The sequence below is a fragment of the Styela clava genome, chromosome 3, assembly GCF_964204865.1.
Source record: "Styela clava chromosome 3, kaStyClav1.hap1.2, whole genome shotgun sequence".
Classification (NCBI taxonomy): domain Eukaryota; kingdom Metazoa; phylum Chordata; class Ascidiacea; order Stolidobranchia; family Styelidae; genus Styela; species Styela clava.
In genome coordinates, this window is record NC_135252.1 from 16,886,220 (window position 1) to 17,106,874 (window position 220,655).

General features: G+C 35.9%; 19 protein-coding genes and 1 long non-coding RNA gene across 29 annotated transcripts; 9 read left to right on the forward strand and 11 right to left on the reverse strand.

Moving 5' to 3' along the window:
* Positions 1 to 9,769: 9,769 nt before the first annotated feature.
* LOC120342346 (calcium release-activated calcium channel protein 1-like) lies at positions 9,770 to 27,608 on the reverse strand. Of its 2 annotated transcripts, XM_039411134.2 has the most exons (9): positions 27,565 to 27,603; positions 18,930 to 19,024; positions 17,603 to 17,671; positions 14,727 to 14,866; positions 13,762 to 13,935; positions 12,802 to 12,865; positions 12,283 to 12,417; positions 11,103 to 11,267; positions 9,770 to 10,658 (listed from the first exon to the last, which is right to left on the reverse strand). In XM_039411134.2, exons 3-9 carry the CDS (start codon positions 17,643 to 17,645, stop codon positions 10,435 to 10,437), a joined length of 945 nt encoding a protein of 314 aa, XP_039267068.2. In that variant the 5' UTR covers positions 17,646 to 17,671; positions 18,930 to 19,024; positions 27,565 to 27,603; the 3' UTR covers positions 9,770 to 10,434. The 2 variants fall into 2 exon arrangements, with proteins under 2 accessions (XP_039267068.2, XP_039267069.2); XM_039411135.2 differs by lacking the exon at positions 18,930 to 19,024 and having other exon boundaries at positions 27,565 to 27,608.
* On the forward strand, positions 19,879 to 25,670 carry LOC120342347 (uncharacterized). Its single transcript, XM_078111215.1, has 8 exons — positions 19,879 to 20,166; positions 20,532 to 20,633; positions 21,261 to 21,398; positions 22,114 to 22,287; positions 22,514 to 22,714; positions 23,007 to 23,138; positions 23,974 to 24,004; positions 24,556 to 25,670. The coding sequence occupies exons 1-8, from the start codon at positions 20,070 to 20,072 to the stop codon at positions 24,605 to 24,607; spliced, it is 927 nt and encodes a 308-aa protein (XP_077967341.1). The 5' UTR covers positions 19,879 to 20,069; the 3' UTR covers positions 24,608 to 25,670.
* Positions 27,609 to 39,070: 11,462 nt separating the features above from the next.
* On the reverse strand, positions 39,071 to 46,408 carry LOC120341949 (BTB/POZ domain-containing protein KCTD7-like). Its single transcript, XM_039410556.2, has 5 exons — positions 46,199 to 46,408; positions 45,513 to 45,649; positions 43,812 to 44,007; positions 41,980 to 42,173; positions 39,071 to 40,695 (listed from the first exon to the last, which is right to left on the reverse strand). Exons 1-5 carry the CDS (start codon positions 46,346 to 46,348, stop codon positions 40,500 to 40,502), a joined length of 873 nt encoding a protein of 290 aa, XP_039266490.2. The 5' UTR covers positions 46,349 to 46,408; the 3' UTR covers positions 39,071 to 40,499.
* A 3,294-nt stretch (positions 46,409 to 49,702) lies between these two features.
* On the forward strand, positions 49,703 to 55,431 carry LOC120341948 (uracil-DNA glycosylase 2-like). The gene is made up of 6 exons (XM_039410555.2): positions 49,703 to 49,934; positions 51,131 to 51,304; positions 51,755 to 51,925; positions 52,426 to 52,537; positions 53,167 to 53,345; positions 53,726 to 55,431. Exons 1-6 carry the CDS (start codon positions 49,851 to 49,853, stop codon positions 53,864 to 53,866), a joined length of 861 nt encoding a protein of 286 aa, XP_039266489.2. The 5' UTR covers positions 49,703 to 49,850; the 3' UTR covers positions 53,867 to 55,431.
* An 801-nt stretch (positions 55,432 to 56,232) lies between these two features.
* LOC120342288 (tektin-1-like) lies at positions 56,233 to 163,280 on the reverse strand. 2 transcript variants are annotated; one of them, XM_078110613.1, is made up of 9 exons: positions 163,267 to 163,280; positions 62,477 to 62,693; positions 61,780 to 61,945; positions 60,632 to 60,760; positions 59,684 to 59,827; positions 58,810 to 59,032; positions 57,993 to 58,160; positions 57,340 to 57,450; positions 56,233 to 56,952 (listed from the first exon to the last, which is right to left on the reverse strand). In XM_078110613.1, exons 2-9 carry the CDS (start codon positions 62,664 to 62,666, stop codon positions 56,875 to 56,877), a joined length of 1,209 nt encoding a protein of 402 aa, XP_077966739.1. In that variant the 5' UTR covers positions 62,667 to 62,693; positions 163,267 to 163,280; the 3' UTR covers positions 56,233 to 56,874. The 2 variants fall into 2 exon arrangements, with proteins under 2 accessions (XP_077966739.1, XP_039266992.1); XM_039411058.2 differs by lacking the exon at positions 163,267 to 163,280 and having other exon boundaries at positions 62,477 to 62,695.
* Positions 65,509 to 72,040, forward strand: LOC120343379 (dual specificity tyrosine-phosphorylation-regulated kinase 4-like). Of its 2 annotated transcripts, XM_078111027.1 has the most exons (11): positions 65,509 to 65,956; positions 66,634 to 66,702; positions 66,914 to 66,988; positions 67,286 to 67,461; positions 67,535 to 67,674; positions 68,410 to 68,547; positions 68,960 to 69,092; positions 69,315 to 69,411; positions 69,717 to 69,971; positions 71,322 to 71,439; positions 71,575 to 72,040. In XM_078111027.1, exons 1-11 carry the CDS (start codon positions 65,671 to 65,673, stop codon positions 71,645 to 71,647), a joined length of 1,560 nt encoding a protein of 519 aa, XP_077967153.1. In that variant the 5' UTR covers positions 65,509 to 65,670; the 3' UTR covers positions 71,648 to 72,040. The 2 variants fall into 2 exon arrangements, with proteins under 2 accessions (XP_077967153.1, XP_077967154.1); XM_078111028.1 differs by lacking the exon at positions 66,634 to 66,702.
* On the forward strand, positions 76,642 to 82,945 carry LOC120343019 (uncharacterized). 2 transcript variants are annotated; one of them, XM_039412084.2, is made up of 8 exons: positions 76,642 to 76,866; positions 79,492 to 79,605; positions 79,677 to 79,835; positions 80,220 to 80,356; positions 80,691 to 80,891; positions 80,969 to 81,129; positions 81,213 to 81,360; positions 82,257 to 82,945. In XM_039412084.2, the coding sequence occupies exons 1-8, from the start codon at positions 76,783 to 76,785 to the stop codon at positions 82,423 to 82,425; spliced, it is 1,173 nt and encodes a 390-aa protein (XP_039268018.2). In that variant the 5' UTR covers positions 76,642 to 76,782; the 3' UTR covers positions 82,426 to 82,945. The 2 variants fall into 2 exon arrangements, with proteins under 2 accessions (XP_039268018.2, XP_039268019.2); XM_039412085.2 differs by having other exon boundaries at positions 76,647 to 76,866; positions 81,213 to 81,353; positions 82,257 to 82,439.
* LOC120342888 (dual specificity tyrosine-phosphorylation-regulated kinase 4-like) lies at positions 85,575 to 93,523 on the reverse strand. The gene is made up of 10 exons (XM_039411926.2): positions 92,957 to 93,523; positions 92,104 to 92,423; positions 90,803 to 90,978; positions 90,592 to 90,728; positions 89,633 to 89,770; positions 89,285 to 89,414; positions 89,018 to 89,126; positions 87,855 to 88,091; positions 87,424 to 87,544; positions 85,575 to 87,072 (listed from the first exon to the last, which is right to left on the reverse strand). The coding sequence occupies exons 1-10, from the start codon at positions 93,406 to 93,408 to the stop codon at positions 86,958 to 86,960; spliced, it is 1,935 nt and encodes a 644-aa protein (XP_039267860.2). The 5' UTR covers positions 93,409 to 93,523; the 3' UTR covers positions 85,575 to 86,957.
* On the reverse strand, positions 102,697 to 107,671 carry LOC120343378 (dual specificity tyrosine-phosphorylation-regulated kinase 4-like). Of its 2 annotated transcripts, none has more exons than XR_013474859.1 (10): positions 107,110 to 107,671; positions 106,702 to 106,776; positions 106,250 to 106,425; positions 105,985 to 106,124; positions 105,047 to 105,184; positions 104,607 to 104,739; positions 104,282 to 104,378; positions 103,729 to 103,977; positions 103,155 to 103,318; positions 102,697 to 102,999 (listed from the first exon to the last, which is right to left on the reverse strand). XR_013474859.1 is itself a non-coding variant. In XM_039412537.2 (10 exons), exons 1-10 carry the CDS (start codon positions 107,591 to 107,593, stop codon positions 102,927 to 102,929), a joined length of 1,683 nt encoding a protein of 560 aa, XP_039268471.2. In that variant the 5' UTR covers positions 107,594 to 107,671; the 3' UTR covers positions 102,699 to 102,926. The 2 variants fall into 2 exon arrangements, 1 of the variants encoding a protein (XP_039268471.2); XM_039412537.2 differs by having other exon boundaries at positions 102,699 to 102,999; positions 103,155 to 103,272.
* Positions 111,368 to 117,525, reverse strand: LOC120343528 (dual specificity tyrosine-phosphorylation-regulated kinase 4-like). Its single transcript, XM_039412733.2, has 11 exons — positions 117,021 to 117,525; positions 116,610 to 116,682; positions 116,246 to 116,391; positions 115,872 to 116,047; positions 115,504 to 115,640; positions 114,794 to 114,931; positions 114,080 to 114,200; positions 113,618 to 113,714; positions 112,516 to 112,761; positions 111,815 to 111,932; positions 111,368 to 111,503 (listed from the first exon to the last, which is right to left on the reverse strand). Exons 1-11 carry the CDS (start codon positions 117,328 to 117,330, stop codon positions 111,437 to 111,439), a joined length of 1,629 nt encoding a protein of 542 aa, XP_039268667.2. The 5' UTR covers positions 117,331 to 117,525; the 3' UTR covers positions 111,368 to 111,436.
* Positions 122,208 to 129,653, reverse strand: LOC120343375 (dual specificity tyrosine-phosphorylation-regulated kinase 4-like). The gene is made up of 10 exons (XM_039412532.2): positions 129,070 to 129,653; positions 128,070 to 128,348; positions 127,216 to 127,394; positions 126,862 to 126,998; positions 125,868 to 126,005; positions 125,096 to 125,228; positions 124,489 to 124,588; positions 123,693 to 123,935; positions 122,798 to 122,915; positions 122,208 to 122,553 (listed from the first exon to the last, which is right to left on the reverse strand). Exons 1-10 carry the CDS (start codon positions 129,587 to 129,589, stop codon positions 122,493 to 122,495), a joined length of 1,908 nt encoding a protein of 635 aa, XP_039268466.2. The 5' UTR covers positions 129,590 to 129,653; the 3' UTR covers positions 122,208 to 122,492.
* On the forward strand, positions 132,432 to 133,703 carry LOC120343374 (uncharacterized). Its single transcript, XM_039412531.2, has 2 exons — positions 132,432 to 133,068; positions 133,361 to 133,703. The coding sequence occupies exons 1-2, from the start codon at positions 132,626 to 132,628 to the stop codon at positions 133,701 to 133,703; spliced, it is 786 nt and encodes a 261-aa protein (XP_039268465.2). The 5' UTR covers positions 132,432 to 132,625.
* LOC144420892 (dual specificity tyrosine-phosphorylation-regulated kinase 4-like) lies at positions 134,359 to 135,713 on the forward strand. Its single transcript, XM_078110723.1, has 3 exons — positions 134,359 to 134,624; positions 134,903 to 135,039; positions 135,566 to 135,713. The coding sequence occupies exons 1-3, from the start codon at positions 134,391 to 134,393 to the stop codon at positions 135,711 to 135,713; spliced, it is 519 nt and encodes a 172-aa protein (XP_077966849.1). The 5' UTR covers positions 134,359 to 134,390.
* On the forward strand, positions 136,117 to 138,447 carry LOC120343372 (dual specificity tyrosine-phosphorylation-regulated kinase 4-like). 2 transcript variants are annotated; one of them, XM_078111227.1, is made up of 5 exons: positions 136,117 to 136,247; positions 136,778 to 136,886; positions 137,039 to 137,275; positions 137,416 to 137,536; positions 137,645 to 138,444. In XM_078111227.1, the coding sequence occupies exons 1-5, from the start codon at positions 136,167 to 136,169 to the stop codon at positions 137,757 to 137,759; spliced, it is 663 nt and encodes a 220-aa protein (XP_077967353.1). In that variant the 5' UTR covers positions 136,117 to 136,166; the 3' UTR covers positions 137,760 to 138,444. The 2 variants fall into 2 exon arrangements, with proteins under 2 accessions (XP_077967353.1, XP_077967352.1); XM_078111226.1 differs by having other exon boundaries at positions 136,118 to 136,247; positions 136,727 to 136,886; positions 137,645 to 138,447.
* Positions 143,123 to 144,803, reverse strand: LOC144421074 (uncharacterized). Of its 2 annotated transcripts, none has more exons than XR_013474940.1 (4): positions 144,379 to 144,803; positions 143,883 to 144,017; positions 143,628 to 143,749; positions 143,123 to 143,448 (listed from the first exon to the last, which is right to left on the reverse strand). It is a non-coding gene; the product is annotated as an uncharacterized LOC144421074 (long non-coding RNA). The 2 variants fall into 2 exon arrangements; XR_013474941.1 differs by having other exon boundaries at positions 143,883 to 144,031.
* Positions 155,289 to 167,690, forward strand: LOC120342651 (dual specificity tyrosine-phosphorylation-regulated kinase 2-like). 2 transcript variants are annotated; one of them, XM_078110612.1, is made up of 11 exons: positions 155,289 to 155,955; positions 156,069 to 156,126; positions 157,958 to 158,364; positions 159,567 to 159,745; positions 160,402 to 160,541; positions 161,138 to 161,275; positions 162,111 to 162,243; positions 162,831 to 162,927; positions 164,254 to 164,499; positions 165,071 to 165,188; positions 165,948 to 167,690. In XM_078110612.1, exons 1-11 carry the CDS (start codon positions 155,415 to 155,417, stop codon positions 166,069 to 166,071), a joined length of 2,181 nt encoding a protein of 726 aa, XP_077966738.1. In that variant the 5' UTR covers positions 155,289 to 155,414; the 3' UTR covers positions 166,072 to 167,690. The 2 variants fall into 2 exon arrangements, with proteins under 2 accessions (XP_077966738.1, XP_039267506.2); XM_039411572.2 differs by having other exon boundaries at positions 157,955 to 158,364; positions 165,948 to 167,689.
* Positions 167,691 to 167,783: 93 nt separating this feature from the next.
* On the reverse strand, positions 167,784 to 170,710 carry LOC120342652 (uncharacterized). The gene is made up of 3 exons (XM_039411574.2): positions 170,249 to 170,710; positions 169,756 to 169,856; positions 167,784 to 168,818 (listed from the first exon to the last, which is right to left on the reverse strand). The coding sequence occupies exons 1-3, from the start codon at positions 170,361 to 170,363 to the stop codon at positions 168,624 to 168,626; spliced, it is 411 nt and encodes a 136-aa protein (XP_039267508.2). The 5' UTR covers positions 170,364 to 170,710; the 3' UTR covers positions 167,784 to 168,623.
* A 912-nt stretch (positions 170,711 to 171,622) lies between these two features.
* LOC120342490 (coiled-coil domain-containing protein 13-like) lies at positions 171,623 to 184,425 on the reverse strand. Of its 2 annotated transcripts, XM_078110711.1 has the most exons (17): positions 184,291 to 184,425; positions 183,785 to 183,915; positions 183,252 to 183,367; positions 182,592 to 182,731; positions 182,109 to 182,178; positions 181,726 to 181,844; positions 181,125 to 181,240; positions 180,609 to 180,720; positions 179,971 to 180,090; positions 179,509 to 179,643; positions 178,066 to 178,185; positions 177,027 to 177,128; positions 176,075 to 176,157; positions 175,244 to 175,363; positions 174,546 to 174,661; positions 173,351 to 173,433; positions 171,623 to 173,182 (listed from the first exon to the last, which is right to left on the reverse strand). In XM_078110711.1, exons 1-17 carry the CDS (start codon positions 184,402 to 184,404, stop codon positions 173,039 to 173,041), a joined length of 1,941 nt encoding a protein of 646 aa, XP_077966837.1. In that variant the 5' UTR covers positions 184,405 to 184,425; the 3' UTR covers positions 171,623 to 173,038. The 2 variants fall into 2 exon arrangements, with proteins under 2 accessions (XP_077966837.1, XP_077966838.1); XM_078110712.1 differs by lacking the exon at positions 177,027 to 177,128.
* Positions 184,426 to 184,463: 38 nt separating this feature from the next.
* Positions 184,464 to 186,135, reverse strand: LOC120342491 (exosome complex component RRP45-like). Its single transcript, XM_039411332.2, has one exon. The coding sequence runs from the start codon at positions 186,040 to 186,042 to the stop codon at positions 184,879 to 184,881; it is 1,164 nt and encodes a 387-aa protein (XP_039267266.2). The 5' UTR covers positions 186,043 to 186,135; the 3' UTR covers positions 184,464 to 184,878.
* A 5,353-nt stretch (positions 186,136 to 191,488) lies between these two features.
* Positions 191,489 to 194,642, forward strand: LOC120343169 (uncharacterized). Its single transcript, XM_039412296.2, has 6 exons — positions 191,489 to 191,624; positions 192,027 to 192,206; positions 192,480 to 192,710; positions 193,319 to 193,490; positions 193,760 to 193,888; positions 193,978 to 194,642. The coding sequence occupies exons 1-5, from the start codon at positions 191,510 to 191,512 to the stop codon at positions 193,884 to 193,886; spliced, it is 825 nt and encodes a 274-aa protein (XP_039268230.2). The 5' UTR covers positions 191,489 to 191,509; the 3' UTR covers positions 193,887 to 193,888; positions 193,978 to 194,642.
* Positions 194,643 to 220,655: the final 26,013 nt, after the last annotated feature.

Below are 220,655 nucleotides of genomic sequence, written 5' to 3' on the forward strand. Positions count from 1 at the left end.
TGAGAAAGCAACAAATTCTGAAGCAAGCTGAGTTGAAACGTAAGCAACTTGAATTAGATTCTCAAACTTTAGCAGCCGAAGCAGATGCTGAAGAAGCTCAAATTGAGTATGATATGCTGTCAAGTGTTAGCCATTCAAGACGAGGCTCAGTTATTGACGGCTCAACATTTTATGGATTTGAAGCTCAATCTAGTTCTGAGAAAGTTGTGAAGTCAACACCGATTACTGATCATTTAAAGTTATTAAGTCAAGATGATGTGGCTGATACGTCACTTCCGCCTCCTATGAAACCATCAAATGTGTCGGACTTTGATCCAGAGAAAGCAAATAGAATCTTGCGGCAAATTTTTACTCCTATGGCAAAGGATGACAAAGGATGTAGGTTGGATCCGAACGTTCCATTCATATCGTATGAGAATCAAGTTCCATCACCTGCGAAGAATTTGGTGAGTGATATTATGCATGATCATAGATTTGATGCCAGTACAAATCAGCATCTCATTCGCTTGATTCCCACTGAAGTGCCGAAAGTTGAACCTGTAAACAGGTCAGCAGCCCATGAAATTAAGATTCAATCACCGGGTACTATAAGAAGCCATGCTAAGATGGAATATGGTATGCCGGATCACACTGTTCATGCGATGGCGCAGCTGACGCAAGCTTTACAGGAAGGAATGCTGAATGTAGCAAATATCATTAAGCAAGGTTTAATGTTCCCTCATATTAAGATGACAACATTTAAAGGAGAAATTCTCAAATATACTGAGTTTGTTCGAGAGTTCAATACTTTTATTGGTTCGAGTCAATTGGATGTTGCTCAAAAATTGAATTGTTTGATTTCAAATTGTGAAGGTTCTGCTAAAGAAGCAATATTGTCATGTGGTTCTTTACCTGCAGAAAGAGGTTATGAACTGGCACGAAGTATTTTGCATCGAAATTATGGTCAGAGGCATCTCATAATTGATGCACATATGCAATTACTTACTGAAGGTCCCTCAATAAAGGCAAATGATGTTAATGCATGGGATGAATTGGTCACCCAGGCACGGAATTGCCTCATTGTATTCAAGGAATATGATGCCAGATGTAGTTTGGATGATTTAACTACATTAAGAAAGATTGTAAAGAGATTTCCAATACAACATTTATGGAAATTTGCTCACATTGCTAATGAGAAGTACACCAATGGAGATATTGTCAATTTTGATACTCTTCTTACATTTATGGAGACAGTTTCAAATGTGAATAGATCTGGATTTGGTAAGCTTGCACTTGAGACACATAAAGGAAAGAAATATGTTGACAGTCCGAGTCAGCGGGGCAACCGCAGTGTGTCATCATTTCTTATTTCTGAAGAGTCCTCTTCTAAAGCACCCACAGCTGATCCTAAGTTGAGTAATGCCACGTTGAGAAAACCACTACGAGAGTGCGTTGTGTGCAAATCTGATCATCAGTTGTGGAGGTGTGAAGAATTTAAGAAAAGGAAGGCCAAAGAGATGTTCGAGATTGTTTCCAAGAACAAGTTTTGTTTCAATTGTTTGCTTCCAGATCATTTTGCAAGCCAGTGCAAGTCAAATTATCACTGTAGAGCACCAGGTTGCAATAGAAGACATCACACACTGTTGCACGTTAATAAGAAGCCTGGTTCAGTGAAACCAAATGGTAGTACAGATGTGCAATCACCTCAAGATGTGAGGTCTAATGAGGCCGGAGCTACGACCGCCAATGAGGCCGGTGTAACTTCGACTCAGTTGTGTGCTACTGAAGTTAAACCTGCCACCTTTATAAGAAGAAAGGTGGTTCCTGTGCGAGTATGGGGAACCGATAATCGATCATACGACACATATGGATTCATTGATGATGGCAGTAATGTTAGCATTATCAAAACTGAGCTTATGAAGAAACTTGGTTTACAAGGCAACAGCGACCCACTCGTAATTAAGACGTTGGGTGGAAAAATTGAACATAAATCAAGTCCTGAAGTGTCACTGAATATTCAAGGACTCAATGAAACTAGGATTATTCAGATGCATGGAGTTCGAGTGTTGGACGATCTTCCCTCGGATTTGGAATGCAACATACCGTCTAATAGCGCGATGGCGAAATGCGAATACTTGAAAGATATCAATTTTCCAAATGCAGAGAATGCAAAAGTTGAAGTCCTGATTGGTGTAGATGTGCCTGAAGCTCATGCGTGTTATGGAATGCGACGTGGGAGTAATTCAGAGCCATTTGCTGTACATACTGGTCTTGGATGGGCATTATTCGGGCCGGATGGTAAATTTCATCAATCAAGTGTAAAACATCTTGATTGGATTCATTTGGATAATGAAGAATTGCATGTTCAGATGGAGCAAGCTTTTCGGAATGAATTAAAGGATTCTAATGTCAGTGGATTTGACACTTTACCATCTATTGAAGACAAACAGGCTTTAAAGATCATGAATGATTCAATTTGTAAAGTGAATGGAAGATATCAAGTCAAGATTCCATGGAGGTCATCTAATATCGAGTTGCCTGATAATAAGCAAGTTGCTGAACGAAGATTTGAGAATTTACAGAGACGTTGTGTCAAAGATTCTGGATATTATGAAAAATATAAAGCCAAGATGGATGAATACATCTCTAAAGGATATGCTAGTAAAATTGAAGACCAAGATTTGATACACAAGAAAAATACATGGTATATTCCTCACCATGGGGTTGGAGGAAAATTTCGAATTGTTTTTGACGCGTCTGCCAAGTGTAACGATATATCATTGAATGACAATGTTTTAAGCGGACCACCGGAAACAAGCAGTTTGTTTGGTGTCCTTACAAGATGTCGCGAAGAGAAAGTTCTGATCATTGGTGATATTTCTGCAATGTATCATCAAGTTTTGGTTGCACCGGAAGACAGAGATTCTCTGCGGTTCCTTTGGTGGCAAGATGGAGATTACAATCAACCAGTTGCAGAGTATCGTTGGAATGTTCACATTTTTGGTGGCTCTTGGGCTCCTAGTGTATGCTGTTATGCCCTGAGGAAAGTTGCTGTCGACAATCGAGATCACATGGACAAGGAAACTTTAGGTGCAATTAATGAAAATTTTTACGTCGATGATTTGCTTCGGTCAGAGCCAACCGTGGAAGATGCAGTTCATCGTATAAAGGATTTGTCCTGTCTTCTTGATGGTTCGGGATTTCATCTTACTAAGTTTTTGAGTTCTCAACCTGAAGTTTTGGAAACTATCTCTGAAGCAGATAGATCACCTACTACACTAAGTTTTAATTTTGAAGAAAATATGTCACAGAAGGCATTAGGTTTACTGTGGGATGTATCTACTGATGCATTTCGTTTCGAAGTCAATATTGAGCAAAAACCATATACAAGACGTGGATTGTTAGCGATGCAAGCACAGATTTTCGATCCTCTTGGTATTTTGGGTCCCTTTCTATTACCTATGAAGAGATTACTGCAACAATTATGTGCAGAAAATTTTACCTGGGATCAACAGTTACCTGATAAAGCTATTGAATTATGGAAAAAGTGGATGGTTCAACTTCCTGAATTTAGAAAAGTTTCTGTGCCAAGATGGTTCAAAGGCTCCAAATATGGTGATTGTACAATGCAGTTGCATACGTTTTGTGACGCCTCTGAAGTTGGTCTGGGAATTGTGAGTTATGTTCGAGTTGAAAGCAAAGATGGCAATATACATTGTGAGTTCATTGCTGGAAAATCGCGAGTTGCACCACTGAAGTCCATTTCAATTCCTAGACTTGAGTTGTCTGCTGCTGTCATTGCTGTGAAACTAAGTGCAATGATTCAAAAAGAGTCAAAATATAAATTTGATGGAGTGACATTTTGGTATGATAGTACATCAGTGCTGCAATACATCAATAATGTCAAAACAAGATTTAAAGTATTTGTAGGAAATAGACTTTCTGTAATACATGAGCATTCTACACCAAAGCAATGGAGATATGTTGGCACTAAAGAAAATCCAGCGGACTTGGCATCAAGAGGAGTCATGCCTGAGAAGTTAAGAAAGTGTGATTTGTGGTTCCAGGGTCCTGAATTTTTAGGAAAGAGTGAAGATTATTGGCCAGAAAGACCAAAAGTTTTGCCAATGAGTGAAGACAATTGTGAAATCAAGAAAGCACACCAGATGTTTGCTATAACACAGGAAACGATTGAGAAAACACCAGTCTTTTTCACGTTATTGAAGAGATATTCATCTTGGAGAAAATTACAGAAGTCAGTTGCATGGTTGACACGTTTCAAGAAATGTATATCATGGAAATTTGGTCATGCTGATAAACCTGAATTTTGTAAGGAAGGTTTAACTGTGGATGAAATAAATGCTGCGACTCATGACATATTATATCTTGTGCAGATGGAAATGTTTTCGGAAGATGTGTTCAAGATGGACAAGAATTCACCATTGCGAGCTCTATCACCTTGTTTGATTGGGGGCTTAATATGTGTTGGAGGTAGACTACAGCGATCTACTTTACCTGAGGAAAGCAAGCATCAAGTTATCTTGCCATACAATCATCATGTGACTGATCTCATCATCAATTATTATCATTTACTGGAGGGACACAGTGGAACACTGCATGTCTTATCTGTTATTAGACAGCGGTTCTGGATCATCAAAGGTCATTCAGCGGTCAAACGTGTTCTTCGTCAATGTTTGAAATGCAAGAAGAGGCGAGCTAAACCAGGTTCGCAAATTATGGCACCGCTGCCTGAATTGAGAGTTAAACCAGGAAACCCACCATTTAGTGTAACTGGAGTGGATCTTATGGGTTATTTTCATGTCAAATCTGGTCGAAGTGATGTGAAGCGATGGGCTGTGATATTTTCATGCATGGCAAGTCGAGCAATTCATATTGAGGTCGTGAACAGTTTGAATACTTCTGACTTTATCAACGCACTGGAAAGATTTGTAGCAAGAAGAGGTCCTGTATTGGAGTTGATTTCTGACAATGGGTCAAATTTTACTTCTGCGAATAAAGAGTTAAAGGAAGGACTGAAACGTTGGAATCAGTCTGTGCATGAAACCCTTAGTCAAAAGGGAATCAAATGGAAATTTAACCCTCCTGCTGCAAGTCACTGGGGTGGGTGTTGGGAGAGAATGATTCGATCTGTAAGGAAAATTCTGACTGCACTGGCAGGGGAAAGACAACTGGATGATGCTATGTTTTACACATTTCTCACTAAAGTGGAAAGAATTCTGAACAATCGACCGATTACACCTGTTGGAGACGATTGCAAAGATCTTTGTGCATTAACACCAGCTATGCTATTAACTGGTCGTATCGATCCCGATTATCCGTCGGATGTATTTGTTAAAGCAGATGGATATCGAAAGTCTTGGAAGTTGGTGCAATTACTGGCAAATCAATTCTGGTCAAGATGGACAAAAGAATATCTGCAAATTCTTCAATCAAAGCAAAAGTGGCATCAACCAGCAAAGAACTTTTCTGTTGGAGACTTGGTTCTGGTAGTTTATGAAGATACACCAAGAGGTTCGTGGCCAATGGCAATCATCGAGGAAACGTATCCAGATCAATTTGGTATGGTTCGACGTGTTCGAGTCAGGACTGCAAAGTCTTCATATGTTCGTGATATTCGCAAATTGTGTCATCTTGAAGCTGTTTAATAATTTCAATTACTAGTGAACATTTCATGTTTTTATGTTTGATATTGAAGTTGAAATTTCCTGTTGCCTGTAATTTGAATTATTTATAATTAACTCTGTTTTCCCAGAGTTACTTAGAGGCCGGAATGTTACAGGCAGAAATTTAATTTTAACCTATTAGTTTTAGTTATTCTGGTCCCGATAAACATGTTCAGACTTGCTCTCGTTTATTTATTCGTTTGTTTATATTAAGAGCCCTTACCGAGAGAAAGTTTTGGCAATGATGGTGCAATACTCTCTTATATCAGCTGATTTGTATTCATGCCCTTGTGTTTCTTATTGTATTATACTAAATGTCCTATTTATTAGTGTGGGAGACAGTGCAATGAGGCCTGGTCACATGAATTTCTTTGTTAGAAGCTGCGATTACTTTGCGGCATTGATTTGCAAATTGTAGGGATTTAATTATGCTAATTTAGAATTGCTAAGATATTTAGGGAAGTTCGTAGTTTAGGAATATTAAGTAATTTAGGTTCTAATTGAGTTGTATGTATGAGGCTAATAGTATTTTCTTGTTTTTGTGTCTTGTAGCTAAATTTAAGTACTGTTGTTGGGCTGGAGACACAAATATATTGTAACCACACATACAATACACACCATACATTTACATACAGACATCACGTTTTTACATTCACTGTGTTACACTGCCGTTATACTTGCTGTGGAAATTTATCTATCTACTGTGGAACTTTTAACCTGATTGTGGAATTTTACTGGACTGTGACTTGTATATACTGTAAATATACTTTCATTACAAGTTCTTTCATACAAGTCGGATGTGTTTATGTGTGCGTTACTACTGTGTCGAGAGTTAGCTACGGAAGTAGATTGACAAGACAGCCCAATAATCAGAAATAGGACCTGTAGAACCTCTTAACTCTACAACCATATACATATATATTTGCATTAATAACAAGAGAGCTATGCTCAAATATATGGACAGGTTTGGAGTAAATGAAAGTAATAGTCTTCTGGAGAATTTTTTTTATCTTTGAGCTCTGAAAACTTTAGAGCAATTGGTGCAGTAATGAAAGAGAAAAGCAACTTTTTGGTTTGGGTGACAAGTGGGCGTGACTTTCCACACGATTTCTCACCACTGAGGGGGCGGAGGCACTGCCCCCACCCCAATGTCACTTAAAAAAATTTCCAATACTCGAGCAAACGCTTTGCCGCACCGAGAACGAAGCTTAACGGCCTCTAAACGCAAAAATCACTCTAGTGTGACTTGATCGATGGTTTGATTGACAGGTAGCCTATTCCGGGCCACTACAAGCCTGCTTTGGCCCACTTCCATTTGCCCGATCGTTCTGAAATTTTTTCTGTGTCAGTTTGGTAGCACTTCCAGGGTTCACACCGCCAGTTCTCTGGGAAGTGATCAATCTCACAGGGTTGTGGCTTAGTCTTCAATAGCTGTTTCACTCGCGACTTACGCGCTAAGATTCTTGATCTATACTGATCTTTCCTACAAGTATATTGCAAGCAAGCGAAGCAGTACGGTACGGTTTACCGTACCTTTATCATCACCGGTAACCTCGTAAAACTCACGAGTCTTGAATAGCATGTATTTTCCTGATCCGCCGTCACGCTCGGCAAAATAAAACAGTTTTCCCATAATTAAAAAGTTATACAGCGAAATTTTGAACGAAATATCAAATTACATGGAATTCATACAAAATTCAGAAATAAAGAAAAAGTAATAGCCTTCTGGAGAAAAATTCCATCTTCAAATGCGGAAATTGGAAGATTGATGTAATGATTGTACAACACACTGACCTGTTCATTTACACAAAGCTTGATCTACAATAGAGGTGGCAAACCCGAGGCTCGCGTGTCGCATGCAGCTCTTTTCGCATTTGTTATTTTAAGGAAACATACACAACTACAAACTACTACTAATTCATCATGTTTCGATTAGGCATATTATGATTCATCTTGCATTCTTCTTTCACGTTGAAGATACATGAGCGCCTTCGTTCACTTCATCATGCAATTGTTCATTATTACGTCACAATCAAATTCTTTATTGTCAGACGCGCTTATTTTACTGTGCAGCGGCTATCGTAATCTTATAACGAAGTTCGGCGGGAACGCGCAATTAAATGAAGTAACTGAAGTGCATATGGAACGTCACAGATTACGTCGACTCATTTAATTTTGAGACGGATTTTTGAAATTCCCGATAGTCTCAGAGAACAGACTGCGAATGAGTTGAAGATGATCTTTTTTTATGAGGAAGACCAACTTAAACGCTTTAAAGGAAAGGAACATTGAGTTATGGAAAAGCATGCGAATGGAAAAATACCCCGATGTCCAACGAGATGAGCTTAGGATATTGCCAATACTTTGGGTCAACATACGTCTGCGAATCTGTGTCTTCTACCCCAAAACACGTGAAAAAAAGCATTGATCTGTTTTGAGTGACACCCATATGGGAGAACGGCAGATGTTCACTAAACGCCGTGAGATTTTCTATTTGTTGTGTCGTAATTTCTGAATGATGTAGTTAGGTGGGGGTTAGGAATAATATATGCAAACATGGTTGTGCCACACAAACTAGAAGTAGCCTGCTTACGTCGTGTTGTGAACGTGGCCCGAAAGAACTGCTTCGATTGGCTACAACGACATGTAAGCCAAATTTAAAGAACATTGTTCAATCCGAGAAATCCCACTAAGTAGCAAGCATAACAATAAATCGCTTGTAAATTTCTGTCATAATCGTGTTGGTAAGTGACATTTACAATAAACTAGCATTTAGCTTTTTAGCAGAGCTGAATAAAGGTGTAGGCCTACTTGAATTCAATTTCCCGTTGTACCGACGTTTTTGTACGAAAATTATAGGACGATTCTGCGAAGTAACGTGCATATTGTGTTAATACCGCATTTATATCGTCTCCAAACAACCTCAAAATAACCTGCATTGGTTTTAAGTAATATCGTTACAAAATAGCTTTTATTACAACGTGTCCTGTTTCACCGTCTTCACAAACATTTTGACCAAGTAAAATCTTTTTAGTTCGTACTGTTGCGACCTTTCAAAGGTGACTTTGCTAAATATTCAGGTTTAGCACATAACGATGCCTCTTTTTCACCGAAATGAGAATTCAAACACTGTAATCAAGAACAAGGCTATCTCCAGTAAAATTGGCGTAGTCATTTGCATCCTGTATATTCGAGCAATACAATTGCCTTTGATCCTTCAGAATTGGACAGCTTTAGATATATGTATATTGTAACATAAACTGAGTGTCTCTAAAGTCTAAAGAAATAAACTTAAAACGCGACAGGACACACGTCGAACTCAATCCTAATTACTTATCGATCTTAAGATCGGTAAGTATGTTGATAGGTATTTGTCTGTTAGATACACGCGATATCTCACGAAAACGAGGATGAATCCGCTCCAAATTTTGCATATGCATTCATCATATCTCGGATCAGAAGCCTATTGATTTGAATGAATTATGTCGTATAATTAGCGAGTTATTAATTAATTAGTGATGGGACACAAGGTGTCACTATGGAGTAGGAGCGCTGTTTTGGGGGATCCCCAACTTTCGATCGATAAGTCTTCGGTCTCTGACCGATATTCTCGTTATCCTATTGGGGCAACAGAATATCGGTTCTTGCTAATTGATATTACTTTGCGAAAAGTATATACTGCAAACGCTGTTGGACAGAAACGTAGACTCATTAGTTAACTGCGACTCATAATCCACTTTATATTCCTTGTTAAGGCATTCCGAATCCATCGGCCGACACGCAAATGTTCTACCACTGTATAAAATAAAGGATCCGTATACAAGCCTTAGCTTAGAATCTAAGCCTTAGATCACAATGGACATAATATTTAAATTTCAAATTGAACCTCACATATTAGAATTGAAGACCTGAACTATATCTGCCGACTTCATATATATATATATATTTGTTAATGGTCGTATTTATATTCCTAGAATTAAGGGGGCATTTACAGAGCAAACCGAGTTTCGTAGCAACGAGTAGCAGTCAACCAAGCAAGTCCGTGAGTGATAAAGGATTAAATGGCAGTCTATCACCTTCACTAAGAGTCGAAGCACGTCTCTGAAGGAGATCTTTATAGTCATTTTATTAAAACTTGATCTGCGCAATTTATTTTCCAAAAACTAATTTATCTTTAAAAACTAGGCAGTAAGTATTGCACAGGTTAGTGTCAAATCAGACAACAATAGAAATTATTACGGAAGAGCAATGAATGTGTTCCACAAAAAAGGAGGCAGCATTGTAGTGAAGACATCAGGTGTTACGAGACTGCACATTGCAGCAGCATGTTAATTGCAAAACATCTCAAGTATCATTAGAAGAACATCAATTATTAATACTAGGTCAGAATGAGTTAAAACCCATCCTGTGTGGGATAATTAAAGTGGCATAAACAAAACAATACCATGCGAAACGTGATCATAACTTCACATTACCATAGTTTCAGGTTATCGTTCTTAAGGAACATGAACTTTTTTATTAATACAACACTTCGGGTACTTTTCAATATCTTCGAAATGACAGAGATTAGGAAGTTTTTGTATAAACATTACCTCGTTTTATTTGTGCCACGGTTTTACCGTTTAAGTTCTTACAGATGGTATATATGCCCAGAGCTTACTCTGCCTCTGGTTATTATGGTTGTTTGGAAACCATATTTGCAATAATTGGGAACATAGTATCTCCATGACCAGTATGAGCTGCATCAGTAAATGCCACACAGTGTTATCATTTAATGTCCCACATCCATACTAGGTGTGGTTCGGCCACTGTTTGTGCTTTCATGTTCAAGCATAAATGAATCGACTTTTAAACGATCTATAGCGTTTGACTGGCTGTTTGGACGGTATTGTACTGCAGTTCCTGAAGCTGCTGAATGCATCCTGGATAGGTCTTGATGAGCATAAAGTCCTCCTTCGAGCATACTGGCTTGTCGCATTTGACCACTGATGTCGTCTGACAATAAAAAATGGCATTTTGTCATTTATGTAGCTATAAAAATACATGAGATTTATACGGCATGAATCATGATGTTAATGAGAAAATATTTGAATCTTCTATTGTAAATCATTTATTTTTTGCCTTTTGTTTATTGGCTTTTTTATTAGTAAACGCAACACATGAAACAACCTACCGACGGAAGTGTATCAAAGGCATAACTAGGCAGTTTCAAATAAGAGCAGTGGGCCACAAGTGTCGAGTCTTTGGAAGAATTATGAAAGTTTGAGAACCACTGACTTAGACAATATTCACACCAGTTTGGGGGGCTATAAATACGGTATAAGTTTACAATTCTTCTGAAAAACATCATGCATATTATTTAAAACATGTTAAAATGACTTAAAGTAAACATTCAATTGTAAATTCTGCTTCAAACGATAAAAACCTAACATAATTCACCTTGTCTTAGTTCCAAGTCATTGAGTTCCCTCATATATGAAGTGAAGACTCCATACTTATGCTGTGCCAAAGCTCGATAAAAATGGAAAGCAAACCCAGCGAACAACAATATAACTGGAACAAGAACTATTGTAGCTGACCAAGAAGCCCATAGAGCATTGTCACCTGTGACAAAGAAGATGATATAATTAACAGCTCGGAGAAGCTTACGGTCTATATATAAAATTTAGTTACGATAAGTCAAATAAGCTGAAAAAAGATCAATTTTTTTATTGTATGATGTTATAGAAAACTATGAATAAAATAAAATTAGATAATATAAAATGATTAGATAATTATTAAAGAATGGAGCCTCTAAAATTTCTGGTAGCACCGGATTCAGCTCCAGCTCCACAGCCATGCGCTATTCTCAGCCATATCCAAAGAATTATATTTTTTTACCACCTATGCTATACTTAACAAAACACAATTGTGAGAATTTTGAGCTTCAATCTTTTCATAACTTTCGACTATTTTTTATTCTGAAGAGTAGGTCTAACATAAAAATAGTATGATTTTCTGATCATTAGACTAAATGGCATAGCATAGTTTTACACTATATGACATCTGACACTTATTTGGCTCGCCGCTGTGGCGCATTGTTTTTTATTTTGAAGAGTAGGTCTAACATAAAAATAGTATGATTTCCTAATCATTAGACTAAATGGCATAGCATAGTTTTACACTATATGACATCTGACACTTATTTGGCTCGCCGCTGTGGCGCATTGTGCTAAGTGATGAAAATACGCTCGCCACTGTCAACCTCACTTCTAATTACCCGGTGTGGGTTCGCAGGTTTGAATCCTGTGGGGGATAAATATGTGCAAGAGGATTGCTGGACTTCTTGCTACCGTTGGATGGTTTATGTAACCGCTGGCGGTTGTGGCTTCCTCCACAATCAAGCTCATTTAGCTAAAATGAAATAACTGGCGAACTAATCTCATATAATCAAACAAATCACATGTACTGGTAGCCGTACGACAGACCGTGGTTTGCCATATGATTGAGCCATCCTATCAGCTTTCCTTTGCTCTGGGATAAATATGTTAATCATATCTATGCACATCAGCTTTTAATAAGTAAATTATTAACTACCAGTAGTTTTATTATGCTTCAGTGAAGACCTTAACATACTTACAATTATCTCCATAGCAATCAGTTGTTGATGTCCCATTTGAAACAGAAGATTGACTTGTTGGTTTTCCTCTCAATCCATGAAATTTTAACCATATTAACAATGCAATTTCAATCAAAAATAAAACAAGTCCAACACCTGAAGAAGAAAAACGTTTATCGAAACTTGCTGTTTAGTAACTAAACTGATGAAATATACAAGAGTGAATTTGCAGATTTCATTTCTAAAAAAACTTGATGACATGCCAAACTTGCCATTTTGCCAGTGACTAGTAGCCTACATATCGAGAATACTATTGATCAAGTAGTTTAATACTAACCCAGTACAGTGGCCTAAATAGGACAAGTTTGGGACATCACATATTTGAGACACTACAACCTCATGCAGGATAATTATCTGTGCTAGCATATTCCTGATGCTATTTATGGTGGAGCATATTAAAAAAACAATAAGATTCTTGTTTCCGTACAAAATGAATACCTGCATGGAACAAAGACACTTTTTTCAATATTGCATATTTACCTGTTGATAATATCCACGATGTTTCAATATACGTTCTCATTTTAACATGAGGAGAATGTTTTGCCTGAAAATATATAGACAGCAGGTAAGTACAATATACGATACTACAAAACACAAATTGGTTATAGTCCAATTTAGTACTTGTTGGCCTTATGCACCACTGAGAATCAATGAAATATGTGGCCATTCTAAATATATCACCCAGAGATTCTAAATAATAAAAGATTTGCTACATGGCATAAAGAGAAACTTCTGTAAATTATAGACAAAAGTCTATTGATTGCTGCTACTTGTTCAAAGCAAAACTAGGGACTAAGAAAAGGTTCTTCTTACAAGAATAGGTTTTTTCATATTTAGGAGAAGAGAGCCAATAGGATAGGATTTACATATTTATCCTGAGGAAGAGGAAAGCCAATAAGACAGCTTAATCGGTGCTCCTGAAGTATGCGAACCAAGATGGTGGATATCGAAACGTAACATGGGTAACAGGTTAGGCGATAATTTTTTTCCAATTTTCCTAATTTTAGTCCTATTATCAGTTCGAAGACTAGCCAAGAGCCTCCCGTAGTATTTATACCTAAAATGATGGCCTAACCCTAACCTAGTACACATATTACATTCCGATGTCCGCCATCTTGGTTCGCATACTTCGGGAGCCCCGCTTAATCATATGGCGAACCACAGCCTCTCGTCCGGTGGCTAGTCCATGACGGGTATGGGATTACTAACCAGTTTTTTTGTTTATTTTCAGATACATGGACTTGATAAGATGGTCTAATTATGTGACAATCTGCAATGTCCAGTGAAGCCCCTTTCACATAATTATTCTGTGCAGGATGACGCGTGGTAATCAGTGGTTATGGGCAATACCCCAACAGCCAAGCCCAAGTTTGGGGATTCTCTTGATTCCTGATTAAAAAATTTAGAATGAGGTATTGGTAAAAACAACATTATACTTACGGCATTTAAATTATGAATGTTCGATATAGCTTCAATATTAGGAAGAAGACATGTTGATATCATCAGTGCAAATAAATGTACAGACACAAGACAAGTTGTAACTGTTGAAAATGTAACAAGCAACCATTTTGGATATATCACATTTGTTTCAAGAGATACTTCCACCATAGCTATCTGAAATAAAATGAGTTTTTGATTAATGTACACGGCCTCATTTGGAACAAAAGACACAAAAAGCATTGTATATAAAATTAGACTCAAGAATAGGAATTATTGTTAAGAACAGTGTTCTTCAAACTTTTTCATCGTGACTGAATTTTCTCTCACAAAAGATCAAAGCTTTGATTGATATTTTGCTTTGACATGTGTGTCGAAAAAAAATTTACCGCAACACCCATAGGGCCCTTCCGCTATTACAACTTGGGGATCGGGACTCGGGACCCCAGTTTGAGGATCCCTTGTTAAGAACACCCTTTCAATAAACCTTCACAACCCCACCTTTAAATGGTATTGTTTATAGACTATTTGTTTTCTGGCGTAGATAATAGGATCATTCGTTGCGAGCTTAAATTATTAGGCCCAACAAGATGGAACCAAAATGTTAAGGGCACAGTTGGCCCCTTAAACTGGGACAAAAATCCGACAACCAAATGACTGTATGGCGAGATGCCTAAAATCTACTCAATAATCAGAGAAAGAAGAACATGTTTTGCATGCCATTGCTACAGAAGAAGGAAGGAATTGTCTGTGACGTATTACTTTGAAACCCAAGGCAAAAGTTTGGGCGAAATTTTGAAGACCTATCAAGACACACACAAAGCTACTTACAGAAGACACTGATATACACCTTGCAAATCTTCCTAATGCAATGGACAATAGAGAGTTGGGGAGGGATGTAGTCAATTCGGTTCGAGCCATTCGCTCGTTATGATGATGACCATAAAGATGAAATATTTAAAACTTACCATTGCAAATCCAGCAATGAGTGCAGAAGTCCGGCTGACAGCTTTAAGTTTAGCTCTGCTTAAATAAAGTTGCCGCCATACTGCTGTTCTTTTGTCATTTTCATCCATTTTTCTTCGACCCCATCCACTAACTGTGGTTCCTGCAATCAGGTAGCAATGGAAATATTATAAACAAGAATTTTTAATCCTTTTACCTTAAATTACCTTCAGGAGTTCTAAGCTTAATCATACAGAAGGTAACTTGATTATTGTTATCTTTGGCCTAAGAAAATTCCTCTGCACATCCTATCAAATTTGAATTACCGGTAGGTGAGATCACTTACGCTTTGAGATTTATGAAGATGATACTGGGCTGAGAATTCTGAACTTATTATAATAAATAATGAAAACACAATTTTAAATTACTGATGTCCTAAATAAACTGATCTGCTCTATTCATCAAGATCTCTTAAATCACCTTAATTATTCAATTATTATTTTCGCATTATCAAGATTTGTGTTTGGAATAGTCTGAAAGTAAGATTATACCCCATTCCCTTATTAAGAGATATCATTTTAGAACATAATACTTGAAAATACATCACCAAACATTAGACATACGCCCAAGCAGCCAGCACTAAGAGCCAACACAAATACAACCTACGATTGAAATGTCTGAAGACAATTGAAAATTGAGCACAGTTTACCTTAATTCCTAAAGTATGCAAAATTGCAACCCAAGTAGAAATTATCCAATCACTTTTTCTAAAATAAGTAAACCTATGCAGAAGATAAATTTGGAATTTAGAAAAATTTGACAAATGTTTTTCAAAGCTTCTAAATTGTAATAAATTAGCCCGAGAATACTCACTATTAAGCTTGAGGTATAGCAATATATATCTCAATTCTCAATCTGACTGAAATATATTTCAGTCTATCTACCCACAGGTTTATACTAACCACATACAGCGGGTACTGAACATACAATCACAGCAAAAATGATATTTACTCAACCTTGCTCAAATATTATAAAACATAAAAAACATCATAATAAACCAATGTGGTCTCATCCTAACTTGATAGGATAACAGCTTAATAATAGTATGTTTCGAGAGAAGATATGTTGGAAGCATATATTTGTACAACATAGCACATTTCATTGACTTCATTGTTCAAACAAGCTCTCTGTCACATACAATGAAAAAATGGTAAAATACGATGGAAGTTTTGAAGTTACTCTGAGATTGCAAAATGCTTACAAGTTACAATACATCTCCCAATCATAGAAGAACTTTATTTTATCCTATGTGTTTTGTTAGGCATCTTTTTAATTTTAGTCTGTAAGTGAATTCAGGAGCTCAATAACCTCTGACACTTACCTTACACACACAGCTTGACAGCTGTGTAATATTTCAGTAAAAAAAAATTATTTATTTATTGGGACACAATGGATGACGTTTGCACATATTCACAGACACAGACATTTGGATTGAAACTTAATAAACTTAGAAATCCCAAATGCATTCATAAAGTATGCTGCAACTTGCAATGCATAGTACTAGTAAAATTGAGGATGGTTCAAACCATATAAATACCTATGCCAAATATATTTTGAAATCATATATTATCATTTGAATATGAAATATTGAATAGCCTATATTTAAAAGTAACCACAGTAACCAATACAAATTATTATTCATACGGAATGATATTCATAATGTAAAAAAATGTCTGAATTGGTTTGAAGCATTATTAAATAGACTGGTCTGAACATAATATAGGAAAATAAAGATTCTCATAACTATTTAAATAAAAAATATTTCAATTCATTTTAAACTTAAAAATTTGCAATATCGAATTTATCATTCCAAATGAATATGGTTAGTTTCTGACAGCTCCAACTAGCATACTAATCACTTCATGACAACTATGCTCCTGAAAAAAGTTTCATCAATAGGCTACTGCTGTAAAATGCATAATCCTAAAAACTTTACATGCTGAATGGCAATTACAATTTTGCAAGCTAGACATGTTTATGTCCAATTGATTTCCCCAAGTGACATCACTTCCTGTGGAAATACTATTTTTTATTGAAAGCAGAGTATTCCAGGATATAAATTAAACAGAAATAATTCGATAGAAAATCAGTTAATACTGTAAAATTCAAATAACTATCTGCAGTGCCAAAGTATGTTCTTAAGTATCCATCAAATTGTTATTATCAGCTGCATATTATATGTATTAATATTTAAATTCAGGTAATCATGAATAGCTGTTTATCAGCAGTCTATCTTGACTGCTAAGGTCTTTCAATACAATAGCAACAAATATAAGTGTTGTGATTTAAAGTTATTGGTGTTTCATCATTAGTATTAACCTTTAACCTGTACAGTGGCAATAACGACATAATAAAGTTCGGTATATTTGTCTAACACTACATGGCCAAACCGGTTGATTTACAATTATGGATCCATTCTGGAGTATAAACGAATTGATTGATTCTAAAATAATACTCAAATATATTTCATATTGGGTCATGATCAAAGTTATAACCAACAAGTGACACGTTTAAATTTGAAAATACAGCAATGTCAAAATTTGATTAGTTTTCTATTTTTCCAGAATTTAATGAAAGCTTTTTTTATCATGCTGTGAGACTTTAGCTACTCTAATTAATAACTTTTCAATATACCTATTTTAAAATAATCCTAAAATGGAGGATTTATATTATTAAATATAACTATTTTTAAACAAGGCGTACTAGGAAATTGTGTATTGGACCGCAGGTCCTTTTTTCTCATCTACTTCCTACTTCAGATCAATATATTACCCTTATAAATTCCAAACAGACTTGAATCGGTCATCTGATTACACACCATAATATCCAAATATCATACCTTTAGATGAAAAACTGATAACGTCGTCTCCTTCTGCATCCATTCCTTGACAGCCAGATGATAACGAAGCTGTAAAAGCATACAATGCAGATGTAATATTATCTTGACTAAGAGTGGAACTACAATATCATCAAATAGCATGGGAATTGTGTCGCTTCATCGCACAGATTAAATAATGATTATAAATGAGTGACTTGAACAAACATACATGTCTGGATAAGAGATTAACTTGAACAGCTTTGAAACTGAAATTTTGTCTTGTCTTACATGAACCACCCTGAAATTGAAATAATTAAGGATGCAAGACAATACCATTTTCAGTATCAAGAAGATTAAACAAAATATTCTGATCCATCTGGAATCATCCAACTTGACTTTTATCATGAGTGAGTGAGATAAAAATAAATTGGTATTAATCTATCAATGGCATTTAAATATCAGCTTATTAATAATATAATAAGATTTAATCATGCTCACAAAAAAGCCATCTATGGAATAAATGATTTTTGATCGCAATTAGTTATATAAAGGTAAATGGAATAATTCAATTACCATATTATTATGATATAAAATTATAAATAACAATTTATTTTGTAATATAATTTTCATTTGAGTACTTAACTGATGCTAGTTAATACTTTCTAAAATTTCAGAGGATTAATTCGTTTTGCTCATTTCTAGTTATTTATATATGATCCAGGCTTGATAAGAGAATAATTTAGAAAGATCAAATAAAAAACTCTTAGCGGGATTAAATTTAAAATAGCTTGTGCTGACAAAGATTTTCTTCTCATGGTTAAGTTAACATAAACATCATTGACATGTATTGAACCAAGTCGAACAATATTGAAACAAATCCTTAAATGGCAATTGATGCACGAAATAGGGAACCAGAAAATACCTTTTTCTAATTGGTTACTTTGGTTGTAAAAACACACCTTCGCACATGATGAAGAATATCAAAATACAAAGAAAAACCTTCGAATTGCAAATATACAGTTAATAATTACCAACATTCTTGTATCTTCAGAAAAGCACTTTTCTTATTACTAGAAAAAGCCCACCTGTATTCTACCATTACAAAACCAATACTTTATATACCAATCTTGGACAGAGCTATTGAATTCGAATCACCGCCCCTTGATTCAATTTTAATCGTCATGGTGTGTATCGTGAGAAGATCTGTTGCACACGACCCATAAAAACTAAAATAGCATAGATTACATCATTATTCAGGCAACGAAATTAACCTGGACGAAGAAAGACAATGAAAGAACACCTGCCACTTGCCACCATGAAAAAGGGAAGTCGATACAATAAATATTACCTGGCGCTGTCCTCAGTACAGATAGTAGAGTTTAAATAGGAAGTCATCTATTCCAGCTGAGTCACTCTAGCATAAGCACAATGGTATTTTAATATCTAAATCAAGGGAGATTAAAGTATTAGTTCATCTTGTTTGTAAGCATTAGGAATCAAAAGAAATAGCTGCATCAACATTCATAACTATTCTGCTGATTCTTCATTTTACAATTTAGATTTACACTAGGCTTCATTGTGCAGAAAGACATAATATCACCGCAGTAAAACTAATGTAGCATATGTCACATTCTTCAGAAATGAACTTTTTTGATTTTCTGTCATTATAGACCAGGGGCCATTTTTTGATCCGGGTTCCATTTCTGCACTTCTTATAGTTTTGATTTTAAGTAGTGCCTTTTGTTTATTTTTAGGTTTGACTGTACAAATCTGATGATTCTAAAAATGTGATTTTACAAAACCTCAAAATGTGACATTAGTTTATTTCGCTCTACTGTAGTGATATGAGGCATGACAGGCAGAAAAATAAAACGCATCTATGGGAGACAGTATATTATTATCTATTCTGCTGCTATTCTCCACTATTTTTATTATTCTATTAAGTATCAAAGATGCAGTAATATCATATTTTGATTAGTGTCAATATCTGCAATTCTGATACTAATGTTTTGAAGTTGGACACGAAGCATAACAATATTGAAAAAAAATCTGCATCTTTTTTATCCTATAGATTGATACTTCAACAGTACCGGTACCCATCATTATATTAAGAACAAAACAACAAAAATAAATTCATGATTCTTTAATAATGTGTTGTAATCAATCTAATCAAGAAGTGATATTCATTTTATTTTTACTATTGAGACACCTGCTGAAATATATGCAAATAGTAAAGCAAAAAACTGCTCATTTATGATAATACCTATTGAGTGTCAAATAGACATCCTTCGAAAACACGAGCAAGAATGTCTCCTTTTTCTAACATGAAAGGATTCCTATATGTATACATGGTCACGAAACTTAAAAACATAAAAAGCCTGACTCTATACTCCTCCTTCTACTTTGAGATTTGAACTAATTAATTTTGTTTATCTAAATTTTCAGTAAATTTTGCAATGTTCATAAAAGCTTGAAATTACAAAAAAAAATGGTGAAAGCAGGAAACAGTAGATTGCTGAGATTATTTTTCTGCACTTGTGGAAAGATATCAACTGCAGAAAATGAAGATGATGTTCCGTATACAAGTGAGTTATGCACAATAGCACACAAAAAATTTCTTCAAAAAGCTTTTGAAATATTTTAAATTCAACCAAGAAATGAAAAATAAATTCGAATTGCATTTATAGAAGCGCCTTTCCCCCATGGGTAAGCGAAAATGAACTGAAACGATGCTACTCTCATCAGATCAAAGTGGCTCTGTATGCATCGGTGGCTGAAAAATCAATTTTTTATGTGACAAAGTGGAAACATACCAAAAATAATGAATGACTCAGCACTAGCAGTCCAGAAAGCATATCAGTATTCATGAGATTGACAAATAATCAAGCATTTATTGTTAATCTATAAATGTTTCACATAAAAATGTGATCAATCTTCATTTTAAAATCAGGAAATGTGAAAGTTGACAAAGCTATCGAGTATAAAGTTATTGAAGATTTTTTCGGCAATGATGAACGAAGTGAAAAAGATTCTTCGTCGAGTGAAACTGATGGTAAGACAACCACAATATTTATCTACAAATGAATATCAAGTTCAGAAGTTTGATGACTATAACCTTTTCAGTTGAGGCCAACATCCCCTGAATTGAACACATGAAAATGGCCAATCTTTGGTATTTAAAAATGAATATTAATGGTGATATATTCACAGTGCACTTATAAGTTTGCAATAATTCGGAAAACAAACAAATCGTTGGAGTGCTATTTTTAATAATATGGAAAGCTGTTATTATAACAAATTGATATTGGTAATAGTGCAAAATTGATGGTATGGTAGTATCGATTACAATTCAGTGTGAAACGTTCTGCATTACACGGTACTTCCCAGTCAAAATAAAATATAATGCTATATCATAATTCAATGTTTACCAGTGTTGCTCTAAGAATAATAAGAGAAGTATCAAATTCCTGTGAGTTTTGTTGATCGATTGTGACTTTGCTTTGAGCAAGCTTAAGAGCGATAAAATCATTTTTCAAACGCAGCAATCAGTGCCTGAAACAATGGATAAATCCCTTGTAAAAGATCATATTCTACTGTTCTACATAACCTTTGACACAACCATGTTAATCCCAAGTGAAACATTAGTAGTATGTAATCGATACATTTTTATGTTTAAAAGATCTGAGCCTTCCAAGTAAAACTTCAACTGATTATCTTGAAGAAGCTCTTGTCATCAAACAAAAGAAAAGACCCCAAAGACCAAATACCTTAAGATGGAGCGTCATTCCCCATCCAGAACAAGTTCTTCACAAACAAGGTAGATAGATATATAAGAGCATCAAAGAAATATACCCAAGGAAAAGTCCCACACATTCAAATTTCACAATTCTATTTATAAGAACTGGTTGGCGAAAATATAATTTCATGAAGTACAATACAATTTGCATCTGACAAATATTTGTTTCAAAATTGCTTCTACACAGCTTGGTACACAATGTAACCTTGATTACAACAAATTAATGTTTAAGATGATACCCTTGAATAAAAGATTTAAAAACATGGATGTCTGAAATAAATATTCGGAAAAATTTGTCATGTCACTTGTCACACAAGCGCTTCAACTTCAACCCTTTGCCTAAAAAACTTCTTTCTTTAGACTGGCAGTATCGGACATTTAGTAACGTTAAGGACCATAATAAATGGTTTTCCTGATCGTAATTTATTGTCCATAAATTCAAATATTTTTCCCAATCTCATGATTTGTATTACAAATGAGTTGGAAAGCTTTGAAACCTACAGCATATAGTATTTAAATAAATAAAGATATGAGGACCTGCTACTCTAGCCAGGAAGAATAAAATGCAAAATGAACATGATACAATCAACATAGTGAAACAAAATTAGTAATAACTCTAAAATCCTCAAGAGTTATAGAATATATTCTTATTTATTATCGTACTTATAGGCATTTTTAATAATATGTTAAAAAAACTGAAGAACTATCACAGTAAACTATAACATGACATCTATAGATCTACAACAAATTTTGTTGAAACTGAATTCGCAAAGTCAGAAACTGGACAACATCTTACAGAAGATTGATGATCAAGATGAATTATCTTGCCAGCTTCATTCCAAGGTGGAAAGTTTTAAAATGTCAGTGCAAAAAGCAACAAACAGAGTATCAATGATGGACAATGATGCAGGTCAGGTCGCATGACATTCTAAACTCTGCTTACTCTACCCATTCATCCCATTATAAAGCTGAAAGCTCTGTTGATACTGACAGACATAATGCAAATATGGGCTGTAGCTTTTAGTCAACTGTCATAATCAGAGTTAGCGCTTAAATTTTTACCAGCTCTGCCAGGAACTCATATTATAAATTTCCGTTTGAACATCTTTTGTACAACAATATATTTTCTTTTTTAGAATCAAAGAGCTCTTCTAACACTTCCCCATCCTTCCATCCCATTCCCCCTTCTATTTTGGAATCTCGCGTACCGGATCAGCATGATGAAATATTCGGTTCAGTAGAAAACTCTCAACAAGTTGCGGAAATTATCAGAGACCAATTCAATGCTTTGAAACGATGTGCTGTTGAACATAACGTTAACCAGACTGAGCCCATAGGTAGGTAACAGAAACGAAAAAAAATATTGAGCGTTAATACATTGGAAACAGCTAAATAATTTTGTATTTATATGATGAGAGATGAATAGATAGCCTAAATCATATTGCAATTCACTCGCTCACCCAGTTACATATGATTATTTGAAGAATACATGAAGTGAATGAAATCAAATACAAAAGTTTCTGGGAATTTGTGCAAAAATTGAATCAGGACATCAGGGCAATAATGCAAGTACATTAATGGTTCCATATATAATATGTTGTGATAATCATTAATTATTCATAAATTTAGGAATTTCTGATGTTATGTCCCAAATGGAAACAGATTTGAACATGTTACCAGTATACCTATCACAGAAAGATCGCAAGATATTCGAGTCACCCACTTTCCGGAGGCGCTCTGACCAAAGTCCAAATAGGACTGGTAAGTATAAGATTCAATACCGGTATTTAATTTGGGCCAGAGAAAGAATATCACTAATTACGATTGAGCAATATGATGAATATGTCACATAGTTATCTTCACCACTGGGATACAGGAAACAAATTAAAAAAAACTATATTCAGATTAAGTCAATTGTCAACTTTTTTTCTGAAAAATGACTTCTCATTTGTCGGTTTTTAGAACTTGACATGAAATGGCAAAGTTATTAAAAACAAAGATGAGAAAGTGAAATATGACTGGCTGGTATATGAAGTATGACACACATCAGACATTAATTTTAAGTGTTTATTAACCTACTTTTGTTCCATGTTGTATGGTAAAACCATTTCTTTTCATAACTTAATGTTAGTGAAGTCAAATTTATAATAAAAAATAAATATGTAATTATAAAAAGTTTTGAAATCTGCAATTAACGTATAGTTATTGCTACGAGAAAACAATTCACAACTACCTTATTATAGTTATTGCTACGAGAAAACAATTCACAACTACCTTATTCCGGGACCATTATTTAGTCCCTGAATATATAATTTTGGCAAGCATGTATCATACTACCATGCAACAAACGCGCACACATTTAAATGAGATAGGGCAACCCTTTCCTAAAAAACACATCAGCAGCCAATATAAAAATGTGTGATCCTACCTTTAATTAGTTTATTTAGAATTTTAGTTTTATCAATAATAATTGGTTTTATATTTGATGACATTTATCAACAAAAACTCAACATAAGTTTACTACTTTATTAGCCATATGAAAATAAGGAATAATTCAATATTATCATTAAATAAATAGTAATTTTTGTTATTGCAGAAAACTATGAGATGACTATGCTTTCACCAAGGTAAGCTAAAAATATTCTCCATCCTCTCATATAAGCCGAGTTTAAAACTCAAATAAAAGTTGCCAAACTAAGGGGTCCGCTTATACGCTCATAACTCACACTAAAAATTCGGCTTAAACTCTGATAAAAAAAAACATAACAATAATGGTTATCATATTCAATAATTCTCTCTTGCAACAATTTGCTGTGATAGGTGCATACAGTGTGTTACGATTTGTAGGGTCGGCTTATATGCGAATTTTTATAAAAATCACCGTTTTAGAGACGTACTTAGGGGGTTGGCTTATATTAGAGGATATGCGTAGAATATCATTTTTTGTACAGTTATTTTTTACTACTCAGAATAATACATAGGATTTTGTGGTCTATATTGAATTTTGCACATTAGAATTGCTTAATCATATAGTGAACAACAAATCCACCATCCCTCTACTTACCTAATAATTCTTAATTGATGCATGACTATGGTATGGACCAAGCATTTATGGAATAATATTCCAATATTATTATTGTCTCTATCCTAACAGCACATTATTCTCTGATTTCTCAAGGACCTTCTCTCATCAACCAGATGTCGGTGGTCATATCGAGTCCTCAATGTGATCTTATCTCAACAATTTACCAGCATGTACAATGGACTTGCCCACCCTCTCAATGGGCTGATAGCATTACCATAATGCATACGTAGCACAAACCATGTACTGATGTATATACATGTGCCATATGTTTTAGAAACCTCATGCTCAGCAATCTGTAAATTAAAAACTTATGCATTTAATGCAACTAAACTCACTGTAAGAGTATTTATTTGACTGTGGATAAGCAATCCCAATAATCAAGATTATCACACAGCTGTATATATTGAGATTATTTAATAACAATCATGACCTGTATCATAGAGCCTCGTCCCAATCTTGTACTGGAGAAGATGTAATTGTCTCAAATGATTTCCACCTAATAAGCTAACGAAAATTATCTGTACCTTTATAATATTTTACATATGGAGATTGATGTACTGTATAGCCTGCACATGCATCAGTGCATAGATAATTTACACTACTTATTATAACTTGAAAAATATCACTATTGACTTTTTTGAAGCTCTACTTACAAGTATTACAAGTGAGTAAATTACAGTGTGTAATAGAAACATGAGCAAGAATCTGTGATCGCTGTTACTGTGGAGTGGATAGGACGCACTCCTGATTTGTAGACAAGTTTTAGGCAAAAAAGTGCGACCTTTGTGTGAGTATACCGGTATGCGATGAACTGATAGATGGATAAATCACCATTATTTGAAATTCTATATGGAAAATATTCACAAGCTTGGATATTATTCAACAGCAATATAACGTAAGTTATCCTATTATCGCCACTTTTTATTGCAATCCATCCGAAGACTACAATACTCTAAGTAACAATTTCTCTCTATTGTCCCGGAGGCCGGAACATTAGCTACCAATCGGAGAAAAAAATGCCAACAGCAGCGAGTTATGAAATGAATTTGTTATAGCGACAACATACAAATATAGCAGAAATGTAGGTATGGCGATAATAGGAACTACGATTATCCTATTATCGCCACTTATGTCAAACTTTTTTTTTTCAAACGCTTTCCTCTTTAAATACATAATCAATTGCTCTGAAATTTTCAACGATTAAAGATTAAAGCGATAATAGGGTAACTTACGTTACATAACAGAATATTCTATCACAAAATCACATTTGTATTCGATTGTGTAATATCACAATCTAGTACTATGGAAGAAAATTTCGTGCTTTTGTAACTATTAATATTCTTAACTTTTTTATATACCGGTTGAAGTTAATTATAAAATCCTGAAATCTGTATTAATTCAGTAATTCGTAATAAATCAAGCACACTTCACAAGAACGACTTTTGCAGTACCGGTATTGTTATTGAAATCACAGGGTTAGCAGAATACCATGGCATCAATATTCAATAAGTTTTGATGAATGCAAACTAGATCATTCATAAAAAATTTATAATTATCATGCTGAGACATGGCGGCAATAAATTTCACACAATAGCGGTTATTAAAGTGGCCGCATTTTATGCCAGACTCTCTATTGTTCCCATTTCTTTGGTCCAGTGCAAACTATGATTAACAACTCAAGTTTAAACAAAGGTTTTCTACATTTATCTTTTACAATTTTTATCTCGTGTCGTGGCCCCATCCAACGTTGGTTTCTGGCAAGTTTATATCCCGAATATCGGTACATCTTTATGTGTTTCGTGTGACTCAGTGTAAAAACATATCAATTTAGCGACCCATACCCTATCTCCATCTTTTCACACTGGAATCTGGGATATGGACGTGCCATAAACTGGCTATTGTACATATCGCCGTTGTGCCGTTCCTCTTTGTCTTGAGTCTTTTACTAGAATTTTATTTGTATAGTAAATTTCATGTCTGTTGTCCTAGTATAACGCAGCAATCCTAAACTGCTGTTATATTTGTTAGGGGTACGGTACCGTACATGTCGCATATCCTGCATATCTGTGTCTTAGGCCAGTAAGGTCTTGAACATGTATCCTGTCTCTGTTTTACTGTTTAATTAATATGCAGATGCTGTTACATTTTTGAGGCAAATAAATATACATAAATTATTAAATTACATAAATATCGTTGAAACTGTTGGGTTAAAAACGTTATACCCCACCCATGTCAGCATGTTATACAACTTTCGCACACCTATTTCAATATTTGGGTCGCAACCCAAAACTGGACCACGTAAAATTCTTATTGGGTTGCTTTGTTTTTTCAACAAAAGCTTATTTGTTAAGGTATTTGTTTTATATGTGGTAAATTTTGCTTAAATACACCCACGTCATGATTTCATCTTTCCTAGAATGCAGGTCCCGGTACCGGGGGTGGAGGCTAACTCGCCATGAGGGCTAACTCGCCATGGACCACTCGCCATGCGACGGCGGTTAACGGGTTAGCCTGCAACTGTGTGGAGGCTCTTCTTGTAATGGGAGATGGAAAGGTGGCTGTTTATACTAACAACTTCAATAGTAAGGATAAATATATTAAATTAAATGTGTTTGGTTACAATACCTACTGTGCAAATGGTAACAAAGTGACAAGAAAACGTGCTTATATGTCGGAAGGCATACCGGTACCGTACGGTACTCGACGCGCAAAGGATGTCTCAACTTATCATTTTCATCTAAGCATGCTAAATATATCATCATATTAATTGATTGTATGAGCTCTGAATCAACAACAACGCTAAATATATCAAAAGTTCTATTTTGCTACCGGCAGTCTCATTTTATTCTAACAGCCGTTGATTGCAAGCAGAGAGAGAAAGAGAGAGCTAACTCGCCATGTCTTTATTCTTTATAATTGACGATCGACATCGCGAGTTCGAGAGAGAGAGAGGGCTAACTCCAGTTTTCTTTGCTTTGTTTGCTGCACTACTCTTCCATGAACACTTTTTACTTGTAACGTTTGTCTACTTCATTTAGTAGACTAATACCGGTATTCAATCTCGGCTAACAAACGGAAATGCGAATAGTCCAAATAACTTACATGATCTTCATTCTGTCAGGGCATTTTGACAAAGTTCTCGATGCGATAATGAGCGGTTCCCAATGCGCCGTCATCGTTGATAATGCGCCATTCCTAATGCGACCTCACTGTTCCAGAGCGCTATCCGCGACGAGGCCTTTAGGTAGTATCAATGAGCATATATACAATGAGTGGAAACTTGCAAAGATTTGCTCATTTTGGTATTGTTCCCTGCATTTTTTACGTCGTCCGGCTAAATGGTTCGTTGCATATTAAGAAAACGCATTGCTCGCTGCCAAAATCCCTTGCTTCAGCCGAGTCGGGTGCGAAATTGACCGTATTGAGGTCTTTAATTCTTCAATACATATTTGGTTTTGGGTTTCGAAGTATGGTACGCTGAAAGCATACAACTATGAGCATATGCTTATTGGGAATGCATATCTATTAGATAGTAAACGTGGAAAAATTTGTATTCAATGGAAGAAGCATACTGAAAATAGGGAATTTGTGCAAACCAAAAAATTTGGGGGGTTATGATATTATTAACATACCCATTTTTACAATGTGCATGTACATAATTAGTGTCTTGGATTATTATAAAACTAGAGAATGTGATTATAATGAGGATTACAATCATATTTGTATGTCCTTTGTTGAATACAATATTGGACAACAACTTAGTACATTTTGGGGGATTAGAACTAAAAATACATGTTTACATAGATTTTGTCCTCAAAGTGAGTATAGATTAATATTAGAATTTTTAAGAAAGCATAACATAAGTAGTACAGATATAAAAGAAGATATGCATAAAATTATTTATAAAAAAATTGTTATTTCTATGACTGGGGACAGATTAATTTTTCTACGCAATTGTAATTTAAATATTGCATGTGAGAATATTCATAATAATATTCTGGCAAACTATATGAAAACCTTTAATTTCAAGTTAATGTGGAATATTTTACCAGTAAAAACAAAACCTGGAATAAGAAATATAGCAGGAAATGATATGTGTGTGTTATGTGGAAAAGAACCAGAATTTGTTAGCCATCTTTTTATGAATTGTGAATATTTTGATTATGTTTTTGATTTTATGGAAAATACTGTTAGGAATTTAAATAATGCCAGACTTTTGAAAAATTATGAAACTTGTGTTTTATTGGATTTAAGCTATTTGTTACATTCCAACATTACAAGATGTTTATTTAATTTCAATCACTAGATATAAAATATGGATACAAAGAAATTCTGTTATATTCGAAAGTAATACCCCTAATCAGCACCTAGTTATCAAACAAATAAAAACTGCAATCACTTACAGACTCAACATTGAAAAAAATAGAAAATCACCAAATTTTGTCAGAGAATTTGAAATACTAAGGAATTGTATTTGAACTATAAATCTAGTGTGTATAAATTTAGTATGTATTAAAATGAACATGTCTAATATATTTAATTTTTTACGTTTATTGTACATAATCTAACTCAATATACTAAAAATTGATGAATTGTATGCCGATGCGATCAACACCTCAAACACTGATGGAATGGACATATGAAAAATGAATATTGGATTATTTATCCTACAGTACAGAATATGAACCAGTCGCCCAGTGGGGTGCGGTTATTTATGTATTTATTAGGATAATGAGGATAAGGATTTACATATTTATCCCGGGGGAACGGAAAGCCGATAAGACGACTTATCCATATGGCGAACCACGGCCTCTCGTCCGGTTACCATTCCAAGTCGGGCATGGGATTAGTTATATTGTTTGTTTTCGGAAGCATGGACTTGTTAGTGGAGGAAGCCGTAACCGACCAGCGGTTACGTGAATCACCCAACGGCGGCGAGGAGTCCAGCAATCCTCTTGCACATAACCATCCCTGCATGGGATTCGAACCTGGGGACCCATGCAGAGTAATTAGAGGTGCGGTGGCGAGCGTATTCCTAACGCTTAGCCCGTTGAGCCACACCGCCGCGCATGGGATTTACATATTTATCCAAGGGTAGAGGAAAGCCGAGAAGAATGCCTAAATATATGGCAAACCACGGTCTCTCTCAATCATAGCTCTGTCCTCCATATGAATCACATGGCTCTGCGAGCTATTCGTTTACTTATTAAAAATACTGATTTTTACTATTTCTCTGGGATATCTTGCCATTGAAAACAAAAGCCAGAAATTGGAAGAATAGCAGAGAATGAAATGTGTGTATTATGTAATGAAGAACCTGAGTTTGTTTCACATATTTTCATGTATTGTAAATTTACAAAAAATATTTATGAGGATTTTGTTTTAGATATATTAAAATTGATTAGAATACATTTTGTTATCAATATGATTCTTGCATATTATTTAATTTCAACGATCCTTTATATAGTCATATAGATACTGTTGATTTGGATGCAATTATACTTTTGTAATCAATAGTGAGATATAAAATTTTGACCATGAGAAATTCTATTATATTCGAAAATAAAACACGATGAGTATCATGTGCCCGCCGTGTTATAGCAAGTAGTAATGTGTAATGAATTTAATTCACTGTGGTAAATGAATTGCTATCTTTTTATTTGTTATGAGCACACTTGCTGGAACTCCATAATCTATTATTTTATTTGTTAGTAACACTTTTTATAAAAATATCAAATTGTTTATCATACTGCAAGTATCCATATTTCGCCCTAAATTCTATGACACTTTCTCTGTATCCAAATATCTATGTACATGACCACATTATTTATTTTTTAGTAATACTTCGTTTAAAAGTATCTTAATGTTTATTATACTTGCTATTCTGGTATTTAATCAATTTTTTGCCTTGAATTTTATTCTATGATACTTGCTCTGTATCCAAATATCTATATGTATATGAGCACTTTATTTATTTTTTAGTACCGGTAATACTTATTTAAAAATAACCTATTGTTTATCATTGCTATTTCGGTATATTATCAATATTTCGCCTTAAAATTCATTCTATGATACGTGCTCTGTAGCCGAATATAGATATGTACATGAGCACTTTATTTCATATATATATATATATCTGCTGGAGAAGGGTCAAATCCTGATCATGTATTAATGTGTGTCACTATCCTCCAAATCACTTGCCAGTCATAATCAAGTATTATAATTTGATGTGTTCAAATTATAGTGTATAAAGAAATATACTCATGATTTCATTACTATTATCAAATGTTTATAATTAAAGTGCTATAATAATAGAATTTTCCTCATCTTTGCTCATAAAAAACCCATGTCCTATCACATTAATTTTTAGTAGATAAATTTTCCAAATAATAGGTATCCTTGCTAACCCATTTTTATGCAGTTGATATGCAATACATGTCAACTTATCAGCTGAATAAATGATGATCTTAGGACAAAACATGATTATTTAGTACTTTCCAAATCAAAAATTCTTGTGAATAATGTATATAGTGAATACGGTATATGAGAGCTATTGAAGAATTTAACACCGAACCTGTTAAATGACCCCAAATGTTGTAACGTTGTCTCCCAGTCAAACACCTGAGCATCTCTTTTTTTATTATAATTTATATATGTTCATGGTTTGACGAACGAAATAAACTCTCTCTCTCTATTAGTTTAAAATACTGACTTCTGGACTTGGCTAATTTTATACATATCAAAACTTGTAAATATTTGCATATCAAAACTTCATTTATTTCGTTCCATCCATGTATTTTCAACTGTTTTTCCAATAAAACGTACTTATGCCTTACTGTTATTTGTAGCTTATTATTGTTAGCTTACTATTTTGAGGTGGGGCGCAAGACTTCACAAATTCTAAAAAGGGGGTGCGGCTTGAAAAGTTTGGGAATGCTTGTATGTAGTAGACCCTAACCTGGTACACATGGTTCCGGTGTCTACCAACTGGGTTTACATACTTCAATTTGTATTACAGTTGTAAAACAGAAAAAAGCTGAATGTCGGTCTTATTCCATCTGTAAATTTACCAAAATCTCCACAAAGAATGAACAATGTGCCAGACCATGTGTATTTTTGATGAAATGAAAAGTGACATATGAAAAATACAGAAGCTGTAGAAAATATTTTGCATTCCAAAAAAATTAGTTCACATATTAAATATTTTACATTACAAAAAAAATGGTGCTCCAGAAGTATGTGTACCAATATGAAGGTAACTAATTTTGTTCGCCTATTTTATATCAAGTTGTGTAAATGGACTAAATTCTATCGGTAGGGGATATTCACTTGTGTAACACAGACAATTCCCGAACTTTTAATAGAACAAAAATAAGGAGAATCGTAACCTAACCTGGTACACATACTACAAGAGTACCGAAAAAACAGCCCACATAGTAAAAGCAGTTATGGAAATACTTTACATTGCAGAAAAATTAATTCACATAGTAAATAGCAGACGCAAGATGTATTTTGCATTGCAGAAAAAATAGCTCACATAGTTAATAGCAGTCCTGAAATATTTCTCACTATTGATAACAAAAGTATAATTGCATCCAAATCAACAGTATCTATATGACTATATAAAGGATCGTTAAAATTAAATGATATGCAAGAATCATATTGATAACAAAATGTATTCTAATCAATTTTAATATATCTAAAACAAATTCTTCATAAATATTTTTTGTAATTTACAATACATGAAAATATGTGAAACAAACTCAGGTTCTCCATTACATAATACACACGTTTCATTCCCTGATTTTCTTCCAATTTCTGGCTTTTGTTTTCAAAGGCAAGATATCCCAGAGTAATTTATAGTTAAAATCAGTATTTTTAATAGGTAAACGAATACTGGAATAGCTCGCAGAGCCATGTGATTCATATGGAGGACAGAGCTATGATTGTGAGAGGCCGTGGTTCGCCATATATTTAGGCATTCTTCTCGGCTTTCCTCTCCCATGGATAAATATGTAAATCCCATGTTATATCAATGAATAAATACATAAATAACCGCACCCCTCTCGGCGACTGGTTCATATTCTGTTCTGTAGATACGTTTTCTGCCTAATAGATATGCATTCCCAATAAGCATATGCTCATAGTTGTATGCTTTCAGCGTACCATACTTCGAAACCCAAAACCAAATATGTATTGAAGAATTACAGACCTCAATACGGCCAATTTCGCACCCGACTCGGCTGAAGCAAGGGATTTTGGCATCGAGCAATGCGTTTTCTTAATATGCAACGAACCATTTAGCTGGACGACGTAAAAATGCAGGGAACAATACCAAAATGAGCAAATCTTTGCAAGTTTCCACTCATTGTATATATGCTCATTGGGTAGTATATATTTACGCTTTAGGCCACCACCACTAATGAATGTTTCCTCGAGCGCAAAATTCCTTGTTCATATCTGTAATAATGACCAAGTAGCCATAGTTAACCTAACTTCAAGTCCATGCTTCCGAAAACAAATAACTGGCTAACTAATCCCATACCTGGACTGGTAACCGGACGAGAGGCCGTGGTTCGCCATATGATTGGGCCGTCTTATCGGCTTTCCTCTTCCCCGGGATAAATATATAAATCCTATCCTATATAAATCCTAATATGAATCAGCAGAGTAAACAATGACGTAATACTGGCAATTTTTACAACCGCTCAGACGCTTCGTTGCCTCTGACCCTCTGACAGATATTCAGGCATGGCTGTAAATATTATCTTGTTTTCGTGGTTTTGCGTTTTATTTGTCAGATTTCAGTTGTGTTTCCAAAAATCAGCAGTAAATGAAGTAATATAGTTGTTATTATGTCTCTCGATAAGCTTCAGTTTTGTTGCAGTAATCAAAAATTAGTCTGGAAAAGTTACGTATGCTAAAATTAGCTATCAGTACCTACTAGCGACCCTTGATTCTATATTTTGATGAAAATGACGGTTTTGATCCTGTAACTAGGACTGGGAATGGTTAACCAGTTGACCGATTTTAGATGGTTAACGGTTACGATTTTTTAACCGTTAACAGACATCTCAGGTACAAATCATTTTTAAAATGTACAACTATTTCAAAAATGATTAGCCTACGTTATCTTTAAATTTATCTCCTGTGCCGTTTAATTCAAAAAAATATCAACTCCATCGATAAGAACCTAATAATTGTGAGAAATAAATACTAATTGAATTATCAAAATTTTTGATTATGAAATTTGACAATGATAAATTCCGAATCAGTTCCATGTCGAAATACAATATTCACGACTTTATTGCAAAATCATATATTTAATGTCATCCAACACGAGTGCAGTTGATGCTGTTTTTCTTTATATAGGGGAGAGTGAGGCACGGTGGCCCGTGGGGAACAGTGGTCCAATCCACTCACTAGCGACACCGGTGGTCGTACCGGGCACGTGACCAAACTGAAAAAAGTCACGGTCAAGCCTGTCCTTTAGGAAATTTATTTGCGCCGGTAGGTCGTATTGGAAAAAGTTAGGAGACTTTCGTTGTTTTTAGGGGGCCAAAGTAAAAATAAATTGCCGGATTTTTTTTCTTCTAAACTGCAGCCCGCATGACTTTTGTCGCCCATATTGGCATGCCAGGTAGGTGCCCCACAGTGGCTTATGACGGGGTATAAAAAAGATAGATCGGCCTACTTGTCGTGAGAGGGTCATTTATCCCATAATGGTGGGCTTGGGCACAGTGGGACATCAACCACGAATACACACTGGGACGTGTCCCACTGAACCCCTCCACAGCTCTGTAGGGTTTGAGGGACCTAGAGTAGCCTACCTTCTGTCCCCGCTCCTGCTTGCTAGTTGCAATGTTGGATTGTCTTCCTATTTCAGAGCAATCCTAATTGATTTAAATAAACAACTAGCAAAATGCCACGTAAAAGGAAAAGAAAAACCTCCATAGGACAGATCGATCCATTGGTAATGAAGAGAGCAGCAGAGCAGGTGATTCATGAAGGCAAAAAACTGCGTACAACTGCAAGAGAAAATGCCATTCCCAAAACAACCCTATCAAGGTACGTCAAAAAACTGAAGTTTATGTCAGAAAGTTCTGTGTCCAACTCAGCGCCCTCGAGTATTTTCGTCCTAACTACACGGTAAGAAGAATATTTTCGGATGAGGAAGAAGGTGAGCTTTCGAGTTATCTGCTACAGGCATTCAGACACCACTACGGGCTTCGAAAAGACGAGGTTCGAGAGCTAGCGTATAAAATGGCAGTTAAAAATGGAACAAATATTCCGCGGTCATGGGTTGAGAACAGTAGGGCAGAAAGCGACTGGCTGTACGGATTTATGCAGCGTCATCCTAAACTCTCTCTGCGCAAACCAGAAGCCACAAGTTTGTCGAGAGCTACCAGTTTCAACAGGAAAAATGTTGGCGAATTCTTTGATAACCTTGATTTCGTTATGAAGCGTAACAAGTTTGAGCCAAATTCCATATATATATAACATGGACGAAACCGGGTTAACTACCGTTCAAGTGCCGTCCAAGATCATTGCCGAAACAGGTATAAAGCAAGTGGGAAAGATTACTTCGGCCGAAAGGGGACTTCTTGTGACAATGATAGGAGCAGTCAATGCACTAGGAAACTCCATACCTCCGTGCTTCATTTTTCCTAGAGTCAACTTCAGAGAACATATGCTGAGAGTTGAGCCACTTGGTGCAGCTGGGTTTGCAAACAAATCTGGTTGGATAAATTCAGAAATCTTTCTTTCATGGATGAAACATTTCGTAAAACATGCAAACTGCACACCTTCAACTCCCGCACTATTACTAATGGACAACCACAAGAGTCACATCACGATTGATTCTCTCAATTACGCAAAGGAAAATGGTCTGGTTCTCCTCACATTTCCACCCCACTGTAGTCACAAACTACAGCCTCTGGACAGGTCTGTATACGGGCCGCTGAAACATTACTACAATAACGCCGTTGATGCGTGGCTAACTCTTCCAGAACATGCAGGCAAAACTCTAACGATATACGATATCGCCGGAGTTGCTAAAACAGCATACATTCGCGCGTTCACGCCTGAAAATATTCAGTCGGGATTTCGGGTGCCTGGAATATTTCCGTTTGATCGAGATATATTTGGCGATCATGAGTTCTTGTCTTCCTTTGTTACAGATCGCCCAGAACCAAAAGTAGATGATAGCGAAGAGTGTCAGGCTGCGCCAAACAACGATGTAAGCTCTTTGCCTGGGACCTCCGGCACTACTGCACATTTCTCACCAGAAGATGTCAGACCGTTCAACAAAGCCTGTCCGCGAAGAAAAAGGTGTGGGAGAAAGAGCTCAAAGACGCTTGTTCTCACGGATACGCCGGTGAAAGAGGCTTTAACAGCTAAATTGACTACCTCACAATCCAAAATCAAAAGCTCTAAGAAGAACCCCAAGCTAAAGAAGGCTGCGGCACCTGCTGAAACGAGCAGTGATGAATCATCAGTCCCCTTGAATGACGATAGCGATCTGGAAAGTGAAGTTGATTCGCGTGTAGACGATAGTGTAGATCGGATGGCAGCTGTGGGGGATTTTGCCGTTATTAAATTCAGTAGAAGGCGTGGTGGAAACGCGTTGCATTACGTCGGTAAAATTCTTGACAAGGACGACGACGAGAAGGAATTTGAAGTTATATTTATGCAAAGAATCCCGTCGAAAGCAACAAATTCCGCTTTTGTTTTCCCCGAAGATGAAGAAAGCACATTCGGGCTGGATGAAGAAGATGTAGTCTGTCGCCTTGAAGCTCCAGTTAAAGTTGGCGGCACGGCAAGAGCTTCCAGACACTACCGATTTAGTGAAGATCTCACACAATGGAATATCCAGTAGCTTTGAAGGACGAATAAGGGCTCGATATTTTAGCAAAATTTCTTTCCTGATGGTGTTTTGTTCTTTATAAATTATTTCCTTCTCAGTGTCCCACTGTGACCCAACCACCGTCCCACTGTATACCGACGTCGGGGCACAGTGGGACAAAATTTTTTTTTAAAAACCTGGCTCACAGGAAAAATATTCCCATTGAGCAAATTCTTTGGTAAGAAATAAAAAGTTCGTTTCTCTTACAATGTAGTCATATGCTTTAGAAGTTGAAATAGCGTAGTAAATAGTTCGAAAATCGCCAAAGAAAAAATGAGGGCCACTGTGCCCCACTCTCCCCTATATATCCCAAAGAAGATTTTGCAAATCGAACACTTAAACTTTGTTACATAAATGACATTCAATAACGGGATCGGGTTTTACTGAAATACTTCCATATGATATGTTCGAACCACTCTTGCAGCAGAGCGATCATGAAACTACCTCGATTCGTGAATAATTTAACAGAGCGATACCGGAATAAGATCACGCGAAAATACTTTTGTACCATTGTGACGTACCAAGTTTAAATTACAAATTATTGCGTGAAACGTCACGCTGCGGTTAACCGGTTAATTTTAATCGGTTAACGGATATAAATGGTTTTTCCTGAAATTTCCAGCCCTACCTGTAACTCAGTTTGTAAGTGCAAACTCTCCAAGACACTCGAAAAATAAGCATCTACTGTTTTGCAATAATAAAGAGATTTTTTCTGGGGTCAATGGTCGGGGAAACGCCCATTGCCTCGCACAGATTTGGATGAAATGGGAAAATATAAAACATCTGTGATGATAATACACGCACAGGTACCATCTGAAGATGAGTAAGATATTATTGGTGATAGCCTATTTATTGGTTTACGTAACTTACTTACGGTTTTCTTTGCTCACCTGATTCTGTGATCAGTTTCATCAAATATTTTATCGTCCATTGTGCTGTTTATGGAGTCGAAATAATAACGGCGTTCGCAAAAACCCTATATGGATCGCAAACATGCTTTGCAATCCGCAGAAAAACAGTGTCTAAAAAGTTTTTTTTGCTTGGTTCATAGAAAGCATAAAGAAATTTAAAAATATCTAAAAGATTTGCAATTAAGAGGTGTGGTTTTCAACCAAACTGGCTTTGGCATTCCTTACACCCCAATTGAAAGTAGACATAAAGACCAGTAATTGGAATAGGTTTTAAAGACTTATGAAAAACATATGCGAAACAATTTTCATCAATAGAATGAATGATAGAATGCATTCATGAGCGTGAAAAGATGAGAACAAGAGGAGCACAAGAAACGTTGAAATAAAAATTATATAATTAGGAATAATTATTAACCCTCTACTAGACACAAAATCTCGCAAGTTCAATAGAAATTTTGGCGTAGAGAAAAATATTTTTAGAGGAGTGCGTTTTAAACATATATTGCTGAATAGAACTCTAGCACACGCTATTAAAAAGCCATGAGTGAAGCTTTAGGGCTTAATGGTTGACAAAAAAAAAATAACCCATGTATAATGGCCCAGAACCACCGGTTGGGTGGGGTTAAATAGCATTTCACCGTAACTTCAATACTGTTGAAAAGCGTCATTCGTTAAAAGTTTAAATAGGATTCCTCCGTAACTTTAATACTGTTAAAAAGCGTCAGTCGTTAAACGTTTAAATAGAATTCCATCGTAACTCAATACTGTTAATATTCGATTTCACTGAACTCTACTTAGTCTTGCTTCATTATGCTAACAGATTTGTAGGCGTATGTCGTATAACAATGCAAGGATGTTGTAGACGGGCTGATTAGCTATAAGGCAAAATAAGCACGTCCTTGGGGGTTGGGGCACCAATGAAAAGAGGCATCACAGAAATGGTCGTATCCGAGTTTTCAATAGTACCTCGGTGTTGAATGAAATATATGGTCAGATCGGTCAAACGATGTTCTCTTCGTAATGCGGCATTTCTAACGCACCTTCGCTGTTCTTGGTGTGCTATTCGCAATGAGCCTTTCAGGCAAGCACCGCTATTGCCTCGCGTAAATAATGACGAAGTAGAAGATACATCTGTATTAAAAACACACGCACAGGTGCCGACTGAAAATTAATATGATATTATTGTTGACAGCCCATTTTCACCCAAGTTTTGTTCGCTCTTGTGATTCTGTAATCAGTTTTATCAATTAAATTATGGTATATTATGCTGCTTATGCAGTCGACATAAGACTTATATCATAGTTATCATTGGTGACAGCCCACTTATATTTGCGCCCGTGAACTGCACCGGCGTTCACAAAAGCTCTATATGGAACGCAAACACGCTTTGCAACCCGCAAGGAAATAAAGTCTAAAAAGTGTTTTTTATTCGTCTGCTTCATAGAGAGCATAAAGGAATCTAAAAAGATTTGCAACTCAGAGGTGCAGACGTGCGGTTTTAATCCAAACTGGCTTTGGAATTTCTTACAATATTGTCCTTTTATAATGTCGTGAGACCCCAAAGTAGACATAAAGACCAGTGATGGTTTAGGTTTAAAGACATATTAAAACAATTCAAGACAACGCTGGCAAAGAAGTAGGTATGTCAAAGAAATTTCCATAGGGCGAACTTCATGTGAAATAATTTTTATCATTAGAATGCATTCATAGTACGAACAGACGAGAACAAGAGCCTGCTAATTGGTTTTAAACTGGACAGTTGACACCACACCATTCCCAACATGCAACTGAATCAATATGCTTTTTATGTATTTATTGAAAGAAAAGATTTGATCAATACTCTGACGAATAACTACTGCTCAATCACGATATTACATATCATACTTGATTTCAAATTATAATGAATTATTAAACTCTACACCAGCTAAAAACCATTCACAACGATCACACCGCCACAAGGATCAAATTAACCATCTGTGGTTGCACAGTGAAAAGACATCATCAAGTGTAAGTGCAAATGGAAGTCATTGGGAGGAATGTTCATTGAATAATAAAACGGGGATGTTGCCGAGAAGAGCATGAAGACTTAGAGCTTAAATAAGCGGGCTAGTTGCCCAAATGGAGACACAAAATAGCCATCCTACCTAAATAATGATTTCCTTCTTTTTGTCTAACTGGGGTTAGAGGCAAGTTTATTTTGCCACTGTGTGATACATCAATCTTTGTTGCTGTATTCAGAAATCATTATTAAACACTCGATAAGAGAAAATGATATTTAAAACCAACCATTGGATGCCCTCAACATGTATAATAATCATATTTGTACATTGCCTTTATAAACTGTTATGTACTAAGTGCAACACTTGAGAAATATTTAATAGTGTGTGAACCTACTTTTGAAGTATGCATGCTGGCGAAAATACCATATAAAATTACAAATTTAAAATATTTGGGAATCCCATTTAATTATCAAAAATAATTTTGACATCTAAAAAAATTATATAGCTACAGGGTTCCGCGAAAAAGAAAAAAAAGCCTAAAAATTTAAAACACTTATTATATGGATTGCGTTAGGCATAGCAATAAGCAACAATGTGGAAATACACGGCGGACTGAGACAAGAAAACAGAATAATTGGCAGCAAAAAAATATATATCTATATATAAACAATACCACGCAGGCTTATAATATGGAATGATATCTAAGTTTGGAAATCTTCATTCAAAAATAACAGCAGTGAAAGCAAGCATAAGTAAGGTTGTCCAAAAATTTATGTTGAATGAAATTTGAAATTATTGGTATCCCAACTTGTTTTTAACAGTCCAGATACAGATAAACTATTGCTTTTGCTTAAAAACATGGAAATTTCTGAATGAAACCATGATTTTCCTGAATAATACAGCCATTCATTTTGGCTACTTTAATTGTAATGTGAATTATAGGCAGAATTAAATGCTCAGTGCGGAGCAGCATTATTTGTAATGAAAATATATACTTATTTTATTTATGAAAGTAATTAGGAGAACAGCATTATTTTATATACGTACAACTAAATATCCAAATATTTGGACTTTTGGATAAATACGGTAAATCACTTGAAAAGTTATTTTTTACAATTCTTGCAAAAAACCCACACCTATGCTCGATTAAAAAATATCACAGGATTACACAGTACATAGCACGCAAAATAAAATAAAAATTACCAACTATTGATGACAAAATTACCACCACTTGAATTTGAATTCATAAATTGGCCGTTTACAATAAAATTGTCCTATTAAGTGTTTATCACACACTCCAATGCATTGACATTCAAGTGAATATCCTCGTTTTGCGACGTCATCCTTTATACAGTGTATAAGGTCGTAAACATCGGGAGCTGCAAGCCATGGACCGAACGAAATACAAACATCACAACTACAGAAAAAAAATTCAGATATTAGGTTATTATTCAGTAAGGAGAGTTACCAAGAAGTATGAGCAATCATGATATAAAAATTTCGACTGCCATTCATTTTTTATTCATTTGTCTTCTACCTGCCAATACTTGACAGAATATAGCAGATCATCAGACATCCTCATTATTAAAATTAAAGGGGGTAGGACATAAAGGAGTTGCTAACTAAACCAAAAACACAAATGGGTACTCCTGAAGTATGCGCACCAAGATGTCGCATAACCTGAACTCTCACCTGGTACACAACCTGAGTTCAGGTTGTGCGCCATCTTGGTGCGCATACTTCAGGAGGTCTGAAATTTGATATAGTAACCTTTATCAAGAGGATGAATAATATAGCAGTTGTTTTTTATCAATTTTATCGCATTTAGAGCAGCTGTAAACAATAGCCACATGCCAAGCTTAGATGTCTGTATGAAACCACAATGCCATGTAGATACTTGATGACGCGTTGAGTCATGCACTTTTCAATGTACAGAAAAACTTCCTCATTGTACGTTAGGTTGAACAAGAGACACTTTCGCTCATCAAACGAGGAAGTGGTTTTTATCGTGAGTGATGATTTCCTGACATATGTAAATCATTATTTCGGACCAGACTAAGTCAAAATCTAGGTATCTAATGTAACCTGCTAATCTGGTTGTGACAAACCCACAGTAAAACTGATACTACTGTTGGATGATTTTTTAGTATTTCCTCAATAATGACCGGTACATTATAAGGAAAATTAAAAATGGCTTTTTTACACTAATCCATAATTTTTTCTAAAAAATCTTAGTGTGAGAAGTTTGGTCAGGATAATGCCTATTGTCAGAGATATCAACTATAAAAATATTTGGATTTAACTATTGCATATTACCGGAATATTGTTTCTGCTGATATTATTTTTGGGAATTTTACCCACCGTAGCTGGAATCTAGAATGTCCAAAAAATGTCCGAAAGCAAGATTTTCAATCGTAACTGAAAAAATCACGCAAACGTCAAAGTCTTCATATTTGAAATTTATTGAATGGCTTTTTTCAAATATATCTGAACAATAATAATTCACTAAAAATGATGTAGATGCAGTTCTGCGAATGAACTTGTATTGCATAGAACAGCAACCTTCTAAAAGCAATATAAGTACATTTTGGGTTTCCCACTTCTGCTCTGCACAAGGCCCTATACAAGCAGTCTCAACTGGAACTTGGATGAAATAAACAATTCTAAAAAATTCCAATTATAAGATCTTAAATCTTCTTACCTATGATTCATTTGAGATCCATTTGGATTTCTTTCACCAGGCACAGGAGGAAGTAATGAATTTTCATATGCAGTTATTGGTGAATCTTCTTTGTAGACACAAACAAGAAGTTTTGATACTCTATCTGGATGAATGGTTGCAACTTGCTGAGCTTTTTCAATTAATGCATTGATCTTTATATCATAACTTGGCACCTGAAAATAAAAGTGTAATATTTTAATATTTATAGCATATATCGCTCTTCAACTGCAGTTATTATGGTCTAGCAAAGGGTGTTTCAAACTGGGATCCAGTCACTCTGAGATTGCCAAAGAGTAGTTTCCCTGGGAGCCTTGAGATAACGTCTGCACCATTATCATTCATGGTCCCTACATTACTTTAGAGAAAATTGACAATGATTTGTTTAATTATTTGAATGCAATGCATTTATTCTTTTACCTTCGTTTGTTGATCTTTTAAAATGAAACATGACACATAAAATAACTGATGTGAACTCGACTAACGGAAATATTGATACTTTAATGAAAAGCAGGGGCCACAAGTCTCTGGAAGGGGATCATGAAACATGGAAGAACCACTGGTCTAGCAACTAATGAGCAATAGGTTACATGCACATAAATATTTCTGTCAATGCACAGACTACTAGATGAGTTATATAACCACCTATATTCTTATCATCCCATATAGGCAACAATTCAAATCGATTGAAAATTTTTGTAATGTTTCAGAACAGATAGAATAGATATTCCATATTAAAGGATTTTCATCAAGTATTTTAACATCTATTCTTTCTCTGTGATGCAATGGCTTGCATTTACGGTAATTCTTCCCTGTTGTTAAGATATCAGTTGGAATAGCCTCACCCAAAGAGGTGTTATTGAAAAGGTTATAGCAATAATACTTAGAATAAATACATTAGATAAGGCAGGAAAATTTAGTACGAAAATCAATATGTATTGGTAAACCATAATAATCATATTGCATTCTTCACAGCAGGAATAAAATCAATAAATTTTGCTCAAAGGAGGTTCATTATTTGTATACAAATCATTTTCAAATAAACAATATTGCGAAGACTCGAAATTAATTTTAGCTAAATGAAGGAGTAATAGATCCCAGAAGCAAAACAATGCTTAAATAATCACGATTTGTATTAGAAAACCAAGCAATTTTTTTGCCAGCACGGACTTGGTTAGCAATAAAATTTTGACCGAAGATGACAAATGTTTTCAAAGTGCAGTGCCATTCAGCAATTCGAAACCTAACTTTATATAACAGATGGGCCAATATTTTCTTAGTTCTGACTAATTATTGTCAAAATGATTGTTATAGTGTAGCATGAATCACCCTAAGGCCTAAGGGCTATGATAACTGTAAAAAAATTCTATGAAGTCCAATGCCTGAAGCACTCACATAATACTGTATCGTAAACAAACAATTACACAAATCTTCAAATGAATAAACATGGTGCTGCTAACAAGAGCTAATTATAGCGCTTTGTAGAACTCATAAAGAATTATAAAAAAATGATTCTAGAAACTTTGTCCATCTTAGTATTGAAAATTTGAAATAGATTGTTCTATTAGATATGAAGAAAGTGATTTTTCTACAACAACAATTTTGCAAAACGATAAATATGTACACTCAATGTCCAATAAGTTTCATCACATATTCACTAACTCTAACGGTTTACAGAAACATAAAATATATGTAAATTGGGAATAGAATGAACTCAACATAACAGCTTCTCCACTGTTCATAGTTGATTTAATTTCAAAATGATACACCATAATATAAAGAAATAAAACAGACAAATTCATCTTAAAACTAACCTCATCAAGAAATAATCTCCTTATTTTATCACTTGCAACAGGACAAGTTGAATTCAATGCAGAAATGAGGGGAGTAATATTATAATATTGCGCTTCTTCATAAACATCCATCACAAGTGACAGTGGTGGCATTTTATTTTCACGAAGATAATTCAGAATATGGATGAACAATTTTCCATCTCGGTCAATGAAATATCTAAAAAGTGTGTGCAGAATATAAACAATATAGACCTAAGGTTTACACCTTGATGCACTTTAAGAATATGGGCCAAAATTAGAAAAAAGAAGTCTAAACCAATAAGAGATAGTTTAATATTTTTGATGCGTAATATCTTTGCTCCAAACAAGACACTACACATTCCCCAACTTGTGAGTTCGTAAAGGCCATAATCATCTGGTGTAAAAAGATAGCCTCATCAATATATATAATTTGTTGGTCAAGTGGTTAGATTCAGAGTTATATATTTACACACAACATACCGATATATAAAATTGATCAGGTATATGATATACATTGCTATATATTACACTGTTTATGCATTGTTTAGTCCAGCGCTGCAATCTAGTGCAATACTATCGCCCGTTATTAAAAGGTCTGCAACATGATTGATTAGATGTCTGATTTATAAGGTAACAATTTGCATGTTCATTAATCATTCATAATATAACATGCCATGCTGGCAGGAAAAAGAATTGAAAGTTTGCAAGATATTTTGTAGAAAAGAAATAGAAATTGATTTATTATACATTTATACTCAAGCGTACTAATTAAAATGTCATACTGTCAGTTGTCACGTTCATTTGGTTTTGAAGAATTGAAAATAATCAATTTCACAGTAATGTTAATGAAAATACAGGATTATTCTGCATTGCTTATATTATGTGAATGCAGATTACAGATGGAGTTCGCATGGGTTCAACACATAAGCTTTAAACAAAGTACAGGGTATGTGGATAAATACATACCAAATTGAATGGTGATTATTAATGATGAATGAAAGAATTTTAAAGGTATATACTTCACCTAAACCATTGCAAAATACTTGGATTCTTATTTGTCAAGGCATTCTATTGAAATTTTCAGCATAAAACTATTTTGAACTCAATTCAGAACACTCATTTTATTATTAAATATAGATTGTTTTTTCATTCACAATGGAATGCATATATTCAAAAATTCATAATACCATTACTCACAGGATATTAATATTTTTTTTTAATTTCTCGGACATCATCAGATGGAAAATATTAATAATTTATTTCATTTCCTACAATATATTCTATTTCCGATGAAGATAAGAGATAAGAAAAGTCATATTATTTATCCCAAAATATTACAGTTATTGTTTTATTTGCTAAAAATACTGTACTGAAAGATTACCGTACATTCTGTTGAAAATAGGTTGATTAAACATGGACCTTGCTTCAATTGTCTACTTTGGCATTAAAAATACTTACCGGTAGTCGGTAGATCAATATTGGAAATATTTTGAACAATTTTAATATTGAATAAACTAGAAAAACTCAAAGGGAACCACATTATTCAATAAAAAAATCCCAATTCTCTGATTGAATCAACTAATTTGAATTTGCCCACTCCATCTTTTTACTCAGAAAGTGATTGAATGGCTTAATTGAATCTCAAAAACCTCGACTGCATTTGATAATTGCACGTATATTTTTTATGAATTATATACTAACCTTCCTTGATCATCCATTGCTAAATGATGCCGACCACTAAACATAACTGCGAGCATTGAATCTGGATATTTCAGAAGAGTTGATAAACTAGTTGTATGTATTGTTCCTCCAATGTTAAGTGTGATTACATTTTGAAACTAAATTAAAAAAAAATCATGAAAATGGATATTAGGAGCAATGAGCCAAAGGCATAATTACAAATTAGAAACATTCAAGAATACATAATCTAACTGAGATTATTTAGAATGTCAACGTAAACTATTTACTTGAAATATATGGTTATATTGGTCCAATTGGGCACTTAGTTTGTATCAGAGCTAAGTTGTCTGAGAAAACTTACATCAGACTCTCATTCAAGCTCCCCGAAACACTGTTGAGAAAAATTTGAAATGCATCCCGACTATGAGAAAACCAAATTTTGAGCATAAAACTTGGCATGTGTAAGCCTTCTTAAAGTTTTAATTGAGAACGCTAAAGTCAGTTTTTTTGTTTTTAACTTTAAAAATCTGAAATTCCTCCAAAATTCCATGGATCCATTTCAACTCTGCCCTGTCTACAACTATGAGGTATTGGAAAATACAACAAGGCTCGGACTTCAAAGCCCTGGTTCGTATTAGCCAATACCCCATCATTTGTAAACAGTGTGATCCACTCAATATCACAGCACACCAAAACAACATGCATACCTGAATACACTCGTTTTTTTCATAAATGCCATTTCCATTTAGTTCCCTTGAAGATGAAAAGGAAGGGTTAGGAACATCAACAATTTTCAACACATTCATTGACGACGGCTTTACGCCAGCCATGACTGACAGAGGGTCATGACTTTGCATAGCTTTATCTAATACAAATATTTAACTAATCTGTCCAAAATCAATGTGAATATTAGTATAAGCCTTTTTCTTTTACAGACTATATATAGACTCTCAGGATTAGAACCTTTTTTTTCTCGATTGGAAGCATCATATAAAAGCATATTTTTATTCAAATGGGTTGGTGTATAGAGCTTTGTTTTGCAAAATTTTTGTTTTTCGTTCAGTGGTTTTTCAAACATCAATTTTAACAATACCTAGTTTTGTTTTTAACACCACTTTTAATAACAGAAAAGTCAACGAACGTAAGCAAAAGAATAAATTCAATACGGTCAGAGAATTAAACAAATCACATTCAGTTCACTTTAAATTATTTGTAGTCATGACAAATGGTACCTAGCAAAGGTCTTTGCTCGTGGTCCCGAAGCACCATCCCTTGGCCCTCCTAGTTAAAATATTCCGATCTAGATGAATAAGTTTTTAACAAAATCATATCAAAGACCCCAATCAGGGATATAATCCAAACACGGTATGTCAAATTTCACTGAAAATAATAATAATAATAGTAATAATACTTGGAATCATAAATTCCTGCCAGTCAGGACTTGAAATATATCAAATAATATGACAACCAATTTTTGCTGGTATCTGTTAATTTAAAACACCTCGTTCGAAAAATTAAGATTGTATGCTCAAATATGACTGTATCATAATAAAGTTTATCAATGTATCCCATGCTTCACAATTGGAAAAGCACTTTAGAAACAGCAACTTTTAAAGTGTTATCAGGTCACTAAACTATCCAAACAACTACATGTTGCAAACTATTTACGTTTGAACTGAGGAAATGCAAACATGCATCATTGCATGCAAACAAAAAACGCTGTGAATCATTTCACTTGCTATATAATGTCCAGGAAATAGAACTGATGACTAGTAGAAAGCAGATGTTTTCAATAACATACATAAGTAAAGTTAGAAAAGATGAATCAAATACAAACAACCTATGATACGTCAGTGTCACATAGACCATGATCTTGGCAGTCAGTTCATAAGAGTAAGATCACATACATTTTCCAATTAACCGCACTGAAAAGAATTTGTATAACAAACAATTTTAAAATATTAATAAAAATGACTACGGTAGGTTTCACTCATGTTTATATGTTTCCACAGATGATAAACGAATCCAAAATTCTCATAGGAATAAAATATCAGTTGTAATAAATTCTCTTTAATCTCGAATCACATGGGAATCGATGACATTTATAAACAAGTTATGGATGATGAGTAATGCATAATCACGTGGATTTAAGATATTAGTTTCATAAATCAGTAATTTGCAACGTTTTGTATAGATCACTATAAAATTCGAGGAAATCTATCACACTATATGAAGTAAAATATTTTCACTACTCAAAATTATTTTGAGTTAGACAATATGACAAAGATAAAACTACCCCTTAATTCCTAAACTCAAAGTTACAATAAAGCCAGATCGAATTCTAACTTGATGAAACATTTTGTGAACGACAAATATTGATAAAATAATATTTGTATTTTGACAAAGTAATGGTACTAATTTATATTGAAATTGGCCAATCCGTTCTGTTAAATGACAAGCGACCCCACCCCATACATAAAACACATACACACCCTGTTTTCATAGTTTTGAAAAGATATTCATTCTATCGGTATGTTTGATGTAAATATTTTAGATCAGTCAAAACAAATCAAAGGCAACATTTGTAGTAAGTATTATTCCCATGTACATAGAAAATTTTCATTCAACATGTTTTAAAAACACTAGAAGCTCTCAATTTCTTTGAATTTAGTTTGTCATTTCAATACTTTGAGTATATGCCAAAAAACTGAACTATCACTCTGATTCGAGGTCCCAATATAATTCAATAAAATGAATCGGCAGTACTTCAACGGTATCTGATGAGGTGTAGAAATCAGGAAATTCACATAAATTTTAAAAATTATCATTATGAGCAAGGGAAGGTCATAGTAAATTCCTAAAAAATTATTCAACTTCTGAAAAATGTAGCAAAATAACATACAGACATTGCAATCAAAAAGTCTTAACTTTTCTGTGTTATTGTAATTCATCACCATGAATGTAGAATGATATCTACATGTTCTGTGTTGTTCAGGTCAAAATCAGAACCTATTTCTTACACTATTCAACTAAATCGTTCATGACTGTATTCCTAAAAGATTGCTTGGGTAGATGTCTTTTGAACAAAGTGATTACTCAGCTTTGTATCAATTTTGCACAGACATTGAAAATCTTATACTTTCATTTATTCCTATGTTTTTTTTTATATTGCTATCTTAAAAGTTCAGCTTGAACTCTAACATGGTACAGGAATGTTGCCAAAATTTCAAATGCTAAAATGAAGTTTCAACTTGAGACACAAAAGTATTGTAGTCTATGATTAATCTCACATTGCACTTCATTGAGGATCTATTTGCCCTCCATTATTATTATTACTCACTAATTTTCCCATCTGCAATTTTTGACTCTGTTTACATTAGGTGAGGACAAGTAAAGTTAGATCATTGTCCCACCTTCAAACTTATCCTATCATAACCCAATATAGGCTATATCTGTATATAGAATCATAACTGCATACTGGCATAAGGAAGGACCAAATCAGAAAATGAGTGGTGGGACAATACCACAGTAACAGGATAGTAGTACCAATTGAAGAGCTGATCAATTCTGCAATTTCAATCAATCATTTATTTCGGTTCTCTGACATCTAGACATGAACAACACAAAAAGTGAACATACAAAAACAAAATGCAGGGTGTGCATATGGTACCGTACCGGTACCTACCTGGGAGGCGAGCATAACTTAAAATAAGGTTAAAAAGCGTACAAGTACCGTACCGTACGTCCGCATATTTGCCCACACAATTTGAAGCAGATCTTTCTCCTTATTGTGCATACATGATGATCTTACTTTCCCTCATCCAGACATATCTGCACCGCCTGCAATGTCGCTCCGCCGGTGCTCGTCCATTAACGTTTCTGCAGCAGCACATTTACTTCAGGAATTGGAGGATTTTTCATTGAATAAGTATATCAAAAACAGCTCTATTCCGCCATATCGCGGGAAATCACATGCCGACAACCAATGAACATAGAGCTCCTTGCAAAATGCAGAGAGTGGGAAGCAGGAGTATAAGGGGTGTGTCTGTAAAGTAAACAAACACAAATACACGTGATTCGACCGCAACGACGCGTGTCTTTATGGATATGACGTCATAGTTAATAATCAACTTTTAGACATCGTGTTTTTTTTTGGCGGCAATCGTTCCCGCCGTTACTGCTTTATCCAACCGCAATTTTCAGCGGTTTTTATTCGCTCTTGTGGCAGAGTGGTGTGTGGAGCGGTGCTGAGTGAATTTCATTGTTCCAAATAAGACGCCTGGCTGGCACATAAAAGCCAGCTAAGGCGTCTTTTCCATTTCCAAAGACGCCGGAACCCAACCTTGTCCACAAACAAAAATGTCATCACAAAGAAAAATTTCGTCTTTCTTCAACGTGGCTCAGAAGAAGACAGGCAACTTGAAACGACCATTGAAAGAGAAGGTATCTTATTTACTTTTTTCAAATGTTGTTTCGATAATTAACCGAACATACGGTACAGGTACGGTACAAAGATAAAATGTATTTGAAATTGTCAGATCCGGCAGATTCAGAGATATTGATATTTCATGTCATGCTGTCATGCGCATATCTCCATACAGCTGTAGAATTTAAGTTAATTAATTAAAACATTACTGTTTTTTGTGTGAGAGTAGTCCAGTCCACAGCAGTGTGAAATCTGCAGGGATCACTATATTATAAATAGTAAAGTAAAGTAACAATAAAATTTGAATGCAGCAAACAATAGCAGAATAAGACAATGGTTTTTGTTACAGTAGGCTAGCATGTTGTTCAATCTCTTTCCAATATTGTCGCCTATCAAAAGCACCAACTCAAACATTTTCCTCCCTTTCTTCATCCCAGGATACCGGTACCAGGGTACTGGGATACCATAATATTGTTTTAATTCACTTTGATAAATCTATGACATGGTAAAAATGCTTCTTTTTGTAATTTATTATTTCTCTATCGGACTATCACACTGTAATTTTATACCTTTCTAATCTTCTGGCTAAAATGCAATCACTGAATCATAAGTTTTGTGGAAATGCTTTTTACTAATTTTTTTTTTGAATCATTGCTTCTGGTTGTATTTACAATTAGAAAATACCTTGAAAGAGGAGTAAATTGATAGAATTTGATACATAACATTCGTGTGTTTTAGGTCAGTATGGTCTTGTGCATACATCCCGTCTTCAGTATTTAGAGAGTATCAACTCTTTTATTTTGCTTTTACGAGACGAATAAACATACATGCTCTACATATCATTTCGTCATTTTTGAAAAATTCATGAACTAAACACTTTCAGACATTATGTTTTAGCCTCATGTTACACCATGATGCCACAATCAGCTATCTGACTATTAAAGCTATTAACTAAAAGAATCCTAATAACTAGCACTAACTCACGAAATCACTGCATCGAGGCTATTTGTTCTGTTGTTTGATCATAGCAGGTGGATATGTACCTAATGAGTGCAGGAGTGTCTTCATTCCTACATTCAGACATTTGCAGATTTGGCTATGGTTATAAAAAATATAACATAGCCAAAATCTATCTTCACTATATCTCATGTCTCTGTAAAATATAATAAATATGATCAGCGCATGTTCTGATGTTACACCATATGTTTGTCAGGAAATCTGTTCATCAGCAAAGAGACCGTTGACTGAGTCACCTAATAACAAACCAGTACAGACACATATTTCATTGAAGAAACAAACGTATATGGATTCTTTAGGTCTTGAAACAATTGGAGAGTCTTGGAAAAAAGCTTTAGAGCCTGAATTTCATAAGGACTATTTTGTTAAGGTTAGTCTTCAATTTATTTGTATTTTATTATGTTGTTTTTACAGTAATATTCGTATTCTGATATTTGTCGTCTAGTATCAAGATAGATCAGTGGTGGGCACGGTTTTTGGACCAGGGGCCAAAAATTCTGCCCCCTCAGACTGACTGGCCATGTAAGTGTATTGTAAAAAGTTAAATTTTATGAACAATATATACAGTGTTACAAAAGCAAAAGTGGAAAACAATGATCCTTGTGCCAAAACTAATTCAATCCAATCTCAACTAATTCCTTAAGCTATTTTTTTAGCTAAAACATCAAAATTTGGTTTTAATTTGGTTGTGGCAGCATCAGGAGGACCAGATTGAATTACACAACGGGCCGTAGTTTGTCTGAGACAGATAATTCGCAAAAACATAAAATTAATTTTTTGTACTGTTGTACCTCATTGATATTTTCATTTATTACTTTAGTTAGGCAAATTTGTGACATCAGAAAGATCTTCACATACAGTGTTCCCTCCAGTGGAAGATGTTTTCTCTTGGACACAGCATTGCAAGTTGAAAGATATTAAAGTTGTTATACTCGGCCAGGATCCTTACCATGGTGAGGGACAGGCACATGGATTATGCTTCAGTGTCAAAGTAAGTTAATGTAGAAAAGAGCAATGTCATGAAGGTCTAACGACTAATGCAATGTTAGTAAAATTTCAGCCAAATGTAACAAAATACACCAAATGTCATATAAAGGTGTGTACCAAGGTTCGCCTATGAATTGAGAAAAATGGCAAATTTTGGGGCAATATATTGGACCCTGTTGTAAAATTATAAAATAAGAGCAATTGCTTTCATTAGCGAATTCTTACGACTTTAAGTACTTTAAAATTTAAAATCGATTGGCCTATATCGCAAGAATAAGTGGTTTTCACCAACAATAACTACCCCAGCCAGAACAATCAAAACATCTAGCAAAACGATCCAGACATGCATAGATTACAGAGTGTCCACTGTTTACAAATATGCTTGTATTCTAGAATATGTCTCGGCTATGCATTTTGTGTTATATTTCTTCAGTTAAATGATGTTATTAATCAAATTCAACGTTTCATGGTATCAATGTCTTATTGGTATTTGTTTTCTTTTAGAAACCTGTGAAACCCCCTCCTTCATTGGAAAATATGTTTAAAGAATTGAAATCTGATATTGGAGGTTTCAAACACCCTGGTCATGGAGATTTAACTAGATGGGCAAAACAAGGTATCGTACTCAAATAAGAAAGGAAGACCAATAAAAAATTGAATTCATCGTTATTTAGAGTCGTGCAGTTGAATTTAATTTCAGACAGTTTATAAAATGATAAAATTTAAATATGAATTCCCATTGGATTCTGTGTCCTGTGCGGAATCGCATGTTCAAAATTCCGTCAGGGATACCTATCTTCGAGAGGATTGCTGAACACCTAGTAGTAGTTCACGTTCGGATAACCGCTGTCAGTCACACCTTTTTTCAACGTCAAGTTCATTAATCCTAACCTGATAACTATTTAAGTATTTTCACATTCAACTTGGACTGGTAAACTGCCAAGTGAATATACCCCCTGCCCGTAATTTTCAGTCTCTTTACACAATATGCTCTGTTATTTATTGAATAAGCGAATATGAGATTGAGATTATATTTCCCTGTTTTCATGACCGCCTAATTTGTACAATATTTTTGCGGGCTCACTAGACAGGATAAAAAAAACGAAAAGTACTACATATCAGCATGCAATCTCTCCAATGTGATGTGTGCTTATGTGGGATTTTAACATGCTTTTTTATTTTATCCTTATACTACTGTTCTTAAATATAAGAGCACAGATGATTTTATCAAACTTTCCTTACTAGGTGTCTTGCTTTTGAATGCTGTCCTGACGGTCCGTGCTCATTCTGCTAATTCTCACAAAGACAAAGGATGGGAAAAGTTCACAGATGCTGTTATAAAATATGTCAATTCCAATTGTACTGGAGTTGTATTTATGTTGTGGGGATCTTACGCCCAAAAGAAAGGTGCAGTAATAGATAAGGTAGGAATTTTTTTTATTTATGAAGCTTACGTTTTGCAAGTGCCTCAAGGGAAGATTGGTTGAATGCCTTGGACATGAAGGCTTAGTGATTGTGATTGAAGCGTTAGACATAACCATACATCAGTATCGCAGGTTATAATCTCTGGTTCAAATCTCGTCACATATCCCAGGGTGAAATAAATTAGGTAGGCAATGCTCAACGGGAATGCTATTGTACAGGCCTTGTTCAGAGGAAAATACTTGAATAAGCATTGTATAATATAAATACAAATAGCCATAGTACAAATATTTGAAATATTCATTTGAGGTGATGCGAGACGTAATGATTGTCGAAGTTGAAAATCATTTTTAAACTCGGATTAATCCATATATGTATTCAGAAACGACATCACGTATTATGTTCTGTCCATCCTTCACCATTGTCAGCATACAGAGGATTCCTCGGTTGCAAACATTTTTCTGAAGCAAACAAACTTTTAAAAGATCAAGGAGATAAAGAAATTGATTGGTGTGCTTTATAAATATTGCTGCTTTTTATGTTCTTTGTACGATTTCATTCATATTTGTAACTTCTTTATTATCGGCTTGCTGCTCGACTCACTGCCATGTTCATGTAGCTTTGTAAATAGTTTGTTTTGTATGAATCGTAGTGTGCATTGTAATAAACTGCTTCATAGTCTCTTATATATAAAAATTCAAGACCTTGATCAATACCCACTAATTTCTCACCAGGGTTGTCAAATTTGGTAGTTTAAGATTCATATGTTCTTTCGAACTCCTGAGAGACCATTTTTCTGATGTAGGCCCTCAAGGATTAGTAAAAATGAAGGATCTCATAATTTCTGTGAAAATAAAATTGGAATTGTTCATCAATACGCTATATGGCTCGAAATTCATTGGCGAGTTAATTCTAAACTAAACTTCCAGTATTCTTTTGACTTTGATTTGAATTAGAACCAGAAACTTTTACAAACCCGAACTTTATCACCCTTTTTTGGAAAAAATTTAACTCGTATTTAAATTTGCGTTTGTAATTTTGTAATGGTCTAAAATTTCAGTTGAGAACATGCTTACACAAATTTTCATCATTCAATGAACACTTTTTTAATATCATTTTGTAAATAACACATGTTTTGTCTTCTGTTGAGAGTGGAGGTATGCTCATAATCTTATATTTTAAATAGTTTTGGTTAGTTCTTTTTTGTGTATACTTATGTTGGTTTATCATCTAAACAGAACTTATTATTATGGTTACGATTTGTCATTTTACTCGTCCCTGAATTGAAATATTATAGAATGGGAAAAAATTAGTAAGTTGCAGTTTGTGTCTGAATACTACTACCCTGGAAGTCAATGTTATTTTTACGGTAACTATCTTTTTGTTCGGTTTTTAAACTTCATATTAAGAACAAGAAATCTGAAAATGTTTTAAACATGTTTAATGCCTTTAAGTCAATCATATTGTACTAGTAGTTTCATGTATAACCAGTAGTTGCTTATATGCTTTGTAGTTTAGTAAGTGTATTTGTAAAGTGTTTAATCTAAATTGTTTCTCTTAGCAACTTGTAATCATAAATTCAATTGTCAACCCTTGCCAAATTTGACAAGAAATTTTTTCGAGAGTGAAAAATCATTGAATCATAGTACTGGCAGCCATGCTGTTTCCTCTCTTCAAGTCAGCCCAGTCACTGCCCCAAAAAATTAAATGCTGCCATTGTCAGAATCATTTTAAAATTGACTGTCTAAATTATTCGTGCCATAAGCTGAACAACAACCATATTTTGTATATTATCTTGAGTTTGCTGCTAATCATGTTCCTTAATACTTTTCTTTGTGTTACTTTTTGTTTTTTATTCTCTACACCAAGCGTCACCATTTAAGGTTTCAGATGGATTGAAGGTCTTTTCTGAATCTTTAGATGGTATGACCGGGACGTGGCTTGCGTCACACTGCCTATGTGATAGTTTTACAAAATGTGCTGCTATGTATGACTATTATTAACTGCCCCTAACAAGGCAAGTTTCATTTGTAAATACTTTTTCATTACTCGTTTTTTGATGTTTGTAATAAAATTTGAAAACCTTGATGTCTGAAGTTCATTGGTTGTAACCAGGGGAGCTTACAGCCCTGCGATCTGCATGAACCATTTCTTGGAATGTAGGTGGATACCAACTTCGGTAACAAACTCCATAGCTGACAATTCGTGTTATATTTGGTGTTTTGAAAGTTCTGCGTTAAAATTATATGAAGAGTGTCATGCAGCCCTATTGTGACACTCTTTTTTCCGAGGCGAGGGAACCTCTTGTTTGATACAAAACTACCTGTTCTTAAAATTGTGACTTGCGGAGGTAAGTAATTACCAGGGCTTCTTTTCTTGCCAGAGGTACCAAAACTGAAATTTCCTGGTTTGTGTAGACATTAATTTCCAATCTCCAGGTTGATAATTAATTAGGCACTACGTGTCTGTGACAACAAATCATTTACTGGAAGCTATGTTAGATCTATTCTTCATTAGTCTGAAATTTTGAAAAAAGGAATAGCTAAACCCGGGCTCCAACGCCATCTGACAGTCAACTACAATGTAATTGCTGTTTATTCCCTTTTTTAGGAAATGATGAATTCGCAAAAGTTGAGAATTTAATTAAGCCAATTGTATTTATTATAGGAGTTTTTTGTCCGTAACCATTGTTTTTATGATTGCTACAATTACGAACTGAGGTGACCAATTTTACTAAACATGTCTCTTTCTACTGCAGCCAAACTATTGGTTTGTCATTTGCTGCCTACACATCATTATTAGACATAAGATAATTATCCATAATCTCAAAGTAATCGATGATTTTCCTGGCCATTCTATTTCATATTCGTCATCAGATAACAAAAATCCTTAACATTGACAGACGTTTATTTGTGATAGACCAGAAACCATAAAATACTGTACAAAGAAAATATTAATCACATAAAAAGAAGCAAGACCTACAATTGAAACAGTCAACAAAAACACCACACTGGACAGTGACAATATAATTTTTACTGGTGGATAATCAGAGAAATGAACCGGCTAGTACTTTTAGACAATACTATATAATAAAACACGCACACATCCGCAGTTTAAGTTGATAATCTCACAATTATAGAAAAACACACAACAATACAAGGAATGACTACAAATGCAGATATTCAAATTCACACATAACACATTCTTCATGAGCTATTTGATTTTCAGAAACAAATACTTTGATTTCTGTGGTGTTCATCTTGGTTGTAAATTATGATAAAATTTAAGAAGTAAAATTACCTACAAAAAATGACTTTAATGTTGACAAACTACGCTACAGACCTAAACATAACACGCACGATGCAAGTTAATAAAAATGTGTGGTTATTCTTCCCTACCTATTCATAATAAGAAATAGTTTTAGCATATACACATTCTTTCTCTTATAAAGAGTCAATGGATGGATGATAAAAGAAAAGGTTTCTGATAAAAATCTTTGATGATAAAAGTAATTTGCCTGTCTCGTCTGATTTAGAAATAATTGATTGAAATTGCTTCACGGATTTGCATGCACTGGACTTCATCAATGAAAAGAGAGTTTGATTTGACCTGAAATATATTAAAGATTTATCAAAGTTGAGAAATACGCTGAACCATTGTGTGTCACTGCCTATGGAACTAAAGATTACTTGCTTGTTCGGACAATAAGTCAAACTAGGCTGTGATAATGCCCATGTCAAATGTCCATACGATATTAAATCTGGTTTAACTACTAAAATTACTTTGATTTAACATGATATTGAAATCTTAGCGCCATCACAATCATATTTATCCATTTCACAGTTGGTGAAATTTAAAATGGGTCAAAAGTACAATGTCTCCATTTGACTTTGAATTGAATCTTAAAGTTTGCTTGAGAATCGGATAGTCTATGACTCAGGATTTAAGTACTTGCATCCATCACTGCTATCAAATGTAAGGCAGAAAATAAATCACCTGGATATCTTCTTCGAGTAATAGTTGATTTCTAGTAAGACCTTTCAGTTCTGCTTCAGCACATGCAAGAGTTGCAACAAGATTGTTCACGTTTGTTTGGATCTCGTTAACCTATTAATTAAAGATAATTATATATATTCTATCAAGAACTATGTACCATAAATATATATCTGGACATAACATAAAATAAAGTTCATGTTCCCGAGTCATTTTATAATAGCTAGTCACTTTGGATTCTATCTATAAAATAAATTTAATATCGGTCAAGTATGAAAAAATTTCTTTTTTAAACTCTACATTTTATAAAGCAATCTTTCCTGATATGAAATTCTGATTATAATTTTAACACCATAATAGAAGTTTAAAACAAAGTCAATTATCGGCTAGTGTTTCATACTTTTGTGTCAGTCAATAATTTCACATATTCAATTCCATAACCCATCCAGTGTTCTTTTTGTTCTTTAAATATACTTTTAAGGAGTCAGAAGAGCACATGAATTTTTTTTTAGCTACCTCACAGTTAAAAGTTCTTTTTAATTTTAAGTGCAATATACTAAGCTTCACTGTATTGCTTGTTGTGTATTGGATAAAATTAAAATAAAGTTCTTAATCAAGATTATTTTGTACTATTTAAGGATTGGAACATTGCCTACCTCATCAATCAGTCTATATTGTACAGGATCTCGGCAAAGTTCAACGTTTGGTCGTTCAGTTCTTTCACCCAATCTTGATTGTGACACCATCATTGGTCCGTTCTTATCTTCAATTGCTCTTCTTAGTTCAATGATATTCTTCTCTTGCGAACTGATTTCAGATTGAACCTGGAAAAGCAAAACCGAAACATTTAACTCACTAGTGATCTTTATTCAAAAACAAAATGATTTAATGATTGTCCACACAGATGGTGTTTGAAATTTACCACATATCGATGTGGTTACCCATTATGCTTTGCAATTTGTAAATCGATTTATATTATAGATTTATGTGCCCAATCTATTTGAATTCAGGCATAAGAAACTAGATCGGTATCTTCAACCTTCTTGCTTTGCAAGTTCGAAGATGTTTGGGATTTGTTCGTTCTGAGATGTACGTTTCAAACCTTACTCAAGGTTTTGTTCGCTTTCTCGATTCTATAATCAGTTACTTTATCATTTGTTTTTATCTATCTTTTGATCGTCTATTGCTGATTATGGAGTCGAAATAAACTTATACTTATTATACTTATGGACAAAACGAAAACACAGCTTAATCATGTGATGAAGCCACAGCTTTCATCCAGTACTATAACAAGTCCAATGAAGATGTGGAAATTGTCAACTAATAATCCAGATAGACAAACTTGGATAGTGGAAGAATACACAACCCACTCTATGTTTGGACTGAACAAAGAAAATATTTGTAATCTAGTTAGTAACTTCTGGTAAATGGAAATATTTTAGTCGACATTGCAAATTTTTTAAATGTTAAAACCTTATCCAGATGTTTCTCCAATTTGTTCTTTGCATCCTTCATTTCAGCAACTCTTTCTCTGAATGACAGGTTTACAGCATTGCACTGTGTCTGCATGTCATCTGCAGTTTGTTTGAGAACGCCATCAATGCCTGCTCTCAATGTGATTGAACTATTCTTTTCTCGTTCAGCTTTCTTGATGTTCGCATTACTGAACAAGGCCCAGTCATGTGGTGTCACAGAGCTGAAATAGAACAAAATTTTAGAAGCTGATCCACGTTTTACACCTGAAAGATTCCAGTCCTTGTGAAAAAATACATGGAATTATTTTCAATAATCAAAAGGAGGTAGATAGAAATAATTGCATGGAAGTATTTCTATATTTATATCGTATTTGGCCTGGATACTCTATTTTCATATCTTTGATGTCTGCCTACAGCTCCACGTTTAATAACTGTGATTTTGCCAATTCAAAAACTATCTATTCACAGATTCGTTTGAAAAAAACAGATAAAATACTTGGCAATGTAGAATGCTCCCGATAGCGCCGGTTGTACAAGATGACTGCTCAGACAAATAAAGGGTGAAATATACTGTGGGATATAACTTTGTGTATCAGTGTTGAGTCTCTGAACCCTAGTGAGTGAGTCATGAATCATCGAGTCAAAGTAATCACTGAGTATGCTATCACTGGCAATTTTTTGAAGAGGAGTTAGAGTCATTGTATCGAGTCACTTCGAGTCTCTGGTGTATGGTGACTGGATTCCAGCTCAAGTCGAGGAATGACTCGATTCTCCTCAACACAGTTGTGCATTATTGTAAATGTGAATACGTAGGCTAAAACAACAAAAAATAAGAAAAGTTGAAAGTATTTGAATGAACAATGTGGACATACTTTGAATCTATTCTCACAACATTGGCTCTGAATGAGATTCCGCTCGTATTGTTGTTGAGTTCTGCACATAATGAATCAATATCCCGAGCAATGGCTTTGTCTTTCAAATCTTTTTCCAAATAATATTTGGCAGAACGATTTAGCCTAAAAATAGATTTAATACCAATACTTAATTAATACCAATACTTAATTTTAGAAACCAGTATCAATATTCAATAGGTAAAATTCACTCAGCAACACTGAAAATATTTTGGGATCTCAAACTATCCAAATCTGTGTAGTTTGCAATCAATATCTATTTAAAACCAATACCTGGGATATATTTTGTTACAAAATAGTAATATAAATAAAATTTTTATTAATTTCATTGTAAACATAATCATAGCTATTAGCTATTGTGCCCCAAATGGATAAAACTATTTATCTTGAATTCTCCAATGTCCAACTTTCGGTAAATGGCATTAATTTTAATTAAATTTTTCGATTAAATTGAATTCCTAATTCATGAAAATGCAAAGAGAGAACAATTGGATGATCAAGACAGTTTCCAAAGTTGGTCGAATTGAGTTAACCAAGAAATACTTATCCTCGCTAAAGAATTCAGAGGATGTGATCTCAACAAGGTAATACAAATGCTCAAGTGTAGGCTATGTCGTCAATTTGAATCCAATTCAACTTGAGTCAGTCGAATCAAATTCTATTTTTGTCAAGCCAAGACTAATTCGAGTTATTCTCTTCGATTCATCTTCCATTTCTGACCTGAGCCCGTTTTCAGGTCCCTGGGTTAGAGTATGAAGATAATATACCCAAATCAATGTACAAGTAACGACTTGGTATCTCTCCTAGGTGAGTAATACACAAAAATATATTTTTTTTTCTAATTTGTTGGATATCATGGGCTGAGTATATGAATGTGCATTTTTACTAGAACAAAGTATATATTCATACCTAATTTGCTCTACAGTCTGCTCAAGTGTTCTTTTCAGTAGTGCTTGAACCCCTTGAATCACTTCAACCTCTTTGAAAAGTTCTTTCTCTACCAAATCATGAACTAGATCGATAGAGACACGACTTTCTCTGAAAGTAAAATGAGATAAAATATAAAGTGATATGAAGCTAGTCAATTCTCCCAATTCTTTCGCAATGTACTCGACTGCAAAAAAGAATTTGTGCTTGAATAGAGCTAGAGAGCTGAACACAAAATGTGATGAGATAGCTTCGCAATAGGACTGTTTGGTTGCTAACATTTTATATCCCCAACAGGGCTGTCGAGACAGAGAAAATTTACAATTGAAAAAAAAATGAAAAAACGACTTCTAACTTCAGGTTGATGCATATTTTAACTCCAAATCCAGCTCTAAACTATGGAGAAAATCATATTTTGATGATAAGAACTTTGGCATATGCAAGCTTTCTTTAGTAAACTGTTAGGAAAGCTTAGTAAATATAATTAATTTAGGTTTTGGCAGAAAATTTTGACTCTGACTCCGGGTGACTTCGATAATACAACTTCGGCACAGATTCCAGTGAAAAATGTCAAACTCCAACTCAACAGGCCTGATCCTCAATAGGCGTTTTTCTTTTTTTTATGTTGATACATTGCTTCTGTGTTTTGTTCAAAATGATAGTTTATATGATATAATAGACTTCAAGGTAATCCTGACCTAAAAACTTAATCAAATTTTGTGCAGAATTCTGGATTACAGGACACCATGATATTGCAAGATGCACCTAATTGCTTGTTGATCATGGCTTTCTCAACAAATCTAATTCATTGCACTTAGATCTAGATGAAACTTTTCACTAATCAGCTTTCCAAATGCCTGACTTGGTTGTTCCTTTTTAAGCTTTTCTCAAAAATGAATATTTAAACTATATCCAATTTAAAATTGAATAACGAATGAAGATATAGAAATGTTGTCAAAATATACGGTAGTCAGGAATTCTTAGTAGATAGTAACACGATAAAGTACGTAAATAGTAGAACACATCTGCTTCATATAGAAGTAGTTTGCAGATCACCAAGACCGATGCAGTGTATGTAACAACATACTGTACAATTGCATTAGGACAGAAAAATACAAAAAATATTTTACCTGTTAATAAGACAAGTTTGAGAAATTGCGAGGGGTTCATCACATGCTTGCAATGCTTTCTCCAATCTTGCTTTATATTCGAGTAAAGTATCAATTTCATCTGTTATTTCTGATAACTTGATTGCTAATTCAGACTTCCAAAAATTTATGTCTTCCAATCTTTGATCTAATAATTGAAATTTGGAAATAAAAATGAAGAAATTAAAATAAATGCTATGTATATATTGCAATGAAATTAATACCGTAGTTTCCAAAAATGCTCCAGAATAATTGATACATGTACCTCACAAAATTAAAATAAAAACAAAAGCATTATGTACTTTGTATAATTATGTATTGTATGTACATTAAAAAAAATCAATAAAAATATTATTGATTTATCATCTATTTGCTATCCTATTTCAATTGTTACCTAAATCGGATATACAACTAAAAATTTCTTCAAATGGCCCAAATTGATGACTCAAATTGAATCATCAGATATTAGTGTACTAATATAATATGCATTTTATGCAGCAATAAATGTGTCTGGAATATAATTGACATCACTGGCCTATGCAACTATTTGCAAATTTATAATGTAGGAAACAAGAAATGTTCAATTACAAAATTCAAGTTTCATGAATTTTACTAATTCAGAAGAATTTGAAATTGTATAAAAATGAAATCAATAAATTTTGTATGAAAAGTATATTACCAATCTTTTTGTTAACATCTCGTTGACTGCGTCTTGTCGTTTTATCCACCTCTTCTATAAGTCTTCTGCTCTCATCAATTAATCTTTCAGATCTTGACCTTTGACCCTCAGCATTATTATATTTAATAAAATTTGATGTGTGCCATTCTGGAGGTGTAAACTTTGGTGGGGCTTGGATTAACTTGGCCATTTTAGACTATGACAAATACACAAATAACACTGTAGATTGAGAAAATGAATTAATGAAAGTATCTTCGTTGTTAAATTTCAATGTAAAACTATCACTTTTATGCTGATCATAAATATATAAAGCCTATAACAAAAAAAATACTTGGAAAAACATAGCATAACATGAAATACAATATAACTTCAATAGAATTGCTAAGATTTCAATATTCTTTATTTCATTATATTTTTGTTCTATTCTACTAACTAAGGTCTATTTGCACTTTTGTAATGCAGTAAGATTAAATTGAAGTTGTAGTCATTTAACCAAGACTCTGCCACATTCTTCATTTGAAGAATGAAGTTGGGTCATGCGTGTTATTTTACAATGGATAATTTTGATGAAAACATTCCCATAAAAGGATACACAGCTGTATTTCAATAAAAAAAGAATATTGATTGCCTTTGCATAAAATTCCTCATGGACATTTAGAAACAAAAAATAAAAATCATGCACATAGAGACATAAAGCTGAGACAAATGTTGCAATAAAATTCTGGTTTCTTCCCCAATCACACAATATTAATTGCTGCTTTTGATAATTCTGATTTTTCTGAATGGCTACCATCTGAGTTGAAACAAGTACATAATACAAAAAAAAAAATATCCTCACCTATTCCACATAAAAACGATTGATAGAAAAACATAAAAACATTGGATTCCGATAACAACGCCATGAGCTAATAATGTGTGAAAAGACATGGCAATTTAGGTTTATTTAAAATAAAGTTAGAGTTATTAGGATTTAATATAAATACAAGAATTACTTTTTACTAAACTGTTTGTCTGTCATGTTCGAGCGTATAGCGAGCCACATTGGGCACACATGTCCCATATTGTGCATGCCTGTACTAAAGCCTAAGCTAGGATATGTTTCATTATAATATTCTGAAAATATCTAGCTAACAAAAACTGCCTACTCTCTAAGAATTCATCTTGCTATTTTCATTTTTTTGATGCATTAGAATTCCCTCATATTGGAAGTCCCTCAGATAGCATAATTTTTGCTCTCAACTATTATTTATGAAATACATTAATATATGAATCTGACCCTATTATAATCTATATCTCATCCGCTCCTGAATATCTGATGATTCAATCTGTGAAATTAAGATCTTAGGCCCCTCAAATTCAGTGCTCCCGTGGGTAAGCTATTATCATAAGTTCTGGCCTCGTAAAATTTGAACCGTTACAGCGTTCATTTCACATCACAATTCAGTTAGGCGTTATTTAAGCAGTTACAGCGTTTACTTCACTAGGCCCATAACTTCATAATGAGGATATGCTGATATGTTCAATAACAAATAATTATGACAAAACAAAAACAATCAAGGGCAAATAACAATCAGACAAAGGAAACAAACATAAGCTACAGGTCACTGAAAAACATCTGTTCAACATTTCCACGCTGCTCAGCTAAAATTGAATTACATTCAATACATGATAAGTTTAATATTTATGCGGAAAATATTTAATCATAAACATAGATTTAAAAGCAATTAATTCGCTATTTTAATTGGTTAAGTTTACAAATCACAATTTGTTCGGAGCTATTTAATCGTAAAACAAATTCCAACAATCCAAACTATAAATAAGGGGATATCTACTTACGTATGTGGTATCGAATATCTAGACTAGCAAGCTTTAAAGACACAGCGACGATAGCGCAACCTATTCACCAATCTATTCAGAAACTCGGACCAATAGCTGACGCCTAGGCTGTCGCCTAGCAACAGTATCCTGACGACTTATACGCTCGAGTAGTCACGGTTTGGTGTCGTGCTAGAGCAGTGATTCTCCAAACTTTCATGATCCACGGCGCCAGTACAAAGACTCTTAACACTCCATAGTAGCCCACTCTCCAATGAAAAATTCATTTCGTTTCCAGAGGGAAAAGAATAGATGCGGAAGTACGCATACAGATTTTGTTACTAATAACAATATTTCATCCGTTTTTGTTGCTTTTAAGTATTTTGCATCGCAGAAATACCGCTTTGACATAATTTATTTTGAAGTCCCGCTCACTAAAAAATAAGGCGATGTATGTATCCGAGTGCAACTGTAAGATAATAATAATAATAATAAAAAGCACTGCGTATAGCTGGTCGTATGGAAGTATTCTTAATATGCAATAAATACATGTAATGGTATTTGGCTGATATCCATTTCTTGGCCCTTATTCAGCTGATGGTTGGTATTTCTTGGTCCCTATTCAAATATTGCTTATAAGCCGATTGTGAAAAATTCAAGACTACTTTACCGAAGATATCAACGAGAATACCGCCTGTGTATTATACATAAAATATATAGACCAAATTTGATAACAAAAAAGCACCACTAGCAAGATTGTAACAGATTCATCTTCTATTCGGGAATCTTTAAGTACGCGATCAATATTTAAGAACACAATGGCAACTTGTCGCGTCCGATAGAAAGTCAAATTTGGGGTTGACAAAGTAGTGTTAAGTGGTGCTTCTTTGCAAACCACAAAGTCATCCAACAGAATATTCAACGTACGAAAAAAGAAATTTCTAACAGTCATTTCGCTTTATCCACTGATGAATGTAAATAAAATAATCAATAAAATATCAAGTTCAACTTCTTTCGTGAAGTTTTAGCTCCGTATTATTCAGATTATTTTTTTATCACGATGTAAAATTATACTAATAGGTAGAAGAGACATAAAGAAAGAAATGTAAACAGCTTGCGATAGACAATAATATTTATTTTTGTATATGGAATATACCCTTAAATTAAGGCCTCTATGCCTTATTCAGTTACAATAAAATCTCATTGGTTTATGTTTGCAGGGACTTTCAAGTGTTGAATTTATCATATAGAAAAATTTATTTATTAAATGAAAATGAGGAATAAATATTCTGCAACATTATTATATTTAAAATAATATTCTTTTGGAAAACATCGATGCTATAAAAACACAATATCACAAGCGGTCAAATTCTGTAACCATGCATTGTTGGCATGCAAGAACAAAAATCCGCTATGCGCTGATTTTTTTCCTTTTCGTCTCTATTCCGTGTTATTTTACAATGTATAAAATAACAAACGGCGAAGAAACTACTTATATCAAAACAAAAAATGCATTTTCAAATCAAGTTGGGCAATTTTTGATGGCGGTTACGGAAAAAACACAAATCAAAATTTCGACTTCGGAACAGAATCTTGACCTTGGAAAAGTGAGATTAGATATAGAAGAAGATACTCGGATAATTGATGAGTTACGTGACAAAACAGGTAAAGCTAGTTGTGATAAACTATATACCGGTGAATTAAACCTAGGTGGTTACGACGTCAATGTTGTCAAAAGCTCCAATCGCCAATTGTGCATTCCCGGTATTGAGAATAGCTCGCATTTCGCAGCCACTGGCTTATTCTTCGAAGATATTTTGGAAAACAACTTTCTGGATAATGACGAAGAACGATACGAGACCATTGGTAATATATTTTTATTAGACAGGAAGTGGAATTATGGAGCGGTTTGTAAAATTGGTGTTGTTAATCGTCTAACGGTATTTTTGCGGGGACTGTTTTTTTTCACAAAAACTCTTTTCTTTGCAAGTAGACCGATCGATTTAAAACTTTAGAAGAAGTCTTTAGAAGGATACCACAAGTATTTTTTCATGTCATAAACATGTTTCCGTGTCATAAACTTTTTAGAAATAATATATTAATAATAATATAGAATTATAGACTAGCCAAATAATATAGCCCTAAAAGCACAAGGATAGCCTTTAGATTCTTCAACAACCAGTGGTCAGTCTTTAATAAATTTATCATTCTATAATATCATTTTCTTCCAGATTAATGTAGAACCCTGAAATATTTTATAAAATGCTGTGAAGTCTTGTTTTCAATTCTAGAGTTTATTTATTTTTTTTCCGATTTCATTCCATTACAAAAATTTCTTATAGGCCAGAAACTTGATGACGGCAATTTGGTAGATTCAGACGGAGAGCAAGTTTTTCCTATTACTCCAGAAGGTTAGTTAGATTCCCAAAAATCATTTCGTATATCAGGTTGAACAATAATCGGGGCTTCAAAATGGAGAACGTTTCTGTATCGATAAAATCGTATTTCTGTGGGATTTGCTGTCAATTTATGTACGTTACCTGTGTATACCCGATTTCAATTCACGAGTGAATATCAACCAACCGAAAGCCTAAAGTCAAATCTATTTGAAAATTTCTACAGATTTGAAAGGCTTGAAAGTTGACCATGAGATTGTACATTCAAATCAAACACAGACGTTGCCCCATTCACCAGAAGGTCAGAAGAAATTTCATAAACTATTGCAAATTAGGTGTTTTATTTCAATTGCCACAATATAAATATTATGTGAATCGACATAAGCAACTTTTTATTTTCTATAATATAAAAAGATTTGATAAATAAGCCATTTGAAAAAATTAATGTATGTGAAGTTGTGAACCATTAGTGCATCCAATATTTTCTCTCTACTGCTTCTAGGGGCATGTATAATCTCTCTCTATATATATACAAAAAAATTAATCACGATAATAGCACTTTAATAAACATCTCTTTTAAATTATTTCTCTGAGCAAGATGCACTACTAATATTTGGAGATGAACTAACTCCATGGGAGAAAAGAGAAATCATGAAATATGAAAAGATTTGGTACGTAGGAGAAGGTGCAAACAAAACAGAAGCTCAACAAGAGGCTGATAACAATTACGGATTTGATATTGAGTCAGGAAAATATAAAGGACACTATAAAGTGGTTAGATCTATATCATAGTTACTTATGTTTTTAGTTTCTCATAAATTATTTTACTGATTCTGCAATTCTATAGGTTTTGAACGATCACATCGCATATCGTTATCAAATTTTGAAACAACTTGGGATGGGCAAGGCAGGTACAACCGTGAAAGTATTGGATCATTCAAATAATGAATTGCTTGCGATTAAAATATTGGTCAATACAACAAAACGGTAATGGTTTATTTTTTTTACAAACAGTGTGCGATACAAACTCTTATCATCAGATGCACTAATCTCTGACCGACCACCCAGCCATGGTGGTTAGCATATTCATTGCGGGCTTATGAAAAAAAATTATATCTCTTGCTCTCTTTTATATACCAGGAAAGGCGGACATAAAGTGGTGGTTTACTATAAACGGTCAAGTTACGAATATTTGGCAAAACGTACTTTTTACGTATTTCAGTGATAATTTTTAATGAGGGCGAGCTCAAATCAAACGAAATCAGTAAGGCACTTCAGTAACTCCTGTGTGCAACTACTAACACATTCACGACGTGTAACAGCAATACAATTAATCTGTTCATTTTTAATAAGTTCTACAATTTGAGGCAATTTCTTATGTTCATGAAAACGCTTCCTTTCCGGGACCATGAATCCAAAGTTGCACTCGAAAAGTGTTGGAGAACTAGATCTTATTTTAGATTCTCACCCCGAGAATTTTGAAGTATGCTAGTTTGAATGGTTTCATCTTTTCAATTCCAAGTTACTTGGGGGAATATGAGTATCTGTGGTACAGTCAATGATAGAATTTCCAAATCGTTCTTGTGTACTTTTGGTATGTGATAAAATAAACTACTGACTGACTGACGTTACCACAGGCTATGTCTAAACGAGGATGTATATTCTTTGATAATAGTGTACTCAAGATGTTCAGTTATTTGATCCACCTTGTTTTAACTACAGGGGTGAAGTTATGTTCACGAAGGAATTAGGAATCATGAAATATATAGAGACAGAAGCAACCAACACAAATTATTTTTCACGGATGTTTGATACATTCTTTTTTCGAAATCATCATTATATCGTTCAAAAATTATTGGGGTAATTTGACATTTCTATTTATTTATTTGTTGTTACTCAGTTCTCAATTTTTCAGTATATATAGTATTGCATTCCTCGAAACACATATTTGATTAGGGTCAACGTATGGATGTTGAAGGGCTTTTTTTAATGGTTTACTCGTATTTTTACATATATACCCATATATGTGCGTTGCGTGTTATTGTTTTTGTTTCGATGAAAAAGAAGTGCTTCGCCCGTTCTAAATTTAACTTTTTTTCGGCTTCCCCCTTTGTTTATCTGTTTGTGACGTACTTACGGGAGGAATCGAAATAAATACTGATTGTTGTCTTTGAAAATAAATTGCCGACGTCATTGTAGCTTTGAATATTGACTTTATATTTACCGAATTGGAAGTCTATATAGATATTATAGTTAATTATTATCCGTTTAGAGATTCATTACATGATGTTTATTCCAATCGTCCGGTAGAAAGTCTAGATTTATTACGACGTTTTTCGAGCGACATCATGCACGCGGTATATTATCTGAGTGAACTCAACATTTTCCACTCAGATTTAAAACTGGTAAATTTAAATAAATTGCTTATTTATACAATAATCAAAAAATAGTCAAATGAAACATTTTTGTATCGACGAATTGATTTATTTTTAACATTTTGGAGATGGAATAATAAATAAATTTGTATTCTAATCAAGATTGCAAATAATATTCTTTAATTTTTAATGATCTGCATTCCTGATCTTCTATTCACATAACTGCTCAACTTGATTGCCGTTTGTTTACAGCAAAATATAATGTTTATGCATGGAAAAAATAATCAAAGCGAAGGCCAATTACTAAAAGTTGCAGATTTTGACCTGAGCTGTATTCCTGATGCGGAAAGTAAGGAATAATATATTTTTATCGTATCTGCCACCACCTAATCCTTTGTTTGTAGTAAGACTTTGTGTTATTCTACTCTTCGTGATTTGCAACCTCGTGCAGTATTGGAAACAACACTTAAATCTTTACTAAAAAACTTTGCTTTTTTGAGTGAGCTCACGTACCAAAGTGGTACTTATTTATAGAATACAGAAGCCATAGATGTCACAAGATTTGTACTAGGCGTCTCTACTGAACCCCAATGAATCTTTCTTTACGATTTATATAAACAAAGATATGAGAACAGCATTGATTTGATATTTTAGATTTACTCTACCGTTGTCGACAAGGAATCGAATTCCAGCCATTGTATTGCAGATCGCCGGAGAGCTTATTAAAATTACCTGTATCATCACAATCGGACATGTTCAGTTTAGGTGTGATAATGGCACAACTTTTTCTCGGCACTGCTCCATTTTTTGGTGGAGACGAGGTCGATCAATTCGCAGCAATGATGGAAGTTATTGGTCTTCCTCCCGCCTATATCATTTCACATGCAAATGGAAGAGAAATATATGCAAGTATGTCTAACTATAGGTGTTCAGTACCTCAATTGTGAATATAAATAGTGAAGGTATAGAAATTAACCCACAAATGTACCCCATTTCATGTTAAAATTGTGAAAACAAAGTTAATTTTTCCCAAATTTCTAACAAGAATTTTTGTAGGAATCAAATTACATCACTTTTAGAAACATAGCATGTTCCGTCCTGTCATTATCAAATTAAATTTCGTTTCCCACCAATTAAATCTACGACCTGACAGGTTCAGCTCATTTAAATACTTTTTATTTACTAAATTATTATGATGCGAACTCACGAAGTCACATCTTTAAAATTAATTGGTTGTTTGAATAACATATAAATAAGCTTTTCTATGTAACTAAAAAGCTGGTCTAGCCCGGAGAAGATTAAGATTTGTATTCTGTGTGTCTTGGAAATTTACGAATAAAAACATATATATAGAGATTTTCCAAACTTTTTTTTATTCTCGTCTCGGGAGACTTACGATCAGTGGTGGGATTCAGCCGGTTCGCATCGGTTCTATAGAACCGTCTCACAGAGTTTTTTGAGAACAGCGAACCAGTTAGCATTACTGGTTACTGTCAATGTTCTGCTTGTAACAAAACCGGCTGAAAAAATATGACTTTTGTGATGGAACCGTCTGACAAAAAATTTGAATCCCATCACTGCTTACGATATTTGATCGTTCTTAGAGCATCTAGTCACGAGTTCGTCAAACCCTAGTCAGTTACTTCAGGGACATTTCATCTTATCCCTTCAAGTTTTGGTAAATGAATCGTACCACGTGGAAAGCAAGTAATTATCGGAAAAATGAATTTTCATTTAATAATAGCTATGAACAAAATAGGTTTCTTATGACTCAAATTGTATATATAATTTGTTTTCTACGAAAATCATTATTATAAGTTTGGGTAAATTGTTCTTTGTTTTCCTAATTTTACTATGAAATGGGGTACATTTGAGGATTAATTGCTATAAAGGAACATATAGTTTTCAAGTTGTTCTGAGACGTAGAACTGGCTTCTAACATCACAGCTAGGTCAGCAAGATTACGAATGGTATTGGGAAAGCTATTTCGACTCTATTTTAGATGATTAGTCGCAAACCTCGACAAGAGCATTTCAGATAAATCAGTTCTGGTAACCAAACTGGTTAAAATCACTTGATTGAATCGCAGATCTATGCATTTAACATTGCTGGCCTGTGCATATTATAGCCACGCACCTTCTCGCAAATAAACCTAATGTCGATGTTTATCAAAATTCAGTTCTTATTTTTTTAAATGTACAGCAGGTTAAGAACGCAACACAAACTAGCAGTTTTTAATGCAATGTATTATATTTGCAGAAGCAATCTCCTGTGCAACTAGGACATGGTTGCGTCGCATACCCGGAAGGAGACCGCTTGATTATGTTTTAAAAGACATTGATCCTCTGCTGTTCGATTTAATTTCAAAATGTTTGGAGTAAGTAGGCCTGTTTTAGCTTTTAAGAATATTAAACATTGAAGAAAAATCTATGGTTAAAAGCTTACTTCCTTAATGTACAATATGAGCCTCGATAATCTTAAATATGTGTAAGATTTGTATTCAATTATTCAGGTGGGATGCTAACATCAGAATCACGCCTAAAGAAGCATTACTTCATCCATTTTTTACCAAAGTCAATAGATGAATGCGGACCGTCGTTATCCTCGGGATCAAGAGTGGTCATTTTACGTTATTAATGTTCTCGTATACTTTCGAGATTCCTTTAGATTAGCATTTCCTAATCTGGGGTCGTCATTCTCGTTCTCATGGATAAATTTCTTAATTCTTAGGGATAAATTTCGTGATTGTGAATAAAGATTTTGAATAAACAAAAACCACATCTATTTGCTCGTTTAATTGCGAGAAACATTGTGTAATCCCACTCCCCCCCCACCATTCTTCCCCCACCGAATCCACTCTCTTTTCCACCTACGCTTTTTGTTAAACTCAGTCTCTTAGCGTCGAAGTTACTCTCTCACCTGGAGGGTTTGCGGTTCTGCATCAGTAGAACAATGAAATAATTCAAAGTATTGGCTATTTTGAACGCTTATAACTTTGCACCAATTATAGGTAGCGTATTGAGTGACATTCTGAACGAAATTACACGTTCTCGTTATTTAGCATGGTGTACATTATGAAATACATTTTCTCAAAATATGTGAATTTGACTCTAATCTAACTATGATCTTCACATCATGAGGAGTTTTTCTATGATGCAAAAAAAAAAAAACAGAGTATAAAACTGTGACAAGGGGTTCGGCTTCATGTTACCAACTGTATGCTATAGCTATAGCTGCAAGCAATCACGGCGAAATCCCATTCACCAATGGATTTTTTGTGCTAGGGTTGTACTCAGTCGTTCTGTTGGATTTCCGCTCTAGGAGACCCTTATTATCAGTCGTTCTGTCTGTTTAGACCAGGGGCTTTTGCGGGCCATTTCATCAGTCACCGCTGAGTAAGAGGGCCGCACAACTTTTAGTCATATATAGTATGATGCCTATATTAATTTTCATCAACAAAAACGAACAACAGCATCCATAAAGATGAAGTAATCTAATGAAATATTGCAGTATAAAATAAAAATAGAACATTCAATTCAGGTTTTGCTTAGTGAAATTTTTGAAAAGTTTTTTGCTTTCCTAAGTGCTTTATATTAGGACGAAATGACGATTTGGAATTTTTAAACTGCATACCAAGATTTTCGTCCGTCAGTCTTGACCTGTCATCTCACTCGACCGCGCACTCCGCTCGGCTGTTGGAAATCCGAATTTCCGTTTTAAAAACAAAGCATTCTTGACTCGAATGTTTTTGTCGACTACCGAGGTATCAATGTACAATAAATTTATATAAGTATAGTGTTTAATATTTTATCGCAGACATAGTACCACAAAACAAGTATCACGCTAGTACTGCACGTTTTATAGAAAGTCCGGATGTAGGTTTCGTTTCCATGGCAACGACGAATAACGCGCCGATCGTTAAGAAGGTTCAATTTTTTTATCGCCGCAACTTATCGCCGCTTACTCGTTAGCCAAGTTGAAATTCCAAGAACGCTACCTTCCGCACGGAAAAATCCAATAAGTCGTCTTTGATCTCGATACTCTATGAACTGGAGAAGCTTTAGGGATTTTAGTGAACATTATTCTTCAATTTTTAGTCACCTTATATCAGTCACGTGAGTATGTCTACAAAATGCGCAGCGTTAAAATGAACTGGACTTTTTGGCAACTCGCTCACTTACTTGATCGCGCCGCTGTTAAAGATCCTCAAGTTTCTATGGATGGCAATCAGTTACTTGAGTGCGGGCCTCCACTATCAGCGGAGAACCTGGGCGTCCACCGGCTTGTCCTAGTTTCTTGTAACTACTCTAATTCCTTGATCGTTCCGCGCTTAGTTGAAGGCCAGCATCCATTCAGCACCACGTACGACCACGATTGGAGCAAAGTATTTCTGGCGATTTCAAATATGAGGGTATGAGTGCATATCGAATTAGAAATTAAAACCTGTGACTTCACAATGGTAACTTGGTTAAAATTTCGTAATTGTGTAATAGAGGGGAGAATGGTAATGTCGGAATATTTTGGTATCGGTATTTGTATCGATATTGGCTGAATGTGGGATGATATTCTCGATATATTTATCTTTTTGGATTTGATCCAGAATGTTTTGAAGAGAAATCAATATATACGGATGTTGAATTGTTTTTTTTTGCGTAGAGGGATCGCGTTCGTGGTATCAGCACTTAAATCGAAGAATAGTACATGGTGTTATTAAAAAATTAGATTCAAGAATTCTTCTTGAAAAAGTAAGGTAATCGTTTTTTCGTTGCAATATGAAATTGTCGTGGTACAAGTTTTATTAGTTTTTGGAAACGTGGATCGTTTTGTTTGTTATGTTGTTGTTTTTGTTAGAATATTTCTCCTTATCACTCTTCAAAAACACTTTTCTCTTTAATTACAGGACCAATTGCTTTGAAATTTTCAGTGGTGCAAGATTGTATTTTTCTCTAGAAAGCTAGTACTTCAATTTCTTTCAAAAATTTCCGTGGACTCTAAGAGATTCGGAGATTCGTTTTTTTGTGCGCGATGACGTCATCAAAATTAAAAATAGCGCTCTTATGGCAATTCCGCCTTCGCACAGCGATCTTGTGGTCCAGCGAAGTCGTGAACGCTGCGGGTATGGCAGGCTACTGCAAAAGACCGTATACCCTACTACACCGTGTCCATATATTTGAGCATCCGCTTTCTTGTTTATGTCCCAAGCATATTATCCGTATTAATTTTTGATTCTGATTTTCTCTTATGGTCAATACTCAGTAGCCTTTACATCGACACACCCGTCGTCGCAGTCAGTGCAACATGGATTCGCATGTTGACTCACAGTGGAGGCAAGTTTACTTTGACCAGTGTCGGTGAATCTCGCTAGCGACAATTTAAGTTTTTTTTTTCGAACCCACGATATTATCATGAAGACGTAATTTAATAATTTTGGGTGGGCAAAAGCCGGATTGCTTTTTTAAATTCAGATAAAATTCAATAAGTTGCTTCAAGCTTATTTACATATTATTTAAAATTTTTGTCTAAAGTACCAGCTTTACACTTGCAACAAAAATGTTGCTGTGGCTGTCTTATTCGTTAATTGTTGTTGACTAACCACTAGTTTACTTATATAATAGACTCCTACAATCTAGAGAGAGAGAGAGAGAGATTTATTGTTTTGTCAACCGTAAACGAACAATGGTATACAAAATAATATATACAATATACACAAAGTTAATTCGGTATAGACTGGGGGGAGCGATACGACCATAAGGTCATCGCAGTCAGCTCCCCCCAAGTTCACTAGAAGCCGGCTAGAAGCCGATATAAACAAACATATTAATCAGAAGCTATACGTGTTCAAGAGAACCCTGTTAATTTGATATACCAGCTAAATAACACAATTTCTATAATTTAGTAATATTTTATTGCTCCGTTTAAACAACTCACGATTATTCAATACTATTCGGGGATGTGACTCAACGGGCTAAGCGTTAAGAATACGCTCGCCACCGCACCTCTAATTACTCTGCGTGAGTTCGCAGGTTCGAATCCCATACAGGGATGGTTATGTGCGAGAGGATTGCTGGACTCCTCGCCGTCGTTGGGTGGTTCACGTAACCTCTGGTCGGTTACGGCTTTCTCCACCACCAAGTCCTTCTTTCCGAAAACAAACAATATAACTAACCCTTACCCGACTTGGAATAGTAACCGGACGAGAGGCCGTGGTTCGCCATATGGATAAGCCGTCTTATCGGCTATCCTCTCCCCCCTTTCCTTATCCCCCACCTTATTTGTCCTTGTCCTTCATTTGGGCCTAAGTTAGTCTATTTGAATGGAACTAGGGGTTTCTCAATTTAGTAGATAATTTTTCTATCTTTATTTATTACTTTTTCGGGAAGAAGGTTTTTTTTTTGACCAATCAAAGTCTAGTTTGTCGTGTTTTTGATAGGAGGAATTTGGGGATGCGCATGATAGTTGTTTATTTCATTGCCACTGTTGTTTAGGCCAAATATCTTGTAAAGTTTAGGAAATGACATAAATTACGTAAAAAAGATCGATGATTTCTTTGTCCCGTGAGTATGCAATCATTGTTTTATTCTGATGGAGGTGCTACGCTGAAAGTCAAAATTTCAAGATTAATTGGGGTAATATTCGATGATTTGAATCGACAAATTGTAAATTTGTTACACACTGAAATAGTTTTGTTTACTGCACTGCGTTATATTATTATCTTGTGTTATAGATTGAATTTCTACGAGACCAACTACCAACCGTCGTCTATGCTTTTATGTCAGTGTATCCGTATGCATACAATACAAAGATGTAACAGGATTGAATATAACTATTCTAATTAATCGAAAGTCGAGAGTCTTGCTGCACACTAACATAAATATATTGGTTCTACTTCAGCGTAAGATCTACGGCAGGGGTCGGCAAAATACGGCCCTCGACGCTTCATTGAGTTATAGTAACAAAACAGCTGTTTTGACGATTATATTCTTTACGTAACATATTCTTAACGTATACTAGATTATGTTATAACGTAACAAGTATATAATTCACAATTACTCGTTTAATGAGCCTATAATTTAATTATAATTAGACAAATGGCAACAAAACGCAAAAAAGTTGATGTTAAGTACAAGTGGTTTAATGGCGCGGAAAATATTCAAATTGTCAGTCTTCGCACACTGCTTAAAATTTAACTTCTGATCTGTGTAGAAAAATTTGATTCATCGGCCATCCATTCGGTTTTTAACTTTTTAAAAATATGAGAGGCCCGCCAATGACTTGCAACTTTTAATTTTGGCTCGCGAGCGACAAAAGTTTGCCGGCCCCTGGTTTACGGTGATGTCTATCGCACTTAAGCGTGAGATCTACCTCTGTTAGCATTGTAGCGTGAGGTCTAACGTTGTACCATCACTCGCTCATGGACATCACACATTTCCATACATTTATTTCAGTGGTAAACACTTTATTTGTATACCTCAGGTAGACTACATATAGCGGTAGACCTCACGCTAAACTAGCACCATTATCTTTATGTAACCTTTCGTCTGACCAAAGTCAGACTTCCCCAGACATTGATTATTCAACTACGTAGTCTGACCTTGGCAAAAAGAAACGTTATATTATGTAATCAATCAATCGAGTCTTTCTGAACGTGAATGAGTGCGTCCAAAGAATTATAAGACTTTCTGCAACCCAACGCAGTGTATTATGAATTATTGCTGACAAAATGGAAGGATACAACAGAATGATAGAATATGTCCCCCCAGAATGGTGTAGGAAACTGAAAGTAATGCCGAAGTTCAGGATTCAGGTAGGCGTTAGAAATTGAACGAATATGTTTCAAAAAATTAAATTTTTGTACCCGAGCTTGATCGCCAACTGCGATCTTTTGTACAAAGACCCGCCAAAAAAGACCACCGCGAATGCTCAAAATAAGAAAATTACTAATAATCCAGTTAGGGTTTGGGTGAGGAATGCAGAATACGCTGAGAATCCAAATTCTTAAATCATTCCTGACCACAAATGGTTATTTACTAATTTGATACTTCAAAACGCGTCGAGAGTGTTTTTCTCGAATTCCACATTTTGGAGCTTTGTACAAAAGATCTGCCAACAGGACTAGAAGCCGTGGCCATTGATTAGGCCTAGGCTTGCACGTAATTGACAAAACTCAATTCCGTAATTACGGCAAAATCAATTACGTAATGACCCCGTAATTGCGATATTTTTTCACGCATTTAAACCTATCATAACAACCAATTGAATCCACTTCTTTTCCGAATGGGACATTGAAGTTGGGTTTTCATATTCTTGGCAGTACTACACGCCGGCGGCAGATGTTAAAGACAAATATCAAGGAGTGAATTCAAATTAATTTTATTCTGATTTTTATCTTTTGTGTTAGCTTTGGTTTTCCTTTATCCCCTTCGCAAATTAACCGTCCCGTTTTTATGCGATCAATTTTATTTTATCATTACCGACACGGCGACACTGGTATACGGATATTTATGGAAACGATAGTTTTTTAAAACCACCTTAGTACTGAATAAAAATTACGGGTTTCTAATTTATTAACCAACGACGAGCGTATTCTCTCGTTTGATTATACTTGCGATTTCCTCGCGACGAAGACTTGTTTTTGCAGCGTCTTCTGCATTATCCGACCTTACTGCCTTGTTAGCATTTTATAATAATAATTATTGATGTCGACTTATTGACGATATTCCGATTACCATGCTTCATTTTACATTTAATCATTTCGCGGACTGAATGTTTATAACATTATTTGCGATAAATTTAGATCAAATATTATTTATTTGCGTATATTAAATACCGAACTTATATGATATGCCTTCTCCGAAAATACAAAGTTATATCGCAACACAATGCATTTTGTGACATTTATTTTACACTCACGACATTTATTTGCTAACTCAAGTCGGCGATCCTATCGGCCAAGATTGACACAAGTTTGGTCTAGTGCCGGTGGTATTAAAGTCGACGATAAATCAAAATAAGTTGCCGCATTTGGTAAGACAGTTAATCATATATGGCCGAAATATTGAGAGGAATTGTGAAAAACATCATGAGCAAGGCCAAGTCCGGACTGATATATAACGATAAAACCGTTAACAGAACATCAAGATTTTGTAATAGAAAATGGATCTCGCACAGAATAAACACACTGGCTCATATTTGATTATATATGATAGCAGTTAAATTTTTAGCGGTCCTCGTCGTTTTGTTGCTTCTCTGCCGTCTCAATCGCTTTACCGATGCCGAGAAGACGAAGTTGCGTTGGTTCATTACGCAATCTCTCTTTTGTCGTCATATTGCTATTTGATAAGTGCGACATTAATTATCACGGCGAGGTATTGGCGCGAGTGATCAATCGCTCTTTTCGTTTATTTGGTTCCAATTCTTCGCGAAAGCTCTTCGTTAAATTTCGCAAGATCGTCGTGTTGAAAGGTTATGGATATTTTCCTGTTTATACCCCAAGTCCGAAATAAAACAGCCAAAAACAGTATGATATTCCATGTTCATATATCAAGTGTTGATATTAACAATAAAGAATGGTTAAGCATTGCTAATCCACACTTTGTGGGGAATTTCCCACTATTCCCCGCGTGACTATAAAATAGAATAAAATAGAAACGGAACATATATACCATAAGTAACGGAAAACTGGAACAAGTAAATAAAATGGATACAAATGTTTGATAGATTGATCTCCCGCGTTCATTAGTCATTTCACCCGAAGAAATTGAAACCGGGCGTGTTAGCGTCCATCGGTCTTAACACAATTCTTCCCCCTATCTACGGTTATTATGTACATTGGCCATGGCCATGCTAGGTGAGATGCGCGAGAAGTTGAAACCAGGTGTGTTGGCGTCAATCGGTCTCAACGCAATCCCTTATCTACGGTTAAGTTGCGGGAGAAGTTAAAACCAGGTGTGTTGGCGTCAAACGGCCCTACTCAGTTCTTCCCCCTTAACTACGTTAATAATTTACATTGGCCATGCCAGATAAGTTGATAATAGGTTAGTAAATGGCAACGCGTCATGCCTTCCTTCACCTATGTAACAAGAGAGAGAAAAGAGAAATAAACAGCTGCGAATACCGGAAAGCTAACTTCTTCTACTTGTTGAGCTTTCATTTTTCGCAATCGACGAAATTGACTGCTTTGAAGAAAGCTCGTTTCAATGCAAAATTACGACTTTACGTAATTCGTAACTTCCCTTCCGTAACTCTAAATAATTACGTAATTCCGTAAATCCGTAAATTACGTGCAAGCCTAATTAGGCCGTATAAATTATGCGCTATTTCAATATAAATATAAGGTTCACGATCGCTCTTCCGTTAACTACTTTGCAATCAAAGGTGCGATTTTGGTTTTGACGATGCTTTTTGACCGCGTTTCCCCCTTTCCTATCAGCTTGCAATGACACCAACTCCTATTCACGAATGGAAAATCAAAGATATTCCCGAAAACTTTCAATTGTTCGTTAAACGAGATGATTTGACCGGGTGTTTACTGAGTGGAAACAAGGTACTACAATTTGCTGTTCATGAATTGGTATTCTTTTTTGGCCTTCTGATTCAGCTTATATTATGATTTAGGTCAGAAAATTAGAATTTCTGCTAGCTGATGCCAAAGCAAAAGGTTGCAAAAGCGTGATCACGAGGGGATCTACGCAATCAAACCACGCAAGAAGTACTTTAATTGCTGCCAAACAAGTTGGGATGGATTGTCATTTGATACTGAGGGATATAAATGAGGTTCATCTATATTTCTCGTGGTTATAAGCGTTTTCATACTCATAAAACCACTTAATTCTGCAAAAATGCTTATGTCATATTTATTGTAATTATTTTAATAATATATACCAAACGCTAATTTTGGTCTTACTTTACTAAAAAGTTTTAGCAAAACAAAATTGCATTTGAATACTCCAATATCTAATGATAATCCAATTTTAAATTTGATGCAAAGGTTTTATTAATTGTACAATTGTGGCGTTGAAATATTGTTTGCATGTGACCCTGTTTTAATGCATTGTTGTTTTAATTTTAATTAATTATTTTTTTATTATTTCAATTAACTGTTTTAATTCATTACTGAATTTGCTTCATTCATCCTCCAAACCTTACAAATCATTGTAGAACTGTACAACCACAGTACCAAGTGGCAATTTCCTGCTAATGGAATCTTCCAACCCGAATATATATCTATTGCCATGTACGCCTTTCAATTACGAACAAGCTTTAGCGAAACAAAATGTACTTAGAAATCACATTCGGTAAGTATAATCTTATGTTCTCAAGTTGATTTCATTACTTTATAGACGGGTGTCTATAGCCGTGTCTAGACGGGTGAGTTTTTTGCTTATATTGATGATTTTACTAATAATATTAATACAAACATTTTACTCTTACTTGACTTTTAATTTATTTATTCTCGTGTATAACAACATCTATGATCTGTTTATCATCCAAATTATTTTAGAACTTAATTAAAAGGGGCAGCATTATCAAAAACTTGCCCCGGGCAACAGAAACTCACCCCGGGCAGCAAAAAAGTTTGCCATTGATTCTGAGTCATGTGACTCATGTGACTGAGTCATGTTTTATCAGAAAAACCACCGGTAACGAACCTTATTGCATACCACCCGGTGGCGATACCGAGCTAGGAGTGTACGGGTATATACAAGCATGGGAAGAAATGATGCAGCAAAAAATTGATGGAAATTTTGATGATGTTGTAGTTGCAACCGGAACTTCCGGCACAATCTGCGGACTTGCAATCGGAAATTATTTGACTGGTAGTAAATTGAAGTAAACAATTTAAAGTTATAAATTCTTTTGTTGAAAGTTAGATATATGCAGAGAATTTTCATCGTGCTTTTTTATAGATTACATGGAATCCTTGTTTCGCACGAAGAGGAGATGGTACATAATTTGATAAATGAAAAATTGAAAAATTTTGGATTGGACGCGCGATCTCAAGATGTTGTAGATATTATTGAAGGGCATGCTGGAGGAGGATACAACGTTTTTACAAAAGAAGAAATTGGTTTGTTTCCATTTTTATTATTTTTTCAGATGAGTTTAACACTATGAATAAAAATCAATGACATCTCAATGTCTCTCTTTCAGCCTACTATCTGGAAATCGCCAAAACAACTGGTATATATTGTGACCCTGTATATGTTGGGAAAGCAATTAAAGGTCTCATGGACGAATTAAAGAACAATCCAAAGCGATTCAAAGGGGAGCGGATTCTATTTATCCACACCGGTAAGCGGTATGTTATCAACAGAGGCAAATTCATTCAGTGTTAATGCCCAATGGTTGGATGCTTCGGAATCACACTTGTGGTCTATTTTCGTTCAACAAAAATTCTGTAGCTATTAACTTTTTGTGCAAAAGAAACACTACAAGAAAAAAAAAATCTTTCCGCGATAATGGGCACTTTCGCAATAATAATAAGAATGAGAATTACCACTCGATAGCAGAAAACAGCATCGTCATTCATTGCTACTACAATCAAAATTACCTATTGCAGTATTGTGAGAGAAAAAATACTAGCAATTTTCACGAGGTCTGTGGCCCACCTCAAAATGTTTCGTGGCCCAGTAGTAGGCCATTGCCCACTGGTTGAGAACAGGTGTGCTGGTGTAAACGCACTACGGTTTTAATCTGCATTTACCATTTTTATATCCTTTTTTTTAAATTGGAACAAATGAAATTATATATATATATTATACTGGGTATGAATCGTCAGACGTAAAAGTGTTAATGCCAACTTTAATATATTTAAAAATTAAAGAACGCAAACGAAACTCTTTCACGCACTCGCGACAATTTTTTGATCGTAATTTCCATAATTGGACACGTCATAACGATCGTTTCAATATTATGTTGTTGTTCTTGTTAGTCTTCTCTTTCGTCATGATGGAATAGCATTTCTCTTTTTGCCAGAAGGCTATTACTTTTACTTATTTCAAAAATTTCTGTGGACTTCAAGAGATTCGGTTTTTATGTGTCAGAATAAAAAATAGCGAAACCTTGTGACGTGTCCATATATTTGAGCACAGCTCTCTTGTTAAATCATATTAAGATTTATAAAAACTTGTATAATCTTTATTTCCTCTTCACAAGCCTAAAATTGATTTTTAAAGCATAGCAGCACTTTTTCAGGAGGCATATTTGGAATGATGGACACAAACAGTGCACAATTTATCGGAGAGCAGGTAAAATCAAGTCGAATCAAACAATGGAGCGAAGCATTTCCCGAAGACGTTTAAAGAACTTTCACTTGATATTTAGTTTTTACTACCAGAAGTACAGCAAAGTTGAATATTACTAAAATAATAAAAGTATAAAAATAAAAGATTGCATTGTGTGATTGTGATACAGTTAAGTTTGCAATTATTTGATGCCTCCAGAAAAGTACTAACGTGCTGATTTTGCACTTGACAAGCCTGTAAAGATTGTTACCATATTTTACAATTTTTTTGTGATTTTAACTGATCTTTTTTATCCGGGTATGATTATGAACGATCTACGTTTCTACTGAAGTTCGTTTTTGCAGCCCCACATTTCCAAATAAAGTTTACTCCACGAAACTTCATTCGCACAACCGTCCGACCTCACAAAAAAGTCTTCTTACGGAATACATCAGCTTCTGTCAAATCCACTTGGTTCTTAATATGGCTATCTACAACAATTAATTCTTCATTCATCTAACGAAACTGAACACCAATAATAGGATATAATTTACTTTTTCAATTCAACGTTTCAGAACAGGCATGACTTTAATAAAAACTCTAAACGGTTTCCATAACATTCCGCACCTGGTTCACTAATCGATGACCTCAGCAATTTCAACTTTGAAGTATTACCTACTGATTTATTCCCGTTAATATAATTTTACCCTATTTAAAGTCATAGTCATAGGCAAGTTATTTTTATCCAACATTAACAACATATTATCACTAAGGAAGGGAAGCCGCGGTGAACCAAAACTGATTATCGAGCAGCGACACCCGAAAAGCGTATTGTATTTTACCACTTAGAACCTCGATGACCCACAATGGTTTTGTAGAATACCCACACAATGTAATTTATCATAAACTTAGCATCTATATATAAGGTATCCATAGAGTTCTGGAATTTTTTTTTAAATTGTAAAGGTAATTTCTCGATACCATATATTGTTTTGGCTCTCACAGATGTATTGAATGAAGTTAAAAGACTCAAACAATTACTGATTAAAACACAACAAATCTGGTTAAGATATATTAAGAACTGACTTCATATTGAAATTGTACAGGGGCTTCATCGACATCCTGTATATCGGATATTGTGTATATTTACTTGCTGGTGTTTATGATTTGTGAAATAAATATGTTATTTCCATAAAATAGACTAGGGCGTATAAGGCTAAGAACTTCACATTCGGTTGCCTGACCTATAGTCGCCATCGCTTACTTACAAGCGAGCTGGTTTTATTATCCCTAAAAGCATGCAGAAAAATTGCTTTAGCTGACTTGTAAATCATATTTTAACCCTTTATAAAGCACTGGTAAATATCTTCCCGGTTACTACCGTTCAACTTTGCGGGAGCTGGTTTGGTACTTTACGGCAAGTGAATAGAGATGCCCCTAGCGGATATATTGGTCAATTTACAAAAAAATATTGGTGTCGCTAGTCAAGCGTATCGCCCGCCTTTCTGCCGTTCGTTCGTCGTCTGTCGGGATATCTCGCGTGCGAGGATGCTGTTTCGTAAATTTAGCTGCGCGCATCAGTTTCGCTTTGTGCAGAAAGCTTTATGTTTAAAAATATTCCATATCATTTGGTGGTATTATAATTGACGTAAACTTTACCATTTCCATTTTACTATTTAGTGTCATGGTGGCTTGAAGTTGTTCATGTCCCCGGGAATATATTTCCCGTGGCCTGCCGAGGTTCAAATTGGCGGCGCTCAATTATTTTTCTTTTGTCCAGTTTGACCAAAATATAAGATAAAATAGATATTTTATACCATTAGTTGCAACATAGCAATTCGGGAGAATTCAAGCACACTCATGAGGGCGCGTATCGGTACATGGCTGTATTGTATAGGCTAACGTTAGTGGACGGTTAGGGTAACGTTCGGTGCTACTTTGTAAGTTAGTCTACTGAAAGGCTGCTGAAGCATATAGGATATGTGGTTTGAGAAACGTGGTAACGGTTTCCGGGGGGATCGCGGTGGTTGCAATTGATGACCAGTGATTTCCATCTTAAACTTTTAGACTATTTGTTTTCTGGTATAGGCATACTTGATTTATGATTAAATATGTTCAGCAAAAAGCTTTCTTTGTCTGAGGCGTTTACTAAAGTGATGGGAGAAAATGTAGATTTGCCTGATCATGCAAGTGATTCAGAGTTTGATGGGGACTGTTTGGACGACACCGATGATGATGAGCCAGTGAATATCCGTATGTTTGCAAACCAACAAAACAATGAATTACAAACACGTAGTAAAAATATGTTGCTCTTCATTTAATTGAAAATTTTTCGTCTAGGAAAAGGTGCGGATCAATGACAGCCTATTACATGAATAAAAAGTATACATGCAGTGGCAAACCTATGGGAGTTTTGCCAGAGACAAGATTTAGCAATGTCGGATGTCATCTGCCTGAAAATGGCGGAACATATAGAAGGTGTCGTCTTTGCTCGACAAACACTCATGATAAAAGAAGCAAAATTATGTGTTCTGCTTGCAAAATTCCACTGTGTGCCATTCCGTGCTTTGCCAAGTTTCATCAAAAGTAGGGCATTGTTAAAAAAATTTTTTAACTTTGCATGGTGGCCAAACATTGCTAAATCGCGTCTCTGGTAAAGCTACCATAAGCGTTCGTGCTGTAGCACTCCAAGTATGGTACTTTTCATGCAAAGATTTTTGTTCAATGTTGAATTTTTATCTGTTCTGTTTAGATTTTATTATTCAAATTAGCATGTGCTAAGATGTTATAGTGTTAATTTTTAAAGTTATACCGCACTTTTATATTGCTAACCTATTCGAATTTTATTTAAAAATAAAAACGTTGTTTGCGTTTGGACTTCAAGTATAAAAATATTACTATATATATTTATATAAAGTATAGAAATTTTATCTAAATCTATCAAATTGTTGCTCTATAGACGAATGTCGCTCTGTATGCTCTATATTGCCCTTCTATTTTGTTCGATGTTGACAAATACAATATTTACAGTTGTTTTCAAAATAAATTTAACGATAAATACCGACATAATTGTGTTTTGCTAACTGACCTAGTCGGGCGGTGGTAAGGATATTCCCGGTTGGGAGTGGGCCGTGGGAAATATATTCCCACCCAATTTACACCCCCATCATAAAAAAAAAATTAGGAAAAAAAAATATTTTAGGTTACCTCTCACAAAGCACGATACAAAATAGCTATTGAAATTTTTACGATTTGAGCCCATTATATTCGGCCCGATAAAGGGTTAAAGCTTAACCAACGGGCGACAACGTGTCCTGCTCCACTAATCGAGCAATGCTCACTTCTTAAGACAATCCGCACGGCACCGGTTCGCAACCTAATTTTGAAAAACTCTATTTTATGACAACGTTTTCCGGCATGATACTTTTGAGTCCGTATTGTATTTTTACTAAACGAACTTGATTGCTGTTACGATACGTGCAGTCTAAAGAAGGCCACGAACTGCCATCGGCTCTATCTCAAGAAATACAATTATAACAAGAAAGCAATGCTCAAATATATGGACACGAAAGCCAAAATAAAGTAGTATCAAATATTTTACAGTAGCCTACCGGTAGTCAATCTATCCTTATCAGAAAATATAAATATATTTCGCTGAGCCCTTATTTCGACTACGTCAACACACAAAACTTCAAAGTAAATAACGAATCCCATAAAACGCACAAAATGTTTTAAAATAAATGAAAGTAATAGCTTTCTAGCGACAGCAACAATCTTTAAGCACTGCAAATGCGAATCAATTGATCCAGTAGTTAAAAAAGAGCGTTTTTTTTTCACAAAAAGAAGAACCTACCACCACCAACAATGATAACAGTTTGAAAACCATTCATATGTCCATTCCGTATCCGATAATGCCATACATGCTTTGTGATTATGAATATCTTGAATACAGCTTGTTAGCGGGTTCCGCGTGCAAGGTGTTTTCACAGTCCACAAGCAAGGATTAAGAATTCGAATACTAATGATAGCATTGTAATAATGGACTAGCTTTGTAAATTAAAAAAGTTTGAGAATTTAGTAAATGATAGCGCATCATATAATTATAGATTACACTTGTGAATCTGCATACCGATGGCCATAAAAACAGGCGCTAAAGATAATACTATCTTCAAGCCTGCAACGACACAGTTGGTTGTAAAACAAACTATATAACTGGTTACGGAAAGACGTTTCAAATGAGCAAGTAATTTTCATACAAGTCTAGCTTGGTGACGCTGTTCGATAACCATCATCGGTTTATCGCGTCTCCCATCACTCTGAAACATATTTTTTTTTCCAGTTTTTATCTTAATGTTTGTCCATTGTGTACCTTCGGCATGTGATAAAATAAACTAATGACTGACCGACACACGATATCATAATTTCAAAAATCAAGTTCTGAAGTGTGTCATATATATATATATATAGTAAATGAAATTTTAGTAGGGCTAGATTGATTTGGTTACTGGTCGAATATTATTATAATATATATTCCAAAAGTGTTTGCCATGTTAAAAGTGTCGTAGTGATACTGATAGGTGCATTCTTCTATGGGTTGGTTTAGTTTTGAATTTGTTGTTGACTTTGGTAAAATATATATGTTTTTGATGATTTCTCAATTGAACACATATCTTCATCTCAAGGAATTGTCGAGTAGGGAAACTTGGTTATACGCCGCCGAAACAGGTCCTTTCAAATACGGATGTTGTAATGCTTCTTCAGGCGTAATTCGGAACTCTGGATCCCATCTACAAAAAGTTATAAATGATTACAGGAAAGGTAGATGGGCAACAACTACCGTATTTTTTTAGGGTCATAAGGCACGCTGTCAATAAATTGGGATTTTATTCATATATATAAGGCGCATCGGGCTATAAGACGCAACGCGTTTAAAGCAATAACGTTGCCAGCTTTGAGTGCAGGTAATAAAGTATAAAGCACTTTCTGGCCCATACATTAGCCGCGCCGGATTATAGGGCGCAAGATGGATTTTTGAGGAAAAAAGAATTCAAAGGTTTATCAAATACGACAGAATAACGTAGGGACCAACCAAGATGAAGAGTTGATAAATTTGATTAATAATCGTAATTTCAATTTACCTAAGACATCTTGCAATCAAGTCAACCAATTCAGCATCATCGACACCTCGAAGCAGAAAAGCCAGTGGAGTGCGGTTTGGTATTCTCTTTAATCCATTTTCAGTTGTGTAGGTTATTGCTTCTGATTTAAATACAAAAAATAGTTCGAAAAAAATCATTCGATAATGGTAGGGTTGCGGCATGTAAGAACCCTCAGAAGTCAATATACTGTAGTAAAACTGTTTCGTGCTTGCGGATGTACTATTCGAACGAGAAGATAAAAAATAACTAGTCTTTTAAATATGCTTTGACATGTTCTCAAAAGTCACTACCACTACAGTCATCCAATTACAAAATGAATCGAGATATCGAAAATTTCAAGTATATATCTTGTCACTAAGCCTTGTAGTTGGACAAGAAACCAAGATACGTATATGGAAAATTGTATATACTTGCATATATTTCTTTTCCTGGTGAGATCATATAAGGTGGCGGAGGTCCAAGCACTTCCATCATGCATGCTAATTGATCAACTTCATTTCTACCGTACATAATGTTAATGCCAACCGCCAGCTTCGTCAAAATCAAACCCACGCTGAACATGTCAACTTGATTTGTGATAGGTAAGTCAAGAAAACTTTCTGGTGATCGATATTGCAGAGTTTGAACTGACCTCAGACAATAATAATCTGCAAAGTCAGTAGATTATTTATGTAATGTATGGCGGGGATTCATAATTTTCGGCAACATAATGAGGATGGCTCACAGACGTTTTCAGCCTGAGGAAGTTTCGGCACACTTAGGCTCTACTGCGAGATAAGTTTATCAACAATGCGGCTCGATCGGCTTGATTAAATGATTGCATATTTCGTTATTGGAAGTGAAGCATTCGGTTACCGGACACGAAGTGAACCTATGAATCGTTTTGCTTTTATGTTGTTGTAATTGTTAGAACACGAAACACACGGACACGAAAAAATTGCTATTCTCTTAACTACTGGACCAATTGCTTTGAAATTTTTCTAGTGGATAAAGATTGTTTTTTTCTTCTGAAGGGCTACAACTTTTATTTGTTTCTAAATTTTCTGTGAGATCTGATATTTTATCTAAATTGCACTGTATAATTATATTAAATACACGTTTTCATGACATCGTGATAGCTGTCTTCGACTTTTTTATGACATCGTGATGGCGGGTATCGGAAGTCTACTACACGGCAGATTGTATATCCGTACTATTTCGTGTTCATATATTTGAGCATCGCTTTCTCGTTCTAATTAATGAAAGTAAAGACGAACTTAAAATTTCCAACGCAAACAATACAATTCTTGCGTAGACGATACTTCTGCGTACTTAGAGTAATACCCCCCGCCCTCGTGTAACCGATACTGATTACAAATACGCGAAATATAAATTCTGATTTAGAAAACGGAAAATAACGTCACATAGTACTGACACGCCATATGACAACGGTATGTAATATATTTGTTTACCCACTGTACGCTATGGTTTCATGGAACATTGTGCAACCATTTTTAAAAAGATACATAGATAGGTCATAAAAGTTAAATTATGAAACTTTCAAAAAATATATCGAGACATCAAAAGTTCTTACTTGATCTCGGCTGTGCGTCTGGAATACAGCTGAGTCCAAAATCGGCGACTTTCAAAAGCTGACCCTCCGTTTGGTTTATCTCCTTTCCGTAAATTAGCATGATGTTGTCCTGTGAAATTTGTTTCAAAATTTAAGTTTCCTGATTTTGCACTATAAAAGAGGCTTGCAAACAAGAGCAAATCAACGATCAGCACAGAAAAGGAGATTACGAAAGGAGGACAAGCAAGGAAAGTGCGCAAGAAGAGGCAGAAAATAAGAACAAGTTACCGGCTTTAAATCGGTGTGTACAATATTGGATTCCTTCAAGTGATACATCGCGTGTAGTATATCGTTTGTAAATTGACGCATCAAGTATGAATCTTGAATAGGACGTCCCCGAAACTGGATCAGTGAAGGTCTATGAATTATTCAAAAACACTGTTAACAAGGATAGATGATTCTGAAGATATTTGATGTGGACGACGTTCCTATTATGAAATTTATAAATAAATTGGAACTAATTTTACATAGGACAAGAAGAATTTATTCTCTATGGAGATGAAGCTTTTCATATCAGGCAAACAACCTTTTTCCTAATACTCATGCTTTTTATAACGTAAAATTGATTTAAAATACCCGAGCAACTCTAAGACAAGGCATTGATGGTTTCGGAAGGTAAAACAATCAAGCTTTCGTACAAAATATTCGTTATTGGTTGGACGTGATTCTAAGATATTCATGATTTCAACTTCCCGTAAAAAGAATTTCTCGTCCCTGTAAGTTTAAAAAGAACATTTCACTGGAAATATTTGCAGATAACTTAGGATTTAATGAATGGTCCGGAGTTATGAGTGGGCTTCATGTTTTGGACGAACACTTCTGCAATCGAATGTGATAATAAGCTCCAAGTCGACCTATCTAAAATGGCCAGTCTGAACCAGGATTATCCAGGATTTTTAAAATGGTATGGGGCGGGAAAGTCCATAAACCGTAATCGAAAACGACCCCTGAAACAGCCCCGCGATTACGCCGCTCGTTAATATAGACAAGTTTTTTAGTGAATAACTATTTTCTAATAATTCCTATTTCAAACGACAGACAATTCCGTGCGAGAACCAATAAGTAAGTATCGTCGTACTCGTGGAACAAGATATGCATATATTGAATGGAAATTTGTTATTTAGGGACCTGAAGGTACCTACTGCTTAAAATAGCTCGTCGCGTTGACGAAAACAAGCGGCAGTTTTAACAAAATGCAATTTCACGCGTTATTAGCGCATTTTTCAGTCTTCCAAATATTTCATAAGGGGGGTTTGAAGTTTTGAATACATCAATTTATTCATATAGGTGAGTAACTTTTTTAAGTTTTGTGATTGCTAAAGTGCCACATTATAGGCTGCCGTGCAATATTTTAAATATCTCCAAACTTTCCGTAGCGAAAACCAAGTTGAAATGATGAAAAAACGTTTCAATATTTTTAATAAAATTATTTTATGTGGAAACGATGAACCTTTTTGATCTTTCTAAGAATTTGTTCCAATTTATAAAAATTGCAACGACAGCATATTATTATACAAAATTCTATTCTACCATACCACTCGGAGTTCCTAATTATTTTCACGGCAACCAAGCAACCGTTTGAGTGATCCAGCGCTTTTACTGTAGATCCACATCCACCATTTCCAAGTTCCTCCAATATTTCATAACGGTATGCCATATGATCATGAATTATCTGTGAAAAAGATTTACTACGGAAAACACAAATTTGTTCAATCAGAAAATAATTAAACAAAAACTATGACATACCGATTTATAATATCCGTTTCTATTCTTCCGTTTAAAATCAAATCCAAAATTATTGGTTTTGTTTTCTTGATGTTGACTCTTATTTGCACTGAGTCCCAGGTACCAAATGTTGGAGTAATTAAAAATTTCCTGTTTTTCCCACTCTGTTAAAGCATTCCCAAATATATTTACTGCATCTGTGATAGATAGGGAATGAAAGTATTATACTATATTGAGTCTTGTTAATGAATGAATAATGTTATTCAGGCATATGAGCAAGTATGTAACAAATTTAGGAAGACTAGTTATTTGCTTTGAATTCACCATGAAATTATACTTGCTTTTTCTATTTTATGCTATTTTTATATTTTCAAGAACTCAGTATATTTGTAAATAAAAATTTATTCAACACGAAATGTATCTATGGATCGTTTTTCAAAAGTGTTGTTGTGGTTTGGGTTATTGTTTTTGTGAAAAGTCACTTTTTACAGCAACTAATTTCTTCTAAATCGTGTGCGCAACGATTTTCAGTCAATTTCTTGCTAGTTTTGCGTATACTGCGCCACCACATCGATATGCAAGCACGTCATCTTTTAGGCAAGCCATGTGTTCAACTAATACCTTACTAGTACCGGTGTAGGCTCTCCTGTAGTATTTGCAACAAGATGGCGGACACCTGAACATAGTATGTGTACCAGATTAGGGTTAGGCCATCATTTTATTCCAATTTTCCTTATTTTAGTTCTATTAAGAGTTCGGGGACTAGCCAAGTGACTCCAGTAGTATTTGTACCTGAAATTATGGCTTAACCCTAACCTGATGCACGTACTACGTTTCGGTGACCGCCATCTTGTTGCACATACTACGGGAGTACCCCGGTGTAAGTTGCTGCTGTGACCGCACTTGATTTGTAAATTTGATTTGAAATTTTCAAATAATCAAATTTTTGCGCAGGTGGTCTCTTACTAAACTGCTGTGCTGTCGTTAGTAATTTGGTTACTTCCATAGTATGTGAACCAAGATGGCGGACACCGGAATGTAGTATGTGCACCAGGTTAGAGTTAGGCTATAATTTAATTCCAATTTCCCTTATTTTAGTTTCATTACAAGTTCAGGGACTAACAAAGTGACTCCCGTAGTATTTGTACCTACAATTATGACCTATCCTCAACCTGGTACACACATACTACGTTGGTTCACATACTACGGGAGTACCGTCATTTGATCTTTGTTTATATATATTTAAGCTTTGCTATCTTCTTTTTACAATAATAACAAACTAATGTAGAATTTGAAATATCTACCTTTGTTGTGAAACTTACCTTCTGGCGACATTGGAAATTCATACGTGACATTCGAGTTATTTCTCCAAACACTAAGTTTATCAATTTTAGCAACCGATTTAGGAAATACTTGACTATCATTTTGGAAAAGATAGTGTCTTGACTGTGGAATGGTTTCATTGATTTTCTGTAAATCAGAGAGGTTGACAACTACATCATTATTGAAGTCAGTTTCAACTGTAAGATTTGCTTCAAAATGACACACATCGGCGCTAAAGTAATCATTTACTCCAGTTGAGTTAAAAGGTTCCACGGCATCGAAATTTGTTTCAAATGTGTTCAAATCTTGTTTTTGGATCCTGAAAAAAATGTTGAAAATGAGAGAAATTTTGGTCAAAACAAAATGTTTATTTATATGAAAACAATAACGCTTCAACAGTTTTATTACAGTGAACTTGTAAATCGACTGCATATAAATGTTAGGAATGTTGTTGTTACTATGATCTTATTTCGGTAATTAAAAATGTCAGACTTCCGTGTCTAATGCATTCTTTTGAATTGATTGTATCAACTACAAGGATGGTCGCTAGAAAAACAAAAAATTTGTCAAACATCTATTTATTTTTACAAAGAATAGGTTATGTTATGGGCATATGTTATATTACACTCAACGATGCACTTCAAAGCAGTGTCTTAACCTAGAAGTCCAAGAAATGAGTAAACAAGCATTTTATTCGTGATCTCATCTGACTTTCAAATTTTCTGCTTTTCTAACGACTACCCTGTATATTATTTATCTTTCAGCCGAAGCAATAAAACATGCAGTTTGCATATAGCATGCAGCAACTATATTATTTCTCGTGATATGTGAATAAATTAAGCCATTTCTTACCCTGTTTCACTTAAACAGTCTTGATCGTTTACATTTTGTGGCCTCGTACGTATTATTCCACGGGTTCCCGCGCTTTGTTCCCACACATGCCTTTCTATATGAGTGCTTTTGCTGTTAATATCGCATTTATTGTCTTCTTCCTCTCTGACTGCATCTTCATCCGCGGTTTTTGAAACAAAGATTGATGAAAAAACGTTTTCTCTCTTCTCCAACAATCGTGGTACATTGATTGAGTTTGTAATCGGAAGATCACTCTTCTTATGACCTGGATTGGAAAGACGAGGACGCAAAAAGGGATATATACTCTTACCCATAATGACCTCTTTCATAACTGAATGCCGTGTTAGGTCATATAAAGTTTCAAATTTCTTAGAAGTCAGACAAATGAATACAATCAACGAGAATGCAAGTACGGTTAACCGAACTTTGATTTTCGACCGAAAGCAAATCATTTCATTGCTAAGATAAATTCCACATCTGAGATAATAAAATATTCGTACTCAATTGTCGTATATTCTAACCAAATACTAATTCAATGTTAATCTAAAATAACAAACAAATAAACCTGTCTAGTTGGTATTGGTTTTAAATATTTTACTACCAACAAAACATAAAATTTCATCTAATCTAATAAGCATATAATCCAATCACTCGTTTCTGAATCTTTTTTATATTTTTTCTTTTACTTTTGTTCACTGCAACCATTATCTGACTCTACTAATATTAATTTTTTCCTCAAAATGAAATATAATGTATTATTGATTTCAGTAGCCAACTTTTTTCAATGGTTTATTTCAGATTACACTTGACATCATTTCCACAGCGACAACAGGTTTATTCTTGATCTGGATACGAAAAGTTGAATATACCCAACCCGTTTATATATACTTAATATTTATTTCGCTTCATTTTGTTTCATACTCCACACCCTTGAGGTCCATATCGAATACAAATACACAAACAGAACTTAATGAATAAACTAAAATAAAGTTAGACACAAATATAAATACCGCTATGCCGGCAAAATTACAGCTAAAACGAATTCAAATCAATTTGAATATTTTGAATTAAAAAAGCGGCCCTTTGAGATTCAAAAAATATACTAGAGATCTCTTCCATCTCCGAGAACTGAAAACACACAGGTCCAGAAAACTTAATATATATATGTATTGATATATTGAGAAGTATGCCTGATTTCTATAGAATATTAACCAAGTATATATATGATACAATATGTACCAGCGTGGTATTAAGAATACACGGAACCTTCGTAGGCATCTATTTTAGAAACTTCTAGAATCGCAAATAACACGTATGAACTGACGACTTGTTTTTCCCCACGCAGACTAAATGCTCATAAATATTATCCAATTTTCAAACATAACCACAGTTAAACTACCGAAATAAAGAAAACGAAATACTTCATGTTTGTTTCATAGTTCATTGCAACATTTGGAAATGCCTTGTGCCGGAATACTTGATACTTTAAAGATAATTGTGTCAGACAAGGATAGTGAAGTACACTGGTGATGTAAACATTACAAGCGAATGTAAGGGTCTCATCCTTCTATCGAAGCAATTGAAACACTTAAATATCGATTCTGTCTATAACAGTGGTTCTCAACCTTTTTAGTGTCAGAGCCGCATCTCGAACTTTAAATTTGTAAGGAGCCGCATAAAAAACAACGCAAAATAAAATAGCAACAAAACAAAACTCAAGTATTTATTTTAAAAATAACAACATCCACAAAACTGGTTAACGCTAAACTTGACATTGGCTTTGTCTTCTGAATTCTGAAGAAGTGTGTCGCAATCGCGATGAGAGCATTCTCCAGCAATATAGAACAATAACCAGCTCCATATTTTGCTAATGTTATCATCTAGTCCAGTAGTTCTCAAACGATTTTGTGCAATCGCCCTCTTACAGTGGGCTACTTTTTACGTCATCATCGCCTCCTCGGCATTACAACATGGACTTACAAACAAACTCATTGCAAATCTATGAAACGAATAGACTAATAATGGTGCATGATGGATGAATTTCAATAAGGTTTTTCAACATTCTATAATTTGATGACCCCGTATCTACCAATTAAAATGATAGAAGCGAAAGAATCAACAGGAAATTCCGATCGAAACAGTCCTCCTTTAGTGTTTAGTCAATTAGTGTTTTTCAATTTCAATTCAAATGTGTTTTTCTTGTATAATATTTCCCTTGCATGAGAAAGTTAATGGGACACAGAATATTTGACGAAATTGGGCCACGAAAAAAAAGGTTGAGAACCACTGGTTCAAACGATTTTACAAGCTATTATTTATTGTAGTTTTATTACACGTACATCACCTTATTTCTGCGACTACATTTTGTTTTCGAATCATCGAATTCAATTCGGGACCGTGGGGGACATACATAAACTCTGAGGTCGATTTTACGTATTTACCGGTATTGAATTCGCAGTCTGGGTTTTTGAACTCCTAAATGAGGTGAAGCGAATCAAAATTTTGAACTATCCGTAGATTTAAAACAAATGAAAATCGGAATCAAAAGTTTCAAGCAGAATGATAATCACGATCGCTGTAGTTATAGCAATTGTTTTTTAGAGGAGAATCGGTTAGGCCTACAGGTAAGGAAATAAATATAATGACAATTAAAAATAGTATTCGAATTAGCACATTATGCAACTTGGCCATTTTCCCGAATTACTGAATTCGTAAGATTCATAATAAAATTAAAATAGAAAAGTTGAGAATTGTTTTACGTAGCTTGGCAAAAATTTTAATCGCTATAAGTAATATTTATTTGCATCTCAGCCACAAAAATGATAAATGTAAGGCTGATTAAACAAATATTTTAGCTCGAGAATATTTTGCACTCGAGTGTTTGTTACTACCAGCACTCGAAACTCTCGGGAAAGAAAAGAGTTGTACTCATCTCAATACATTCAAATCACAAGTGGACATTAACACTGTAAATCGAAAACACAAAATTTAGATAAAAGTGCAATGTTATGCTTAGTTTTAGGCGATAAAAAACATTTTATGTGCAATGGTAATTTGTACAATTCTCGTGATTGCTTTGAACGGGCTTTTGAATATAAACAGCCATATATCGAAGTATGACAAAAATATAAAATATTTTGCTGGTTATGACAACACGCATCATAATAGAAATGAATTTGATAAGTTGCAAACCTCAACAATACCGAGTTCCATACAAGATGACAAAAAAGATAATTATGATGTGAATGAGCAATTTTCATTCATTAAATGGAGTGAGGACTTTACCGCCGAAAACAGAAGTATGTAATATAATATTTATACGCGTGGTCAGGTTTGCAGGACAGAATAGGGATACATTGTTTAGCTTAAGCCCGCGGTCTCATCCGAGATGAAAATTGTTACGGCTTTTATTTTGAACATTGAGTATTTATTACTGGGGTTTTCATAACCACACTTCAAAATATCTTGATAATAAAAGAAGGTTGTATTAAATTGTAAATTTTTTTACCGAAGCATATGGTGATTAAAAGTAACAAATAAAATCTTCTTATACTAAAGGAGAGTCCACGTTTCATTCATGTAGTAATTTAATTCATCACACTTCCAGATATCTTGACAGCCATCAGTCAGTCAGAAGAATCAAATGAAAAAATAACGGAAGATGACGATTCAAGCATTAAAGAAAACCAGTAAGAAGAATTTGTTATATATGAATAAATGCAAAAACATGTATAATTGGGGAAAATGCTTGGTTTCAAAATGTATTCATAAAACCATGGAGGAGAATATACTATACTACAAATAGGATATGAACAGTTTTTTTTTGTTATTTTGTTATGAAAAATGTATGCTACAAACTTTTAATGCACCTATAACAAGAAAATTTGTTGATATAGAAAAAAAAACAATGATTCATATTTTAGATTTGATTTTAGTGATATAAGACCAAATAAAGCAACTTTAAATGATTTCGAAATTCCTGTATTCGACGAAAATATTTTTACAAGTAATCATTATAATGAAGAAGAGACTTTACAGCGTGAAGAAATGAAGTCAAATTTTCAATTACACCAACAGGTTTGTACTCGATGATTCATAATTTACCAATTCGATCAAATATCTTCAACTCTCGCGTCCTCCAGCACTTCGTTTCAATTCAAACGTATTTTTTTGGGTTGAAACTACTAATGCATTCAAATGATACATTTTCAAACGTAAAATACAAATAATGTGAGGGTTTAATGCTTTGTCTTTTTATTATTCGTGTGATACAGATGCTATCAGAACGTTTGGGAAGTAATTGAGTCCATGCGAACAAAATGAAATTCTCAATTACTCTAAAATTTGGTACCTCGGTCTCAATGCAAATAAAACACAAAGTCATCCAACGGCATGTGATAACTACGAACTTGATTATTCATCTGGAGCTAGGAAGGGCATTATAAATTGGCGTGAAATCTGTTATTTCTAACATAATGGCATTTGCTGCATCGTAACGTGGTTGTTTCGCAGTTTAAGGTCTTGTGCTGACCGTAGATGAGTCAACAAAGAACACAACAAAATGCCGACCTCCAGCTTAGCCGGCTACAGAAGAAGTCGAGATATATATATAGAAATTTTGTCTCACGTGTTATGGGTGGTCGGAATCTAATTATACAATTTCGGATGTTACCACAATACTTAGATCCGACAAAACAGCATTGAATATGGGGTCAGCAAAATAGTTTATAAACATGAAAAAATATATTTATACTGTATACACAACATAACCACGGACACTATGGTCCGTGACAGTTTTTACACATAAAACTGAATGTGAATAATTCATTTATCTTACCAGATTAAAGCATAGTGATTTCGTTTGTCTATTCGACCTGCACAATCCAAGTTTATCTGAAGAAAAGTCTTTAGTTGTTACGATACCGTATTCGCCAGTTTATGTTATATATCCTAATCTGAATAAAACTTTTTTGTACAAGGCAATTCGAGATCACGTCGCATACAGATATGAGATAGCTAAAGAACTTGGGATGGGATTGCAACAATGCAAGGAATTGTGGTGGAAGCGATTGATCACTCTAATAATCAAAGCCTTGCAATAAAAATTGTGACTGATAATATGAAGTGAGTCGACTTTCATATACAGGGTAAAACAAGATGTAATGCGTCGATATATTATAAGTATTAAATTAGTATATTATTAAAGAGGCAATCGAGTTATACTTTGCCTGGTGTTGCGTCGTTATATTAAAAATATTAATATTTTTCATTTCAGGAAAACATCATGTATATTCGCGGTAAAACTAATCGAAGCGAAGGGCAACTTTTAAAACTTGTCGACTTTGGACTGAGTTGTATCCCCGGTTCCATAGGTAATAAACTGAACAGTGCACATCAACAATCTGGAAACTTTTTAACACGGCCTGTCTTAGTCCGCAATTCCATAGTTCGCGCGTTATTTCTGCACGTACGCAATGTGTGGTAAAGTTATCGTGGGATTGTAATTGAACTAAAATGCATATTCGAATTTATTTCCTATTGCAAAATTTTAGTCCTCAATATTATAATCTACCTTTAATCAGACTGGGCCTCATGTAATCCGTTTAGTAATTTATCAGATACACTCGTCCAGGACGTAACACCATGTCTTATTCAACACAAAATCATTGTTTTTATACTCCTTGTCTATTCACAGATCACAGATGTGAAGATTACTATCTCCAACCAAGATTCTATCGATCTCCAGAAAGTATTTTATGTTTGCCTGTAACTACTAAATGCGATATATTCAGCGTTGGTGTACTACTACCGTGTTTCCCCGAAAATAAGAACTAGCCTGAATTTTGAGAATGATTTTAATACAAGCCCTCCACTTAAAATAAGACCTAGTCAATAACGCGAAATTTAAATAAATAATTAATTAATCTAAAACGTGTGATAGGTGAAACTGAAAACGTGTCATTTTAGTAAATGGATATCGGTTTTTATATTTGAAAATCTCCTAATTCTGTACTTTCTAATTTTGTTTTTGAAACATAAAATTATAAGACATCCCCTGAAAATAAGCCCTAGTGGAATTTTTCGAATGAAAAACGAAATAAGACACTTTCTTATTTTAGGGGAAACACGGTAGTTGAATTCATCATTGGCTTACCACCTTTCATGGGAAACAACGAAGTTGGACAACTGGCAGCGATGATGCAAGTGATTGGATTTCCACCTGCACATCTAATTGATATTTCGCAAAGAAAAGAGGTTTTCGCTGGTGAGCGTCCGTTTCTGGAATTTTCAATATATTTATTTCAATTTATCAATATATATTTATGATTCGTCCAATTTGAAATTAGGTATTAGGTATCAATATTTGCACTGGGCAGCAAAAAGTTTAGCAATAACATTATCCTCCAAGAACGGGTAATTGTCCTAACCGCAACTCCGCAAAAAATAAAACTACAATAATCCTCTTATTTTATATGGCAAGCTAGTAACTACACCTCTGACATAGAGAAAATTCAGTCCGATATCCGATCTTTACGCAAAAGGGAAACACACACCACCTGGGTCATTGAATGTGTTGATTATTGAAATAATATATTAGGATAGGATAGGATTTACATATTTATCCCGGGGGAGAGGAAAGCCGATAAGACGGCTTATCCATATGGCGAACCACGGCCTCTCGTCCGGTTATCATTCCAAGTCGGGTATGGGATTAGATTTACTGCATTGTTTGTTTTCGGAAGCATGGACTTGGTGGTGGAGGAAGCCGTAACCGACCAGCGGCGGCGAGCGTATTCCTAACGCTTAGCCCGTTGAGCCACACCGCCGCGGTCATTTTGAATGGTCATTTTTGAATGGTCATTTTTGAATGGTCATTTTTAACAGATAAATTATGATTCACCTCAAGCTGATGCTGCTAATTTTTTTTTATCCAACAGCGGCTTTAGATTTCATCAGAATCCTAAACGAAATACTGAAAGGACTTAATCCCCTGCTGATTGATTTAATATCACGATGTCTTAAGTGAGTATTTTATTAGACGCAAAATAGACCTATGTATCCTTTTGGTATTGTGCTGTCGATGGTATTTTCTTTTTCTTCTTGCTATTAAATAAACGCTCTTTTCTCTTATACCACCTGACCAATTGCTTTGAAATTTTCAGTGTTTAAAGACCATTGTCAATAAAATTTATTTATATATTGAAAAAATGTCTGTGGGCTCTTGTGGATCCGTTTTTCAATTTAATGTCTTGTGCGATGACATCATAAAACCTAACAATTGCGCACCGCGTGGCGGTTCCGCGATCGCATTTCTTCGATCTGGTGGTCAGACGAAGTTGAGAAGACTACCGGTACTGTAAAAGATTTGATACCGGTACTACTTCGTTTTGGCTGTCGTGTAAAAATATTTGAGCTTGTTTCCAAGTAAAATTGTATTCGTTATTCTTCAAGTCGTTTTTTTTCTTGTCCTAGGTGGGATTCAAAAGTGAGAACTATTGCAGAAGAAGCTTTACGTCATCCATACTTAACAATAAATTAACTCGTTTGCATTTTTGTATGGATGATGGTATTTATAAATAAAGTAACGTAGTCAAGATATATACATATATCAAATACTAATTTGTCATTTCTATGGTATTCATGAAAATAGAGAAGATTCGTATTCTCAAGTTTAATTTTTGTTAATTCGAATAATTTATCCTAGTATGTAAACTCCATATCACATTCAGCAGATTCATGTCCTCAATCGATAATTTCAGATGCACCATAAATTTTTGTGTAATAGCTCTTGTGATATGTCAAAAGTTACTTCAAGGACTTCACTTTAGTTCAAATCTGTATTCTGAGGTGTGAAAAATATTACGAGTGGCGTTTATCGCCAGCAAAAGTAGTGTGAGAAATGTTTCGATCCCCATTTTATGGAAGCCTCTGTCTTGTTTATGGATTGACAAGGTTCGTGTATTTCTATGTTTAATGTGGGCACTGCAAAATTAATGTCGCTTCATGGTTTTTCATTGTCCATCTTTGCTGTGATGTAACCATAGATGCCAATAAAACAGGCGATCATATCACCGCTCTTCACGGCGTCCTTGGATTTTTCTCGACACCAGGTAGACCAGGGTGGTCCAAGGTTGTCGCCTTCGCGGGTCACAAAATTACCTTTTGTATTGTTCGCGGGCCACAATAGCGTCAGAAATATGTAAACAACAAACACTTTTATTGTGCAAACGATTGATCATTGTTTGTCATTTATCAAGCTAAATCATACAAAATACGCCAGAACTGAAACATGCAAACGGTTTGCTACATCTTCATTTAATTTAAGAATTTAAACTCTTCATTACGGAGAAAGTGCTCCCGCAAATGTAAGTGCTCTCGAACATCGGTTCTCAAAGCAAAATCCCTCGAAATTTGGAAATGCTCATTGCTCACATGATAGCAAAATGCTGTTTTAGATTATATTCGCCATATTTGCTGAATGATTGATTACCATATTTTACCAAATGTAAGGTACAGAAGAGTAATTACCAATTTTTCTGAAATATTAGAAGCATTTTTTGTAATACTTTTCAGGCCGGCTGCAGAACATCACCGGAACGAATTATATTCTCAGGTCATAACATTAATATTTGGTTATCATATTTAGGTATTTATAACTGTTGGGATATATTCGCAACCAAATAAATAGAAAGCCAGTGAATAATTTGGACTAACCAATCACACTCGATTCAACTTTGCTAGTTGCTTCAGCTAGCCGCGACACTAGTCAATTCAGTGACATTAGTGATGTGACAGAATGTCGAAAAGATTATCTAATAATTTTATGACGAAACAACACCATATATATATATGCAATTTTTTGATTACCTTTCAGCAAAGGCGACGCGGGCCACAGATAGTGACGCTGCGGGCCACATGTGGCCCGCGGGCCTGGGTTTGGACCACCCTGAGGTAGACAGATGCTTGTTGCACTTCGCGGATTAGGAATGATGCTGTGGCGCTATAGATTTTATTGTTGATATTTTCAAGTTAGTCTTATGCCATACATTACTAAATGATTCTCAGGTGGGAATTTTATAATTAGTATGGTATTGGGTTTGTCTATTTATTGGCCGGATAGATTCAGATAACAGTAAGCTACTTTGTATCGTTTATTGATCATTGTCTTATTTTGTATCTTAGCGTACTTGTGGTTGTTCTTTGAATCCTCGTCAAAAACAGTTAATTTGTCACTAACATTGAGACTGTGCGATAACACCGCTAAAAGTTAACACTGACATCAACACCAGTTGTGTTTAAGCCTGCATTTGATATTTGCAGTACTATAAGTTGTTAGTGCATGGATTGCAGACATTCATTTGGGGTCCTAAAACGCGGGACATGATTTCAGTTACGCCCCGTGACTCGGAGCCATAGTGGAAGAAGTTACCCTACGCGTAATTTGCTGTATTTCCTAATTATAATAAATATAACATTATGAGCATGTAACCGCCAACTGGAAATACATACCACTCTATTAATTTCTCAATTTTGAGTAATACTACTGGTGTCAACGGGGAAGCTTCTTTCACAAAACGATTTGGTGGTGGTTTTACTACTACTTATTCTTATCAAGAAAGATTTTAATGAAGCGTTCGAACTAACATATTGCATTAACAGTTAGTATAGTAGATTGTTGGGAGAGACTTGGGAATGTGTTTTCAATTTCCGAAGCGTATAAATTGACTCATGCGGGACCGAAATAATGCAAGTTCTCTGACAGGATTAACATTATGATATATTTTAAAATAATTTACATTTTGAAATGATTATTTTTTCATTCACGAATTGGTAATTTAAATGCTTTTTAGGTCGTTTAAAGAAACTTCATGGCCGTAAGAAGTTTTGACAGTATACGTAAACATGAAAAACGTCAAATGACAACTCTTGATCCCGAATTATTTTGTACGAGGATGACGACGATCCACATTTATCTATTGACTTTAGTAAAAAATGGATGAAGTAATGCTTCTTTTGGCGTGATTCTGATATCAGCATCCCACCTGAATGAACGGATAGAAATCTATCAAATGTAAAGGATTATGAAGGAACATATTTAACATCATGAAAGCGCACTTCGGTTTAAACTTGGTATACTAATAGAGTTGCACTTAGATATTTATTTTCATCTTCCACGGTGAAATGGTAAAATACTTACTCCAAACATTCTGAAATTAAATCGAACAGCAGAGGATCAATATCTCTCAAAACATAATCAAGCGGTCTCTTTCCGGGTATGCGACGGAACCATGTCCTGGTTGCATAGGAGATTGCTCCTGCCAACATAAGGCATTGCATTAAAACTGCTAATTTGTGTTGTGTCTGTAGAGATGATATACATTTCAAAAGATATCAACAAGATGTAAAATAGGAACTGTGCTTTGATAAACAGCGAAATTGAACGTCTACGTTAATTTGTTGTCAGATGGTGCGTGGCAATAATTTTTACAAGTCAGCAATGTTAAATTGTCAGATCTTACCACAAGCAATTTTAACCAGATTGGTAGCCAGAGCTGGTTAATCTGAAACCCCCTTGTCGGTTTGAAGTTTGTGACTGATCAATTAGAATAGACTGGTCACAGCTTTCTGAGCTGATTTGTATTACTCGGAAATTTGCTGATCTAGCTGTAATGTTGGATATCTAGTTCTATGTCGTACAACAATTTGAAAACTATATGTTCATTCACCATTCACAACTGAGGTAAAAATACAAATAATCAAACGCTACATACTTGCATATATTTCTTTTGCTTGTGAAATGATATATGCGGGCGGAAGACCAATAACTTCCATCATTGCTGCAAACTGATCCACCTCGTCTCTACCAATAAATAATGGAGTGCCAAGAAAAAGTTGAGCCATTATCACGCCTAAACTGAACATGTCGGATTGTGATGATACAGGTAAGTTTAATAAGCTCTCCGGTGATCTGCAATACAATGGTTGGAAAACGACTCCTTCCGGACAGCGGTAGTGGAAATCTGGAATTCAATACAATTCAAATCATCAAATGCTGTTCTCATATCTTTGTTTATATAAATCTTAATGGAGGATGCATTGGGGGTTTAGTTCGGTGGAGACGCCCGGTAGAAAACTTTTGACAGTTATAATCTATGGCGTTTGTCTTACATATATATATTTTTTTATATATAATTTTTCTACCGAGCCGTAAGTGTTGTTTTGGATACTACACGAGGTTGAAAAGCACAAAAAGTAGAATAACGCAAAGTCTTAACAAATGAAGTGATGATCAAAACGATACGATCAAAAAAGAATATTTCTTACCTTCCGCATGGGGAACACAACTCAGGTCAAAATCTCCAACTTTTAGTAGTTGGCCTTCACTCTGATCATTTTTTTCATAAAGAAACATTATATTTTGCTGTAAACAAACGACAGTCAAGTTGGGAAAGCATTTGTATAGAACGAATAGTGAAGTATAGTAAAAAATGGAAAATAACATTTGTAATCTTGTTTAAAATTTGAATCATCAATCTTGAAATTTATTTCTAAAATTTTTATTAATAAAATATTTCGACAGCCCAAAAAAGTTTCATTTGACTATTTATTGATTATATTATCTTTCAAATAAGCAATATATTTAAGTTACCAGTTTTAAATCTGAGTGGAAAATGTTGAGTTCACTCAAGTAATACATTGCGTGCATGATGTCGCTTGAAAAACGTCGTAATAAATCTAGACTTTCTACCGGACGATTGGAATAAATATCATGTAGTGAATCTCTAAACGGATAATAATTCATCTAGATTATGAAATTTATTTCGATTTCTGCCATAAAAAGTCGCGAACAAACAAGAGTGAAAATCCGGAAAAAGGGAGGGAACAAAGTAAAATTTGAAAAGTAAAAAGCACTTTCTCTGTCATCGACACAAAAACGATAACACACCACATGGATGAATATTTACAAAATCCACGAATTAATTAAGCCCTTCAATTTCTATACGTTTCAAGGAAATATTTTCAAATGATTTTATACTCCTCTGAAAAATTAGGCAGTAACAATATATATATAGAGAAATTTCACATTACCCCAATAATTCTTGAACGATACAATAATGATTTCGGAAATAAATTGTATCAAACATCCGTGAAAAATAATTTTTGTTGGTTGCGTTCGACCCTATATATTTCATTATACCCAGTTCTCTCATGTAAAGATCTTTACCCCTGTAAAACAAGGCGAATCCATTGAATGGAATCCTGGAGTACACTGGACTAATATCGCAGAATAGACGTAGCATGTGTCCACTACCTTGGTCAGGTGGTAGCGATTTAGAACTGCTATCATTGATTATATCGAATATACTCATCATATTACTCTTCCAAGTATTTTGGAATTGGAAAGATGAAGCCAATTCACACTTAGATAATTCTCGATTTTAATTGCATGCGGGCAAAGAATTTAACAATAGAATCTAGTTCTTTGATGCACCCAAGAACCGTCTTAAGACAAATTCTGATTCATGAACGACCTGAAAAGAGTCGTTTTCACGAACTTGAGGAATTGCTTTATACAATTGCTGCAAACTAGTAGAATTTATTATAAATGAATACGGTATATCAATTCGTTAGGCCATACGCGTCAGCGCTACATTTTGTCATTAGTTGCCAATTGGGGTATTGATTTTTAGTTTGACTTAAGGCCGGCTGCTATAAAAAAAAATTCATTATCGAAATATTAAAACTTTTTCCTTACAATTGATGACTCATCGGGCTACGCGAACCACTACCTATGTTGTTCTCTTTTCCTGATATAAGAGAGCAAAGGGCAACATATACAAATTTAATTCTTGCTAGCGGACAATAAATCTACATGGGTGGTCGGTCACAGGTTAGTGCGTCTGACAATAAAAAATTGTATCGAATATACCCAATTTCTTCAATACCACAATGTTTTGTCATGTTTTATGCGTAGCATTATACCTTGTAAAACACACCATATGTTTGTAAAAAAAATTAACCATTACCGTGCTGTTGTATTGACCAATATTTTAATCGCAAGCAATTCATTATTTGAATGATCCAATACTTTCACGGTTGTACCTCCGTTGCCCATTCCAAGATTCTTTAATATTTGATAACGATATGCGATGTGATCGTTCAAAACCTATTGAAAAGAATGGATCATAGCATTGAAACTGCATCTCTTATTCAAAATAATGATATATATTATTGCACAATCAATCACATATTTTCTGAGTATAGCATAAGTAACTATGATATAGATCTAACCACTTTATATTGTCCTTTATATCTTCCTGACTCAATATCAAATCCGTAATTGTTATCAGCCTCTTGGTGAACTTCTGTTTTGTTTGCACCTTCTCCTACGTACCAAATCTTTTCATATTTCATGATTTCTTTTTTCTCCCATGGAGTTAGTTCATCTCCAAATATTAGTAGTGCATCTAGCTCAGAGTAATAATTGAAAAAAATGTGGAAAGTCGCTCAAAATTTTTACATGCATATAGATACAATGGATAGAAGATATTAGCTGCACTAATGGTTTACGTTTATCAATTTTTCCCAAATTTTGAAATGTCTTATTTATCAAATACTTTTTACAATGTGAAAAATAAAAAGTTGCAACGACAACTCTTTTATGTCGACCATATTACTCATATTGTGATCATTGAAATAAAACATAAAATTCGCAATAGTTTAATTATAAATTTCTTACTAACCTTCTGGGGTAAGGGGAAATGTTTGCGATCGATTTGAATGAATAATCTCATCGTCAACTTCCATGCCTTTCTGATCTGTAAATATTTTTATATACTTAAATAAACTTCAAGCCTATATCTTTGTTTCGGTTGGTTGACATTTAATTGAAATCAGAAATATATACATATATAACGTAGGCAAGTTTGATAGTAAACGATACCGAAATGAGGAATTGTTCTCATTTTTGTAACATTGATCATAATCTGGAATTTGAAATTTGAAAACGATTGGTCTATTAGTAGCAAAGAAAAAGATTTGCAACAATAACAGCAACAATAACAATAACAACAATAACAATAACAATAACAGCAACAACATCAATTTAGAAAAACGCTACAAAGGTCCACCTTCTGTTCAATAAAAATTACCAATGGTCTTGTTTCGCTCTTCATCATTATCCAAAAAGTTGTTTTCCGACTTATCCTCGAAAAATGAGTCAGTGGCTGCAAAATGCGGATTATTCTCAATGCCTGGAATGTTCAATTGGCGATTGGGGCTTTTGACAACGATGACGTCATAATCTCCCTGTCTAAATTTGTATTGTTTGTCAAATTTGGTTTTAACTTTTCTGTCACAAAACTTGTCACTTATCTGAGTATATTCTTCTACATCTAATCTCACTTTTCCAAGGTCAAGATTCTCATCCGAACTCAAAATTTCGTTTTGTGTTGTTTTTTGCATACCCGCCATCCAAAAGTGTCCAACTTGATTTAAAAATGCATTTTTTGTTTCAGTACAAATAGATTCTTCACCGTTTGTTGTTTCATACATTGTAAAATAACTCGCAATGGAGACGAAAATACAAAACATCAGAGCATAGCGGATTTTTGTTTTCACATGCCAACAATACATGATTACAGATTGGTTGTTTGTAATATTGTGTTATCGTAGCTTCATAATATTTCCAATAATATTTGTCTTGCATATTCATCATATTATATCATATTCATATTCATTTTATAAATCCAGCACTTGAAACTCACTGCAAAAATAAACCAACGAGATTTTACTGGAACTAAAGAAGGCAGAGTGCATTTGGGTGTATAATGAAGGATATATTTCGTCAGGCTAATAACCGAATTGCGTAAGTCATATTTGGCGGTGTTGAGTTTTATTTATATAATAGGTATTTACGTAATGCTGCGCACCTGTCTGTTGACTCAGATTTTATTTTAAGAATTTCAAAACCCAAAAAGAATTCCAAAAACATAAAATTGAGATTTTGTATGACATGCAAATTTGTTGTTTTGTTTCGTCATAATGAATTATCATTGTCAACGTAGAACTATTGTGACGTCACGAAGCCAAAATAACCTCGGCGAAGGATTTTCGAGTTCGAGTTTTTGCATCTCAGATTCTAGTTTAATGCTTGTAAATTTGAATTTATACTACAGTATAGGAAGGCGTGTACTTGTGATATTCACTGTCTGAGTCCAATTCATGTTGGTTGAATACTATATAAGGGTACATTGCTGTTTTATTCTTTATATTTAATCTTAATCTTTTTTCGGTGGATGTGCAGAGCGTGTTATAGTGATGAAATATATATTTTTAAACATAAAAAATAATGTAATTAAAATAGATTAGCTATTTTGGGGATTAGACATCGTAGATACTAAGAATTACATTCGTTTTTGGATTGTTTGGTTTTCAGGACTGGTGCATATTGTCAAGTTGCAAAAATGCGTATGTCCCCAAGTCATAGACACATTTCTGCCTAAGTCACAGTGCGCCATCATGACGTCATATGACTGCGTCATACAAATTAACTTAAATCCGGCTACGATCAAAAATTTGAACTATGGCAAATTACTGACTCTCATGGCATAGCAATATCATTAGGAAGTTTTTTACGTTTTTCTCAAAACTGCTGAAAATGACTTACGCAATTCGGTTATGAGCGTGACGATTTCATATACGAAAATAAATATTATCGTCTATCCTCACTGTTTAAATTTCTTTCTTCTTCTACTTAGCTATTTGTCAAAATATTAAAGCATAATTTTTCATCGTTCGAAGAATAATATCTAAAAAATATTGAATTAAACTTCATGAAAAAAGCTAAACTTGATGTTTGATTCCACTACAATTTGCCGTCAGTCGACGATACGATATGAATATCACTGTTTAAACATTTCGTTTCATGTGAAATGAATTTCCTGCTGGATGACATTGTGGTTTGCAAAGAAGCACCACTTAACACTACTTTTGTCAACCAGTAAAGCCAATTGGACGCGACAAGTCGCCAATAAATCGCAAATATTGATCGCGAAACGAAACCGTTACAATCTAGCTATTATAGTGCAACGACCATTTTTGTAGAGTCATAAATGTTCTTGAGTCTCGCACTATATAGTGCCAACTGCCAATCATCCACCTTATCGTCGCCTTATCGTCATTAAAATAGGTTTTGTACTAATACGTTTTGTATTCTAAAGAACCTGTGTGAAATATTCGCGAATATATCGGCGACTTGTGGCGTCCAATAGGCTTTTCTAAAACACAAGCTTTGTCTCCAGAAGGTAGGAAGGAATTTTATAAACTATTGCAAGTTTTATGTTTTAGTCCAATGACATCAATATAAACAATGAGCATACTGCTTTTGTATAGTAAAAGCAGTTGTTGATATTGAAAACCTAAACTCAAAATATCCAAAAAAAATTATACATATAGTCCAACATATTAAAAGTTATTTATTAAAATCGATATAATAGACTCTTGATTTTAGGGAAATTTTGAAATATCTCCGATTTCAAGACCTAAATTTGGCATCAGCCATGCAGGGCAAAGCGTAGGTTCATCAAATGCAAATGAAATGGGAAAACAATTATCCTAATATTTGGGATATTTTAAATATCATCAGAGCAAAGATATACATAATATTGTAATTTTACAAAAAAAAGTTATTTCCAGATTAGAATATAATATTTGAGAATATCCGTTCGGGGCGTATACTGAATAGTTAAGGATTCGATTTTGTCCATACTGCTGAAATAGGAAACTTAATTTCAAAATTACACTACATTGAAGAAGCATCGCCATTTAGTTGGATCAATTCAAAGTTAGGTGCTATCTTCCTATAACAGTTGGGTGTGATGGAGCTAAATTGAAGATCTTTATTCAAATAAAACAATAAAGTCAGTCATTGCAAAAGTTTTCAACTCCTCGGATATTTTATGCCCTTCCCAGTTTCCAACTTCAATAAAAATCTCATGAAGATAACCCACCTACAGTTACTGTGATATACTTTCCATCTGTAAAAAATTTGAGTGTGCTTCCACGAACTCCGCTATCTACTTACTATATTGCAGGGTGATTGTAGTGTTCATGGTCCGATGGTCATGAATTGCATGATTGATTTAGTCCTGCGCGATATAAATGCGCAAGGATACATGCCAAGGGGAGCAGAAGAACATTGACGGCGTGGCTGGTGCTGGTTCTATTGTATGGTGTTATTCGCTGTTTATTAAGTTGTATCAGTTACTTTTGTGCATACTGAATTGTAGCAGTAAAAGCCTCCTATTTTGTGTGCAAATATCGTGTGTTGCCTTGGGGAAAGCTTAGCAAGATAAAGAACATTGAAGATAGTGGCGAGACACTACAGTGATCCAAGGTTGCCGGCTCCGCGGGCCACAAAATTATTTTTGCATTGTTCGCGGGCCACAATAGTGCCAAGAATAGGTAAACGGTGCAATACAAAAACACTTTTATTGTGCAATCATACATAGCCATCTCAGGCTATCAGAATCTGCATTTTATTTTTAGTTTTCTATAATGCCTATATTGTAAGCTTATATTCCCTACCAAAAAGATAGGAAGCCAGATAATAATAAGACTACCAAGCACATCATTCAACTTCGCTGGTTGTCTTAGCTAGCCGTAACACTAGTCAATTTAGGGACATTAGTGATGTTTTTGTCCAACTGCACTGCATACCGTTACAAGACATGAGCCGTAATAGCTACTGTATACATTGTACATACAAAATGCCAAACAGCACAATGACAGGCCACTGATATTGTTAACCACACGGTACTGCTGTGCTGTTAGGCAATTTCTCTTGCTTATTAAATATATATATTCATTTTTGCAGACTTTCATCATCATCCTCATCTCCTTCGCAATTACATCGACGTACCCATATGCGGAGCACTTGTTACTAACATAGACGAAAAACAGGCATAACCAGATGTAACACAAAGGAAGTGTGGAAGCATAAATGCCAAGATGGAAGCGATAAAATGATCCCGCGCTGTGACAACGCGATATTTCGAGTTCAGTGAGTGAGGCGTGTGACTGTTTCGGTGTTCAGACTTGTCAGTTGCTTGTTGCGCATATTGAAAACTTTTATTTGGGGGCTAAAAGAACACGGCCACACCAATGCCCAGTATCTCAGAGCCGTGGCAAAAAATCTTATTTTGTTATAAACTTCAATGTGGGATAAATTATTTGAATAACAAAAATTAAACTTAAGAAAACGAATTTTCTCTATTCACATGGATACCATAGAATCCATAGAAAGTGTATGACAAATGTGTATTTGATATATATATATAGACTTGTTCCGTTCTCTGAAATTCGCCCAAGCTGATTGGTGGTTGAACTCAAACCTGATTAAAAGATAACCCAAAATTCTTGACTTTATTAAGTTACTTTATTATAAACAACAAGATCCAATACCAAAATGCATATCCATTAATTTATTGTTAAGTATGGATGACGTAAAGCTTCTTCTGCAGTAATTCTCACTTTTGGATCCCACCTAGGACAAGAAAAGAAAGCGACTTGAAGAATAACTGGTACTCCTGAAGTATGTGCATCAAGATGTCGCACAACCTGAACCTTAACCTGGTACATAACCTGATTCTTAACCTGGTACACAACCTGAGTTCAGGTTGTGCGCCATTTTGGTTCGCATACTTCAGGAGGTCCGAATAACGAATACAATTTTTTTTCAGGTAGTTCAAGAGAAAAGAGATTTTATATATTAACAGAAATAAAAGTGAAATACCATCAACAGCATATAATACCAAAACGATACTAGAGTCACCTTGCGTCTAATAAAATACTCACTTAAGACACCGTGTTATTAAATCAATCAGCAGTGGGTTAAGTCCTTCCAGTAGTTCGTTTAGATTTCTGAGATAAGGATTCTGATGGAATCCGTTCAATATTGTAAAATCTAAAGCCGCTGTTGAATAAAAAGATAATTAGCTTGAAGTGAGGTGACTTATAATTTATCTGTTGCTAATGACCCTTCGTAATATTATTTCGATAATGAACACATTGAATGACACAGGTGATGTCTGTTTACCCTTTGTATGAAGGCCAGCTATCGGACCGAGTTTAATTTTTTGTCAAAAGTGTAGTTACTAGTAAGCAATATAAAATGGGAGGATTATTTTTTTTTTTTTTTTATGGCGGAGTTGGGTTAAGGCCAAATACCCGAGCTTGGTGAATAATGTAACTAATAAATAGGGGCATGCCAAACTTTTCCGCTGCCCAAAACTAGGTTATGATAATTAGGCCCATTATACCTAATTTCAAATATAATTCGGGGAATAAACAAATTATAGATGTTGTCATACATGAGAATAAATAAATTAATGGTAAATTAAGACTGAAATGCTTGTATTATTAATTAAACCATCGAACTAAGCAACAAACTCACGTGTATAAGAGCAAATTCATTTATATGTTGCCCGGGGCCGCTGCCCGCATCTACGGCCCTCCCTAACAAAGCTCAAAAACAGTTTTCAGAAACGGACGCTCACCAGCGAAAACCTCTCTTCTTTGCGAAATATCAATTAGATGTGCAGGTGGAAATCCAAGCACTTGCATCATCGCGGCCAGTTGTGCAACCTCGTTGTTTCCCATGAAAGGTGGAAAGCCAATGATGAACTCAACTAGTAGTACACCAACGCTGAATATGTCGCATTTGGTAGTTACAGGCAAACATAAAATACTTTCTGGAGATCGATAGAATCTTGGTTGGAGATAGTAATCCCCACATTTGTGATCTGTGAATAGACAATGAGTATAGAAACAATGACAAACATTTTGTTTAATAGGACTTGATGTTACGTCCTGAAATAGTGTATCTAATTTTAACTAATTAGATTCAGTGACGATACAAATGAAAATTTATAGCAAAATAATTATTCCTGCATAAGATTTTCGTTTAAAAAACATTTAACATGAGCTACAACTTGTGAACATCAAATTATACTATATTACCGTATATATATTTAAGTATTTATTTGCAATTAAATTATGTATTCGATTGTCCTATCAAAATGTAAGTGTTAGGAAATTATCATTTCTGGATTAACCGCATTTTTAAAAATAACTTTTACAATTATCAGTTTTTTTTTATTTTTACACAAACCAAAGGGATTAAAATACCAATTTGACCATTAAACGTAAATAACTTGGTTTTAGCATTTTAATCACTATAACAAAAAGCAAGTAGTAATTGCCGTAACGTGGAAATTACCGTACATAATACAATTACTTTACTACTAAACCATCCCAAAAACTGACCTATTTCTTTACCAAATGCCAGCGCATTTTTTAGAGCTGCTCGTAGGCACACATAAAATAGGGCCTTATATCCAGCGAATTACATGAGACCCGATATGGGTACAGGTAGAGGATAATAACAAGAGCCAGAATTTTGAAATATAAAATAAATTCGTCCTTACATTTTAGTTCAAGTACAAACCCACGATTAAAGTAGCATTGCGTACACGCAGGAGTAACGCGGAACTATGGAAGTTTGGGACCCTCTGTGGCCACATAGGCCTCTGTAGTAGGCTAAAACCAGCCATGTTGAAAGGTTTCCCAGCTTTTGATGTACACTGTTCAGTTTATTACCTGTGGAACCGGGAATACAACTCATTCCAAAGTCAACAAGTTTTAAAAGTTGCCCTTCGCTTTGATTAGTTTTACCGCGAATATACATGATGTTTTCCTGAAATGAAAAATATGTATTATTATTTTCGGTGCTCCCGAAGTATGCGAACCAAGATGGCGGACATCGGAACGTAACATGGGTAACAGGTTAGGGTTAAGCGATATTTTTTTCCAATTTTCCTTATTTTAGTCCCATTATCAGTTCGAAGACTAGCCAAGAGCCTCCCGTAGTATTTATACCTAACGGCTAACATTATGGCCTAACCCTAACCTAGTACACATATTACATTCCGATGTCCGCCATCTTGGTTCGCATACTTCGGGATCCCCTTATTTTCTATATAAGGGCGCAATACCAGGCAAAGTATAATTCAATCCCCTCTTTAATGCTCCTTTTTAAGCCCAATTGAGATCAATATTTACCGGTTTGACATCTGAATGTAGAATATTGAGGTTGTGTAGGTAGTATAACCCGTGAAAAGTATCATTCGTATATCGACGCATTACATCAGCATCCTCGATAGCACCAAGACCAATTGAAGGCCTGTGAAAATTTGACGTGGTTAGAATTTTCCCAAATAGCCTACTCGCGTTTACTCTTAGTTTGAGTAGTTTAAATGTGTGCATAAATAAGTATTATTGTAGTAATAAAGGACTAAAGAATACAAAACACAAAGCAATATTCCTTCCCGAGCATGACAAAATTCTTTCGTCGAGTGGAATTCCTACCCGGTTGGGAAACGCGAGTCTAACGAACAATTAATTTATCAGTTTTGAGGGTTGGTCAGTCAGTCAGTCAAGAAAAAAAAACGAAGAAACGTGAGTTAGGCAACTTTTTCAAGCTTGCAATTTGAGCGGTGAGATTTTGAGATAGTCAACTTCTCTCGACATTCTAAACTACAAATTTTTATTATAATATTCAGTTTGTTGGTGTAATACCCTCTTATTAGACCAAATATGCTACATTCACTCTGCATGACCCCTTTACAACTTTTAAAATAAATAAGTAGAGATAGTCCGTGCATTCCACCAAATACTGAAAAATTCTGTTAAGTGTCTAAGTCAGTTCCCACATGCCCACATTTTTTATGATTCAAGGATGTTTCCTAAAACAATAAATGATTTCGATGTTTTTACCCCATCAGCTCCAATACTAGACACCAATGATTGCGAAATCGAAAGTAGTCAATCAAATGTGTGAAGTAGTCAAGATCTGTTGCATTTGCCTCGATGAATTTCATGATTTCAAGCTCTCGATGAAAGTAGATTTCGCTTCTATTATAGTAGAAATACATAAATATTATGGTCAAGGAAATCTAGAGAATGATAGAATATCAAAATTAAATTATCATTTGGAAACATCTGGTGCATTTTAATGAGTTTATCGCCTACATTTTTGCATCAAATACGACTTGGCTCATATAGTTGGGCCGAATAATGTGAAAGAGTGAATTTTTCTGACTTTTTTTTTAACGGACGTCAATGGGGCAGCAATTGTTAATAACAAATGATACAATTATTTTCTGTCTGATATGTCTGAACGTGCCATTTCAATTTGATCTTGTTTCGTTTATTACGGCTGTGTTTGACCTAAATATTCGGTGAATAATTATATACTCGTACAGAGTGACCCAAAAAATACAATCAATAAATATTTTGATTACTTCTACAAAAATATAAGAATATTTATTTAACACTTGAATTATTTTTTGTTTGTATATAATCGTGTATGCAAAGGTTTCAGTGACCTGGGATGCTTTGCACAAAACTTATGTTCCTTCTAGGATATGGTTCCAAATGGATGGGTTTTGTTTTTTGTGTTACCTTGTATATGAAAGTCAACTCACTTCATATTACCAGTCACAATTTTCAATGCAACGCTTTCATTATTAGAGTGATCAATCGCTTCCACCACAATTCCTTGCAATCCCATCCCAAGTTCTCTAACTATCTCATATCTGTATGCGATGTGATCTCGAATTGCCTTGTGCAAAAAAGTTTTATTCAGATTAGAATTCATAAACTGGCGAATAAAATACCGTAACAACTAAAGACTCTGTTTTAGATGAACTTTGATTGTGCAGGTCGAATAGACAAACGAAATCACCATGCTGTAATCTGATAAGATGCATGTTTTTTTACATTCAGATTTATATGTAATAATCACGTTAGGATGTAGAAAATGTTATTGTTTTAGAAATAATTGAGTTCTCACCAATTTATAATGTCCTTTCTTAGCTCCAGATGAATAATCAAATCCATAGTTATCATAGGCAGTTGGATGACTTTGTGTTTTGTTCGCATCGAGACCGAGGTACCAAATATTAGAGTAACTGAAAATTTCATTTTGTTCCCATGGACTCAGATACTTTCCAAACGTTCTGATGGCATCTGTATCACATTAAGTATATGCATAAACGCATTGGACCTTTAAATAATTTGTGTTTTCATGTTTGAAACTGAATCATTTGAATGAACTAGTAATTTCGAAGAGAAAATTATGATTTAATTGGGAACGAAATGCAAGAGGACGACGAGAGTTGAAGATATTTGATTGAAATTGCAAATATTGAGTTATCGAGTACAAACCTGTTGGTGTAATTGGAAATTTAACTTCCATTTCTTCACGTTGTAAAGTCGAAGTCTTGCCTTCATCATTATATATTCTGAAAATATTTTCGTCGAATAGAGGAATTTCAAATTCGTTTAAGGTCTCCTTATTTCGTCTTATATTCCTAAAAATCAATTTAAAAAAATAAATCATTGTTTTTTTCTGTATCAATAAATATTGTTGTTATAGATGTATTAAAAGTTTGTAGCATACGTTTTTCATAATAAAATAAAAAATAATTTCCATATCTTATTCTTAATATACTTTATAGTTTTTCTTCTTGGTTTTATGAATAAATTTTAAAACCATGGAATTTTCCCAAATAAAACAAATTTTTCTTACTGGATTTCTTCAACGCTTTTATCGTCGCGCTTCATTATTTTTTTATTGGATTGGCTGTTGCTTGTCAAGATATCTAGAAGGTGAATCATCAAGTTAAAAATGCTGCATAAAATCTCAACCCTTGGTAGAAGAAGATATTATTGGGTATTTTTTATAATCTTAAGCCCTCGTTAAAATATTTTATAATTTAATACAATCTGTTTCATTTTAGGAGTTCACTTACTGTAAATCGAGGCATTTATTTGCAAGCTATTTTAAACTTGGCAGAAGAACCCCAATCAAAAATAAGTAATGTTTAAAATTGGATCCGTCCCAATTTTCCACTCAGTTGAGACCGCGAGCTAAGTTAAACAATGTATCTCGATTCTTTCCTGCAAATCTAAGCACACGCATAAATACTGTATTACTTACTTCTGTTTTCAGCGATAGAGTCCTCACTCCATTGGTTAAAAGGTATTTGCTTATTTACATCAAAATTATCTTTTTTGCCATCTTGTATCGAACTCGGAATTTTTGAGGTTTGCTCATTATCAAATTCATTGCTATTATCTCTTTCATTCACAATACGATGTGTATTGTCAGAATCGACAAAATATCTTATGTTCTTGTCATATTTCAATATATGGATATTTATATTCAAAAGTCCGTTCAAAGCAATCACGAGAATTGTACAAATTACTATTGCACATAAAAATCTTCTTGATCGCCGAAAACTAAGCATAACATTGCACTTTTATCTAAATTTTGCGTCTTCGTTATACAATGGTACCGTCGACTTGTATACTTGTGAAATGAATGTATCGAGAATCGAGATACTTAACTAGTTGTGGTCATGCGTTTATCGATTCCATATATGATTTTCAACAACTATTTTCTTTCCCAAGAGCTTCGAGTGCTGGTAATATCGACTCGAGTGGAAAATATTCTGATTAAATATAGATAACATAAAGTTTACCATTTTCATTTTTTGTGTAGTAGTATACAAATAAATACTCTTATCAGCGATTAAAATTTTAGCTCGGCTATGTAAAACAATAACTTTTCTATAATAATGTTTTAATAAACCTCACAAATCGACTAACTCGAGAAAAAATGTTGCAATAATAATATGTCAATTCGAAATCTATTGTTAATTCGCTATGTAGAAAACCTGAATTCATAAATTTGCAATCCCATAGGAAAGTGCAGTTTGATTGTTCATCTTCATTCCTATCTAGCGCCTTATTATCTCCCTGGCATACCCGGGCTACTGAACTTTCAATGACTGAGCTAAGCGCAGGGAATAAACTATGGGATATTGTCAGGCATTTTATTACATTCAAGCGAATTAGAATGTCTACCATCTCTTTCACCTTTTTTTTTATCTTTTTCACGCTGCCCTATCTCCCTAACCTTTATATCACCGACCCACTGCCCCATCGCTTCCAACTTTCCTATCCTAGACCCACTGCCCCATCTCCACAGCCTTTCTATCACCTACCCACTGTCCTATCCGCAACCCACCCCGCAAAAACCCTCAACCCGCCGCCTACCTCACACTCTTATCCTACCCAGAGGTGACGCTATTTGCAATACATCTTGTTTTGTTGGATCAACAATGAATCAAAATAAACGATGTCTTAGCCTAGTTACATTGACTTATCAACAAACGCATAAGGATTAGGGGAAAAGGGGTTACCTCACTTTGCGAAAATCTAATGTTTTGGCGCACGATACACGGGACATCTAAAAGTAATAAAAAGTTTATAACTTCAGCTCAATGATTAAAATAATGGGAGATCTTGAATAAATGCCTACATTTTGAAAAACAGTTAATCGTTACAGGGTGGATTTGTTTATTTGAATCTGTATCGGGAGGCTTGCAAAATACGGCTCTTTTGTACGAAGCCCTCGCCACTAATGTGAAATTTGTTGACGACAAATCTGAGTCTATTCAAAATGTTTTGTTTTATATTAATTCAATTGTGTGGCAATGTAACCTGCGGTTGCGTCGACAAAATATAAACATCACTATGAAATATCACGACCATACAAAGTGTTTCAGACAGCCCGATTATATTTAGTTTTGATTCGTATTTCAGCGATGTTGAGAATTATAAAAATTTGATGTGTTCTTGCAACACTGACTCCGCTTTATCATAATACTACCACCCTACCATTTTCGAGATATCAACGTTAGAAAAATCCCTAGGTCTGCGATGAAATATTAAACTCTATAATTTAGTAGTACAATATAAATGGATTGTACAGTGTTACCTCGGTAGTCGACAAAAACATTCGAGTCAAGAAAGCTTCATTTTTCGAACGAAAATTCGGATCTCCAACAGCCGAGCGGAGCGCGCGGCCGAGTGAGATGACAGGTCAAGACTGACGGACGAAAATCTTGGTATGTAGTTTAGAAATTCCAAATCGTAATTTCGTCCTAATATGAAGCGTTAGTAAAGAAAAAAAACTTTCCAAAACTTTCACTAAGCAAAACCTGTATTGAATGTTTTATTTTTATTTCATACTGCAATATTTCATTAGATAACTTCATCTTTATGGATGCTGTTGTTCGTTTTTGTTGATGAAAATTAATAGGCATCATACTATATATGACTAAAAAGTTTTGAGGCCCGCTTACTCAGCGGTGACTGATAAAATGGCCCGCGAGAGCAAATGGGTTCGTCACCCCTGTCCTAGACCCACTGCCCTATCCGCAACCCACTCCGCTAAAACCCTCAACCCGCCGCCTACCTCACACTCTTATCCTAGACCGACTGCCCTATCTCCACAACCTTCCTATCACCTACCCACTGTCCTATCCGCAACCCACTACTCATCTATCCCGAACCACTCTCAACCCACTGCCTACCTCACCCCAACCTTTCCATCATCGACCCACTGTCTTTTCCTCTCTCAACTTTCCTATCCCACAACTACCTTCTCTCTTTAAACCACTGCACTACCTGCATCAAACTTCCAGACCGCCACCGACTGTCCTAAACATCTCAACTGAACTATCCTCGACCCACCGTCCCATACTAACCCCTGCCTAACCTAACCGCACTTTACCCACGCTCCGATCGTCACCCCCAACCTTGCTTCATTGTGACTATTCAAACTTCCCGGTTGTATACGGCTCGAGTATGCCAATGAGATGATTGAAGATAAGCGTACGTCGACGAAACAAGCTCATAAGGTTGACGGCATTCGTGATATATTATTATGGGTATATTTGAATATGAAACAAACGTATAGCTTCGGTGAGTGTAAATGATGGCATAAATGTTTGAAATCTTCAAAAGTCACTCATTTAAATCATTTAAATGTAGGCCGCAATCCAAAATGATAAACAATCGCCATAATTGGTAGCTTAAACATTTGCTACTTGTTAGGCCACTGGTGATTTTGTGAGTGGGAACACGGCAGTTTTGAAAATATTGTAAACACTAATCAACAACAGTTTCTCCCATGGAATCAAATTAGGGAAAAGATGGGCAGTTTGCCGATTGCACTGGTTAGTTACACTATTTATAAGGCGGAATAAAGCGCTGATGTAGCCGGCGCGACTAAGGTACCATACGGGATCCACCACTTCCGAAATGGTTTGCGCCCAAGCAGCTGCGTGGCCGAAACATGCGCCACGTAAGTCTGCTATGCTTTCAAAACTGATAATACTACCCGCATAGCGGAAATAAAAAGAAAAAAAGTTTCTACCACGAAAAGTTGTGGAAGGTGACCCTGTTCAGAGATAATGAACCATAAATTGTCTGTAGACGACGTCCTGAGTATGACGGCTTTGATCTGGATTCCAGCCAGCCAGCCAGATCTGATACGCAAAAAAATAAAGACGCCCTCAGTGATATGCTTATGAAGCGCAATATCACGACTCGGGCATGACGTCTTGTTATGATACTGACCTTTATAAAGAATACGCTTAGAACTTTGGATCGTGCTATAAAATTCTTGAATTAGCGAAGATGTCATCAGCGTTTAATTACTTTACCACAATTAATTTACTTTTAGATGTTCTGCAGCTCTTAATGTAAAAGCGGCGAACTGTTCCATTTCTTTCCACAATCTGATTCCCGGGCAAAACTGTTTTTTGCTGTTGCTCGTGTCAGTGGTTTGATGTTCGGTGTTTACAGGTGTTAATATTTTAAAAACAACCGTGCTTCAACTCACAAGAGCATCAGTGATCTACAAGTAGCAAATTTTTAACCTACCAATTATGGCGATTGTTTAAAGCCTAATAGAAACGGCAAGTGATGTAAATAAGTGCTTTCGAAGATTCCAAACATTTTTGTCATCTACATTCATTGAAGCTTTTCGTTTGTTTCATTTTCAAATATACAGTACTCATAATAATATGTCACGAATGTTTCGTCGACGTACGCTTCAATCATCCCATTGTCATACTCGAGCCGTAAAAAACCTGAGAGTTTGCTTAATTAGTAGAAAACAAGCTCGGGTGTGCCGATCGGATTTTGAGCATAGTTAGTTGAGGTGGTGGTGGGGGTGGTATAGGGGTATGGGCCCAGAGCAGCTAAGTTTAGGGGCTAGGTCAGTGGGTTGAGAATGAGTAGGTTGCGAGGGATAGGACAGTTGGTCGAGGCGGAGGAAGTTTGAGTGAGATAACACAGTGGGTCAAGGACAGCAATGTACAGGGAGATAGGACAGTGGGTCGAGGATAGGGAGTTGAGGTAGATAGGCAGTTGATCGACGATAGGAAGGTTGGGGGTAGTATAGCCGTGTATCAACGTCTTTGTACTGGAAAGTCCGTTCAGAGCAATCACTGTCGCATATAAAAATCTTTTTGAACATTGAAAACTAAACATAACATTGCACTTTTATTATCCAAATTACGTGTCTTCGTTCCACAATGTTACCGTCGACTTGTAAAATGAATCTATCGAGATAACATGCAATTTAGATATTGTCATGCGTTTAGCGATTCGTTATATGTTTTTCCTTTCCCTAAAGTTTCGAGTGTTGGTAATATCGACTCGAGTTGAAAATATTCATGTTTGCATGACAGTATGCTAATTACAAAAATCTTTTCGTTCACCAATGTGAAAAATCTGAATTTTTTCGAGTCTAGCAGTTTGGTTAATCACAGGGTCGAATCTTGCCTTTATGTGCCCTACGCACGTAAGACCTTGAAATGTCCCATACATAAGAAGTAATATTAATAATATATATTTATATATAATGAATCTAGTGTTCCATGTTATCTGAAACTGATTGAGCAGTTTCATTATTCCTATTATTGATTATTATTTCATTATTGATCAATTTCAATGATATTTCGTGGAAACAGTACTCATGCCTACAAACATTCACAGAGGTTCGAGATCATACTTGAGAAAGGAAACTAAACATTTATTTCCACCAGGCTCATATAGAGGTCTAAAATGTCTGACCAATGCGAATCATTTGCTAAACATGGAGGCACCATTGAAAATTCGTTTATAGGAATTTCTGTGATGCGCCATTTCCTTTGTCGTGCTAATCACGTGCTTACTGCTCGATATATCCTGCCTAATAAACTTTCTATGCTATGTAAAGTAAAGTAAACTATGTGAGTGTATCTTGTATATTTATTTTATTATTGGAAATGTGAATATATATGTTCTTCATGAATATCATGAAATCTATATAATACATAATAAAAGAGCAATGAGGACCAAATACTCCAATAAAGAAATCAAACAGAAATAAATATTATTAAATATTAATGGCAGGCAATCACATATTTTGTCAAGAATCGAAGAAGAAATAATTTATAAAATTTATCTGTTTGTTTGATATTGTATTTTTCAATTCTTGTCGAAGATTCGGTAGACATGAAAAGATATCAATTATGTTGAAATTTTCAAAAGGATGTTATTAATTCTCTTCTTAATGAAAGTATGGATGCTGTAGCGCTTCAACTGCAGTGATTCGCAAAGCCGGATCCCATCTAGAAAGAAAAGTATTTCACGATAAAATGATTGTAAAAAAGATTCACTGTGAGTTGAGATATTTTTTTTGTTTTTTAATATATCGTCATCAAAATTGTGCGGCAGAGTGAAAAAAATTAGGGCAATTATACAAGTGATATCTTACAAAACTAATTCTGATGAAGCTACAGACGCTGTTTAACAAAAGTGCAAAAAAAATTAAAAAAAAAAAAAGTCCAAACTTAGAACAAACTCCAAACTTACTCAAGACACTTTGAAATTAAATCAAACAATAGCGGATCCATTCCTTTCAATGTTGTTTGCAGTGATTTTGTTAATTTTTTGAAACGAAATTGATTCTGACGCACATAATTCATAGCTTCTGTGAATTAAAAATCCAAAACAGTAATAAATAAATATAAAACTATAAGTCATTAGTAATTTGGAAATAGATTTTCATATTTATCCCGAGGCAGAGAGAAGTTGATACGATAGTGTTTCTTGTCCCCTTTATTACAATCTTATGCGTTCTCTTGATTACAAAAAATCAAGTATAGGCGACGTTGGACTTATCAGCATCATGAACATAAATCGACTTCAAATATGTTTCAGTTTTGAATAATTTTTTGAAAGTTATACCAGTTCGGAGACTTGCGTGGTGGTTTTAATGTAAAATTAGACAGAAACTAACTTAGAATCTGCATAACAATGTAATGTTTTGAAATTATTCTAAGTCAGAGAAGGTCGCGGTGACTTGATGTAAAAGTAAATAATAGCTAAATCAGAATCTGCATAACAATGAAAAAACATGAGATAATTGAGTGTTTCAGCCCTAAGACGACTCTGAACAAGCAACTACGTAAGAAGCTATGTCTTGGACGGGTCAGAGTATTTTGGTTCGACATTGCTTACTCATTTTTATTATAGTGGGAATGATGTTTAAATATGATATATTTAAGCTACAAATTCCAACGGTATACCGTCAAACCATAAATAATTTCATCGTTGCAATGGCCATTAACATAACGTCGTCTTCTGCCACTTTGAAACTCAAATTTTAGGATATATCGACTTCATTAATATTCAAAATATTCCATAAACGAATCAACCATTCTAGTTCAAAAAAATAATGCATGAATATGTTGTGAATCGAATATACCGATAAAGATTGGACTCTTTGCATTGATCAGCATGTGAGCTGGTGGTAGACCCAGTATTCCGATGGTAGCGACGAATTGGTCAATTTCATCTCTTCCTGCTATTGCGGGAACGCCAAGAAATAATTCTGCCAGTATAGTTCCCACGCTGAATATGTCGCACTGAGTTGTGAACGGTAAATACAGCATATCTTCGGGTGATCGATAGTAATAAGGTTGTAAATGGTGATCCGGACATTTGAGTTCTGTGAAATTGCAATTATTTCTAATAAAGTAAATTACAGTAAAAGACCAAAGTACTGCTCAAATATATCGACACGAAGATCGGGCATCGCTAGAGATACGGCAGGACTTAGCTGTCAAACAGGGCACCGATTTCACTGAAAAGACCGGCAGACAAGCGTGACGAAATAAAGTGTTCCCATTTATCATTAAAAGTATTCCTAGGATATTAAAATGAACAGCAGTATTTGGGATGAAAAATCGAGTCCGTAAGACTCGGGAGAAATTAAAAAAGTGATGGCCTTCTAGTGACCTCCACTAATTTTAAATACTGAAAAGATCCAGACAACAAGAAAAAAATCCTCACAACTACAATATTATAGAAAAACCATAGGTCAACTTCGTATTCAATATAGTGTTCCATGTTCATTCAACATTTAAATCCATTGAATATAATTCATATTTTTATAAATTTTCTAACACTCAATTATAAAAGAATAATTGTGTTTACATTTAAAATTTATCAAATACGGGATATATATTACAGAAATAAAGTATAAAAGATGAAGAACGAACCACTTTTTGAATCTGGAATACAACTGATTGCAAAATCGACAACTTTTACCAGTTGACCTTTGCTTTGTCTATTTTTTCCGTACATGTACAAGATGTTGTCCTTTAATTAAACAAAAAATATTATAATAACAATTTTACCTAATAGAAATGAATTCGGTTTCAAAATGTAACGTGATATTGGTTCGATATCTTATTTGATATCGCAAGACAAAGTTCTACTCAAGTTAAATACGTCATCAAATGAGTGTTATGTGTGAGTGTAATGAAATGCATAGAAAAAATGCTAGTCCTGCGAAATATAGGCCAAGTCTGTATGAAACTGCGCCAAAAATTGGAACGAAAATACGAATTGATTGGTAAACATCAAACAAGAGCAATACTTTTCGAAAAAAATCCTCCTGCGATTATTTGATAAGAAATGTTGTTTGTAATTTGTTCTAGGTAAGAATAATATTTGAAAAATTTGGCAAATAGTTATTAAATGTGGGAAAGTGGGATTAATTACAAAAGTTTTCTTCCAAAAGATACCACATTTAAAGCATGTATAATATATATATAAAGAATTATAAATGATTACACTAACCTACGTTGAAATGAGTAAAATTACCGGTTTTAAATCCATATGTACAATTCCAAGTTCATGAAGATAAAACATAGCATAAAAAATGTCCTTTGCAACACGCTTCATAATATTGGCATCTTTAATCGGATAATGTGGTAGATCCTGCTCTAAGGAAGACCTGTACACGGATAGATGTTTTGTCGGGCTCACTGTTATATACTCTAAATCAGTGGTTTCGTCGGGGTTCAAATACCTATTATGTTTGTCACTATTATAATTTAAATTACTATCATTAAAAGATCTTTTTGCATTGCTAATATTAGGTTTACTTTTATATATATTATCGTAGTTAATACAATTCGGACAATGAAACTATTGTACAAGGGTTCCCCAACCCTACGGAACATTTCATTGGGATTCCGCTCCATCAAAAGGGTTGAAAACCATTTCTCTACATGTGAAACGTATGTTTCAGTATACAAACAGCATAATGATTACCATAGCTGAATATTTCGAACATTGCAGCCGGAAAATATATGCAATTGCATACTAATCCCATAGTTAGTAACTACAGTTGTCGCCTCTTCATATAAATATCCCTGGTAGACAAACCATGCTGGTACGCCCTATAGACATCCCATGTGTATAAGGTGTGACAAATTGTGTATATTATTTGCGAACATAAAGATTATTAGCATTCTGAAGAATAGAAATTTTTTAAGTCGTGACCTCTACAGAGACTTGATAGTGAGTAACCGATTAAAAAGACATCAAGGAAAATGGAACATAGGAGAACAAGGAATGTCAGAGTCAATACCCAAGCAGTTCCAACACGAGACATCTATGGTTTCGGAATCGAAACGAGTCAATCAGTCGTGAAAAGTAGTCAAGGTTTGTAGCAAATTTTTCAATGCATTTCATCATATTTATTTCTTTTCCTGTAACCGATTTTCCCCTGAAATATAAAGAAGTTAAGAGAAAGTACAAGTTAAAAGTTTTTATAAATGTTATCTATCTGTATGTTTCACTATACTTTGAGTACTGAATCGGTGATTTAAAAAAATAGAGTGAAAATATTCCGCAACATAATAATAATATTGAAGCACTTTCTAATCTAGCCCTAAATTAATTGTTGAGCATAGGCAAGGGTGCAGTACAAAAAGCGGGTTAGGGATTCTACTATGTAAAGACGTAAATATTTTTCCATATAAGTAATAACTAAAGACCTCAACCCCAACTTAACCGAAGGTTCAACTACATTTCAAGTACAGTGATGACTTTTGATGATGCATTGTTAATGGTTATTAATATGAAGAATTGCCATTACTATCAGTAGTTTTTGTATTGGTTATTCATTCACCCGTTTCGTCCGCATGCAACCGGTGGCGCGTTTTCATTGTCAATCATAGATTAATAAACGCGATTCAAATTCTCTTTTTACTCGATTGTGCAGATTGCTCTTCCCACTTTTTTGATTAGGGTACTGAGGATTTTAACCTCGTTGTTAGGGTTAAGTCAGGTTCAACCTAGATTACACTCTAATTGGTCTCTTTCCTAGCAGTTCCTGAGACCTCATAAAAACAGTCGCAGTGATAGAAAGACAACTTTTTATCAAGGTTGTTCAAGAGTAACAACAAAACTCTGTTTCAATCATGTTAGTGCATCTATACAATAACGTTCCTTGAAGCACATTCGACACTCAAAAGTATTTTCATTTCTATACATAGTTTGTTTGTAGCATCGCTATGTCTCTAATAAGCTTAGCAAACATCAATACATCGGACAAGACTCATTGGAGTTTACTGAAATACCACTCAGAATTAATGACAATTTTAATGGCGACTCGTTCGTTGTTTGAGTGATCAATTGCTTCCACTGTTGTTCCCTCCGCCCCCATCCCGAGTAGTCTCAATATTTCATATCGATATGCAATGTGATCTCCGAGTATCTTGTTGAATTGAATGAACATTCATTCGAAAATGGATTCAGTCTCGTATGACGATTCAAAAAATTGTTTAAAGCTATCTTTAAGGAAAATTATATATGTTTATTTTGATTACCAGGTAATTTTTTAACTTTTCCTGCTTATCACAGACTGAATTTATAAGATACTAAACGAAGAAACTAATATGAAATGAAAATCATTTGTATTCAGTATTTCTTACCACTTTATAATGTTTATTCTCATTGCCGTTGTTAGAATAATCAAATCCATAGTTGTCGAAGGAGTTTTGATGGGGTCGTGTTTTGTTTGCTTCTAGACCGAGATACCAAATTGTTGAATAATTTCGAATTTCTCGTTGTTCCCAATCATTCAATTTTTCTCCGAAAATCTGGATGGCATCTGTGTATGACAAAAAGAGATAAAATATGACGAAAAAAAATTCAAAAACAATGTACTTCAGTGTAGTATAAAAAGTGACATTTAGGAATCTTGGGAAACAGACATGCTTAATTTATTGAGGACGCCTCATCTAACTTCTACTAATGCAATAACTGACGTCGTAAAATTTTCGATCCCGATTATGCCGAAAATGAAGTTTTATTTTGATGATAATCTTTGCGTTCACAACATTTTTATATCTGCTCGATTTCGATTTTCATTTGTTTAAAATTGCCTACCTCCGTTTTTGATTCCCAGTACCTCATTCGGAATTGGAAATAATCAAACTCGCCTCAAACTTTTAAACTCGCCTCAGTCTATTCAATCAAGTCAAGGTTGTTGAATTAATTTTGATAATACACTGGAAACAAAGACTCGTCGCAGCAACAATTTATGTCTATTTCACTTTTTATCAAAAACAAATGACTGCAATGGAAGCCTTATTATTAGACAACGAATGAATCAAAACACCTATTCTGGTTACAATTGCAATACAGTACTATCTTCAGTATAATAAGAATATTAGTATATATTTAAATTGATATCTTCAATAAATCACATTATTTATGAATTTTGTCGTCTCCCTCATTCGTGAGGTCTTGAAAAATATACGATAAAATAAAAAATAAAATTTACCTTCGGGAGTTAATGGAAATATTAGAGTAATTTCATCATTTTTGAAGGTGACGGATTTTTGCTTTTGATATTCTAGTTCATGATTGTCATCTTGCAATGTTATTTTGTAAAATTGCTGAGATTCCGTGTTGTTTTCAATTTCCATTCTCTGATCATGAGTTTTTGCATTATCGCCGCTAAAGCTTGTTGCTGGTAACGTTTCCATTCCAACCTCGATCGTCGGTTGTATATTCTCGCTAATTAGTATCTGATCTAATTCTTGATCTTTTATCCTGAAGTCTGTTAGCAATATAAAATAATGATCCTCAAAAGTCACTGATCGCAAAAAGAGATTTGAAGTTTTGGCAAAATTTGCTCTTTCGTTAGTGAGCAAACGCGTGTCATTCCTATTTCACAATTATTCACAAAATATTTTCCTGCGCGTTTAAACACAATTGTAAGATTTGTATGCTTTTCTGACATCCCTAATTATTCTTTTATCTTTATTTGTATCGTTTTTTGCTAATTCTGGAGTCGAAGTAAAATACATAACAGGGAAAACTGTGGTATGCCGATTGACCTCGTAGAAATTCAAAACTATAAAGTATAAACTCAAACCCGATTCAAACACGGAAACGTTTGCTTGAAGCTTTCAAAAAAACTGAACGTAAATTGCTAAAAATCATTGCTTAATAACAAACAGTGTCTTAAACAAGGTACAATAGACAAATTTGGCAGAGTCATATTATGGGTGTCGCTGCTGGATAACATTGGTTCCCCGCGACTTCCCCTCCCCAGTGAGACTGTGCAGCTATCATTTTCTCGTAATTCGTGCTCAAGCGATTTTTTTCACTGGTTGGAAAAATAAAATTGACTTGCACATTTCTATTAAACAAAATTAGCAAACGGGCATAGGGCAACAGAACTATAAAAGCTGAGATTACCTCAAGAAGCGAATTGAAAAGCTTAAAACAACGATTAAAGTATGCAGTATCACTATTTTGATCATGAATCAAATCACCTTCTACTTTTTTGACTTTTGCAGAGCTATAATTTTCGTTCTGGAGTGAGGTGGCAAAACTAGGCGTGTTCTCGCTCTGGTATAAACTGATAGTGGAACGGGCTTCTCGTAAGACCGGCAATTCAAAATACCCGGTTCCAGCTTTTTCGGACTTCAATTGCAAACTTTTGGTACCGGTATATTTGTTCACGATTGCTTTATTTCCACCCACGACATTATAACCAGCAACAAACGTTTTGAATTTTACCGCCAGGCTGTTTGTTTCGTCGTCCGACATTACTTCGTTAAACAAGCCAAACGAAACCTTATTTGTCAATCCACTGCTGAGTTGCCTTTCACTACCATCGTTATCTCTTAGTAGATTAAACAAGACATCATTGTCGTTGTATTCGACTGACAATTCTCGAAGTTTTGAATTCTTGTTTTGCAGTTTGTTATAAACTGAACGGTAGCAGGTTATAACAGAAGCACACATAAAAATTGTGCAGAATAATTTGAATCTTCTTCGTAAACGAACCATAGCAGGTAAAGCAATACAATTTGTTCATAGATCTTACTTCCGATTAATTAGCATGATTAACTGATTAATTTGTAATGACGACTTTAGACAGAATCGATATTAATGTGTATTTTAAGATTTCGAGTGTTTCAAGTGCTTTGATGAAAGAATGAGACTCTCATATTCGTCTGTAATGTTTACATCATCAGGGTACTTCACTGTTATTGTCTGGCACAATTATCTTTAAAGTATCAAGTGTTCCAACTCGAAGCATTTCCAAATGTTATTGAACTATGACATAATAATGAAGTATATTGCGTAATATCATACTGTTTTTTATACATTTCTGGCCCGCTCTTTTTTCTGCAAATGTCAAGTTACCAATAATTTTATAAAGTTAGCATTAGCGTAGTATTTGAATACTTTAAACCCAAAAACGGATGCATACAAAGGTACCGAGTATATTCTACATACCACTCTGGTACAAAATGTATCACATACTTAAATTTTCATTCCATATGCATTAGGTATACTTTTCATACGTATACATTTAGGTATATATTCTGATTCTGTTGACTCCAATTTTCCTGTACTTGAAGATGGAAGAGATCGCCTGTACTTACAAGGCCGATGTTTAATCTAAAATTTCGCTGTTTTATTTTTATTTTTTTGACAACATTTATTCGTGACATCGTGATTTAACCTCGTAGGTTAGAGAAATGATTAAATTGAATTCGATTTAGCTGTAATTTTATATTTATATTCATTGTGGTTATTTACATTTGTGTTTTTTAATTTATTTGTGTTTGTTTATTTGATATTGACCACGAGGGTGGGGAGTATGAAACAAAATGATTTTAAATAAATTTTGGGTAGAAACAGATATATCAGACTCATCGTATCCGGATCAAGAATAAGTACCTGTGGTCACTGTGAAAATGGTGTGAAGTGTAGTCTGAAATATATCATTGAGAAAGAGAAAAGGAATGCGAGAGTGTCGAAAAGATGTTACAGGTTTTAAACAGTTGAAAAGTTTGCTACTAAAATCAATAATACAATAGATTTCATTTTGGGAAAAAAATATTTTAGTATAGTCAGATAATAGTTGGAGTAAACATAAGTAAAATAAACAAAAAAATACGAAAAAAAAAATTAGAAACGAATGATTAGATTGTACTATTAATTTTGATCACAAGAAATAGCATGAGCGTTTTTATGTTTTGTTTTTTGCAGATTGTTTTAATACAAAACAGTAAAGCTAGACATGTTTACTTAATTGTTGTTTTAGACCAGTGGTTCCCAACCGCCGGTCCGCGGACCGGTGCCGGTCCGCGAAGCTTTTTTGCCGGTCCGCAAGAAGTTTTGTTGTTTTGTTGTTTTTATGCCGTTTCAATCGCTTTACCGTAGGCAAAGTTGCGTTGGCTCATTACGCAGTTCTCTTCTGCCGTCATATTACGACGTCTTTCGCGACATGTTGGCGCCGTATTACGCGACATCTTGGCGCCGATCACTCACACTTTTCGCTTTTCCAGCTCCGATTCATCGCGAATGCGCTCCATCAAATCTCGCAAAATTAAGAAGCCTAAAAATCTGCACGCGTGCCTTTACTGTTCTGCGTGCTTTTCCTGATTAATATGACCATTCATATGAAACGTAATGGATATCTCCTTGTTTAAACTAGAAAACAGTCAAGAACAGTATAATAATCCAGTAAGATATGAACTTGTTGCGACCCCACAGGTGGTCACGCGATACACGCAAAAAAAAGCACGAGCCGCAGAGATCTTTTCCAGACACAGTAGGATTTTGAGCTTGTCGCCAAGTTATCGACGACTTTGTCATTGTAATGCAAATTCATTCCGTTTGAGGCGTCGATTAACTGCAGAGGGATTAATATTATGAACCCAATGAAAAAGAAAAGGCTTGATTAAAATTGTGATTCTTCTTTACAGTTCAGATTGAAAAAGAATTACTTATCACAATTTTAGATATCTCTTGATAACGAATACCCATCGCCAAGTAATCGAGCAATCAAACTGTGGTCCGTCTTTTCAGCCAGTTACTGCGTTATGCGAAAAAACATTCTCATCACTCGATTCAATTAAAACCTCACTTTGATTAAAACGAGGCAAGGAAATCGGCTGCACGCGGCTGCAGAGCTATGTGTTGCAAAAACTTCTTTGCCTCGTTCGCAATCTTGTATTGGAAACGAAACAGCAGCAAAATTTTCACAGAAGTTAATTGTGCATTATTTTAATGTGAGAATTTAATGCGTGCCTTTCTCACGCATAATGGGTGCCCAGCACTGCATTTCATTACGCAAATATATGGTATTATTTTATGTTTCACTCATTTTTAATTTTTGGTCGACACATTATTTGATAGTTATTCTTCGTGTGAAATGTTTTAAAGTGTGCTTTTTTGTCTAGAAGCATATTGAGTGCCCGACATTGCATTATAAGACGCAAATATATGTTATTCTTTTCTGTTACGGCCATTTCAATTTTTGCCGGTCCGCGAGTACATTTAATCTAATTTTACCGGTCCGCCAGGGTAGAAAGGTTGGGAACCGCTGTTTTAGACTAACCTTGAATTAGTAGTAGTTCAGCAAATGTGGAATATAACTATAAATTTTAGTGTTGTTAAACCCCTTTGTATTAATAGCATGTTGAATTGTATGAAAATAGGGTATTTTAGCAATTTCCCCGATGGGGACCGATCTGTGACGTGTTTCCGGTCTCCATTCGAGAGTTGAGAATATAATGTTTTTCATGTTTTGTGCATTCTTACTGGTTTGGATTTCAACCGTATAACTGGCATTAAGGTTTAAGGTATATTTCAATATATCTGTTTGAATTCAATTCGATCGTGCAACTTTACAATTGACATTACAATATATTGTGTGCTTATTGACCTTTAAGGAGTTGAGATTGGGGTTTACTCCGCTGACGTACGTCTATCAATAGTACAGGAGTAATAGTTGTTTAGGATATACGAGACTTGACTTCACGAATATTTCATTATTTGGAATATAAAATCATTTATCCTAGCAATAAAATGATTTGCTCTCGGGCGAAGATTAAAGTTCGGTTCGCAGTACTCGGTTTCTCATTAACTGTATTCATTTTCCTGGCTTCGGAAAAATGTGGAACTTTACGTGATAAAGTAACCCGGGATTCATTTATGAAAGAGGTCGATATTCTTGAACGTTTATTCCCGTTTTTGCGTCCTCATCTTTCCAATCCAGATCATAAAAGGAGTGATCTTCCGATTACAAACTCAATCAACGTACCACGATCGTTGGGAGACAGGGAAAATATTTTCTCGCCAATCTTTGTTTCAAAAACCGCGGTCAAAAAAGAAGAAGACAATAATTGCGATATTGATAGAAAAAGAAGTAATATAGAAAGTCATGTGTGGGATCCAAGCGTTGGAAGCAGTGGAATAAGCCGTACGAGGCCACAAAATGTAAACGATCAAGATTGTTCAAGTGGAACAGGGTAAGAAGTGGATTAATTTATTCACGCATCACGGGGAAAAATAAGTATTTGTGCAAATGCTGCATGTTGTATTACTTCGACTGAGAGATAGATGATGAAGTTTGAGCTACGCATTTAAGTCCAAGATATGTTTTTTTAATCCCAAATAAGATCAGATTAATTAACATTTTCATGTATAGTCGGCTTACAGGTTTACTGTAATAAAAGTGTTGAACCTTTCTGTTTGCTTCGTTTTTAAATAAACATTTCGTTTCGGATTGAAAATATCTCTATGCTCCAACCTGTTTTTCAGGAACCAGCAGAAAGATTTCAACAGATTTGAAACAAATTTTGATTCTGTGGATCCTTGTAATTCTACTACTATAAAAGACAACTTAAGTGCCGATTTATATTATTTTAAAGCAAACCTTACAAATGAATCGGACTTCAATGATGACGTGGTTGTCAACGTTTCCGATTTACAGAAATTCAATGAAACCATTCCACAGTCAAGACACTATATTTTCCAAAATGATACTCAAGTATTTCATAAATCGGTTGCTAAAATCAACAAACTTAGTGTTTGGAGAAATAACTCGGATGTCACGTATGAATTTCCAATGTCGCCAGAAGGTAGGTCACACGAAAAAGGATAGATATTTCAAATTCTCAATTCGTTCGTTATCATTGTAAAAACAAGAGAGAAATGCTGAAATATATGTAAATGGAGATCCATTTACTAAGAAAAACAACGCATTAGCCTAAATGGGCTACACAAAAATCTGTTATCTGATCATTCAGAGATTTTAAATCAAAATTACAAATCAATCCCATATCAGCGTAGCAACTCACACCAGTGCCAGTTAAAGTTACGAATTAGCTGAACACCTGGCTTGCCTAAAAGATGACGCGCTTGCATACAGGCGTGGTGACGCAAAATTGGCAAGAATAGCAAAAATTTGAGCGAAAGACCATGATCCACAAAATGTTGCAAAAATCTGACAAAAAAATTGAAACACAGCCCATTGGAGACTTCTTCCATATTAAGTACTTATCTCAAGAAAATTTGAAAACAAATGGTCTTTTACGAAAAAAGATTTTTCACTACAACAATAACCCAAAGTGCAAAAATCCGAGACATATATATTTAGAGTCAAAAAAATCATCTTCTTTATTTCAAGCAAGGAAATTCTGAATATTTGAACATAAATTAAATAACATCAAATAAAAATAGCATTGTGTAATTTCTTTGTAAATATAACCCAAACTACTAGTACCCTCTATGCGTATGTTTGGATAACATTGTTTTAATTCAGTGACAAGACCCAACGCAGCATAGTCAGATGCCTGTCTATGTTTTATGTATTTTTCAAACATTCCTCCCATTCCCTTCTATCAAAGATGCGGTGAATATATTCGGGGATGCTTTAACAAAATGGGAAAAACAGGAAATTTTTAATTACTCAAACATCTGGTGCCTTGGGCTGAGTGCAAATAAGAGTCAACATCAAGAAAACAAAACCATTAATTTTGGATTTGATTTTAAACAGAAGAATAGAGACGGATATTATAAATCGGTATGGTATAGTTTTGTTTGATGCTTAACACAGTGGTTCCCAACCGTTTGCGTTGAATTCCTACCTTGGTCAATTTTGAAACTTTTAACTCCTTCCTCGCTATTAATAAAAATTACTTTATTTGTTCATTTTGTGCAAGTCGCACTCCTGCTTTTGTACAGTTGAAATAATTTATAATGAGGACATCAATAAGTATCACAGCACCGTAACAATAAAGTATATAAGTAATATATCTACAGCAAAGCGTTTAAACTAATTTGTGTCAATCTTTTTCACAGATAATTCATGATCATCTAGCATACCGTTACGAAATATTAGAGGAACTTGGAAGTGGCGCATGTGGATCTACAGTAAAAGCGTTGGATCACTCAAACGGTTGCTTGGTTGCCGTGAAAATATTAAGAAACTACGCGTGGTATGGTAGTGCATAATTCACTTTTTTTTAAACCTTAAACGAATAAAATACTGGGTAATATAAATATCGCACGACAGCTTATTATATGGCGTTTCAACGAGCACAAAACATGAAAAAGTTTCTCACCTATTTGAATAAAGTGAAATTCAATTCAAATATGGAGTGCATCGCTCCTACCCCAGGTGTGGTCGTTAAGACTCGCTTCTGAAAAACTGAGTTCAATGCGTTCTTAGTTTTGAAAATGTAACCGTCATCCATCACAACACTTTTAATATAGCTTACGCTAACGATTTGTATTTTATAGAAATAATCTTATTTTTTCTGCAAATACTTAGAAATCTGAAAGGCGCATGGAAGTATAAATAAATATTAAAAAGCTCTGCTGCAATAGTTGTTTTGATTGTTTTCAGACTCCAGCTTTAGCATAGCTTTAGGCTTAGATTCGGCAGATACGTTCAGCCACTATATTAAGGCCCGCTCTTAGCTCAGGACAAGTTTTATTTCCTGCGTATTATTCCTATTGCAGGGGCGAGAAATTCTTTTTACGAGAAGTTGGAATCATGAATATATTAGAATCACGTACGATCAATAACAAATATTTTGTACAAAAGATTGATTGTTTTACCTTCCGAAACCATCGATGCCTTGTCTTGGAGTTGCTCGGGTATTTTTAAAACAATTTTTACATAAAAAATTTACAAAAAATTTATGCTTAGAAAATCTTCATTTTGCTAGAGAACAGAACTTTCTTGTCCTATGTAAAATGAGTTCCAATTTATTTATAAATTTCATTATAGAGAACGTTGTCCATCTACAACACGACCACATATCTTCAAAATCTTCTATTCTTAATAACACTATTTGGCGCTCCCGTAGTATGTGAATCAAGATGGTGGACATCGAAACGTAGTATGTGTACCAGATTAGGATTAGGCCATAATTTTATTCCAACTTTCCCTATTTTAGTTCTATTAAGAGTTCGGGTACAAGTGACTCCCGTAGTATTTGTACCTGGAATTATGGCCTAAATACTACACGAGTACCCATTTTTTTTATTAATTTCATGTTATAGACCATCACTAGTCAGTGACCAGTTTCTGGGACACCCCATTCAAGATTCATGTTTGATGCGTCAACTTACAAACGATATTATGCACGCGATGTATTACCTGAAGGAATCCAATATTGTGCACGCTGATTTAAAGCCGGTATTTATTTACGAATTCTCTTATACTGTTTCTTCTTGCGCCTGTTTCTCTTATTTTTGGACACGTAGTGGACCTATGGATCGTTTTGTTATTATGTTCTCGTCCGTGTTCTCGGTATTCTTCTTCGTATCTTCATGGAAAAATTGCTTTTCTCTTTAACTACACGACCAATTGCTTTGAAATTTTCAGTGGTTGAAAAGTGATGTTTCCGTTAGAAGGCTATTACTTATATTTATTCCTAAATTTTTCTATGAATCCTATGAGATCTGATATTTCATCCAAAATATAGTAATAATTTTTACTCATGAGAAAACGGTTTTAAACTTATTTCAAGCGGTTTCGCGTACGAATATCAGGCCTACAGCTACAGGTATGGTCTGGTAAGTTACTGTACCATATGTGATTTTTGTGGAATTGATAACATATTTTGTTTTGCTACGTGTCCATATATTTGAACATTACTCTCTTGTTTCTTTCAGTTAACTTCCTTTTTTATTGATCGTTTATTTGCTTTGAAACGAATTTCACAGCACAACATCATGTTAATTTATGGAAAGGGAATAAACCAAACCGAAGGTCAGCTTTTAAAAGTTGCCGATTTTGGACTCAGCTGTATTCCTGGCGCAGAGACGAGCTCACGTAAGAATTTTTAAGGACCTCAATATACCGTTAAAGTTAAATCGTGCCATATGAAACTTGGGTATTCATCATGTTGCCAAAATATATGATTAGTAGAAGCTTCCCCGCCTTAATTTCAACAAGATTACATAAACAATCTACTGACTTTGCAGATTATTTTTGTCCGAAGACAGTTCAAACTCTGGAATATCGAGCACCAGAAATTTTTCTCGACTTACCTATCACAAATCAAATTGACATGTTCAGCGTGGGTTTGATTTTGGCTCAACTGATTATTGGTGTTCCAGTTATGCACGGTAAAAATAAAATTGATGAATTTGCATCCTTGATGGAAGTGCTTGGACCTCCACCATCTTATATGATCCCACCAGGAAAAGATATATATGCAAGTATAGACATTTTTCCATTGAAGCGTGGTCAGATATCTAGATTTCTTGTCTATATCTAGATGTATTGACTTTATAGGTCTTCTTACAAGCTGCAATCATATGATTGGATGATTTTTTATAACTATTTTTATTTAAATCAGAAGCAATCAACTACACAACTGAAAGCGGGTTGAAGAGGAAACCTAACCGCACTCCACTGGCTCTTCTGCTTCTAGGTGTCGATGACGCTCTATTGTTTGACTTGATTGCAAGATGCCTAAAGTAAATTGAAATTACGTTTACTTATCATAATTTCATCAATTCTTCACGTTTGTTTATATGAGTTGTTGCCCATGTACATTTCCTGTAATCACTTATAACTTTTTGTAGATGGGATCCACAGTTACGAATTACGTCCGAAGAAGCATTACAACATCCGTATTTGAAAGAACATGTTCCGGTGGCTTATAATCAAGTTTTACCGCTCGACAATTTCTTGAGATGAAGATATTCGTTTGAGGAAATCAGTGAAAACCTCGTGTCCATTTATTTAACCCAATTGCTCTCTTGTTATAATTGTATTTCCTAATAGTATTTCCTCTAGGCTGCGCGTCCTGTAACACCATACTAGTTCGTTTGATGAAAATGAGTGAAAATATAAGGCCAGACTCGAAACTCATGTGAAATACATGGATTGTAATATTTATGAAAATAAAGTACAGAAAGAAATGTCGGTCGAACATATATATATAAATTTTTGATTTGAAAAAATATATAATATAAGCTCTCTGGACTTCAACCATCCTTGAGTACCGCATTTCGTGTCCAATAATAATAACATTTTTGAGGGTGTTAAACTCAATATCAAAATTAAATAAAATGTTACATGGTATTAAATATTTGAGCGGGCCTTCTTGAATTCATATTCTGTCGAATAGTCTGAAAAACAAAGGATATATATTAGGTTGCCCAGAATGGCAGGCTAAACCACAAATTACTTATAACTCGCATAATTTTTCTTTTCAAAAATAGTGCCTATAATTTGTGTTCATTGATAAAAGGGTTGGGAAGTAGATTCGAGCTCTGATATATGCGCCAGCTTCCATAAATTTCCACGCCGTAGGATGAAATATTGTATTCACTTTCGAATCTTATCCGATCTTCAATGATAATCGTGTGTGTTTGATTTGTCTTGGACTTTAGTTATTGAACTGCTTTAAATACGTTTATACGCGCGGCGGTGTGGCTCAACGGGCTAAGCGTTAGGAATACGCTCGCCACCGCACCTTTAATTACTCTGCGTGGGTTCGCAGGTTCGAATCCCATACAGGGATGGTTATGTGCGAGAGGATTGCTGGACTACTCGCCGTCGTTGGGTGGTTCACGTAATCGCTGGTCGGTTACGGCTTCTTCCACCACCAAGTCCATGCTTCCGAAAACAAACAATATAACTAATCCCATACCCGACTTGGAATGGTAACCGGACGAGAGGCGTGGTTCGCCATATGGATAGGCCGTCTTATCGGCTTTCCTCTCCCCCGGGATAAATATGTAAATCCTATCCTATCCTATAGTTTATAACTTACCAAAAATGGGCAAACTACGCCCCGCGTATTTCATGCAAATCCGACCGGTTGGGTATAGTTCAATCTGGCCCACTTGATGCTGCCACAACCGCACTAAAACCAAATTCTCATGTTAAGCTTTGAAATAGCTGAAGGAATTTGTTGAGATTGCGGTTAAATTTAGTTTTGTCACCAAAAACCGTGCCAATACCTGGTTTATACCATTAACAATTTTATCATGCGTTTGCTCAAGTGGAAATTCTCTTGCAACTACAAGCGGCAGATTTACAGCAGCATATTTACTAATGTAACACGTGAACAAGCAAATCATTAAGGTACCTTAAGGAATACTCCTGAAGTATGTGTACCAAGATGGCGGATACCGGAACGTAGTATGTGCACCAGGTTAGACAATAATTTAGGTACTAATACTACGGGTCACTTGGCTAGTCCCCGAATTCGTAATAGAACTAAAAAGGGGAAAATTGGAATAAAATTATGGCCTAAACCTAACCTGGAACACATACTACGTTCCGGTGTCGGCCATCTTGGTACGCATACTTCAGGAGTACCCTCTAAGACTCTATTAACTAAAAATGTAATGAGTGGAAACAGAATTTCTCAAACGTGAAATAATGCTACACTTGGGTTTTAAAAGTAACTGGTAGAGTCGTTAAGTCACTACATAAATACTTGAAGACTCAGTCAACAAAGCACTTAAGTTGGATAATAGAGCACTTGACAAATATAGTTTTGAGTAACAATTTCAACGACTTGAAATCTTTTTCGAATCGACTTTATGTCTATGAGTTGATAATTTCGAACAGTGGGAGGAAACAATTATTTTATCGCTGTTTTATCGATCTTTGTTAGACAAAAGTTTTGCTAGTTCGAATTGCGCTTCTAATTGGCAAAACTAACTAAGGGATTATTTATACTGATGGCAATGATGTGATGTCTGTATACAAAATCTCTGATTTTAGCAAGGTTAGCATTGCTTTGACTACAACCTCTGTAAATATTAGTAAAAAGGCAGGATGTCTGGGCTGAACCACAAGGCCACGACAAAACATCTGACAATTCTCACCTTAGAAAAATTACCATGAATTTATATTGACCTAAAATAGGTTTTGGCTCCTGGCCTATAGTAATTCCGTAAATATAGATATCTCACTTGGTAATTGTGACTGAACATATATCATATGATAAAGAATCGTTGTCAATATTTGATCTCTTTACCTGTACAAATATTGTCTGCTTTCTCTGTTTACATTACTAAATGACGTCGCATGCGTTAGTATTTGCTTTCCAAGAACAAGTGCTCCCTTGCGATTTGTATTATTAACAATAACGGTATCATCTGTATTTCGACAGATAGATAGAAAAAAATGTAAATTACTAATGAATTTTTAGTGCTTTTCCACTAACTACCTCATATTTTCTGTATAAAATTTGTCATTTTCTTTCTCAATACGAATTTAACGCCTAGCTTTTCATTTTCACAGTACTGATCATTTGCCGAATTTAATTGTAAAATCAAATACAGAAATTTGTTCTTGAAAGTATTCTTGAAATGATGTCGCCAAAATAATGCGTATCTCTTGTCCCACACTTGTCCCTTGTTTAGCAAATTTGCCTCACGTTGCTACATTCGATCAAAAGTCCTGTGTCAGTGTAGATATGTATTGTAGGGCTAATCGTTAAAGCAAGCATATGAAGTGTAATTCATGCTATGTTCTGGGTTAAGACATATTTAATACTTTGACAGAAGGTTACAGTATTCATATAAAGTGAGATTGCTACAATTGACAAGTGTGCGGGCAAGTGAGACACGAAATTTTTGATATTTTCTTCTCTAAGTTGCACGTATGCACTTTGACATTACAGATTGTTTTCATGATCAGTTTCATAAAAAAACTTTAGATTTCAACTGTAATATATGAGCTCAAAAGAATATAAAATTTTTGGATTCATTTTTGGTATTGTGTAAAATAATGCAATCTGATATAGTATTTCAAAATGTTGCCTGAAGATAGGGCAATTATGGCCACGCTACAGCTGGTATTAAGTCCAGTGGTATTAGGAACCATTCTAATTCTAGAGACACATAGATACAAATCAATGCCATATACTAACATGCCACGTTAGGGTCGGCGTTTGTGTTGAACTTCGTCAGTGCAAATTTGTTCATTGCAAACTTGAGTGTTCATATTTGAAATAAAACACAACAGCCAAACACATCGAAATACAAACACAGGTGAATACACAGTTACAGGCAGACGGAATGTATAATACTATGAGAAAGGAAACAAATTGTCCACGAATTCTAAGTAAAATATTTTATTGTTAAGTTTCTTATTGCTGGCATGCGAACCACGATTAGATGCATAATTTTCCAAATTATAAACCACAAACTATTTCGTATAGAAAAACAGCATAGGAGTTAATTCTACAAATCTGATCGTAAAATATTAATAAATCATAAACCTAGCGATATTTTCACAATAGCAGAGTCTACAATTTATTCATCTGCAGTGAACATTCGTTGTTGTAACCAAACATTATTCAGACAGTTTTATTGTTCCACCCCTTGTATAAATAGCGAGAACGCGTGCGGCTTTCCAAGTTTGCTATCGTGCCGTAACGGTGAGGAGACGTTGTGGAAAATATGTCAGACAACGCCCTGATATAATTATTGCTAGGTTGTCTTAGCTTTCAGATTTCGGGCTGTTCATATTTGTTAAATAAAATCTTCTGTCGTCGTAAACATGTTCTTGGCTCTGTAGCGTTCAGAATTTGAAGTGAGATATATAGAGTGTAAATGTTAGAATTTTGTTTTGCAGTTTGAGATTAACATGAGAATATAAATAGCCATGCTCATTCTATTGTGACTTTGTAATTTCGAACGCATTTTGCGAGTATGATTTGCGATGGGGCCGTACCACCAACCTTGATAGGAGCGATTTCGTGAAAAAAATAAAACGTCACTTTAATTCTTTTTCTTTGATTTTTTTTAACCCTATTTCAAGGTTTACGAGTTTGACATACACTAATATAACGAAACCCATTTAAAAATTCTATGTTAATGTGATTTTTGTATGTAACTATATGTATTGGTGTGTTCCCATTTCCCACTGAATGCAATAATGATAAGTTTTTGTCTTTCAACATCCGGTATCATGTAACCTACGGTCACCAAACAACGTGAAGAAATTGTTGAATAAAATATGAAATATATTTCGAGGAAAGACGTTTCGACATTTGGATGTACACGAACAATTTGTTCTGGTTCTCAATGCAATAAGCTTTCAAGTATTGAGACCTTTCCACCTTTTAGCGCTGCAACCTAATTTGTCTATGCTCATTTGCTTGTAAATGTAATCGATAACAAATTACTTAAGTATGGACCAGAGGAAATTTGTGCCAGACCATGATTTGATACCTAAAAGAAGCATTGCACCAAAAAAATCAATTTTAATAAGAAAATAAATCGATAAGTTTATTAAATTGAATTTCCTGAAGTTTTAAATATTCTATTTTAGGTAGTTTTAAAAATAGTTTTTGCCTACATATACTATCCTTTCTGAATTTGTCCACAATGCTAGTTAGGCAGAAGAACCCTGGCGGATGATAATGCTTTCTCTTCATCATGTAGAACTGACCGTCGCCAGTAGGTAATAGTAGTTTCAATTAGGAAAATGAGCAGCTTTCTACTTACAATATTGATAATTGAGTATCGAGAAATTTACTCGTTTGATATAGTATATATTGCATCTTTCGGCTTTGTTTTACAAACGCGTGATTTACCTTCATTCCGTCAATTTTTTTTTGTAAAAATAGAAAATGAAAACTGAGATTTCGTGAGACAATTCATTCAACCATTTGACAATGGAAATCAATAATTTTCCACATTTATCGGAAAAGTTTTCTCAAATGTCGTTTTAATGGAGCCATGATTCGACATGGATGCGTACACTCTAAGAAATATTTACCGGCAATCGCCTGGCATTACATATTACTGGAATGTAGTTGTGAAATTTTAATGCGATTTTAAGGTGAATATCACAAGAATTTTCGGTAAAATCGCTGTTGATCACCTGTAAATTTTACAGGATTTCCCTAGTAATCCTTACAATTTTTTTACGGTAATTTTCACCGACAATGCGTAGAAATATTTACCGACGCTAGCCTGTGAATTTACATTACAAATTCGGTGAATTTACATTCAGAACACGGTACAAAATTACCGTAAATATCCTGGCATTACATTTTACAGGACATGATCAGTAAAAATCACAGACTATTATTCTATGAAACAAGGTTTATTCAAAAAATAAATGTGAACGTGAAATGAATGATTAAACTTGGAAAAATGAGAAATTGTATAGTGAAAAGTTAGAAATGCGAGGTAAACAGAAACTTCTTGTTGAAGAAGTTTATGCTCGCAGGGTATCCGTTCACATAGTTTCTTTAAACAAGTCTCTATAGACAGTCCTTGTGAGAGAATAGTCTATGGCAGAAGGGGAGTCTTTCCGGGTTAGTGTTGCCCATGCTGATTGTATTGCATTATCCATTTGCTTTTACGAACTCTTACGAACTGGTATTTTCTTCTTCATAACTTCAAGTTATCTGAAATGGAATGTACAAAGAGTTTTACCCAAACAACTCCAAAATTTAAAAATATTACCTAATTTTCGAATAAGATTTAACATTTTGTAGTATTCAACCAACCAATCTAATTCTTTTGCAAGTGAGAAATATCTGAAATTATTTAATTGCATATACTAGCATACATTACAATATCCCACCTTTCTATAAACTTTTATATTTTCTTTTCCTCTTGGAGTTCAAGGACAAAAATCTGTGGGCAATCAATCGATACAGACTTTTCCAGTATTACCAAACTTTGTAGATCAGATGGAAGAGGTACCTGAAATAGTATTTAAATGGAATAAATTATTTAAAAGTCCCTAAATAATAAAAATTACACTCCTAATACTTTATTGCCAGAGCAGATGACAAAGTTCCTCTTTTAGCAATTTAAAATTAACATTATAACTAACCTCAAATACTTCTTCCTTGAAATAACATGTTAGTAAGAATCTCAAATATTTTGAAGCCTTTGACATTGAATTTTTCACAGTTCAGAGTTGGGGCAGACAATTTGTTCATGCCTGCATAATCAGATTCTTCAGTTTCTAAAGCGAAAACACTGTTAAAAAGGAATGTATTCATTCCCCAACTTCATTATATGTAATATGTTCAAATTCGGTCTTATTCAAAGGAGAAATTCAACCAAATTTATAGAAATGGTTTTAGTAAATATGCAGAATAAGGTAGATAAATGTTGTTTTAATTTTCTATTTATAGTGTCATAAGTTAAAGGGAAATCTAGTGTTTTTATGACAGTTAAATGTGAATTGCTGTTTTTCAAATTAAACTGTTCTGAATTAGTCCTAGAATCAATAATTTAAAATATCATTATCAAATATGTCTGTCTGTAGATGATTTGCAATCACTGAATCAGTATATAAATATATGAGTATATGTAATTGATACCTGTTTATTCTAATGCCATATTCTTCAAGCCACGGTTTCTGGGTGTAGAGCAACGTCACCCCTTCCCCTGTCTGCCTGTTCATGTGTTCCCTGTAGTCCAGTCTGGGTTTGCGATCATCATAAAGCTGTTGGTAATTTGACGGTTTATCTTGATTCAGTAATTAGATGTTAACATTTCAAGTCTAGAGCTGTAAAGAGGGCATATTCAGATATTGTATTGTCATTTCAACATTCTGACATTTGCCAGTCTACTGACAAAAAAAATTCAGACTTGGTAATACGAATTAAGCTCTGGCTGTGTTAAGTATCGACAGGCGTAACATGGATCTGCATCCAATCAACCTTATACCAGTACCGTATACTACTGTACTGTCAGACTGTTATAGCCAGTATGTCTGTATGTATTCATATATATATTAATTCAGTAATTGGTACGGTATACAGGTATAGATCTTACCCTACTTCCAGACTGCCCCATAATCACACTGAACAATACATTAATAACCAGCACTAAATAACACAACACCTGCACTGACATTATTGAATCCAAGATGCATTGCCTTAGGATTAGAGAAATACTGCCAACGCATTACTGAAGTAATAACAAAAGCGACCAAGATATAAATGTCGGCTGACCAAATATCGAAGTCCAAAAGTCTGGAATTCGTCAAATCAAACGGACAAATTAAGGAGTAAAGCAACAAAAAACCGCGCGTGATAAATTACGCGTTTGAAATAAAGCGTCTCATTGGCTGCTCTTCTTTACCAGTGTGCGCGCCCAACATTGACTAATGCCACGCCTCCAATGTCGGTGATTATTACCGACATTTGTCGGTGAATCAGTTTACCGACCTTATTTTTTAATTTTTTACCCCTAAAATGACGGTAAAATTTACCGAACATTTCTTAGAGTGTACATTAGGAAAGTTACAAAGTGGGGTCAATATTGTAAATGAGCAATTGATACCTTTCATAAAGAATTAAATTGATATTTGCACACTTACTAAGAATTCCAGTAAAATTTACTGGCATTCTTATGATATATCATTAAATGAGATGCAAATAAATCTATCAATTCTTGCTCTACAAGCGGAAATCTTGGCGATTAACTAGGATGATTGAAGAATACTTTATTATTTTTTCAAAAATATTCTCGCTATTCTATTCGTATAATGGTTTAGTAAGGAATCATAATTTTTAATATTTGTACGACAATTTTCCGTAAATTTATTATTATTAGTAAAAGTTGTGATTCAAAAAGAGATTTCCATTTGAAATAACAGACGTAACCTATCCAAGAAGTTTAATTACAAATGCTGAATAAAATTCGTTGGAAATTTTAGCTGTATTGATCAGTAAGTGGCTGGAGGACTCAAAAGTGACGTGTATACTCTACCTTCTTTTGATCTTTCGACTATTTCTACGTTATCGTTAATCATGTTTACGACAAACTTCGCGAAATTTGAGATAATAGATTCGAAAAATGCCTAGTTGCTTTGAATACATTAAAATTTAATGCAAAGTTAGCTGTTTAAATCTTAAAGATAAGAACGTGACGATGTGCTCAAGGCATGACCCCCATTCATGCCATCAATATTGCATTGCGTTAACTTTCAACAGAAAACGCGTGGCTGGATATGATTTGTGATTGGCGCTATATAACAGCAAATTTCGAGTTTTAAGTTTTTGGTCAAGTATACAATCAACAAAGTATCCATGTTCGAATACAAAACGGCGAATCTTTGTAGAGCGTATGCATTGTGAGTGGTTAGAGCAATGAGTTTCAGGCAGAGTTCCGCGTCAACCTAAGGTTCCGCCAGTATAGTACCGGGTTCAGTGAGTTTATATTCAAACCCGAGAGTCATTATTATTATATGTATATTGTTTAAATACCTATGCCACTGTTATCAAGCTTGCTACATTTTAAAGATAATTTTGGTTTGCTTTCATATATATTTAAAGCTAATACAATTTCCGTTACATTCTTACAAGTATTGTACAGGGGTTGCTTGGGCCTCTGAAAGGTTTCATTGCGTTCCGTTCCCTTGAAAGTTGAAAACCACTGCGTAAGAGCATTGGGTGGACTGAAGTCTGTTACAATAGTTACATGATAGAGATAATTCCCAAACTCAGTATTCTACTCAAGGTGCATCGCATTAAATAAGATTGCCAAAATGAGTTGTTTGAGTTCATCGTCTAGAACCAGGGGTGGGCAGAGTTTTTAAACCAGGGGCTAAAATGGGCCGGATTTGGCCCACGGGCCGTAGTTTGCCCGCGTCTGGTCTAAAATTTAGATCATGGTTTTCTAATCCTTCTGTTCATCGTTCCATATTCGACAACTTAAGATTGGCTCGTGCACACCCCATATTGTTATTGGACAATTTTATTCAGGTGAACTGCAAAAGTAGACTTGGTATTTACTGTAGTTGTAGTTACAGCTTTTATTTTGAGGAAAGTGTAAGTGCCTATAAGATGTTCTTAAACTAAGTTCTTTAAGGTGTTAATATGAATAATAAATATTTTAGGGAATAATATAAGGTATGAAGAGATATCCTTACACTTATCTCTTGAAAAGTCGAAATACATTCTCGGGGGCACATGTACCTCTGTTTAGTAAACCCTGGTCTAGACATACCAGACAACTTTTCTACTGTAAGTGTTCATTTACGTCGATCCGTATTTGGCGCCATGTTGTAATGCCGAAATTAAGCTCAAAAGGAAATGATATAGAAAAAATTAATGTACTGAAACTGATTATAGCACAAAACTAAAATTATAATTTTTCTCGTGTTTTTTTCTTTCACGTATTCAAAAAAGGACGAACACCTGCCAACGCTACCAATTCCCTCCAATGGTGCCCTTCGAAACACTTTAAATCATATTTGACGTATTATCATCGCACTTGTTCAGAATCTTTTGAATTATGATAAATAAAATATTATGTAAATTATAAAATATTTATCTTTTATAAATATAAAAGTGTATATCAAAGAAACGATTCTTGATTGATTGGATAATGTTTCAACCACCAAAGCGAAATAAAGTATGTTTAGTCTACTTTAAGTATATAGTGACTGTGAAAAATATATGTCTAAGCAGTTTAAAAACATGCAATTTTGACAGAGACTTACATCTGATTTACAATCCAGTTGGTTTTATATTTAAATAATTTCTTCCCGAATGAAATCATTTTAAAATTGAACAATTTACTTAAAGATTGATTTAATTAGGGGTTTTCGTTCTTAATTATGGATACAGAGTAATTGAACGTCTACGCACCACATTGGCATAATTATACGTTACGTGGACTTGAGTTCGTTTATGCAATTAAATGAGAGAACATTTACTTCGATCGAAAGGGTCGGCATTGCTTCCGATATCGATCTATAGGAAGGTTGCCTGAACAATTTGTTTCCACGCTGTTAGTTATTGGGTAGAATGAATGTCGAATAGAAATAATAACTTTTTTTTTAGATTTTGTTCCAAGCTTCGAGCTTACTCATCGCAGAGCAGAATAGACTGCCTAATACTAAATTAGGCAAAAAAGATAAATTTTCGAAAGACATGGTTCACTTCAAATTGTGCCAAAGTGGCGTTTAGCCAGCGTGACCATGAATTGATCGCACTTAAGTGGGAATTTATACAAAATATCTAAGGCATGGAAGATTTGTAGACAGGAATGCTATTTTTTAAAGTAAAAGTAAAGGAAATGGATTTGTATTTGTGATTCTAAGTTTGTTTTTCTTGCGATAACAAGTCAAGTGAAATTAATCGAGTTAGTGACTGAGTGAATACATGCTGAAGCGAAAGTGTCAAATAAAATACTATTATTTGGTACTTAGAATGTAAACAACTTTGTTTGATTATTTGGGAGGAGAGAGGGGGGAGGGAGATGGGGATTTGTTCCACAAAAAGAGTATGATTTGCAAATAAGTATATTATTTCTCGTATACGAAGCTCATGTTTTCAATCCTTAGCTAGCTTGTTCAAGTTGTGAATCATTGTTTAGGAATTCGTTTTACAAAATATTATATTTGAGATAAATCCATTAATTAGTATATTTTACATGATTTATTAAATTTTTATTCCATTTTTTATCACGTGTTATTTTTTGATTTACAATGATGCTTTCTCATATCGCTTAAACACTTTGCGTGACTGTTAGTGTTATTTCTGTATCAGAAAAAATATGTTTCAATTTTTTATTTTGGGTAAAAATACTATGTTTGTTACTTCAAGTTGACCAAGACACTCAAATTACATTTTGCCCGGTTTGTCTTCGCTTCAAAACTGCGACTAAAACTCACGACTAATCTAATTTCACTTTATAGATCTTAATTTTAAGTTGGGTTACCATAAATAGACATTGGAATCAATATTAAATTTGTCTAATGTTAGCGTAAATACATTCAAACACAATTGGTAGTCACCCTTTTTATCGGTTGGTTGAATCTCAGAGTTTTATTTAACATTTGTAAAAAGTTATTCAATTTTTTTTTTGAAATTCAGGTTTCATTAATTACGCCATTCATTGTTGTCATTAAAATTGACCAAACAGACATGCTTATTCTTGAAATTATCAACGAGAGAGGATTTTATATGCAAACGCAAATGTTATATCTTGTTAGACACGCTAGAATATTTTTACTCATTCTATCGGAATTTTATCGACCCTGGATAGTGGGTACCATAAAACTTCGTTACTAAACTCATATCAGGTAACTGGTAATTTAACAGGTTTCTTGAAAAGTTAAGCCATGATTTACAATTGAGGGTGAGGAGAAACGGAACATCGTGTGGCCTTACTGGGTGCGTATTTTTCGCTTGGGCACCCACGTTCTAAATCTTTCACGTTTTTAGCGAGGTGGACACGCAATATCAGTTTATGGTTATGATCTGACGCACGTATACGTTAACGAGTTTGCCTCCATTACCGTACCCACCGAGGACACAAAGATAATCCTTTAAAGTAACTTCAAAAACACGGGATCGCTATTTAAATGAAATTCACAAGAGATGCTGTAGTGATATTCATACTTATCTGAAATTGTAAATTAAGTTATCGGCATAGAGCCTAGCGTTGAGATACAATTCACAACGGTGATTGGATAAATTCCTTTTATTTTTATTATTTGTGCGATAAAATGTCGCGCAATATTTGCATCAACGAAATTCTAGGTAGAGATTTACTGAAATTGGAAAAAGTCGAGAGATGCTCGTATTTATCTGACATTGTAAAACAAGTCATTGGCATAGAGCAAGGCGAAGTAAAGTATAAATTACTTTTTGTCGACTGTGATTAAATGTCTGCACTTTCATCCCCATTGCGATAAAATACCCGCACTATATTTGCATCAACGAAAATCTGCGTATCAATTTACTGAAATACTTCAGTTATCGTTTTGTATTTCTTTCAAGTATGATTTCAAGAATAACTTCTCATATATTGGCACAAAGGCGTAAAAGTAAACAGTCTGGAGTTCCCTGTCAATAAGATATTAGACAACAACTTGATATGATATTGGGTGTTCCTGGTCAATAGAGAACGGGAAATACCGTCACGCTCAGATAAATTTGCGATGTTATGAATTCATATCTGTCTCGTGAACGTAATATGTTCACAACTTGAAATGTTTTTATTAATATTTTTATAGCCTCAATAAAATTTGAGTTTATGAGACAGATGGATGACGCCACTTTCTGAATATGAACGATGTTTGCTGTTTTGTTGATTCATGGCTTGTTTTCAGTAACAGCTACACGAACGAGATCCGTCTATTTTCAAGCTCATTTTTTTAGCGACTTTAAAAGCTTTATATGTCCGGAAAATCGCCTAATCCAGAATTTAAAATGTGCTTTGTGACAGGATTAATTAACGGATGCCTTTCAGTGACGTAGCAAGGGTATTATTATATGTCTTGAGGTCGTTGAAACAGCGCGTCTTTATGTTGTGTGAATTAAAAGTTATATTGGTGGTATATTATTTTCGTATGCGAGTTAAAGCAAGTTTTTAAAATATATCATTTATTGGTGAGATTTTCTTAAGTTTTCATAAATTCTATAAATATCTGGACTTGACTTTAATTTTCGAACAACAGTTTTAGATCATAATTCTGAACTATTCCATTTCATTCGAGTCTTGCTGTTTAAATAGAATAGTTATCTTTATTTTAGTTATTTTACAGCATCCTTGCATTATACACATACGGCTCCACAAAGTCATGGAGCATAGAAAGGTAGTAAATTTCACGTAATCCCAACTGATAGTTATATTTCTGAAGTTTCCCCATTTAAAAACAGAAAACATACATCTATTTATATGTAAACATGCATTAGTCTACGAGGGAAAGCGTAACTTTACATCAGATTCTTTTTTAATTGAACACTTGCCTTACGAGGTATATCGCCATTAAACTAGGGAATGCTATTATTTTCACTACTTCTAGAAACTAAAAAGAGATTTTAGAAAAACGAAACAAAAACGAAAAATTGTGATGTATAGTTTACGGACATTGTTTTGAGTAAAGCTTATAATATACAGAAATGAACTTGTTAATTCCTCCCATTTGTCTTTTAATGATATGTTTCTACCCGCAAATATTTGCCCAACTAAGAACCGAACGAGCGTTAACAGAAGTTGAGGCAATCGTATTCGAAAAATTATCCATGATCATGTTTTATCGAGTAAAAATAGATTTTTGGTTGTAATCATAAGCAAATGTATTTCAATGTTTTGAGGAAACAACCAATACCACCATCGGAATGCGCAAGTATAAGTGAGCAAAGTTCCATTACCATGTCTGGGTTGTATTTACGTCGACCCCATGCCAGATTTTTCATAAATGAGTCAGAGTGAATAGGCTGGGTTACACAGTTAGGCTTATTCTATTATCGAACCATGATTGACCTTGTTGTCTGTACATCCCATCTAGTCAGTGGGATATTTGTTTGACAGCCAAATTGAAGATGTGCTGATGGGTTAAAATCCGGTAATGTAGAAAGGTGCTGTACTCAAGATAGTTCGCAACAAAAAGCATTTTAGCTCTCTTTGTCATGCTTTTTCGGAGTACTTTCTATGTCTTACTCAATCAGATGCACTTGACTTGAAGTTGACCATATCCAATTATTGTCGAAGTACTTGGAAATTCGCTTCAACGTAACTGGTCTTTTCATTTTACAAATACCATGTTAGACTATATAATGAAGAAGTAAAACTGTTGTGTGTTGTTGATATTTAAGGCCAGAACAATATTGCTTTGAGAGTCGTTTTGCTATCAATCGCAATCCGTGACATATTTTTGTTACCTCATAATGGGGGTTTATGCCATGACATTTCGCTAAAATATCAAGTTGAAATTAGGATTAAAATATATACATTCTACGTAATATTGAAGCAGTGAGTACCATGTAGTTTTATCGTTATTCGAAATAAAGAGTCGTAATAAAAACGCATTGCTACGTATTTCTGCTAATCATTATAATTTTTAATTAAAAAAAATTAAGTCTCGTTCTCTTTAGCCGGAATCCGATATATCATGGCTGCGGGCAAATTGTCATCGCGGCCTCGGTTGCTTTTGTTATTATAATAATTTTGTCGTAATCTCAACATTTAGAAGTATTTAAAATGTGAGATCGATGCTACCAGAATGTAAAGCATGTGTTGCAGCGTATTATGTCGCGCGAAAGTGATTCTAAAGTTTGATGATCAGTCGTGGTTACGCGAGACGATTTACCTATTCTTGCTCTATGCATAGGTGAATCCGTGAGCGTAAAATTCAAGGATAAATCTTACTAAACATAGGAAAAGACTTGGTCAGTGTACATGGTAAACTGCACTACGAGAAACGACCAAACAGGGAAAGAGCAGATCAGAAACAATTACGATGACTAAGTGAAAGATGATTAAATATATTTTCTGTTGATTACTATTACTCATATTATTAGAGATAACTAATTACTGCTTGGTTTTGTTCGATTGAAATTGATGAATTGGCTGATCGTTGCTCCCGAGAGGAGATTAATGTGTAACGATAGGTATTGAGTTTGCCATTAATCAAATAGTTAGTATATTTCAATTGAATTTTAATATATTCAATATTATTATATTCAATTAAATAAAATTAGATCTTTCCTGAAAAAAGTTTGTTCAAAGCAAGCTTTCAACGAAAAGTAGAAAGATAAATATTAAAATATTTGAAGCAAACGCAGACGCGGAGTTTATTTACGGACTTATATCTTCGCGATAAAAGTGTCAACAGATAATAGTTCACGCTAGACTTAAAACAATTTAAGTCAAAATGTCAGAGAACGGGTAGTTGGAAAGAAGGGTTTAGAGAAAAACCCTATAGCATAGCCATAGACTACTTTTCGTTGATAAAGCGAGACCCCGAGCGTGGAAATAAGTTTAGACGAACAAGGTTTATCATTGCAACTATAGACAAAGTGAAGCAAGTGAATTTTGTTGATAGGAGAAATTTTGCAAGCCTAAAGCTAGGGTTGGACGAACTTACATTATACGTGATTGATAAAAAAGTTTTTCAAAATACTATAACATTACTATTATGTTTTCTAGACTTCTATATTGTTCTGTAACACGATATTAAAAATAACAACCTTTTTCTAAGAATACAAGTCAATTCAGATGTCAATGAAATCCAGTTTACTTATTAATTTATTTCACCATCAGGTGCAATTATACGCTGTGAATTATTAGACAACAACTTTTCAATTGTTTTTTATAAAATTTAAGGTCGTATTATAAAAACACAAACAAAAAGATGAAATCGAATAAGCATAACGAATTTTTCGTCTCGGTAAGGTTTTTTCGATTTATTACATATAAAGTCGAATGATTGTTGAAGAGCGTGTCATTTAATTATTTCGACGCTGCAGAAAGAAAACTGCAGTTTATTCAACTGCGGAAAGGAGAGTAATCATATATTCACTGATTTGATGGGAAAATATTTATCTACATTCTGTATATTACACTTCATTACAACTTCTTTCTGTGGTTTTCTAAATAGGAAACTGAATTTTTGAATTCGTATTCAACGAACTTGTCGGAGTTGGCTAGTATTCCAGTTTTCTTCCTATTTATAACTTTTTACGTCGCGAGATGAGTATAATTCTTTACCAGGCGTCTAAAACATACTATTTTGAAAACATTTCTCGTTTATATATTCAACATTTGAGGTGTATACAGTGAAGTGTGTAAAGGGAACTTCCAAAACTTCAGACTTTTGTGAGTCTTACTCGCTTTTTAAACTTCCGTATTTCATTTAACCTTGTCATGTAGTAAGTACATTTGGGTTCTATCAATCAACTAATCACCTCCAAATGCCGGTACAATTAGTACCTCTGTGGCCGAAGGGTAACAAGATAACTAATGCGTGTTTGTATTTGAGACTAACAAAAAGACAGATTATGGTTTTTAGCAATTAGCCGATAATAGTAGGATGTCACTCATAGAGTTTACAGCGTATTTTGAGTGAGTTGAAAATGGGTGAAATTTGATATTTTTAGTCTGAATTTTCTGCGCGTTAAACATAGATTGTTGGTTTTGCGTCTGGCGACCTAATTTTTATGTCTTAAATTATTTTTTCGAACAGTATTTGCAACTGGACTAAAAAGACTAAAATTTGCAATCGATTTACATATACATATTATGCTGTAATCTGTGCATTCCTAATATGAGTCCGTAAAATATTTGTAATAAAGCAATAATTCTAGTTATTTTTTTTTCACCAGAAAAAACAATACTTTGTATGATACATCACACATGCCAGATTTTTTTAAAAAAAATATTTGCCAAATTCCCTGGAGACCACTCAGGACAGAATGGCAGGTGGTCTTGTAGATTGAGTAAAGTTTAAAAGATTTGCGTAAGACTGCTGCTTATATTAAATACAGATGTGACAATAAAATGTTAAAATGCTTAAAAATACATAAAAAAACATTCCAGTCGAGATTCGCGTTAATTAATTAATTGATTTGGTTTATTCAATTTATCGTTTTAGCGTTTGGTGTACAATGTTGAAGATTTCAGAATGTTTAAACACTTTTTAATATGAAGTTACAATTTTTGAAAATGAAATATTACCTATTTTTTCGTACAAAAAAAACTGTCCTTTTCAATTGTGTATTCATCTCTCGAGTAGCGCAATAACTAGCCATAATTTATCGTTGTCAAATCCAACTGGTCACACCGTTATATGAATTGAAAAGTTCTTCTCTACGCGTTGTGATAAATAATCACGAAGACAGGCGTGAACATTGTTAAATATTCAATGGACTTGGAATTTCACGTAATTCTTGTGTGTTTATGCATGGATATACGTAAATTTTAACTTATTGTGTCACACTTGACATTTCCCCCAAAATGTCTGCCTTTTTGAGCGTTGAATTTTAGGTTTGTTTTGTTCTTAGCATTAGTGATGAGAGAATGGAGAACTATATTATTGGTATTTATTTTGGCCATAAGTTGTAAAATATAAATGAGAATCATTTCTACTTTCTGTGGCATACCTCGAGATAGAGTTTGCTGTTTCTGAAAGAAGACAAAGTCCTCAATTTGATTACATAGAAAAAAAACGTTTTGTTTTATAAATGTATCATCAATATTGGGTCAAAAACAGTATCTGGGAGGTAATTGTATAGGACCTTACGGGCAAAAGTGTAATATACAATATAAAGTGTAAATATCTTATATTCGTGAACCCAAAGTCTAGCCTTAATCATTATGAGTGTGAGATATATTTGAGAAGAGAATTTGAAAGATAATTTCATTCCGACAACAGAATAGTTACGTTTTGATAATTTGTCTTACTTAAGCTTGCATTATTCAAATTGAGTTGAAAATCACCAAAAAAAAATTAACGTGTTTTAATAATGCTTTGTTCTTCCATAGCAAACGTTAGAAAAAAATAGGCAATAAGACGCCTTCAGTTCTGTACGAATATACGGTACAAACGGGGAATTTCAATTCAGGATGCAAAGTTTCACGTGAGAGACGTTATCACATATGATCACAAGGAGTCATGTTGTGCTTCCGTGCAAAAATCAAAGTTCGTTATACATTACTGTTGTTCTCGTTTTTTGCCTTTTCATTTTATGGCATTGCAAGAGTTCGGACATTTTTACATCACACAGTAGCCCAGGAAACAAATAATGACGTAGCTCCTGACGTCATTCGTCGCTCTTTAACCGCAAGGTGGCACGACAGTAGGGAACTTCTCAATAAAATTTCTAAAACGAGGAATAAGTTTTTAGCTGGAGAGAGAACACCTCCGAAATGGGACTCAGACGTAGATGGGCAACTAGTCATCGAAGAAGACAATTGGCCGCCAACAAAGTCTGACCCTGTGACCCAAAAGGACTTAATAGCAAACGAAAATGAAATTATTGAAAATAGTGATATAGATATTCCCGACTCTTGGGATGAGAATTCTTTAATAGACGATAAAAATGAAGCCGAATTGCGTGAAACTACTGTTCCTAATCCTGAAGAAGACTTTGGGGGAAATAATTACGATGATGCTGATGTTCAAGATTCAAAAAAACAAAATACGTACAATAAAGGTGAGTTAATATCATCGGTTGTTTTTGACGATAATTTACTGAGAAATCAGTTTTTTAATATTCCAGTTTTCTGTGGCATAGAAGTGTCAATCATTACTTTTTTCATTATTTAGATTTTATGGATGATATAGAAGCTCAATCTAGGGAAGCTTATCCAGGAATTGAAGAAAGGTAAATATGTTTTATGTATACGATTATGTTTATTCCAATTTCAACAAACTTTCGTTTAATAAAATCGTTATAATATAATAATAAAATCACGTATCATAAAACTACGCATCATTATAACGAGTTGTGTCTTTGCAATTAAACGAGCTGACACATTGGAGTAGGGTTTCCCAAACTGGGTTTCTTTATTGAGCCACGGAGTAGTGCAAAAACGTTTAATGTGTATCATTTGTGATGACTACAATAATTTAAAATAAATTGACTGTGCTTTTATTGTGTTGCCTTGGTTTGCTGGCTATATTATTGTTAAACTTGGTTTATAAAATAATTGATGAAAACGCGCTAAAAACATAGATATATATAGAAGCGCCACAGGTGGTGAGACTTGTTTGAGAGTTGGCCACTGATCATGAAACTTCAACATGAAAAGAGTGTTAGGCCACATTGTGATGTAATAATCAATGTATAATGGGCCTATGGCCAACAATACAAAATCAAAGCATAATCATTTGATATGAAGACGAGAGGTCAGAAGGTTATCATCAAACAGTTTAAAACAGAATATTGTGTTTATGATATACCCAAATAAACAGGATATCTTCAACTTTATGGGGTAAGAGATAGAACTGAGACCGTGAAACCGCTGTTTCCAATTGTAACGAGATTTTCCAGTTTAATGGATGCATGAGTGATGTTCTCGCGAGATTTGAAATCTATTTATGGAGTTCAGTTCAGAACGCACAGTTCAAAAAACATGAAAACATATTTTCTCAAATGACTATATTATACAAAAGTTGTCTTTATTAACTTTCGACCTATTTAAAATGGATTTTTTATAACTTGGCTTTTATATCTTTATAACTAGCCCATAGGGACAATTAGCACGTTTTTGGGTTTCGCGGTTTTATTTTCAAAATCCTGAACTTCGGTAATCAGTTTGACATTCACATTTATTCCCCACGGAATATTCAACATTTAAACATGCTGACAAACAGTGTGTTAAATATACTGCAAATATACTGTTATAAATCCGCTTCAAAGGACATCGGGGCAGCCGGTTGTATGTAGTCTACGTATGAGTGAACCTGTTGCTTTTTGAAAGATATGTACGATCTTTATGGTTGAATTTGAGCGCCAACATAGTGGAGTTTTTGGCATCCGCCCGGTTTAATTCAATTAACATATCTTCCAAAGTCAATTTATCTGGGTATTTTCAACAGTGTTTGTAAGTTGAGTCTCTTCTTGTTTCTGATCACAGACTAAACAATTTCATTGAAAAGCCGATAATTCGACCTCATTATGCGAACTGTCTGGGAATACTCAGGCATCAGGAGATCCCTGCTGCTTGTGGTGTCTCACCGCATTCATTATAAAAATCATCGACGACATGTGTGGCCAATTTTGACAGTAATATCGAAATTCAGTGATTTATGTCCGATGTAACTTGAAAAAAAAAGATAAAATTAAATAAATTTACCAGACTGTAGCTTTGCAAACCTAATTCAATGTTAATTAATTTTTCATATGTTTAAAATTTCTCAAACTCGAAGCAAATGTGAAAAATTTAGGCTGAATATACTAACCGGACGTACGTAACACAAATATCTTTAATAAAAACTACTGAAAAAGTTGAACCATTTACTTTGCACTTAACAGCCCTACAGTGGAATCACGCTACGGCGTATAAGATTTTGCCGCATTTTTTACCTGTCATACTTGAACCTAGTGTGCTATATATTGATTAAGTCCCTGATTTTTTTACTGTGGAATTCCACTAAATTTACACTACTATATTCCACACATAAGTTCAATTATTCATTTTCTCTGACAGCAGACAGAATAATCACAAAAAAGATGATCCCACGCAGAATTTTCAACTCAACCTGAAACTTGACACGAGACATGATGACGAACAGCCGCAGTATGATAACGGAGACGTTCATGCTGAAACCATCGAGGAATACGGTGAAAACGAGGAAGAAGATGAACCAGAAATTGCTGAAGACGCTGAAGAATACGACGATAATAAACCCGAAGAAAATAATCGAGAAATTGCCACGGAAAAAATACCTGAAAATAGAAACGCAAATCAAAAATTTAATAAAACAATTTTCCAGCCAAATGACAGCAAAATCAAGTATTACATATCTGAAAACTTGGAATCGTTCACTCGTTCACAAATTAATGGAAGCAGAATTGCGAATTTTGGAAGAGCAAATGATTTTCCCATGACTCCAGAAGGTGAGTCACGAATTCGTTAATTTCATTTGAATTTCAGATATTTCTCTCGTTGCCTGAAATCACGGTATTCGATACTTTTAATCGTCACCGTTCATTTATTCAAAACACATCACGAAATCTGGGGCCGAAACACGATATTCATGTATCAAATTGAGAAATTAATATAATTAAATATCGTAAAATATTGCACCCTTCTGCAATAAATAAATCGGTCTTAAATTTTAATGAATAAACAAAAGTATAATATTCCCTGCTTTTAAAATATTAATACGATTACCGGTAATTTTGAAAATATCTAGAAATTTTCGGGCGTCCCAACAAAAATTCTTAAGAAAATCTTTTTTTATCGGCACTTTCAAATTTGATGAGCTATAATGTCGATGAAATCACAATTCAGTTATTATATATATTTCAATGTTGCATTAGCTTTTGGAATGATTTCTTTTCTCAGCAACCATTGTGCTGTACGTAAGATTTTATGGAACGTCATAAATAATTTCGGTCATTCGAGTATGACGTCACAATGTAAGAATGTGTTATTTTGCAAGTATTCGGAACGCTATTTCACCACTGTAAACCAAATCACTACTTTTATACCATTAAATCGATGCTTTCGCACTTAAATTAGTGGTCTTTTCAACAAAAATACAGTATTTCAAATGTCTTTCAGAGGAATTATAGTCTATTAGAAAATTGTGTTATTTATAGAATTTTGTCTGAAACCAGAATGTCGTTAATTAAATCATCATTTCTTAAATTAAACATCCCCGGTACAAGAATATATAGAATCTCCACCCAATTTTCTAAAATATACCCAACTTATATGAATTTAGTATTTAATTAATTAAGTTATTTAAGGAAGTAGGAAATAATATTAAATATTATAATTAGGGAACTCTAATTATTGTTAAAACTGATTTATATAACTTCAGTTTTGTCCAAGTACGATTTGCCTTAAAACTAGTATATAAAGAGTAATGTATTACTGTCCGTGCCTTTTAATAGTAGTCATGATTACTATTAAAATTTAGTTAGTTTAGCATGTTTCATTTTATTGCAATGGGATTTAATTAATAGAAGCGGATACAATTTTGAGGATATTAGTTAATATGGTAATTACGATGGTAATATTACAGTATTACGTATATTCCATCCTATTTAATTTAACGAATTTACAATTATCAGTTTCATAACTTATTTAGATGCGGTCAGAAAATATGGCGATGATCTTCCATCTTGGGAGAAATATGAGATTTTTCATTATCCAAAAATATATTATCTCGGACTTGGAGCAAACAAAACTCAAGTTCAACAAAACATCAGCAATAATTTTGGATTCGATTTTGATGCAGGAACGGAAAAGGAAGGACATTATAAAGTGGTAAGATTTGAAATTTAAAACAAAAATGCTCAAAATATATATATTTAAACCGAGCGATAATACAATTATATAATACAATATATAATATAATGTATGTATAATACAATTAGATTAATCAATTAAATGTAATTTCTTTGTTTTAATCACTAAATATTATTTAAAATCTAAAAATGTTACGGTATCAATTTTTGAATATTTTTCAAAATTTGGCTTCTCAAAAAGTTAGTACAAAGCTATTTACCATAATTTCAAAAGTTTAGTGTATATAAAATACCAATACCTTGGTGTCTTGACTATAGGAATTCTAATATGGCCCACACCATATGAATTGCTCAACTTAGTTTCATTTTCAAATTCCCATCTCAACAAGGAACCTTTTACGGTTACAGATCCATTCACCACTTATTTTTGTAACAAAAGAGATTTCATATGTACTACACACAATACTAGAGATTAGGTGTTTTTGGAACGTTAGTCTAAGGTACTTGTTTCTATGGTATTCACGAAAAAGAATTTCAATTGGCTTAAATGATTAATATAATGAAAAAAAAAACATTGATGGCGCATTTAAAGTAAGAGGGGGAATTTTGTTTATTGATTTTACTTCATCGTCATCAAAGTGACCGAGTTTTGTTTACCACATTTTTGTATTTCAGGTTATTGGCGATCACATAGGTTATCGATATGAAATATTAAAGTATGTTGATGCTGGTACATTCGGTGCTGTTGTCCTGGCAAGAGATTGGTCAAACCCGATTGCCAGAGACGTAGCTCTGAAGATCATGCATTTAGATGAGTATGTTCAGTTTAATTTCATTTTATATGAGACTTTGAAACAGCGAGATCGACACAAACCAAAAAATTAAATTAATAAACAAATGAATTTAGACCTTATTAAGTGTATTCCTCGACGTACTTTTAAATATGTTGAAACTTATCCGAGAATCTTAAACAACCTGCAACCCGTAGTAAAATTTATGCGCTTAATATTTATTTTCTTGTTGAAAATTAACGCAAACATTGCAACTTCGCCATTTAGCATGATAGGGGGGAAATTGAAGCTTGACAAACTTCTGAAATAAAATTGTTGACAATAACTCTGCATGGTACAACTAAATTTCTCATTTTCTTCAAAGTTGATAATTGTTGATTACCAAATATCATTTATATAAACAACATGTTTTTTTTTCGAGTTTCCATTTTGTGATACGAAACGCGGTGGTTTGACTAGATTCAAAGCTACTATGCCAACATTCTTGAGATATGCTGTCATGCCACTGTAATTCATTTACTGCTCACCGTGGATTCTAGTGCCTTCCAATTGACTCTAATTTGATTTCATTCCCCCGCGTTCAATTGACCCCTCTATTTAATTTTTTTTTTCATTTTTAGAGAAGAAAAATATTTTCTGAGAGAAGTCAGAATGATGGAATACTTGGAAAAATATGCATCAAATCATAATTATTTTTCGAGAATGATCGCGACGTTTCAGTTCCGTAATCATTGGTGCATTGTCATGGAATTACTCGGGTAAAATGAAATTATTTACTGACTACTCTATGCAAGTATTAACTTTTTATCAATCTTGCCTCGCAAATTGCTGATGTAATGAATAAAAGAAACAAGAACAATAAAAAGTTATGTGACTCTTGATTTAACTTTCCTTCAGTCACATAACAAAACATTGAATCCATCGCTCAGTCAGTTCGCATGTCAGAATTTCATTTTAAAAAATGACTTCAATCAAAATAATTCAAGGTGGGATTCACCTCGACTCCAATGGTCCATTAATAATTTACCTAGCCCTACAGAGCACCTAAATCGCTGAAATTCCCTTTGCAAGTTCCAAATTGCAAGCTTACAGTTAAATAAGAGTTTCTTTATCCCAAACTAAACCAGAGACCAATATGTTCTCACAATATTTGTTGATACCTACATATTTTGAGATATTTTTGAAAAGTGAAATATCGTGTTGATACACGATTTTCTCTTTTACTCCTGTTTTGCACAGGCGATACCAGCCATCGCCTGTACTTTGAGCCTTAACCCCGTATTTGGCCCGTTTTCTAACAGTAGTCGCGCAGACTTTTTCGTGCTATGGACCATTTCAATTATTTGCCCACAACTTGGGAAATCATTTAATTATAACAAGCCTGATTTATCAAGTCGCCCTTGATTTGTCGTCGTGGTCAAGTTAAACCACCATTTTGCTATTGCTCAGCGAATCTCTGACTACATCAGGCATGCGTGCCATTCAAATAGCCATATCTTATAATTGCTGGTTTCTCATTTTATTACTCTCCATAACATATAATAATAATAATATACAGTAATGAAATTATGTTATAACTTTTTTCCCACGCAGGCACGCCGTTGATCGTCACTACTTGGGACACCCAGTACGGAATCCTCATATATTGAGACAATTCTCCAGCGATATCATAAAAGCAATGTATTATCTGAACGAACTCAATATTGTGCACGGAGATTTAAAACCGGTAATTTAATCTTATTCTTTATATCTACGTGAATAGGCGTAGTTGGTCCCAAATAGATTAAAATTAAATCTGTGAATACATCCAATACCTGAAGACACGTTCTTTCTGTAAATCCGTAAAAAACTGAAATGAAGTTATTAGACTTCGTTCAATTTTATTCAATTTGACAAGGATTGTATTAGTTTTATAGAGAGCTTAGAAAATTCCAATCTTATTTTAGCAAGATCCAACTTGAATCAAATCAGTATCGAAATATTTGAAAGATTTAAAAACCGTAGTTAGAATCACCCCTATTACTCAAACTCAAACTCGATTTTGATACTGTTGGTCTCGACCCTTGGGGTCCACTTTATAAAAACGAAATTTCGTTTGACTTGTTTCAAGCTAATTAATCGATAATCAATCGATAATTAATCAATCAATTCTATAATCTCATAAACTAGATTGATTTATTCATTTAAATTTAACTTTTCTCATTTTCAATACCACGACATGATTTTTTTCCCTGTTTATCGCTATTTTTCGAGTTTCTTGAATTTGCAATTTCTTCAATCATTACTCAATATTTCCTCTTTCCTTTATTCCAGGACAACATCATGTACATATATGGGAAGAATAATGAAAGTAAAGGACAACTTCTCAAAGTAGCAGATTTTGGAATAAGTTGTATCCCTGGCTCGGAAGGTAACAGTGAAATTGATTTTTTTATTTTTAGCAAATGTTTCACAGTTCCTGTTAATTGATACTGAAAAATCAATATGATAGATAGTGATACAGATGGATACGAAAATAGTAGTCAGTGTTCAACAATGCAAATGCCAAGAGTTGTTCGTAGAATTCATCAACCCAACACTATCTAGACGTCTTTATTGTAAAATTAGATGAAAGAGACATTGGCATAAACATAGTCTTACATTGGTTGGGTACTAATAAGCGATTCGCATGGGAATAAGCGCCGAAAATAAGCGAAGCGCTCGAGATTCACATATGGGACATATGTGGACAATGTACCTTTAACAATGCCACTTAATACAACATTCTATGCCAACATTTTACATATACACCATTTTTGCAATTAAAAATTGATGAAATTTTTAGAATGCACAGTCAGCGATAACAAACAATTTTGCTGTTTAATTGTTGTAATATAAACAAACAGCAACATAAATAGCCTTTGCAAAAGTGTGATGCCCAACAGCTAATTTGAAACACTGTCTAGTTGAACGTGATTCTTACTGCGCTCTAGTTCTTCATTAAACAACGGTAAACGCTTGCCAGAATCCGAAATATGAAACATTTGTGATGTAATATTCAATCCGAAATTGAAAGATAAAAACTTAATCACGTCTAAACGCTAATGAAACTACGCTAAAAAAAACTACAAAGGTTAAACATATGGCGTTGAGTCATTAATTCGAGGTAAAGAAGATTGTGTTCAATATATTTCCCTTAAATTCACTCAAGTTCTTGATGCTCAACGACCAAGCCACTATAATTCCTTAATAAACCTAAAAATTTGACTGAAATTAATGAAGTTCCGAGTGCAGCTTTTGCGTTGTATAAAATTTATTGAATGGCTAACACTAGCACACAATAAAAATAGAACGCTGAAATTTTTTGAATAAATTGTAATTGATTAGAGCAGGATACAGCAATGCTTATACAATCAGGTCAATCACTAAATCTTCTCAGAAAAAGTGCACGTAAAAAGGCGATAAAGAACCAGATGACTTCTGGTGTTTCAAACACGTGGTGTGAAATTGGTGTGAAACAAATAATTCAATAATTGTTACGCCACTTTGGCTTGTCGTGTAACAAACGCGTAATAGTAATAATATGAATTGTGATTCGGGCTTTTTTCTGGGTTAAGATAGATACAATAATCTGCATATCAAGTGAAGTTCATACAATTGAGATAAGTGGCACAAACTTTTTGAGACACATCATTGTTTCCTGTTTTTGGTGTTAGTAAATGAATCACAAATTTGACCATGTTTTCATTTTGTACAGATTATCACTGCCCAGAGTATTACATCCAAACTCGTTATTACCGAGCACCAGAGGTTATTCTGAGTTTACCAATCACTCCCCAGTGTGACATGTTCAGTGTCGGAGTGATTTTGGCAGAGTTTTGGTTGGGTGTGCCACCTTTCTTCGGGGAAACCGAGGCCGATCAGCTGGCAGCAATGATGGAAGTAATCGGCCTTCCACCAACATACATGATTGCAAAATCTCGGAGAAAGAAAATCTATGCAAGTAAGTAGGCGTTTATTTTGCCTGCGCATTTCATTGTGATACCAAATTTGGATCTTTAGGGAACAATGCAGACGAACCACGGTCCTTCTTAGCCAATGACGCGCTTCAAAATTTTAAGAACGGGTTCTTCTTCATTACATTGAACTCACTAACAACAGGTTCCCTCATTCCAGGAAACTATGTCGAATTAAGGCCCTAAACACAATAATGGGTTCGTACGAACCCTTGTGAAACCCCCGAGTCCCATCTCTGCTTCAAGCTAATGATAACAACAATCATTTGCGACCAATGTCTTCATTCTAAATTTAACTTTAATATTTTTGTTGTCTATACGCCTCTTTTGTTTGAAAATCAATTTTCTTTACTGATTTCATTTAACGATATATACGCAGTCTTTATGAAAGAACTGTGTAAAGCCAGCGCACAGTTACCCATTTTTCATAGCGAGTTCGATTTATGAAATATGAGAAACTGTAATTGCTAGCTTTAGTCAGGTGAATAAAGGCATTCATTAAATTTTGGAGCTACCAACAGTTTTATATATCTTATAATTTGGTATTTACGTTAACAGAAGCAATATGTTACACAACTGAAAACGGATTTCACCGTAAACCTTATCGCAAGCCTTTGACCAAAGTCCTGAACGGAATGGATCCAATGTTGTTTGATTTAATTGCAAGATGTCTGGAGTGAGTTCTTATTATTTATTTATTTCACTACCATGCCGTAATTTACCTGCCATGAACTACTCACTTGGGACCGAGAGAGATAAGTGATAAGTTCATGTTTACAATTAGACCATGGAAACTATGGCGGTGTGGCGAATCGTGCCGTGCGTTAGGAGTACGCTTGCCATCGCACCCTTGATCACCCTAAGATTACGAAACTTCGAACCCTGTCGGGGATAATTATGTGCGAGAAAATTGCTTGACTTCTTGCCGCCCTTCACGTAAGCGCTGGATGGTTATGGCTTCCTCTACCATCAAGTGACTCAAATAAAATGCATGCTTCCGAAAAAAAATAACTAACTAATCCCATATCCCGTGTGGGCGGGTAACCGAACGAGAGGCCGTGGTTTGCCATATTATGATTAAGCCGTCTTATCGACTTTCCGCTAAATATGTAAATTCTATCCTATCCTAATTTTTACATCAAGCATCAGAAGTTACAATCCGTGCAATATGTACAAATATATCAGTAGTACCTTGTAAACGAGTTGCTCTCATTTGCAACGCAATCACAGTTGGCAGTTGCAATATCAAAACCGTAGTTGTGCAGCGTTACGGTTTCACAATTGAGTATTCTCGCCAAAGTAGTTACACCATCAGAAGATTTCATTTGCGAAGACGCAATCCGCTACGTGGGCGATGTAGGCAGCGGTGTTAAGGGTCAACAATGAGGTATAAACTCTATCTTTATATTTAGCTTCATATTTTTCTGTCTAATAGATGGGATCCAAAGGTGAGGATTACTCCAGAAAAAGCGTTACGGCACCCATTCTTTACTGGATCATATCCAGCTGTTGGACTTCCACCACCATTACTCATTGAGCGGTTATTTGGTAAAGTTTGATGCGATATTGAGCTACCAAAAGATACAGGAACGACGCACCGGAAATTTTTGAAATATTTGTTGCTTTTTGCCTTGTTTAGTTCTTCAATTAATGAGAGTAAGGTAGATGTGCCAGAACAGGGGTGGGCAACTTCTCTAGTCGGCGGGCCAGATGTGGGAAAATGAAGTCCTCGGTGGACCGGATGAATAGTATTTAATCTCTTAATCACATATTTATTCGCTAATGCAAGAAAGAAAAATTTAAATCGCGTTTAAAGTAAAGTTCAAACTACAAATAAATAGAGACCAAAAAAATCAATAATGAATTTATCATAATGTACTAAAAGTGTAATAATGGAATATCATAATGTACTGATGTACAGTCAGCGAGCCGTTCAAAATCTCGTCGCGGGCCGGACCCGGCCGACGGGCCGTATGTTGCCCACCCCTGTGCTGGAAGGTAGAATGCTAAGCGTGATATTGCAAACTGGTACCATTGAATAATGAAATGGGTATTGCATTATAGAAGCACGATTGTAGAATGTGCAGACCATAATTCGTCAGTGGCGCGGGATTTTAATAAAAAACAATATTATCGTCACGTGAGCCAAATATTTATTGTAATTTTTGCGCATAAAATGTTTGTGCTGGATTTCCTGTTGGAATTCTGTTTTATGCAAACGAATCCAGTGCCTCGTTTTATCAAATTAATCATACAATGTTTCAACAATAAAATAAAAAATAACTTAGCGATTCAACGGTACGTAATCTTAAAGTTAAAAATAATGTCAAGTGCAATCATAAAAAAAGATAATAGAATTTTTGGAAGTATTGAATTAAAAGATAGAGGCTCCATTTATCACAGTTATCAAAGTTGCGCTTCTTAGTTTAGGGTTAGAAATATTCGAGGGCCAGATTTATGACTATCAGCAGCTGAGAATTCTACTTAATATAAAAGCAGCCTTATCCATTTATTTAATATATTTATAGTTTTCGTTTTTATTTCATGTTCTCTTTTTCTTTCCATGTCAAGAATGCAGCTTTAGTGAATTTATTTGTAGTACTATTTCACCAGATATAGAAATGAATACATGTGTCCTTTCGGAGTTGTAATTGGAATTCTGTTCCAACACTGTTTCACACAATTAAGTTGAATTGTATTTTCAGACGAAAACTACTAAAAATAACGATTCGTATTTTCAGACTAAAACTAGACAAAGAGTGGGGTAGACTAATGATTACACTTGGTTTGTCGAAGCACAAATTTCGACCTTAATTCTCGCCCAGTTAGTAAACAAGGGTGTTTCCTACTTTTTGTTTTCTTAGCTCGCTTTTTGTAATGATTTATGTGTTTCCTCCTCTAGCATTCCATTCTATACAAACCTGCTTTTAGTTAGACTAAAAAACATTCATACTCAGCGTTTTGAGCGAATTGTTCATGATTGAATTGACGTTTGGCAATAGTTTAATTGGATGTTGATATTTTTCCTTATTCTCCATCTATCTTTCAATTACAAGAAATACTGTGTGCCAGTAATTTATTTTTGTTGAAAATCATTTATTTGCTCATTTTTATTGTTTTACTGCGTAGAAAATTTAGACAAAAACTTGCTCTTTTTATATTTCTTCTTAAAATTTGCACATAAACAAGTTTCACTGTAAAAATTGTGTTGTTTTCATATCCGTGTAAAAAGTTTCCATCTGGAGTTCTACAGTGGCCTATAGTTTGAAGGTGAAATATGAAGGGATATATGGTTCAAATCGTATTTTGAAAGGTCTCTGTCTTAGAGGGATATTTGGCTTCCACGTGGACATTGGGGGTTCTTACAAGCTCAAAACCACTTTTCTCGAATGCTGCAGAGGATTGGTCAGATGAGAATTATCCCTACCTACCAATCTGCCATGGACAGCGAACAGGACGGAAAATAATAAATAGGGGGAATTAATAAAGAAATATTTGTTCAACATGGTTGTCACTGACTTCAAATAAATTTACAACCATAGCATTAAATTATACAATAAATGCTGTCGTATGACTGAGCAATCACGTGGATCAATCAATGTAGGCTACTTTGTTCTGCAATAAAAATTGTCGAACATTGTGTACAATACAAATATAATAAACATATTAAACAATCGAATAATCCCCTTCTGTAAATGATCGTTCTACACTGAATCTAGCAATGGCAAAAATGTTCCCGTAACTTAATAATAACAACTTCCCAAGCATCTCTCAGTATACGTTTCATTGGAGCTTTATCATGTTAGATTGTTGCGGTATGGAGGAAGCATAGAAACTATCGTTTATTCAGGTGTTTCAAACCTTTTTAATATTAAATTACTGTTCGTATTGACTGGAACTCCGGTGTATAGCTAAATTTCATAAACCCACCTACTTAAGGCGTAGCAACAATCTTTCTATAACTTCAACATGACGCACCTTCACAGGCAGAATTCGGCTCGCATATTTAGGCAGTGGGATTTTACCGAAAATACTTGCCACTTGCCGACCCTACAAAATCATATATAACTTCAATTTTTGACAGTGGGTGTTTCTGGCCATTGCAGTTTGGTCAGTCATCCACCAGAGCATGTTGATCCCAATAAGCTTTCGATAAATCTTTTAAATCGTCCAACTGTTGCTGAATTGACGAAATTATTCGATTTAATTCTTGCTGATGTTGATCTCGAACCATTCCCACTTCTTTTTTATGTTGATTAATTTTCAAAGCATCTTTATTTTTGTATTCTGCAGCAAAATGATTGATCTTGAAACAAAAAAGGTATCTTATGAGATCTACTGTAAACCAATAATCACACTCACGCACACACACACATCCACCCGAGCAAGCATTACGATAAGTAATTTTCTATCAAGTTCAATAAAGTAAAAGGACGCTGCAGAAGTGTGTGCATTAATATGGAGGTAACTACTTTTGTTCGCCTACTTGCCCTACTTTGTGTTGTGTGAAGGGACGGACGCCCATGGGCAGGAGGTATATTCACTTGGATAACACAAGCAGCCCCCGAACTCGTAATAGAACTAAAATAAGAAGAGTCGAAATAAAATTATGGCCTAAATTAGTTACCTCCATATTGGTACACATACTTCTGGAGCGCCGTCACAAGCACACCATATACATTATAATCAGCTACTGTACAAAACGAGAATGATATTAAACACAGATATTTGAGCGAATTGTTCAGCAATAGCTAGGCGGAGGATTCAGTAAGTGCATTGCCTTCAACAATTAACATAATAATCTTTGCGATCATCAACGATACCAAATATTACTCATATTAAAAAGTTTTGGTTAACTTAATGTTATATCTGTATTTGGAAATGTCTTAGTCAGTTTTGTTCCCTTATGACACTTCACAAGCATAACTTAACGTTATACTCATTGAAACGTGCAAACATAATATACTTAGAATAGATGAAATCTTGTCACCAAGCAAACAATTCATCAATAGTTTTTCAGGTGCGGCAAATCTTAACCTGTCTAGTGTATTTGTAGTTTTATTCATATTCAAGTGTTTGTAATTAATGTATATACATGTTACTAAGGCATTTTAAGAGCAAACTTATAGTAAATTTAAATGTTCCTATCAGACTAGCATTTTATTCTTCACAATACGTTTTCCGATTCATTAATTGAATACACTTACACACAATTTTCGAAGCTTAAACTTACTCAATATTACCTGGCTGTTAAATTGTTGTCGAAATGATTGGATTTTGTCGGCATGGCTGTTCTTTAGTTCATCAATTTCAAGTTTGTGTGAGACAGAAAGCCATAAAATGCCTGTAATAAACAGCATGATACAAAAGGGTTTAGTACGACAAAATACGAATGCAAAATCAATGAATTCATTAACTGATCCCACCCTTCCTGTACGAGTTTTCAAGTTAAAACCAATAAGGACTTCAAATCAAAAACGCAAATGTATTTACGGGCTCAAAACATAAGTGTTCCTGATGTCTATCGCTAACGAGACTGTCCCAATACGCAAATTGAAGAATGCTCAAATTTGTATTAGGATGGAAATTTCACAATTGTCATGGTACGAAAAAAGCCTATGACATGATCATATAATTCCAGTGAACTTATGTCTGACTAGCAGTAAACAGCCGTCTACATCAATTTATTTTTCAGCGTAAAAATACACATGAAATAGTATTGAACGTAACTCTTACCTGTCACTAAGAAGAGACATATCAACATCAACGTGACAATTCCCAAAAAAACTTGCCGAGGCAAGCGCGACATTTTAACACTCATAGACGTCAAATCTGTTTTAAACAATGTCATAGGCTACTCAACGCCACGAGAACAGTATAATGTATACAGTATACACATTAGCTACGAATTCATTTCTACAATAAATCTCGATACTTAACTGCTATATGGCTAACAACGTCTAATTGGGTAACAAATCGGGCAAATAAATCGTCCGAGTGTTGCCTAGTGCTTATTTCGATTTTGTAGTAACATATTGTTGAGAGATTGTTTGATAGAGAGAGAATCTATCGCTCTTGCTAAACCACAAAACAGTTTATCAAGTTAAAAATTAACTCAGTTATTAATAGGAAGCTTTCCCTAGTGTCCTTCCCATTGCAATAAAGCTTATCTCATAAAATGTAGCACATGCTTGTTTACTGTTCAACTGTATATTGCGCCCCTAAAGCCGTGCTTTCGCCTTCTTTACATGCGCGTTTGTTTGCGGTACGCGGGAAGGTGAAAACACAACAGTTTTTGTGAATTTGCAAATCTAGGCGCGGCGGTTCACGTAACCGCTGATCGACTTTCTTCTCCCCGGGATAAATATGTAAATCCCAATTCGACGTGACTGTCAAAGCATATCGCATGTACAGTACATTATGGAGTAATTCGTCAAGTACTCATGCGTGTATTTTTCTCTTACCGCTCGACTGCTAATGTTCTCGATTGCCTAATAATGCCGAGGCCTAATTTCCAAAAATCTGAATACTTTTGGAATCAATTGTTGAATATCAATTATAATTTGTGGGTATTGGATGACAACATATTCACCAATACCGCACAAGCGCATTTGGTTTGAGGCATGTTGATTAGTAAAGGAAAGTCTGTGCGGCGAAGAGCAGGTCTTATTAGGATCGATGTACGAAATGTTTAGGCAAATAGTCACAATTTGCAAATGACACAAACTCCACGGCAATTTGAAAAGATTTTTTGTGTGATTAAACACACTTTGTCTGATCATTTTACTTTCTTTTATATGAAATACACATTTGCCTGAAATCAAGACTGGGCAGTAGGAGATGGTATACAATCGAATCCTGGATGAGAGAAAAATTGACCAGAGAAAATCCAATTTTGATAACAAAAACTTCAGCGCATGCAATGCAAGCCTTCCCTAAATGAATATTGAGAACGCTGGAATTAATCCCCTTCGAGTTTTGGTGGTAAATTTTGACTTACTTTATCACCATTAAAAGTCAACGCCGACTACGACAAATTAACAATTAGACCAGAGTAACGTCCAATAGAAACGCTTACTATCAAAGATGTAAGGCTGCAATTGCCATGCATTTTACCACAAAATATATTTATTCATAAACATTGAATCCATGAATATACAGTGAAAGAAGAAAAGATAAATTCTACTAACTACAGTGAAGAAAAGGATATAAAAAATACAGATAGTACCAGTAATAAGCATATCACAAGATAACGCAAAGAATATACAGATAAAAAGGATAACAGATGCCATATTACAAAAATAACTACGAGTGTTCGCGCTAAAAAATAAACGAAACGATAGTATGAGAGATATAAATAACGGGATGGACTAGATACAATAATGCGTGTCAAAAAATGCAATTCTGTGGTTGGTGAAATAAATGTGCTGTTGATCACCCAAGTGTCCGTTCATTTTAAACGTTCAAGTGTCCGTTCATTTATTATAAAACAGTTTGAAATTATTGTAGGGAAACTTATCTATGAGCATGAGATGGATATATGACGAATCGCTTCAAAAAGATTCTCATTGGACCTAAAATGCTTTTTTTTTTCTTTCATTCTAGAACAACCTTTTTACAAAATTGAAGATGGAAGCGTTACTGGCTATTTCCTCTGTGTTACCCCTTGGGCAATTTTGTCTGATTTTCACTCCAACGTTATACTTCATGAGAAAACCCATACAGTGCAATAATATGTACTCGTATGTATGTATGTATGTTATACATATTTCCCCGATATGATCCCACTTAAACTTGGTATAAACTAGTTCATAAACATTCCCATAAATGTGAGGTTATATTACAAAATATCTACCACTACATTAAAATTTGGCAAGAAACTTCATCAACTTTTCATAAGAATACTGCCCATAGGTCAGTATTTTCAGATTTATTCCGGGGAAAAGAGAGAAGGGAGTTTTGTTCTAGACTAGAGCTAAGATCTGAAGCCCGAGCCCGGCCCGAATTTTCGGGTCTGAAATGTCAATCATTACGTTCGGGTCGGATTGGGCTTCTCTATCGCTGACTTTTTTTTATATAAATATATGTTTATAAAAAATATATACTAAAACTATGTGTGGATTGGCTATGTGTGGTTGAACTAAAGAATACTTGTTATAAAACACACATTGTACTGAACGCTTGCAATGACAATTCAAAGAACTTCTAAACAAAATATGAAATTTCGGGCTTGCTTCGGGCTCGGGCCTGCAAATCCTCTTAATTAGTCGGGCTGGGTCGGGTTTAATACCCACGTGCCTGGGTTGGGCCGAGCTGAAATTGTTGGGACCGATCTTACCTCTATTCTAGACTAGATGCACACTATGTCAGAGAATATCTGGATTATTGTGTGACCAAAGAATGAAATTTCCCCCTAACATACCCTATCACTGATACTGTTTGGTCGCCAAATCAAGGTGCGAAAAATTTAACCAAATGGGAAACAGCCAGCATGATAATATTAACAAAGTAGACCAGCTTGTTTCATTAAGTTTTTGACGATAAGCTTCGAAGTGCATCCATGAATACAGTTTTAGTTTGTTCCATCAAATCATGGAACATTGCAACATCTTCTTGCTTAGCTCGTAATGTACTTTGCAATGATTCTTTCAACGCTGTATTTTCATCAGTCTGATGATACAAGAACATATTTTGAAATGAGAGTGTAAAAATATAAAAAAGTTGAAATAATTTCAGTAATCTATATATGAAACTCAGGTCAGATATACAGGGTTCTCATTCTCATCTCATGCTTCAGCAATTCAGGGCAGACTGCCTAGCACAAATAAAATGACTTACCTGAATAGATAGAAGAGTTTCTAACTCTGATATTTTTGATTCTGGAGGAATTCCGGACAATGATGACTCTTTAATTGGTGAATCTAAAAATTGGATAAGAGTAAAATACCTTATTTTATTTACACAAATAATTTTATTCATGATAAAATCAGTAATCTTTTTATTATACACTACAATAATGTTGAAGTGTTGTAAATGGAGCAACATAATACAGTGATGAACATAATTTGTTCCGGTTTACGGATTTTTGACTAGAATTTTTTGGTCAACCACCAAATTTTTCGAGTATCGAGTCGTTCGACTTCCGAGGCATCACTGTAATATAACAAGAGATCTATGCTCAAATATATGGACACGTTTACCGATTCCAAGAAAAGCACCAACATTTAAAGACATCAGCTATAACAGTGAATTCAAGCCCCGCTTTTACGAGACGGTTACGAGTTAGTTCAGTGTCACCAAGCTGTGTTACGGTACCGGAAGTGCCCTATTTTTGGGAGTTTCTGTCTTGTGACAGCGTTAATTGAAATTGCAAGATGATTGGACTCACAACTGTGGTAACACCAACGATCCGAGTCACTACTGTAATATAACAGCAAGTACGGCACTATTCGCCATTCACCATTCCTCAATTCTTACCAAAGCCAGGATTTCGTTACGAACCACCGACGTTCGATGGCACCGCCGGCACGTGATCAAAAAAACATGAAGAGAAGTGCCAGCATACACGTCACAAGGTGTTGCTATTTTTCATTCTGACACATAAAAAACGAATCTCTTGGAAGTCCACAGAAAATTTTGAAATAAGTAAAAGTTAGCCTTCTGGCGAAAAATCAATCTTTAACCACTGAAAATTTCAAAGCAATTGGTCCAGTATTCGAAGAGAAAAGCATTTATTTAATGATAATGACGAAGATTAATAAGAATAACAACAACATAATATTGAAACGATCGTTTCATCCACTACGTGTCCAATAAGTATATTTCAAAATGTTTGTATAAAGGACATCTTAGGTATTCATATATTATACAGGATATTATATACCGTATATATTCATACCTTTTTTCTGAAAGGCTCATTGGTTGTTTATACAGAGCCTTGTTCAGAGCAAAAGTCCTAAACGGCATCATTTAATAAAATATGATTGAGAAATGCTTTGGATATATATAAGGCTGAAATATCAGAAAAAATTACCTTGTTTCATTGAGGCTTTCAAATGATCCAAAGAATGTTCTAACTTTGCAGTTTTTCTTTTCTCATCATTTATAGTCCGGTTCAAATCTTGACAGGTGATTGAAGATTGCTCAGATCTAAAAATGTATGCAGGACTGTTATGACATCTTCATTGAATGCGTTTTGTGTTCAGTTAACAATCTTAGGGCACTCTGCAAAGCTTGGATAACAGCTTAATTTAAGTTTAAATATCATTCTTGATGCCACAATTCGAGTGGAATGGCTAGCAGGTTACAATACGAGAATAAAATGAATCGCGTAAAGATAAAGACTCACACTACCTGTGTATATCTTACTTAGTTTTTGGACACGATATGTACCTACCTATGAATTGTTTTGCAAAATTATTGTTGTTGGAGTTTATTTTATTGTTACTGAAGAGAAAACAAAGTCGCTTTTCTCTGTAACTAAAGAACAAATCAATTTCAAAATTTTGATTTGCCAGAAGGCTATCACTTCTATGTTTCTTCAAATTTTTTCTCTTGGGACCCGATATTTCACCAAAAACTTGCTCTCCATATTCCTTGTCATTTTATCAGCAAATTTAGTGTTCTTATGTCCCTTTATCGGAGTATTGCTCTCTTGTTTATTACAACGAACTCATCTTATCTTTGGGTTGAGGAAAGAAACCGGACATAAAACGAGCAAAAAAAAACTACCTTTGGGTAAGAACTTTGACAATTTCGGTCAGCTTTTCACATTCAATGGATGCTGCTTCGTGCAATGCTTGATATTTCGTTAGTTCAACTCGTAAATGATCAATTTCTTGCAAATAGGCGCTGAAAATCAAAACCAACTTTTATACATGATAAACAACACACGTTTAATCCCATCAAGGTCCTAGACAAGTAGCCACCGGTGGAAAGTGGTCTTCCATATTTTAAAATATCCAGAATCCTTCCACTCGGACAGTGTCCTGCCCAATTTATTATACCCAGAATGTGAAAACCACTCGGCTACCACTCGGCACGGCGGTGTGGCTCAACGGGCTAAGCGTTAGGAATACGCTCGCCACCGCACCTCTAATTACTCTGCGTGGGTTCGCAGGTTTGAATCCCCTGCAGGGATGGTTATGTGCGAGAGGATTGCTGGACTCCTCGCCGTCGTTGGGTGGTTCACGTAACCGCTGGTCGGTTACGGCTTCCTCCACCACCAAGTCCATGCTTCCGAAAACAAACAATACAGTAAAACTAATCCCATACCCGACTTGGAATGGTAACCGGACGAGAGGCCGTGGTTCGCCATATGGATAAGCCGTCTTATCGGCTTTCCTCTCCCCCGGGATAAATATGTAAATCCTATCCTATCCTACATGGTATACAAACTCATCACTTGGTTAAAACCAGAATGTTGACTTGAAAATTAAAAAAATCTCACTTTTGAAAGCAAAACCAAGAAGAGATTTTGCTGTTTTAGGAGTATGGTAAACGAGCTCATTTTCAAAATATACCGAATTCTCACTAACAAGAATGATTTGTAACTAAAATCACCTGTTATCCACAATCATTTTGTCTGGCGATAAATTATCTGTTGATGGTGTATTAAGTGGAGGTCTATCTGGAGTTCTGTTTTGCTGCACAAAATTCAACAAAATTTGAATATAATATGTTAAATATAGAATAAGATTCCCTGCACTCTGCAATGCATTGAAGAGAAATAGAAAATATGGTGTGATAAGAATGATCAAAACTGTATATTCTACTATTGCGAATACATTATCGATCGATTTGGGTGCTGAATTTCTACCAACCAGTGAGAGGAAGAAACTAAAATGGGATGGTTGAGATGGTTCAAGTGATTTTACATTTCCTTAAATTCTGCTGGATGGACTCTTTGTGATGATAGAGATCAATATCACATTGTTGCTAAAATTCAATAATCTTCAAATTTTTAAGGCATTTCAACACCTTCACTCCAAATAAGGCTTTGTATAAGCAGCCACACAAACATAGGTCGCTAGTATTTAAAAAAAAAATCTGATTCAGCATTGCCTACCCGGGTAATTATACTCTGAGTGAAGTGGTGAGCACAAGGTGTGAGTATTTAACCTGTGATCCCACTCAAGTTGGGTCCAACGCCCAAACATTGGACAATTACACAATGAATAACTTAGTGGGCAACAGATTAAAGACCAAAATTGGGTGCTCCCGAAGTATGTGAACCAAGATGGTGGACACCTGAACGTAGTATGTGTACCAGGTTAGGGTTAGGCCATAATTTCAGGTACAAATAATACGGGAGCCACTTGGCTAGTCCCCGAACTCGTAATAGAACTAAAATAAAGAAAATTGGAATAGAATTATGACCTAACCCTAATCTGGTAGTTGTTCCTGTGGCCGCAATCATGGTTCACATACTTCGGGAGTACCTAAAATTGGTATAGACTATAAAAGAAAGCTGAATGATTGACACATAGACCACCAAATAGGAAATGCTAATAACCTGATCAGAAATACTATTTGTAGAAGGTGATGAAAACACAGCTAAAGGTTGATGCTGATATGATGGAGATGAGTTTGGTTCTCTTGATGATCTACCATTCATCTATACAATGAGAAAATGAGGAAAAAAGAAAATATGGATAAACAAAGTTGTGATAAATTGTGATTGTTTGTCAGATTTGAAAAGAATTTTGTGCAAATGAAAGTACACATTAATTTAAAGTAATCTATTCAAATTTTATTGCTGTTTTAGACGACATATTTATAAGCATTTTGTTCAGAACAAGTAGAAAGTACTAGGCAAAGAGCGAATACAGTTCAAAAGGACAGAATAACCTGAGTTCTGCATTGTCTATCTAATTGAATACACCCTGCATGAAGTGGTGTGCATAGGATTTGTACCCTAGATTTAAACTTGCGACGCCATCATAGCAAAAACGTTGTTCCCCTCTTATCAAAGACTACTTCTACAATGTCTTGTTAAGAGAGAATGTGTGAATATGTCAAATTAAAAGACTTCCATAGGTAAGGCATGAACAATGCTAGAGAGGAATATATAAACGAGCATATTGCTATTTTAATCCATCTTCCTCTGATAAGATAGAATTAAAACCAGAATAACACTTTTATGTCATAGATTACTTGTGGTGAAAATGCCAGTCATCTGAAATTATCTCACATAAAATTTCAAGTCAGCATGATTAAAGAATTACGAGGTCAAAATATATGAGCCTTGGGAACACTGCTTTTGGATTGTAAGGAAATGATCAGAACTTGCAGGTATTATGCGATTCTCTGCCAATTGTAAGCCTTTTTCAATGCTATATTTTTTATGATAGATATCTAAAAAAAAATTTGTGATGTTTTATACATAGAAATTACTATACACATTATACATAGAAATCGGTGATGGTATTTGGAAAGAAATGCTGATGGAGAAGCTCCTCAGCAAAATATGAAAACGCAAGTGTATGGTTATTACTATTCGACTACTATTGTTATACGGAGTTAATTTACAAAGAAAACAATATTCGACTCACCAACTCTTGAATATTTTGTTCTAGATGTCTCAATCTTGCGTCACGTTCTGATAACAATTGTCGTAATCTTCCTATTTCTGCCTGTTCCTGTTGTTGTCGGCTGATAACTTCTTTACTAAACTGAAAAGGAAATAATGAAACTATTAAATGAAAGCAGAAAGTCAATAGACAGTAGCGAGTACTTAAAAATGTGGAAATGAAAATATTTAGAAAACATATAGATCTAGCTTAACTGCTGTAGGCAAAATCAATTTGAGAAATCCTAAGTTATTAATATAAAAGAATAAATTTAAAGCAAAGTTGCGATTCTTTCCAAAAAAATGATTGTAAGAATCCACTCATAAAACGTATTGTTATACATAAAGATTCAATGTTACGACAGTAGTCAACACCAGACTTTTATTCATTTATTTCTTGAATTTGAAAGTAGGGACTTTAACCCATAAAGGTGAATAGAGAAAAGGTTGTTTTGAGGAAATGGTGGAAAATGTACATTTTGGATTTTTTTATCTCCTGTAATGAATATTGCGTCACACTATTATTCGATGCCACCTCTAAAAAATCCGATTTTTTTTTATTATCAAAAAATAAAATTTTTTGACATTTAATCATTGACTCTTTAATCGTAAATCCACAAACTCGAGTGGGAAACCAATGATCCTAACCCGGTCTTTAATTTATGGCAAAATCTTCCCAGAACAATGACGTGTTGAAAATATTATTACTATAAACACTCTATGAGGCTTTGAACAAAACAAAGCATTGTGAACATTGCACTCATAACACTTCACGAACAAAAGTAAAAAATTCACAAAACAGTGTTAATTAAACTTTGTATGGTAAACTTCAATAAATCAGACTAGCAATTCATATGATGAACATCCTATATACACAAGTCATAGAGATTTCTTCAGTAATAAACAGCTTTACTAATCAATGTTTATTCACTACTTGATATATATTATTGGGTCTTTGGAAACGGCAATAAAGTAAGAAAATAGATTTAAATCAAAGGATATTATCAAACAACTAAATATAATTGAAGACCTACTCAGTACATGGTTCATAAATTTTTGTCAACACAAATATGAAATAAATAATTTCATGCCGAAGGAATGAAAGGTATGCTTTGCTATACTTATATATATGAATCTTGGGTTGACATGATAATACACTCATAATAAAAACTTGTGATCCCTTTTAGCGGAGGTACTTATTTTCCTACTGATCTAAAGCACTGTTGAAAACAATAAAAAGGTTCTTTTCTAAAATCTATTTGCTCAAGAAGAGGTCGGAATAACCCACTGAAAAGTATACTCTGAACTTATGCATAGGTATCTATTTCTTTGGGCTACCATTTCTCCATTCAAGAATTAAATTATAAATATGCTATATTGAATTTTTTCTTCCAGTACCCGATTTAAAAGTTATTTCAATTCTTACCACAATGCCAGCTTTCTGTATATTGTCTTTAGCACTGACATTATGTTCGACAATTTTCTGTAGATTTTCATGTTGTTTCATCAGAGTCATAATCAACTCATTATCATGTGTGCCTTTATCTGTCAGGACAGAAATCTGAATACAATCGAAGATTATGTTCAGTCATAAACTAAACTTAGTCGTAATATAGACCGGGTCTCTCAAACTGGGCCCTGGGCCAGAGAGGACCGAGGGCCACAAGCAAAGGCCCTCACTAAACTACCAATTTGCAATGACTGTCATAATTTAAAGAAAATTGACTTCGATTTATCTAATAATCCTTTTGAGCATAATGCTTTATTATGTTACTTTTGTTTGTTGCGTTTAACTTATTAAATATGGTGAAGGAAATAATTGATGGAGGAAAACTATTTTTTATTCACTGAAGAAGCATTTTATTCATATTGAAAAGTCTAATATTACCTGTGCTTTTAGTGATTTAACCTCATTCACTAAAACTTTATTTCGAGCTCTAGTTGCATCAATTTTTCTTTGTAAATCCATGTTGATATCATTTGCTTTCATGATTTCGTTACGAAGTTCCTGGCAATAAAAATAAATCATATTCTCAGTATTTTACTGTTGAATATGTATAGTGAGTAAAGCGTTGGACTACGTTCGCATCGCAAACTAAAATTTATTCAAATTCCACGCCCACCGCCTCACTCAGAGTGAAATAATTTGAGTAGGTAATGCTGGACCAAAAAGACTGTGGTCCTTCCATACCACACTACCTACTTGCCTAGAAATGGGGCTTGTAGAGAGCCTTTTTCTGGGCAAAGTGCATATAAGACATCATATAAAAACATAAATGAGGAGATCAAAAAATATTGCGATAGGATTGCTGAACCCCTCACTCCCATGGGGTGGTTCACTTAATCGCCGGTCAGTTACAGCTTCTCCATCATCAAGTCCATGCATCTGAAACGAATAATAGGCTTTCCTCCCCCCAGGAAAAATATGAAAATCCTATCATATTTAAATTATAGATTAATTGAGTAACAATTAGCAGATTCTTGACCTTTAACTAATCAAGAATTTCTCAAGAACAAATTCCTTACTTCAGTTTGTTCTTTTCTTTGTTTCTCCATGTTTTTAATTCTTTCTTGATTCTTGTCAGGTCTGGTTAAATTGACGCGTCCTGTAGCAGTCATCAGTTTTTGTTCTAAATCCCTGGCAAGATAAATGAGAAATAGTCAAATATGGTTATTCAATTGAGCATGAAATTAGGTCGAATATAAAACGTCCACAAAGGGTCACAATCGAATACCAATAATTCACTATTCTGAATATGTTTACAATATACATTCAATAAGTTACAATTCAGAAATATAGAAAAGTTTTTACAAACGGTAATTTCATTAGTCTCATTTTTTACAATTTTCAGAAATAAAATAAAGTGTTCTTTGGCCATATTGCAGGGCTTTCACTGCTTGAAATTCATATTTTTAAAACGAAATTATTCAAAACAATCCTAAAATCAAGAAATTAACAGTAATATATATATTTAATAATTTTGAACAGATTCGAATACTGACTTAATTTTTTTGGTATTTGTGGAAACATTCAACACCTACTTCACTTTATCTTGCAATGTCATTATTTGTTGAGTTCTTCCTCTGAATCCTGATCCTCCACTGCTTAATATAAGTTGCATAGTCGCTGGTGGTTCTCCAATCTCTTGTTGCAAAACCTTATTGTGTAGAAAACAGCATTTAGAGCATCTTTTATCAAAGGAATTTTGTTGTTCTGGGGGCGGAAATATTACTTTCTTCCTGGTGTAGTTTCATCGATGTTGTTTACTGTTTTCATGAGGATACTTAGAAGCTATTGAAACTGTGTAAAAGTCAGAGTGTGAATTGCACATAGCACTAACTCATACGAAGTTTTTTGAAGAAGTAATGAAGAAATCCAGAATAGACAAAAGCTATCGAAAAAGGTTGGAAATCACTGATGTAAGGTAACAAAGTACGTAGTAGAATATGGAATAAAATCGCTAACTTATATTCATTTGCCTAAATTTAGAGATAAGTTAATGAGAGTTAATAACTTGATAGATTTAATTTGATGTTATTCTCCTAGATTATTCTTAGATGGTGAATAGAAGTAAGCACATTATAAATTCCTCCACCATCAAGTCCATGCATCTCAAACAAATAACTGGCAATTTCTACTCACTTTGTTGGCAATCTTCAGTTCCTGTTTTAGTTCTTGTATCTGATTTCTGTATTCTGCCATCTTTATATAACACGATTGTAATTTGTCATTCAACTCTTCCACATTATCTGATGGAACTTCTACGGACCAGAAAATAAAACACTGGTAAATTGTAAATTATTTCATTAGCACCAGGAACAAGGATCAACAGTTGTGGTCTCATGCTAAGCGATGGGAATACACTTGCTATTGCATTGCTAAGAAACTGCAGTCTATGTAGCTCTTGGCAGTTCAGAGGTCGCCAATAACTTCGCTCAGAGATCAATCTCCTATATTTCTGACTCTGAGTAAGTGTGTGAACTTGCTTTGAGCAAATTTTATTATTAAACAAAAAAAATACAAACCTGGATTGATAGCAAGTGTATTGCGAGGACTCAATTTCTTTCTTGGAGTGCTTGAACTTGTTGTGTTGGTCTGAATTTAATGTCGAACAAAGAAATAAAATTACAAAATACGATCTGTTAAAAAATTATTCACACAAATCACACAAGTTAAGAAAAAACAATTTCCGAAAATACGTTAAAATTGAACATTTGTGAAACTAATAATTGACAAACTAATAAATTTCCACCTTTTTGCACTGACATAAAAAAGTGAAAATTATAATTGGAGTACCTTAACTGGCTTAAACTTAATAAGACCTGAGAAGCCATAAGACATTCCGTGATTCCAATAAAGATTTGCTTAACAAGTAAATATCAGTCATGTTCAAGTATGAGAATATTGAATATAAAATAGAAACTTTGGTTCAATCTTGGCATAATTGATCAAATACCGACTGAAAATACGCCAGTTAAATCATGAATCAAACCTCATATTGCACATACCGACTTTTCAAGTTCTGCCAACTGTTTCATAAGTTTGAGCGATTTAGTCTTTTCTGCTTCTCTTTCTGCTGTCAATTCACGATTTCGTTTCGATAAATCAACAATTTTCATTGCAGCCGTGTCTGATACAGCACCAGCACCTACATAAAAACAATTTATATATTAAATAAACGAAAATTTGAATAGGACATGATTTTGCCAAAGACAGAAATATGCTATTATATGGCAGAACACAGTCTCTTGTCTGGTTATCAAACAGGTTAAGTAACTAAATAATCGTTCCAGATGCATGGACAGAGAAAAAAAAAAACCTAATGCTATGTGAGCCGTCTGACGGACTGGCCCAACAATTCTCTCATACCGAATTGCTTTGCATCCAGTTACCAGTCCATGTTGGGTACTAGAACAGTTAGCCAGCTATTCATTTTGGATGCATGGACTTTAAGTTGGATAAACTGTAGAACAGTAACCAAAACAGAAAGTGTTCTACACTCAATTTACCCTCACAGGATTCAAAGCTGCGAATGCGGGGTATTCATCGTACGATGACAATCATGTACCAAATTATTAGCACGAAGCTCAAACCGTCTAACTACATTTTTTTAAATCAGAACATGAAAGGTTTCATGAAAGGTAATCTAATAATAGAAAGATACATACTTGCTAATAATTTTTTGTCATCTTCCATCTTCAAGATTTTTTTATTCAAAGATTTTATATCATAATCTTTCTCAGCTAAGTTTTTTCTCAGTCTACCAGTCTCATCCTTTAATTCCCTGAAATTGAAAACAAAATTGAATGTCACTATTTAATGAGAGTAAAAATATCTTATAGTGGTTCTTGCCAAACTGAAAGGATTAAGCTGAGAAGATAAGAAATATAGTAATTAGTGATCGAATTGATGACTGCTTAATGCTTATTCAGATCACGGCCAAATTGGCCGAATATTGGGTTAAAAATGCCAATTAAAAAATCTCAGAGATTCTTTTAAAACAAATGTAGTTTTTCGTAAGGATGTGAAACACCCTATAAACAAGTAACAAGATGTCGTAGACTGAGAGTTACCCAATCAAGGTCACTGGCTATAAGAGTCAATTTCTTGTTAACAGGTAAACAAACAAAACAAAAAAAATAATATTAAAAGCAAATTAATTTGAATTAAAACTTCAAGATAAACAACAATAAAATTTCACCTTATTTCTTCTCTCATCCTGGTATTGGCATCTTCCAATGCAGTGTGTAATCCAGCAATATTACTCGATGAAACGTCTTCAGTCGTAAGATTTAAATCATCACCAAGACCAAATGATTGACTGTTCGACATCTGAAAATAAAGAACTCTTCACAGAATTCTATGAGGCAGGTCGCATATCTTAGAACGTTCCAGCAGTTGTGATGAAATTGCATTATTATAAAGTATCCATATGTGGAGGCTGACAAGAAAATAGTTAATAAAATACCCAAATTTAATATTTTGTTATTTGTTTACAATGCTTAGTAATTGATCAAATTTTAATCATGACTGTAATTTTAGATTTATTAAGGAGCATAACGATTTCTGGTTCAAATCCCAAGACCCAGTTTTATTAAATTAGGTCGGAAATCTCATGGTCCTTCCGAATAATCTCCATTAAGTTATCAGTTTATGCTTATACAGAGCCTTGTTTGAGGAGAAAGCAACGTATAAAAACATAGATACCATGCTTGTATTGCTTTGTTGGCTCTTGGACTTCATTCTGTCAATCATTTTCTGTCTTTGCTGAAGCTGAAGATCTTCAAAATCTTGTTTTAGTTTCAAATCTCCTGATTCCATGTTTGTTAACCATAGATTTGTGCCTATTTGGCTTCACAATGTAAATTAATCAAGTTAACTCTGCAAAAATGACAGCCATAATTGTATGCTGTGGGTTTTTCAAAAGACGAGAAGTTAAAAACGAACTGTAAGTGGTTAGAAGGGTTATCTTGACTTTTGGAGGATATCCCAATACTCAAAATGTTTGAAAACTAGAGACCTATGTATTTTAGAAAATTAAGTACAACATAGAGCATGCTGTTGCATAGCTCATTTCAAAATTACGAAATAAATTCGCAACAGAAAAAGGTGGTTGAATATGGATGAATATTATGGAAAATGTCTACAGACTAGAGTAACGGTCCAAAAGTCTGTTTGGGAACAATGCATGCTAATTTGTGTTAAAATGTTTAAAAAATTCGAATTGCTCAAAAATATTAATAATTAATAACATTTAACAATATGATTTTATTATATTTAGACAAAGAATAAATTTCAGGTTAATTGCAACATGACTGTATCTTCTTCTTCATCACTTTCCATTTTAATATCTGTCTGTTTTGATTCAGTTTCCATGGCAACTGTAGCAGTATTTTCTATCCCGTCCTCCCCGGCAGTAAACGTATTTCCACCATTATTCATAACCCATGATAGCTTTTGTCTTGTTTCATTTTTATTTAATGGACCCTGAATTTCGTCCTCATTTTGTTGAATCACAGGTAAATGAACTTTAGATTCGACAGACGCGATGTGCGTTTTAGGATCAAGATCTGGTTTTGTTTTTGTTGAACGATTGGATAATTTAGTTTGAGACGATTTAAGACCATTCTTTTTTGCAGCTTCATCATTTGCGATTGCTTTTTTTACAAATTCACTGAGTTCTTTGACTTTTACTGAAGATATATTTGTGCATTTTAAAACTTGATCGCTACTAACTTGTACAACACCACTCATCTGTGTGCAACAAACTTCTTTATGTTTGTTCATTGCTATCATTAATTTACCATCGCAACAATTTTCTTCTAATTTAGTTGGATCGATAATGGATGTGGTACCATTATCAAAAAAGGCAAAAGTCACACAAAATGGCTGATGATTGAATGTTAAAGGCACGGGATGTTTTTCTTCAAAAGTGTGAACAGTTACTTCTTTTCCTATAACAGAAACATCTGGTCGTTTAAAATGTGCTAATGCTGCTAACGAAGCTATAGAAGCACAGTCCAATATATTTCCATCATGGGATAAAATCTGCACATGAAGTGATACATTCCATGCTTGTTCTCCAACTCGCACGCACAAGCTCTCCAGGTCAACAGCTTTTGATAATATTATAGATCGTTCTAACATTCGTTGCAATTCTATTCCAAGTTCTCCTGGTTTTGTGGGATCGAAGCTAGGTGATCCCATTGTAGACATTTCAACAAAAATACCCAAGTTTCCCTCACTTGATCTGCTTTCTTTGGGTCTGTCCATTTCTGCACGGACTTGCGCAAGGACTTTAGTTTTTCCCAAGCTGACAATACAACATCCAAAATCCATTTTAAAAGTTATTTTTATTTCCCGATAATCTGCAAAAGTTCTTCCGTCCATTCTTGTAGATTCTCCAATACATTTTGTGACAAATTCATATTCACAATTTGACAAAGGAATTTCCCTCATTCTGTTTTTGTAATCCTAAATCACAAGGTTATAATAAGATAACTCAAATTTCTAATTGACACTGAAGATATAACAAAACATAACACAATTAGCTTCATATCACAGTGTCAGGCATCTTATCTAGAAATGCTTAGAAATAGTACACTGAAAATAGTACACATACCAGCAGACATAAGGACATAACGAACAGAGATACATAAAGCAAATGAATAGGTTGCACTTAATTAAATCAAAAATTTAAGGTTTCCTCTATCTCCATTTATAAAAATAATAAAACAGCAATAACAGAATAAAAAAATAATGAAATATTTCACTTCGATCAAAGGAATAGGTAATAATGACAATTGAGCCCTTGCGCGTTGTTGATAAACGTATCTCTGTCTGTCTGTAGTTGAGCCTGCGTGGTTCGAAATGCATAAACGCCTGATACCGCAGTACCAGTACGGCGGTACAGTACTGCTGTGCTGTGATACAAATCCTCTCTGTCAGTCGAAAGGCCGCTTAAATCAGGAACCCCTGATTTCTAGGATTTCAGGCACAGAAATATCTATTCTATTACAGCATTACGATACATGCAGACATGTCTTTATACTGTTATAATCCTAATAAAAAGATGTAGGATAGGATTTACATACTTCTCCCTGGGGAGAGTAAAGCCGATAAGACGGCTTATCCATATGGCGAACCACGGCCTCTCGTCCGGTTACCATTTTAAGTCGGGTATGGTTAGTTATATTGTTTGTTTTCGGAAGCATGGACTTGATGGTGGAGGAAGCCGTAACCGACCAGCGGTTACATGAACCACCCAACGACGGCGAGGAGTCCAGCAATCCTCTCGCACATAACCATCCCTGCATGGGATTCAAATCTGCGAACCCACGCAGAGTAATTAGAGGTGCGGTGGCGAGCGTATTCCTAACGCTTAGCCCGTTGAGCCACACCGCCGCGCTATAGGCTAGTTCATGCTCTCCTACAACAGTACAGCAGTACCACGCGCTAAATACTGACATACGAATCACAAAGCATTCTACGTCTGAACCTAACTTATACTGCTATACAAAATGTACGACAGCTTATACAGTTATACTGTAAGTATAAGTTCATTTCGACTCTATAACCAGCATAATAGGCGATAAAATGTAATAGACAAAAACAAAACAAATAAAACTAATTATAGAATCGTGAGAGCAAACAAAACCTCAAGTTAGGTTTGAAACGTGAAGATTTTAGATTCTGACTTCAAAATATATCGCATATATTTTAGTATTTCTGTACAGCTCCACATTCAAACATTGTGAATTCAAAAGCTTTAAACTTTTTTCTTTTTTGCCAAATAAATACAATGCCAAACGGAATTTTTGTATTAATATTTTGGAATCGAATCATTTTATTTTAAATACGGTACATAATTTTTGTTTCCATGTTTTTTTGTTTTATAAATTTAAATCCCATTCCCCCAATATATCTATCAATAGTAGAGTAAAATCCAAATAAATACAAAATTCATACCATTACCATGTCCATGATATCATTAATTTAAGGTAATATAATCCATATATGTTCAAAGAAGTTGAGTTAATCCACTCGGCAGTTATATATAATTTTATTTCCAGGTAATCAGTTTATTTTAGTTAGCATGAAAAATGGAATAAAAATACAAAAATTAGTCAGGGAATACACTAATACAGGAATATGGAAAAAAACACGCTTTTGTACTGGGTTTTTCCTATTCGCCACCTATGTTCCACAGTCCATAGACCATCTTCTCATGAAAATGATGTAGGCTACCAATAATACAATTTCAATAATTTTCACAGTATGGTGTTGCATATAAACTTAAATCATGATTGATCTATGTATAAGATCATCCATGTGCTCATATAACAATAAATCATTTCTTTCGCTTGCTTTTACAGAAATAAATTTAAAATCCTTACCAGTTTACACTTAAAAAATGAACGCATACTACTTTTCATTTCATCTTTTTCATCATTTTTTACTGAATTTCGATATTCCCAAATTGTTGGACTTCTTCCCACCACTGACGAGTTTTTTCAAAAATGCTGTGTAAAAAATTACGGCAGTGCGAGGAGTCAAAATTAATTGGGTAATGAACATGATTCTTTCTTCCTTACGGAGTATGAAGAACTCAGTTCAGTATAAGTATAAGTATAAGTTTATTTCGACTCCATAATCAGCAAGACAATAAAATGAATGGTAAAAATAAATAAATAAATAAAAACCGATTATGACTAGGGGAATCATTGATGGTCACTTTAGCGATTAACAGCAGTTTAGTTTTGTATTATGCCTCTGGACTTGGTTTCTTAATTTTGCTACAAGTTAACTTCTCAAATCAATTCAATGTTTGTTCATCTCGCAAATCTACTTAGATTCTTATATCGACAAATGGAGGATGTGTTTTTTTTTTGTTTTGTTATTTATCTGCATTGCTGAATGCATCAGTTATTACATCAATTTTACACGTTTATTGTTACAACTTAGAAGATTCCCCGGACTTTATTGTCTGGTTTCAATTGTATTTATTTTTTCGGTACCCAATTTTATTTTTGGTGGGTAAAAGCGTTTTGTTTGATTTTGATCTCAACTTCGTGCATTAGAAGCTTAATAAATGAAATCACTGCCATTACGCTTGCAAATTCAAACATTTTAGTAATTTATCGCGACACAGAGAATTAGTATTCAGGCGCATGATTTAACTATTCAAACTGGCTGCGTATCCAATATATCTCCCATAAAGATCTTGAAACTGACAGGATAGCCTATACAGTATTCTGATTCATTGGCAACAGTTAGGACAAAATGAATTGCTACATTCCGCGGTTATTCCGAGTTGAGTTTAGGTCTCAAAACACATTGTTATAATCACAAAAGATATGTTGATAAAGTAACATTTATAAATAAAAATAAAATAAAACAAAATTGAATGAAAATGTTCATTCGTTTGTACTAGAGATACAGAATGAAAAGAAAAAATAATAGTAAGACAATTTTAAATTACATGATCTCAACGCATTGAAGATTTATACCTATAAACTCAAATTACCGTATTTTAGGGACTATGAGGTGCTCCTGGTTGAAAGGCGCACCGTCATTAAATTACTTATATTGTGCTTTTATCCATACAAATGGGCTATATCGGGCTAAAAGACGCATCGGTATTAAAAAAGCGTCGGGTTACCGTACAAAGCACTGTCAATAAATTGCCTAGCACTGCCATAAATTTATATATATATTTGTGTCACACTGTATCATACATCTAAACCAGAGGTGACGAACCTGAGGCCCGCAAAGAAATTTCGTGCGGCCCGCGAAGAATTCAGGCGATTCAGTATAATTATGTTTGTCGTAAAGTCATACCCCTTTAGGTACTGCACACAGAAAACGGGAGCGCCAGTGGTATTTATATTACTAGCAACGATAGGCTACATCTATTTTTGTTGGATCATCAATACCTTTGAAAATGGATCAAAATGTCCATTGTCTTAGCATAATTACGCTGTTTTATCGGCAAACGCATACGGTTAAATGGAGTAGATGTCAGGTGCTGAAATTGTAATGTTTTTGCGCACGATACACGAGATATTTAAAATTAATAAAAAAAATTATAACCTCAGCTCAATGATGGAAACAATGGAAGGTCTTGAAAAAATGCCTGCTTTTCAAAAATCGGTTAATCGTGACAGGATGGATTCGTTTATAATTTCTGAAAGCTTGCAAAATACAGATATTTTGTACAAAGCCCCCACTACTAATTTAAAAATGTGAAATTTGAGAAAAACACCGCGTTCTGAAATACCAAATTGGTAATTATTCAGTTGCGGTTCGGGTTCGGGTTAGGATTGATTTGGGGATTCGAATTTCCGGCGCAATCTGCAATCTTAGCCCCCACCCCAAAAACGTAATTGGGTTATTTATAAATATTTTTTTAATTTTGAGCGGAGGCGTAGGTTGAAATTACCGAAAGTGAGGAGGAAAGCATCTGAAAATTTTCATGCAACTGTCGTCGCAATTAGGTAGGCCACTTGTGAAAAGAGCCCACTTTTTTGACGGATGTCCTGTGGAAGCTGGATTTTCATGCTATTAAAATATTGAAACACGAGTCAAGCTGCATTGAATTGTTATTAGATTCGTCTGCTAGCATTCCATCAACAGACTAAGGAAGGGATCGAATGCCTGCAGCCACAACGGATAATGATTTTACTGTTATGTTATGTTGTCGAGTAATGATTTTTCAGTTGCGGATAGTATTCCAATGATGACCAATACGAGTTTTGCTTTATTAATTTAATTGTATGTTTAATGTAACCTGCGGTTGCGTTGACAAATTGAGAAAATTTTAATGAAATATCACAGCAATCCACGGCCATGAAAAGTATTACAAACAGCCCGATTATATTTAGTTTTGATTCGTATTTTTGCTTTGTTACGAATTAGTTATACGAATTAGATCTGTTCTTGCATCACTGACTCCGCTCTATCACAATGTTAACAACCAAGATTATTTTCAAGATATCGACGTCAGAGAAATCGCTAGATCTGCGATGAAATATTAAAGACTACAATTCATTTCATTCAGTACAATAAAATTTATTTGTACACTTATACACCGGTATAGTTGACCAAAAAATTCGTGTTAAAAATGCTGCGGTATTCGAACGAAATTCGAATCTCGAACATCCGAGCGGAGCTCGCGGCCGAGTGAGATGACGCCGCACCCAAAACCGAACTTGATCGATACAGGTCGAAGCTGGCAGACGAAAATCTTAGTATGCAGTTGGAAGTTTTCACATCGCCAGTTCGCCCTAATATAAAGAAAGCGCTCAGTATTATATTCATTGGATGTTTCTTTTTTATTTATTGCTGCAATATATAATTTATTAACATCAACTGTATGAATGCAATTGCTCGTTTTGTTGATGAAAATCAACAGGTATCATAATATGACTAAAATGTTGTGTGGCCCGCTCACTCAGCGGTGACTGATAAAATAGCACGCGACAGCAAATAGATTCGTCACCCCTGATTTAAACTAATAAGCAGATCATAGACCTGAACTCTCGCTAGTAACGTTAGAACTGCTGCAGAACGCATGAACAATACTCACAAACACAATGGTAAACAACTTGACGAGATGAAAAATTCACGCGTCAGTTTTTCACAATGAAGTTTATACACTATTTACAAAAATTTCCAGTCTTCCAATAATATTGATTTTTCCTGATAAACAACGTTAGGCAGAGTACAGATCAACCCGATATTAGTGTCGTTTTATTTCTATTGCATGTTTTATTGCGTGAAATGACGTAATCTCGTCTCAACGTGACAAGTATTGATCATGGTGAAGACTTTAGTTCATAACCATCCTAATTTTTAGTTTGCATTATTCATTCGTATTTTGAAACACAATGTATGTGTGCAATTTTATGGTAAAGCCTCGGGGTAGATGATACAACCTTGTTTTTGTAATTTATATAGAAAATTACTAGCGCAATTCGGAATGACTGCGTTGGATGAAATCATAATTTTACTTTTATTGGTTATGATGAAAATTTGCTTCGGTAAGTAGGCTACTGTAGCGTAATTGTTATATACACTGTGATAAAATTATTTGTAGCATATAAATATGAAAAGTTTATAAGTCTAAAATATATTTATTCGTTTATATTGTACCGAACTACAGGAGTTTACATGCAGTCATGCATATATATATATAAAGTATCTCTCTCAAATTCCCAAGAAATCGTATTTGAAATGGACAATGTTTAAAATATCCTACCTAAATAAAAACAGCTTGATAATCCGAAGGGTATTGGCTTGTCGTCGGTATAACTCAAGCTCGAACTCAAGATCTATTATTCGAAGCTACAGTGCTGTTTGGTTATTTGGACAACGATTCAAATTCAACTAGAGTTGAGGATATCCATTAAAATTAAAGCAATAGTGCCACAAATTATTTTCAGGACAAAGAGGAGTTTGGTTGAGTGGCAAAAGGTCGTATGAATATTATATTTCACCTGGAAACTTTACTGGAACATATTACGAAGCAGAATCATCCTGTAAAAAGGTTGGCGGAGAACTGGCGTTCATAAAGTCGGAAAAAACCCAACTATTCATCGGAAACTTGGTATTAGAATGTACAGGTAAATGATATGTATATATGTTATATTATATTCATATATTGCATATATTTCAAACTAAATATTACTTAATAATTGAGTTTTTTGTTTCGTAACATATTTTACGTGCAATTAAATTACTGTAAGGCTCAACTATAAGATTGAAGGATTTTTATATATACAAAGTTTTGCTGAGACCACGGCACAAACGCCCGATAGTCTTACGAGAAAGAGGCGTTTTGAAAGGCGATTGGGATCATACACTCATTTCTATTCCTAACCATACATCACAAATAGGGAAAGCATCAGGGTATTTCATTGGATTGCGCGACGTTCACAATAACGGCACTTTTCGGTGGAATGATGGAACACCGATGGAGTATCAGAATTGGAATGAAGGTCAACCAAATGTAAGAGGAATACAAACATGCGTAACCATGGGATTTAGACAGTCGGATGAGCAACTACGCTGGCATGATTATTATTGTGCAGATGGGGGAATGGGATTTGTTTGCCAACGAAAGAAATGTGAGTGTAATATAAAATGAGTTATGTAAATTTTTACTGCTTTGAAATATCAAAACATTTCTATATTGAGAATCGGCACGTTCTTGAGGCATGAGTTAATTGTCTGAAATTGCAGTGCCCCTATGATTCATTCGTTACATATGCATGTGGAAAACGGAAACATAGCAAATAAACATTTCTATATTTTTATTAAAACAGATTTGAAACAGCTGTGTGGATAAAATGAAAACCCGTTTCACTGCTATGACTCAGAATAAGTTAAATATTTATTAGGTCAAATTTCTCATTTAAAGCATTCCAGCTAAAAACCATACAAAAACATTGATGACTATTAACTTTTTGAAGTAGTGTCATTTCTTTGCCAATGCGCGTTGAAAAAACTTCTGTTAAAAGTAAGAAGTTCTAGTTAAAGCGATAAGCGCAGGTGAATTCATTTGTGCATTGCAGCAGTAAAAATAATACTTCGTCATATGCCGTTGTAAAACGTGATCCCAGCCCATGCAACCATTACATGAAGGACTAGATCATTACTTTTAATACAAAAGCGAATTTAAAATAATATAGCTATTCTTGGCACGTCTAATTAAATACATGATTGCATTTTTTAGGTCCTAGGGGATGGACTCGTAAAAAGAAATATAGAAATATTAAAAATTCTTGCTTCGATGATCGTGGCTTTAAATTAGATGCAGCAAGTTTTATGGTTGGATTCACTGCACCATTTCTTTTACTAGTTATTGTTATAACAGCTTTTGTAATGTATCATAAAAAGATTAAAAGGTAAAAAAAATATATTGTTTTTCTGTGTATTACTTATATATGTCATTCAGAGTAATAAAACCCAGTAACAATACTCAAGCTTCGTAGTTTATGAATTTATATATATACAACAAACAAAGCTTTAGATGAGAAGCTAGGCTATTTAGGAAGTACCTTCAAATATATTTTTTCAATGATATTTAATAAATATATTTAGTTGGTTCATAAAGTCAAATATTTTTACTATTTGTAACTTTACTCAAAGATTCATATTTATATCTTCATTTCAGAAATAAACCTGATAAAGAGGCCCAAGTAAAACAAGAACCTGATAAAGAGGCCCAAGTAAAACAAGAACCGATTTATGATGTTGTAGCTGCTGATGACTATAGACTGGAAGACAACAAGAGCGTATGAAGGTATGTAGTTGCAAATGCAGATCAGCACATTTTATGTATGTAATTTACAAACCAATAATTATCCAAGTACACTTATGCATACATTTCAGACGCACCTCAGCTATTTGCAAGAACTTAATCGAGGAAAGCAGGCAATGGCATTCGCACCCTCTTACACGACGAGCAGAAAATAATTCGAAGTTGAAAAAAATTATGAAAGAGAAAACTTCATTATTCAAACTGCTGTGTTTCACAAACTTAACATTATTTGCAAATAGCCATACAAACTTAACGTTATTTGCAAATAGCCATAATACTATTTCGTATGTTGTTGTCCGCCTGCCTGGAGTCTATTGAACCATAATCTCAATTTAACATCCATACTAAAATCATGCAGAACATGTACTGCAGGCATTAGCAATTGTTATTTATACTCTATAATATATTGTATAAGTATTTATGTTTATCATTTTAAATCATTTAAATTGGCATATAATGGAAATTAGTAAAGATGACGATGACCCGTGTTTCGAAACGTTCGGAAATGCTGGTACAATATTTAATATACATAAACGGTACCAATGCAGAAGTACAAAAAGCATGAATTGAGAAGGATGGTTATTACAATACAAGAAAACGAAAAATTTGGATAAAAGTGCAATGTTAGACTTAGTTTTTGGCTTTGACGAAGATTTTTATATGCAATAATAATATGTACAATTTTCGTGATTGCCTTGAACGGACTTTTGAATATAAATGGCCATATATCGACATTTGGCAGTAGCATAAGATATTTTGTCGATTCTGGAAATACACATCACATTGTCACTGCAAGAGAAAATAGCAATAAATTTGCAATTTTCGAAAATAGCGAAATCGATTCAAGATGACAAAAAAGGTTATTATGAAATTATGATGCAAATAAGAAATTCATTTTCAACAAAGAAGGGAGCACTCCATCGCCGAAAAATGAGTCAGTAATATTGTAGCGAATTTGGATTGTAACTATGGATTTTAATATTATTTAACCCTTTCTTATTAACAGTATGTTGAATTCAATGAAACTGGTCATTTTAGCTGTTTCCCTGATTATGATTTATCGCGACAGCTTCAAGCCTTAGCTTTGTGCGTATAGCCCTCTTTTGTATCGACCAATTGGGATGACGTGTGTTTCCGGCCTTCGTTCGGGAGTTGGAATATAGCGTGTTTTTCATGTTCTCGCTATTCTTACGTTTTGGATTCGAACTTAAAACCGTATTAAAGTTTAAGTGTATACTTGGATTCAGTTGGATTGTGCATCTTTACAATATACGAACATTTGGCATACAGCACATTGTGTGCTTATTGACTTCTGAGGAGTTCAGATTGCAGTTATACTCTATTAAACGTGTGTCAATACAATACCACGTGAGTGGACAGGCAGATAGGGCCAAGAATCCCAAATATTTATGATAATCACCGTCGTGTCTGCCGGACAAGGAACCATTAAGAATTTCATATCAACAAGTTGAAGACCAATTTCAATATTGTTTATTCAGAATTTTAACAACAGCGACAAGATTAAAAGATAAGTAGGATTCTGAAAGCAGTCGAAATAATTCAACCCTCTTAGAATGAATTCGAAGCAAATAAGTATAGCAATACAAACTACGGAGTTTTCTCCTCGTAAAACTACACAATCTATAATGACGCCGCCAAGTACCCCGGAAAATATTAGTTCTCAGCAGGAATCAATGGCGCGAACGTCGACTAGTTCAAGTTCAACTGATGATTCTAAAGTGGGAATGCTACCTGAAAATTATATCAAGTTTTTAAGCATTAATGAACGCGAACCTATTTGGGAACACGATGTTGACCAATGGATTGACATCGTAACTACAGACTTCAAATATTTCGGAATCCAGGATCCCGAATTTAAACTGCGTTACCTAATTCAGAGTTTTACGACAGAACAGTACGCTAAGATGAAAGAATTTATGCCAGATCGAGACATTCCGGTAACAAAAAAAGATTATGACGACTTCTTAAACGCCATCAAAGAAATGTTCGAGTTGTCTTTTATCGAGCAGATTGAGGCCCTAGGACTGGGCCCTAAATGCAAGAAAATGACGCCTACACAAATATACAGCTTGATTTGCCGCAATTTAGATTTCTACACGGTAAATAACAAAATCCCAGAGCAAATATTGGGATTTTACTTTGTTCGACTTGTTCCAGAATCTGTTGCTATATATGTGAGACGACTTCTCGCCAGAAGTGGAACTAAACTCTCAATGAGTAAAATTGTAGAAATGGCAGAGAATTTTTGGGATATCAAGTGCGCATTAGATGCTGCTAACGATCCACAAACAAAACCACATTCTGATACAGAAGCTTACGCTGAGTTATTGGCAGAAATGAAGAAGATGCGATTGGAAAATCAGCAATTAAAAAGTCAGTTAGACAAACTTTTAGAAAAGAAATAACTTACTTGCATCCAGGGGAGGTCGCTACGCTACCCGCGAGGGGAAATGTATAGAAATATTTTTAGTAAATTAAGAAGCAGATGTTTGTTTGAAGTTTGTTGGAGGACCCGGGTCGTTGCGCCGGACGAATGGCGGGAAATTCGTCCGGCGCTCTGCCCCCGACCCCTTCAGTCCATTAAGAAGTTCAAATACCACGTAATAAACTGATCACCCCTAACCGGAGTCGAATTTTTCCAATTTTAATGTCCGTGATCACTCAACCGTGACGAATTTTTTTTGACACAAACTAGACCTCAACTACCTTGTATGACCCGAATATGGCACCTCTACCTTCTACCATTCTCGAGATATAACGTAAAATCACTGGAGCGTGACTGAGGAGATGAGGAAATAAAATTTCTTTCAAAAGAGATTCAAATAATTTTTCTTAACATGCCCATGCCTTTACTTTCTTAATAGGTCTTTTCAGAGGCCTGCAATAAGCCAAAATCACTAGACCATGACTGGGGAGTGAGAGAAAAAAAATTTCTTGAAAAAAGCATTAAACTAAATTTTCCCAACATACCTATCTATTTTATTTCTCGATAGCTTTATTTTTATGTGCGCAACCTTCTTACGCCACTGGAGGGCGATTGGGAGGGGGATGTCCCAAGATTCAGGTGGTGAAATATTCTATATATTAGTCCCTTTGGGATTTAAGCATCACTTTGCCCAAAAACCAATTCCAAGTGCTCCTAATAGTCCCAAAACCATATTACCTAAGTGGGCGTGGCTTTCCACACGTTTTTTCATCACTGGGGGGGGTGGTGGCACTGCCCCCACCCCCAATTATACTTGGAAAAATTCCCAATACTCGGGCAAACTCTTTCTGACCCCGGAAACAAAGCTAAACGTCCTCTAAACCCCAAACTCACTCTTGCGTGACTTGATGGACAGCCGATTGACCAATCAGCAGCCTTGGGCCCCTAAAATCCCGTTTTGGCCCACTTCCTTTGGCCCGATCGCTCCCAAAAATTTTCTGTGTTCGTTTGGTAACTACCTCCCGCTACATGCCAAATTTCGGCCCGATTGGCCCGCCAGTTTTCTGGGAAATGGTAATTCATAGGGCCTTAGCCACTAGACTTCGTCACATTATTTTTGCTCTACGAGCAAAGGCTTTCTACCATTACTGTGCTTTCGCACTAAAGTGCTACAAGTTTGCCGGACCATCCAGGGTCGGTCGCTTCGCTACCCGCGAGGGGAAATGTAAGAAAGAGATTTGAGTATAAAAGAGCGGATGTTTCATTATGAGTTTGTTGGATGCACCAGGGTCGTTGCGCCGGACGAATGGCGGAAATTCGTCCGGCGCGTAGCCCCCAGCCACTTTAGTTCATTAAGTAGTTTAAATAACACGTCATAAACTGATCGCTCTCGATGGATGTCGATTTTTATCAATTTTTAGATCCGTGATCACTCGACCGTGACGAAATTTTTTAGGCATAAACTTCACTCCAACTACCTTGTACACCCCAAATATGAGACCCCCATCTATTACCGTTCTCGAGATATGGCAGAAAATCACTGGACCGTGACTGAAGGCTACTAGAAAAAAAATTCCGCTGATACGTGATTGGAATAATTTTTCTGATCATGCCCATGCCTTTAGATTATTGATAAGACCTTCCAGAAGCCGGCAAAAGGCCAAAATCACTAGACCGTGACGGAGACATGGGAGCAAAAAAATTTTCTTAAAAAAGTATTAAACTAAATTTTCTCAACTTACCTATGTATTTTTTTTTCTCAATATCTCAAATCTTAAGCGCAACATTCCGAACTCACTGGACCGTTACGGGGAAGGGGAATCCCCAAAGTTCGGGTGGTTATATATTCTATTAATTAGTCCCTTTGATATTTAGGCATCACTTTGCCCGAAAACCGATTCCAAGTGCTCCTAATCGCCCAAAAACCATATTACCTAAGTGGGCGTGGCTTTCCACACGTTTTCTCACCACTGGGGGGGTGGTGGCACTGCCCCCACCCCCAATTATACTTGGAAAAAGTCCCAATACCCGGGCAAACGCTTTTTGGCCCCGGAAACAGAGCTGAACGGCCTCTAAACCCCAAACTCACTCTTGCGTGACTTGATGGACAGCCGATTGACCAATCAGCAGCTCCGGGCCACTAAAATCCCGTTTTGGCCCACTTCCTTTGGCCCGATCGCTCCCAAAAATTTTCTGTGTTTGTTTGGTAACTACCTCCCGCTACATGCCAAGTTTCGTCCCGATTGGCCCGCCAGTTTTCTGGGAAATGGTTTTTACCAGCGACGGCTGTTAATGTACTTCCAGCTTTAGTCTTTCGTGCAACGAATTCTGATCTATACTGTGCATACGCACTTTCAGTGCTCTCAGGTTGCCTGACCATCCAGGGGAGGTCGCTACGCTACCCGCGAGGGTAAATGTATAGAAATATTTTTAGTAAATTAAGAAGCAGATGTTTGTTTGAAGTTTGTTGAAGGGCCCGGGTCGTTGCGCCGGACGAATGGCGGAAATTCGTCCGGCGCTCTGCCCCCGACCCCTCTAGTCCATTAAGAAGTTCAAATACCACGTACTAAACTGATCACCCCTGACCGGAGTCGAATTTTTCCAATTTTAAGGTCCGTGATCACTCAACCGTGACGAATTTTTTTTCACATAAACTAGACCTCAACTACCTTGTATGACCCAAATATGGCACCTCTACCTTCTACCATTCTCCAGATATAACGTAAAATCACTGGAGCGTGAGGAGGAGATGGAGAAATAAAATTTCTTTCAAAATAGATTCAAATAATTTTTTTAAACATGCCCATGCCTTTACTTTCTCAACAGGTCCTTTCAGAGGCCTGCAATAAGCCAAAATCACTAGACCATGACTGGGGAGTGAGAGAAAAAAAATTTCTTGAAAAAAGCATCAAACTAAATTTTCCCAACATACCTATCTATTTTATTTCTCGATAGCTTCGTTTTTAGGTGCGCAACCTTCTTACGCCACTGGAGGGCGATTGGGAGGGGGATGTCCCAAAGTTGAGGTGGTGAAATATTCTATATATTGGTCCCTTTGAGATTTGAGCATCACTTTGCCCAAAAACCAATTCCAAGTGCTCCTAATAGCCCCAAAACGATATTACCTAAGTGGGCGTGGCTTTCCACACGTTTTCTCACTACTGGGGGGGCGGTGGCACTGCCCCCACCCCCAAATATACTTGGAAAAATTCCCAATACTCGGGCAAACGCTTTCCGACCCCGGAAACGGAGCTAAACGGCCTCTAAACCCCAAACTCACTCTCGCGTGACTTGACGGACAGCCGATTGACCAATCAGCAGCTCCGGGACACTAAAATCCCGTTTTGGCCCACTTCCTTTGGCCCGATCGCTCCCAAAAATTTTCTGTGTTCGTTTGGTAACTAGCCCCCGCTACGTGCAAAGTTTCGTCCGGATCGGCCCTGTGGTTCTTCAGATAATAGTGATTCACGGTCGCTTAGAGTAGTTAGCTGTAGCTATTGACTTTCGTGCAACGAAATTTGATTCTATACTGTGCATACGCACTTTCAGTGCTCTCGGGTTGCCTAACCATCCAGAAGAGGTCGCTGCGCTACCCGCGAGGGAAAAGGGGATGTCTGTTTGAAATTGTTGTCAACGAAGTAGTGCTGTCGAGGTGGTTATTTCGTGTGGCACGTCGTCACGCCGGACGAATGGCGGAGATTCGTCCGGCGTAGGGCCCCCGTCCATGTGCGCCAACTCACATAATTTGGAGGTACCCACTTCCGAGCTGCTCGATAGCAACATTGTTTCTTTTGGTACATATACTAGCGATTTCTTCTAACCTAACGTTTGTGGTGTGTGACTTGATTGAGGGCTTGATTACCTTGCAACCCTCTCAGTCCCACAAAACCCCAGTTATGACCCCCTTCCTGCGATACGATCGCTCTCAAAAATTTTCTGGGTCGTTTTGGTAACATCCTCCGCACTCGTGCAAAGTTTCGGCCTTATCGGCCCGTCAGTTGTTTGGGAAATGCTCGTTCTACGCCAGACTCACAGTATACTTCAGAATTGTACCACTAACGCTCGACGAGCAAAATTTCACGAAATAAAAAATATCATGAACGAAGTGATCACCGTTGCCTGACAGCCTGCCTGCGTCATCATCTCGGTTGACGCTCTTCAGAGGTACCCACCTCCGACCTCTTCACTAAGAGTATATTTCTTTTTCGTTTATATAATAGCAATATACTTTTATCCCACCGTTTGTGGTGTGTGACTTGATTGACGGCCTGATTAACTTGCAACCTCTCTCCGTCCCACAAAACCCACGTTTTGACCCCTTTCCCCCAACGTGATCGCTCTGAAAAATGTTCTGGGTCGTTTTGGTAAAGGTCCCTGCGCCCGTGCAAAGTTTCAGCCCGATCGGCCCGCCAGTTGTCTGGGAAATGCTCGTTCTACGCCCGACTCACAGTATATACTTTCTTCTACCATCGCCGAATGGGCGAGGCTTTAAACACGCCTTGACTGACAGCTCGATTGGCCAATAACCGATTCGGGCCACTATAAGCCCGTTTTGAGCCCTTTCTCCAAACGCGATCACCCTGAAAAATTTTCTGGGTCGTTTTGGTAAAGGTCCCTGCACCCGTGCAAAGTTCCAGCCCGATCGGCCTGGCAGTTGTCTGGGAAATGCTCGTTTCCTCTCCCTCACAGTATATACTTTCATCTACCATCGCCGAATGGGCGAGGCTTCAAACACGCCTTGACTGACAGCTCGATTGGCCAATAACCGACGCGGGCCACTAAAAGCCCGTTTTGACCCCTTTCCACAAACGCGATCGCTCTGAAAAATTTTCTGGGTCGTTTTGGAAAAGGTCCCTGCACCCGTGCAAAGTTTCGGCCCGATCGGCCCGGCAGTTGTCTGGGAAATGCTCGTTCTACGCCCGACCCACAGTATACCTCAGAATTGTACCACTAACGCTTGACGAGCAAAATTTCACGAAATAAAAAACCTTACGCACGAAGTGCTTGCTGTTGCCTAACAACCTGCCTCCGTCATCTCGGTCCACGCTCTTCAGATGTACACACCTCCGACCTCTTCACTATGAGTATATTTCTTTTTCGTTTATATAGTAGCAATATACTTTTATCCCACCGTTTGTGGTGTGTGACTTGATTGACGGCCTGATTAACTTTCAACCTCTCTCTGTCCCACAAAACTCCCGTTTTGACCCCTTTCCTGCGATCCGATCAATTTGAAAAATTTTCTGGGTCGTTTTGGTAAAGGTCCCTGCACCCGTGCAAAGTTTCAGCTCGATCGGCCCGGCAGTTGTCTGGGAAATGCTCGTTTCCTCTCCCTCACAGTATATACTTTCATCGACCATCGCCGAATGGGCGAGGCTTCAAACACGCCTTGACTGACAGCTCGATTGACCAATAACCGATTCGGGCCACTAAAAGCCCGTTTTGACGCCTTTCCACAAACGCTATCGATCTGAAAAATTTTCTGGGTCGTTTTGGTAAAGGTCCCTGCACCCGTGCAAAGTTTCGGTCCGATCGGCCAGGCAGTTGTCTGAGAAATGCTCGTTTCCTCTCCCTCACAGTATATACTTTCATCGACCATCGCCGAATGGGCGAGGCTTCAAACACGCCTTGACTGACAGCTCGATTGACCAATAACCGATTCGGGCCACTGAAAGCCCGTTTTGACCCTTTTCCCCAAAGGCGATCGTTCTGAAAAATTTTCTGGGTCGTTTTGGTAAAGGTCCCTGCACCTGTGCAAAGTTTCGGCCCGATCGGCCCGGCAGTTGTCTGGGAAATGCTCGTTCTACGCCCGACTCACAGTATACTTCCGAAATCGCAAAGTGACACAAAATAAAAATGATTGCGCGCAAAGCGCTTTTCGTTTATATACCCATCGATCTATTCTATCCTAACGTTTGTGGTGTTTTCTTATGAAAAACTTTCGAAGACCCTGGCGTGCGACTGAGTGGGGTTATTCCCTGTCCGACGGCGATAAAACTTTCGTTTAATTATCCTCTTCCAGAAACAAGTGAGACTTTGCTCGAAAACCCGTTTAAAAGTCCACGAATTGCCGAAAACAAACGGAGCTCGAGTAGGCGGGGTCTGGCACACGTTTAACCACCACAGAGGGCGGGGGGGCCAGCCCCCGCCGCCCAAAGTACTCGAAAAAATTGCCAGGGATCGGCCAAACGCTCACCCGTCCCGGAAACGCCGTTAAACGGACTCGAACTCAATCGGCGTGACTTGATTGATTGACATATTGACAGGTGACCGCACCCCGATTTTCAACCCCCGTTTTGACCCCCTTCCTCCGACCCGATCGCGCTGTAAAATTTTCTGGGTCGTTTTGGTAATGGTCCCCGCACCCGTGCAAAGTTTCGGCCCGATCGACCCGGCAGTTATCTGGGAAATGCTCGTTACCTACCCATCACAGTATCTACTTTCATCTACCACCACCTACGCTCAACGCGCAAGGACGCACGACATTTATTGTGACAGAGCAAAAAAACGCTCAACAGGTTGCGGGACCATCCAGAAGAGGTCGCTGCGCTACCCGCGAGGGAAAAGGGGATGTCTGTTTGAAATTGTTGTTAACGAAGTAGTGCTGTCGAGGAGGTTATTTCGAGTGGCACGTCGTCACGCCGGACGAATGGCGGAGATTCGTCCGGCGTAGGGCCCCCCGTCCGTGTGCGCCAACTCACATAATTTGGAGGTACCCACTTCCGAGTTGCTCAATAGCAGCATTGTTTCTTTTGGTTTATATACTAGCGATTTATTTTAACCTAACGTTTGTGGTGTGTGGATTGATTGACGGCTTGATTACCTTGCAACCTCTCTCCGTCCCACAAAACCCCCGTTTTAATCCCCTTCCTGCGTTCCGATCGATCTGAAAAATTTTCTGGTTTGTTTTGGTAAAAGTCCCTGCACACGTGCAAATTTTCATCCCGATCGGCCCGGCGGTTGTCTGGGAAATGCTCGTTCTACGCCCGACTCACAGTATACCTCAGAATTGTACCACTAACGCTCGACGCGCAAAATTTCACTAAATAAAAAACCTTGTGAACGAAGTGACCCATGTTGCCTGACAACATGCCTCCGTCATCTCGGTTCACGCTCTTTAGAGGTACCCACCTCCGACCTCTTCCCTATAAGTATATTTATTTTTCGTTTATATAATAGCAATATACTTTTATCCCACCGTTTGTGGTGTGTGACTTGATTGACGGCCTGATTAACTTGCAACCTCTCTCCGTCGCACAAAACCCCTGTTTTAATCCCCTTCCTGCGTTCCGATCGATCTGAAAAATTTTCTGGTTCGTTTTGGTAAAAGTCCCTGCACACGTGCAAAGTTTCAGCCCGATCGGCCGGGCGGTTGTCTGGGAAATGCTCGTTCTACGCCCGACTCACAGTATATACTTTCATCTACCATCGCCGAATGGGCGAGGCTTTAAACACGCTATGACTGACAGCTCGATTGACCAATAACCGATTCGGGCCACTAAAAGCCCGTTTTGACGCCTTTCCACAAACGCTATCGATCTGAAAAATTTTCTGGGTCGTTTTGGTAAAGGTCCCTGCACCCGTGCAAAGTTTCGGTCCGATCGGCCCGGCAGTTGTCTGAGAAATGCTCGTTTCCTCTCCCTCACAGTATATACTTTCATCGACCATCGCCGAATGGGCGAGGCTTCAAACACGCCTTGACTGGCAGCTTGATTGACCAATAACCGATTCGGGCCACTGAAAGCCCGTTTTGACCCTTTTCCCCAAAGGCGATCGTTCTGAAAAATTTTCTGGGTCGTTTTGGTAAAGGTCCCTGCACCTGTGCAAAGTTTCGGCCCGATCGGCCCGGCAGTTGTCTGGGAAATGCTCGTTTTACGCCCGACTCACAGTATACTTCCGAAATTGCAAAGTGACACAAAATAAAAATGATTGCGCGCAAAGCGCTTTTCGTTTATATACCCATCGATCTATTCTATCCTAACGTTTGTGGTGTTTTCTTATGCAAAACTTTCGAAGACCCTGGCGTGCGACTGAGAGGGGTTATTCCCTGTCCGACGGCGATAAAACTTTCATTTAATTATCCTCTTCCAGAAACAAGTGAGACTTTGCTCGAAAACCCGTTTAAAAGTCCACGAATAGCCGAAAACAAACGAAGCTCGAGTAGGCGGGGTCTGGCACACGTTTAACCACCACAGAGGGCGGGGGGGCCAGCCCCCGCCGCCGAAAGTACTCGAAAAAATTGCCAGCGCTCGGACCATCGCTCAACCGTCCCGGAAACGCCGTTAAACGGACTCGAATTCAATCGGCGTGACTTGATTGATTGACATATTGACAGGTAACCGCACCCCGATTTTCAACCCCCGTTTTGACCCCCTTCTTCCGATCCGATCGGCCTGTAAAATTTTCTGGGTCGTTTTGGTAACAGTCCGCGTGCTCGTGCAAAGTTTCGGCCCGATCGGCCCGGCAGTTGTCTGGGAAATGCCTTTTCACTACCCGTCCTCTAGTATACCTCATCTATACCACTTACGCTCAACGCGCAAGGACGCACGACATTTATTGTGACAGAGCAAAAAAACGCTCACAGGTTGCGGGACCATCCAGTGGTGGTCAAAGGTGCGGCCTTCGGCCTCCCAACGAGAGGGAAAAGCGCTAAAGCGCACATTTATAACGCTCGACGCTTTTTTAAAAACGTAGCACTCGCGTGTCTATCACCGCCGTAAGTCGCGCCGATCGAATAGCGGAAATTCGATCGGCGCACGCCCCCCAAATTTGGAATGTTTACCAAGTTTAATCGATCTACAGGCGTTTACCCACTAGGGGGCGTGTTGAGGACTCTAGTTCATGAAATAAAGAATCAGTGTAGTTAGTACAACGTGTCGGCCAGGTTTACAGGTTCTACTAACTACAGAACTCGAGATACAGATTTTTGCGATTTGACCACTAGTGGGAGCACGTGTGCGGTAGAGAGTTCAAACTAAGAAAGAGTACCACCAAAGCCTTTCACTGACCGAGTTTGAAGACTCTATCTATCGCAGAACTCGAGATATAGATTTTTGCGATTTGACCACTAGTGGGAGCACGGGTGCGGTAGGGTCTCCAAACTAAGAAAGAATAACACAAAAGCTTTCCACTGACCGACTTTGAAGACTCCATCTATCGCAGAAGCCGAAATTTAGCGATTTCAATAATTGACCACAAGGTGGCCGGATCAGTCCCAGATTTTTTTTGAGTGGTTAATTAGTTTAGTTATACACGTTTTCCAAGTATGAGCCCTCTGCCTACACGGGAATCCTTATTTCCGATAACGACACAGACCAGACTGCCGAAACGGTGTTGCCAGGTTTTAAAAACTAAGAAATCCCTTTCTTCTTATCTGGGGCGGGGAGGGGAAACCCCCCCGCCTTGGAAATATTCAAAATAATTTTAGCAAGGTCCCTATCGCCTCGCGCGGCCCGGTAACCCCGGGAAACGGCAAGAAATCAAAGGATTACCTTATATGGAAGGTCATGTGACCAACGTATGGAAGGAGAAAGGCACTTTTTGGCTTTCGGGCCGTTTTTCGGGCCCTTCCCGTGGCGGGATCGTTCTGAAAAATTTCTCTGTTTCTGGGGGGACCGTCAGCTCTCTTTAGACACCTTGGGCGCGTCTCTACGACTTGCAGTTATCTCCATAGTGCTCGCTGCACCCCTCTCGGTAAAGTTACAACCCAACCACACTACGCACGTTACACGTGCACCGAAAACGATCGCATGTACGCGCCTCACGGCGCGGAGGGTTTGACAAACCGTGCTGCAACATCCAGTGGTGTCAAAGGTGCGGCCTTTGGCCTCCCAACGAGAGGGAAAAGCGCTCTCGCGCACATTTGTAAAGCTCGACGCTTCTTTAAAAACGTAGCATTCGCGTCTCTATCACCGCCGTGAGTGGCGCCGATCGAATCGCGGAAATTCGATCGGCGCACGCCCCCCAAATTTGAATTGTTCACCACGTTTAATCGATCTATAGGCGTTTTACCACTAGGGGGCGTTGAGGACTCTAGTTCATGAAATAAAGAATAAGTGTCGTTAGTACAACGTGTCGTCCAGGTTTACAGGTTCTACTAACTACAGAACTCCAGATACAGATTTTTGCTTAATGACCACTAGTGGGAGCACGTGTGCGGTAGAGACTTCAAACTAAGAAAGAGTACCACCAAAGCTTTCCACTGACCGAGTTTGAACACTCTATCTATCGCAGAATTCGAGATATATATTTTCGCTATTTGACCACTAGTGGGAGCTCTGGTGCGGTAGAGTCTCCAAACTAAGAAAGAGTAACACAAAAGCTTTCCACTGACCGACTTTGAAGACTCCATCTATTGCAGAAGCCGGAATTTAGCGATTTCAATATTTGACCACAAGGTGGCCGGATCCGTCCCAGATTTTTTTTGAGTGGGTAATTAGTTTAGTTATACACGTTTTCCAAGTATGAGCCCTCTGCCTACACGGGAACCCTTATTTCCGATAACGACACAGACCAGACTGCCGAAATGGTGTTGCCAGGTTTTAAAAACTAAGAAATCCCTTTCTCGTTATCTGGGGCGGGGAGGGGAAACCCCCCCGCCTTGAAAATATTTGAAATAATTTTAGCAAGGTCCCTGTCGCCTCGCGCGGCCCGGTAACCCCGGGAAACGGCAAGAAATCAAAGGATTACCTTATATGGATCGTCATGTGACCAACGTAGTGAAAGAGAAAGGCACTTTCGGTCTTTCGGGCCGTTTTTCGAGCCCTTCCCGTGGCGGGATCGTTCTGAAAAATTTCTCTGCTCATGGGGGGACCGTCAGCTCTCTTCAGACACCTCGGGCGTGTCTCTAGGACTTGCGGTTTTCTCCAAAATACTCGCTGACCCCGACTTTCGAAAGTCACTTCCCAACCACATAGCACGTTACACGTGCACCGAAATCTATCACCTATTCGCGCCTCACGGCGCGGTCGGTTTGACAAACCGTGCTGCAACATCCAGAAGAAAACGTCTGCCTGCGGCACACGACGAGGGGGGCCGCGGGCGCACAAATTGTTGGTTCGGCCCAAGCCGGGTGTGTCCGTGACGCTCTGGCCGCCATCCGTTGCGTCGGACGGATCGCGGCATGATCCGACCGACGCCATCTACCCCCCCTAACATAAACAGTACTATTTGCATGGACGGGAGTCTATTTTTATCAATTTTAAGGTCCGTGATCACTCGACCGTGACGAAATTTTATAGGCATAAACTTCACTCCAACTACCTTGACCACCCCAAATATGAGACCCCTACCCATTCCCGTTCTCGAGATATGGCCCAAAATCACTGGACCGTGTCTGAAGCATACTAGAAAAAAAATTTCGCTGATACGTGATTGGAATAATTTTTCTGATCATGCCCATGCCTTTAGAATCTCGATAGGACCACTCAGAAGCCGGCAAAAGACCAAAATCACTAGACCGTGACAGAGGCACCGGAGATAAAAAATTTCTTGAAAAAAGTATTAAACTAATTTTTCTCAACCTGCCTATGTATTTTTTTTCCCCAATATCTCAAATCTTAAGCGCAACATTCCGAACTCACTGGACCGTTAAGGGGAAGGGGAATCCCCAAAGTTGAGGTGGTAATATATTCTATTAATTAGTCCCTTCCATATTTAAGCGTCACTTTGCCCCAAAACCGATTCCAAGTGCTCCTAATCGCCCAAAAACCATATTACCTAAGTGGGCGTGGCTTTCTACACGTTTTTTGGCCACTGGGGGGGCGGGGGCACTTCCCCCACCCCCAAACACGTTTGGAAAAATTGCCAATGCCCGGGCAAACCGTTTCCCGGCCCGGAAACGCAGCTAAACGGCATCTAAACCCCAAAATCACTCTTGCGTGACTTGACTGACAGATTTTTGACCAATCAGAGGCCTCGGGCCACTAAAATCCCGTTTTGGCACACTTCCTCTGGCCCGATTTTTCTGAAAAATTTCTCTGCTGATCGGGGTACCGTCAGCTACCTTTTGACACCTCCCGCTTGTCTCTGCCACTTGCGGTTCTCCGTAACATAGAGATTGATATGGCTCTGGTATTATACTTCAAATCAATTACAGGCCGCTGTTGCCTGGTTTCTGTTGCAGCTATCGCTGCGATTAAAAAGACGGCGGAACAGCATCCAGAAGAAAACGTCTGCCTGCGGCACACGACGAGGGGGGCCGCGGGCGCACAAACGGTCGGTCGGGACCATGACGGTTGTGTCTACGACGCTCGGGCCGCCATCCGTTGCGTCGGACGGATCGCGGCGTGATCCGACCGACGCCATTTGCGCCCCCTGACATAGACAGTTTTATCCGTATGGACGGTTCATACCAAAATAGGTCGCATTTTCAAAAATTCTATCTTTCCTGATTGAAATTTCGACATTGTGACAATTTTGTAGCAATGTCGAATTTTCCGTCTAAGAATGTCACATTGTCAATTTTTCATACCAGATTAGGGTTGTTATGCAAATTATATAGTATGTCGCAATGTCGATTTTTAGTTGTTGAATTTTCGACAGTGCGACAAAAAAGTATTAGGGTTGTTATGCTAATTAGATAGTTTGTCGCAATGTCGATTTTTAGTTTTCTGAATTTTAGTCTGTTTTTATCAATTTTAGGGTCTGTGATCACTCGACCGTGACGAAATTTTATAGGCATAAACTACACTCCAACTACCTCCTATAACCCAAATACGAGACCCCTATCTATTACCGTTCTCGAGATATGGCCTAAAATCACTGGACCGTAACTGAAGCCTACAAGAAAAAAAATTTCGCTGATACGTGATTGGAATAATCTTTCTGATCATGCCCATGCCTTTAGATTCTCGATAAAACCCTCCATTAGCCGTCAAAAGACCAAAATCACTAGACCGTGACGGAGGCACGGGAGCAAAAAAATTCCTTGAAAAAAGTATTAAACTAAACTTTCTCAACCTACCTATGTATTTTTTTTTCTCAATATCTCAAATCTCAAGCGCAACATTCCGAGCTCACTGGACCGTTACGGGGAAGGGGAATCCCCAAAGTTCGGGTGGTAATATATTCTATTAATTAGTCCCTTCCATATTTATAACTCACTTTGCCCAAAAATCGATTCCAAGTGCTCCTAATCGCCCAAAAACCATATTACCTAAGTGGGCGTGGCTTTCTACACGTTTTCTCGTCACTGGGGGGGTGGGGGCACTTCCCCCACCCCCAAACACGTTTGGAAAAAATCCCAATACCCGGGCAAACCGTTTCCCGGCCCGGAAACGCAGCTAAACGGCTTCTAAACCCCAAAATCACTCTTGCGTGACCTGATTGACAGCCTAGAAATGGCAATGTCGCACATCCTTACTTTTGGGCCACTAAAATCCCGTTTTGGCCCACTTCCTCTGGCCCGATTTTTCTGAAAAATTTTCTTTGGTATATCGGGACCCTCAGCTATCTTTTGACAGTCCCCGCTTGTCTCTAGGACTTGCGGTTCTCCGTAACATACCCTGTTGGATCGGAGTCTGTGATTGACCTTCCATTAATATCTCTGGCCGCTGGCTTTTGTTTTTTGTTGTGGCTATCGCCACCCATCACGAGACGTGGCGGGGTAGCATCCAGGGTAGACGTCTGCCTGCGGCACACGACGAGGGGGGCCGCGGGCGCACAAATGGTTGGTTTGGCCCAGGCCGGTAGTGTCTATGACGCTCGGGCCGCCATTCGTTGCGTCGGACGTATCGCGGCATGATTCGTCCGACGCCATAGGCCCCCCAGAACATAAACGGTTTTGTCTGCATTGATAAGAGGACGACGTGTTGGCCAAGTATAAAGGTTCTACTAAATACAGAACTGGAGATATACATCTTTGCAATTTGACCACTAGTGGGAGCTCGGGTGTGGTTGATCCCCTAAATTATGAATAAGTGCCACCAAATCTTTACACTGACCGACTTTGAAGACTCTATCTATCGCAGAAGCTGAGATATAGATTTTTGCGATTTGACCACTAGTGGGTGCTCGAGTTCGGTGGAGTCTTCGAACTAAGAAAGAATACCAGCAAATCTTTCGACTGACCGAGTTTGAAGACTTTACCTATCGCAGAACTCGAGATATAAATTTTTGCGATTTGACCACTAGTGGGGGCTCGGGTGCGGTTGGGTCCCCAAACTAAGAAAGAGTAACACTAGAGCTTCCCACTGGCCGATTTTGAAGACTCCATCTATCGTACAAGCCGAGATTTAGCGATTTAAATATTTGTCCACAAGGTGGCCGGACAAGTCCAAGACTTTTTTTGACGGGGTAATTAGTTTAGTTATGCACGTTTCCAAAGTACGAGCCCTCTACCCACACGGGAACTCATATTTCCCATCACAGGCTTCGTTAACACAGAATACACTACCTAAATAGTGTTGCCAGGTTTCACAAAACACGTTTTCGATAATGTAGGCGGGGTGGGAAATCCCCCCCGCCTTAAAAATACTTGAAATAATTTTATAAAAGGCCCACTCACCTTTCACGGCCCGAAAACCCCGAGAAAACGGCTCTTTTCATAAGAAATCAAAGGATTGCCTTATATGGAACATCATGTGATTGACGATAATAGGAGAAACGCACTTTGGGAACTTTCGGGCCGTTTTTATGGCCCTTCCCGTGGCCCGATCTTTCTGAAAAATTTTCTTTGTTAGTTTGCCCCCGTTCCCCATCTTTTGACACCTCCCGCTTGTCTCTAGGACTTGCGGTTCTCCGTAACATAGGCGATGACGGAGTGGGACTACTATACAACCTAATCTAACTGGCCGCTGTTGCCTGTCCTCTGTTGCAGCTATCGCTGCCTATAAAAAGACGGCGGATCCCATCCAGTGTAGACGTCTGCCTGCGGCAGCCGCGAGGGGGCCGCGGGCGCACAAATGGTTGGTTCGGGACCATGCCGGTTGTGTCTACGACGCTCGGGCCGCCATCCGTTGCGTCGGACGGATCGAGGCGTGATCCGACCGACGCCATCGGCCCCCCTAACATACACAGTTTTCTCCGTATAGACGGTTAATACCAAAATAGGTCGCATTGTCGAAAATTCTAACTTTCCTGATTGAAATATCGACATTGCGACAACTTTGTAGCAATGTCGAAATTTCCGTCCAAGAATGTCACAATGTCAATTTTTCATACCAAATTAGGGTTGTTATGCAAATTATATAGTTTGTCGCAATGTCGATTTTTAGTTGTTGAATTTTCGACAGTGCGACAAAAAAGTATTAGGGTTGTTATGCTAATTAGATAGTTTGTCGCACTGTCGATTTTTAGTTTTTGAATTTTAGTCTGTTTTTATCAATTTTGAGATCTGTGATCACTCGACCGTGACGAAATTTTATAGGCATAAAGAGTGCCACCAAATCTTTCCACTGACCGACTTTGAAGACTCTATCTATCGCAGAAGCTGAGATATAGATTTTTGCGATTTGACCACTAGTGGGTGCTCGGGTTCGGTGGAGTCTTCGAACTGAGAAAGGGGACCAGCAAAGCTTTCGACTGAACGAGTTTGAAGACTCTATCTATCGCAGAACTCGAGATATAGATTTTTGCGATTTGACCACTAGTGGGAGCTCGGGTGCGGTTGGGTCCCCAAACTAAGAAAGAGTAACACTAAAGCTTTCCACTGACCGACTTTGAAGACTCCATCTATCGTACGAGCCGAGATTTAGCGATTTAAACATTTGTCCACAAGGTGGCCGGACACGTCCAAGACTTTTTTTGACGGGGTAATTAGTTTAGTTATGCACGTTTTCAAAGTACGAGCCCTCTACCCCCACGGGAACCCATATTTCCCATCACAGGCTTCGTAAACACAGAATACACTACCTAAATAGTGTTGCCAGGTTTTACAAAACCCGTTTTCGATAATGTAGGCGGGGTGGGAAATCCCCCCCGCCTTAAAAATACTTGAAATAATTTTGTCAAAGGCCCACTCGCCTTTCACGGCCCGAAAACCCCGAGAAAACGGCTCTTTTCATAAGAAATCAAAGGATTGCCTTATATGGAACATCATGTGCTTGACGAAAATAGGAGAAACGCACTTTGGGAACTTCCGGCCCGTTTTTAGGGCCCTTCCCGTGGCCCGATCGTTCTGAAAAATTTTCTTTATTAGTTTGCCCCCGTTCCCCATCTTTTGACACCTCCGGCTTGTCTCTGCGATTTGCGGTTCTCTCTAACATACCCTAATCGACCGCGCGGATCTACTAACACCTAATCTTCCTGGCCGCTGGCTTCTGGTATCTGTTGCAACTACCGTTGCGAGGGAAAAGACGGCGGATAGCATCCAGAATAAACGTCTGCCTGCGGCACACGACGAGGGGGGCCGCGGGCGCACAAATGGTTGGTTGGGCTCAGGCCGGTTTTGTCTACGACGCTCGGGCCGCCATCCGTTGCGTCGGACGGATCGCGGCATGATCCGACCGACGCCATCGGCCCCCCCTTAACATAAAGAGTTTCAACGATACGGACTGGAGTATATTTTTATCAATTTTTAGGTCCGTGATCACTCGACCATGACGAAATTTTATAGGCATGAACTTCACTCCAACTACCTCGTATACCCCAAATACGAGACCCCTATCTATTACCGTTCTCGAGATATGGCCTAAAATCACTGAACCGTGACTGGAGGCTGATAGAAAAAAAATTTTGCTGATACGTGATTAGAATAATTTTTCTGATCACGCCCATGCCTTTAGATTCTTGATATGACCTCTCAGAAGCTGGCAAAAGGCCAAAATCACTAGACCGTGACAGAGGCACGGGAGCAAAAAAATTTCTTGAAAAAAGTATTAAACTAAACTTTCTCAACCTACCTATGTATTTTTTTTCCTCAATATCTCAAATCTTAAGCGCAACATTCCGAACTCACTGGACCGTTACGGGGAAGGGGAATCCCCAAAGTTGAGGTGGTAATATATTCTATTAATTAGTCCCTTCCATAAATATGCATCACTTTGCCCCAAAACCGATTCCAAAGACTCCTAATCGTCCAAAAACCATATTACCCAAGTGGGCGTGGCTTTCCACACGTTTTCTCACCACTGGGGGGGCGGGGGCACTTCCCCCACCCCCAAACATGTTTGGAAAAATTCCCAATGCCCGGGCGAACCGTTTCCCGGCCCGGAAACGCTGCTAAACGGCTTCTAAAGCCCAAAATCACTCGAGCGTGACTTGACTGACAGCCTATTGACCAATCAGAAGCCTCGGGCCACTAAAATGCCGTTTTGGCCCACTTCCTCTGGCCCGATCGTTCTGAAAAATTTTCTTTGTTAGTTTCCCCCCGTCCCCCATCTTTTGACACCTCGGGCGTGTCTCTACCATTTGCGGTTCTCCGAAAACACTCACTACTAGAGCCGTCGCCTATATTACCCACATATCACACACTTGGCCGCCGGCTTTCGATTTCTGTTGCAACTATCGTTGCCATATGCACTGACGTGGGCGGAATAGCATCCAGTGGTGTCAAAGGTGCGGCCTTTGGCCTCCCAACGAGAGGGAAAAGCGCTCTCGCGCACATTTGTAAAGCTCGACGCTTCTTTAAAAACGTAGCATTCGCGTCTCTATCACCGCCGTGAGTGGCGCCGATCGAATCGCGGAAATTCGATCGGCGCACGCCCCCCAAATTTGAATTGTTCACCACGTTTAATCGATCTATAGGCGTTTTACCACTAGGGGGCGTTGAGGACTCTAGTTCATGAAATAAAGAATAAGTGTCGTTAGTACAACGTGTCGTCCAGGTTTACAGGTTCTACTAACTACAGAACTCCAGATACAGATTTTTGCTTAATGACCACTAGTGGGAGCACGTGTGCGGTAGAGACTTCAAACTAAGAAAGAGTACCACCAAAGCTTTCCACTGACCGAGTTTGAACACTCTATCTATCGCAGAATTCGAGATATATATTTTCGCTATTTGACCACTAGTGGGAGCTCTGGTGCGGTAGAGTCTCCAAACTAAGAAAGAGTAACACAAAAGCTTTCCACTGACCGACTTTGAAGACTCCATCTATTGCAGAAGCCGGAATTTAGCGATTTCAATATTTGACCACAAGGTGGCCGGATTCGTCCCAGATTTTTTTTGAGTGGGTAATTAGTTTAGTTATACACGTTTTCCAAGTATGAGCCCTCTGCCTACACGGGAACCCTTATTTCCGATAACGACACAGACCAGACTGCCGAAATGGTGTTGCCAGGTTTTAAAAACTAAGAAATCCCTTTCTCGTTATCTGGGGCGGGGAGGGGAAACCCCCCCGCCTTGAAAATATTCGAAATAATTTTAGCAAGGTCCCTGTCGCCTCGCGCGGCCCGGTAACCCCGGGAAACGGCAAGAAATCAAAGGATTACCTTATATGGATCGTCATGTGACCAACGTAGTGAAAGAGAAAGGCACTTTCGGTCTTTCGGGCCGTTTTTCGAGCCCTTCCCGTGGCGGGATCGTTCTGAAAAATTTCTCTGCTCATGGGGGGACCGTCAGCTCTCTTCAGACACCTCGGGCGTGTCTCTAGGACTTGCGGTTTTCTCCAAAATACTCGCTGACCCCGACTTTCGAAAGTCACTTCCCAACCACATAGCACGTTACACGTGCACCGAAATCTATCACCTATTCGCGCCTCACGGCGCGGTCGGTTTGACAAACCGTGCTGCAACATCCAGTGGTGTCAAAGGTGCGGCCTTTGGCCTCCCAACGAGAGGGGGAAATGCGCTCTCGCTCACATTTGTAAAGCTTGACGCTTTTTTAAAAACGTAGCACTCGCGTCTCTATCACCGCCGTGAGTCGCGCCGATCGAATCGCGGAAATTCGATCGGCGCACGCCCCCCAAATTTGAATTGTTCACCACGTTTAATCGATCTATAGGCGTTTTACCACTAGGGGGCGTGTTGAGGACTCTAGTTCATGAAATAAATACTAAGTGTCGTTAGTACAACGTGTCGTCCAGTTTTACAGGTTCTACTAACTACAGAACTCCAGATACAGATTTTTGCGATTTGACCACTAGTGGGAGCACGTGTGCGGTAGAGACTTCAAACTAAGAAAGAGTATCACCAAAGCTTTCCACTGACCGAGTTTGAACACTCTATCTATTGCAGAACTCGAGATATATATTTTCGCGATTTGACCACTAGTGGGAGCTCTGGTGCGGTAGAGTCACCAAACTGAGAAAGAGTGGCACAAAAGCTTTCCACTGACCGACTTTGAAGACTCCATCTATCGCAGAAGCCGGGATTTAGCGATTTCAATATTTGACCACAAGGTGGCCGGATCCGTCCCAGATTTTTTTTGAGTAGGTAATTAGTTTAGTTATACACGTTTTCCGAGTATGAGCCCTCTGCCTACACGGGAACCCTTATTTCCGATAACGACACAGACCAGACTGCCGAAATGGTGTTGCCAGGTTTTAAAAACTAAGAAATCCCTTTCTCGTTATCTGGGGCGGGGAGGGGAAACCCCCCCGCCTTGAAAATATTCGAAATATTTTTAGCGAGGTCCCTGTCGCCTCGCGCGGCCCGGTAACCCCGGGAAACGGCAAGAAATTAAAGGATTACCTTATATGGAACGTCATGTGACCAACGTAGTGAAAGAGAAAGGCACTTTCGGTCTTTCGGGCCGTTTTTCGGGCCCTTCCCGTGGCGGGATCGTTCTGAAAAATTTCTCTGCTCATGGGGGGACCGTCAGCTCTCTTCAGACACCTCGGGCGTGTCTCTAGGACTTGCGGTTTTCTCCAGAATACTCGCTGACCCCGACTTTCGAAAGTCACTTCCCAACCACATAGCACGTTACACGTGCACCGAAATCTATCACCTATTCGCGCCTCACGGCGCGTCTGTTTGACAACAGGGTGCGGCAACATCCAGGGGTCGGTCGCTTCGCTACCCGCGAGGGGAAATGTAAAGAAATGTGTTTAGTAAGGTAAAAAGTAGGTGTTTGTTCTGATTTTGTTGGAAGACCCTGGTCGTTGCGCCGGACGAATGGCGGCATTCGTCCGGCGCGGTGCCCCCGACCTTTTTAGTCCATTAAATAGTTTAAATACCAGGTTAGAAACCGATCACCCTCAATGGAAATCAAGTTTTATTAATTTTAGGGCCCGTGATCACTCAACCGTGACGAATTTTTTTTGACATAAATTAGACCTCAATTAACTTGTATGACCCAGATATGGCCTCTCTACCTATTACCATTCTCGAGATATAACGTAAAATCACTGGAGCATGACTGAAGAGTTGGAGGAAAAAAATTCCTTTTAAAATGGATTCAAATAATTTTTCCAAATATGCCCATGCTTTCACTTTCTCAATATGTCCTTTCAGAGGCCTGCAATAAGCCAAAATCACTAAAGCGTGACTGGGGAGTAAGAGAACAAAAATTTCTTCAAAAAAATGTTAAACTAATTTTTCCAACCATACCTATCTAATTTATTTCTCAATAGCTCCATTTTTAAGTGCGCAACCTTCTTACGCCACTGGAGGGCTATTGGGAGGGGGAAACACCGATTTTTCAGTAAAGAAAATTTCAAATATTTATACTCTTTGAGAATTAGGCAAATCTTGGCCCAAAATCCCATTCACATGCCTCAGAATTGCCTAAAAACAATAGAACCTAAGTGGGCGTGGCTTTGCACGAGTTCTCTCACCACAGAGGGCGTGGGGGCACAGCCCCCACCGCCAAAAAGACTTGGAAAAATTCCTAATACTCGGGCAAACGCTTTCCGGCCCCGGAAACTTAGCTAAACGGCCTCTAAACCCCTAAATCACTCTCGCGTGACTTGATTGACAGCTGATTGACCAATGAACAGCCTCGGGCCACAAAAACCCCGTTTTGACCCCTTTCCTCTGGCCCGATCGTTTCCAAAAATTTTCTGCGTCATGCGGACAGGGATACCTGACTAACGTGCTAATCACCTACCTCATCTGCCCTACCCTACATAGTGGAAATGCTCATCAGTCGGTCTCCCACGCATAGAATTTTAACTTCCACCTCACGTGCAACGTTTTCTGATTTAGACTGTGCATTCGCACTTTCAGTGCGACAGGTTGCGAGACCATCCAGGGGAGGTCGCTGCGCTACCCGCGAGGGGAAATTTATAGAAATATTTTTAGTAAATTAAGAAGCAGATGTTTGTTTGCAGTTTGTTGAAGGACCCGGGTCGTTGCGCCGGACGAATGACGGAAATTCGTCCGGCGCTCTGCCCCCGACACCTCTAGTCCATTGAGAAGTACAAATACCCTGTAATAAACTGATCACCCCTAACCGGAGTCGAATTTTTCCAATTTTAAGGTCCGTGTTCACTCAACCGTGACGAAATTTTTTTGACACAAACCAGACCTCAACTACCTTGTATGACCCAAATATGACATCTGTACCTTTTACCATTCTCGAGATATAACGTAAAATCACTGGAGCGTGACTGAGGTACTAGAGAAAAAAAATTTCTTCTAAAATGGCTTCAAATAATTTTTCTAAACATGCCCATGCCTTTACTTTCTTAATAAGTCCCTTCAGAAGCCTGCAATAAGCCAAAATCACTAAAGCGTGACTGGGGAGTAGGAGAAAAAAAATTTCTTGAAAAAAGCGTTAAACTAAATTTTCCCAACATACCTATCTATTTTATTTCTCGATAGCTTCATTTTTAGGTGTGCAACCTTCTTACGCCACTGGAGGGCGATTGGGAGGGGGAATTCCCAAAATTCAGGTGGTGAAATATTCTATATATTAGTCCCTTTGAGATTTGAGCATCACTTTGCCCAAAAACCAATTCCAAGTGCTCCTAATAGCCCAAAAACCATATTACCTAAGTGGGCGTGGCTTCCCACACGTTTTCTCACCACTGGGGGGGTGGTGGCACTGCCCCCACCCCCAATTATACTTGGAAAAATTCCCAATACTCGGGCAAACGCTTCTTGGCCCCGGAAACAGAGCTAAACGGCCTCTAAACCCCAAAATCACATAGCGTTACTTGATTGACAGCTCGATGTCTTGCAACCTCTGAAGGTGCCACTTAAACCCCTGTTTTGGCCCACTTCTTTTGGCCCGTTCCTTCTGAAAAATTTTCTGGGTTCATTTGGCAATAGTCCCCACGTACATGCCAAGTTTCGTCCCGATTGGCCCAACAGTTTCCCGGGAAAGCCAGAATGTTGGGGTCTACTCTAATTAACTTTGTCCTGGCTACTGGCTTACGCGCAAAGGCTTTTGATTCTATACTGTGCATACGCACTTTCAGTGCTCTCGGGTTGCCTAACCATCCAGGGGAGGTCGCTACGCTACCCGCGAGGGGAAATGTATAGAAGTATTTTTAGTAAATTAAGAAGCAGATGTGTGTTTGAAGTTTGTTGAAGGACCCGGGTCGTTGCGCCGGACGAATGACGGAAATTCGTCCGGCGCTCTGCCCCCGACACCTCTAGTCCATTAAGAAGTTCAAATACCACGTAATAAACTGATCACCCCTAACCGGAGTCGAATTTTTCCAATTTTAAGGTCCGTGATCACTCAACTGTGACGAATTTTTTTTGACACATATTAGACCTCAACTACCTTGTAAGACCCAAATATGGCACCTCTACCTTTTACCATTCTCGAGATATAACGTAAAATCACTGGAGCGTGACTGAGGTACTGGAGAAAAAAAATTTCTTCTGAAATGGCTTCAAATAATTTTTCTAAACATGCCCATGCCTTTACTTTCTTAATAAGTCCCTTCAGAAGCCTGCAATAAGCCAAAATCACTAAAGCGTGACTGGGGAGTAGGAGAAAAAAAATTTCTTCAAAAAAATGTTAAACCAAATATTCCAACCATGCCCATCTATTTTATTTCTCGATAGCTTCAATTTTAGGTACGCAACCTTCTTACGCCACTGGAGGGCGATTGGGAGGGGGAAGCACCGATTATTGGGTAAAGAAAATTACAATTAGTTATATTCTTCGAGAATTAGGCAATACTTTGCCCAAAATCCCATTCACATGCCTCAGAATTGCCTAAAAACAATAGAACCTAAGTGGGCGTGGCTTTGCACGAGTTTTCTCACCACAGAGGCGTGGGGGCACAGCCCCCACCACCAAAAATACTTGGAAAAATTCCCAATACTCGGGCAAACACGTTCTGGCCCCGGAAACAGAGGCAAACGGCCTCTAAACCCCAAACTCACTCTTGCGTGACTTGACTGACAGCTGATTGACCAATAAGCAGCTCCGGGTCACTAAAATCCTGTTTTGGCCCACTTCCTTTGGCCCGATCGCTCTCAAAAATTTTCTGTGTTCGTTTGGTAACTAACTCCCGCTTCATGCCAAATTTCGTCCCGATTGGTTCGCCAGTTTTCTGGGAAATGGTAATTCTAACGCCATCTCTTAACAGACTTCGTCACATTATTTTTGCTCTACGAGCAAAGGCTTTCGACCACTACTGTGCTTTCGCACTAAAGTGCTACAAGTTTGCCTGACCATCCAGGGACGGTCGCTGCGCTACCCGCGAGGGGAAATGTAAGGGAGATATTTGAGTATAAACGAGCGTATGTTCCATTATGAGTTTGTTGGATGCACCAGGGTCGTTGCGCCGGACGAATGGCGGAAATTCGTCCGGCGCGTAGCCCCCAGCCACTTTAGTTCATTCAGTAGTTTGAATAACACGTCATAAACTTATCACTCTTGATGGATGTCGATTTTTATCAATTTTAAGGTCCGTGATCACTCGACCGTGACGAAATTTTATAGGCATAAACTTTACTCCAACTACCTTGTATAACCCAAATATGAGACCCCTGTCTATTACCGTTCTCGAGATATGGCAGAAAATCACTGGACCGTTACTGAAGGCTACTAGAAAAAAAATTTTGCTGATACGTGATTGGAATGATTTTTCTGATCATGCCCATGCCTTTAGATTCTTGATAAGACCTCTCTGAAGCCGGCAAAAGGCCAAAATCACTAGACCGTGACGGAGGCACGGGAGCAAAAAAATTTCTTGAAAAAAGTATTAAGCTAAACTTTCTCAACCTACCTATGTATTTTTTTTTCTCAATATCTCAATTCTTGAGCGCAACATTCCGAACTCACTGGACCGTTACGGGGACGGGGAATCCCCAAAGTTCGGGTGGTGATATATTCTATTAATTAGTCCCTTCGATATTTGTGCATCGCTTTGCCCGAAAACCGATTCCAAGTGCTCCTATTCGCCCAAAAACCATATTACCTAAGTGGGCGTGGCTTTCTACACGTTTTTTCGCCACTGGGGGGGCGGGGGCACATCCCCCACCCCCAAACATGTCTGGATAAATTCCCAATGCTCT

Excerpts from the sequence above, each read along its gene's own strand:
- LOC120342347 (XM_078111215.1), top strand. The coding sequence starts at position 20,070 with ATGGTGAAAGCAGGAAACAGTAGATTGCTGAGATTATTTTTCTGCACT. Across the intron at positions 20,167-20,531 it reads AGATGATGTTCCGTATACAA|GAAATGTGAAAGTTGACAAA; the intron begins GTGAGTTATGCA and ends TTTTAAAATCAG. Across the intron at positions 20,634-21,260 it reads TTCGTCGAGTGAAACTGATG|ATCTGAGCCTTCCAAGTAAA; the intron begins GTAAGACAACCA and ends TATGTTTAAAAG.
- LOC120343379 (XM_078111027.1), top strand. The coding sequence starts at position 65,671 with ATGCATTGTTGGCATGCAAGAACAAAAATCCGCTATGCGCTGATTTTT. Across the intron at positions 66,989-67,285 it reads GTTGCCCCATTCACCAGAAG|ATGCACTACTAATATTTGGA; the intron begins GTCAGAAGAAAT and ends TCTCTGAGCAAG. Across the intron at positions 71,440-71,574 it reads TTAATTTCAAAATGTTTGGA|GTGGGATGCTAACATCAGAA; the intron begins GTAAGTAGGCCT and ends TCAATTATTCAG.
- LOC120342888 (XM_039411926.2), bottom strand. The coding sequence starts at position 93,408 with ATGATTTGCTTTCGGTCGAAAATCAAAGTTCGGTTAACCGTACTTGCA. Across the intron at positions 89,127-89,284 it reads TACACACCGATTTAAAGCCG|GACAACATCATGCTAATTTA; the intron begins GTAACTTGTTCT and ends CAAATTTCACAG. Across the intron at positions 87,073-87,423 it reads TTGATTGCAAGATGTCTTAG|ATGGGATCCAGAGTTCCGAA; the intron begins GTAAATTGAAAT and ends AACTTTTTGTAG.
- LOC120341948 (XM_039410555.2), top strand. The coding sequence starts at position 49,851 with ATGTCATCACAAAGAAAAATTTCGTCTTTCTTCAACGTGGCTCAGAAG. Across the intron at positions 49,935-51,130 it reads AACGACCATTGAAAGAGAAG|GAAATCTGTTCATCAGCAAA; the intron begins GTATCTTATTTA and ends TATGTTTGTCAG. Across the intron at positions 51,926-52,425 it reads GATTATGCTTCAGTGTCAAA|AAACCTGTGAAACCCCCTCC; the intron begins GTAAGTTAATGT and ends GTTTTCTTTTAG.
- LOC120343528 (XM_039412733.2), bottom strand. The coding sequence starts at position 117,330 with ATGCTTAGTTTTCGGCGATCAAGAAGATTTTTATGTGCAATAGTAATT. Across the intron at positions 114,932-115,503 it reads ATTGTGACTGGTAATATGAA|AAGCGAAATCTACTTTCATC; the intron begins GTGAGTTGACTT and ends CTACTATAATAG. Across the intron at positions 111,933-112,515 it reads AAGAAGAGAGGTTTTCGCTG|CGGCTTTAGATTTTACAATA; the intron begins GTGAGCGTCCGT and ends TTTATTCAACAG.
- LOC120342652 (XM_039411574.2), bottom strand. The coding sequence starts at position 170,363 with ATGACATTGTTTAAAACAGATTTGACGTCTATGAGTGTTAAAATGTCG. Across the intron at positions 169,857-170,248 it reads ATGTCTCTTCTTAGTGACAG|GCATTTTATGGCTTTCTGTC; the intron begins GTAAGAGTTACG and ends TGTTTATTACAG. Across the intron at positions 168,819-169,755 it reads GACAACAATTTAACAGCCAG|ATCAATCATTTTGCTGCAGA; the intron begins GTAATATTGAGT and ends TTTTGTTTCAAG.
- LOC120342288 (XM_078110613.1), bottom strand. The coding sequence starts at position 62,666 with ATGGCCAAGTTAATCCAAGCCCCACCAAAGTTTACACCTCCAGAATGG. Across the intron at positions 59,033-59,683 it reads GTTGTGAGAATAGATTCAAA|CTCTGTGACACCACATGACT; the intron begins GTATGTCCACAT and ends GTTCTATTTCAG. Across the intron at positions 56,953-57,339 it reads TACTCGAAGAAGATATCCAG|GTCAAATCAAACTCTCTTTT; the intron begins GTGATTTATTTT and ends AATATATTTCAG.
- LOC120343375 (XM_039412532.2), bottom strand. The coding sequence starts at position 129,589 with ATGGTTCGTTTACGAAGAAGATTCAAATTATTCTGCACAATTTTTATG. Across the intron at positions 122,916-123,692 it reads AAAGAGTCCAATCTTTATCG|AAGCTATGAATTATGTGCGT; the intron begins GTATATTCGATT and ends TTTAATTCACAG. Across the intron at positions 122,554-122,797 it reads TTAATTTCAAAGTGTCTTGA|ATGGGATCCGGCTTTGCGAA; the intron begins GTAAGTTTGGAG and ends TTTTCTTTCTAG.
- LOC120342491 (XM_039411332.2), bottom strand. The coding sequence starts at position 186,042 with ATGAGGGAAATTCCTTTGTCAAATTGTGAATATGAATTTGTCACAAAA.
- LOC120342346 (XM_039411135.2), bottom strand. The coding sequence starts at position 17,645 with ATGGATGCAGAAGGAGACGACGTTATCAGTTTTTCATCTAAAG. Across the intron at positions 14,867-17,602 it reads TATCAGTTTTTCATCTAAAG|GAACCACAGTTAGTGGATGG; the intron begins GTATGATATTTG and ends ACCTGATTGCAG. Across the intron at positions 11,268-12,282 it reads TGATTGCTATGGAGATAATT|GTGACAATGCTCTATGGGCT; the intron begins GTAAGTATGTTA and ends TCTTTGTCACAG.
- LOC144420892 (XM_078110723.1), top strand. The coding sequence starts at position 134,391 with ATGCCTGTCTATGTTTTATGTATTTTTCAAACATTCCTCCCATTCCCT. Across the intron at positions 134,625-134,902 it reads GAGACGGATATTATAAATCG|ATAATTCATGATCATCTAGC; the intron begins GTATGGTATAGT and ends TCTTTTTCACAG. Across the intron at positions 135,040-135,565 it reads ATATTAAGAAACTACGCGTG|GGGCGAGAAATTCTTTTTAC; the intron begins GTATGGTAGTGC and ends TTCCTATTGCAG.
- LOC120341949 (XM_039410556.2), bottom strand. The coding sequence starts at position 46,348 with ATGCAAAGTCATGACCCTCTGTCAGTCATGGCTGGCGTAAAGCCGTCG. Across the intron at positions 44,008-45,512 it reads GCAATGGATGATCAAGGAAG|ATATTTCATTGACCGAGATG; the intron begins GTTAGTATATAA and ends CACACTTTTTAG. Across the intron at positions 42,174-43,811 it reads GGAGATTATTTCTTGATGAG|GTGCCAAGTTATGATATAAA; the intron begins GTTAGTTTTAAG and ends TTTTATTTTCAG.
- LOC120343374 (XM_039412531.2), top strand. The coding sequence starts at position 132,626 with ATGATTTGCTCTCGGGCGAAGATTAAAGTTCGGTTCGCAGTACTCGGT. Across the intron at positions 133,069-133,360 it reads GATTGTTCAAGTGGAACAGG|GAACCAGCAGAAAGATTTCA; the intron begins GTAAGAAGTGGA and ends CCTGTTTTTCAG.
- LOC120343372 (XM_078111226.1), top strand. The coding sequence starts at position 136,167 with ATGCGTCAACTTACAAACGATATTATGCACGCGATGTATTACCTGAAG. Across the intron at positions 136,248-136,726 it reads TGCACGCTGATTTAAAGCCG|TTAACTTCCTTTTTTATTGA; the intron begins GTATTTATTTAC and ends TGTTTCTTTCAG. Across the intron at positions 137,537-137,644 it reads TTGATTGCAAGATGCCTAAA|ATGGGATCCACAGTTACGAA; the intron begins GTAAATTGAAAT and ends AACTTTTTGTAG.
- LOC120343378 (XM_039412537.2), bottom strand. The coding sequence starts at position 107,593 with ATGTATTGTTGGCATGTGAAAACAAAAATCCGCTATGCTCTGATGTTT. Across the intron at positions 106,777-107,109 it reads AGAGCGAAACAAGACCATTG|ATCAGAAAGGCATGGAAGTT; the intron begins GTAATTTTTATT and ends AAATATTTACAG. Across the intron at positions 106,426-106,701 it reads ATTTCCCCTTACCCCAGAAG|ATGCACTACTAATATTTGGA; the intron begins GTTAGTAAGAAA and ends ACTCTGAGCTAG.
- LOC120343169 (XM_039412296.2), top strand. The coding sequence starts at position 191,510 with ATGATACAACCTTGTTTTTGTAATTTATATAGAAAATTACTAGCGCAA. Across the intron at positions 191,625-192,026 it reads TATGATGAAAATTTGCTTCG|GACAAAGAGGAGTTTGGTTG; the intron begins GTAAGTAGGCTA and ends AATTATTTTCAG. Across the intron at positions 192,207-192,479 it reads CTTGGTATTAGAATGTACAG|GGAAAGCATCAGGGTATTTC; the intron begins GTAAATGATATG and ends CATCACAAATAG.
- LOC120343019 (XM_039412084.2), top strand. The coding sequence starts at position 76,783 with ATGGAAGGATACAACAGAATGATAGAATATGTCCCCCCAGAATGGTGT. Across the intron at positions 79,606-79,676 it reads GTTTACTGAGTGGAAACAAG|GTCAGAAAATTAGAATTTCT; the intron begins GTACTACAATTT and ends ATTATGATTTAG. Across the intron at positions 80,357-80,690 it reads GTACTTAGAAATCACATTCG|AAAAACCACCGGTAACGAAC; the intron begins GTAAGTATAATC and ends ATGTTTTATCAG.
- LOC120342490 (XM_078110711.1), bottom strand. The coding sequence starts at position 184,404 with ATGGAATCAGGAGATTTGAAACTAAAACAAGATTTTGAAGATCTTCAG. Across the intron at positions 180,721-181,124 it reads ACATTGCAAGATAAAGTGAA|GGATTTAGAACAAAAACTGA; the intron begins GTAGGTGTTGAA and ends TTATCTTGCCAG. Across the intron at positions 178,186-179,508 it reads TACAGAAAGCTGGCATTGTG|TTTAGTAAAGAAGTTATCAG; the intron begins GTAAGAATTGAA and ends TTTCCTTTTCAG.
- LOC120342651 (XM_039411572.2), top strand. The coding sequence starts at position 155,415 with ATGTTGTGCTTCCGTGCAAAAATCAAAGTTCGTTATACATTACTGTTG. Across the intron at positions 156,127-157,954 it reads TATCCAGGAATTGAAGAAAG|CAGACAGAATAATCACAAAA; the intron begins GTAAATATGTTT and ends TTTCTCTGACAG. Across the intron at positions 162,244-162,830 it reads TGCACGGAGATTTAAAACCG|GACAACATCATGTACATATA; the intron begins GTAATTTAATCT and ends CCTTTATTCCAG.